The sequence below is a fragment of the Cydia amplana genome, chromosome 5 (assembly GCF_948474715.1).
Source record: "Cydia amplana chromosome 5, ilCydAmpl1.1, whole genome shotgun sequence".
NCBI classification, from domain to species: domain Eukaryota; kingdom Metazoa; phylum Arthropoda; class Insecta; order Lepidoptera; family Tortricidae; genus Cydia; species Cydia amplana.
In genome coordinates this window covers 13,428,002-13,716,359 of record NC_086073.1, presented here as the reverse complement: position 1 = coordinate 13,716,359, position 288,358 = coordinate 13,428,002, and the positions used below count along the sequence as shown (strand labels likewise).

Below are 288,358 nucleotides of genomic sequence, written 5' to 3'. Positions count from 1 at the left end.
CTTCTTTAAATTTTTGTTTATTTGATCGCAATTTGTTTACTCTTAATTTGAAGTTCTAAATAATGATTACCTGCTTATAACTTATAACGTAATGATGTGGGAATAGCATAAGGATGTAAATACCTTATTTAGCTTAATCACACGCAAACAGATCTTAAATAATTAATTTAAAACATAGTTTTTGTATTTGACTTAGTAAATACGTATATATGCGTCAACCCTATATAATGTGCAACTGCTCCGGTTTTGCGGATGCAATTGCGAGGTAAGTATGTATCAGTATGTAGGTACCTAATGTACCAATATTATTCACATGATTTTAAGCTTTGAAATTAGAAGAGTAAGTAATAACACGTTCATAAAACATACATAGGTTATACATATAGAGTCTATATATACAGTCTATGTATACAGCCGCAAACAAGTTTTGTTGGTAGAAGGACGTGAATTTTATTTTTTTATGATATTAGAAATTCGCGTACTTAAGGCTCCGTCACACAGGCGCGTTTTGCTGGCGGGGTGTGAGCGGGGCGCGACGCGAGCGTGCGCGTGGCGCAGCGCCCCGCCGGCGCGCCGCGCGCTTCCCCCGCTTTGATCACGCCCGCGCAGTCACACACACACGCCTGCCGGCGTCCTCAAGGCGCGATGCGGGCGGGACGCGGGTGCGGCGCTGGCGCCGCGCGCGCCGCTCTCATCGCGCCCCGCTCGCAAAACGCGCCTGTGTGACGGAGCCTTTATGTTGCTCATTCATATAATTGGGCTCGAAATCGGCCGGAAATAAGTAAATATGTTCTATAGAGGTCACTTTTTTCAGATAAGTACTTGTTGTTTGGTTAATTGTTAAACAACCTAGTTAGAGAAGACAAAAGAACTGCTCAAGCTACTTATTTTATGAATACATGAGTTATAATATCACTGCCGTCGATAAATGACATGGATAAAATGCATAGCCATCAAAGGACGCCATTTTGTTACAGTAAATATGTCGTCACGCGAAATAATTATGTAGGTATCAAACACAAACTAAGTTATTTATACAAAGCATTCATAATTATTTATTAATAATGAATACAGGCGATATTTAATTTCGGCCATAACATCAGCTTTTTACTTACTTTTGAAAATTTCCGTATACTCCTCGAGGCTCCACGTTATTAGGAGATTTCTTACGTCTTCGTCCATGTTCACAAATTTTATGTTTAGTAGGTACAAAATAGACAATAACCACACTTATACTAGCAAGTTACAGCAGTTTACCATAAAAGACATGATCACGTACGTAAATAAAAACAAAAACATCGACCGACACGACACACAACGCTGGCGCAATGGCTGTTGCGCAATTCCTTTCCCCGTCCCCCGCCACCCGCGCAACACCGTGGTGTTGGCGCGACTGTTTGATTCGTTCAGAATACAATGCAGTATAGTAACCATAACAAAATAACTTGTAACGTGTACACTCGTATCTTTATTTTTACATATCAATAGTTAGTGTTACGATGCATATATTAAACGACACATACGTTTAATATTTACAACACTTGCATCTTTACATATACAACGAAATTGTAAGCAGTACTAAATTGCATTTAACTAGAACTAAACAGTGATGTTTAAAAAGCAAGTTTTACACGATACAACATTTTTTGTTATTAGTACCGGATTTTAGTAGGTATAACTATATTTTTAACTACTGTACGTTCTGGTAGTATTGTAGAAAAATATTTTTTTCGGTGTACTAAAGACCAAGAGGCCTATTCAGATAGTTATTTCATATTATCAATATCTTACATCTATATCACGGTTATAGATATTATACGGTTATAGATATTGACGACCGGTCTGGCCTAGTGAGTAGTGACCCTGCCTGTGAAGCCGCGGTCCTGGGTTCGAATCCCAGTAAGGGCATTTATTTGTGTGATGAGCACAGCTATTTGTTCCTGAGTCATGGTTGTTTTCTATTTATTTAAGTATTTGTATATTATGTCTATCGTTGTCTGAGTACCCACAACACAAGCCTTCTTGAGCTTACCGTGGGGCTTAGTCAATTTGTGTAAAAATTTCCATTCATATTTATTTATTTATTTATTTTATACAAAAGCTGCTTACAGTAGGGGTCGCAGCCCCTTTTTCCACAGGGTACTCGTAAATGCAGGTTAGCTACGTTACGTTGCTCTATCTACTTGAAAAGACGTCGGCGTCCAAGTCCCAGAGCTTATTTCTTCGGTAATTTTCTGTACTTAATTATCTAATCTAACATATTCAGTTTCATAAGACTGTAATCAAAATAAATAATTTTGAAATTAGTTATGTTATATAGCTGGTCAACCAAATCTTGTCAGTAAAAAGGCGCGAAATTCAAACTTTCTATGGGACGATATCCCTTCGCGCCTACATTTTTCAAATTTGCCGCCTTTTTCTACTGACAAGATCTGGTTGACCAAGTATATCTTACGCTCGTTTTATTAAAAACAAAAAGGCAATAGTTTTTGTCTTATTTTTATTTTATACACTAAAAAGTCACAATTGATTCGGTTATGGGTTAAGTTTACTCTACTTTATACCGATTATTAATAATCGATTTAAATCAGATAGACCGCAACTTACTAACAAATTATATAGGCGATAAAATTATACTGTACAATTGGCCACAATGGCCACCGCCACCGCAGAATGTAGGGAACTAAAGCCCATTAATATTTGCTTTTACTAATGGTCGACAGCAATTTGCCATGCCCGCACTCAATCATTTATAAGTCACATTACATTTATTAAATTTCAATACGTGTTAAGCTCACTACTCAGTCGAACCGGAGAAAGTTCTATTTAGGTGTTTATTGTACTAATACATTTTAAGCTAATTTTGGAACGCGTCAATTTTGGATTGACTGTAGTATTTGATTGTCGTCCAACCCCAGTTCATAATGTGGCTCTCGATTGTCGGCTTTGCACATAATCCATCACGAATTTAGTAGAGGTTTATAACAAAGTAGGATAGTAGTAGTAAGTAGGATATGTGAGGATGGTTTAGTTTCTTTCTAGTAGTTTTGTTTCCCTTGATTGAAATCAAGGGGAGAGGCCTTTGCCCAGCAGTGGGACACTCATATAGGCTAATAAAAAAAAAAGTTTTGTTTCTTTCTTTTAAGTATAATTTTTTTTAGAATATCATCATCCTTCAAGCTGTGAAACGAAATAAGCTAAGTCCAACTTTCTCTTCACTCTGGGCGATTAATTGTCGCGAGCTCACCTTTGTTCCAGTAACTTATTAAGGGTCACGGAGGACTTATCACTGTCGCGCGAGAAATATTAGCTTGGCTGTGTCTGTGGCCATCTGGGACGTTGGTATCTCCTTGTGGAATTCACCTCGTGATATTATAATTGACCGAGCGAGCGTGAAGCGTCTCCGTTTCAGCTTGGGCAAAATGCTATCGTACATCCGGCGTCGGCTATTCCGCTGTCCAGCTGTTCCTCTTCCTATAGATTGCATATTGCATGTCTCGACTAATCTCGGATATTTTTTGTTTTTGAAGTGAAAACTTCTTTAGCGGCCCTGGGCACTTATTGAGGTGGGGAAAAAATGATAAACTCGAGACAGCGCAAGGAGATCACGTGACCGTAAGGTTTAGATGGCCACTCATTTAGATGGCATTTAAAAAAAAATCAATAAAGAAAAACTCAATGACATTACATGAAAAAGGTTCTAATCGTGTACGGGCTGAAATTCGAGGATCACATTCTAACTTTATATCACTCAAATATAATTCAATAAAGCTACATTGATGAAATCGCTAATAAAAGTGGACTCTAGTACTGGTGAATAAAACTCAAAATATCATGACCAAATATATTTAGATGCGAGGTCTGCAAGGTAACTTTACAATTTCTATTCGAATTTTAAACAATTAACGCTACAAATTTGAATTTCGAATTTTAAACAAGCTCATGCACTGACCAGCAATTTCGGAACTAAAGTTTTTCAATAGAAAGGAGGATGGGTGAATTATACATAGTGCTGCAGACATTTTGGACTAGTCATTGAGTTTTCACTTCTGTCGGCACTCTCGGAGTCCCGTTGTTTTTTTTTAAGTTTTTTAATCGAAGCCATGTCCTGTTATTATATCTTGGTCCAATGTGTATTTGCGTCTTACATTTGGCTTCATCCACTAGATTTGCCACATCGTAATATGTAGCCTTGGTACCTATATTACGATCCCTCATGCCTCCGATTAACATGTTTTCAAAAACTTTATCAATCCAGAAAATATCCATATAAATAATCTCGCAAAATTTCACGGTATGTAGATATATGTCACAAATGATCCCTGTGTGTTATTTGCCGATGATGTGTCAATAATTACAGCTTGCCAAAACCCTGAAGACGTCAATGAGAAACTTACAGCTAACCTAAATGTAATCAGTTCCTGGATGAGAGACCATAACCTCGATATAAATTATAAGAAAACCAAAATCCGATCAAAAACATTACATGTAAAAAGGTGCAAGTCTCGCAACGCTTTTACTACAAAAAAGTTTTGAGATGTAATGTGAAACCAAGTCGGTTATTTTAATCAGTGCCAGGGGGTGTTAAAACCGTATCAATAAGATATCCTTAATTTGTAATATGTATAATGACTTGGCCATCGCACGGCTGCATAATGTCAAAAGGATCATCGTCACCTATTAAAAATAAGTAATTCTAATTGAACATAACACTAGCGCTAATTGCAGTTTGAGCATTACACATATTTACGAGTACGGTACGAGTAAAGCATTATGTGCGATTGCCAAGTCATTATATGTATTACAAATTAAAGATATCTTATTGATACGGTTTTAACACCCCCTGGCACTGATTAAAATAACCGACTTGGTTTCACATTACATCTCAAAACTTTTTTGTAGTAAAAGCGTTGCGAGACTTGCACCTTTTTACATGTAATGTTTTTGATCGGATCTCATCTCTTTTTGTAGGCAGTCTTTCTTTTCGGGTACTCATACCCATACTATGTATACACATATCATAACTAAACATATCTTCATTCATACTCACATCGTACATCGTAGTGTACCTTTACTTTACCTACTATTTGTAGGAACTGCAACAGTAACTTTGTAATATCATATATTTATATGGGATTACAAACTTACTTATGCAGTTCTTAGATCTTTAAAACGTGACTGATATTGCAATATTTTTAGGTTTTCCCTTTATGTGGCCATTAAACCCTAACTCTGTACCAAATTTCAGCTCTCTGAGTTTATGGGAAGTACTAGTTCTATTCTGATGATCATGAGTGAGTGAGTGAGTGTCATAAATGCGAAACTTTGCTTTCGCTTAACTTCGGAACTAAATGACCTACAGACTTGAAATTTTGGATTTTAAGTATGTGATTAAAGCTTACTGGATGACAAAAATTTCTGCGTTCTGGTCTTAAGCAGAGGTTCTCAAATAGGGGCCTGAAAATGCGGCGAAATGGTTCCAGTAAAGGATGGTACGGCAGTGTTTGCTTCGCGCTCGACTTGGCGATAATTCCATTCTACCCATACCAGAAAACGCCACTAGATATAGATTACACCTACGAAAATACTCGGTTAGAAGTCGTGCAAAGCAATAGTGTACTATTGGGTTTAGATATCGACAGTCACATGAATTGGAAATCCAATGTAGAGAAAATTAGGAAAAAAATATCTCAATTCGTCTATGCGCTTCGGGCGGTTAAAGTAACGACAAATTTGGAAACAGCCCTAACAACATATTACGCGTATGCATATGCTTGGCTAAATTATGGAATTATTCTGTGGGGTAATAGTACCAACGCTCCATTACTTTTTACCCTCCAGAAAAAGCTTGTTCGTATCTTAATAAATAAAACACTTGACGAAATCGAAAGCCACAAACCTTATTTTTCTGAACTTGGACTGCTGACCCTCACATCTATATATATATTAGACATGTGTAAGTTCGTTCGAAAGAATAGGGAATTATATATAAAACGAGAGGACCTACCTTCTACACGATCGATACGAAACAAGAATAGACTAATCCCACCACCTTGTAAACTTAAACTACTGTCATCGGGCCCTTTAGTAATGTCTATTAAAATATATAATAAACTCCCGGACTCTATAAAAGAAGAAGAAAATTATAATATAAAATAAAATATTAAATTATAATTATAATATAATTATAAATAAAATTAAACAGTTGCTATTAGCTAAGTCATATTATACCCTAAGCGAATTTTTTAATGACAGATTATAATTAAATAATATCTATAATTACAAATACATTGAAATTTAGATTTTTTTTTGTTAAGACTTGACTTTGGTATTTTGACATAAATTTAATCCTTATTTTTACATTTGCTTATAATTATTGTTTATATTAAGATAATTAATCACAAATTCTCCTCTCCTTGGAATTGTAAATAGTATATTGCAGTGCCCAACAGGGTTCACAAAGACCTAGCTTATAGTTATAAGTTTACCACCTGTACAATTACTTTGTGAAATTGCAATAAAATATTGAGTATTGAGTATATCTATTTTTCCGTTACTAAACCGGTTGCTATAGGAGACGTGATCAGATATGAGAAAACGATTAATATATGGGAATCTGAACAGTTAGTGAGTAAATATGACTTATATATCATTCCTCATACTGTATCTTGTACCTACGAGCAATTCTTGTATATTTATTTATGTATATTTCGGGGATCTCGGAAACGGCTCTAACGATTTCGATGAAATTTACTATATGGGGGTTTTCGGGGGCGAAAAATCGATCTGGCTAGGTCTTATCTCTGGGAAAACGCGTATTTTTGAGTTTTTATATGTTTTCCGAGCAAAGCTCGGTTTCCCAGATACAAATGTTATGTTAGGTATGTCCAAATATTTTATAGTAGATATATGATTGAAATTGCGATGAAGTACTTCTCCGATTATTTTATAATGCCTTTTACGGGCCACACAAAACCGTTTCTCGGTTACATATACTACTTTCGTTTTTTGCAGATAACAGGAATCTTCCATGGTAAAGATAATCAAGACAGGAACAAAATGCCAGCAAAGTTGTAGAACTTTTCCGATGACTGAGTAATAAGCCAACTGCGCTGTTGGTCGGTATACCAAGATTACCAAGCAACAAGTAAATAATGGTAATTAGATTCCTGAGTGCGCGGTGTGAATAGGTAAGTAGCGTGGTCCTCGCAGGGATGTGGGTCGGTGGCGTCACGCACGAGTGCCTTTTACGTAGGGATATCTTCAGCTCGGAGTTCGGACTGTGTAAATATTTCTGTTGCGTGCCGAGCTGCCGAGTCGACTACTTAGAACAGTGGAAAGAGCTCTTCGCCTAGTAGGTAGGTACAATTAAGTTTCTCGCCTCTCCTTGGACATAAGATTTTCGTAACACTAGAAAAATATATCAAGAGCTTAGCGGTATTTATGACCTAATATAGTAATCTAATCCAACGATTTTCCGCCCTTTAAGGTGACGGTAGAGGTGGGTAAATTTTCAGATTCTGTCAATTTACCCCATTTCACACACAAGCGCACTTCACGCACACTACCTCACTTTACTGGGACAGGTCATTGACCCATCAAGTTTTTTTAAGATAGCGTTTTGAGTTTAGTGTTAACCACTGACCTCTTTTGAGGAACAGAAACTGTAAAAACGTTCCATTGAAAGAAGAAAGAGAAACAATACATTAAATCTTGCTCTCCTTGTCTGTTCATGTCACACGTGACGTATTTAAATTCTAATTTAATTCATTTGATTGTTAACTATTTTCTGCATATTATGGCTTTGTCGAGATACGCGTTTTGTAAAGTTAAACCGAATAAACCCAGATGTCATTAAGTCAGATGTAAAATGTTATTTACTACTCTATACGGTTATTCATAAGGCGAAAAATCAATTCAATTAAAAATTTAAATAAATAAAGTTTCGGCAGGGTGGAAATTTAATTAAGGCCGACAAAATAAAATTTAATAATATATGTCGGCTGATGTACCCCTAAGATCTTTACAGATTTACTTGTACGAGTATCGTATATTCGCTATTTATTTTGCTATTAAATTTATAAAATTAAAATAAATAATTAAATATTATACTGGCATTCCACCGCTATTATTTCAGTGCTGAACTGATTATCTTCGATCGTAGCCTTGATGATGTAGTTGTACTTACACTTACGGCGGTAGGAGCGGCAATGAACCCCGCGCAGCGTAGAACGAGAGGTGCGTTGGGATAAGTGCATATACATATAATTCTTCGTGCGTCTGTCTGTCTGTCCGTCCGTCTGTCACAGTCTATTTTCTCCGAAACTACTGGACCAATTCAGTTGAAATTTGGCACACATATGTAAATTTGGCACACAAATGTAAATTTGGCACACAAATGTAAATTTGTGACCCAAAGATGAACGTGTAACGTAAATAAAATGTATTTTAGAGAATTTGAAATACGGTAGCCATTTTTGGGGGTGGTAAATGAAAAAATTAAAAAATATGTTTTTTAAACTATATAGTGTTACATATCAAATAAAAGAGCTCATTGTAAGAATCTCAAAGATATATTTTTTTTATAATTTTAGGATTAATAGTTCAGCAGTTATTCATGAAAATAGGCAAAAAATTATCATTCTCCGCCCACTTTCTCCGAAACAACTGGATCTAAAATTTTGAAAAAAATACACAAAGTAGTTCTTTACCTATATATGTCAGGAAAATCTATAAGAAATGTGCAGTCAAGCGTGAGACGGACTTAATATACGGAACCCTTAGAATGCGAGTCCGACTCGCACTTGTTTTTGTTTAGCTCTTATTAGGTTTAAGGAGTTTTATGAGTGAAAAAAGAAGTTTTTTGTTTTATGTGCCCGCGTTATTGCCGATCGATTGTGTTTTAAACGATAATTAGACAAAAAAACTTGTTTTTCACCCAACGAATATAGATCCCCATGACACATCTTCCAAGTCGCCTTTGGATAGGCTTAATTTTAAAAATAATTGAAATAATGTTCTATATCATTCATACTTGCAAAAAAAGACTAAAAATAATTTACGTGACCAATGCTTATTATTAGTAAATATCTTACAGGTTAATATCTGATATATCACACGATACAAAAAAATGGCCGCAAAGTTAAAAGTTTATTTATTTACGTTACTAGTCCATCTTTGGATCACCGACTCTTTGTCATATGTGAAAAATGTGTACCAAATTTCAATTGAATTAGTCTATTAGGGGCAGACACACGAGTGATCTTAAAAGGGATTTTTTTCTTGAATGATTTGTATGTACTTACCCCAACGCACCTCACGTTCCACGCGGCGCAGCGTAATCAGTAAGTACCTAATAATTAGTGTCCGACCGAAACACAAATTTCTGTATATATAAATATTGTTGTCGTACTTGCTCCCCAACTTTTGGTCTTTGTCACATAGTTTAGTTTCATAATACGAAGTACTATTTCGTATGTTTCGGCCAGGCCGAAAGATTCGGCCGTTTTTTGGCCGAAACCGAAACTACGGCCGAAACATGATTTTATGGCCGAAACTGGCCGAAACCGAAACCGAAACCGAATCTTCGGTCGGACACTACGAATAATCACAATGGTCTTAAGTACCACAGACCCTACTGTCGCTTAAGTCCTTTATGACAATCTCTGCCTATTAGAACTTATAAAAAAAAAGAAACCGAGTAATTATATCCAACTACCGAACCTGCTTACAAATTTTCTCGAGATATTTGAGAAATGTGATATGCAAAGGAGAACATTCGAACAAACGAAAGTATTTTTGCCCAAGCTGAAACGGAGACCTTCGCCTACGCTCGGTCAGTGATGGTTTAGGTACAGTCAGCTGCAGGTCACCCCTGCATAGAAGATTGTATGCAGGGGTGGTACCTTTTCTCTGCAGCTGACTGTACACCTATAAAAAATTGTTGTACCTGCTGCAATTTTATACCGGTACCGTACTTTATATTTCAACAGGTATAGTACCTTCAAAACGAAGCGGTATTGATAAATAATAACGGTACCGTACCGTCTATAAATAATAATAATAATTCAGCCTATATACAGGGTGGTCCAAACCTTGACGTCCAAAAATTTTTTTTTAGATTCCTCACGTCGTGGGCTATCAGAATATACCCCATGTATGTTAGCCGATTTTTCGTAGTTATCGAGTTATGATTTTTTTTTACTTTTAACTTTTCATATGAAATTCCGGGGTTCCCATACAGAGTGGCTAAAAAATAACTGCATTTCCGTTGCCAGGGAGGTTTTGGGATTATACTGAGCAACTTTTACAATGGGGGCCAACCCCGAAACCGCGAAAAAAAATTAACCTTCCATAGAAAATGGACTAGCCAAAATGTATAAAAAGCAAATTTTTTTTTCGCGATTTCGGGGTTGGTCCCATAATAAAAGTTGCTCAGTATAATCCCAACACCTCCCTGGCAACGGAATGCAGTTATTTTTCAGCCACTCTGTCTGGGAACCCCGGAATTTCATAGGAATAAGAATAAGAATTGTTTATTGCCACATACATGAACATAAAATAGAGTTAGAATTACTTACATAATAAAATAAAACAGTTGTTATTAGAGAAGATCTTTGTATTAGGCAAAGGGTTCCAGTCTCAGCGTGTGCCGGGCCTAGGTGCCCGGCGCTGGTTTTCAGACCGGTCCCAGACTAAGGACGGTCGGAGAATATTACCTACATAGGAAAAGTTAAAAGCTTAAAAAATCATAACTTGAAAAGTACGAAAAATCGGCTAACATACCTGCATATGGGTTACATTATGATAGCCCACGATTTTTGGACGTCACGGTTTGGACCACCCTGTATAGACAATAATCTCAACGCTAGCCCAATGCGGATTGGGGACTTCACACACAGCTTTGAATTTCTTCGCAAATGTATGCACTACGAGTATGCAGGTTTCCTCACGATGTTTCCTCCTTCACCGAAAAGCTAGTGGTAAATATCAAATGATATTTCGTACATAAGTTCCGAAAAACTCATTGGTACGAGCCAGGATACCAATGAGTTTTTCCTTACCGCTTATACCGTAAAGAAATAATGCAGTCTCTGCTTTGCACGATTATTGTGTGGACATAATTCTTATAATCACCGAAACATACATACCTCTACGCACAGAATGTCATTGAAATAAAACATTGTTTTTTATAGTAAATTAATATAACATTCGATTTATACACATAACAATAAGCAGGCCAGGCCGCAGCGATATTGGCCTGTAAGCTTCATCTCGGTCTCCAAATCCGCAAAACTCGCTGGTACTAAATGCTGGTCTTGCCGTTATTAATTATCTTGATTCTTGAAGATTATCAGAACAGCACGTTACGTAATCGCATACATAGACGGAACGAACGTCAACAAAGTAGGTGTAGACACTGCAAGTCTTTAGGTATTAAACGAATTACGCTTCGTATTAATAGATGAGTAATATTTAAATGAACATATAATATTCTCTAACATAAATACAAGATTACAATTAATTGACATCAAAAGTCATTGACGTACAGAAGTCATATACATTTTTATAATGACGCAAAATTGATACCAGCATAATGAAAATCAATCCCAATCAGTAAAACGAGTCTTTAAACTTTTTTCATTTTAAGCGGGTTTTGAAGGAACAAGTTACTTTAATTCGATTGTAATCGTATTGTTTTAGGATAATTTACTGCTGTTTTCGACCGTTACGACCCGTAAATAACAACAACTCACATTTAAAATTTGACTGGAGCTCGACGTGATTATATTTATTTACCCTATTTTATGAAATACAATTTATCTACTGGTATACATTTTCGTATGCGTATATGATGAAATGTCTTTATTAATGTCAAAAACGAGCTATGACGACGTACACGTCTGCTTCGATGCAAGGCCAACGGCCATCTGACTCGAAGAAGAGTTTTGAGTGATGTCGTCAATGTATGGAAATTATACGAAAGTTTACATTTGGGATTGAATTTCTGTGTTGTATTTGTGAGTAAAAATATAAGTAGATAATAATCTGGTAGTTTAGTTATCTAGCCTTCAAAATCCCACAACAACTCAATTACTGTCAAAGACAAAACTGTAATGCGTCTTGCTCAAACGGAACTCCATATTTTGATTTTTGGACACTTTTAGTGTCGATTTGTAGAGAATTACAGGAAATAAAAAAAAATATGGCGTGAAGAGCCGGTACACGGCTTCTTCGTGAACAGATTTACGTATAATTTAATGCAGTTATTAATCATTCATTGAACAAATTGATTGCACAAAGTGAGGTCTAAATCGAAAACGTCATATACCGTCCCCTTAATTCGTGCCGCACGGTGGGCTGGATGGCTCGAAAAGAGGACATTCGCACTTTTTTCAGTAAATATTTTTTTGAAAAATGCTATCCGATAGAGAATTATATAAGGAACAATAAATGTGGTATAATTTTTTTCGAAATAAGGCATATTGACAGCAGAAAAAAATAAAGTCTGTTTTTTTTTGTATGGGACCCAAAAATAGGTAGGTATCTTGTTTCTCAGAAACTATTAGAGGTCCCGTCTTCTACCTTTCAAGACTTTGTTTTTCCACTTTTATAGAGTAGGAAACGATAAGCAGATTTTTTATACAGGTGCTGGTTTTTTTTAGTCCAGTAAAAAGTCCACACATTTTTGATTTTTTCGTTTAGGTATGTCTTTTTTGGGATTCCACATTATTTTTCGATACTTAAAAGTAAAAATGATAATAACACATAATGGATGTAACGTTTATTAAGTTATGAAAAAAATCATAAGTAATAACTAACAACAAATTTGAACCAAAATCACATCTTCCCAAAAAAAATTGTCAATAAAACGTCGCATGTGTAACTTTTTATTATTATTATAGAATTAAACTATTGAAAAATAATATGGAATCCCAAAAAAGTCATATACGAAAAAATCTAAAATGTGTGGACTTTTTACTGGACTAAAAAAAAACCAGCACCTGTATAAAAAAATCTGCTTATCGTTTCCTACTCTATAAAAGTAGAAAAACAAAGTCTTGAAAGGTAGAAGACGGGACCTCTAATAGTTTCTGAGAAACAAGATATGTACCTAGCTATTTTTGGGTCCCATACAAAAAAAACAGACTTTATTTTTTTCTGCTGTCAATATGCCTTATTTCGAAAAAATGTATACCACATTTATTGTTCCTTATATAATTCTCTATCGGATAGCATTTTTCAAAAAATGCTTTTAAAAAAAAGTGCGAATGTCCTCTTTTCGAGCCATCCAGCCCACCGTGTGCCGTGAAATCAGTCTTGTGGAACGTAATATCAGGCAAACTTTTCGGCTTGGAGTGGTAGAGTGAAAAAAGTTCCCCTGATATAAGCTTTACTATAATCGGAAAGGAACCTAGGAATAGTATCATTAAGTTGTGTACAGACGGGCTGGGCAAATCGACAGATTTGATCAGGAAAATAATTGGTGGCGTCAATCTCCAATTTAATCACCAATTTAAGATTTATGGCGATATTTGAGCCCTCTAAGTTAAAGAAATGCTCCAAAACTAAAATACTAGCGTCACAAATTAGTATTCTTGCGTCCGCATCGTATCGGTAATATCGGTCATAATCGGCGGTCGAATTCGGCGAGCCAAATTGGCGTTTGCGTCCGCACGTCCTGATTTGATCGGACATATTCATCAGATTGGCGAAAAATTGTCTCGTCTGGACACAGCTTTAAACCCGTACCGTACTCAGGTTCATACGTCGTTGGTCATTCGTCGTGGATATTGTTCGCACCTCGGGTAATGAAAACATTCATATGGCATAAAAACACAGCCACCATAAGCCGCGAAATATTTAAGCAACTGATACTAACTTTACCTAGGTCACATCATATAGGTACTCGTACCTATTGGCATGGCAATGCCTATACATTATGTTAGTCATTGGCATGGCATGGTATTGGGTAAGGGTCATACTCGGTACCTAATACGGCGTAAGTTAATCAACTTTTTCGTTATTAACCTACGGTTCGCTAAAAGCTCGGTGAGCGTTTTCAATAATACCCCTCTCGACGTCATGCCGCGTTAGGATTGTTCTCGCTGCACGCTTTGTTTACGAAAACATTGCCGACTTGCTACTATTGTCGGTCACAGTCCAGTCGATTGAACAATTATTAGTTAATGTGGAGCAGTACCGACCTGCAGTGCGACACACATACCCAACAAGAGAATTTAAATCAACTACCGAGAATCCTTACTATGTGTGCGTAGGTATACCAACTTTTCACTGCTTGATCAATTTTATGGGACACAATGGTTAAAATAAAGGAAAAGATGAAAAACTGACTCGGGCAATTTGATGGGCAATTGGAAATAGAATAAGATTTTTTCACACCTCCTATTCAGAAAAGAGCTTTTTCTTCCCTGCTAGGAGGGATCAAAGTGGCACTTTTCCCCCCTGCTAGGAGGGATCAAAGTAACACTTTTCTGTTCTAGCACACTAGTTTACATTTTTTTGCACATTATTTTTTTAGCTTAAATAATCTGTTTAAGCATCAGATTGTGTCAACACTAAGATTTTTTTATTTTCCTCATAGTTGATGTGAAAAGCAGTATATGTGTCACACGGTATCAAAATTATTTCGTGTATGTACGGGGGTCAGTTATCTCTGCAGATTACTATTAGCTTACATAGTACATACATAAAAAAATGGTGTTCAGTTATCGCTACATGTTAGCTCGCATAGTAACATGCTGGAAAAGTAAAAAAATAAAATAAAAATAAATAAATAAATAAATCGTTTATTCAGATGAGATAAACCCTAACATACATATTTTTTTCTTCTGCCAAACTGCAGGACAGTTTGTTGGCAGAGGGAACTCCCTTAAAACATAGATGGGTAAACTTAGCTAATTGCCTAATTAATTGTTAACAGTACATCTTATTGCTTATGGTGGTTAATAACTTTAATTTAATTTTGTATAATAGAAACAGGTTTTGTATAATAGAAACATTTTCATTTTTAGTATGTCTTGAACGTGTCAGTCTGTAGTAAAATCAGTTAATTAAGGTACTAAAACTCTGGTAGTTCTGAGAAATCACACCATGTTCTCTTTAATATAATTAATTACTACGTCTATCAAATAGCAATAATGTCTGGCCCGGAGAGAAATTAAAGATTTCCCAGCAGATACAGTCTCATAAAATATTTATGACCAACAACAAGCATGCAATGTCGTTAAGCGTATCGGTTTGATTGACGGTGTTGAAAAAATCTATCAATTTACTGATTTAAAACCTTAATGATTTTCACGGATATTTTGTTCATTAGAATGCAGCATGATGGAGAATTATTATAGGTAGCCCAAAACAATAATTTTGGACCTTAAGTAACCTGAGTTTACCATTCTTCAATTATCTTAGGATTGACATTATTAATTTTATTCAATGTTATCGCATTCAATCCCGCTACCATAAGCGTGAAGTCTCATTGGCAATATTTAAATGTTAATATTTTAAACATTATCTTAGGTATTCGATTTAGTTTATAATAAGTTTTTGTCAAAAAACATTTTATATACAGTTTTATACGCTATTTACAGTCGACTGTACTTTTTTATTCAGACTGTCATTCATCTAGCTAGACATTCCTCATCAAGACATTCCTAACGACCCAAAACTCAATTAGGCTGTTTTGTTTTTAATATTTTTTCTAACCGCTTTTATTTTCTCAGTCCGGCAACTCCTGCACTGATCACTGATCAGATGCTTCTGGGCCATTTTATTTAAAGTTGTAAACTACACGTATTTATTTATTTCGATATATATATTATTTATGTTATTTCTACTCAGAATCACAAAACAAAGTGTAGTAGTAACAAACAACTCTTAATAAAATTACTTTTATAACATTGCGTTAATTGTCAACAAACTAACGCAGATATTCCCTCCTTCTATCCGGCGTCGGGTATTGTTTCAATACAAATATAGCTTATAAAAATGTATCAATTCTTGAGACACGTAGCAGATTGAGAGATTAGCGGTAATCAGAGCCGTGTGTACACAAGGGCGCTTTGTGAGATTCAGGCTTAGATGATTCAGGTCAGACGTCAGGCCGTCAGCGCCGCGGTGACTGGGACGCCATGGTGAATTCGACTTGTTGTAATGACAGTTGATGAAATGACGCTGTTGCGCTTGAGTCGCTACCGTTTTGGTGATGAGTGGGGATGAAAAGTTTGTGAAACGTCAAATTGATTTAGCTATCAAATTAGTCGTAGGGGATATCAACAGGTACTTAGCAGACAAAAATGACGTAGATATTAACAGCAATAAACGTTAAGTCTTTCCAGACAAAAATAGACGGTAATCAAAATTCAGTGTAGTAATGTAACGAATAAGCAGTGGCGTAGCTAGGCGTGGGTGACGTATTGAATATTGAAAGAAAAGACCACCAGACCAGATTTAGCCCATGCGCCACGGCTAGATTAGTACTTAGGGGCTATTCATAAATTACGTCATTTCAAATTGGGGAGGTCTGGACATCGGATGATGGTAGCATGACGTAGGAAGGAAACGGGGTCATTAGAAGCATGATTTTTGGATGATTTTAGGGGGGCGGGCGGTCAAAAATCGTCAAAAATAGATGACGTAATTTATGAACAGCCCCTTACAAGCTACGCCACTGTGATAAGAATATATATAATTTATTCCAAGATTAGTGCCGGTTCCAGTTTAATCAAATCGCACATCCTCCGGTGAACAATTGAAAATATTTACGACAAATTCATGATATGTCGGCCTTATCACAACATTACATTTGTGATGTCATGGTCTGACAGTGCTTGTAGAATCGCGCTCCAGTTTACCATTCATGGGCGATTGATGGCAAATGTGTGATCATTCGTTATACACACTATGTAATCGTGTTTATGTGTAGACGTGTGTATGCAAATTTTACTGTTTGCTTAATGAGGTTAATTATGATGGCGTATACTAGACGCTTATAAACGGTAAATTTATTATCTACCTAACTTACATGATGCTACCGGTGTAGCTACACAGCAACATTGAGGCTTACGCGCAACAGTTGCTTAGTTTTAACGATAATACAGTCTCAGTTATTTTATGCACTTAGTTACACATCTAGTCACATACGGACCTGAAGTAATTAGGTAGTTATTGGATAAAGTAAGAACTTATTAGTTCTTCTAATGACGTTTTGTAATTTTCTTTTGTGTAAAAATATGAAATTGAAAAGTACAACTGCTTCGTCTTAGTTATCTACTCCGCTATAGATAACCTAGCCAGCCTATATAATAGCGCGCTTAACCTTTAGAGACCTCTAATTGACAAATAACCTTGTATTTATTTGACAAAATAGTGAATTATTAACCGCAGGGTTAAAGCGATCCTCCAAATTACTCATAATTAATACGTATTGTTTTAGGCTATAAAGGTTTCGGTTGTATTAAAAGACCGGGTGATTCGGGAAATCGATCACATCAAAACCTAATTAGTTACCTATTAGATACAAACATAGTGTAACAGGCTTCAGAATCAACATATACCTATAGTATAAATTTGCTAAGTACATATATCTAATAGCAGATAGGTTATGATAGGCTATGTCAAGCTATGTGTAAAAAATAGGTACAAAAGTTATTCCATTATAGTAAAATTCTGAATGTTTTCAAGACATGAAAACTATTCAAGTGGAAAATACTACTATTAAACGTGATTCGGTTCACGTTGGAAATATTGTATTTACCGTGTCGTAGTTTGGCACTATGACGCAAGTGGATACGGAAAGGATTAACTGACCATTCTATGGAGGCGTCGCAATACAACGTTGGCAGCTAATCGATGCTTCGACCACACACGAAGAAGTGACGTGCGTCGGTTGCTGGAAGTGAAGTGGTGACAAAATAAGGAGACGATTTCAACAAACAAGGAAGTTAACCAAGTAATGCGAAGATTGTTTGGAATTTTCAAACAATTCTTGTGCTTCAAGTTTGCCGGTATATATTGATAAATGCTTGTTGCTGTAATCAATTTCGGTATTCAGAAAGGCATTCGCGTGCTTAGGTATGTGTTTAGTTTACGACCGTATATTAATAAGTATTTAATAATTAATAGGTAGGTAAAAATGTATTGGTCTAAATTGGGATACCTAAACAGTTAACAGACGGACGTGTACCTAATAGGAAACTACCTGATTCACGCAAAATGCTCTAACACACCAGCATCTTTCGAATACACCGCACCTAACTTTTGGGAACGTTTCAATTTCAATACGTACCTCCATGTAACAATCGGCACCCGTTAGTTTACGCAAAATTGTTACAAATATACCTACCTACATATGTAATTACTTCTTAACAGCAGCTATTACAGTACGGGTACATTTCAGATAACACATGACATGAATGCGTATCTTGCCCACAGTTCACAGAACTTCAATTAGGTATAAGTATTCGTGTACTTTCTGTACACAAATAAAGATACTTAAGCGTAGGTATATTGTATACGCTTTTAAATGGTGTGTGAGTCAATGTCGACTGTCATTAGACTCATTAGGATATCGTCGAGGTGTCGGTGGGAAATGGACTTAGGACGAGCCTGGACTTCCTTATCGGGCACGATATTTGTCGGACATTTAAAATGCACTTATTAAATGAGGTTCCTGATATTTGTAAACAGCTCGATTAACATCTTGGGGTATTTCCTCGGACAGATTTTTTTTATTATCAATCAACCATCCAAGGATAATGATCCTTTATATTCTTATCCTCCTAAGACGCTGTGTACAAATTTTAATATTCCAAAAAATATTTTGAACTTTCATTAAGTAACTATATCAGGGTCCCAAATTCAATACAAAACAAATGCATCCGGGGCTCAGGTCTCGGGAGGATATGATGTTTACTTATATATTACTTACACAATATTAACTAAATATCGGAAGTTGGTATTGGGTTAATCAGGGGCTTCGGTGTTAATTTGCATTTCCTGTTCACATAACTCAAAAATATCAGAATGGATATTATACAACAAATTCATTTAGAACCTGATTTTCATGAATACTTTTACGCTAATACTATTTATACTCGTATTATCCTAACAACAAACTTTTTTGTTTTTCAGTATTTGCATAATCCACCTTTATTCAATTAGTTATTCTACATAAATTAGACGCATGTCAACATACAATAGTTATTAGTGTTACAAGAGGGCAAAGTTGTTGTTTAACCCCTCGTGCTAATATTGATATCCGAGCAAGCAGAAGATTTTCGAGCGCTGTCCTCTACGAAAATATTTTTGTAAATACACATATTTTAGTAATTTAGCATTAGCATTATAATACACATAATTAGCACAAAGGCATTACACGCATCATTATATAGTACATTTAGCCAAGCAATATAGCTCATTGCTCGTCAGGTATTTCGCAACTTAGTCCCGACAATCAATTTCTCTACGCGCCGAGCCGGAGGCCTATTGTTGCAGTAACAAATTGCTCGCGAGGGCTGTGCGAGATTCCTCACGGAATATAACCATAAGTTTAGCGAATCGCGGACGTCGATCTCATCGGACAGCGGCGCTGTCGTCGGCGGAATTCGATTTATCGCCGGCCACAGCGGCCCGTTGTATGCGCAGGCGCAGGATTTTTGTTCCTACCAGTTCTTAAGTAACCGTCTCAGATGAACCAGTATACATAGACTCCATGGAACTAGATTATTTCTATCAAGACCATTTTTCGTCTGCGTCGTTCTTCAGCTTTAAAGCTAACCACCAAGACCACATGTGGCTTGCCATCAGAGAAGGGTCCTTATGCACATGGAACATAAGGACCCTTTAGGCATTGAACGCCACAAATTAGCTCTGGCGTGGCTGCAAATGTATTTGACCCAGCACAGCACGGTTTGAAATTTCAAAGTGGCTTAGCTTGAAAACTAAAGACTAAACAGAGTTGTTATGTTGCGTCGCCGTTCCGCAATTCCGGTGTAGAGTGCTGTCTATGTTGCAGGTTGGCAGACAGAACACGTCCCAGCCCCCCTTAAACCCTTCGCCCTTCAACAACCAACCTTCAGATAACCTTCGGTCAGAAGTTAGCGCACGCAATGGTTTCTCATCGCCGTTCGAGCACGCCAGACGAGCTGAAGTTTACGTAGTTAGTGTGCCGAGTGTGTGACCTGAGGTAGGACTACGACTCCCTATGCGTAGATATATCAGAACACGAGGTCACAATTATGCTGGTTCATTGGCGACACTCTTCTGTGGTTAGTAAGCGATATACGTGGCCAGTGCGCAGCCAGGGCTATCAGCACACGCGATCTGTCGCTTACTGCGCTAACGAACTCGTTTACTTACTGCTATATAGGGTGCCTTCATTGACAACATCATCCGTCATTCATTTGACATGTAGGTACAATTTAGGAACTAATTTTAATTTGATATTAATTTTGCTACAGTAAGCTTACATAGGCACATCATTAAGTTTAATAGTAAGTATAGGTACCATGTTTTCACTTATGTCCCTTAACAAGTTATCTCTGAATGAAGTACCTAATAAAAAGCGTCGTGTCGTTACATTACATAATACAACATACAGCACAAAAGCCTAACACCGACTTACTTAAATTATGAATCATTTTCTTATTATTTTAAGCTAAGATCATGTTTCCATTTTGCTAAAATGCAGCTGTATGTACGTGTGAATAAAGTTTTGTATAAGTCCGTCCACATACTGTCACATAGCGCCAGCTAGTGGTTTTGGTGGAGCTTCGTTGTTTTTGGTATTTCTGTTAGTGTTAATTTATTTTTTGAAATATTAAACATGATTTAATTTAATTATATAGTTTAGTTACAAATAGAAATATTTGTATTTCACCTTTTTTTCCTTGATATTGTGTCGTTAGGTAATTAAACCTACATGTTTTAAAAGGTAGCACAATATGACTGGCAACGTGCAGTTCGTTGTAAAAAGCTCTAAATTTTAAATGGGAGAAAAATGGAATGAGAAGAAAAGACGGATGTATTAGTGTCAGAACATAATATTGGTTGTTACAAAAATTAAAATATATTAATATAAAACTCAGCGTGGAAATCCATTGTCGCTGTATATATATAGTTTCGGAGATATATATTTTGGTTACTGGGTAAGTAATTCTCGCAATGTTGTGTCTCGCAAACCGGCTAAATCCAAACTCGGTAAAGACTAAGTTATTTATTCTTTCCAGGCTTTAATAGGTCGAGGCAAATGTTGCTTTCCTTTGCCATGTTGCTGAGGAAAGAGGTGCGTGCCCTTGAGCGTGGCAAGCTGATGTAAGAGACGGGTCTTCTCAAGATCGGGACGTCTTCATGGCCATTGTCATGAGTTCCGACCCAAATGCTATTCTTGACCGCTGCAGACTTTTCTGTAAGTGTTACGATTCGGTTCAGTACTTAGGTGTCTGTCAGCAGTTGTGCACAAAGCTAAATCTCATGATATTTGTTATATTTTTTTTAGATAGTCAGTCTCGTTCGTCTGGCGGAATGCAGAGGAGTTAACTTGGAGAAATTAACATCGTCTGTGGCAGCAGGTATGTGTTGGCCCTTAGGTAGCCCTTAGTAAGCTCATAGTTACTTGAAGTTCAAGTTTAGTTATTGTCATAGATCGGTGACCTTTTGCTTTTGTCACATTTATAATGAATAACTTTAATATCATAACCAAGGTTTACTGTGATCTAATGGACAGTGTTACTTGCCAAATTTAATGCTCAGGTGTAACTTTCCGTGTTATAATTACCTGAATAAAATTTAATTACTTAAACAACTAGCTTGTTGGTGGTTTATCCTAAGATGTAAAATACAGATATTAATGAACCAACAGCTCTATCGTTAGCAGACTGAGCTAGAAGTTGTAATTTTAGGGTATGTAGGAGTTTTGAAAGAAGAAATAAAACAGCTATCAAGTGGACTCTTGTGTTTTCTTTCCTTTATTACATCCCTAGGTATTATGTAACCAGCCGGGTACATTTTCCTTAGTTTCATAGGTTTACAGGTTACAATACTGACATTGTTTCGCCCTACAAATAGCTGTAGATTGACATGTAGATAGTTATAGGATATCAATGAAACAGTGGCAGCCCTGTTATGGGGAGCCCGCAAATTAGTAGAGAAGATTGAGTACAAGAGGTGTCGGATTACCCGCCGCCGAGGGCCTTGGCCCAGCCTCCGACCCCATACCCGAGGTTTCCTTCTAACAATTAATTGACAGTCTATTGGACATATTGAACGTAGTATATCGTAAATATAATTATAGGTGTAAAGGGGACTTAAGAAGTTAGACATAAATATTCACTTATCCATTTGGCGGTAAATTTTAACGACGTCTGTAAATTATTGCCCTTTATGACCACTAATCGGTTGTGAATGTTGTGATGTAATCGGGGTTTAGCGCGAGTTAATATTGTAAGTACGTGATTTAAATGAAAATTACATAAACTCATTGCAGTGTGGCCCACATAAGCCGTTATATAGTTTTTGGAATATAATAGCAACAGAATATAATACGCAGCAACGTAAGTACTTACAAACATGAAACGATTCCATAACATACCTAATAATAAGTAATACCTATGATAATATAATACTTAAAGAACGGTACAAATAATTTTCAGAACTATTAGAATACATACCCTTTTTGCACAAAAACTAAGAAGGTAGGTATATTTTATCATAGAAGTAGAGCTTATTGATCTATTCAGTATGGCCATTATGGGTAAACAATATCCATAAAATACTCGGTTATCAACCTACTAAAATACTCGGTTATCAACATAAAAAATATGATCTACTATGTATATAATCCGGGTGCATTACATTTTTTATAATTACTTTTCATATACAGGGTGCTTCCTGTAACAGGAGCAATAAATTAAACTGTAGGCTGCACTCCTCAAACTGACCAACATTTGTTCAGCAACTTTTAAAAATTATGAATCCTTTAGACTTCCTCTTTTTCATACAATAGTTATTTGTACAACAAGAGATCAAAGTTTGATATTTCTTCGAGTGCTTATTTTGAGTCCCGTGCAAGCGAAAGATTCTATAATAGATTCACGAGCGTAGCGAGTGAATCTAATTTAGAATCTTGAGCGTAGTAAGGGACTCAAAAGCGCACGAGATGTAAATAACTTTGATCTCGTGTAGTTCACAAAACTTTTCACCTCAGCAGTGAGAACATATTAGAGAACCCGAAAAATGTATTCCTACTTAATCACTTACCTCTATTCACTCATGTTTTCTTAAGATATACCAACAATTAAATTTTCACCTCAGCATCTCGAACAAGGGTACTTTGCTACTTAAAAACAGTGAGCAAAATCGAATTTTGCTCACCGAGTGAGCAAAATCGCATTTTGCTCATTTTGTCTCACTCAGTGAGCAAAATGCGATTTTGCTCACTGTTTTTAAGTAGCAAAGTACCCTTGTTCGAGCTGCTGAGGTGAAAAATAAATATTGCCTTCAATGTACGCTGACATCAGTGTGTTTGACGTTGCTTGTCACGCTTTAAACATAACAAAATTTGCAATACATTGCGTCTTAGAATAAACTTTAAAGTGTAATAAAAATCAAAATCTGAGTTATTTTCAAAAGTTGCTGAACAAATGTTGATCAGTTTGAGGAGTACAGCCTACAGTTTAATTTATTGCTCCTGTTACAGGAAGCACTCTGTATTATAGTTTGATATATGGTTATTTTGAATAACGTAATAAATGGCATACTACCGCAATACCTAATTAACGATATACATCATGTTATTATTGGTATAATGGTCATAAGGTATATTTACACTTCGTCTAATATACATTGCCATAATTATTACATACTCTAAAGCATATTATATTTGTTATAACAAGTGATATCACATAATTATTTGTGTGGCATAATAGTTGCATGACATAAATGGGTTAGGTTAGGTTAGAACTGCGACTCCGTACAAACGAATAACTAACTAGCAAAAGGAGGGTTAGGTTCGGTTAGAACTTTGACCCTCCGTAGAATAAAATACCTAGCAAAAACATGGTTTAGGTTAAGTTTGAACTGCGGCCCTCGCAGAATTGAAAACCGTGAAAAAATTGGTTAGGTTAGGTTAGAACTGCGACCTCCCTAGAATAAAAACTTAACAAGTTTGTAAAACTTTACGTTATCATTAAATGAAATATGACAAAAAATTTTATACAATATATGTATTTATATTTGATAAAATTGTATGAAGTATTACGTTATACAAAAATATATTATAACAAATGTCATTATAAAACATGTATTTATACTAATTAAAAAATATATTACAATAGGTATTATATCAATGACAGTTTAGATGAAATCACAATATAACAAAGGAAATGTATAATAAAAATTACATTATAACGTATAATAATATATCAAATGGCGTTATAACAAATGTATGATAGTTTTTTTATAATTATATTAAGCATTACACACCCATATAATCCAAAACGAAAAACTCTGTGGCCTTTGCTCAATCCAAAATTTCTCATTGAAAGCCATGCATTAACGACGAAAGGGACTCTAGAACTTATATCCTGGATGTTATAATTAATTATGCGACTAACTTAATCAATTAACGATTCTACGAGCCCGGAGAGCAGTCGGGCGCTGCGTAATATATACCGAGTAATTTCGATCATACTGCATACTTAGCCAGTAATAATATCCCTTTCCTCTCGCCTGATAGTAATTACTGTTGCCCGGTATCATCATCTCCGGACTTCCATCGACATGGATGGTAAATTAGCAAAAAATAATGGTCAGCGGCCGCTTTGAGCTGTGCGAGGCACATGCGGTGCGGCAAAGGCCCTGAACGTTATCGCTTACCGAACGCTCGCTTAAGAGAAACCAGTGTAAGAATATTCTCTAGATCCGTAACGACTATGCCTCATCAGAGGGCCAAAGCCAAGGTGACAATTGTACATCGACAAACGATGGACAAACGTCAAACGAAAAGGAAAATGTATCGAGATGACATGCTACGAAAAGTCTCCTGACTATTTCCATACATTATTTAAGAGGCAACAGGAGTGGTCATTTCTCCATACAAACGTACTCGACTGTTTCCTCCGTGGGTTTTGAAGCTAGAGCAATGATTTTTTCAACATAGATTAATATTGTCAATATCTGTGTCGGACCGTTTTGCTTTTTTTGATATTTTTGTTTTTTAAGGCGCTAGAGCCCTTCAAAAATGGCCAAAATGGCCTAATTGACTGTGCCGCAATGAGAGGAGTGGTATTCAAAACTGATATCAATTAGCCAAAGAAGCAAAACGGTCCGACACAGATAATTTCATAATCATGTAGATTTCCAAATTTGGATACGATTGGTTAAATTTTGGAGGAGGAAACAGACGAGTACGAAACCTCGATTTTTGAGATTTTTACGCAGGATTTTGCGCCTTGTCCTTATCGCACTAGTTTTAGGAGCCGCTTCCGTTAGCGAGACGGGTATATTTACCTAAAATATTTAAATCTCAGCTCCTGTTTCGTCTTAAGTTTCGGTTGACGTTTTCTATCAACGATTGTCATCTTGGCTAGGGCCTCGGCCATCATTTTATACAGGATAGTTGAGACGAGCTCTCGGTATACGGTGTGAATGCAGGGCCTGTCCTTGCGCACCATTGCGGGTAATGAGCGAAATTGAACCCGCAGACCAGAGGTTTAGGGTCGAACATGATGCAATTTTATTTAATAGTACAGTTAGTTCGTTATATACAGGACACCATTTCCCAACTTCAAAAAGAGAAAAAAAAAGCTAATGGAGTAAGTACCCAAGTAAACACAAGTGAGGTAGTTACGTAAATGAGGTAGGCTAACTTAATAAGTATTTAATAAATATATTGTAGCTAGGATTTACTTTGTCAAAATCACAAAAGAAAAGGTCACTTAACGTTTGTAAGGTTTCTACAAACTTTTGCAGCTAACTACGAGAGTTAATGTTCTTTGAAGATACTGTCGTTCAAGAGTCTTGCATTGTTTCTCATGTCTAACTTCAAATTAATTTTGAGTTAGGCAAACTGTTAATACGTACCTAAATGTATATTAAATGCAAGTTTTGTAGTTATGGAAAATCTTCATAAATTTAATTGCGTAATTTTGGTACAAAATCGAAAAATAACGAGAAAGTTAACGGCGGAGACTTATTAATTCTTGCTATCTACGTTCAATGTATTTTTAAACCCCCGACGTTATATGTTTGACCCCAATGTCTGTCTGTCTGTCTGTGGCACCGTAGCTCTCCAACGGATGGGTCGATAACAATGCTGTTTTTTTTACGTGAAAGCGAGTTTTAGATCACCTACTGCAAACCAGCGCCACGGATTGCCGCGGCATCGGCATTATGCTGAGTGGGAGTCCTATTTTAGATTCCAGTGTTTTTTTATGTCTGTATGTCTATTTTTTCTATATGTAATATGTTGTGGCGTTAAATAAATGTATTTTGTTTCTATATGCTTTCAAAAATTTGAGCTTTTTCCGCTAACAAATAACATAAATTGATCTGACGGCCCAACGACCAGGAGAAACACATCAATCATTACTAGATACTCTTTGAAGTAGCAGTAAAGCATTCGTTTTTGTTTACTGATTGTCCATTGCGCCATGCACTTAAACAGTGGCAGCTGGGAAAGGTAAGAATAAGAACGCTTTCCCTGAAACTATGAACGTAAATGTGGAATGTTTTACAACAATATGAAACAAATGAGGTCGTGTTTTCGTACAATGGAGGGCATTGTCGTTCAGAAACGAAGATTGTAATACCAATTCAATATCAATGCCGATTCGGTTGCGCTGGAGTCGCGACCTACCTAAATATAATTTTGTAGTGATAAAAAATTAGGTACTATATAAAAAAAACAATACCATATAGGTATATATACAGTATGTAAACTAACGAAAAACATTTACTCAATCCCGTTAATGTGTAGGTCACACTGAGCAACTTTTACTATGGCACCGACCCCGAAATAGCGAAAAAAAATTTGGTTGTTTCATACATTTTGCTGGTCTAGCATTGAAATTTTCTATGGGAGACTTGGGAGAGTCAATATTTTTTTCGCGATTTCGGGGTTGGTGCCATAGTAAAAGTTGCTCAGTGTGACCTACACAAGTACACATTAACGGGTTTGGGTAAATGGTTTTCGTTAGTTTACATACTGTACCTATACATATAAAAAAACACAATATATAAGTACGCAATGATTACGCAATGCTACGGATGCTAGTTACTCAAAATGATAAAGCAAATTAATTGAGAAAATGTATATTTATAAATACCTTAATAAAAAATGAATTTACAATAGTACTTATATTAATTTAAAATGTGAATGTAATACTGACTGGCAGAGACTAAAGAGAAACCTCTGCAATCTTCGCAGAGTGTGTCAAGTAGAGCGGCTCAATATAATTAAAACCGTTTGCGTGAACGTTTATTAATTATTGTACAAATGAATCCGTAATGCGATTTTTAAATACAGAAATCGCATTATTTGTAACTTAAAGGTAAAGTTGCGTTCAAAGTGTTCAAACGCTGAATAAGGTACAGTCAGGATCAAAGTAGCGGATCCAACTATGCGTCAAAAGTATCTACCAAGAGATAGAGTCTATGCGGAAAGAGAAGAATCGTGGAATGTATGGGGCCCAATACATTCCACGACTCTTCTTTTTTCCCGAACAGACTCAATGTCTCTATTAGGTATAAATAATTCGTTTGTGACAGAACTTTAGAAATAGTTTTGGAGCATTGTTTCATCCGCTACTATTGATGCTGACTGTGAGCCGCATCACCACATCACTTCATAGTGTATTTTTTATACTTCGTACTATTAATAACGTATGTATCACCCATGTATCACCTCCTAAAGTATTTGTCATAAACCAGTATAATTTGATTCATTTAATATTTTTTTTGATATAAGAGTTATTGAAAACAACGTCGTTTTATTAGACAATAATTATTAGGAAATGCTAGTAGAATATAATAATATATATGTATGTACCAGTCTAATGACAGACTAAAGTCTATTTTTTTATTCGGTAGACTGAAATGACAGTTAATAGTATGAAATGACATTTCATGTTCATACAATTAACTGTCATTTCAGTCTACGGAATAAAAAAATAGACTTTAATTTGTATTAAGATAGAACTTCTTCCCTGAGACAATAAAGGATGACTTCGGGGGAAAACGGAAACCATTTGGTCGAGTTGTTCCTCGTCATATTCAAAGAACGAATTCAAGGTCGACGTTTAATTCAAACAATCGTTTTATAAATCGGGCTTAAATTATTGATTCAAAAGAACGTTTATTTTCAGTGTGCGTTCTAGGTAGGTGCTTCGAAACGGATGCGGCCGGCTGGCGTGGCGCTCCCCGAGTGGGCTTTAATTTCCTGTAGGTAGTTTACACACGGTGGGATTGAGAGGAGTTGAATTTCTCGCGGATGTCAACATGTCAGTGAACTCTAGAAAAGTTGTATTAACCATATTAAGGATCAACGTTACTCTTATTTTTTACATACACAACAGTTTCTCTAGGTTTCAATAATACAAAATACACGAGAAAACACATAAAGCTGAGAAGCATGCTACCGAATATTGTCTTTACTATAAAGTCACGCCACCAATCATTCAATTTATTGTTTATCCCGGCCCACAGACCCGTGAATACCACAATTTCTATAGTACACACTATGATCCAAAACACGTGCCATACCCGCACGTGGCGGAAGCGAATTTTAAACTCCATTAAACAAAATAAATAAATAAATGCTAGAAATATGTAAAACCCCCTTCTTACTGTACTAGCTTGGGGGACTATTAAAAGAAGTAAAATTATTTGGTAGTGCGAAAAAAGAACTATGATCGCAGCAAAAGGAAAAAAGTTTATAAAAGCTGCTATAGAGAGCAATCTGGAGACAAAGAACATATGCCAGCCTAGGAAATGGACTAGTGCAGCCGAAGCGTCTTGAGGTTCGAGACCCCGCATGATGAGAGGGCCGGGAACATGGCGTGGGACGTCAGGCTCTTCTTTAATCTCCTCGACGTGTCTCCGCCGAGGAGGCGCTGACAACCACGTGGGTATAGACTCCGCATTCTCTACTAACTTCTCGGCCCACATCGAAAGAGTGCCTGGTCTAGGAGCAGGCATAGCCGGTAGCGGAGGTACGTACACTTCTTGTATAGTGTACTGTGTATCTCGCCGACGAGGTGCGACTTTGTCAATTATGGATATCGGCCTTACATACTCATCCTCGCTATTTAATGAAGAAGTTCTACGCGATACCTGGCTCACAGGTATTGGTGGTAAATATTCGGAACTTGAATCGGTACAACATCCCTCATCATCGAAAAACGGTTCAGTAACATTAGAGCGCGCCGAAAACTGAATCATGTCGCTCGTAGCCTTACTTCGACTGTGGCTCGACCTTTGTGATATTACAGATGTTCGATGAAGTGGCGATAATGTTTCGTAAATATTTTCCTCTTCCGTTTCTTGTTTCTGTTCTTCAACTTTGTTAACTAATTCGGTTTTTTCATTTGCAGAGTTATCCAGCTCTTCCGAATAAGTCTTCCATGGATAGTGACGGCCACAAAGTTTCTCGCGTTCAAATCTTCTATACACGGTGGCTGTGCTAGCCATCCGGAATGAAGACATCACTACACTAACCCATACTAAGGAGACTGAAAATAGAAAAAAGCAATTGTAGTCAGTTAATATAATAGTAGTTTATGCACTCGACTACGTCTCGTTTTGTAACTTCGACCCTTAAATTTTAAGAACCCTTATTATATCACTGTTGCATAATAGTAGTTTATGCAACAGTGATATAATAAGGGTTCTTAAAATTTAAGGGTCGAAGTTACAAAACGAGACGTAGTCGAGTTTTGTAAAAAAAGACCCGAGAATTTTAAGAACCAATTATGAGCTGTTGCATACATTACTTTTTCTATGACAGCTGCAGCAAAAAAAAAAAAAAAAAAGAGATTATTAAAAAAAAAGAGTTATTATTAAAAAAAAGAGTTATTATTTAAAAAAAATTGAGTTATTATTTAAAAAAAAAAGAGTTATTATTTAAAAAAAAAAAGAGTTATTATTGTAAATGAAAACATACCTCTTTCAATCAAGATGATCGGAACTTGTATCTTTAAAAAAAATAAAGCAGTTGTATTATACTCATAAGATGACTGCTAGCAGTCATCTTATGAGCCTATAGACAAAGCATTCAAATGACATTGCTTTAGATATCACTGTCAGTCATTTAATTGACACATTTAAGTGCTGGAGTAGAAAAAGATAATAGAGGTACCTACCAGTGGTGGCGCGTCAAAGATATCCATAGGCAAGCCGGGGCTAATTTGGCTTATATATTTCCTTTACAAGTCTACTCAAATGTCCAAAAACAGGCAAGCCGATGGGAATCGGCTTTTATGGACGCGCCGCCACTGGTACCTAATTGTTCTACATATATGTAGAGACAGTAAATCCTCTACTTCTGATGCTGATCGACTATACCAGGCATAGATATAAGTATGTTACTTGAATGTTCATGTCAAATCAAATTTCATGCTATTTCAGAATGTCCTTTTAAAATGAGAGCGTACGTAGGTACCTAACTTCGATAGTACCTATGGGATGACAGTGGCATTTTGGCGGCATGTGAGAACATAAACACAAGCACTTTAGAATGTAAATAAAAACTTACATTTTTCGAATTTAGGATCAGAGTAACGGTTAATCATGTCCAAAACGTTCACAATGATATGTGGAGCTGAATGAATAAATGCCTGAAGGAACAAATATAGCTCCATCGGGGAAGGGGCCTTGGCTATTTGTATGGCGTTTCGGGTACGTTCGTCGTCTTCAGCGCGAGCTGCACAAACTGCTTCCACCCACCAGAACACTTGGTGGCAGTATCTAAAATGCAAAAATACGTGTTTGTTATGCGGATACTATTACTTATACAAACATGGGCGTTTATAAAACGGCTATTTTATTTTAATATTTTAATTGCAACACCAATTCAGCCAGGGCAAAAACGCTTTCGTATTTCTGAATTTCTAAGAAAATACCTATAATATATTTTACGATACGTAGTTCCTTTGTAATAAGGCGAAAAAAGCTGTAGGTACTTAAGTAGGTACTATTCGTCACCTGCCAATTGCAGCAATCGGAAATAACAAAAAGTTTCCAATCTGCATAAATATCCATTTTAAATAATTTTTCTCTATCACCATTGAAATAGCTGAGTCTTCAGTCTGTAGTCCTGGAGGTGGTGACGCTAATGTAAACACCAAGCTTAACAAGGCAGGTAACACCATTAAAATAATGAGGAAAATCCCAATTCTGAAAAAAAAACATGATTTTTTAAATCTCTGATCGTAGTTACCTAATCTTTGTAAGTACAAGGTACCTAATATACCTACCTACATTAGCAAGAATATTTAATTCGTAACGTACCTAATACCAACTAATATCTACAAAGCTGTGAGTTTTCATTTCTTTTCAAATAATATCAACCGGGTGCTGACAGAGTAGAATTTTACTTCGTCTTATTTGCACAAACACGGCTGTAGTATAGGCTCCTCATGTCTTTTGTTTTTCTATTTTCTATAGAGCTCTAAAGATGACTAAGTGAATTGTTTTCTGTTTACTCACCCACTATCGTTGCTCAGGAAATGTTCACAAACTAAAGCAATATCGAAGCAAATCAGTGTGAGGTAGACGACCAGACCTGCACAAGAAGGCAACACTCGATGCAGGAGGAGTGCTGTCCATGTCGGCAATTCCCAACCCAAGAATTCACCCGATACCTCGCTGTCCAACTTGCATGTTACCATTGTGAAGCATAACCAATGATACGATATTTAACACTGTTCATCGTTTGTCTTCACATCTCACATTTAAAGATCGTATTTAGACCAAATCAACTTGTCACGGCGTTTTAGTGTGCTAACTAAAGTATGTTTTGTTTCAAGGCGAGAAACGCAGAAAAGTAAACCTGTGAAACATTCAACACACCCATTGATAACAACGATAAGATAAAAGGCAAATAGATAACTGAAATATAGGGCTCATTCGAAAATCTTTCCTCTACAATACCACCGTAGTTTTACTATAGGTATGAAAATTAATCTAAGTTATAGCTAGAGTTGGTCTAACTCTACCTAAGTACAGTAGGGCCAACAGAGGTAATGCAAGGGCTCAATAATTCAATTGCCTTTATGATTCCAACTAAAGACATTAGACCTGACCTGAAGACAACCGTGGGCAACCAACATCTACGACGCAACATCCTGTAGGTACGCATAAGTAAACCTATTACAAATCTGAATGTCTGCGCTATATGCTAAGCACGTCTAGCACGTCTTGGCTAGATGCGCGCGACTTGGTATGTCAAGTGACCTCATCTAAGATATTTATTTAACTGGTAGCCTCGCCCATAGCTTCGCAAGGATGAAATCCAATTTTATTGTTATACTTGGTCAACCAGGCCCCAATTTCACCACGCCGACATTTGTCAGTGACATATGTCGGGTGACAATTGTCAAGTGACAGGTGACAAGTGACAACTTCGTAAACTGTTTTTGTATAGAAGTGCTTATAAACATGACAGGCATTTAGTTACAATTGTCCAATTGACAATGATTTGGTGAAACAAGAGTAGTTTTTATAAGTCGACATATTTGTCAATTTGTCGGTAATTCTTGACATGAGATCGGAGCTGTGTCAGGCTTGGGTGACAATTGTAGTGTTTTCGTTGTTAGCAAACCCCGTTATCATCGTTGCAGTTCATTGAAAATAAACGTTCGCAAAACTGTGTACCCTAAATTCGCCTTTAGGGTACAAATAAAAATCGCTTTAAATCGCTTTTAAATTCTTCTTAACTAGCATTAAATCATAATTCCATTATAAATTTTAATTGTTGCCTATGAAGGCGTTTAGTAATTCAACATTTAGGATTTGGAATAAGTCTCAGTATAGTTTTCATAATAAAAAAAAAATATAATGCGAAGTTGGGGACCGGTAGCGAAATTAGGTATGTTTAGATAGGTATTGTAAGTTAAATTTCGGACATGATTGTAAAGTTGTTATGGAATAAACTATCTTATCTTATCTTATTGTTTTTTTAATAATTTACTTGGGCGAAGTTGGGCACTAACAGTAAAGTTAGGGTTTTGGTTAGTTAGAAAATGAATCTCCGCGAAAGCAATAGTGGTGATATTCTTATACAAGGGAATATATAAAGTACGAATAGATTCCTACTTTGACGTCACTGACTTTGCATTTGCAGAAAAAAATACTTAAAACTAACAAAAAAATAATGCTTTGACGCCTTGTCAACAAATAATGTAGGTATTGTAATTGTAATAGTAATTAGCATTTATTATTGAAGCTGGTACATAACATATATTAATTTGATTTATCAACTTTAGCTTCAACTCGTCCTTTGACGTAGGCCTCCTCCATAGCTTTCCATTTGTTTCTTTCTTTTGCTGTTTGCATCCATTTACCTCCTATTCTTGTTAAATCATTCGACCATCTAAACTTTTGTGGGCCACTCTTTCTTTTATTATATCTAGGGCACCACTCTACAAGGTCTCTTGTCCACTTATCCAAGGTTTCTCTCATCATATAATGTAGGTATACGCTGCATTAAATGGGGTCGGGACACAGATGGGATCTCAATCAATATCATGTTAGTGATGACAACACGGCACATCGAAAGCAATTAACGATCTCTTGTGAAGAATTGACAAATATGTCGACTAGTAAACATTACCCTTGTTTCACAAAATAATTGTCATTAAATTTAAGATGGACAATTGTACTAAACTACCTGTCATGTTTATATGAAGTTCTATACAAAACAATTTACGAAATTGTCATCTGTCACCTGTCACTTGACAATTGTCACTCGACATATGTCACTGACAAATGTCGGCGTGGTGAAACAAAGGTCTGTCATTTTTTTGACAATTGTCGTACCTGTCAGCTTGGTGAAATAGGGGCCGGATCTTGACAGTAGAAAAAGGCGGCAAATTTGAAAAATGTAGGCGCGAAGGGATATCGTCCCATAGAAAATTTGAATTTCGCGCCTTTTTTTACTGACAAGATTTGGTTGACCAGCTATAGGTGGAAAGACATCGCAATATCTAATGGCTCCTCTACACGATGGCCCAGCGCCGGCCACTCCAAGGGACGCATTTGTGCGTTAGAAGGAGCAATTGATATTGCTATCTCATTCTACCGCATGGCTGCGTCCCTTGGAGTGGCCGGCGTTGGCCCATCGTGTAGAGGAGCCATAAGCTTCGCTATTCCATATTGTGTCCCTGCGTCACATTCTTTTGAATTCATAGAAGTGGTATACGCGTGCCTCCGTGAGGGACAAAACATACGCAATGCGACACTATGATTGGTCGAATTTATTTGTTGCCCGCCATAATCCATACTAATTTATGGTGGGGAATAAAAAAAATGTGAGACTGTGACAAGGACAAAAAATAATAGCGCTTTTGCTGCTACTCCTACTGAAAGATACATAAGACTATCCCGTTCGGTCATTTCCCCCTCACCCTTCACGCCTGGTCCAGTTAAAATACCAGGTTCATTGTTTTCAAACATTATTTCACGTTCCGGTAGCGATTTGCTATTGAACCGGAACAATCCCTACTCCTGTCAATGTGACACTGACATTAGTAGACACGAAAATATTGTAAGGTTATGTTATGGGCAATGGAAAATAGCAAGAGTAACTAGATTTAAAAACGCTAATTTTGATTGTATTTTGCCCAATATTGCCGATTGTGAAACATATTATCATGTATAAAAATATTTTATCAAGGTCATTACTTGGTAAATCCGCTAGTTTGTTCAAAGGTTCTGTTGAAAGCGTTAGGCAAATTAACTGCGGGATTTGTTTAAGATATCCTAGGCAAACACCGAAGCCAAACAACCAAGCCTCTCCAGCAATAGCTAGCAAATACCAGGTCATAACCGATAGTAATGCGACTGTGATAGAAAATACGGCAGAAGAGTTATATAAGGAGGAAAGCAAATACCCTGTTTTTAGTGACGAATTCGATGGTGTTAACCTGGAAAGTATGGCGAATAAATGGTCCTAATCATTAAATGTAGACATTGGTGTTAAATTTTTCTCATCATTCATTATTTTTTTTAGGAGGAAAAACTGGCGTTTTTGAAATTGAAGATTTGGTATCATTACTCCAAAGAGAAAACTCAAAAGATATATTTGTAGCAACTGTACCCCAGAGCATAAACTATGTTGATTACATTTGTGTTGTTAGTGCCCGTAGTAAAAGACACATTTTAGCACTGGCCGAGTTTGTCAGAAAAGTTTACAAGAAGAAATGTTACAAGTCTGACTCAATACCAAGGATTGAAGGCAAGGATTCTGAGGAATGGATGGCGTTAGATTTAGGTATTTAATATCTATCATAAGTGACCTACATTCACAATCCACAAGTGCATTCGTTACATTTTATATTTTATGTTTTCAGGCAATATTGCACTGCACATTTTCTCTGAGAAAGCAAGAAACGCCTACGATCTTGACTCTTTGTGGGCGGTAGGACCAGAATATGATGAACAAATGAATAAAAAACATGATGTGGCAGATATTTTCCAGAATTATAGTGAATATCTGAAAGACCTCAAGCCACTAGCATAGCTGTTTAATTTACCAATAAAACAATTATTTAACTTATGTGGCTGTTTTGCATAATATAAACCTATCCATGATTATTGATATTAGTTTTTTTGAAGTGAAAACTTCTTTAGCGGCGCCACAGAATAAATAATAGTACTAAGTACAGAAGACTCACTCTCTAACAAAACGCGTCTGTTACGATCAGCACAGATATGGCCGCTAGGTGGCGACAGCGCCACGCGCGGCTTATTGCTTTGCCCAAAATTGGGGCTAAACAGATGTACTTTTAGCTACCTGTAGCAAAGCGACGAAATCGCGGAGTGAGACACGCCTAGCGGCGCTGTGCACTTTTTGAGGTGGGGAAAAAATGTTAAACTCGCGACAGATCACGTGACCTGATCGAAAAACTTACAATGTCATTGAGTTTTTCTTTATCGATTTAAATGCCATCTAGTGAGTTTCATCTAACTGGTATTAATATAACTCGAGTACCTACTAACAGTGATGTGCTTAGCGGTTTCAAGTAATGCGACGAAATAACGCTAGATGGCGTTAATTAACCTCAACTATACATAGTGCTGCAGACATTTTGCAATAGTGATTGAGTTTTCACTTCTGCCAGCACTCCCGGAGTGCAACCCGTTGTTTTTTTTCCTTAAGGCCCATCCCATTCCCATCATACAAAACAAATTGGCAGTTGAATGTGGAATCAATAGTGTAGGTAGGAAATATGGTTAAATTTGTATTGTTTTGAAAAAATTAGGTTTTTTTTATGTAATAGTCAGCAAACTAGCAGACGAGCCACCTGATGGGAAGCGGTCATCGTCGCCCATGGACATAAGCAACATCACAGGAGCCACTTAAGCGTTGCCGACCCTTGAGAACCCTAAATACCCGCTAGTAAAATAATAACCAAATAACTTTCAGTAAAACACGTGTTCAATGGCAGTGAATGTGAAGGTTCATGTAATGTTAATGCTATCTTGTGATTTCTCCAGGGTCCCATCGGGTTACTATCAAAATTACCTTATCGCTAAACAACCATTTCAGCTAGAAAAAATTAAAAATTAAATAGTTTTTTCACAATTACCACTTTTATGTCGAAAGGCGGGTTTTTTAAACAAAAACCTAAAAACTCAAATAACTTTAAAACCAATGAGTTTTGACCCGTGGTTGACTGGACTTAAATCATTGCAAATGAATCATAGAATAACCCCTTTCAAGGAATACGGCAAATTTCCAATCACCCTGTATCTTGGGGGTCATCCATAAATTACGAATATCGGGTTTCTTTTCCCCCTGCCCCCATTGTTACTGGTATGACGTCACATGTTTGACAATTTTGTTTTCAACGAAATCGGCAATTCGAATTAGGTACCTACTTACATATTACTATTTTAATAATATATATTTTTGATTTAAGCAATATTAGAAAATGTATAAAACACGAAACCAATTAGGAACAAGATAAAGTGACGTCACTATAGTTCGTTTTTATTTTTAGCATTAGAAATAAGGTAAACAATCTTGATGTGTCTCTTAATTGAAAAACACATTTAAAAAATAAGTTACGGCAAATATGTAACAATTATGAATCTAATACGATCATTTATATTCTTCTGCTTTAATAAGTAATAGTTTTTGATTTTTAAAAAGCGTTTTTCAATTAAAAGACATGTCAAGATCGCTTACCTTCTTGAGAGTTCTTTCTAATGCTAAAAAAACGAATAAGATTGTGACTCCACCTCCCCCTTACCACAACATGTCACATTTTCTCGACCACCTCACACGCCCTAAACGTGTGACGTAATTAATTGATGACCCCTTGCTATTGACAATGAGTGAGAAATTGAAATAAGTGGTCAATTAAAAGTCTCATATAAAATGTTTATTTTCGCTTAGTTATTTAAGAGATACATAAAGTATTGGTTGTGTGAAATTATAATACAGCAATTGATTTGTATACTAATAATGGAATAACATTTCATTTGAATACAATTTTTTATTAATTCATAACTATTGAAATAAAATGTCCATCTGTTAATATAATTTGATATACAAAATAACAATTTGGCATATTTTGTTTATGAACTAGCTTGAATTTCTAAATGCATTGTTACAATGTAAAATAATTACAAAAGCACAGCTGTCGACTACAACATTCATTCAACAATCACAAGATTTATTTCATTTCAGTCAAATGCAGATGCACTACCTAATAAAATCTAATTATTACTAAGTAGCATAAGTTTAGGAAGCAACCTATATTTATAAATATACAAGTGCTTCTAATGGCCTAAGAATAAAATTAATTGGAAGCCAATATATGATAAGATAACATAAAATGTATTATGATAAAACATTAATAAATTATAATAAAATATTGTGAGAATTAAGAGTTATGTTGTATTAAAAACAATGATTGGACCGCTTGTAAGTCTTTCATTTTCATGACTAACACCAATACAATAATAATTACATAGGTAAGGATTATAGGGTACTACTGCCACAGCTATTAATTGGCTTTCCACAAAAAAATGTCTCAATAAACACTGAATAAAGTCTTAAGTCAGATCTTAAAAATATGATCGAGACCTGTTTCTGGTCAACTTAGCAAAATGAAGGCTACAGTTCAAATTATAAATTTGGTGCAAAATTTCTAAATATAATTTAAATATATTCATACAAAATACACAAATACATACTCCAAAGTGGTTGCTTTACTTTTTTTGCAAAGTTTTGGCTCATGACTACTGATTTAAGACAATATGGCCACGCTTCTCCTCACACCAGCACCTGAATTGACATTGTCTAAGCTTGACCATTTCTTTATGCCATTCTTGGAAATTTCAGCAGATATTTTATCTTCCATGACTCGTGACATAGCTTCTAATTTCTGTGCTCTCTCCTTACTCAGTGGTTCACTGGGAAAAGCAAGGTCATTTGCCTCAGCAAGTGTGCGCAGATCAAAATAATATTTAGCATACACACTAGATGGAACATTGATATTGAACTGTAGCATTTCTAGAAACTGCCTCTCCAACTCATTCATATCTTCTACAGTTATGTCTTTTAGAATTTGGCAGTAATCCACATTCCAGACAGCTTGGTCGTCCCACACCTTACTGGCCAACAATATGGCACCTAAAACTATTCTTTTCCAATTAGATGGTGCAATATCTAGTTCAGCACAGATGAGGAGGCGCTCCAAGTAGACCAGTGTGATGATGGCGCATTCTGCTGTTAGTTGTGCAGCATTAAATAAGGTTCTTACGAACTTATATATCTGTTTGTGCTCAGGATTATATTTATCATAGTCATCACTCACCCCTTCCTTGCTCAGCGGGTGTAATTTCTCATCAAAAATGTCGTGTCTACGTTCAGATGTTCGATTCTTGATATGGTAATAGATAGCCAAGGCTACACATTTCACAGTATTCTTCAAATTAGGTTGTGACACAGTACTATCATCTAAATAGATAGTAGAGCAAGAACTGCTTTTTTTGAGTTTGTTGTCCGCAATCTGGTGTTGGCTGCGCTTTCTGGTGATGCCATTCTCTATAGACGCCTTCGATCTTTCCATGAAGATGGTTTTCGCTATAGGATCTTGCGAAGGGTCGATATCGCCGTCATCCGGCTCGCGCTCACTGATGTGCTGGATGTTATTAGAACTGACTTCACCTTCCGGGAGGTAGTCCTCCAGCTTCACGACGTCCTTCCGGATCGGCGAAGGGCTCCGGTAACAACAGCAACTATTTTGGTTACCCATCTTCGAATGCAAATTATGAGCGCTATAGATAAGTCGTTATCATTCTACAAGCACTGCCAGTGTCTGAACGCGCGTAAATAGCGTGCCGAGTCACTTGAATCACATAAAAGACCCATAGTATCTGAAACAAATATGTACCATCAATTCTATACGTTCTAATGAAATGAATATTCAGTTACACGTGCGGCATATATTACATCAGGCAAAAATAAAAGTTAGGTACCTCGACAAATTGTGATCTGCCAGCCTATTATGGATAGCTTTATCCATCTTTATCCACGTGATAAAATAACTGTCACTGTTTAACACCGTGGGAAAGAAAGTGACGGACACCGTTTTATCACGCTGTCACGTAGACAAGAACGACCATCATATCCGTACAGAATTAGTCACATATCACTGAAATGCAAAAAATAATAGAAGAGAAAATTTATCATTCACTTTATTGCAGGTTCGATTCTATCCATTTGACAGAACTGAAACGTCATTAAGTTTGTTGCTTGGCGTTTTTTACTGCGCTTGCTTTTGCAAAAAAAAAACCGCGTTATTCATTGTTTATGGTTTTTTAGGATGCGCATTGCTGGCAACATTTTAATCACTATCCAACCATAGACATCCAACAAAATGGCGTACGTACGCGTGAATTTCCGGTGGCGGCCATTCGTTGAAGGAGCGACATTGTGAGACTGTTTGAAGTTGTTAATTAGTGAATTTAAAGTGTTTTAGACACCGGTATTTATCTCAGTATATTTCAATATTTTAATATAATAATAGTAAAATATTTTTAGTATATAAAGGATACTGTTTTTGGTACGATGCGTCGTAAAAGTGAGCGTACAGCTACCAAGAAAGCAAAGCCTTCTCCCGAGAAAAAAACGACGGAAAAGGCAAAAAAGACCAGAACATCTAGACGACGTAAACAGTCTACTTCTTCCGAAGAATCCGCTGACGAGACTAGCCCAGTTCGAGAAGCAGAAGCGACTCCCGTTGAGCAGGAACAAAAACCACCTCAGACGCCTACTAAAGAAAAAGAAGTTTCACCAGAAGATGGACACGAAGTGTGGCATGTAAAAGCAGCAGAGGTGCCCAGCGACACGGGAGAAATACAAAAATTAAAAATATGCCTAACTCGCCCTCCGTCGACGCCCGAGCGAGTGGACAGATCACCGCGCAGCCGAAGGAAGCACTCCCGTGCTACTAGTTCCAGCGATACACCGAGTGTTGAGGCTGTCGAGGACCGCAAGAAGAGTAAGCATCGTTCCAAGCGCTCTGCGCGCGAGTCCAAGGATGAGTGTGAGAAGAACCAAGATAGCCAAGGCGATGAAGCCGATTCAGAGATGCCTTCAGAACCTAAAAGTCCTAAAATCTCTCAGAGTAGTGAAGCTGCAGGTGATACTGTTCCTGATGAAACGCCCATGTCCACTACTAGTGAAGATAAAGTGATCGAGTCAGAAAATCCTACCGCATGTGGACAATCACAAACTGACACACATTCTAAAGAATCTGATATTGAAGGGAAGACTTCTGATGCTGATACAACAGTTGCATCACCACAGGCTGAAGTCAAAGGAAACCAGTCGGAGGACAGTAAACAACGTGATAAGAATAGTTCGCCTAAAAGTGAATCAAAAGGAACATCCCAGTCTTCGCAGGAATCGGAAAAAGCTGATGATACGAAAGTTACAACACAGTCGACTGAAAGCAAAGCTGAAAAGACTGAGTCACAGGAGCAATCTGAAGGATCCCAAGAAAAGGAGGAGACGCTGAGTGAACATGAGGTAAGTAAAAGTGAAGATAGCAGTAATAATAGTAAAACTGAGGAAGCAGAGTCCTCTCAAAATGAAAGTTCTAAAGCTACTAATGACAATGATGTTGTAGATAGCTCTGAAAATGTAGAAAAGAAGCAAAGACAGTCTGCCTCTCCAGAACCAGCAAAGGAGAGAAGAGTAGAGCACAGCACGGAGAAAAATAATAGAGATCTTGAACGCTCTGATTCAACACAGTCACATGAAGAACCTATACAGAATGGCCAAGCGGCTCCTATTGTTGTGAGTCGGAAAAGGAGATGGGGCTCCAGGTCCAGTAAACTCACTACCCAGAAGTCTATAACTATCTCTACTGATATATTGAAAGATATTATTCCTGATGTGAAACCTGTTGAATTTGAAGAGGTCATTGAAGAAAAGAAACAACACAAACGAGTTCAATCCAATGACAAAGTTGAGAGACCTGTTTTACCTAAGATTGTCATAGACAATACTGATCACCTGGAGCACCATAAAAAGGAATATGAAGAAAGGGAACCTGAAAAATTAAAATTCAGAGAACCCTTGTCAGCGAATAGAAGAATATCAATTGTAAAAGATGATAGCATTATTGCTCGACCACCAAGTCCACCCAGGAATAAGCAGTCATGTATTTTGTATATCACCAACCTTGTTAGACCGTTCACTTTGCCTCAACTGAAGAACTTACTACAACGGACAGGAAGAATTTCAGAAGATGGTTTTTGGATTGACAGAATTAAGTCGAGATGCTTTGTTAAATATGAAACTGAAGAGTAAGTATCTATCTATCCATTTAACATATCAATGTTTTATTTTGCTATATGGAGAAAATATTTTTACGTTTTAATTTATGTTTGTTAACAGTCAAGCAGTTGAGACCAGGCATGCCTTACATGGAGTTACTTGGCCTGTGTCAAATCCAAAGACCCTACAGGTGGACTTTTCCTCTCAGGAGGCATTTGATAAAGCTAAGGCAAATCAAGATACGGACAATGCACAGGCAACTACTATACCTGGCACTGTGGAGGATTGGCTGCGGGAGCAAGACATGAAAAGAGAACGAGGGGATATGGTATGTATATTTATCTTTTAATGTACTATTTTATATTTTTTCTACTCCCGTACTTTTATTTATCATTTAAAGGGTCGTGCACACACCTTTAAAACCCTATCTTATAGTTGTCAAGACAAGTCTTTAGTCTATGCCCCAAAAAATAGTGGCAAATATATTGGATAAGTATGTAAATCACAATTTGAATGTTTTAATTTTTTTTCCTGGCATAATTATTTGTAGCCCTAGGAGTAGGTAGGTATCTAGGTGTGACGGTTTATACATTTAACTATAATGTTTATAGGCCCACTATTATTCATTATAAGTTTTTTTTTGTGATTATAGCAATACAGTGAGTAAGTCTTATTTGGTAAATGAAGAATGTTACAAAAACTTGACACGTCACCACAACTCTAGAATAGATGTTTATTAAAAAAAGTTCCAATTGTTTTAAAATGTATTCAAGTTCATGTAATCATTAGATACCAAATTTACGACTATACTCTGCACATGGTATTTGTTATTAATAATTATTGCAGATACTGGTTTACTTTTTCCCTAACATAGAAGGCATGTTTTATTTCTCACAAGATTTGCAATTTCTGAAAACATTTACTTTATTATTATATAAATTTTCCAGGAGAAACCATGGGAGCGGAAGGCGGCTGCAGTGCGGGAGTGGGACTTCGGCAAGAATGAGAAAGACAAGGACAAAGAGAGACCTAAAAGAGATGAACGTATTCTGGACAAGCGACGACACCGCACGCCTGAGAGAAGCCCAGAGCCAGGTAAATCCTAGAGTATACACTTTTTGGGATAAGCTTTCTTTCTTTGGAGGTCAAATGGTTAACAATTTTTGTCATAAATATTTAACACATGTTGCTAAATGCTACATGACCAAAATTCCACAACTTAGCTAGAGGTCCCTGTGTCTGCCCTTGCTTGACAGACGGCACTAGCTTGTAACACCTAGTTTCCGAGATATCGCAAAGTTTCACTGTGTACGATTGTTTCAATATAGGACAAGTGACCCTATCCAATAATTATAATATTTCATTATACATATTAAAATAAAATATTGGGAAGATGAATAATATCATAGGGTATTTCGGCTTTATGGACATGTTATTTTATTATACTTGTATAATGATGTGAACATTGTGTATTACAGCAAAGAAATTCAAGAAGAAAGAGGAAGAAGCTCCAGCTAAGCTGTTGGACGATCTATTCAGGAAGACTAAATCCACTCCATGCATATATTGGTTGCCGCTATCTGATGAAATGGTGATTTTTTAATATTTCATAATGAAACACTATATTTCTAAAGACCTATAACTAACTGTTAGCAGTTTACTCATGGTCTAATTCTAAAACTAGTATTGTGACTAATGGGCTAAATTAGACCCACTTCCCATTATTTGATTGAGATTAACACATTCAGTGCCAGCGACTCGCTAGGCGAGTTCACTGTTCGTAGGCGCTTTTCGCTACATACGGTTTTTCCCGTGTTATCAGCTACGCTCGTAGGGGGCTATTCATAAATTACGTCATTTCAAATTGGGGGGGTCTGGACATAGTCCCTGGTGCGGACTTAATTATACGGCAAATGATGATGATGGAATTTCCTTTTGCAGAGTTGCTCCTTTTGACTCACAGGTTGATTAGGAAGGGGAGCCAATCGAATTTTTGATGCAAAATTTTGACTTCAGGGGGGGTGCCCCCCGAATTTGTAAAAAATAAAGTTTTGCTATTTGGTCAAGTTTGGTATCATTTTCGTGTAACTCAAGGATGCTAAATTCATTTCTGATATTTAATTTTTATGGTTTCATATAAATAATTTGAAAAAAAAAATTAAAATTAATATTTGCTATTTTATTTTTTTCCGAATAAATGCCAAAATATTTCTTATTTTAATATATACTCATAAAATAAAAATTTCATGAAATAGCCCTACTATTCCTCGTTATAAAAAGTATACACATGGAATATTTATTTATAAAAAATGTAAAGAAAAAAAATAAAATGTAGACCTACTTTCGACATAAGCTCACCGAATAGTATACAACGATGTGTGTTACAGCTATTATAATTACAGCGTTTGATGATGATGAGATACCTTTTAGCATAATGAGTCCTTAGAACCCTTAGATCATTTTAGGCACTGAATGTGTTAAACTGCACATATGGTACCATCAAGCTGATCTGGTGATGGAGACCGGCCATAGGCTTTGTATAGGTGGCCATAGCAACTCTGTGATTAAATAATGCTACCTCATTGTGTTTGGGCTTGTTGGAATTTTCTCAATTGAGTATTTAGTTCACACTGTTATAAGAAAAGCACAATCAGTAATAACTACTAGCCACCCAGAAGTCAAAATGTGCTAGGACAAATCGTCGCTATACTTACTCAACCTCATATCTGCAACAATCATTTGATGGAAATGTCGCTTTTCTTTCATTCGTAATACGGGTGTTTTTGTCATCAAATGAGTGTTGCAGATACGAGGTTGAGTAAGTATAGCGGCGTAATGTAATTTTGATTTGTCAGAATAAAAATTCTAAATTGAATGAAACGATAGAACTACTATGGGCGGTTAAAAGCATGATGTATCAAAATGTTTTTTGAAAAAAAAAATCCTTTTCAGATCGCCATAAAAGAGGAGCAGCGGCGCCAACACATGGCCGAGCATGAGCGCCGCATGCAGGAACTACGTCGCACCCACCGCCGCCACTAGCATGGTCCGTCCCATACTCGCTCATCCATCTTACATTACACACACACACATACATATATACACACACACACACACACACACACAACACTATCATTTCTTTAAAACAAAACACTTCATGCTCATCTCGACTAATCTGTCGCTCTAGCGATCTTTCTTTCCAGGTTTCACTAATTAATTTTGAAGACCTATCTTTTACTTTAATAACTATTGTTAGAGGAACATCTAAGTTCAGGTTTATTGTAAGTTAAATGTAGGTTCAACAGAAACAAAATTGTCATGAGAGAGACATTTGATTTTATTTTCTACAAAATGTTATAGAAAGGCACGCTTGGATGGAATCCTATGATTTAATTGGTCGTCGCTGATCGCGTTCGATAACTGAGAGGGGACATTCTCGGGACGCCGTGGAGGTATAGAGACTACGTCGCTGATATGCCCTGCCAACAGTGTCAACAAATTACCACTTGGTGGCGTCGTCGAAAGTTGCGACATCTCGAGACCGTTGGTCATTCAGTAGCTATTGCAACTCTACGCTCAAATGAGACTCCGAAATACAATTATGCTTGACATATGTAATGACATGGAAGATTTAATGAACAATCAGAATATGACTTCGACAGACATGGCGTTGGATATTAAACATTTTCAGCCATTGAGGAGCTTACAATGGATATCTAAGATTGTATGCCAGAGGAGCTCGCCGTTACTAAATATAAGGAAGTGGATCTATATGAATTGTGAATTTATCATCATCCACTGTCCGCCTATATTTTATAGTCTTAGAATGAACACTTAGGGAATTGTGTGATATCCATACAGAAATGTTTTCCACAAACTTCCATTGTTTGATGTTCAATAAACAATATTACATTTTATGTCCTGTTTTATTTCATACGTCATGGAATCCTAAAGTCTATTTTTTTATACGGTAGACTAAAATGATATTTCTTAGTATGAACATCATGTGTCATTTCATACTATGAAATGTCATTTTAGTCTACCGAATAAAAAAATAGACTATGTACAGATTTTTTAACGAACCCTGAAATTTAACCTTTTTTTACAAATTTATTGGTTGTATTAGGTGTGTGAATTCTTAAGACAAATTCGTGCTTGGAATATGAGAGCTAATGTAGGTACCCACATAGGGGTCCCGTTGTTTCCCATAAAGTTTTAAGTTATAATGTATTGTTTGTCATATTATCATTAGTCATAAAACTGAAACCGTTAACATTTCAGGATTTTCGTTAGGTTATCCTATAGATAGGTTAGGTTGGATTTGTTTTATGGCAGTCCTGAAAAGTGACGCGTTTCTGAACCAAATGAATTATGAGTATTATGACTAACGAAAATGCGGGCAAACATTACATTATGGCTTAAAACTATTTGGGAAACAATAGAGACCCATCTACATACGCCATCTGGCGTTGTTAGGTTCGGAACATGTGGTAACTCGGGTTGCCAAAAGTTGACCATTAATAATCTGTTTTAAACTTTATTGCACATAAAAATACAACAGGCGCGTTTGAACGCGCAAAATAGGGCCAAAGACAGATAGGGCTTGATAATTTAGTTACCACCAAACATGTTACTGTTTTGACAAGAGCCCGTACCATGAGTCATTGACAGTGTCAGAACTGACATAAACGCTTTCGAGAACGTAATTTACTTTCTATACATCTCGATTGCACTAATATGCGAGTACGAGCGAGATGCATAGAAAGTACCTAAATTACGTTCTCGATGACGTTTATGTCAGTGCCAAACTGGTGGTAGTGGTAAAGGTACATGGGAAAAGAAACGGCCTCTTGCACCATCCCACTAACCCGGGATTAGAACTGGAGTTACCGGTTACCAGTACAATTTGACACTGTGTTAACGGGTTAACCCCGGGTTGAATGGTGCAAGTTGGCAAAATAGACCTACTATTAATCAGATTTAATTTAGTGAGGTCATACACTTTACTCCATAGTGACCCGAGATTAAGTATTGTACCTATCTTACCTACAGATAAATAAATACATAATGATCTACATTTGTTATCGAAGCCTGATATCCAATATTTTACAATGAGGATAATCGCCGCAATTATTTAAATTATCAATATCTTCAGATATGTTTCTTATCAATGGGATAAGAGTTGTAATTCTTGGCGATAAAGTTGAAAGTAGTCGTTCTGGCGGATTACTACCGTCGGCCGCTGCTGTCTTAATTTTAGCGGTGGTATTTTGACCAACAACATGGTGAGTAGTATTTCTATTATTGTAGAATCTAGATAGCGTGGCACCACCTATCTTGGTTCATGGCTGCATTACCGCCCATTAAACATTTTCTTGATTTCATTGATTACTTACACATGAATAACTTCTCAACAGGCTTGTACTTAATTGAAATAAATGCCTTACAATCGGAAAACTGAACAAAGCTCTAAATAGTCTAAATGATGCCATGCTTTGAGTTCCTAAATATGACCTTGTATTACCGTTTTCAAGGGTCTGGTATCGTGGTGCTACATGGTGGCACTCCTGTCGGTGGCCTCGGCCCAGTTTCCCATCACAATGGAAGAGTGGTTAAGGGGAGACTTCACTCAACGGGGGTTCACAGGAACTTGGATTTCGGGTGATAATTGCTATTCCGTTTTTGTAGGCGTTATAATTTTTACTCGCCAGGCGCGTTTAGCTTACACTTTTACATTTTTTTTCAGACACTGAGTTCACTTATGTAATTCCTGGCGAACCCGGTATTTATGTTTACGATGCCTCAATTCAAGAAAGCAGTGTGCTCGTGTCTGGCGAACTTATGGTATGTCTTAGTACAAAATAAGATATAGGTATTTTGTAGTTATTTGTTTACTATGTACTTAAACACTTAATTATACTAGACTTGTATTTTAATGTGTAATTATATTTGCCTCTAGCCTTTTGATCTGGCAACAGATACCTAATATGTATTTACTTATGTATTGTCTGTGGTATTTACCTACCTGTTAAATTCTATATTTTTATGAACAGGAATTCCTGAATACATCCAGCCCCATTTTGTCAGCGGATAGAGAATATATTTTGGCTCCGAGTGAAGTTGAACAAGTAAGTACTTACAGTTTTACATGTACAATGTAGGTAGGTGCACAGCTACCTTCATATTCTAGTTAAACCTATATCGTGATACACACAATAATACAATTTGGGTCGATTTTTATTTTGTTTTAATTTTTGTCCGATTTTTTGATAACATTTAGTGGATAGATAGAGTTCCCTATTGTACAACATAAGCGCAATTTCACTATTACAAAATCTTCCACTGAGTTACGAATACGTATGGAATTTGGAATCATTTCTCTTCTCATTTAGGTCCGCGTACTCCGAGGCAATAAAAACAAGTCGATTTGTACGGAAATTTATGAAGAAAGTGACCCATTATTGCTACTGTAGGTATTTACTAAATTTCGGCATGTCATTCACGCTATAGTGAACAACTATAACAATTTACAATTATTTTACGTACCTATCTGCATACAAAGCTAAATTATATTTTATCTACCTTATGTTAGATAATTGACAAGTAATAATTTGATAAGAATATTGACTGGATTCGGATAGATAGGCATGTAATAAACATTTTTTATATAAGTATATACGTTTCTCGTGACAAATTTACCTATCTTAACTTACGGAATTTATTGCACTTCTATTCAATAGAAACTAGAAATAAAATTAGTTTCTTACTTTCCTTACAAAAATGTTTCTTTAAATGATGTGTTACCATTGTTTTAGGTGTACAGATATTCAACCACGGCGAGGTTTGCTCTCTATCATATTGCCACACAGTAAGTTTCCAATATACATACATACATACATACATATTGAATAGTATTATTATCCAGCTTTTTTATATTTAGATTTCTTGGCGCTATGGGCACGACATCTCACGATGACGAGTTCAAGGCGTTCAAATTGAAAATAATGTCATAAAACAGTTAGCCTTATTAAGGCATAGCAGGATGAAATTGAGGATGGTGCTGTAATTAAGAGGGGGTTAATGCTAAATTGTAGGTACTTACCTACAAAGGCAAATGCCATGAATTAAATCACACGGAAAATAGATTATACCTACCTACTTGCAAGGGCAGACTCCAACCAAGAACTTACTAAATCGTAAAAAAAAACAACTCGCGCGATGGCCACATCTTCCGTCGTAAGTTTCACGCCGAGAGCCATATCTTTTGTTCCATTCTAATTTACTGGCTTTACGCCCCCTCTTAAAAGCACTAAAGTAAGTTTGCTCCCACTTCTTTGAATTATCTGCGCATTCTAATTTCTAACGCCTTTATAAATCACAGGGAAGTGACGTATATCGCCGACCACCAGCGTCTCCAACTCTGTATCTTTGGCGGCGGCCACTCTTTGGCTTACGTGTTGGACAACAACGTTTACTATCTGCCCGAGAACTCGGGCGAGGCCATACAGCTCACCGACGACGGTATACCCGGCGTCATATACAACGGACACGCTGACTGGGTTTATGAAGGTAGGTAAGGAGAAGGAGGGAGTAACTATACTAATAAGTAGGTACCTACCATAGCGTCCAAAACACGAACCTCGTGCACATAATGCACCTGCCGGAAAACTCTGTAAAGGTCACGAGAGCTTGTAATGTATATCACCGTTAAAACCATTGACACATATCACGGGACGGGCCGTACGAGCACTAAAAATGGTACTAGTTCAGCGGTGTAACTCACGAACTCAAGCCAATCGTGCAGTCTAACGCAACTAGTTGCGACCAATCGCGCGCGTTATGCCAACTCGCGAACCAATCGCGTTGTAGCGGTGTCAGACCGCTGTACTGGTTCATTCATGCCCCATAGTTCCGGCAGTAGACGCAGGTCACGAGGTAGACGTAGCATACTTCGATTTCCGTAAGGCATTCGACACGGTAGACAACGATATCTTGTTGACGAAGTTTGCGATTGCCGGCTGCACGCCACATACTCTTGAGTTCTTTGCCAGCTACATGCGCGACCGGCAACAGTATGTGGATTGCTCTGGCAGCAAATCTCAGCCGTACTACGTAAGATCAGGTGTAAGTCAAGGCAGTAATTTGGGGCCGTTGGGATTTATACTAATGATCAATGATCTTCCTGATGCAGTGAGGGATTCTACCTGCCTCCTATTTGCTGACGACTTAAAACTGGTCCGCGTTGTTAAGGATATCTCGGATTGTCTTAAATTGCAGGGGGACATTGACAAGGTTGTCCAATGGAGTGTAGACAATAAGTTATATTTCAACGAAACCAAGTGCACGGTAATTTCGTTTAGTCGTGCGCATAGGCCAATTAACCATTTGGTGCTGATAGCACCAGCGCATCTTCATGAGTCCTGGACGCTCGGAGCAGAACCGGTCGTCCATCCGCGGCCGCGCCCGCGCACCGCGCCCCGCGCACCGCGTACGCCATTATCTCACCAACCGCGACACACGAAACACGACGGCTCGCGCCCGTCCCGCTCGCGATAGACTGTACGCGCCGCGCTCTGATTTATTGTAACGGTCAATTGGTAGTTTTTAATATATTTTTGCATAAGTTTTACAGTCCACTTATTTCTCTCCAGTAGCTAGACCAACATATGGTCCTTAAACGCCGTAGTAGATGACAGTGGACCGTTACAAGCGCGATTTGAAATAAAATCGTTAATATCGCATCCGTCGTTCGAAGCATACAACTACAATCGCCCGTCTTCAGTTGTCTTCGAGATTGCTACATAAATAAAACTGAGGTCTTCGCCGTGATCATCATAACTTCAAAGTGCACGGCCCCTGCAGAACAGCATTATCTTGGATCTATAAGCAACACCGGGTGAAAAACGAGTGCAAACATCATAAAAATCACGGACAGGAAAATCACCAGGATTGGAGCTCACTACCTACCGGCTTACAACTACGGATAGCATAACTGTGAGATCATTCCAATATTTCCCTTATTTTAGTTTGCATTCCTATAAAAATACATTAGCTTTTAAAAATCTTTCCATTAAAATTACAATCAAAACAAACCATTAAAAGTGCTTCGATCTTAGTTCATAGTTGCATGTTAAAGTTATATTGTTCAGTCTTTCAAAGCTTTATTTTCAACTTCCATCATTATTTTCGTCATTTTTGCAAAGTAATTTAATTAGAAATCAAAATTGTAATCATAATTATTTTTCAAAATATAAAGTGGGTTGGTCGAGAAACGCGTTTTAGATCCTTACGATTTTTTAATAGCAATTTCATTATCAGCTCATCACATATAAAAATTTAAGCGCCTGCGAAAAGTTACGAGCAAAGTTGAGGATAGTGTTGCTATTTTTTTTCAATTAGGTACGAGTAACATATTGCTTAGAGCACTTAGTAATTTCATTTCACTTATTGTCTTTTCAATTTTTCACTGCATAATGAATACAGAAGCACGCTGCAAAGAATTAATTAAGAAACGTGGTACAGTTAAAGCTAAGCTTACGCAATTTACTGCTTATTTAGCAACAGCTAAATCTTGTGAACAATTGAGCGAACCACAATTGGTCGAATTAGACCTACGCATAAATAAAATAGATGCTTTATATGAGTCATACGACACGTTTCAGGGCGAGTTGGAGCAGCTAGTGGAGGACCCCAGCGAGCTGTATACCGATCGAGAGCAGTTTGAAGGGACTTATTACCACGAGCTAGCGACCGCACGGGAGTTGTTGGAGCGACATCGTAGTCAGCGGGCTAAGGAGTACGCTGGCGCCAGGTCTGAGGTAGGTTCCGATGAGTGCCCGACTGTCATATCATGTAGACAAAGTAACGTACGTCTGCCAAAAATAAACCTACCACATTTTAGCGGCGGCTGTCAAAATTGGTTGGAATTTAAAGATATTTACGTCTCATTAATTCATACGGAGAAAAGCATAGATGATATCAATAAATTCCACTACCTTCGTGCTTCTCTTCACGGAAGTGCGGCCATAGTGATACGTAGCTTAGATTTCAGAGCAGAAAATTATAATGCAGCATGGAAACTGCTATGCGATAGGTACGACAACAAACAATTATTGGTAAATAATCATGTTCAAGCTCTTTTCAACATAGACCCGATTCACCGGGAGTCTTGTCAAGGTCTTCGTCAAATAGTTGACACCGCAAATAAAAATCTTAGAGCATTGGCTACCCTTGATCAGCCAGTTAATCATTGGGACACATTAGTCATTCATATAATGTCCTCCAAGTTAGACAACATTACCAGTAGAAAATGGGAGGAGCATAGGAACTCATTGTCAGAGCCTCCTTCACTTGACAACTTTCTTACATTTTTGAGTAACAGGTGTAATCTTCTTGAAACATTAGAAGAATCCAAAAACAATAAGTCCAAGGCAGAGGCGTCAGTCAGTAAGCCTAAAAGTTTCCTAGCCTCTTCAAGTCAACATGATACTGCAAAAAATCATATTAAACCTTGTCCTTTGTGTAACAAGACCCACTATATCTTTAATTGTGACACCTTCAGAGCCTTGCCGATTGACGAACGTTGGAATAAGGCCAAAGAGTATAAAGTGTGCCTTAACTGCCTGCGCCCGGGACATCATGAGTCGAAATGCAGTCTTAGTCATTGTAAATATTGCAAGGTCAGGCACAATACGTTGTTGCACAAGCATAACGACACAAATGCCCCGGCAGAACATGTAGCATTGTCGGCAAACAATCACGTCGTGGGTAACGTATCGCCACATGTATTTCTTTCCACAGCTCTGGTGAAGGTCAGTGACAGCAAGGGTCAGTTGCACACAGTGAGAATCATGCTAGATAATTGCAGCACAGCAAATTACATTTCGCAGAGTTTGACTAATAAGCTATCATTGCCAACACGTCCTATTATTTGTAAAACTTCTGGTCTAAACGATCAACAGTCGAAAAGTGTACAGGCTTGCTCTCTTCATATGGAGTCTCGTGATGGAACTTTTAAGACAGACATTGATTGTTACATATTGCCAAAAGTTACACAACCCATTCCTGATCAATTTTTAGACGTTAATGAAATACCAATACCTTCAGGACTTTGTTTAGCTGACCCATCTTATTATGAACCGTCTTCAATTAATCTTCTTGTCGGTGCTCAAATCTTTTGGGCTGTACTTGGTTCGGGGCGTGTAGATCTTGGAAAACAAAATCCACTCCTTGCGGAAACAAAACTTGGCTGGCTTGTCGTAGGAGCTTTGTGTCAGCCAAGTCTTAATAAACGTCATAATCCTGTTTGTTTCTTTCTTAATGACCAGCAAACGGGCATAGATCTTACTCCATTTTGGGAGCTTGACACAATACCTTCAAAACATAATCTCACTGTAGACGAAAATACATGTGAACAAACCTTTACCACTACAACAAAACGCGATGAAGAGGGACGCTTTGTAGTCACTTTGCCGTTGAAGGAGTCACCAGACGTATTGGGAAGCTCTTTCGAACTGGCTAGACGCAGGTTCCTTTCCTTAGAGCGAAAGTTTGATAGGGACCCTTTATTTAGAGAGCGGTACAGTGAGTTTATGACTGAATATGAAACCTTAGGTCACATGAGCGAAAGTTTTCATGACCCTTCGCGACCATCATACTTTCTACCACACCATGGAATTTTGAGGGAATCTAGCACAACTACCAAGCTGCGGGCGGTCTTTGACGCGTCTGCTGCCACCACGTCTGGAAAGTCCCTAAACGACATCCAGTTAGTAGGTCCTAGAATTCAAGATGATTTATTCTCTATCCTACTTAGATTCCGGCAACATAGGTATGTAGTGTCTGCGGACATAGAGAAAATGTACCGACAAATCCTTGTTGACGAGGATCAACGGTCTCTTCAAAAGATTCTTTGGCGATCTAACCCCTCGCAACCCATAAAAATTTACACACTTAATACTGTGACTTATGGTACAGCGTCGGCTCCTTATCTTAGCACACGCTGTCTTCTCCAATTGGCGCAGGAATCTTCAGACAAGCAAACTCAAGATGCAATATCTAAAGACTTTTACGTAGATGACTTCCTGTCAGGGTCACATTCAATTGCTGATACCGTGTCTCTGTGTCAAAAGGTCACAGACACTCTTCGCTCAGCAAAATTCAATCTTAGAAAGTGGCAATCCAATAGTGAACAAGTTTTGAAGCAAATCAATAATGAACCTTCTCTTAATCATACGGTTAACTTAAGCGAAAAAGAATTGTCAAAGACACTTGGCATTAACTGGCATTGTACTCAAGATACTTTAACTTTTCAAATAAACATTACAGTTCCTTCCGTAGTCACCAAACGCACTATATTATCAGCCATAGCACAGGTATTTGACCCTATTGGTTTAGTTACACCTTGCATTGTAGAAGCTAAAATTTTAATGCAAAGGTTGTGGGTGGACAAAATTGATTGGGATCAGCCTCTTACAGGCAGCTTACTTGCATCATGGAACAATTTTGCGAAATCACTTCCTAACCTAAATAATGTAAAGATACCAAGATGGATATCATGTGAATCATCTGCTTCAATTGAGTTCCACACTTTTACTGATGCGTCAGAAAAAGCATATGGAGCGTGCCTTTATGTCCGCTCCGTGGCCGGGGATGGCTCTGTGTGTGTGCGTCTTCTGGCCTCTAAAAGCAAAATCGCACCCATCAAGGCCACGACCATCCCTCGCCTTGAACTTTGTGCAGCATTGTTGGGAGCAAGACTGTGTACGAAGGTCCTGGAGTCAATGACTATGAAACCAGAACGTTGCATATTTTGGTGCGACTCCATGATTGTCCTTGGTTGGTTAAAATCATCTCCGGCTCTTCTAAGGCCATTCGTAAAAAACCGTATCTCCGAGATACAAGATAGCTTTCAACCGGAATGTTGGCGTTACGTTCCTTCTAAGGAAAATTCAGCTGATCTCGTGTCTCGGGGTCTTGATGCGGATCTTATACAAACCGCGTCTTTATGGTGGTCAGGGCCGCCTTTTTTAGCGTCAGATCCTTCACATTGGCCGACTGCACCTGGTTCTGAAGGTGAAACCACATTACCAGAGATTATAACTCATAAATCATTCGTCATTACTTCATCAAATTCAGATGACACCAATGCCATTCAAACCTTGATAAATAATCGCTCAGATTATGCAAAGATACAGCGGGTAATTGCCTACATAAATAGATTCACGTACAACTGTCGAAATGCTAGTAATAAAAAACATGGTTACCTTAGTGCATCTGAATTATCTGCTGCATCTACTCTGATCCTTCGCATGTCTCAGCAAACTGCCTTTCCTGAAGATTATGAATTGCTGAAATTTGGAAAGGAGTTATCAAAACAAAGTCGACTTAAATCTTTGTCCCCATTTTACGACTCTGGCCTTATCAGAGTTGGCGGTCGACTTAGTAATTCATTTTACGATTACGGTGTTAAGCACCCTATAATTGTTTGTTGTAAGCAACCTATAATAAGGCTCTTAGTTAGGATGTTGCATCTCCGCGCCCTCCATGCAGGTCCTCAGTTACTTATGTCAATCTTACGTCAAACCTACTGGCCTCTTGGGGGTCTTAACTTAGTAAAGCATACTGTTCGACAATGTATCCGCTGCATTAGGCTTAAAGCAGAAACAATTCAACCTGTAATGGGAAACTTACCAAAGGAGCGGTTACATCTTGAATTTCCATTTATCGAAACAGGCACTGATTACGCAGGACCCATTTTGATAGCCGATCGCAAGGGTAGAGGCTGCAAGCTCGTGAAAGCTTATATTTGTATTTTCGTTTGCTTAGCGACACGGGCACTTCATTTGGAGCTTGTCTCTGACCTTACTAAAGAAGCTTTTATTGCAGCGCTCGATCGGTTTATAGCTCGTCGAGGGAAGCCGAGAACCATATTCTCGGACAATGGTACTACCTTTGTTGGCGCTGCCAACGAGCTCGCTAACGTGCTGAATCAAGATTTAGCTAAGGATAGGGCCACTGAAGGTATTAACTTCTCTTTTATTCCCGCGTACACTCCTCATTTTGGCGGCTTATGGGAGTCCGCTGTAAAGTCGGTCAAGCATCATTTACGTAGAGTGTTGGGCCTTACGCATCTAACCTTTGAAGAGGTTTCAACATGCCTCAGTCAGGTCGAAGCAATTTTAAATTCACGACCTCTTACCCCCCTTTCCGACGACCCCTCTGACCTAACACCCCTTACTCCGTCTCACTTCCTTATTGGGAGATCTCTCACGTCTGTGCCACATCGTCAAGTCTCCAGCCAGAACATCTCAAGTCTCCAAAGGTTCCATCGCATAGAAGTTCTCAAACAGCACTTTTGGAATCGTTTCTCAAACGAATATATCTTCAACCTTCAGCAGAGAACGAAATGGCGCCATTCAAGAGGAAAGCTTGAAGTTGGAACCATGGTGGTAGTGAAGGAGAACAACCAACCGCCTCTCATGTGGTTGATGGGCCGTATCGTCAACGTGCTACCTGGGAAAGATGGAGTCGCCAGAGTAGCAGACATCAAGACAAAGAAGGGAATCATACGTCGAGCCTTTAATACAATATGCCCTCTTCCGATCTACAGTCTTGAAGACAATGGGTCTTCAACGCCGGGAGTATATGGTGCTGATAGCACCAGCGCATCTTCATGAGTCCTGGACGCTCGGAGCAGAACCGGTCGTCCATCCGCGGCCGCGCCCGCGCACCGCGCCCCGCGCACCGCGTACGCCATTATCTCACCAACCGCGACACACGAAACACGACGGCTCGCGCCCGTCCCGCTCGCGATAGACTGTACGCGCCGCGCTCTGATTTATTGTAACGGTCAATTGGTAGTTTTTAATATATTTTTGCATAAGTTTTACAGTCCACTTATTTCTCTCCAGTAGCTAGACCAACACCATTTGTACGATATTGGTGGAAAGCCAATGCAGCGAGTGTCGGAGGTGCGCGATCTCGGAGTCCGCTTAGCTGCCGATTTGTCAATTCGTGACCACGTTATTAGTGTCTGCAAAAAAGCATTTCGTAACCTCGGTTTCTTGATGCGTCAAGCAAAGGACTTCACGAACATTGCAGCGATACGAGCAGTGTATGTGGCCCTCGTAAGGAGTCACCTCGAATGGAACGCGGTGATTTGGAGTCCACACGAAGCTAAATACAAAACCATGATGGAACGCATTCAAAATAAATATGTTAGGCTCCTTTACTTAAAACTATATGGTGTATATCCTGGATATCCCTTGCTGTATCCCACACTCTTCGTGCTGGGAATGGTGGGCTATAATAAGCTGGAGGTGAGGCGGGAACTTGCCCTTGCTTCATATGTAGTGAGGGTGCTAAGAGGCGAGTTGTGTAACCCTGGGGTCCTGCACGCCCTCGCGCTGTACGTGCCTGACCGGCACGTGTGGCGCCGCCGCCGGCCGCCATTGCTGGCTGTACCCGTTACTCGCACAAAACTGTTAAAGGAAGCTCCCCTAACGAGGGCTATTCGTACTGTCAATAAAGTTGCGTTGGGGTTAGACATATTTACGTGCTCCCTGAATGACTTCACTAAGGCCACTATGTTTATATTAAGTTAAGTTTTAAGTTAAAAGTTTTATTTATATTGTCAATAACTCTTGATTATTGGTGTGTCGCTTATCTATCGCATTAGGTAAAACCTGTAATGATAGATTTAAGTTTTAATTACTAAATAAAATAAAATTAAAAAAATAAAATTTATTGCCCGTAAGGCAATAAATGGGGCATGAATATACGTCAATGGTTAAAACAACAATTCCTAATTTCAGAGGACGTGATGTACACGGGCCAAGCCACGTGGTTCAACCCCACGGGCACGTACCTGGCGTTCGCTAGCTACAACGACACGGAGGTCGGGACCTACTCATACTACTACTACGTCGACAAGACCGACCCTGACGACTTGTATCCGGAACTTTTGGATCTTAAGTACCCTAAAGTAAGTGAAAAGAACTAGCTACCAGTTAAATACAATACAAATACTCTTTATTGTACACCTCAATACAGCAACTCAGGTAGAGAACAACAGGCGCTCTTATCGCTAAAAAGCGATCTCTTCCAGACAATCTTCAGATCATTTACAGAGGGTGTTCGGAGAAGTAAATTCCTATTCTATGCAATATGCATACAGTCATATTTCAACTAATTTACTCAAACCCGTTACCAGATACATTCAAACTGCCTCTTGAATCAATGTATCTTACAGAGTTGTATATCGCTGTTAATTAAACAAATATATTTTGTTTATTCATTTGTGAAGATCGCCGTCAAGTGAAATTGGCCGTTAGTCGTAATGGATGTTAGAGAAGTGGTGCCCTCTTCGCGAACTTTTAGGATAGAGTCTGGCCTTATAGGATAATTTGCACTTATCAAACCTACATTCTAAACTCTCTTCCAGGTGGGCGACACTAATCCGACAGTGAACCTGCGCGTGATCAACCTAGAACGCCTAGTGCAGGACGGCGAATGGGAATGGCAGACCCTAGCGGCGCCTGAAGCCGTCACAGCAGACCACATCCTCGGTGGCGTCGTGTGGCCCACGGCGTATGAGATCGCCGCCCATTGGCTGAACAGGAGACAAAACTATACCGTGCTACGGTTCTGCAATGTGCAGACTGGACTTTGTCCTGTAAGTATGCACGATAGAGTCGATATTCGGGTGGCAGCGTCAACACATCCTCGGTGGCATTGTCTGGTCGACAGCGTATGAAATTACCGCTCATGTCATGGGTTTAACTTTATACAGTAGACAGAACTACACAGTGCCAAGGTTCTGCAATGTGACTTGGTCCCGTAAGTATGCTACCTACAGGCTTATCTTATGACTACAAAGTCGACAGATAGTTGGTTAGATGCGTCTGTCACGACAAATTGCTGCCTACTGCCCACTGCTAGACGAGAGCTATACTGCTTCGAAATAGGTCCACTGTGATCAGAGCAGATTTTTGTAATTGTTTTTACTTTAGTACCATCTTACTATACTGAAAGAGATCGTTTATCGCCAGTTAAGGAATTAACGAATGAGCTCACTCTACTTATTTTTATTGTTAAATCTTCCATAAACAATAAACGATTCAGTTAGTTTATCGACTCGTAAGTACAGTCGGAGCCCTAACTATTTAACAACTATCCACTTTTCTATACAGCGAATTAGTATGGCGACGTGTTGACTTACTGTACCTATATGTAATGCCACACTTAGATGCACACAATACTATAGGTATAATATTCAAAGTGATAAATTATTTTATTAGTTTATGTCTTTGAAATTCTACAATACTAATTTATTTCCTGATAGTAAAGATACAAGGAAAAATAAACTAGTCATTTGGGATCCCCAACAATAATTAACAACGGCCATAAACAGGCAACATATGTATTGTCTACTAATTTACCTACAGGTAAAACCTATTCTCTCACTAATGTATGTACTAATATTGGCACTAGACTCTTTTGAATCGTTTGTCGACCTAAACCTAAATGCATGTAAATTACCCAACATATTTCAACCCATATGCATACGCATTGTTTATCTACGTATAGTTACTTAGATAGACTTTTAATGACTTGTTTATCTTAGGACCGTATTATTTTAATAACAAATGTCAATTAGATATTTGCATACTAAATGCCATGTGAGAATAACGGGTTTCTATTAACTAAAACAAAAACCATCTAAAATAATTAGATACCTACATTCTGTTATCCTCATAATGTGACCCACTTTTTGATGCTGTGATGTCATTTTTAAAATCCGTTACAGTTTAGTGTCTTGTGTTTAAAGTGGGCGAGACAGCTCTATGCATACGTAGCGTTTTCCTGCTCGCTCACCGGAGCGGCGTACGGGTCGTATGTGAAGGTTGCCTAAATATCGAATATATTAAAAAGTAACCAGCAAATCCAGCAATGTAGGTGACTGTTTTACAATCTTCCTATTATCTTAGATTCATGGAAATTTCCACCTTTCCCGATTTAAGCATTTCGTTATCCAGAAACCAGTTTTCGCAAAATAAAGTAGTCATGTACTTAAAACATAACTTTTTTATAGGAAGAGGAGCATCGCCAGCAGCCCAACGGCTGGGTGCCCATCGCGCTGCCGCGCTTCAGCGCCGCCGGAGACTTCTACGTGTCCACCCGCTGGTCCCTAGAGCAGGCGGACGGCAACATCTGGCAGCATCTTTATGTCAGCATGCGTATCAATGGCGAAATCGTTTCAAGCTCCATCACGCCTGGTGCTTTCACGGTGAACAACTATGTTGGAATGGATGAGTCTACGCTCTCTTAGTGAGTATAACTAACCAACTATCTATATTCTCGTCAGAAGTGTAGCCTTCTCGCTCGTCTCTCGAGCAGGCGGACGGCAACATCTGGCAACATCTTTATGTCAGCATGCGTATCAATGGCGAAATCGTTTCAAGCTCCATCACGCCGGGTGCTTTCACTGTGAACAACTATGTTGGAATGGATGAGTCTACGCTCTCTTAGTGAGTATAACTAACCAACTATCTATAATCTCGTCAGAAGTGTAGACTTCTCGCTCGTCTCTCGAGCAGGCGGACGGCAACATCTGGCAGCATCTTTATGTCAGCATGATCAATGGCGAGATCGTTTCAAGCTCCATCACGCCTGGTGCTTTCACTGTGAACAACTATGTTGGAATGGATGAGTCTACGCTCTCTTAGTGAGTATCAATGGTACCTGTACCAACTATCTATATTCTCGTCAGAAGTGTAGCCTCCGCGCTCGTCTCTCGAGCAGGCGGACGGCAACATCTGGCAACATCTTTATGTCAGCATGCGTATCAATGGCGAGATCGTTTCAAGCTCCATTACGCCGGGTGCTTTCACTGTGAACAACTATGTTGGAATGGATGAGTCTACGCTCTCTTAGTGAGTATAACTAACCAACTATCTATATTCTCGTCAGAAGTGTAGACTTCTCGCTCGTCTCTCGAGCAGGCGGACGGCAACATCTGGCAACATCTTTATGTCAGCATGCGTATAAATGGCGAGATCGTTTCAAGCTCCATCACGCCTGGTGCTTTCATTGTGAACAACTATGTTGGAATGGATGAGTCTACGCTCTCTTAGTGAGTATAAGGATCAATGGTACCAATTATCTATATTCTCGTCAGAATTGTAGCCTCCTCGCTGGTCCCTCGAGCAGGCAATGTGTAGATTGTGTCAAGCTCGATTACGCCTGGTGCTTTCACTGTGAACAATTTCATCGGAATGGATGAGGTACCTACTCTTTAAGTTAGTACTACATGGATCAATTGTATTGTAAACTTACTATTGTACTGTATTTTTGTCAGATTGCTATCTCCGCACGCTTGTTACCAAAGAGCTAATATATATAGAAGAGACGTGCCTAGATGTTGACAGCTCAAGTAGGTGGCGCTGTATGGCGCCATATGTTTTGTGGCAACTGACTATACACCCAGCTGCAAAAGTGCATGGCCAGGTGGCTGCTTTATGAATGAATTCCATTCATAACGCGTCCATGCAATTTTGCAGCTCGCTGCATAAGTAACGTCTCTGTAAACAGTTGTTGATGAGCCTTATTTCAAGTTTTTACTAGATCTATTCACCAACAGTCGAACTAATTCTTAAGCTTTTTGCCAGTTACCAACTTTTTACTCACTAGTTTTAACTTCGATAGTGTTTCAGAACTGATTCCAATTGCCCTTTATTAACCTTTTGGACGCCAATGACCGACATATACGCACCGCAGGTCCAACGCCAAAGACGTATTAATCGGTCATAGACCACAGAGCAACATAAACCTAGGTGCATATGCATAAAGTTCAATTTCGGTTTTGACACTTCGGTGACGTGCGTCCGAGAGACAGCTTTTGTGTTTGACAAGGCGTCGAAATGGTTAAAATGTTGTACCTACACTGGAATACTTTTTACAACGTAACCTAACGTATATAGTACGGCTCTTCCGAGGTGAACTTTTCGCTTCGAACCTTAATCTTTCAAACAAAGGCCATTGTCTCTATTATCGCAAAACCGCTTGCTCCCGACTTAGCACGTGCCAGTACAACATTCATATTGAAAAACAACCGGTATCGTCATAGTATTAAGGTTCAAATTTAATGTCACTGATATTCTATATATTACGTTGTGGTAGTGTAGGACGATAGACCGCCCCGAAGCGATACGGTACTCATATTATTTTGATATTTTGATACTTATACCTCCGTAGTTACTTCACTCGCACGGTGCCGGACTCGCCTTGGCAGTCGCAGGTGCACGCGGTGGGTGCGCAGGCGCGCTGCCTGAGCTGCGCGCTGGTGCTGCCCGACGGCGGCGCGTGCGCGTGGGCCTCCGCCACCGCCAGCCGGCAGGGCGCCTACATGACCATCACCTGCTCGTCGCCCGATGAACCCGCCGCTGTTTACATCATCAACCCGAGGGTGAGTCACATGTACACGTTGGCCTCTACCAGGGATGTTGCGGATGCCGATTTTTTGACATCCGCGGATGCGGATGCGGATTTTTAAAGGCTGACATCCGCGCTGCCTGAGCTGCGCGCTCGTGCTGCCCGACGGCGGCGCGTGCGCGTGGGCCTCCGCCACCGCCAGCCGGCAGGGCGCCTACATGACCGTCACCTGCTCGTCGCCCGATGAACCCGCCGCTGTTTACATCATCAACCCGAGGGTGAGTCACATGTACAAGTTGGCCTCTACCAGGGATGTTGCGGATGCCGATTTTTTGACATCCGCGGATGCGGATGCGGATTTTTAAAGGCTGACATCCGCGCTGCCTGAGCTGCGCGCTCGTGCTGCCCGACGGCGGCGCGTGCGCGTGGGCCTCCGCTACCGCCAGCCGGCAGGGCGCCTACATGACCGTCACCTGCTCGTCGCCCGATGAACCCGCCGCTGTCTACATCATCAACCCGAGGGTGAGTCACAAGTACACGTTACGTTAGCCTCTACCAGAGATGTTGCGGATGCCGATTTTTTGACATCCGCGGACGCGGATGCGGATTTTTAAAGGCTGACATCCGCGGATGCGGATGTCAAGATAGTACCGTAAAAAACGTCAAATATTACATTTTAGTAATTTTTATTTCAAAAAACCGGCCAAATGCGAGTCGGAATCGCGTTCCAAGGGTTCCGTACATTCACGCTTGACTGCTCATTTCTAATAGGTTTTTTGGTTAATGACTAAATTGCCTAGCAGTCTAGCGCTTACGCCGATGCTAAGACGTTCCTGTACCGACCTGTTCCACATCCGCATCCGCATTAAATCCGCATCGATTTTATGCGGATGCGGATGCGGATGTTGAAAATAATGCGGAAGTTCCGCGGTTGCGGATGCGGATGCGGATATTCGCAACATCCCTGGCCTCTACCACCGTCATCAGCAGACGCGTGGGTTCATAACCATCAACTGTTGTGCCTTAGAAACCCTCCGCAACTTACATTATTAATACGAGTGGGCAGGGCCGGATTAAGCATGTCGGGGCCCCTAGGCAGTGCAATGCTCGGGGCCCCCGTACAGTTAATTCTGCATACATAAGTTCAGTTGTAAGCAAGTTGCAAGTAAGTTTGCGGTTTTAATTTTAACCTTCACGTGTCGATTGAGCCGATCCGAACATGCCGAATGTTTTTTTCGCTCTTGCGTGGACATAAAGGTTTTTTATATTAGTTTTTGCCGATTCCTCCTTGCGTCCAGTGTGGGGAGAGCTCTTTTTTCTCAATAAGTAGTTAAATATTTTGCGAGGCTGAACAGCGATTGTCCGACCATATGAGCTACATGATTAAAGTTAACCTAATAATAAAGATTTTACATGTGTTTAAATGATTATTCATTAACCAGTCAAACTAGCATGTAAGTACAGGGTAAATCGGAAAAGCAATAAAAATCGCGAGCGTAGCGAGCGCAAATTTTTTTGTGAAAAAATTATGAAAGCGTGTTAAGAAGGCCTAAAAATCCGAAGTTACCCAGTGAGGTGAGCTTTCATGCGAGGTCAAAGCCGTGCTTCAGGATAAACTCAGCTAGATCACAGACGACAAGCAATGTCCATTGTATTTTAATAAGCGAGACCGCAGGCCGAGCTTGGCGCAGCGAGGCCAAAGGCTAAGCTGAAGAAGAAATTTGGTAGGCGAACAAAAAATTGAGGTAAAAAGTGAGGCTGAAAGTCGAGCTCAGCAATCTCCACATACTTAACAAGCCCGAAGCGTACTTAACCAGCGAGGTGAGCTTTCATGCGAGGCAAAAGGCTAAGCTTCTGAAATCAATGAATCAAAGCAGCGCTCTGATACGAACCAATCGTCAAATGTTACTCAACAATAATATATATATATATATGTGTCATACAAGAGTTACTCGGAGGGCCGAAGTTTCATTAGGGAGGTTTTATTCCCTCGGGAGCCTGAGATTCGAGCTCGATTTACAGACTTTAAAAGCTATAAAATAACATAATTTACATAATCATTTGATGATTGTGTTTCTGAGAAACTGATATTGGACATTAGGTAACATAAAAAATAATTTATGAATTTTGGCCATATGCCAAACTTGGCAAACACATTTTTTTTTGGCGCGCGCGGGGCCTCCGGGGCCCCCAAGCCGAGGCGGGGCCCCCTAGCCGAGGCGGGGCCCATAGGCAGTTGCCTACTCTGCCTTAGGGTTAATCCGGCCCTGCGAGTGGGGCCAAAAAGGACTCTGCCAATATGTATGCGTTCTTGATGAAACCCGCCGCGTACTTCATCTACCTGAGCGCTGATAATGACTTAAGGAAAAGTTTCCCTCTAGTCAGACATAAAATCTTTGCCAAAAAAACAACGGGTTGCACTCCGGGAGTGCCGGCAGAAGTGAAAACTCAATGACATTGTTACAGTTTTTCGATCAGGTCACGTGTCCGTCTTACGAATTTTTTAATCTGTCGAATCTGTCGGTCACGTGACCTGTCGCGAGTTTAAATTTTCTTCCCTATCACAAAAAGTGCACAGCGCCGCTAAAGAAGATTTCTTCAAAACGTAAAACGACTCAATATTTTGTCACAGACCGGTGCTGTCCTGGAGACTTGGGAGAGCAACCAGCAAGTCCGTTACAATCTCATCGGCAAGGACCGCCCGCAGAGCATCATCACGACCGTGCCGCTGCAGAACGGGGTCCCGGCACCCGTGAGGCTGTTCCTACCCCCCGGCCTTGATGTCAGTGACACCAGCACCAAGTACCCGTGCGTGTTCTACGTGTACTCCGGGCCTAATACTAACACCGTCTACGATACCTTCACTGTCGGTAAGTCGGTACATTGTGAAAACATTCTTATCAAGAACATTATGGTATCTGTGTTTTGTTATCCGAGAGATGTTCGATCCGAATACCAAATACTGAATAGAACAATGAAAAAAAGTAGTGAAGTGTTATGAGACAAAATTGATAACGGAGATACTGATTGGCGTTTAATTTTAAAGTTTTTAAACTATTAAGTACGTAACATTACTCATATTTTTGTGAAAAGTGGGGGTAGCAGAAAGATATTATCAAGTAATCATGCTTGTTTTATTGTAATGTAAGATCCATTTAAATAGCGCACGCGTTGCGGTCTGAATATTTCATATGTTTTCTCTTTAATCTATTTGTCATGTAATAGTCATCATCATTATCCCATCAAAACCAAACAAAAAAGTTTGCCTGAGATAAGTAGATACATATAGGTAAACTATTACGTGAGATCATTTTAAAATATGACAAAGACCATTATCCTATTAAATACTGTCTCAAGGCAGACTCGTACTGCCGGCTGTTGAAGTATATATGTTTGATTTTGGGTTGGTTGCATACAGGCATAGAGAAAAAATACATAGATTGCTCACTTCATACATCAGTTCTGGTACCAAAATGACTATCATTTTCATAGTCTACATCTAGCATCGAGTAGCGGAATTATCAGTACTGCTACTTGACAATAGATGTAGCACCGACCGTCTTTTTGGTACCAAAACTGATGTATGGTGTGAGCACTCTTGTCGTACTATATTTCTCTATGATTCAGGCTACCACACGTACCTGTCTACGAACCGCAACACAGTCTACATGATGGCGGACGGTCGCGGCTCCGGCCTGAGGGGACAGGACATCCTGTACTCGCTCAACAACGCACTCGGCACCGTCGAGATCGAGGACCATTTCGTCATCCTCAGGTAAACTTGGCTCCATACTACTCGTACCTACCGACCAACCGCAACACAGTCTACATGATGGCGGACGGTCGCGGCTCCGGCCTGAGGGGACAGGACATCCTGTACTCGCTCAACAACGCGCTCGGCACCGTTGAGATCGAGGACCATTTCGTCATCCTCAGGTAAACTTGGCTCCATACTACTCGTACCTACCGACCTACCGCAACACAGTCTACATGATGGCGGACGGTCGCGGCTCCGGCCTGAGGGGACAACATCCTGTACTCGCTCAACAACGCGCTCGGCACCGTTGAGATTGAGGACCATTTCGTCATCCTCAGGTAAACTTGGCTCCGTACTACTCGTACCTATCGACCAACCGCAACACAGTCTACATGATGGCGGACGGTCGCGGCTCCGGCCTGAGGGGACAGGACATACTGTACTCGCTCAACAACGCGCTCGGCACCGTTGAGACCGAGGACCATTTCGCCATCCTCAGGTAAACTTGGCTCCATACTACTCGTACTTAGGTACCTATCAACCAACCGCAACACTATCCACATACATATATGATGGCGGACAATCGCGGCTCCTGAAGGGACAGGAGTCGAAGTGTCATGGAGTGCCGTTGTTTCCCATAAAGTTTTGTCATAATGTATTGTTTGCCATATTATCATTAGTCATAAAACTGAAACCGTTTTCAGGATTTTCGTTAGGTTATCCTATAGGTTAGGTTAGGTTGTTTGTTAAAAGCAATCCCCACTTATTTCAACAGTTTAAGAGTATACGTCTTAGGAACAGAATAAATTCAATGCCTTCCAAAACAGCGTTATATAGGAAAAGTATATTTGGAATGGCTCCTCAAATTTTTAATAAAATTCCGAATGAATTAAGAAATTTAGAAGATATGACAAGTTTTAAAAGTAAAGTATTTAAATATTTAGTTGACAAAACATATTATAGTGTAAGCGAATTTTTGTTAGACTATAATTAATGGTAACTGTGCACCACAGCATGTATATAATCACAGTCCATTAATGATAAAAAATTGTACGCCTCACGGCACAACATAGTGATACAGTAATATTATAAGATCTGTACTTATGTACTATTCATACCTATGTTGGACAAATAAACGATTTTGTATTTTTTTTTTTTTTTTTTTTTTTTTGTATAGTAGTACTGTACGGTCCACATACCGCACATTGCCATCTCAGCGAAATTACTTACAATTGCGTAAAGCAATATAATACGAGTCAGTACACGTTCAGCATTAGAACCTATCACGCGTCTCCTCATTTGCACTATCATTCATAATGTCGCGCTTTTATAGTTAGTTATCAATAAAGTGTTTAATTTCGGCTATATTGTGAGTTATCATTATGTCAAGCAACCAACAGAATACAATTGGTGTATGTGACACTAGCAGCCCATACAGTTAGGTTAGGTTTGTTTTATGGCAATCATTGACATAGATATCTAGGGACTGGCTTTACGGGCAATAATAATGACGTATGACAGGGGCCAGTACAGCGGTGTGAAATCGCTACAACGCGATTGGTTGATGAGTTCGCATCACGCGCGCGATTGGTTGACGAGTTCGCATTACGCGCGCTATTGGTCGCAACTAGTCGCGTTAGACTGCACGATTGGCTGGAATTCCTGGCTAGCACCGCTGAACTAGTACGATGTTTAGTGCCCCATTAGCCCGTCCTTGGATATTATACGTGATGGCAATCCTGAAAAGTGACGCGTTTCTGAACCAAATGAATTATGACTAACGAAAATGCGGGCAAACAATACATTATGGCTTAAAACTATTTGGGAAACAATAGAGACCCAGGTGTGTCATACATGCTAAATGTAGTTCAGCTAGTAGTTACCAAGATCCTAAAGTCATGAGGGAACGACCGAAGAGAGATATTGTGCGGTAATATTTTACTTATTTTAGTTAAATTAGACCTTATATCTTCAGTCTCGAAATTTTCCGGGAGTTCCCGAGACTGATCTTGACCCAATCCCGGGAAATTTAAAATCTTTCCCAAGACTGATTTTGCATGCCCTAGACAGACTCAGCAACGCGCTCGGCACCGTTGATACCGAAGACCATTTCGTCAATTTAAATCAGATCAGATGCAGGTGCAGACGATAAAAAATAATCCTATTCAATCAAATTTGATATAGTAATGATGCGAATAAAAATCGCCTCGTATTCCTAATCTATAAGCAAGATCGGTGTTTAGTTACGGTATTTAAAACAATAACCTTTACTCGACCTTGAACAAGCATGGAATCGTAAGCAGCCTTTGTCTTAATATACCTAACTATTTTTTCCTCAGTGTTACGATAACACACGTGCATATAAATCAAGAATGTTATTATATATTACCGAAGGTATTCAATGTAATGGATTTATAATAGCTGACCCACAATTTCTGCTGCAGTGATTTATTATGACCATCACCTTTAGAGAATGTCTGCTCTTATGGTCATAGCTATAAAATAAATATTGGTTGATGGCTGCATTTTTACTCTTTAAATTAAAAATATCGTAACATGTCGTCTTTGGTTAAAAATTACGATAAAAGCGCGATCATTTTAGGCTCGCTAGTCAACATATTTAAACCATTAATGCGTTACATTGCTTCTACTTTCGCACTACAGCACTACAAGTTTTCATATACTGATCCTATGTTGATCAGAATTTGTCCTTATAAGTTGCATGTGACCTGATTAGAAAATGAAATTAATATGCTGCAACAAAATACTTTTAATCATAACATATATAAATAAATGTCTTACCTGGATTCGAAATCCAGTTTCGTAGGCATGGTCACTACAGTCTAGGCTTCATCTAAGGCTAATCTACCATTGCAGAGAGGTGCTAGCTCGGTACCAGTTCATCGACCCCGAACGCGTTGGCATCTGGGGCCACAGCTACGGCGGCTACGCCACTCTGCTCACTCTGATCCACGATGACAACCACGAGTTCGCGTGCGGCATCTCCACCGCCCCTGTCACCTCCTGGCTCTATTACAGTACGTTAATACTGGCTAAAGTACCTATACGTTCATCTGGGGCCACAGCTACGGCGGCTACGCCACTCTGCTCACTCTGATCCACGATGACAACCACGAGTTCGCGTGCGGCATCTCCACCGCCCCTGTCACCTCCTGGCTCTATTACAGTACGTTAATACTGGCTAAAGTACCTATACGTTCATCTGGGGCCACAGCTACGGCGGCTACGCCACTCTGCTCACTCTGATCCACGATGACAACCACGAGTTCGCGTGCGGCATCTCCACCGCCCCTGTCACCTCCTGGCTCTATTACAGTACGTTAATACTGGCTAAAGTACCTATACGTTCATCTGGGGCCACAGCTACGGCGGCTACGCCACTCTGCTCACTCTGATCCACGATGACAACCACGAGTTCGCGTGCGGCATCTCCACCGCCCCTGTCACCTCCTGGCTCTATTACAGTACGTTAATACTAGCTAAAGTACACTTCTCCTCAATCGAATTTAAACTGTTGTGACGTTGTGAGACATACTAACATTGAATAATTTTACGGTTTACACTTCTCCTGTTGCGATCTTTTACAGTTATCAACACAAAACCTTCTTGCCTACTGAATCTCTGACACACACATGATGACGGCATTGACGGCACATTTATCGATTACCGTATTGGTGGTCAGTAGTGTTAACCTCGCTGCGATGAATAAATACATTATGATTATTATAAATTGCGCACTGCCTCAGGTGATTTCTGTAATACCTTGGCGTAAACGTGTTGCCTACTCATACCGCAAAAAATATAACACTTATATTCAATATTTTTATACACATTATCGGAGACGGAGCGTGACTTTATATACAGCCCAGTGTTTGTAAAGCCTGAGTCACTTTTACCGCGGTGAGCGTATCCACCGTTGCTGTTAACACGCAAAACTAGCTTTAACTAGCTTTGGAACATATTGTGTGCAAAATAATCTGTTTTTAAATAGTGACAAATGTTCAGTTATTACTTTCACTCGGAAAAGGGATCCTATTGTATTCAATTACCGGCTGTGCGGCAGTACTCTAATACGACAAAATAGTATACGTGACCTAGGGGTGTTAATGGATTCAAAACTAACGTTTAACCCACATATAGATCATATTTTAAACAAAGCATACAAACAACTGGGCTTCGTTCTTCGCATAGCAAAACCTTTTCGTAGACCTCTCACTTATAAACTTCTTTATAATAGTTACGTTCGTAGTAGATTGGAATTTGCTTCTGTAGTTTGGAATCCTTTCTTTAATGTCCATAAGACCCGAATTGAAAGACTCCAGAAAAAGTTCATTAAAGCACTGGAATTTCGAGTGGGTCGTAACTATGTAAATTACGCTTCCTCGGCTACGCATCATAATATCCAGCCGCTTTCACTTAGACGGTCTTGTACAGATTTAGTATTTTTATTCAAAATTATTAATAATGTTGTAGATGCCCCTGACTTACTACATAAAATTGGCTTCCGAGTCCCCCGTAAGAACGAACGTAGTTGTCGCAGTAAGGCATTATTTAGCATTCCTAACAGCAGAACGAAACACGCACAGCATTCGTATATTGGGCGCGCATGTAAACAGTACAATGAAAAATGTATGGACGCAGAATTGTTTGGCAGTTCATTAAATCTCTTTAAGAGGACTGTATATTCTCTATTAAAATAAGGGTGTAATGTTGTAAGTATAGTAGGCACTGGTTTTTTGAGTATCTTCTCTTGTTCACTCATTTGTTATGTACAACTATAAGGTTACACTTTTTTATTATTTTTTTTAATTGTACCTCGATACAATTTGTAGATAATTTATTTACAAACAAGATATATACAGTGTATTACTAAAAGAATTTAAAAACTAGCTTAAATCTAAAATAGGGAACTATAGGTCTATAAATAAATCAATTTGTAGCTATTAGCTAAGTTGCTCTTAAGTTTATTATAAGACTGTTTGTTTCTCAATAAAAAAAAAAAAACTCAGTTAATGATCATGAAATTAACACGTTCACTGTCCGTGCCCCTTATAGGTATGGGTGACGGCAAGCCTCTATTACAAAGCCGTAAGGTTAACAATCCAGACTGGGACGGTGAAGGTGTTAATTACACTTTAAATCTAATATTAAAATGAATATGTTGGATAGATGTGCCAAACACAGCTGTTGTAGGTAACATTGAAATTATTCCAGATACCATGTACACTGAGCGCTACATGGGCCTACCGACCCCAGAGGACAACCTGGCGGGCTACCAGGCGGGCGACGTGACGCTCATGGCCGACAAGCTGCGCGACAAGAGCCTGCTGCTGATGCACGGCAACGCCGACGACAACGTGCACTTCCAGAACGCCGCCACGCTCATGCGCGCGCTGCAGCAGCTCGACATCGACTTCGACCAGATGGTGAGTCTCTCAGACTAGAGTCGGGCCATAATACTACCAGGCGGGCGACGTGACGCTCATGGTCGACAAGCTGCGCGACAAGAGCCTGCTGCTGATGCACCGACAATGTGCACTTCCAGAACGCCGCCACGCTCATGCGCGCGCTGCAGCAGCTCAACATCGACTTCGACCAGATGGTGAGTCTTTCAGACTAGAGTCGGGCCATAATACTACCAAGCGGGCGACGTGACGCTCATGGTCGACAAGCTGCGCGACAAGAGCCTGCTGCTGATGCACCGACAACGTGCACTTCCAGAACGCCGCCACGCTCATGCGCGCGCTGCAGCAGCTCGACATCGACTTCGACCAGATGGTGAGTCTCTCAGACTAGAGTCGGGCCATAATACTACCAGGCGGGCGACGTGACGCTCATGGTCGACAAGCGGCGCGACAAGAGCCTGCTGCTGATGCACCGACAACGTGCACTTCCAGAACGCCGCCACGCTCATGCGCGCGCTGCAGCAGCTCGACATCGACTTCGACCAGATGGTGAGTCCTTCAGACTAGAGTCGGGCCATAATACTACCAGGCGGGCGACGTGACGCTCATGGCCGACAAACTGCGCGACAAGAGCCTGCTGCTGATGCACGGCAACGCCGACGACAACGTGCACTTCCAGAACGCCGCCACGCTCATGCGCGCGCTGCAGCAGCTCGACATCGACTTCGACCAGATGGTGAGTCCTTCAGACTAGAGTCGGGCCATAATACTACCAGGCGGGCGACGTGACGCTCATGGCCGACAAGCTGCGCGACAAGAGCCTGCTCCTGATGCACGGCAACGCCGACGACAATGTGCACTTCCAGAACGCCGCCACGCTCATGCGCGCGCTGCAGCAGCTCGACATCGACTTCGACCAGATGGTGAGTCCTTCAGACTAGAGTCGGGCCATAATACTACCAGGCGGGCGACGTGACGCTCATGGCCGACAAGCTGCGCGACAAGAGCCTGCTCCTGATGCACGGCAACGCCGACGACAACGTGCACTTCCAGAACGCCGCCACGCTCATGCGCGCGCTGCAGCAGCTCGACATCGACTTCGACCAGATGGTGAGTCCTTCAGACTAGAGTCGGGCCATAATACTACCAGGCGGGCGACGTGACGCTCATGGCCGACAAGCTGCGCGACAAGAGCCTGCTCCTGATGCACGGCAACGCCGACGACAATGTGCACTTCCAGAACGCCGCCACGCTCATGCGCGCGCTGCAGCAGCTCGACATCGACTTCGACCAGATGGTGAGTCCTTCAGACTAGAGTCGGGCCATAATACTACCAGGCGGGCGACGTGACGCTCATGGCCGACAAGCTGCGCGACAAGAGCCTGCTCCTGATGCACGGCAACGCCGACGACAACGTGCACTTCCAGAACGCCGCCACGCTCATGCGCGCGCTGCAGCAGCTCGACGTCGACTTCGACCAGATGGTGAGTCCTTCAGACTAGAGTCGGGCCATAATACTACCAGGCGGGCGACGTGACGCTCATGGCCGACAAGCTGCGCGACAAGAGCCTGCTCCTGATGCACGGCAACGCCGACGACAACGTGCACTTCCAGAACGCCGCCACGCTCATGCGCGCGCTGCAGCAGCTCGACATCGACTTCGACCAGATGGTGAGTCCTTCAGACTAGAGTCGGGCCATAATACTACCAGGCGGGCGACGTGACGCTCATGGTCGACAAGCTGCGCGACAAGAGCCTGCTGCTGATGCACCGACAATGTGCACTTCCAGAACGCCGCCACGCTCATGCGCGCGCTGCAGCAGCTCAACATCGACTTCGACCAGATGGTGAGTCTTTCAGACTAGAGTCGGGCCATAATACTACCAAGCGGGCGACGTGACGCTCATGGTCGACAAGCTGCGCGACAAGAGCCTGCTGCTGATGCACCGACAACGTGCACTTCCAGAACGCCGCCACGCTCATGCGCGCGCTGCAGCAGCTCAACATCGACTTCGACCAGATGGTGAGTCCTTCAGAATAGAGTCGGGCCATAATACTACCAGGCGGGCGACGTGACGCTCATGGCCGACAAGCTGCGCGACAAGAGCCTGCTGCTGATGCACCGACAATGTGCACTTCCAGAACGCCGCCACGCTCATGCGCGCGCTGCAGCAGCTCGACATCGACTTCGACCAGATGGTGAGTCTTTCAGACTAGAGTCGGGCCATAATACTACCAGGCGGGCGACGTGACGCTCATGGCCGACAAGCTGCGCGACAAGAGCCTGCTGCTGATGCACCGACAATGTGCACTTCCAGAACGCCGCCAAGCTCATGCGCGCGCTGCAGCAGCTCGACATCGACTTCGACCAGATGGTGAGTCTTTCAGACTAGAGTCGGGCCATAATACTACCAGGCGGGCGACGTGACGCTCATGGCCGACAAGCTGCGCGACAAGAGCCTGCTGCTGATGCACCGACAATGTGCACTTCCAGAACGCCGCCACGCTCATGCGCGCGCTGCAGCAGCTCGACATCGACTTCGACCAGATGGTGAGTCTTTCAGACTAGAGTCGGGCCATAATATTAACAGGCGGGCGACGTGACGCTCATGGCCGACAAGCTGCGCGACAGGAATCTACGCCGACGACTACACTTCTAGAACGCCGCCAAGCTCATGCGCGCGCGAGACGAGGAAGGAGCAGTATGTACACACTCCTTCTCGGCCTGTATCGGGGTCTCTCGACGATCGTGTACAGCCGGAATAAGACGACGCACAAATCCAATACAAGTTGACCCACCAAACCCAACGCTTATCGAGAGCGAGACCGATGCCATTGCTAAACATTCGTCACTTTATCAATAAATACGACCGCCATAGATCCACAGAAGGTCATATGTAACGAAATGTATCGTTAAATGCTTGGATTTAAAAGAAATTGTAGTCTACAAATAATTTACTGCATTGCAATTATTCACTGCCAAATTTCTCGATTTAAAATATCTATTAATTACTGGAATCTTCTTATGGTAATAAGCATAGGTGTAATGAACGTCGATACAATGGAGAAAAAGATGTTGGGGTAAACATCTTTTTCCCCATTGTATCGACGTTACACCTATGCTTATTAGCATAAAAATATTGACACAGATTCAGAGTACGTCATTGAGTGATATTTTTATTATTGATTGTTCACGTGATGCGTTTGTTTCAGTCATATCCCGACGAGGCCCACAGCTTGGCGGGGGTCAATCTTCATCGCTACAACGCCATGAATGCCTACTGGGAGAAGTGCCTCAGGTTGTAAGCAAGCCCTAGTATTAAAGGCCTATTTCCATTAAAAGTAAGACCAAAACATGATGGACTTATCCAAGGACTTATCTCCATCGCTGTTGTTCTTACAATCATCCATTGAAAGAGGCTACTCAACTACAAAAGGAACTTGGTTTTATTAGCTTCATTCCGTGTGACCGAACTCGTCTTCTAGGCCTTAAATACAATTTTAAATTCAAGTCAAATATATACAAACTAGTCTGTCACACTTGCCACTTCGTTCTATCATTAACTGATTTAACGCACGCGTGATATTAGTTCCGCTGCCAAGTGCTATTGCTTAGATGTACATCGTAACTGGGGGTCTTCCTATAGTTGGATGAGCGTGTAGGCGAGTACAATGCATGTGTATACCAAACCATACGTGTAAGCTACTTCGGCCCTGATAATTTATACCTATCAGGTAACACATACTTAAACAGTCTCTAATTTTGCATTCAGTAAATTTAAATAATATGTTCATTTCATAGTTATAATTTAAATATAAGTAAATTAAAGTTTTCTACGAAATACAGTTTTATTTATATCTTCAACCATTTCATTTTCCTTGACACCATCTAAAAATTTACCTGTCATACCTGTGTTTAACTCTCGCGCACTGGAAGCGCTGCACGCCGTTAGGTATGTACTTACTACCTCTATACTATAAAAGTAAGTAAAAATTAAAAGTAAAAAGTATTTATTTTCAAGAATACAAGTTGCAGATTATATCAGGGGTCTCCGCACTAGGCTTTGCCTGTATCGCGGGGAACCTATACTATACCTATTTCGTAAGCAAAAAGCGCGATAGTGTACATTCGCCAGATCTGGACGCAGCTTAAGACTGTAACAAAATTAAAGTTAACAAAAATATAATTCAGATAAAACTATCTCTACTTTAAGTTATCACCTATTTATCACATATGTTAAGTACTGGATATACGCACGGGAGGAGACGCGCGGGCGGCGGGCAGCACGCGACGTCATCGCGGCAAGCCGCGAGCGACGCGCGGCACACTCACTTGCCTTTACCTACTTCACCGGCAACGGACGAATACCGAATTTAATTTTATAATTGTTTGGCCGGGATTTCTTCTTGTAATTAAGGCGGAATAAACCAGCCTATTTTGATACAGTCCGCGATTTATTTCTACGTCCCAGTAGGACCCTAACACATACGTACCTTTAAGTCAAAAAGTATATAAATCAAAATTAAGTAGGCACTTAGATAAATAAATTGCAGCTGTATAGAAATAGTAACACGCGCGTGTATTGTTGATTATTGTAATTATTGCATCTGACGTCTAAACGACTTGCGTACACCGTAGGTAAATACGAAGTCTAGTCTATACGTAGTACCTACATATATTGTAAACAACTATTTAGTATACGGCAAGTGAATGACCCATGACAGGAAATATAAAAAGAGCAGGATGTGATTATACAAATGTCAGTTCAAGTCTCAATGGACTCTAGCGATAGTGAAAGGTGGATCGCCGCTGCGTTCCCGATAGGCGATTATACAAGAACGCATAACCGTGCTAACTAATAACTGGCCCATTAGGGAGTGCTGCGGGTTATTTACAATTAGATATACTGCCAATACTGACATGTATATGTAGGTAGGTAATCCGAGTCTGTTGTAGAATATATTTTATTTTAAGTGGGTATATTAATGGTTTTGTTAGAGAGATTAGAGGTGGCAAGCTTATTGTTTAATTTAAGGGTTTGTAAAAAAAATTGTATTGCGATAAATCGCTCATGTAGTCTAATTTGTATCATATTTTGGCAATACGAAAGTGTGCCTCGCGGGTTTTCTAGAATACATATCAGTCAATATTACGCCAGGAACTCCCTAAAGCAGCGGTTCTCAATCTTTTTTTTTGACGGAACCCTTTTGGAAAGCGAAATACTTGATGGAACCCTACAATAAAACAAGTTTTTAGAAGTGTATTTTTTTTATTAAATAAGCATAATTCTAAATTCTTGCGGAACCCCTGCGGGGTGTCGCGGAACCCTAGGGTTCCGCGGAACACACTTTGAGTATGGCTACCCTAAAGTGTCGTCGAGTGTAATTATTTTGCGAAGTTGCGCCTACAGCGCTATGAACCCTTATAAGAGTTATAAGTATTATGGCGTCAAGCTGTCTGTCTGTCTGATGTCTCCATCATGGTTGGAATCTGATGTTCATGATAGCGCTTCCATAATATCGCTTGCCTTGTGGATGCAGAGTTAGCTTAGACGGACTCTAATAGTATCTTAGGTAATAGTTTCTGCATAAATACATACTAGTGGCTTGTGAAAGGCTCACTTGTGTATCAGTGAACTGTTACATGTGTTACACAATAGCAAATTAATAATAAAGTACCACAATGATGGTTTAAAAAAAATATTTTCCTTCCGACAACCCTATAATTATTAAATTGTACAACGGGACTTAATCGCGTATCTAAGTTTTAAGATTTACCTCCGACGTTTCGAGGACGGCGTTGTCCCCGTGGTCTCGGAGAAGACTGGCTTAAGTTGACATCAGCATCTTCTAACCGCGCGAGTTTTTCGAACTATATACCCGCACTTGGTCTTATCAGCTTGAACGTTTTGCGCACTAGGGATGTCACTCTGTCGACACACAACACTAACGATATTCGATTTATCGACTGTCGATATTCGTTTACGCTTACATTTACTAATGACTGGATTCCATGTGGATGAAATCTTGAAACCCTCGTCTCGATTGAAATTACTATGTTTTTTTATTTCAATGGCTTCCCGTGCTACCCCTAACCCTAACCGTAACCCTATAATGATATTTTTATGGAGAATATATATATTGTCAGACAATTTGATGTAGGTACTCTGTATGTTTAACCATAGCTATGCCCCTTTGTTTTGATTATTATAGGAGTTAGGATTGAAAACCAATTTCATGCAAATTTTCGGTGGCTCCTATCTCTTGTAATATAGTTAAAAAACTGAAAAATAACAAAGGCGCATAGCTGTGGTTAATATAGGTATGTACATTAAATTATTATTTTTTCCGTAATGTTAATGTCCAGAAGCGAAAATGGGTACTAGTATTTTGTATGAAGTGACCGCGATCGTCCACTTTCCTGTTGATTATGTATTTACATAAATTATATTAATAATAGGTAAGTAGGTATACTTAGGTCACTAACCTAATATTTTTTGTCTGCACCGATGCGGGTGAAAAATCAAAATAAACCCACTCCGCGGTCATTGGTCTCTCATTCGCCTAAATCTTCGCACTAGTAGTTATCCGGGGCATTTATTTATATGGACAAGTTGGCCGGTATTGAAAGGTTTTGTAAATGGTTGTGCAACCGGGCTCACATAACTCCATCTCTGCAATGGGGCTATTATGTCACGCAGGTAAATCAGTTGGTAATAGTTATGGCTGACACACTGCGCGGCTCGAATCATAGCTCCATTTGTAATCGAGGATGTTGGGTTTGTTATTTTGTTTACTTATTATGAATGTCTAAGTCGGTCGGTACAGCCAACAACAACAGTTGCTAAAAAGCCTTCAGAATGTTTTGGCCATACCTATTCTTGGTTAATAATACAATTTTTTTTTAATTCTTCGCCTGCTTACCTACTATTAGTCATCGACTTTTAATTCGGCACTATCATTAATATTGAGTATCCAGTTACTGGTGTCAAGATTGATTCACCAATGAGTGAGTGATAAAGGACCATTATACTGTTTTTCTCCGAGGGCCTACTTGGTTCGCAGGGACTAGCATAAACAGTAAAGGTTTGTTGGTCAGACATCGTAAATTTCAAAGCAGCCATGTGGAGCGTAAAGGAGTCAACGGAATTGGTACCTACGATGAACAATAATAGAGCAACACTGCATTGATAAAATAAAGTGTTCAAATGATGATTAATCGGGACGTGCTTCGTGGTAGGGGAAGTACGGACAAAATGACAGGGTGTTTTGATTTTGATTCATATATCTTTATTTATTGTAATTATAATCAGTCTCATACATTGACAATCATCTTAGGTTCACTGACTACTAGTAATACAGTCTATTAATTGAATAGGAACTATATCGAATTAAATATTAAGAAATAAATGGACGAATGATTGTTGACGAGTGATTGTTGTCTCGTCATTTTGGTAGCAAATTTCCCTTTTTTTAAATTCCTTGTTTGCAATTAAGACGTTTTCCCGGTTCCTACCTATAAGAACAATAAACGTTTTGCTGAATAGATACCTACCTAATGTTACGCAGCTGAGGCCCACACCATATTTATCGATACCTAACAAATTTAATATCTGACATGAGTCTACATACCGAATAAGTTCCGCTGTGGAATAAATTACAACATACATAGAGCTACTTCCTTTTCCTATGTTACACAAGACTCCGTCCAATTTTGCAAAAATAAAAACTGAGTATTTATCCGCTGAATGGTTCCGTATTTGAGCTTGGACCATTGTATACTTAGTCGCTAGTGTCGATACTGCGGCAGGACGATTTATAGGTACGAGTATATAGGTAACTATTTTGCCGCATTTATATACTTTTTAGTTTTACACAAAAATGTGTAGGTATATAATGGGTGTACACATTTTTAGTAACGACAGGTGAGATAAGACACACGAACTGCACGAACAGGTGAGATCATTTTATTCACGTTACCGTACCAAAATATCATGCACAGGTGCAAAATCGAAATCAAGGTTAAGAAGGCTTATCGCACGTGACGAGTCGCTCTTGACCAGTGCATCGACGGTCGGACGGGTCACTTTGTAAGAAGTGATTTTGACTCAAGCTCAATGAATATAGGTAAACCAGTGGTCCTTTTAAGTGATAATTTTAAATGATAAATATTTAAAATCAATTTCATCTGAATTTGATTTGTAATGTTTTTCAGTTAGTATTTTCCTCACGTTGATTATGGTGAAACATTTTGTGTTTCACTCGGGAGCAAAGTTTGTTTAACCCTCGCAACACTGTACAGGTTCTACTTTTCGAACCACTCTCTACGCTCGTGGTTCAATTTTGGGATATTTCGTTTGTTTGAATAGGTATCTAATATCTATAATAGCACGAGGGCTATGACAACATCTTGGCCCCCTTGTAAAACAAATACCTATAACATGCCTATAACTATTTACGGAGGTAGGTACGAACAAAAGCGTGCAACAGTTAAATTTATTACATTGGCAGGGTATCAATACCATCAACGTTGCCTATTAATATGAATCTTTTAAAACTGCTTCATCGGTAAAGTGTGTCTCTAATAACGACATTAAGAAAGCAGGAAACTTCTATTGTGTTCAATATGCTCATCATGTCCTGTGCTCACAGAACATAATAGAGGTTAGAACGGCTATCGCGCGCAGTTAGTATCGGAACCGGTGTCGCCGCTCGTTCCTCTTCACATTTTCACATTTCTCGCGCAACGGTAGTAAAAACTTGTGTGCCTGGTGAATGGATACGCCTCCTTTAGACAGATTTGATGTCTGGCTTCTTAATCTGAACGTTAATGTGGCGCAAAAGGCATGTTTACGTTTTTCGGTCAGCGCGGGCGAGTACTAGTATGCGAGCGTTTGCTCATAACCGGCGGCGACACGTACCCTGCTCGCATCGCCATTCTACTTGTTCTGTGCCTGTGCTCATCATGTTGGGTAGGCTATCGAGACGACATTCAAAGACATAGGGCAACGTCCTTTAATAACAACGTTCAGTTCAGTGACTGAACTTCAAAACAAAAGCTTATTGCTAAAGAGAATATACGGGAGTATGTACACGACGTATGTATGACGTACAGTCGCCATCAGATATATCGGAGCGGCCAAGGTGTTCACAATATCTGAACACGCACTTTAACGCCCTGACAATAGAGGCGTGTTCAGATATTTGTGAGCGCCTTAGCCGCTCCGATATATCTGACGGCGACTGTACGTAACTACACAATTACTTTACTAGCAAAATGAGCAACACGTTCATATAAATTATTAAGATATCCTTACGCTTACGCGAACTAGTAAATGGTTCCATAAACTTCGTTTGTAGATATTTATTGGCACTTTTATTGTATGCAATTAATAAAATTATTACCTAACCTAAAATATCCCATGACTATTTGTAGAGAGGGAATGAACCTTTTACTTGATTACCTATACAAAACGTCGAAACAATGAAGGTACCCAGTTTGAATAATGGAATTAAGTGCATGCGTGTAATAAATCGCTAACTCAACGTTAACGTTATTAACCAAAACAATTTTAATCTAATTTACCTACATGTTTCAGTCTGCGGGTTCGGAAATAGACTGAATAATACAGGTTGACTCAAAAATAATGTTGACAATTACATATGTAGGTAGGTACCTATATTGTTGATAATTTTCACTAACGTTTGCGTTTGTGTAATGTAATAAAGTAATTTTGTAAAAGACCAGACGCAGTCCGTTTAATATAGGTACATATTTACATTTAAATTGTTGTGTGAGCAACAGCATCAATGAATCAGCTGATCGGTGGGTGGGTACTTTGCTAATCAACAACGTTAAGTTAAGGATAGCGTCGTGGGAACGTTTATTGTATCTTATCTGAGGGCTGAGGGTACTTAGGTATAATTAGGCAGTTATAACATAAGTTAATACGTATGTACCTACATGTACACTTTGTTAATAACCATGTACTTTTTATAGTGCAAACAGGTTGGACTATTCTATTTAATTGCTTAAATGAAAGGACTATTAAAACAATACACTCTTTTTATTTGGGCAGTCGTGTAATTAATTACGCGCGGGCGTAACATACAAGTTAGTGTACCTATGCCACGTTATCTACGTCGCTAGTATCTCAAAGAAGCACTTTGTAATCTGGCAATCACGAGTAAACTAACAGGATTTGCTCCTATAAAACTGTCACGCCAGACTAAAAGAACAACATCACAGGACTAAATCCAAACCGGTCGCCACGCGATTGAGTCGCAATTGTTTCTGTGATGCGCCCGCGCAGTCGCCGACGGCGCGGCCCCGACAACGCGCGTGCGCGAGTGATGTTATTGGACCACTTAGCTTATTGAGGATTACTCTCGGCGACCTCGCGTCCTGTTCATAACTATGGTGAGTGACCTTAAATGTATATTAAGATAGGATTACGACAATGTTTAAGTCACGAGAAGGGCCCAGCATCAGCGGATGGTAGTGATTTAGCCGATTCTTAGATCAGTGTTTTGTTTTTTAAGAAACGTTTTAGTACCTATATACCCGCCTAAGCGTGAGTAGTCGAGTTAAGATGCGAATTTATGATAACGAATAGAAATGTTTACCCGGCATTACTTTTAAAATCGAGGTCTCATTATAGGTACCGACTGAAGTATAGGGTGGTATAGGTATAAGTATAGTAAATTCTCAAACTTAGGTGCGTATGGTGTGATGCTAATTAAAAGTATCTTAACTTTAACGTTGTACTTAAAAATTAATAAAATAAACAATGAAAGATAATAAAATACGTGCCTATAAAAATTCAAAATCGTAACTTGATAAAAATTAATTACTTAATCTACTTAGTACCTATTGATTTAAAACAATAACTTAGTAGCATAGTAGCATTGGCTCATTACATTACAATAATTACATTCTAAGTTTTTCTTATAATAGTTTTATTGCCCCATCGCCCCTAGAACACTTGTGATAAATGCATGATAAATGCCAAAAATGTGTGTTCAATTATATATCATGATAAAAAATTGAATTGCCTATTTTTTTATATTGTCTGTAACAATCTGAACAATCACACATTTTCATCATTGTTTATAATACAAATTCACAACAGGTATGTAACGTTTTCAGGCTGAAGATTTTCTTTCTATTGTACACATTAGAAAAACTTATACTTATTGTAGTAGATTGCTGAAATAGTATTAACACTCTCTTTGTAGTGACTCGCACTTGGTCGGGTGTCGGGTTAATTTCATTGCCTATGTTTACGGAAACCCGTTCATTTTGTGGATGTTGGTTAATGTTAGGTACAATTTCAGTCACATATCAATAACACTAATCACTGAGCTCTTACATTCTAAATAGAGTATTTGGCGAATCAGAATTATAAACATTTAGGTACTGGATTTAACGTAGAGGACCGTGTTGGATTCCTACTGGGATACAAGCGCGACAGGCATATATGTATAGGACATATTGATACGATTTTGGTATTATATTTCTTGGTACCTATTGAATACAATTATAATAGTTTCTAAATACGAGTAAGGCTGACGTCGTAGGTATTTGAAAGACACAAGAAGCGATTGATATGACAATGATGATGATTTGTTTCCGGCTTTTTATCCTCATCTTCGCACAGAATAAGTAACAGAATAAGTAATCTTGGCCTCCATTAGCTACTATATCTAGTCATAGTAATATAGGAAGATAACTGGAAGTAAATTGCAATAAGTACCTTATACGTACACGGTAAAATAAAATGAGCTGTGTGCGATATGTATTTATAATTTCGTATCGTCTGCATCATTATATCACTGATTTAAACTTTCACGATTTTTACACATTATTAAATTGTACAACGGGACTTAATCGCGTATCTAAGTTTTAAGATTTACCTCCGACGTTTCGAGGACGGCGTTGTCCCCGTGGTCTCGGAGAAGACTGGCTTAAGTTGACATCAGCATCTTCTAACCGCGCGAGTGGTTCGAAAAACTCGCGCGGTTAGAAGTCCCGTTGTACAATTTAATAATCATTATACCAATCGGAAGAAGGTAGAGAAAAGCCTGCCCACACATATTTTTTACCGATTCATTATGTTTTTATTTTTAAGTCTTTCTAAAGTCTATTTTTTTATTCGGTAGACTAAAATGACATTTCATAGTATGAAATGACACATGATGTTCATACTATGAAATGCCATTTCAGTCTACCGAATAAAAAAAAGACTTCAGTTTACCTGTAGGTATATCCTACGAATGCGCAGACGCAGATAATGAGATTATGGACATCTGCCATTAGAGATGTTTATATTAAACAAAATTATCTTGATTTTAATTTTTAACAAGCAGAAACGTCTGCGAACGATGCTATTATGCTTAGAATAAATTTAAAAGTGGAAAAATTACTGTCTTGGGTGAGACTTGAACTCACGGCCTCTGAATAAGACAGTATTTCTTCCACTTTTAAATTTATTCTAAGCTTAAAATTATCTTGTTATGCGCGCGACTGACCTTCCTGGTTTCAAGCATAATATATGCAAAATGCAGTTTGTAGACGGTTTTGGATCGGACGCAAACTTTAGCCGTCTCTTGAATTTTGAATTAAAGTACCTAGGTCAATTAATATATTTTACAAGTCCACTTTTTAATATTTAGTTTTAACTTTAATGCACATATAATAAAAAGAGTACAACAGGCGGACTTAATACCACTGTAGGCATTCTCTACCAGCCAACCATAGATATAGGGCAAAACAGAAAAGCGTCAAGGTGGGTGATTAAGGTGGGTAACTAATCTGACACAGGTCGTCTTCTGACGGCTGTTATATTTAATTAAACCATAAATTACCTACAATAAGGCAAACTAATAAATTTAGACTTTTACTTAGCTCGCGTTCCAACGCGATATGGAATGGCTCCAGCCATAAAATGTTTACAAACAGCAACTGTCGCTCTGTTAGGTTTCCTAAAGTTTTTTACTCGACTACACGAAAAGTTAGGATATAATAGTCTATGTAATTATGAATAGGTACTGTATGTAGGTACCGCTATAAGTATAACGTTCTAATATATTTAGGTAACGCCAAGGAAACATTTTTGGAGTAAAATTGTAGATATTAGGTGCTTAAGTTCGCGAATACTTAACTGTGGAGTAAATTATTAAATGTTATCTCGCGATACAAATATTTACAGTCGTGTTCCTTTTTACTCGTATCTTTGGAATTTCCATGGTGTTAAATAATTTACACCTACTACCTACTTACCTTACATTCTAAAACTGTTTCACCTTTTTAACTTTTTAAATGACTCTCTTCAATTCTCGCTTCCCCAAAAATTAATCAAGGCATATAATCACTTGTTTGCTTAGCTGTTTCGATTAGCATAAAGCGAATACAAATGAGCTAGTGTATCGCATTTCCATAGCTAATTATGTAGCGTTGATAATAATAAAAATATTCGCTTTTTCCTGTTCTTCAGTTGGAAACAACAAATTGTCTTCGTAAATAGGTGTCAACTGTAACTAGGTAGGTACTCCGTTTGGTGATGGAGTCGTATCTTGTTAATACATATTGTGTGTCTGTGTTGTAGCTTATACTTAAATATCTATCTATCTAATACCATTAAACGAGCAATTATTTATATATATATATTTCGGGGATCTCTGAAACGGCTCTAACGATTTCGATGGAATTTACTATATGCGGATTTTCTGGGGCGATAAATCGATCTAGCTAGGTCTTATCTCTGGGAAAACGCGCATTTTTGAGTTTTTATATGTTTTCCGAGCAAAGCTCGGTCTCCCAGATATTCGAGACTTATAAGGCAACCGTGATTTCTTAGTGGGAGAGTATTTCGAGGGCTGGTAGGCCAAAGCTGATAAATCAAAATATTTTTTCATTCAAATTAGAATTCCACGTATTTATGTCATATATATAGTTCTAATTTCGAAAACCCTTTTGCTTGAGTTATCGGGTTTGACCCACCCCTCGATTTTCTCTGTAAAATGTATGTAGAAGTTACTGAACGAAATGTATGCTATGGCCTACGTTTCAAGAGTGAGAAAATAGCCTATCGTTTGTCGCTTTATAAGACTGACTTGACATTATTTTGGAATTAACCAGAATTATCAGAATAGGCACTTACAACAAACATAAAAAAGCGAAATGAAACTCTAGAAAATATAAACGTAGTGTCATTCTATGGAACTTGCTAGCTATGTAAACAAACCGCCATAAATTGTCTCTGAATGTCAATTTACTAGTGACTTTTGTTTACATAGTTAGCACGTTTTATAGAATAGTACAATTTCAGGTTCGCATTCCCATGTTCGTGGGGCTTCTGCTGCTGGGGTGCCGCAGCTCCTCACCGCAGGCGGTGCTCAAGACCTTCACTCTGGAGGAGCTGATCCCCTTCCGGGGGGAGTTTGCCCCGGACAGACATACTGGGGATTGGATCTCAGGTGAGCCCACAATCCCACACCCTGCTCGTGTAAGATCCTCTAGTTTTTACAAAATCTACGCTAAGTGGCTAAGCCTACCAAGAGTAGGTACTTAATCAAAATTCTAACAATGTCATATGATTCACTGTTTTTAAAATCGCATATTTTTTTAAATAAAAAAAATAGTTTGTTAATTGGGATGCAACCTGCGTAGACGCACTGGCACCGTCCAACCTCCAACGGACTAATATAAAAGCGGGCGGGGCGGCGGAAAGCGCCGAAATTTTAAAACGTAACAAATATAAGAGCCTCGGTAGAGATTACCATTTTGTACCATTTGAAGTTGAAACTCTAGGTCCATGGGGTTCCAGCGCGCATAAGTTGTTCGCAGAAATCGCGAAGCGTCTGGTTGACGTAACTGGTGATCGAAGAGCTGGCGGCTACCTGGCACAACGTATCAGCATTGCGATACAGCGAGGAAATGTCGCCAGCATCCTTGGGTCAATGCCTCAAGGGCCTAATTTAAATTTAAGCTAGTTTGTAATTTCTTTTAGTAACCACGAGACGTTCAAAACCCACAAATTACGGCCAGCATATAAAATAAACTGTATTATTTAAAAAAAAAATCTGTGAATATGTTATTGCTTAATAATAATAACTTAAAATTTCGAACATCAAATAAATCAAATATAGTATCAAATAAATCAAATAATATGGCGGTCGTAACATGCGGTTCCTGAATAAATCATAGAAACTTATAATAATACCTATATGTGTAGATAAAGGAGCGTATGTCTGTACTGTAGGCATGTAATAAAATTAGGCTAAAACAATGCATTGCATTATGTAGCAGTAGCAGTCACATAAACTAATACTATTAAGATTGAGATTTTATGTATTGTAATGCGATTGTTTGTCTTAATAGGAAAAGGGTGTTTATTAGGTAGTACGTTAATCATGATTTCATTCCCTGTTCAAATATTTTCTTTTATGACATAGTGTATGCCTCGTTTAATGTAGCACGATAAAGCACATATATAAATATACCTAGTAAAGGCATTGCGAATTCGTTCTAAAATAAGTTAAATTGTTGGTACGAGCCGGTGCTAAATTGGTGTAGAAACCCTAAGGGGGTAATCACACCACACAAGCTAAAGTTCACACTGCTCCTGATTGCAGCTCGAGGTCGTTCCCACCGACTCGAACTTTACTTAAACACTATTTCTATACGACCTTAGTCTGCTTATGTATTGCCTTTACGGTTTATTTACGGTTAAATATAGGCATGGTATTCGAAAGTATGCATTTTAGAAAGATATAGCTAGTTTTTAATCATTTTTAGAGTTCCGTACCTCAAAAGGAAAAAACGGAATCATTATAGGATCACTCGTGCGTCTGTCTGTCTGCCCGACCATTCCCCTCCTTTATCTCCGAAACTACTGGGTCTAAAATTTTGAAAAAAATAGACAAAATAAATCTTTACCTATAGATGACAGGAAAACCTATTAGAAATGTGCAGTCAAGCGTGAGTCGGACTTAATGGGCGGAATCCTTGGAACGCGAGTCCGACTTGCACTTGGCCAGTTTTTATATTATAATAGTAGGTTTTGCAAAAACGTGTACACACGACTGTTAAAATTAGTGTAATTTCAATTTCAGACAAAGAGTTTGTGCACCGAGACCCTGGCCAGGGCATCATTAAGTACGATGCTTCGACGCGGACTCAATCGACACTAGTAGACGAAAACGAATTGGTAAGATTGATTGAATAAACAGCTAGGGCTCTAAATTAATCTTGACAAATAATATTAAAATAAGGGTCAAACAAAAGTAATTTAATATGTCGCTAAATGATTTCAGTTTACTTCAACCGTGACTTCAACCAAACCTATGTAGGTACTTCAACGCATAAATAACTTACCTACCTATCTGACTTGACTATGGATTTTAGGAAATCTCAAATACGTATATTTTAACATATTTCATTTTCTGTTTTCAGAATAAATTGAGCGGCTACTCAGTTTCCAAGTTTTCGAAGGACCTGAAATATTTACTTTTGACTTCTCAGGAGAAAAAGGTGGGCCACTAAGAATTTAATAAACAATTTGCTGTCTTACGCATGTCATACCGTTCTATTATTAAAATAACCATAATTTATATTAACAATATTTTTGATGATAATAATTTTTAACGGCAACTTATCTTAACTTCGTAGCCCATTGTATTGTACCTACTACAAAACTGTGTAGTAATTGATACTATGAGATGAATCTGTTGTATTAGGCGTAAGCATGTGAGTTGGATATAATTTACAGCACTTTACACGTGTTTTGTCTACCGTAAACCGTAACGATTTGTGGTTTGCTTCGCTGGTCAGGTATGCAAACAAAGTGAAAACGCATTAGCGATTTTCTGAATAAATTTAATATAATTCTTGCGACCGTTATTAAAACAATAAGTATGTACCTAGCTCAATTGTATAGTAAGTGTGATTATGATCAACTGATCATTAAACAGTAATTACGTGAGAAATGGTGACGGTAGATAGGTAAGTACCTTACTTAGGGCCCTTTCAAATTACACTGGTAACCGGTGTTAACCCCGAGTTAGTGGATTGGTGCAAGTGGCCCTCACTAACAAAGGTTCATAACTTCGCAATGCAACAGGTGTGAATTATCCTTTGAAAACCAGTCACCCATTCTTACCTCTAGTCACATTATTATCTCAAAAGAAAAAACGAAACTTATACTTAGAATAAGTCGTGTGTCTGTTCATCCAGCTGTCACAGCCAGCCAATATACAAACATAGGGGCCGCTATCGGGGTAGAAATATGATTTAATTGAACACCAAAGTGGAAATGTGGGAATAATAATTTTTCATTATATTTTTCAGGTTTACCGATATTCACGCCTCGCCGTGTACTCTGTATACGACCTCGAAAACAAGTAAGTGATTTCAAACACAAAGGTGCTTGTTATGTAATTGTAAAAAGTGTTGCAAGGCCAAGATGTTACTATTGTGCATTCACTCAGATAGATAAGTAGATGTCTAGTTAATTTACATTTGTTAAAGCATAGGTCTTATGGTTCTATGCGTTTATACGAGATTGAATGTCCATTTGTCTATGTGGCCAACAAATAAAGAAACAACAACACAACGATTAGTAGGAACACATTTATATAAGTACCGTAAGTACGTATAGGTACGTAAATAAACGTATGATTGCATTCTATGTTCTTGTCAGCTTTAGACAATATGGTCAATTCACGACCTACAAGGTCAATTATTGTAACTAAGCACATCACCACCACCAACGTAATCCTAATTAAAAGTATCTTCAGGTCGACCCAAAACATAAGCAAAGGGAACCTGCAGGTGGTGGCGTGGGGCCACGGCCACTCGCTGGCCTACGTGCAGAACAACAACGTGTTCTACGTGCCCGACGCCGCGCGCCCCGACCACGTCACGGCGCTCACCACCGGGGGCAAACCGGGGGACGTCTACTTCGGCGTCGCTGACTGGATTTATGAAGGTATATGTCATTGCGCTAGTTTTCGTCCACTTGAAGGGCGACCCAAAACATAAGCAAAGGGAACCTGCAGGTGGTGGCGTGGGGCCACGGCCGCTCGCTGGCCTACGTGCAGAACAACAACGTGTTCTACGTGCCCGACGCCGCGCGCCCCGACCACGTCACGGCGCTCACCACCGGGGGCAAACCGGGGGACGTCTACTTCGGCGTCGCTGACTGGATTTATGAAGGTATATGTCATTGCGCTAGTTTTCGTCCACTTGAAGGGCGACCCAAAACATAAGCAAAGGGAACCTGCAGGTGGTGGCGTGGGGCCACGGCCGCTCGCTGGCCTACGTGCAGAACAACAACGTGTTCTACGTGCCCGACGCCGCGCGCCCCGACCACGTCAGGGCGCTCACCACCGGGGGCAAACCGGGGGAGGTCTACTTCGGCGTCGCTGACTGGATTTATGAAGGTATATGTCATTGCGATAGTTTTCGTCCAGCTCTAGTTTTCGTCCTCTTAACGAAATTTGAATATAAAAGCAAATTAAAAAAAGCGGCCAAGTGCGAGTCGGACTCGCCCATGAAGGGTTCCGTATTTAGGGGATTTATGCCGTATTATAAAAAAGTACTTACTAGATCTCGTTCAAACCAATTTTCGGTGGAAGTTTGCATGGTGATGTACATCATATATTTTTTTTAGTTTTATCATTCTCTTATTTTAGAAGTTACAGGGGGGGGGGGGCACACATTTTACCACTTTGGTAGTGTCTCTCGCGCTAAGTATTCAGTTTAGAAAAAAAATGATATTAGAAACCTCATTTTTGAAATATCATTTTTGAAGATCTATCCATAGATACCCCACAAGTATGCGTTTGATGAAAAAAAAATTTTTGAGTTTCAGTTCTAAGTATGGGGAACCTCCAAAAATTTTTTTTTTCTATTTTTGTGTGAAAATCTTAATGCAGTTCACAGAATACATCTACTTACCAAGTTTCAACAGTATAGTTCTTATAGTTTCGGAAAAAAGTGGCTGTGACATACGGACGGACAGACAGACGGACAGACAGACATGACGAATCCATAAGGGTTCCGTTTTTTGCATAAGTATTTGCTAATCCGTCAAGTGGACTAAAACTAGAGCATGGACGGAAACTAGCGCAATGAACCTATACGTTTTAAGTACTTATCAGTTTAATAAAAGCATTGAATGATTGTGGGCACAGCAATTAGATGGTGCTGCTGCGGACATACCCAAAGTTAAGGGATATAAGCCCTAACTTTCTGATTGTACCCTTATCCGTATAAAGAGACACACAAGCTATTCAAAATGATGTCCATAAACTAATTGAAATATACACCCTGCTGCAAAAGTGCATACCTACCATTCATAAAGCTGATAAGTATGCACTTTTGCAGCTCGTTGTACCAATATATGGACAAAAATTGTGGAAGAAAAGTCTATGACTATTAAAAAGGTTCGAAGTACAACCTTTGCCTATAAATTAGTTAACTGACTGTTCGCACCTTCCTGCTAAATATTTGCTCCGCTGTTTACGATCACAGCGGCTACACTAAAATTTGGTTTTATAGGCGTAGAGCTAATAAGACCCCTCGGCAATGTACGTCAAACATCGTTTAGGTAACTAACATTATATTATATACGACGTCTTTCGTCATGACACGGTACATCGATAAAGTTGGAGAGTGTATTTTATTGTTTCGGCACTAAAATGAAACAATGATACCTACGAGTACAATGCATGCAAATGTCGAAATTATCATTACACATAATGATAGGTATGTGCTTGGTAGTCTCGCTCGGTACAGACGTTCGTGTTTCACTGAAAAGGAATTCACGGTCATATTCACGGTAGCAAAGCGATACATAATATATACTCGTAAGTATGTGTCTAGGTATAGGTCTAGGTATATTAAACAGTGTTGAATAATTTTACGGTTTAGACTCATTTGTTTTTAGTCACTTGCGCGACATGTTTCGGAGAGCCTGGTTCTCCTTTCTCAAGTACTAATAGTGCGGGCAGCGTTCACGACGGTGTATAGTGTACGGTACGCGATACACGGCGTACACAATACACGCGATGTTAGTATGTCTCACAACAGTTTAAATTCAATTAAACAGTGTTGCTTCTAGATAAATATTTACAGCCTAATACTTAATCATTTTTTATTGGACTTATTGATTTATTTTTTAGCGAATAATTAAACAATAATAAATACCTATATTTGATTATAGAGGAGGTGTTGAATGCGGCAGAGGCACTTTGGTTCTCCCCGGAAGGCACTTATCTTGCGGTAGCATCCTTTAATGACACTAAAGTGGAATCGGCTTCATACCCCATCTACGGGAACCCATTCGATATGAATAACCAATACCCTGAAATGGTGCGGTTTAAATATCCAAAGGTTAGTGATCATTCTAATCGATTCTAAACAGGAATAATATTTATTTCCTATTTTAATATCAATCTATTGTATTAACTACCTATCTATTTTTTTTTGCCAGGCAGGTCGCGTAAATCCCGCAGTAGGCTTACAGGTCTTCAAACTTGGAGATCCTTCCAGTGAAGCAAAGAATATTCCTGCACCAGTAGACGTTGTTGGTCTTGATCACATACTAGGACGAGTGGCTTGGGCATCCGACCACAATCTTATAGTATTGTGGCTTAACAGACGACAAAACATTGGTTTATTGGTCAACTGCGACTTGACAAACTCCAAATGTAATATCCTTCAGGAGCAAACGGAACCTAATGGATGGATAGATATAAATCAACCCTATTTTGACAGCATGGGAACTAAAATGTTGGACATTCAGAATAAATACTCTGACGATAGAAGGTTTTCACATGCTACTATTTTTGATTTCAATACTTTAGAAATGAAAGACCTAAGTCCGGGCAACGTGACTGTAACGGAAATTTTAGGATGGAATGAAGAGAATAATGTAGTCTATTACGTTGCTGCGCCTGAGAGCTTACCATGGCAAAGACATTTGTGGTCGTCGACAGTGAGTGGAGACGAGGTGCGGTGCGTGTCGTGCAAGCAATCGTCTTGTCATGTCGTGGATGCTGACTTTTCACCAGGTGCCAGATTTGGTATCTTATCTTGTAGTTCGAGTAATGTTCCTCCTAAAATATTTTTATACAGTGCACAGGTAATTTAGGTGTATCCGAAGCATACTCTACCTGGCTTATGAAAGTAAAATCCAAATTGTTGCTTATTTATTGGAAGCTTTATTCTTTACGAAGCGGTGTGTAGTAAAAAAGGTTGTAGAATACTATTTTTATAAACAATGCACCTCATTAACAAGTGCATATTTCGTGAATAAAGCTTGTCATAAAACAAACTTAATTTCAATATGGAATTTTAGAATAACATTGAATAACGAAGACGTTATTGGTTTTCAGACTGATGAATTTGTATTATTGAAAGATAATTCAAGACTGAACGAGAAGTTAAGCCAGTACAAGTTGCCAATGACTTTGTTTAATAAGATAAAGTTGGAAGACGATTTGACGGCGAATATTAAGTTGTTGCTGCCGCCAGTGATGGAGACGGGCCAGCAATACCCCATGGTGGTGCGGGTCTACGCCGGACCTGGGACGGCCCGAGTATTGGACAACTTCGATTTAGGTAAAGGCTCGCTTTACACTAAAGCCTCCAAAAGAAAGTTGAACATAATATGTAGTCAGGTATTTGTTTTACAAGGGGGCAAAGTTTTTGTTTAAACGCTCTTGCTAAACGTATAATACGTACTTGCTCGGGAGCAAGCGAAAGATTCCAAAATTGAACCACGAGTATAGCGAGTGAGTGGTTTGAAAAGTGGAATCTTGAGCGTTGCGAGGGTTTCAAGGCAGGAAGGTATTTTTCACCACACCACGAGAGGAAAATACTAACTGTAAAACATCAAACAAAATCCAACCAAATCCAATCCAAATGAACGTTGTTAAATATTTTTTGTTCGAAATTATCATTTAAAAGTCAGTTCTACCAGCCAACATAAGTAAACAACTCAAAATTAGCATCGAATTGTTTTGTCACATATGTGCATAAAATGCAAGTTTCTCATCAGTTTTTGGTTGTAAACTAGTATAGTATACAGGAAGTCAATTTGCGTCGAGAAATGCGGTAACACTCTAATTCAGCGGTCGGCAACCTTTTTGCAGCCAAGGGCCACATAGTAGTTAACGAAGTTGACGCGGGCCGCACTTTGTGACTTTAACAGGCATTGTCGTTTGTCAATATTACATACAAAATAGCCAGGGAGGCTTGTTGCCGACCGCTGCTCTAATTGAATTGAGCGCGAACTCGGACGCATGTAACGTGTATCGTCTTTTTGTGGTGTCTGGCTCTTTCAACCCACATTTCTTTTTCAGAATACTACAATATGTACTTATCAGCGAACAGAAGTTTCATATCAGCATCTATTGATGTGAGAGGGTCTACAGTCATGGGGGTTGATAATTTGTTCGCCGTGAACAACGCTCTTGGGACCGTGGAAATAACTGACACTCTCGCTGCCATCAGGTATTATTCAAGCATTTTATATTGCATTAATTATAATGTACCTAGTACCTATACAGTAGTATGCGTTGCATTAGTTATGTATGTAACTTCTCATCGTAAATGATTTTGAAAATAAATTGTTTAGTCGAGTGAAATTATGTTGGATGGTGAGACCACCGGAGTTTTCTGAGTGAAATACGAAAAAATCCAAATAAAAACGTTGGAATTATATGTATTTTGACAGATATTAAAGATAATGTTGAATGTAATTAATATTGTTTAAAAGTTTAACTTATTAACAAACATGTATATTTTTAAAAATTGCCCTCATTCTCCCATTATCGCTATAAGAATTTTAAACTGCCGTAATGACAATGACCTGATTTCGCGGCCATTATAATAAATGTTCACCGGAACTCAGCGAATGCAAGCAGAATAATGCGTACAATGCCTTGTCACGCTTTTAAGTAATAATCATAAATAAAATTAATAAAACTTGCATGAATCGTGTTCTTATTTTTAAACAATTGATTGTAGTTTTTAAACAGGTTCTCATTGCTTATTCATGCGTGTAAAACAGGAAAATTGGAGGTAAAACACCTGAACGAGTGTTCGTAGATAGTATGATAACTTAAAAATGATAAAATCAGACAGAGCTAACTCGGCACCGGCTCGGCAAAAGATAAGAGTGTGGCTGTTTCACGATAAATTTACATGAAAATAAGACTTATAGTGCATGGTCACAGATTGTCACTGCAAAGTCGGTGTTATCTTAGACGGGCTCTATATCTATGAAAAAAGACTGACCGTAGCGTTCTGTTTTTCAAATGAGCAGGCGTCTCGAGGAGTTGTACCAGTTCATCGACCGGCGGCGCGTGGGCGTGTGGGGCTGGAGCTACGGTGGCTTCGCGACCACCATGATGCTCGCCCGCGACGACCAGCACCTGCTCGCATGCGGCGCCGCCGTCGCGCCCGTCACCTCCTGGCTGTATTATGGTAACCTATTTTTCAACAACGTTAATTCAATACCTAGGGTATTATACTGTATTTAAAATAAATTATTTTACACCATGCATGAAATAAAGCACCAGATAATTATTAGAAAAACACAGGAGTTTTTAAACACACGTTCGTTCTATTTAATAAATCGGATAGAAATATAAAAAGTAGGTGAGTTTGACCGTGACGTCACGATGTAATGTTTCTTATAAATTCCATATTAGCAAATCGTTTTGACAGTTCTAAAAAAGTAACTGATTTCACTGAGGAAAATACCCTATAACCTAATCTTACGGTTTAGGTAACTCATGTAAGGACAAGGCGCACGGGCAAACTGACCGCTGTTCTAGACGTGGGCGCCGATATAAAAATGATCGGCGGCGGCGTTTGCCAAAAAATCGGCGGCGGCGGCGTGTTTTCGGCGTGAAATCGGCGTGACCTTGACTTTCAGGTTTCTTAAGTAAAATCATTAATTTGTTGTTTTCCTTGACAATTTGATCAATCTAGGTTGCTGGTCAGTGAACTATGTATAGTTTTGAACAGCCTGTGAGTGAAATAGGATTTGTAAATGAATATACTTCAATATAGGATAGGCATGATAACTTGATTTCCCTAGTAACTGGCTTGCATTAAGGGGTTACCTGGTCCCAATGACCTTCGATCCTATCTGTAACTCTGCATTTTCTCATGATTTCCATGGCTTGTCGTATTAAAAATGACGAACTTTAACAAAACAGAACTCCAAATATCCAAATAGTGGACTGCTATGGTTTCCTTTTAACGGTTCTCTTGTCGTACAAGCACCAGGCTTACTGAGACGGATCTTCTTTCTCGTTTTCTCATTGCTGAGGATCGCGACCACATGTAATTTGTCTCCATTTCGCCCGGTTATAAGCTGTGTGCACGCAGCACACTGCCGCAAGCCGACCTCTTCATAGCGTTCGACCATCTCACACATGCTCCAAGTCGAGCACGTTTGCCATGCATTCAGCCTAATTTCATGTGTTTCTCTACATCATGCATTGGAAACCGCATAATATGTCCGAAGAATCTAAGGGCTCACCATGGCATATTGTGAAGAACTGAGTGGCAAGCTCAGATCTCAATAGATCTGAGCTCTCTGAGAATGGAGGGGTTTGTTCTTCTAGCTTTCTAAGGTATAAGTCTTCGTTAACACCACATCTTAAAAGCGCCTACCTTTGCCACTTTGCACTTTTTAAGGCTTAAATATATACGAGTATTCTTTTTAATCAGAGGCCTCCAGGAAAACGATATCATCACTAATTACTGTTGAATATTTTATGTTCATTGTTTCCATTCGCCCACTCTACTCGTCGGGAAGAATGGTGCATGAAGCTATCGATCCCACATTACGCACAAACAAACGTACGTTTCGGCACATACTGGAATATTGAAAACACGACAGCTCGTACCAAGCGCACTTTAGTTGCATTCGAAGTTGTTCGAGTTGTTCTTCCAGATTTTGTCGAGGCCATGCCAGCTCTTCGGCGTTTCTAGGCGGTGCAACTACCGGCACTGGTTATCAACCCAAGATATACAAACTAGCTCGCTTATTCGTAATCGCCGAGTGCGTCGTGCGTCGGTAAATGGGCGTGCGTTTGCCCTGTCTACGTGTCTACTACCATTACTATTACTTTGGTCTTGAAATGGTTGATCTTAAGACCTCCTAGAACTTTCATCTTCAATTTTCTTCAGAAGAGCCGTCATTTCGATGTATTTCTTGTTGTTACACCACCTTGAGGTCTTATGGTAAATGAGCCCTGTGATTTCGTTGCGTAGTCAATTGTAAAGCCTACTTCATATATCGCTCCCTCTGTAACGTAGTGTTACATAAACAATATAATTAAGTAAATTAACGATATTAACTTATAATATACCTTATAATAACTATTATAAACTAATAAGAGTAATAATAATTATAAATATAATATACATTTATATAATATTGAATGTAATGCATCGCCTTAACGGTATTAGTGCGAGGCGTCGCCTTAACGTCTCGACTGGTTGCAGGACAAGTTTTTCTGCATATGGTCTTTATAACCAGAGTGCTACGCGGGTCGGAGACATTCCCCCTGCGGAGACGATTGAGGTCGGACGCGCGCTGCGCCCGCACGGACCTTATTTTCGTGTCGGGACGCACGCGCCGGTCGCGTCCGACCATATTTAAAGATTATTGTATTGTGTCACAACTACATATTTAGTTGTCTTTGAGATGTTGTTAGATTAAATTAAGTGTGTTCGCGCCCCATATACGGGTAAGTTTTGAAGAATGCATTTTAAAACGTTAACGCTTTTAGCTATAAGACATTTTAGTATTTAGCGATATCGAATAGTGTGTTAAGCTTACAGTGTTAAATGCTTGTTCGTATTTAGAGTGCCGCAATGCGAGCTAGGTATTGCATCAGCCTTCTGCCGCGTCATGCTACTTACGGCTACCCTCTTTTAGAATATTGTTGTGATGGGGTCACGTTCGCCGGGGCGGGCGTGGCCTCATACAACTCCCCAGTTCCAGATAGGAACCAGGGTTTCCTAGTTAGCTCAGAGGAGAGAGGGGTACAGGGCAGCTAATAGAAACACAGATGCAAAATGCTAATCGACGGGCTTTTATGCCGGTTTATTGAATCTAAACTATTTAGGGCTTAAGTCTAGGTATCCTAGGCTCAGACGGCGCGGGGTGACTCTGTTAGTCACTACGGTACGCGATCCCTACGCTACACGCGATTTGGGATACTCGGGATCCCCAAAGGGTAAGGGGGATGAAGACGGATAGGTATACAGGACGATCCTGGATCTAGGGTGCCTACGCGGAAACCCCAGGCCGGCACAACCGAGACGCAGGACCGGGATAGGCGGGAAGCGGATCGGGTGCCTACGCGGAAACCCCAGGCCGGCACAACCGAGACGCAGGAACGGGATAGGGGGGAAGCAAAGGAACGGGTGCCTACGCGGTAACCCCAGGCCGGCACAACCGTGGGAGAGCCGTGCTCACAGCAGAAGGCGGCGAGGACGACTGCCGACGGGCGGACGCGCGCTCGCGCTTTTATAGTGGCTCGCGGGGTGCGGTGCGCGGCGCGGCGGGGGGCCGATCGTCGTGGGTGGTCTGCGCGGCGGTGAAGCGCGATGGCTCGGTGCGTCGCGCGGCGGTGAAGCGGGATGTTGTGTGCGCGCTGTTGCAGCGCCATCACAGTCCCGTCACCCGTCTGGAGATTTTTACCTGTCAGGGAAAAATCACCGTATAAGTACATGATGCCTTTTAATGTCCCCTTCCGTTATCCCCCTTTTTTTTTTTTAATCCTTTTTTTTTTGTATTATTGTTTTTTTTTTATCATTTTTTTTTTTTTTTTTTTATTTTTTTTTTTTTTTTAATGTCTATTCTAAATGTATGTATATTTTTTTTTTCTCTTATGCTATACTTTCTCCTTTTTCCTTGTTTCCTCCACCTCTGTGTTTTCTTGTGTCGGGTGCGTGTGACTGCCTCGTCAAAGGTAGCCGCACGAGGCCCATCCTTTGCCCTCCATTCCTCTTCCTTCCTGCTCGCCTTGTCCTGTTTGTCCTCCTTGGTATGTCGGGTCCGGTTATCGTGTCCGATGTGGATGGGAGGTTCGGCGGTGGTGACGCTGGTTCGCTCTGCCGGTCGGACACGAACGATGCGTACTCGCGTTCGTCAGGAAATATGGCCAACACCTCGTCTGGCGGTTCTTGTGGTTCCTCCAGCCCGGGGTGCCCGGGCGGTGGCCCGGTCGGGTCCTGTGGCGTGCTGGGTGGCGTTAGCCCCGCCCGCGCTGGCGTCGGTGGCGGTCGGTAGATTTTAATTTTTGTTACGTTTATTCGCGGGCGGGGTTTGACCACGTGGCATTCACTTATGAGCCACGTCCCTTTTGGGGTTCCGGGCCACAGTATGGTTTTATTTGGGTGTACCGTCGTTGTCACGTTGAGTGGTATCGCTATGTCACACCCTCTCCTGGTCCCGGTCGGCATCCTCCTGGGTCTGGTTGGGCGTCTTCTCCCCTGGTCCATTTTTGATGCTATGGTGTGACGTGTGTGCCATCCTGTTTTTATATTTTTCGTTACGGTGTACATGTATGGGTTTTGCTCTGTGCATATTTCGAGTTTACTATTTTACCTATTTTTGTCGTGATCGATTCTGCGCCTTATATCCTGTTGCGCTGGGTCCAGTTTTCTTTGGATCGCTTCTCGATCCGCCTTGCTCGTGTGCGTTATGTTTATTTTTTTCGGGGGTAGTCTTGGAGTTTTCTTTTTAGTTTTCCATCTCTTATGGTTGCTTTTGGTGCTAAAATTACATTTAAGGTTCCCAGGTTTCATTTCTGTAGGTAGGTAATGTATATCCCGGTTGGTTTCTTTCTTTTTAATTTTTTCCCTATTTTTGTATTATGTCGTTGAGCCTTATGTCGCCTTATTAAGGTTGATTTTTGTTCGGTCGTATTGTATTTAGTTTTATTGTATTTCTAATTTTATTTTATGTCAGTTTAATAATGGTATGGTTTGATATCTTTTATATGGGCGGTTATGATCTTTGTTCTTCTCGTGTTATCCCGTAGTAGGTATATCACTGGTGATTTTTGTTGAAGCACTACGTATGGTCCTAGGTATTTCGGTGCTAGTTTTGCGGAGTAGTTGCGGTCTGCGTTTGATAGGGTGAAATTTCTTTTTAGTACGAGGTCGTTTACTTGGGGGGTCCACTGGCGTTTGTTTCCGTCGTAATACCCTTTTTGTTTTCCTGACGCTTGTTCTTGATTTCTACGTACTATATTGTATATTTCTTGTAGTTTGGCGAATCCTTGTACTTGTGGTGTCGGAAAATCGTTCTGGTCGTTAGGGTTCCGTAACTCCCTTCCATACATTAAAAATGCGGGGGTGTACTTTGTTGATTGCTGTGTTTATTGCGAAGTTAAACTCTGCTAGGTATTTGTCCCAGGTTTTATGGTTGTCGTTGACGAATGTTGATATCATCGTTCCTAGCGTTTTGTTTACTCTTTCTGTCGGGTTACAGTGCGGTGAGTACGGTGGGGTAAGTTTTTTTTTTTTTTTTTTTTTTAATTTATTTATTATTTAAAGGGGAAGTTACATAATCATTGTTACTTATCTGCCAAACTGCATAGCAGTTTGTTGGCAGAAAACTTATTCTACCCTCCACCATCGTAAAGTAAGTTATTTCTTACTTAAATTATAGTTGTTCGTGTGCGATTTCTTACAAACGGTTATACGTAACAGTTGCTGCTGGGTTCCGTATTTTTCTAGTGTTTGTTGGAATAGTTTTGATACGTATTGTCTTCCGTTGTCTGTTATTAGCTTTCTCGGTGCTCCGTGACGTAATGCTATAAGGTGTTCGAAGGCCTGTGATATACTCGGGGCTGTGGCGTTCCGTAGGGGCGCTATTTCTGTCCATTTTGTGAATTTGTCGTGAAACACTATGATCCATTGGTACCCTTTTGTTGACCTGGGGAGGGGTCCAATTAGGTCTGAAGTGACTACTTCCCACGGTGTTTCTGTGTTATTTATGTGCATGAAGCCTGGTTGTTTTTGCTGTGACGGTTTATGCTTCTGGCAAGCATCGCATTTTTTTATGTAGTCTTTTACATCCTGTTGTACTCCGGGCCAATAATATCTCTGAGCGATGCGTTTTGTGGTTTTTTCTACGCCTAAATGGCCTGCACTCGGTGTGTCGTGGTTTTGTTGTATTATGTGTTGTCTTTCTGTTTTTGGGACGCATAACTTCCATTCTGTGTCGCCGCTTGTGGCTCCCTCAATTCGTGCGTCCTTTGGTTTCGTGTACATTTTCCCGTTTGTTATGCGGTAGTTCTGTGTTGTGTCAGGGTGGTTGTTTGTTTGCTTCCACATGTCCTCATACCATTCCTGTTCTTTTGCTGCGCTTACTGGATTCCTCGATAGGCCATCTGCTATTTGATTTTGTGTCCCGCTCCGATACACGATGTCGAAGTCGTATTGTTGTAATTGTAGGGCCCACCTGGCTAACCTGCCTGTAGGGTCTTTTACGCTATTTAACCATCGTAATGCCTGGTGGTCTGTAACCACTGTAAACTGGTAGCCTTCTAGGAATGCCTTCATTTTCCTTATGCTCCATAGTATCGCCAGGCACTCCTTTTCTGCTGTTGTGTATCTTGTTTCTGGCGGCGTTAATTTCCTGCTGGCGTACATTATTACTTTGGGGGTTCCGTCGTGATCTTGAAGGAGTACTGCTCCTAATCCTATGTCACTCGCGTCTGTTTCGAGTCGGAAACGTTTCGAGAAGTCTGCTCTTGTGAGTATGGGGTCTGTTGTTAGGATCTCTTTTAGTTTTTGGAATGCGTCTTCCTGCGGTTGGGTCCATTCGAATCTATGTCCTTTCTTGAATAATTTTACTAGTGGTGCTGTTATGTCTGAGTAGTTTGGTATGAATTTGCGGTACCAGGATGTCATCCCTATGAAGGTTCTTACTTCTTTGACGGTTTTCGGTGTGTTTAGGTTCGTGATTGCTCTGATCTTTTCCTGGTTCATCTTGATGCCCTGTCTTGTTACTGTGTGTCCCAGGTATTCGATCTCTGTCTTGGCGAACTCGCATTTGTCCCTGTTTATGCGTAGACCTGCTTCTCTTATCCTTTTAAATACTTCTTGTAGGTGTTTGATGTGCTCCTGGATTGTCGGGCTGCAGACTATGATGTCATCTAGGTATACGTACGCGTTCGGTTCGAGCTCCGGGCCTATTACCCTGTCTAGTAATCTCTGAAATGTGGCCCCACTTGAATGAAGGCCGAATGGCATGACTGTGAAATGAAATAGGCCTCTGCCAGGCACCGTGAAGGCCGTGGCCTCCTTGCTTTTTTCTTCTAATGGTACGTTCCAGTAGCCGTCCTTGAGGTCGAATTTGGAGAAGAATTGCGCTTGTCTTAGCTTCTCTAGTGTGTCGTCTATCTGTGGTAATGGGTATGCGTCCTTTTCTGATATCTGGTTAATCTTACGGAAATCTACACAGAAACGGTACTGACCTGACGCTTTTTTCACTAGGACGACGGGTGAACTATATGGGCTGTGTGATCTTTCGATTACTCCCTGTTGTAGCATCTCGTTCACTTTCTCGTCAATAATTTCTTGTTGTTTTGGGTTTCTCGGATAGTATCTTTGTTTTACAGGTTCTGTGTGTTTTAGTTTTATTCTATGTTGTACCCAAGTGTTCCCTTTTGGGCTTTTTTCGCAGAGCTCGAACTGTTGTTGTAGCATTTCTTGCAATTGTACCTGTTCCGCTTCTGTGAGTGGGTGGTCTGGTGGCTGCTGCGCGGAGTTTAAGTTTGTGGGCGTCTGGTGTTGCTCTTCTGGCTGTGTTTCGTGTGTCTCCTCTTTGTCCTCTGTGGCTTTTCCTTCTTCGCCTCCTCCGGTCTCCTTGTGTTCTGTCTGTGTACTCTTGCCATCGTGTTCTTCGGGTTCTTGGTGTGCTCCTGGCCATTCTATGGACATTCCGACTCGCTTCAGGATGTCCATGCCTATTATGATGTCCGTTGCTGTCGGTAGCACTCTCAGCCAATGTTGTATCGTCACTTTATTGATTTTGAGGTCAACGAGTAGGTTATTGTGGGCTCGGGTGCGGGTTCCATTTGCTAGAATTATTTCTCTTGTTTTTACCTTGTCTTGGTACGCGACATGTTTGCATTCGTTGTACACCTGTTGGTTAATGTAGGAGTTGGTCGAACCTGTGTCTATGATGCCTCGGTATGATTTTCCCATTATCTGTATATCTACATACAGGCGATTGTCGTTCGGTTGTGGGCTGTTTGCTGCTCCCAGTTTTTCGTAACTTTTCCAGGTTGTTTTCCTACAGCAGGCCCTGCTGAGCACCCCCAGCTTTCCACACTGGCTGCAAAATATCTGGCGTCTGCCTCTGCATTCGTCTGCGTTGTGGCCTGGCTTCCCACAGGACCAGCAACTGGTTTTGGGATCATATCTCGGATGCACTATTTGGCTCGTGCTGTCTCGCTGTTCGGGTTTCGGTCTCTGGTCGCTGTGTCGTCCGTTGCTCCTACCTTGAGTTGTGTGTTCCGGTTTTTTCTCACCTCTCCACTTTCCATATTCGGTGGTTTGCCGCCACGTTCCTGGCGATGACATGTTGCCGTATGCCGAAGTTCTTATATTTTCATATTCGTTCCCTAGCTTTATTAGTTCCGGTAGGGTCTTGTAGTCTTGTTTTTTGATGTATAGCTTGTAGGTACGCAGCATATTCTCGTGAATGCGGTGTAATTTTTCTGATTCGTCAAGGTTCCCGTACCTGCGTACTAGCGTCTGTATGTCTGTGACATAGTCGGTGAATTTTTCTCGGACCCTCTGTTTCCTTGATATGATCCTGGCCATTAAGTCTTCTTCGTAGTCGGTTGGGTAGTAATACTGTTTAAATACCTTTAGGAATTGGTCCCAATTGCTCCAGGTTTCCGAGTTGTTCCTGTACCATAATAATGCTCTGCCTTGCAGGATGCGTGGTAAGGCGGGCAGTATGTCTCCCTTTTCGACGTTACTGGCGTTAATGAGTTCCTCCAGTCTCTCTATGAATTCAACGGCGTTGTCTGTGGTCCTAAATGACAGGTTCCACTCTTTTAGTAACTTATTTATCACCTTGGCTTTGTCTTCTGCCATGTTTTCTTCTTTCAGGATGTCTGCTAGGCCTTTTCGTATCTCCTCCACGGTTAGACCCTCGGTCGGGATGTCTCGCTTCGTAGCTTCTTGTATTAGTTGGGGCTTCTTTAGTCGGTATATCCAACTTGTAGGCATTTGCTGTGCCTACCGGTATGGTTGCCAGGTACCTGACGTCGTTACCTGTATTCTGGTGCCTTCTGGGCTTCTGGTGCCTGCATATACAGGCCAGTTGTAATGTTCGGACGGGTAGCTATACGGGCGGGTAGCTGAACGGGCGGGTGGGGCGCAATATCTCCCCTGAAATAAACTTGTTAAAGGCACGTTTGAGGGCCCTACGGTACAAAAATTTATTTATTTATTTATTCCTGTCCCTCTCGAGCACCGGTTCCTTCCAGGATACCGTTTAGACTCCTACGTGAGTTATTTCGTTGGGCGCCAGATGTGATGGGGTCACGTTCGCCGGGGCGGGCGTGGCCTCATACAACTCCCCAGTTCCAGATAGGAACCAGGGTTTCCTAGTTAGCTCAGAGGAGAGAGGGGTACAGGGCAGCTAATAGAAACACAGATGCAAAATGCTAATCGACGGGCTTTTATGCCGGTTTATTGAATCTAAACTATTTAGGGCTTAAGTCTAGGTATCCTAGGCTCAGACGGCGCGGGGTGACTCTGTTAGTCACTACGGTACGCGATCCCTACGCTACACGCGATTTGGGATACTCGGGATCCCCAAAGGGTAAGGGGGATGAAGACGGATAGGTATACAGGACGATCCTGGATCTAGGGTGCCTACGCGGAAACCCCAGGCCGGCACAACCGAGACGCAGGACCGGGATAGGCGGGAAGCGGATCGGGTGCCTACGCGGAAACCCCAGGCCGGCACAACCGAGACGCAGGAACGGGATAGGGGGGAAGCAAAGGAACGGGTGCCTACGCGGTAACCCCAGGCCGGCACAACCGTGGGAGAGCCGTGCTCACAGCAGAAGGCGGCGAGGACGACTGCCGACGGGCGGACGCGCGCTCGCGCTTTTATAGTGGCTCGCGGGGTGCGGTGCGCGGCGCGGCGGGGGGCCGATCGTCGTGGGTGGTCTGCGCGGCGGTGAAGCGCGATGGCTCGGTGCGTCGCGCGGCGGTGAAGCGGGATGTTGTGTGCGCGCTGTTGCAGCGCCATCACATTGTAATGGAACATTTTCTCTTTTATTGTATTTTATTCTTTCTTCTGTAACTCCGTTCTGATTTTGAGCACCTACACCAACTATATGCGGTTTCCCCTTGCTTTGCTTATTCCCCGGTGCTCATCATCGACGGCAATCAAGTACGGAGGAGCCCAATCTAATGCGGGTCGTTTATCCATAGGGTGCGTTTATTAGATTGAAACCTTTGGCGTCGTGTTGCAAGACCTGCGTCCCCGCTAGCATACGACGGCTCACCCCCATGCGCCCAGGACGAGGTGCCACACCCTACTCGCCGGCCGGCTACCCCCTGTGAAGACGTGAAGCTCCGTTTCCGGGGCCTCCACCACCTTTCGTCAGCGCCGACCACCAGCGCCAGGGCCAGGGGAGTACCAGCGATCCGCGGAAGCGAACCATACGGGCGTAAAGACCTCAGACCTTGAGACTTTTTAAATAAATTTGTGTGGACTAATGGTGATGTTTCAATTTTCAAAGCCGCCATCTTAGTAACCGTCACACCTCATCTTTCTTGACGTTGAATATTGAGGATTACTCAATTACATTAATGCAGCGGTCGGCAACCCGCAGCCAACGGGCCGCATGCGGCCCGTGAACCTGTCACTTGCGGCCCGCGAGCCTCCCTGGCTATTTTGTATGTAATATTGACAAACGACAATGTCTAGTCTAGTCATAAATATTAACAAAGTGCGGCCCGCGTCAACTTCGTTACCTACTATGTGGCTCTTGGCTGCTAAAAGGTTGCCGACCGCTGCATTAATGGGTGTGTCAAAATTGATGTATATTTGACCACTGTAACATATATAATTCCAAATAATCCATATTGTAATCAAAATACCAACTTGCAATAGCTAATTAACAACACTCAAGGTCACGCCGATTTCACGCCGATCATTTATCGGCGGCGGCGGCGTGGCAAAAAAGCCCGGCGGCGGCGGCGCGCCGGCGCGGCGCACACGTCTACGCTGTTCATACACGACCTAGGTAGACCTAGGTTCTCCGACACATGTCGCGCATGTGACAAAAATACGCGAGATAAACCGTAAAATTAGCTTAATGTTTAAACGACATTGACATTCGAACCTTAACGCATTGGATTGAGAGATGGTTGCACCCATAGAATTAATATGACTAGAACAACTGTCAATCTTCAAAAGTGCGACCAAAAATGAAATGCAAGTGTGTGCGTAAATTGTCTATGTGAGATCGAAAATAGTGATGTCATGTTACAACATATTAATAATCTGTCGATGTTTGATTGCTTTATCGACTACTTTTTCAAATGTGTTATTTTAAACGTTAAAATTCTACGACATTATGACGTATAAATAACACTTGCACTGTGTGTACTATCAAAATCGTTGCAGACTTATCTTAATGTAACTCTTACTGTGTTGGAAAGTGAAGTTTAAATTTACCGCTAAACGTGAGCACCTTCAAAAAGGTATAACAATCGTTATTATTTGAAGTCGGTTATAAAAGCTAATATCTTAATGATGTCTTGTGAAGAAATAATTACATAGCTATTAATATACCGACAAGTTATCGATACTGTCATATGAACATTTTGTCAAGCCCTAGCGTAAAGTAACAGGTTATGTTTTTACACAAAATATTTTTACACAAAGGAAGAAAAACTTATAATGAACTTTATAAACCGGCTTCTTACACTTTTTACGCTGTTAATTTGACAAAATATCGTTATGAAAATTTCGCTAGGAATATCATAAATCCTCTGAAATTAGTGTTTGCTTGGATTATTTGGCACTGTAACACTGAAATCCGGCACACTACAAGACACAATCTTCACTGAATTACTTTATTTAATACTTTTCGTCCTAATCCGTGTATATTTTTCAATTTGAAAATTACTGTGATACGCTCTTGGCCGTCCGCGGCCGTCGTCAAAGTCAAAAGTGGTCACGTTTTCTCATTGGTAGTCTGACTCTTTCGCACTCATGGTATGTTCATATACGTGATGGCTTCCCTTTCGCACACTTCAGCTGTCTGTCAAGCGCGAGCGCGAAAATGACAAGTCTGTGGTTGCACCAAATAGTTTGCTAAAGTTAGCTTGTAGGTATGTAACGAAGATTTAGCCACTCTGATTCATTTGTTGTCCACTTTGACTTGACATACCTACCTGTCCTGTGTGAATTTCAACTGTGATCAGGAATAAGCGTTAGTTATTAAAGTCCGAGCGCGCGGAAGTGGGAGACAAGCAAGCCCTATTAGGCGGAGCTTAGTTTACTAGATCAGATTTAGCTTAGTAAACCTAACAGAATAGGACATTTTCTTAAATTTAGTAAATAGCATATTCGCTGAAAATCTAATCACAAGTCGTGTCGCTTTCCAGATTCAATCTACACCGAGCGCTACATGGACACGCCACAAGCCAACAGAGCGGGCTACCAGAACTCGGACCTGATGTCGTTGTCGGAGACTCTGCGCGGACGCAAGTACCTGCTCGTGCACGGCAGCGGCGACGACAACGTGCACTACCAGCACAGTCTGCAGCTGGCCAAAATTCTTCAGCACTCTGACATTGCCTTTGAACAAGTTGTAAGTACAGTTTGTTAAACAAAAATTATATAATGGTTCATTTATGGACGTTAGGTACCGTAGAATGGGGTGAGTAGGTGCAAAACTGACATTCAAACCTCGATAACATTTTATTTTTACATATGCAAACTGAATGATGGTGTATATAATAAGTGTTTCGGACGTTTATATTTTAGTTTTTATTTTATTTTGGGTAGTTCCATTTCATAACTTTGACGATAAACAGGAAATCCCACCTCACCCCGTAGTCCCTCGTATTTGGGGTGAGTTGGGTTTTCATACAAAGGTGATTTTGGAAGATTGTTGGATTGTTTTTTTTTATTATGAGTATTACTATAGCTCCATTTTAAATTGGAATACATTATTTTTGTAGCAGTAGCCTTAAAAACCCATCTCACCCCTTTCATCCCTTCTCTCTCCATTCATAACCCAACTCTCCCCGCGAACCCTACTCATCCCATTTTACGGTACAGGGTGACGAGTGAGTGAGACAGTGTTATGCACCCACGGAACATAAAAACCGAGCTTTACTGCTTCACATTGGTATGTCTAATGATTGACACCGCGTGGTTGACGCTCTACTTAGGCTAGTAATTCTATGGGTTCTCGATGTATTACCTATATGATGAATTAACTGGTTTAAATATCTTTTGAATAAAATTAAGTATTTTCACCTACTAATCATTCAAATAGTCCCCAAGAAAATCGAAGGAATATTAATGGTACTTACAGTATTTCCAATGTACATGCTCAATTGCTCATGCATATGGCTGGGTAGGTATACAACTTAGAACCTAGTTAATGAAAATGTTTCCTGCATGTCGGTAACTTGCGAAACTATTTTAATTCCAGAGCTACACAGACGAGAACCATTCGCTTCGAGGCGTGAGTCGGCACTTCTATCACACGTTGGATCGCTTCTGGACTCAGTGCTTTAACTCCTAGTTATTAGTTATTTAAATATTTATATAAGACTTTGTTAAAAGTAAGACAACGAGCTTGTGTTCAACGTTATTGTAACATTTTGATCTCCAAACTGAAGAAGAAATGAATTCATTTCTGAACTCATTTATACCGTGCCTGTTAATACACAATAAATAATAAAAGACGTATTTGTTTTTATTTGAAGTTATTGTACTTTAGGACCTCTCATTTGAGAGTCATATTCCAACGAATAAAACTATAGATATGTAATTAAAATAAGGACCTACGGTAACGGCGGCGTTTCGAACAACTGCCAGCTTGGACACTTTTGCAACAGTTTTCCCACAGACATGTAGAGTCTGTGCGGAAAGAGAAGAGTCGTAGAATGTATTGAATCCCATACATTTCACGACTCTTCTCTTTCCGCACAGACTCTAATTGTCATCGCATGAGTTTTCCCGAGATTGGTCTCCTTACCTCTACCCATACCTCTACCCTCCATCAGATAGAAATTATCTAATGAAATGTCAACTTACCTTTGCTTCGAACAGTGAGTACCTACTATTCTTTGCTTCGAACTATCTCCATATAAAATTTGATCTAAATCGGTTTAGCAGTTCAAGCGCGTAAAGATATTATATCAGAATTAATAGACAGACAGAGTTATTTTCTTATTTATTCTATTAGTACTGATTTTTCTGTGAATCAAACTATACTCAAACTTTTTGGCTACGCAAGTAGACTACCGCCTACCGTACAACGTTCAACTATAGATAGTCAAGCAAAACTTGTCAGTAGAAAAAGGCGCGAAATTCAAATTTTCTATGGGACGATATCCCTTTGCGCCTAAATACATTGTTAAAATCAATTGTTGTAGCTTATTAATCGCTTTATTATACTTAATTTGACAGTGCATTGGTGTTAGTTGTAATGCTATCAAATTTGATTTCAATAAATATAAATATCAATATCAATTTGCCGCCTTTTTCTACTGACAAGATCTGCTTGACCATCTATACCGTATGTCAGCGTTGTTGCCTGCCCGCTTTCCACACTCACAAAGAAAAAGACAGAAAAAGATGCAAAACTGTAGATATATAGTATAGTTGGTCAAACCAATTTCTTAGTGAATAAGAACAATCAAATCTACAGTCATCCCATGGTATAATAATATACTCCGCCTGGTACTCTCTTCCGAGATTCGCGAATGACCTAACTGTCACTTGCCTACGTCATCATGCTGTTTACAGGTTCTCAAACTTTAAAATGTGGGAGAATTTTAACCAACGGTGAAAATTATTTTAACGGCATTAATTTTAAGTTATTCATGTAGAAACATAGTAAAATAAAACAAATCTATACTGCACTTTTCACTCCTACTCTTACAGTTCCGAATAGAACAGCCAACCATTTTCGTAACAAAACATTAATTACCAAGCTTACGACGTGAAAAGTTTGGAAAACACTGCGACTGCTGACACTGAGCGAGAAGGAAATAACAATTAACACGCGTTCGACAAGGATGACGGTCAGGGACAACATGGCGGATTGTCAAATGTGACAGCGCTATCCTGTGTTGCCAGTAGTGTAAACAGAATTACCCGAACGTCTGAAATTTCTTTCGTGAATCGGAAGATATTGCTAACGAATAATTAAAAATGACGTGTTATTGTAAAATTTAAGATAAAATACATATAAATGAAAATTATAAAATTATAAAGAAATATTTTAACTTATTGCCCATAGATATAATGTACCCATGTAACATGTTATGTTGAAATAAAGTGGCAATGTTATTGTGACGTAGGCAAGTGACACTCTGGGAAGAGAAGACCATATTTTATTAGACCATGAGTCATCCTTTTCTTTTGGGTGCTAGTAATAGTGTAAGACAAAGAAAGTATGATTATCTCTGTCTATATTTGAAATGAGACAGTCCTTCGACAAACTATCGATACAAAAACTTGGTATACATCTTCTTTGCTTTTAGATCTATGACTAAATCTGTCTAAACAAGTTACTCGATGGTCTAAACTCTGACATGCTGACGCCAAAACAATCAGGTCATATAAATTGAAATTATCAGAGCTACTTTATGTTACCATGAAAATTCTAAGTAAAAATGCAATCCCTCTCGCAAAAAGCTGGCTAAAAACTACTAAAAGATGGTGAGTATATTAACACTCGGAAAATTATTGCTTAGTAACGTAGTTTAAAATAGTACTTAATATATATTGGTTTTAGTATAGGGGGGTCCGAGGATCCCCCTGTGACAGCACCATGTGCTCCAGATATGGTGGAGCGAGGCATCTGTGCCTCAGAGCCGTGTGACCCGTCTTCATGCTACCCCGAGCCGCGCGTCGTCATTATCGGAGCCGGCATGGCGGGACTGTCTGCAGCCGTGCGCCTCACGCAGCGTGGCATCAATAACTATGTCATTCTAGAAGCCTACGAAAGGTACAATTACAATATAAAAACAGAAATATCAATAACCATAATTAATTCAAATCCTAACGAATTACGATTGTTCGCAGGCCGGGGGGTAGAATACGTTCAGTCTTTTTAGGCGACGTGGTTGCCGAGCTGGGTGCCGGCTATGATTATTCCCATTGTTCTAGTCACCCTATCTATAAAATGACGGCACAAGAAAATCCTGCCCGTCCCGGCGTGCCTGCCACGGCACATCCGCGTGGCCTCTTTCACAGGGTAGCCGCAGGAAAAATGGATTATAGACCAGTTATTACGGCCTACTATAAATTTCGACAGATTGAACAAGAAGCGGCTTCAATTTTCTGTCTAGGAGGGAGTAAGCAGCACGGATCTTTAGTCAATTTTATGAGTTTGAGAATCCAGCAAGAGCTGCATGAGTTTCCAGAAGATCAGCAGCACGACGCGGCTAGGATAATGTTCGGGCTATCACACATGCTGACTGCGCGCTGCGGGTACGATAGCGCCATGCTGTGTTTCGACCACATCGGCTGCTACATGTCCATGCCGGGTGGTGCCGTGCGTGTGCCCCTCGGGACTCTAGGTGCATTAGCACCGCTGCTTACTATTATTCCTGAAGGTCGAATACGCTACTGTAAACCCGCATGTTGTGTCTACTGGGGAACTACTCAGAAACAAGGACATCGCGCAGTAGTGTGTACACCTGACGGTGAGGAATTCCACTGTGATTATGTAATTAGTACCGTTTCTCTTGGCGTCCTTCTTGCAAACACTTCAAGGCTATTTTGCCCGGAACTGCCGTTATCCAAAATGTGTATTATGAACCATATCGGAAATGGTATATTAGATAATATTTACTTTGTATACCATCGCCCATTTTGGAATTGGCACAATGCAGACATAGACTTTAAATGTTGTCATAGCCAGCTTGGCGGTGGAAATGATTGGACCCGTGGAATCACAACCATCCAGAAGGTACCTAACAGCAATTATGTCCTTTGTATTCGAGTGGTCGGAGAAGAAGCACGAATGATGGAGATGTTGAGTGATCAGGACGTGGCGGAGAGCATTACAAGTATATTGCGGTGTCATACTAGTAACAATGGCATTCCGTATCCCATGGCAATCGTAAGATCGAACTGGGCTTCAGATCCATATTTCTTGGGATCTTATTCGTATGAGAAATCAGATTCCTGCGGTCAGGCTCAGAGAACTCTCGGCTGCCCTGTCCCTGGACCGGGCGAGTCGTGCCCCCCGATCATCCTGCTTGCGGGGGAAGCCACGACGCCCTATCACTTTGGTACTATAGCCGGCGCGAGACTGAGCGGCATAAGAGAAGCGGAAAGAATAGTTCAATTAACGTTGCAATTTGAAGGACCTCCTCTTCGCGATCTGCGCCGGGATGATGTAAAAGATCAAGCTAAATGTAAAGCTGAAAACTAATTGAACTGTCTAAAAATACTGCTGGTGTATTTTTGTTTGGAATACCAACGTTGCCTTCTTTATCTTGTTTTATTGTTCAAGTTCTATTTCTTACTTACATATACTTGGTCAACCAGATCTTGACAGTAGAAAAAGGCAGCAAATTTGAAAAATGTAGGCGCGAAGGGATATCGTCCCATAGAAAATTTTAATTTCGCGCCTTTTTTACTGACAAGATTTGGTTGACCAGCTATAAATACTTTTTGCAAAAAAAAAGCATAATGTCTATTAAATTAAGACAAATTATAAAATAGGTATTGACAAATAATAAAAATATGAGTATTATTCATTTCATTTCTTTATTTGCATTCAATATACTATCTCTGGCTTTAACGGCAATCGAACGACGTATCTTCCGTCTTCTTGTCGAAATGTAGTTTCGCGATAGAAGTTTATACAATGTTGATCTTCTGATGACAAACTTGATGCTTCATTGATGTCTTCTATGGTCCAGAAGCGTGAGATATCAGTCATGTTGTTGACGACGGTGCAGCATTGATACGATGGCAGTGGGACCTTTCCGTTTATGATGTACCCAAGTTTAGTTTTCTGAGCTACAGGAAGGTCGTCGCCTTTTATTATGGTACCATTTTGGACGAATTTAGCGTAGATTTCTGTTCCCAAGATTATATCGATAGGGCGGCTGATGTTGTAATCCGGGTCTGCCAGTGGAAGTCCTCTTAAGTACGACAGATCGGGTTTGATGAAGGTTTGATTCGGTAATGGAAGAGTGAGTTTATTCATGATAAATAACTCTCCGTTAAATTGAAAGTCACAATGCATTGATGACATGGTGACGTTTATAACGCCGTTGCAGGTGTTTCCAGTAATGCCGAGGCCATACATAGTGTCGTCACAGCTTTCTCGGGGTATTTGTAGAAGTTGAGCCGCAGCCTCCGTGATCAGTGACATCTGTGCTCCAGGATCAATAAATGCTCTCAGAATGTGATAAGTTCCATCTACTGCCCTTGCTTTGATGAGGGCGGTTGGTAATAAAACTTCTATATTTTTATTACATTCTTGCGTAATAGTTGCAACAGTTTTCCGTTTATTAAGCAGGTCGGAAGTGTCTTGTTTCTGACTGTAGGCATCATGGACGAGTATATTATGTCTTTCCTGACACGTGCGGCATCGACTTGTTGAAAAACATTCCTTATCGTAGTGATTGTAAAGGCAATTTTTGCATAAATTCAAACTTGCAATAATGCTCCGTTTGCGTTCTGGCTTTGCACTTTGAAATGTTTCGCAATTAAATATGCCATGATTCTTATTACAAACTGGGCAATGTTTTCTTTGATAATAGCTTGATTTAACATCATTTGATTTATTTTGTGATAATGATGAATCCTTTATGCCTACAAATGATTTGTAGTAAGGTTTTCTTGATGTTTCTGATTGTTGGGATGGTTTTGGTGTGTCCAACTTGCGACGGCTTGCTTCAAATGATGTAAACTTCATTTCTAGGAAATCTAGGAATTCCTTTAAGGTCGGCAAGTCACGTGGGTTCTTTAATGATTCGACGTACTCCGTATGACTTTCCGCGTCCAACTTTTGTGATAAAATATGGACTATAAGCGGATCCCATGACGAGGTGTCCACGCCGAGATTCCTGATGGCGTTTAAGCACTCGTTGGTGGTGTCATGTAAACGCTTGATTTGTTGATATGATTGTTGTTGCATTGTTGATAGCGACAGCAGGTTATTGAGGTGGGCGGTGAAAATTAGTTTCGTGTTGTTGTACCTGTGGTTTAAGATTTCCCAGCAGGTTTCATCATTTTCTGAGCTGATGTTGAGATGTTGAATAAGTTTTTCAGCTTCACCTCTGACCTTGTTTTTCAAAAATTGCATCTTTTGTGCGTTGGACATGGAGCGATTATGATGTATGGCTTCATTAAATAGATCCTTGAATGAAACCCACTGTTGGTAGTTCCCACTAAACGGCGGTATGTCCATGACGGGGGTTGATTTCTCACGGTGAGCCATGGACCATATTTTCGAATTGATAGATTTTTTGATGTCTTGGAATTTCTTCTCATATTTGTAGAACGTTTGATTATAGGTTTCGTCGTCTTCGAGAAGTTCACTGTCGATATCCCAGTGCAGAGTGTCAATGGTTGCCCAACGAGACTGGACTGATTTAAGTAAATCTTCCAATTCCCACTTTTCATTAATCGTGGAGAGGTCTATGTAATGTAAAGTATGCGCGAAGGCCTTGAAGTTGCTCTGTTGTTTTCTCATCTTCTCTGACAACTTGGCAGCATCGAGGCTTGGTTGTTCGGTGAAATTAAAAATAGGTGGAATTGCGAACCCTGTATTGACTGGAGCCCGGGTGGCCGTCTTTTCTTGATTCTCAGATTGTTGGTCTTGAGGGACGGCACGGCTCTGGTGATTTGATGGCCCAGGGTGCACTTCTTCACTTTTTGTTTTTTCTTCGGCCCAATTGGGCATTGCTGACGAAGGGTGTTCTGCCGGTTTCTGTGAGATTGGCCTAGGTCTCGTTGTTAGAGGAGCGCTTTTAGCTGTTTCCAAATGATCTAGCAATACAGACCTAGCTGATTCGTAGAAGGTTTTGGTTTTGTTATAAGTCTTTTCGGCATAATAAGTGCAATCCTCGTTCTGGAATGCTACCAGCCTTGCATGATTGCTTTGAAACTCTTGCCAGAATCCGTCGAGGCCAGTCAACTTGTTATTGATGTTAGACTCAGTTCGTCGGCTTGGACCATCTTTTTTGTAGTTCTCAAATAGCCTGTTCATACTGTGGCCACTGATATTTGATGTTTGATAATGATACTGATTTCCTGATTTAAAATTAATGATAATTGCTGCAGCAGTGATAATGATGATCTTTCAAGTTCGAGATTCCTCTTACTTGGCTTGATAGTAGACGTCTCTTGATAATCTTGATATCTTCGATGATGAACTGATGCTGTTCTCCGATGACAATGAATATAATCAGGCTCTGGATGACTCACAGCGCCTGTTCAATCCGCACGGTGAGACCCGCTTGTGGGAGGCCGTTTGGACGAAATCACTGTCACAGTCACTGATAACTTTGAAGGACCAAAAGATGTACGGGTCGTACATCTGAGTTGATATGATTCTTGATGGTTGATTGCAATCTTGATGGAAACACTGATTCCGGTATATGTATTTATTGATAACCAAGGTATATAAGTAAGTACTAGCTAGGAGCACGTATAAACGTAAACTAATTCATAAATCGATGTATGGCGTAATCGCAAATACAGCAATTATTATAAAGTCATTGTATTTAATGCTGACGCGAGAAATGTGCGATGCTTGCATTGTACACATTATATACAGTACATGAAACTCCTTGGGGTGTGGCAAAATATAAAATTAAATTAATATTTAGAAGAAGTCATGTCAATAATTATATCAGTTAAAAATAAAAAAATGAGTGTCGAAGTATACTTACGTTTTTTGCGGCATAAACGGCCGTCTCTTTTTTTTACGTTAACTTAGAATTTAAGTTTAATTTTTTTACAGCTTCAAGGGACTGTTGACCTGAGTTTGTAGGTAAGTATAGTTTGTCAAAGGACTGTCTCATTTCAAACATAGAGAGAATCATACTACCTTTGTTTTACACTAGTACTAGCTAGCCAAAAGAAAAGGATGAGTATAGTTTTTTTGTTCTTATTTATACGTACTTACAAATTGGTTTGACCAACTATATATGGTTTTAATTTCAACTCGATAAGAGATGGGTTCCAATATGGAGATGGGTTCCACGACTCTTCTCTGTTTGAACAGACTCTATCTCATGATTTTGTAATAAATTTCTAACTAGGTATAAAAATAAAAAAAAATAAAAAATAAAAAAATAAAAAATGTTTTATTGCCACAAGTACCACAAAAAAAAATACACGAGAAAAACAATCTTCATTTCACAATTATACAAAAACATGCACAAAAATTTTATAACGGTATAGGCAATGGGTACCAATCTCAGCTTTTGCCAGATATATGTCTAGATATATACCCAGCGCTGATTTTCAGACAGGTCCCTTTATGACAGGTCGGTCTTTACATACAGGATGCACAACACCCAGTACCTACACTGGTCATTGTAATAATAATATATGCAAACGGCGCGGCTGTTTGGGTGTGTGTGTGTGTGTGTGTGTGTGTGTGTGCGCGCGTGCGTGTGTGTGTGCGTGTGTGTATATGAGTATAAGTGAGTAAACCTGCCCAATGGGCAAAAATCATGTAACTAGATACATGATTTTTGGTCGTAATTTTACCCAATCTAAAACACAAGTTTGTTAAATCTATGTACATACTAGAAGGGTCTAAAAAATTTAGTCAAATTAGAACTATAATAATTTGTCTTTCCATATCTGCATGAACTCAATACAGTATTTAGTTTGCTTAAACTACGTTTACGTAATCTCTACGATCGGGGGGCCTCCCCCAAACTCTTTGCCCGCAGCCATTTTTCACCAGATCACCGCTTGCAGCGGCAACATTAATTTCAATATTGAAGCGCGTTTTGCACTCATAGTCATGGATATTTGTATCTTAGGGATCATTTATTTGCCTCGTGTAAGGATTCTAATATCTCTATATTCTACAGAGAGTAATGTTGCATAAGAAAATGATAAATAATTCAATAGGTTCTGAAAATAATAGCCAGGGTCCAGTGCAAGTCCAGTGTCCCTGTATCAGTTGACATGAACTTATTACCCCGCTCTACCGCATTACACATTCGTGCAAATTAAGATGTTTGTGGGTAAATCATTATTGATTAGTTTCACAAATATTTTAATCACACTTACAAAGTAGTAACCTCTTTAATAGGTACCCACCAATATTTTTAGGTTAAATACCTTCCCAACACGTAAAGTAGGAAGAACATTTTTTTCTCTTCAACCACATGGTGAGGTTTGCTAGCCTTTCAACCGGCTTATCCCATAGGCACATATTGCTAACACACAAAATAATCAATCCAAAATAACTTAGGTATACTTACACCTGTCAATAATCTGTAACCAGCTAGTGATTTCTCGGTTGTTTACGATAGCCAAGATCTAGAGCTATTTGTTATTGGTTAGTTTTCGCCGCGGAAGCGGATTGATAGTTACAGAGATTGATGAGAGCCATATCTCCTCGACTCGCGGCGATACGTCGCTCACTTTTCGTTTCACTCACTATAGTCACTATATAGGCGAGAATATTTTATTGACTTAAGTTCATGTCTCCTTAGAAATCTCAGAAATTTTAGGTCATTCCTGCTAGACTATGGTTCCTACTTTAAATATTTTCGAAGATGTAGTTAGTGGGTATTTTCACGGTCTTTTCCTTCGCCGAAGAGTTATCACGTTACCAGATATATTTTTATTTCAAAATTTCATCATTAAAGTAGCGTTGGACTGCTAAATTTCATTGGGACTATAGATTGCCCTCTTGGGTAATGACCAGAGATCGGACAAATTTGCGTCATTGCTCGCAATAATGTGGAGATGACTCCAAAATTGATTAAATAATTAATCTTTTAATTAATTTCTTACCTGCACCCCTAGCACATGATTGGCGCGACAGTATCTCGCGGCGGGATAGACTACCCATCTTTTTCTAACTAAGTTAACAAAAGAGGGACGGGTAGTCTATCTCGCCGCGAGATACTGTCGTGTCAATCATGTGCTAGCCCGACTGAGGTATAATTTTGATTCCTAATCAATAAATAACACAAAGATTTCTTATAATGTAAATTTATTAAAAAAAAATCTTTATTTTTCCCAAATTTTCTGTAGGTAGTAATTTTTTTATATCAAAAATATATTTAAGTGCTATTTATTGACTAGGGAACAAAATTAAATCTCAGGTAAAATTTAATTAAATGATTAATTATTTAATCAAATTTGGAGTCATGTCCACATTATTGCGAGCAATGACGCCAATCTGTCCGATCTCTGGTAATGACTAATGAGAGAACGCATACTGGATTTCATTTCCAACCACGAGTCACTGACGGTGTCAACACTGACATAATACGCTAACGTCTACGTAACTTACTTCCTATGCATCTCGTTAGTACTGACTGACATATTAGTTAGATCATAATTCGTACCGTCGGTTAAATCGTAAATCTCGTACTCGTAACGTAGCTTCATTTCAAAGGACTAGGGATTTGCTACGTTTACTAACAATACGTAAAGTTCTTCAAGCAAACCTCTCAACTCCGTTCGGAGGAGATACTCGTAAGAGTTTTGCAACTTTAACCGACAATAACCGTTTCGTAACAAGAAATTTCTATCAGAATGGACCTCTTGGTATTAAACCTTGCTGCGTAGCCAACATGCCAATCGCTTACGCTCCGTAGCGATCGAAACGCAACTGTCACTGTCGCACTAATATGGAAGAATGATAGAGAGACACAAAGCGATTCGATAGAGAAACGATAGCGAATGTCACCTTGGCTAGGCCACCAGGTCGTTTAATATTAAAACTTTTGTAGTTAATAAAAGCGATAATTTATCCATAATCAAATTGCACATCTTTGGTCACAGGTCGACAACAACTATAATACATTCACAATACGTCCTCATTTTATTTCTATTATTTAGCACATTGGGTTATTTTTAAAGAACGAATTAATAGTTTTTTTGGTAACCTTAATGTTGGTCAGGTCGTGTTCATCTCAAGTCATACAGTCATCAAACATTTCAGGAATAAGTTACGGGTGGGGTTAGGAATTTGGAATTTGCGTTGAACAAATCGAACGTGACCTGAATTTTACTGTAAAGTTGTGAACAGAAAGTTAGAAACTGTTCTACATGCACTGCATTGAGAAATGGGAAATTTGATTTGGCGCTCTGTTTAACATTTATATACTCATAGCAACATAGATAATTTTCCCAAATTAAATATTTATACGCTCATAAAAGAATATAAAATAAAAATCTGTACGTAATTATAATGTAAAAACTGTATTGGTTTACAGAGTGAGAGGTAGCTAGGGCGGCGGGCGGCACGCGGCACGGGCGAGCCGGGAGATCCGGCGCGGCAGCGGGCGCACTCTCCGGGCACGTCTCTGCAGATGGAGGGCTGCGGGAGCACGCAAGAAAACATCGAGACAAATGCGTGACGCAGCGCGCAGGACCAGCCCCTCCGCCCCTCGGTGCGTGTCCAATCCCCCGCGGCGCCTTATCCTCACAAAACACATCGATACCGGCGTCGTGCGTGAGCCCACGGTCTCGGGCCTCGAGGGTTGTGCATGGTGGTGCTTGGCGGCAGGTGGTAGCCGGTGGTGCGTGGTGTCTGTGCGTGGTGTTGGCGTGTCAGCGTGCGCGCGCGGGGCTAACGCGCGGCCCGGGCGGCAGTCGCTCGGAGGCAGGCGGGCGGCGCGCGTCGCCCCGCGCTTTTTGCACCCTGCGGAACTGCGATCGCGATCAGGTACGCGTCGCCGCCGCTGGCGCTCACTGCACACGTGCCCCCGGTGCCTGCATGTTGCGCTCCACCCGGCGATTTCTCTACATTTAAATCGTCTATCTGCAGCCTCCTATGAGAACTATTTAATTAATCATTTAATTTTAACGCGAACGACGAGCTGAAGTTAATTGAGCTAAATTGGTGAGATTAAATATTTTTTTTGCAATTTTCCTCATTTTTTAAGTTGAGGCTAGCATTTTCAGTTGTCAAATTAATGATAACTATTCGAAAATCGCAAATTATTATTTTCTTTTCCGTTTAGCATCTAGATTGTCGTACGTAGGTAGTGCTATTATTTCTTTTGGTTATAGATATGCTCGATGCTAATGTAAATGTGCTGGGTTACATACTTATTATTATCGAAAATGTGATAAGGTAGAAAGAACTATAGCACTGGCCTTTTGCCAAATGTCGATCACGACGTATCTTCCAGTGAAAAAAGAAATATCAAAGTTTAGCTTTATTATTAAATAGGTGTAGTTAGGGAGCGGTAAGGTAGATGGGTAGGGAGGTACGTGTGTGCGGATAAACCGTATTTCTTTATTTGGGAGTCGTGACAATCTTGTTGTCGCAATTCTTTTAAATTAATGCTGTTTCAGCCCCTGCTTGGAGCGAACAGAAAAAATCAAATACTGCTCTCAATAATTCAGATTTCCCGTTTTCTAATTATGTTAATGGTTAAAGTTTTTTATTTTTACTATTCTCTACGGGTTTCTCTACGTATATCGATTTGAAATATCCAGTGACATTAAATATAGGGAAATCTTATATTCAATCTACCTATTGCTTGTAGTTTTTCGGTTGAATATTACATATAAACCCGATTTTAAAATATGGGTACGCGTACGTTATACTTTGGATATTGGTTATATTAGAAAACGTGTCCATTTTTCATATTTTTAGAATGATATGACTTATTGTTAGAATGATATTTCAATTAATGAAAGTTTTTTTTGTTGTGCCCATGCTCATTCATTATTCTTCTTAAAGTTATAGACACTGGTTTATTTTCTCATAACTTCGTATTGCATTTTAGAATAACATTATTATTCAACAAATATATTCAGTCTTATCAAATGAACGTATAATCACAACTTAGAGAAATTAAAGTGCGTGATGTAACATTAGAAGGCGCGATGGCGGACATCACATGTCACAGGAGACGGACCGGGAGGCGCAATAAAGAGTTTAGTGTAGCACGAACGAGCTATCAAGATGTTAGTCCACCGGCCACGCCAGGACCCGTAATTTTTGATCGGGGTCAACCGCCCCGCATAGACTCTCAGCCACGGTGCGTCGATCAATGTTTTCGGGAGATGTTTGGAACCTATTAATTAATTAATTACATTACGTATAAGGTATAAGCAGAGTTAAAACTTCTCAGCACTTATTCTTACATTTCACTATGATATTATTTATTATTCAAAAAATGGATACCTTGAAAATTAAGGTTTTATATTATCCACTTTTCTGTATTTCGTTAACTTTATACAATAGAACGTGCAATGATTTCTGATTGGATTGGTATTCAGCGGACCGGACAAAACTTGCATTCAATCTGAAGACATGAGATACTTGCTTAAAGACGCGTCAAATGTAGTCTCGATAGTTGTAACATTCAATTATTTTCGGTCGTCCATTCCCGAAAACTTTCAAGTTGGAACGGCAAATTGCTATTTCAGTTGGAGTGCTGCTGACGTTTGGGGCAATTTGTGAGTTATCCCCTAGAGGTGCAATTTCCTCTTCCGTCTAATTGCTCCCGAGCTTGCTACTGCTACAAAGCTAGTTAGGAAACTGCCATCGTCCCACTCGTGTCGCCGAACTCTCGCCTGGTCCAATCAATTATGTCGCTGTCTACGACTGATGCTGAGATAAGCACTTTCATGGTGAAAAGGATCTCGCCAGTCGAACCGCAATTTCTGTTGCTTCCATTTGAGTTGACCGGGCCTAACCGACGGCGCGATAATGAAATACCTAAATATGCGCACAGTGGACATCCATCATTGCCGGGTTGATCCTCTTTTAAATTTATGAGTGGGTGTGTTCGTGCATACATTTTCATATGTTATCAGAGGTTTCAGAAACGGAATAGATAAGTACGGACAGTTTCATTCCGGCCTGTGAAAAAGTCCTCTGAGCTCGGAATGCCTAACGTACTTTCTGCTACATTGTTGTAACTGGATTTTTGCGCAGCGTCGTGGCCCGTTTAAAATATTCCACATTTTGCTTCCAGTTTATCTTTTGTCGTATCGCTAGAATTTATTGTTAGGTTCTGCAACTTAAAATGCATGTTTATGCAATTGTAAAAAAAAACTACCTAGGTACACACAAAAAGAACACTTGACACCTCATGTAACTTAAGTTATTACTATGGAAGCATAGTAATAACTTAAGTTACATGTGGTGTCAAGTGTTCTTTTTGTGTTCATAAAATCAAAGCATACCATTATGGTCACGAAATCGAAGCACAGCCTGAATTTAGGGTAAGGAGCTATAAACTCCATTATTTACTTTTACTTATTTGTCGATTACCTATCCGTAGCGTTTATAGAAAGATAACCTACTTACTTAAGTTTGTGTGTGTGTGTGTGTTTATGACATAGGAGGCAATCCAGCAGATGAATCACCTGATGGCAACACCAGAGGGGTTGTAAGTGCGCTTCCGGCCCTTAAGATGGGGCTTACCTACGCTCTTTTCTTGAAGGTTTGAAGGTCGTATGTGTGTGTTTTTCATATTCTGTGTTAAGTTGTTTATTAGCAATGTGATTCCATGCCCCTAGGATCACAATTTGTTTTAAAGATTGTATCTTGGTTATTTGTATAATCGAAATATTGACATAATGTTTTTGGTTTTTCAAGATTTTGATAGACCTATCTAACGACACCATAGGGTTGTTGGGAAAAAATAAATCACCCCCACTTTACGTTTACGTTTCTTTAATCAGAAATATTAAATTAACGCTAATCTCTCTGATACTCGGCGCGTAGCCAACGCGCCAATTTGACGTTCCGTATAGTTCGGCAGTGAGAGTTGCGTTTCGTTAGCTACTACGGAGCGTTAAAGATTGCACGTTGGCTACGCACCCTGGTACGAAGCAGTTGCGTACAACTTATTGAATGTGCAGGATTGTTCTTGCTCACGTGACTCACGTCTCCTAGCTGAATCGCCCTGTAGTGTTCGTTTGTCTATTTTGTTTTTATTTCTCTCTCTTAATTGATCAAAGGTTTACTGGAAGAGGTCCTTTATGGGGATAAGTTCGCCTTTGTAAATTGTATGTTTTTAGTATTCAACTGTTTTTAACATGTCTTATGTGTTTTTTTAAACGTCATACTTGCGTGTGCTATCAAAATCGTTGCAGACTTATCTTGGTCTAACTCTACATACATTAATAAATGATTGTTAGAATCCATGGATTCATGTAACTGGCGATGTCCACATTGTCCACTCTTAGCCATATGTGAGGTTTAGGAACAGTGTGTGGCGAGTCGATTATTCATTCACGGCGCTTCAGAGTCCATCTTGGTCTAACTCTATGGTATATGTTAATAAATGATTGTTAGAATCCATGGATTCATATAACTGGCGATGTCCACATTGTCCACTCTCAGCCATATGTGAGGTTTAGGAACAGTGTGTGGCGAGTTGATTATTCATTCACGGCGTTTCAGAGTCCATCTTGGTCTAACTCTATGGTATATGTTAATAAATTATTGTTAGAATCCATGGATTCATGTAACTGGCGATGTCCACATTGTCCACTCTCAGCCATATGTGAGGTTTAGGAACAGTGTGTAGCGAGTCGATTATTTATTCACGGCGCTTCAGAGTCCGATTGTCATGCAGAATTTTAAACGAAGCTTTGTCCGCCGTTTTTGCACATAAATCAATTTAAGCCCAACGGTATCAGCATAATTCGATTTGGGACTAGGCAATAAATACAAGCTCTACTTTGTATAGGGGTTATTTTGTTTTAATGCAAAAATACGGAATCCATAAAATATCGGAGACAAACATTTACGAAATTATTCTCAGCCAATACTGGACGCAGTCATATTGATAATTTGGAATCCAATAAAATAAACAGATTACGACACCTTGGGCTTCTGAAACCTTACAGGTCAGTTTACAGAGGCTAACATGATCTTTAAACATAAAAATACTTTAAGTAGGTAAATACAGTACTTAATAGTGGATTTTAAGGCAATACATATATAAATAGTTAAGGGCTTTAATTCAATGACCATCGAGTAATGTGAGCTAGTGTTCTCAATTTCTCATTATCAACGAACATAATAATGGGGAAACTCATTTATTATATAATAAGTGGTATAAAACTAACTACAATTAAAATAACTAAAATATTTTGCCTATTAAAAATTTTGAGCCATTGGTAGGGTGCCCATCACGCAGGCAGCGTTTCCGCGCTGGATTGCTATGGCACATATAGCTTCTCTATGTTATTCTTTAAGCTAGTTTCATTTAAGTTTTAAAATTCACTAGTGCATATACTGCAAAAACTAGAAGCACGGAACATTCCGTGCTCGCTAATTGCCCCTGCACCTTTATTTTCCTGAGTATAGGAAGGAAGCACGGCGATATCAGCGGTCCGAGCACGACCCAGTTACACCGCGACTAATATTCAAATAGATAAATCAAGTGCCTCCTGCCAGCTTTTTGCACGGCCAAGATTGATGGAGGAATTTTTGCAAAATTCTATGATCCCCATCCTCGCTTATTACACAAAAAGTTCTATTGTGATACGAATGATTCAGAACATCGTAACAATAATATATTTCAGCTGAAAACTAACGTAGTCACGTCCGCGGCCCATATCGCTGCTCAGTTGAGGGCAAACAATAGATAGTAGCCGCAATAACTTCTCGTCGATAGTCCGTCCGAATGGAATTGATGGACACAACTCATCGGATTGTGCTGGTCACTTGACCAAACTTTCATCTTAATTTTTTCTTGTTTCAATGGGATAGTAATGGTATAACACAATTAAAAGGGATAAATATATGTATTTTATATACGTTCGTATTTATAACGTATTGGGTTTGTATTATTGTTCTTTGCTCACCCAGGGGATACAAAAAAAGTAGCCTTTGTCTATACCCAAGGCCGATCCCTATAAATTTCTTCAAAATCTATTTAGTAATTAAAGTAACAGACAAATAAAAAGTTTATTATAGTTCGCATACCTATATATGGCTGGTATTGATTTTGATTGAGAGAGAAAATAAATTTAATTTCACTCTGATTATGTGTGGCTGGATGATAGAATAATAGAGCCTATTGCTACACCACTTAGTTCACTTAGTACTTAGTTCAAAATTATAATACGTCGTTTTCTGTTTAACTTTTTACAAAACAATGCAATTTTTTGTTAAATATCTTTTAACCCTTTAACGGTCAAGATTAAGAAAATATTATCAAGCCTCAATTCATGGGCTGCTTAAAGCCCAAAGAAAAATGTATAAGAAAAAAGAAAACAAAATATGTTGTTGCTCATTTTTGCCATAATATCTAAAGTTGCACTATAAATGGTTAATAATAAAATCACATAAATATGATTATGTGATTAATTTGCATGCGATACCTATTATATGTATTAAATAATAATTGTACCAATAGAGAATTCCAACTACATACGTACCATTCAACTACATACCTAGTTGTCTCAGTGTCACAGAAATACCTAAGCATCTCAGTGTTAATCATCGCCACTTGTTTACCGCTACGACGACAGATCTACAATGTTGACGGCGACGTGTTTGTTTCAGACGCCGTCCTGCGCCGGCGCCGGGCCGCTCGCTGCGCGTACGCACGGACTCGTCGAACTTTCTCCTACATTACTAATATCCCTATTGACTCTACAGTACATTCAGTGCACATCGCTAGTGTTTCAAATAGCTGATTGTTAAAATTTTCAATATTAAAGTGCCTCAACGCGGTTCGTTATAGGTATTAGGTTAATATTCGAATTGATCAAAAGTGGTGAACTATTTCAAAATATTGATAGTGGACTCGAATTTTGCTTGAAGATTGGCCAACTTACTTTTCCAACGCGACTTGAAGATTCACCGAATATGGCATAAAGGTAAGTGATCATAATATATGTAAACTACTTACTAGATAATTGTACATAAGTTTAAACTTTTTTTAGCCCGTATGACTCGATTTTTTTATAATATACAAACGAGCAGATGAATTCAATCGATTTATTTGGTTTTTTTACTGAATTAATTCATTCATAATGTGTCCATGATATTTTTCAATTTATAGGTACATTTGAAAATGTTCATGGTACCTACTTGAGTGACAGGTAAAAAGAGTAATAAAGCCCTTTTATGTATGACCTAAATACTTATATTATTAAAAATATTAATGTCACTATGAATGAGTCAATATTTTGGTAAAAATTAAAAATGTCTCGTGCCGTGCTCTGAATATGTCAAGTAACAGTGAAACTAATTTGAGTAAAAGCGAACTATGATATGCCTGTTCTACAAAAGGTGGCGGTGACTGTGTATAAAATGTAGTTTGTAACGGCTAATGGTCCTACAAAGCCTAGTTATCTTCGACGCTGACTGTTGATTTTTATGGAGCCCTATAATGCACGACGGTGACACGGAAGGCTAGTTATCGCTAATCTAGCCCCCCGCACTGAAGCGCCCAGTGACCTATTATTGCTCTGGCGATAATCCAGCGGCGCGACATTCGCCATGGCCTTGTCGAGGTTAATATATTATTTTAATTGCGGAGGTGTTCGCACGGCTATTATTACCACTAACGTCTTATCTAAGCCGCCATTAGCGCTATTAACGCCGGGAAGTTATGTCTTTATAGAGCTTCCTGAAAGAAAAACCTTTTTCCTCAGTAAATTCAACTTTGAACTTTTAACGCGGAATTAAACTCTAACTGTTGTTGCTTGTGTAGCGCTATAGGTAGTAGTTTAGGCAAATTACGCATTACAAAAACAAAAAAAAAAATGACAACAGTGTAAATTGTGCAAAACTGCCTACATGTAAAAAAATATTACAAAAGATAAGTCTGGTTATACATTCCATGGTGAGCATGTAAAGCTAGGTACACATTACAGCTACCTACCTTAAGAGAAAATAGCTTCATTAATGAGAATGAGATCGATTGATGTTGACTTCATTTATGTAAGTAATCTAGTAATCTATCTGAAGTACTTTGCACAATCTAGTTCTGACAGTGATTAAGTATTATGTTTTCTCAGTCTTCGCGCAATCCCAGTGACCACAGTGAACATTTCGTAACCAATTAGGCAATTAGGTAAGAAATGTCGGGATGTGTTTTAAATTCACTATACTCGGAAGATTGTGTTTGATTCATTATTGGTTTTTAGTTTTTGCAATTTGGAAGTAGGTATACTTAACTTTTGTCGAACTATAAAACTGTGACTATTTCGAATTGTGAAGTGTCTGCAAGCCACGTGATAGTAGATGAGTAAATTCCGTTCCGAGCTAATCGTAAACACGGCCGTCATTCTGTTTGTCCACAATCACCGGGAAACGTCAACACACGCGTTTTCGCAAATCGAGTGCACTACGCGTTGACGGTTTCACTTCTACTCACATGAATATTATTACTACCCCAGTAGATAAATTACGCATCTGCGACTGGCAAACAACCAAGCAAATACCGGTAACGGCATAACAAACAGGTGTTTGACATTATTTCCTATGGTAATTTACTGGACCTGATAAACATCTAATATAGAGTTGGCTTTTCATATCGGTATGACTAAGGGTAACTTTCCATTTCTGACCGCAGCTGCACTACTGGTACTGAACGCGTCGCTGTTACTGTCAATTTCCATAGTAAAATGAACACTAGTGCAGCTGCGGTTGGAAATGGACTGTCACCTTAAGTAGATGTTTATTCTTAATAACAAAACTTTTGTAAGATATAGATAGACATACCAAATATTCATATTAAAACTGGTCACTCGTCTATTATTAAGTCAAACTGCCGTATTCGAACTTCAAGATATTCACAAGAGACGACACGTACTAGATCCATTCTAGATATGTTATAGTTTAGATTTCAACTAGTTCTCTTTTGCAGCGCAATTCGGGCAACCAATGTCACTTTTACGATAGATCGTGTTAGATATCCATTAGATGTGAATTAGATCTCTATGTAATATCTTGTGGAAATCGTTCAAGAATATCTGCAGAATCGCGGAAATGTCAAATTTGACAGGTTAGATCTTAAACATATCGTTATCGTATCGTGGCGATGTCTAAAAGATATCTATTACAAAATCCGAATCGGGCCCAAAGATTGTTCAACATGTATCGCTTCATAACGAGGAGTTTCAACCATGTGTGGCTCATACTGTGTAATATCGTAATGTTGGTGGATGCATGTAGTAGGACACGCGATGAAGTCTGTTTCGAATTTAATGTGGTAAAATCTATTCTTTGTAGAATTATTCAGAATTATTGCCTTCGATTAAACTGTGTAAACTACTAAAGATTTTTATGATGACCAAAGATTAATTTTGGAACATCAAAGCACGTTATTCTTGTATATAATAAACATGACGAAAATATGTATATTAAACGCAAATAATTATTTATCAGTTGATATAATTAGTCATTATTATCAAGGCACAAGGCAGGCATTTTATCCAAAAACTAGAGGTCACGACATTACTTAGTCGTATGACAAGTTAAATAACCGCCTCGTTTTTGTCTCCTACACATTCGTGCGATCACACAATGACTATCATTTATTTCTGGTTAAGATATGTACTTTTATTAGTTTTTAGTTGATTGACAAGACGAATTCGCGAACTCAGTTCCTGACTTTCGTGCAAACATTCACACAATTTATGAATGCCACTCAGTAATAAAACATGGTCTTCTCTTCCCAGAGTGACACAAGCCTACGTCACAATAACATTGCAACTTTATATAGCGCTATCGCATATTATCATATAGCGCTGTCGCATGATGACGTAGGCTTGTGTCAGTCACGTGGTCGCATCGTGGTCGGAAGAGAGTACCAGGCGGAGTATATTATTATACCATGAATGCCATTGTTATTATTATAAGTCCCTACAAATTTGTTCGACATAAGTAAGTAAATATTTATAGAATGGATTAAATAAGTCTGTTCGGTTATAATTGACGGATTCGGCTGAGCGAATATATGAAGACTGCTAACTAGAGCCAAAAGCAATAAACAGGAGTCTCAAAACGTCGCAAATCCTATGCCTAAATGAAAAACTGAATCAAACTACACTGATCGGTTGATCTGTTATAAATGTATAATTGATTTATTAATGTTTGTTATATTAAAAAAATAAAATTGCTAAGTACCTAATGTTGTTTCGAAATTTATCAGACATTAAGTAACGTAATTTGGTACGATAGACACATCTGATCTAGAGCTTTAACTTTGTTTTTTCTTTTGGCAATGGTTAAGGAGAGGAGAGTCCAGAGTTCATCCATCTTGCCATTCCAGAGTTTGTCTTTATGGTTCCAACCATAAAGACTAAGAGTATTGATGATACAACCCCTTGTTACTCTGATCTCCATCTATGAGCAGCAGCCAGGCCCGGAACAAGTAATAAAGGTATTGTAATGTTGTACTACGTACTCGTAGCAATAAAAACATTATGGCACTATAAATGTTACCAATAGTTATTAGTCGTAACTGTTGGTGAATCTTAATAAATAAATAATGAATTTAATAACTCGGGCGATGACTTTCGCTTCAACATACTACATATTTGTATAATTGTATATGTTACCGTAAAAACACATTTTCACTCAAAACTGGTTTTTATGGTACCTAATAAAATATATATTAAAATGTGCCAGACAGAAGTTAGTTTGTACCAGGGTCCGTAGCCCACACGACTTGACACGACTATCGGTTATAGGTACGGCAGGATAATATCAGGATGACAGATGCGAACGAAAAATTACGTGATGATTTCCATAAGTACTTACACTATTTTTTCGACTGGAGTTTTTACTGAAGACTGTAATTTGGCTACAATGGCCCCCTGATGCGATAAAAAAAAACAAATTGATAATCACGATCATCTCCATCAATAAGAAACAATGAGAGATATGCCTATAACTATTGACATTGTAAAAAATATCACATGACTAAAATGAATATTTTGTAATTTTTTTTGTATTTTTGCTAGTACAAAATTTTCGGAAGTCCTTCAAATATATAGGTATATGACATGTCACATACTGTTAGAGAAAACACATTTTGTGATATAGGTACCCAGACAGACAGTTTCCGAGACTAATTGTAATTACTGTCATCGCTGGTTGCAGCGCCAGCGCCTGCCCACCGCGTCGCCGCAAACAGGATTCCTAATTAGATATCCAATCCTCAACACCCCACCCAAGTGACAGTCCCCAGTGACAATTAGGTATTTAGATTCAGACAGATATTGTTTCGTAACTCATCTCATAATTGAAGAGCGTTCATTAGACAATGCTAGTAGTCTCTAGATGATAATGTAGACCAGGTATTTATTACAAATTGTATTACAAGTTACAAGCTTTTGAGAAACGGGCCCGAGAACAAGCATTTTTAAATTTTAGTGAGGGTGTTAAGTGAAATGACCTTTTTTTGCTTGATTAAAGCATGAAACTTGGCACAGTTGTTCGTTATATCAAAATAAGCCGATTAAGATCGGTAGCCCGAGGGAGCCCCCGCTTAAGCCCGAGAAGGGGGGGGGTCAAGTAGCGCCCCGCCCGGCTTCATTCTAAAAATTCTAACAGGCCCCGTTTAGCTAATAGGTCATATTTGGTATCAATTTCGGATAAATAAATAACGTAGAATTCATTTCTGGTATAAAAAATTGCAATTTGTTGAAAAAAATAATAAAAAAACACAAAAAATCTAATTTTTCAAGTGTAATTTTTGTTTTTTATTTATTGTCAAAATTAAACTGCTTGGTTTTTCTACATAAAAAAAATATGACAATAAAGCCTATTTAATGCAGATTTTAAAAACATAACTTTTACTAACCTTTATTAAAAGGAAATTGCATAAAAAAAACTTATATCGTCTCGCGCCGGTGAATATCTTTTTACCGACATCGGCATCGATATAGACAACATCCGAAGTGCACACTTTGGAGACCGATTAAATGTATTGTTTATTGTTGTAGATTCTATTATAAAGATAGAAAAGCGTACAATTTTTCTTAATGTGTCGTTCAGTGAAAAAGGGACCTTAAAAAAATTATCACAGCCAGCCTCGTGTTTGTATAGAAGCATACTCGTATTTAGTTAGTGCCAACCACTCCATGGACTCCATGGTCCCTGTTCTCAATTAATAAGAAGCAAACTGTAAGTATTCTTTAATATACTTGCTTATTACATTATACCACACTTTAATTTTGCGTCTTGTGTATTAATACAGTTCCTTCCCCCGACACATGAATGGGTACATTTCGTCATTCACGTATATGTCAGTTTCAACCATATTCTGGCCACAGCAGGGTTGTCAGAACAGTTTGGAAACAGTCGTCTGCTCCTTGCTTTCATTCCCAAGAAGATGGACTGAGCAAGTTTAAAGAGGAACTAAAGTCTGACCCCAAACATATAATCCTATCCTGATAAGGCTGCTTCTATTTCAGTAGTCGATTCATGTAAATAATTATTTCGGGCATTTTTTCATTATTTAGCAACGGCTTTATCTGTAAGTATCACTTTACTTTGCTTTACAAGGTTATTTCACCTATCATCATATAAAGGTATAATAAAGTTTTGGCGAATGCTATTTATTTACTGCTATTGCTCCATCCTGTAGGAGCTTGAATCCTTGTATCGGCCAGGCTAAAAAGGGTCCATGCTTAGATCTCACTTTTATACACCTTATATTAAATGGGGAACCCGGGTTCAAATTCTAGAAGGCATTTATTTGTCTGTTTATCGTGAATACTTGTTCCTGAATTACCTATGGATGTTTTGAGTGTATGTATCAAATATATATGATATATATCATGTAGTACCCACATCACAAGTCTTATTGAGCTTACAGTATTACAAGGTCGATCGAGAGAATGCTTGGAATACGACTCCTGGTTTTTCAGGGCCCGATAGAAATAAATTAGAGTTTAATTTACCATGACGGTAAGCTTCACTTATAACCACTGATCTTTTACTGAAACTCATTTCTTTACCACTAGGTAAATCATTTTGAGACACTGTGTTGACAAAACTTCGAAGAGTTAAAAGTCCTTATTTATGCCATCGCGAAATTGTGTAGAGAAACATGTCACAAGTAATGTTCCTCGTGAGATTCCGAATACTCCAAGAACCATGAAAAGTCCGATTCATTTAATATGATGGCCCTAGTTGCAGATGCTGTAAAACAGTCATTGCAAGGTATTGATACGCACAGTAGACACGAACGTAGTCATAGCAGCTAGACTAGATTCATGCGTACGAATATTTCCCCAACTACAGGAATTGTGGGCTCACGTTGACACAGTGGAAAACACAATTATATCACATGACACACCATTGCATCCAGGTCAGGGAATTATATTTTAAGCTAATAAAATTATCTATTCTATAAGCTAAGTAAACTATCTTTTATTTACCCTAAAAGAGCGGAAGTCTTACCCCTGTTTCGAGCATTCAGTGGAAAGGGGAGAAAAAGTGAATTCGAAGCATGGAATCTGTTCAGAGTTCCACCAAACCACTACAAGGATTCAAGCTCTTACAAGATGGAGCAATAGCAGTGGCTAAAAGCATTCCCCTAAAATACTAAAATGTTATTATATGATCGGTAATAAGTGCAATATTGAAGAAGGCAAGTTATACCGGAATATTGAAATGAAGAGTTGTATAATGTTATACCTGTTCTATGAGATTAAGTCACTGCTAAATTATTTTATTATTAAATTCCATAATGTATACCTACTTCTAACAAAAGGGAGCCATATAAATGCCCTATTACGCGCAGTGTACCAAGGGGTTGATGTTTAGGTTCAGACGTTAGTTCGTCGTCAAACTTGCTCAGTCCGTCAGACTTCTTGGGAATGGAAGCAAGAAGCAGACGACGGGTTCCACACTGGTCTGACACCTGCTTTGGTCAGAATATGGTTGAAACTGACCAGAAGTAAATGCAAACCGGAATAAAAAACGCGATGCAACTACATGAATGATGAAATGTACGCATTTATGTGTCTGGGGAAGGAACTCTATTACGACACAAGACGCAAAATTAAAGTGTGGTAGGGTAATTCGCCAGTAACTGGCCACCCAAAACCAAAAATTCATTTTAGGCTAGCCAGTGGCCAGTTATTGAAAGCTGGCCAGTTTTTGGAACCTTATACTAAAATGAATTCTGTTTATAGGTGAATAGAATTCATTTTTAGTTTAGAGCGGCTAGTTATTAAAGCGGCCAGTTACTGGCAAATTATTCTATAATGTAATAAGTAAGTAGATTAAATAATACTTACAGTTTACTTCTTATTCATTGAGAACAGGGACCATGGAGTCCATGGAGTGGTTGAAATTAACTATGCTTCTATACAAAAGAGAGGCTCTATGATAAATTTTTCCAAGGTCCCTTTTTTCACTGAACGACACATTTTTTTTCTAATAAAATATTATGTACGGCTTTCTATCTTTAATATATGATCTACAATAATAAACAACACATTTAGTCGGTCTCCAGAGTGTGTACTTCGGATGTTGTCTATATCGATGCCTATGTCGGTAACAAGATATTCACCGGCGCGGGACGATATATGTTTTTTTAATGCAATTTCTTTTTCATAAAGGTAAGTAAAAGTTATGTTTTTAAAATCTACATTAAATAGTCTTTATCGTCATATTTTTTGTATGTAGAAAAACCAAGCAGTTTAATTTTGACAATAAATAAAAAACAAAAATTACACTTGAAAAATTAGATTTTTTGTGTTTTTTTATTATTTTTTTCAACAAATTGCAATTTTTTATACCAGAAATGAATTCTACGTTATTGATTTATCCGAAATTGATACCAAATATGACCTATTAGCTAAACGGGGCCTGTTAGAATTTTTAGAATGAAGCCGGGCGGGGCGCTACTTGACCCCCCCCCCCCTCTCGGGCTTAAGCGGTGGGTCCCGCGGGCTACCGATCTTAATCGGCTTATTTTGATATAAGGAACAACTGTGCCAAGTTTCATGCTTTAATCAAGCAAAAAAAGGTTCGACCTTTTTTTGTTACTTAAAACCTTAACTATTTGCGGTTTTTGTGTGATAAACTTATGACGAAAATAATTCTAATTTTGTTAATAGAAAGTATGGTCCTAAAAACTTACTTATAAATCATACCAAAACTACTTAAACTCAAAAGATACTTAAATCAAAGAGAATTGATTGTAATAGAGAGGTAAAGTCTAAGAAAAAAACGTGCCCCTTAGTTTGACAGCCAAAACAGATGGCGCTGTACTGCGCCCTAATTTTTGCTGTCACTAAATTGTCAAACGTCAACTTTTGACAATCAGAATTACCGCAAAATGTATGGAGCTGTAGGTACAACGCCATCTCGTTTACCTCAAATTCGAAGTAAGAAATTGTCTTAGATTTTACGCATCTTACTCAAATCTATCTTTGCTTATATGTATTTTTTCTTCATCTTGTACTCACAACACAAGCCGTGTTGTGTAATTGTTGTTTATTTATACTTAGTTTATGTTGAAAACTACAGTAGGTATCTGCAATTGTACATAGACTGTTAGTAAATATTTATACTACTTATCAACGTAAATATTGTAAACATTGATGATACAATTTTTGGTGGCCAATCTTCAGATTCTTGGAACTGTGTCAAAACCGAAATATTCATCCTTGTATGCGGCAGATATACAAATGTTCCACTTTATTATAACAAAGATTATCTCGAGAAATATAATCATAGCTTTATTATTAATGCCTCTGCGCATATCCAATATGCTATAAAACATATTCATGGCGATGTTGCACTGCGACAACCATATTTGAATCGTAATAAGTCGGGTGGAAGCGCGCAAAAGAAGAAATAATGAAATTTGAACTTTACGGATCCCAAATAATAACAAAAAGAAATATAATGGTCTATCATCTTAGATTACTTACATGTCCTGTGAAATTTCACTTTAATCCAATTAAATATATACTTAGGTACCTAATAGACGAGCTGGATGTTGGATGTTGTTCAATTTGAATAGTTAACGATGTAAATTTCCTACCTATGTAAACCTACCTGTAGTACCTGTGTACTTCATTAGCTTAACTAATTCATCCATCAGAGCAGCTAATGTGCTTTTGAAACTATGACAAGCTAGCACCTTGCAAACGGTAATTAGTTCCATTTCATATCGCGATTGCAGCATTACAATACCTTAATTATTCTTTATGTGCGCCCATTGAATCGCGACAGAATCGTCACCGCGAGCTATGGAATTAATCTCCGAAATGAACTTATTAAAGTGCTGCCCTAGAATGGGTCTGACTGCTGGGAGCTACGAGCAATTCCAAATGCATACATGAATAACAAATGACTGCTCTTGCTTTTCACTAATTTGCTTGCAACCCGTTCTTAACCAGTGAATTAATTTTGATTCTACAAATTGCCGTTCAGCGCTTAATTTACGTATTTCAATCTAAAATCTAAGAAATAAAACTTCAAAACTTCAACATTTATTCAGCAAATAGGCCACAAGGGCACGTCACGTCAACATTGAATTTACATACAAGCAAAATAATAATAATTATACATCAACAATTATTAAATACAACTACAACTCAAATCAAACTAACGTAATACAATTACTTAGAGATGTATAAGGTCTCTTAATGTCGAATTACATAAAAAAACTATAATAATAATATTAAAATAAAAACAAAACAGATACATGGAAAAAAAATCTAAACTTATTTAGAGGTGTAAATGTCTCTTAAGTGTCAGAACTAAAAAATAACATAGTTTATCAAATTATCCTTAGAGATGTATAGGGTCTCCAAGAGTCACAATCCTGTATGATTAACACATTACGAGAAAAAAAAACATACGAGAACCGAATGAGGCGTCTCACTGCAATTAAATTAAAAAATAAAGTTACTAAATATATTCGTGTTAGCTTGGTGGACGGCATAGTTGGTGAACGGCAAATGTTAAATGAAATAATATGAAACGTCATAATATCGTCTCTACGTATTCGTACATATAAATGCTCTCTAAGCTTCTGACATACATACTTACCTAGACCTACCTATAATAAACTGTAGTCGTTTTATATAGATATAATATTTTTTATGGTTCACCTCGCTGAGGCGCGGTTGTGGACTTCAATCAACGAACGGAAATGAAATGTAATTTCCATTGTGCCTGAAATGTTCTACTAATGACGCACGAAACAGCTAGTTACTAATATTCAGAGCTATTGTACAAATGTTTTCATTTAGTAAGAGAACCTTCACCGCCTACTTATATTGTGCGCGTTTTGAGGGTTTACGACATAATAATGTCATGAGCATTTCGTATTTAAGGCCTCGCCATTCGGTGAAATGTCAAGTGTGCATTATTACCGCTCACAAGCTGCCTATACGAGGTCTTTTATAGTCTGTAAACCAAACAGCCATTATTGTTATTGCTGCCAGATTTACAAAAAAAAATGTACAGAGTCAACCGACCAAAATCTTGTAAGTACTTTGGCCTTATCAAGGAATGATAAGTGTTTTGCACGATAAGAAGACGCACATTCTAGTACGTGAATACGCGATATTTAAAACAGAAAAAACAACGGGTTGCACTCCGGGAGTGCCGACAGAAGTGATAACTCAATGATTAGTCCAAAATGTCTGCAGCACTATGTATAATTGACCCATCCTCCTTTCTATTGAAAAACTTTAGTTCCGAAATTGCTAGTCAGTGAGTCAGTTTTTCTTTATTGATTTAAATGCCATCTAAATGAGTGGCCATCTAAATCTTACGGTCACGTGATCGCCTTACGCTGTCTTGAGTTTATCATTTTTTTCCCCACCTCAAAAAGTGCCCAGCGCCGCTAAAGAAGTTTTCACTTCAAAAATAAAATGCGGTATTCATCTATTCATCTCTCGTTCGCTCTGTTAGCGTGTTATCGATGCCACAAAGTGCTGGCATAGAACAAACCGCGTACCTACTGCGTTATTTTCCACTTCGGCGGAACCAGCGGTATCAACGCAATGATATTACCACAAACAATGTTTCTGTAAAGGGAATGTGAATGTAAGATTTTCCTTTCGCCAGTAACTGCTAAAGTTTGCACAGCCCGAGTGGAATCCGCATAACAATGCCACAGACACTACAATGGAGCACGTCGCAGGCGTTCGATTATAATACTTATTGAAGTCCCGGGCTACTTTACATGCAAAAAGGTTTGTGAATGAAGAAATTAGAAGAATAGACGATATTATGACTTATTGAATGAACCTAAAATGAAAAACGCTTTGATCAATCAGTAGATCTGCTTGGAAATTATAGGAATTTTGTTGTTGAATTTTGATATTTGACCACTGTTTTAACTGCACCCTTTACTAATGTTTGTAAATAGTTTTTATTATATAATTAGGTCTCAATTAGGGATCCATACGGGTTTGAACGAGTTGATAACAATGTTATTGGCATATACATGAGATTACCTAAGCATGCTTAGGGCTAAGGAATTTAATTCTGCTTTATGCAAATGTAATTTAACAAAAAACGCATAGGTAACTGACTGAGATTCTCAATCTCAAAGCATAAAGAAGACATAAGTACGTCGGGCACGCGTGCTGCAGAATGGAGAAAGCTTTTAACACAGCGCTTTCTTCTTGTCACAATGGGTGTAGGTATCTTACTTGTACTCACATGGCAGCGCACTTACATCGGGCATTAAGCTAAAGCCAGAGTAACTGCACGCCAAAATATGCTCAAGCCATTATAGAAAGATTTACACCACCCCAGCCGTTTGTAAGTCCCGTTACTAAATTGAAATTAATGGAAGTTATATTTGGTTAGGTATTTGTCTGTTTTAGTGACAAAGGTGTTTTATGTAAAATAAATTAAAACGTGTTTTGTATTCAAAACACAAAATATGACCTCCCTGATAGGAGTATGTTACGGGCACAACAAATTTGGCATTTCGTTAAAGTTGCGTTTGACTAGTTACTTAAGTCACAACTATTGTTGAATTGCTCCGATTGAATGAAAACCAAAATTCCACCAAGCATTTTCCATTTCCAATTTATAATCCTGTTCGCAGCGTTAATGCGCGGTATGGAAATTTTACAATCCGCATCTATAATTCACAAATTGTTTATTACAATCGCGATTAAATATCCCTATTATGTATGGCATGTATTTTATATATTTGCACGAAAGATCTCATGTGTATTTTGCACTCGTGGAAAATGCCGTAAAGGATTCTACTGTTATTACCTACTTTATTAATATGTTTCTTAGGTAAGTACCATTTTGAAGAATGTCATTGCATTGCATTTTCGGTAGTTCTTTGACACAAAATTTAATCAGTTTATTTCAAACGCGTTAAAAAAATTGAAGCATGCACATTAATTTAAGTAAAACCCGTTTCCAAGAAAATTGGACGTAGCACGTCATAGATCGCGCATTAGGGTATAGGTATCTACACGGCGCCGCCAGACAGATGCGGCCGTTTTACAAGGGAATTGAGAATCATTCATCTTACTTTATATTTACAGTTTGTTACAGCCCGTCTTTTCCATTTATCCTCGTACTTTGATTTTAATAATCCATTTTCCGATCAGAGCAGAATGGCTCAGCGTTTACGTTCGGCTTACTCGCTGTTTTTGTTCATATTTCTCATATTCAGCGAGGTAAATACAATACCTAGGTATGTATTGTTGGATGCAGGCTTGCCGCGTACATGCTTGCACAAAGGGGCAGGGAGCTTTTTACATTGATTTACTAGAGCGAGATGAAATTGGGAAGGCATCGATTCTGCCCGGATGTTTCGCTGCATTTGCAGAGTTAGGTACAGGCCTGAGCAAACACGGCCGTTTACAAAGAGCTCTCCTGTTATTCGGCCGTCGGCTATCGGCGCTCGGCTGTCGGCTTCGGCTCTCTTGTTCACCCTGTAATTTCCACACACATTTGATTGACCACGAAAACAATGCAGTGTACAGGTGTGCGCGAATTTCAGCTGCATTCAATTTAGTAATGTTCGTACTGACAAAGTCATAAATATGTATACATTGGTGTTAATTTGTAAGTTATTAAAACTAGTCCAGAACTGTAAAAGAAATTTAAATGCACTAGCTAACTCCAACAAAGTCATACTTAGATGGGTACCAGGGCACTCCGACATTAACGGAAACGAAGAAGCGGACTAACTTGCTCGAAAGGGCGCAGACACACCCCTGGTCGGCCCAGAACCGTTCTGTGGAATCACAAAACGGGATGCATATTTTCTGCTCAGCAACTTAGAAAAAAGCAATCGACCGAGACCGAGAGCAATCGATTGGTGGAAGTTCGCTAAAGGACAAGAACACTCGAAAGCTCTAATCAAAGGGTTCAACGGCAAAATTGCTAATAAGGAGCTTCTAGGGCTCAAAAGGCACAAAACCTGCGCAGTGACTAGAATACTGACGGACACCGTAAGTGGAACAAACACATGTTTCAAATTGGCAAGAAACAAGATGCGACATGCAGGTTCTGCCAGGAGTCAGAGGAGACTGCAATGCACATTATCTGTTCCTGTGGACCACTAATGTCAAAAAGAAGTACCTACTTAGGGCGGCACGTATTGCACAGGTAGAGGTACAGAACATTACGGCCCAAAGAATCTGTAATTTTCTGGATGCAACGGGCATTAGTAATGAACTTTAAAGGGCCGTCACAATAGATCATTGCTTGGTCGATCCGGCACTCAAAGGCCCAATACCACTCCAATAATAATAAATTCATTTACTTTCCTACTTAGAAACTTGGGCTGTGCTAAATATTTCATTCTACCACATATTTACAGATTTAGAAGACACAAACGTGTACAGCATCTTAAGCTTCCGTCTGCAAGAAAAAAAAAGAGGAATAAAATTGCAGCCCAAGAAACCACAATTTTCGTTAAAGCGCAGTAAAAACAGGAACTGCGCACGTGTTTCGCTTTTCGGTTCTTGCAAGATTAATTTACGTACTAATACGTATACGGGTACATAAGTAAAATGTAAATCACTTGCATCTTACTGTTGCCCTAGATTTTATTTTATAAATTAAACTAATAGGAATATGAAAAGGCATGTACAGTCATAATCAGATTTACCTAGTAATACCAAGATAACTGCATACTTATCTTGGTCTAACTATGTTTTAATATGCTTAAATAGTTTACACATTCCGTTATGGTTTAGCGTTCTGTATAGTATTTTCAATGGCAACTGTATGAAGTCAGTTATTAGGCGAAATCTACTATTCCATACTTACCATTTTCGATTTACGTGCCTAGAACGGTTAATCGACTGTGACTACTGTGAGTAATAATCTATCTGAATAGAAGATTTATGCGGCCAGTAAATCTTCCCCATCGGAAGCGGATTACTGATGTGGATTTTAATTAAGCGCTAGTTAAAGGTATACTCGTAACGCTGTGAAGGTGAAATGGAACCCATATACTCTTCGATTGTTACATACATTTATTGATTTATGTGTTACGATTTTCACATTTATTTTAGAGAAACGGGAGCTATTTGTATTTCGTTTACTATAATGAAGCTCTTCGGAATGGGTTTATTTGCAATAAAAACTATTCCATACTAGGTTTCCTTTTGGCGTATATTGTGTACGTACGTTAATGTTATTCAACTTTTGTATTGGATTTTGTCGTATAAAGCATCAGCGCCCAGCAATTAAATATTCGAAATTCCTCTCTGAATGTTTCCATGGGATCAAACGGGGCAACAAGGTAAAAATATTGTTTATTTAGGATGCAACCTAGCTATTTCGGAATGCTGACACCTTGCAATGAAAATTCTCTATCCTCGCGCGTTGTTAAAACCGCACTCATTACTAACGCAAATGATGACGTTAAGTTTTCATGTGCAGCTGCAAATGTCATGCACGTGCACGTGGTGAAATCAAATTATAGAATTAGCATTATCTATAGGATTTGATCATACTAACTGTTTGTAACCAGAACTAATCAAACTGCAATGATAATTATTAGAAATAGGATACTTTACATTAGGTATGCGCTAGCTACGTGCCCGACTGACAAACGTATACCCTATACCCTAAAGGTGACAGTCCATTTCCAACCGCAGCTGCACTACTGTTAATTTTACTATGGAAATTGACAGTAACAGCGACGCGTTCAGTACCAGTAGTGCAGCTGCGGTCAGAAATGGAATGTTACCCTAATTGCCTACATTAGTTATTTGACAGTTGACAAAAATTTGGTCCCACCAAATTGCTGAATCGAACGCTGTCGCTTTAACTCCCCGCCACGTGGTGGTAGGTCTTAATCAATACGTCCTCCATACATGTGTAATGCGATAGCAGATTGAAAAATTGCACCAGCACTAACCTGTTTTCACACATGTGCGGGTGACGTTTGGACGAGTCAGATAATTTCCTGGCGTGGAGCGAATCGCATCGCCGACGCGCAGTGGTGACGCGATAGCCAGAACTCGAAATAGAATCTTAACAAATACCAGTGACGTTTTTGTCGTAGCGGCTTTGTTTTTTTTACGCTTTAAATTACCTAACATTTAAATATAATTTAGTTTTTATTACTCAGGTAAGTAGTGAGCATACGCCGTCTGCCTGCTCGTGGGCTGATCTTTGAAAGGCTGTACATAAACAAACTTTAAAAAAAAGGCACAAAATTTTTAACTTTCGGAGCAATGATTACTACCCTAATAAAAATATGTTTTTATAAATTTATATTCTAAATTAAGTAGTTTCCGAGTAAAACGGCTGTGATATACGGACAGACGGATATGACGAAACTCTAAGGGTTCTTGCCATTTTGACTACGCAATGAGATATTGATTAGATACAAAAACAAACTAATTGTTATGGATAAATTGTTGTAAGCTCCAATAGGTCAGTAATATAATGGATATTAATATTTATACTAAATCTGTTCCATCAGAGATTTCCAATAATCGATGACGTTTCCACAGGGCCGCGAAATACGCGGGCCCAAAATAAGCCGAAGGTTGCAGCCTTGCTTGTTTTCGTCAAATATATTTGCGTGTCGAAGTTGTGACGCACGCACGGGGCAGGGCGGGGGTGCGGCTGTTACATCACGAGTGACGTCACGCTACCCCGTGGAGGTGCTACGATCGTAGCGGCTGTGAGCGCTCTCATCAGACTAGCGTTTTTTTGTACGCTGTTTTGTAAGCGTGATCCGTGAGGTGTAGTAAATTTAACGATATGGTAGCTATTGAATCTAATATTATCTCAGTGAAATTTACCGGGCTTACTAAGTACTCGAAAGGAATACACAGACATGAATAGAAAATCAATAATATATATAGTTATCTTAGTTAAAAAGTGGTACGAAGTAAAGTGTCATTCTATGGATCTTGAACCGCCATATTGAAACTCATAAAATATGAATTTACTAGTGACTTTTATTTACATAGGTAGTTAGCAAGTTCCATAGAATTACACTTTATGAGCGTAGGTATGTCTAAAGGAGTTTCTACGAGCAAATAAAAACGCTAGTGTGAAATCAATTTTCTGACTGTTGAGTGCTTGTCATCAAAGTACTCACTGTGATTTGAAAAGGTATTAGCAATGATGTTTATTGAGAACAAACAATATATTTAATGTATTGTTAGGACGCTATTTGACGAGTAGTTACTTTTTTTATGGCTGACCCATTTTTATAAACCAAATGGAAAATGTGTTGAATAAAGATATGCGGGAAACTAGATCCAGTTGGCTTTGCTGACTTGACAATTTATGTATCGCAATGAAACGTGCACGTCATAAATCTGGGTTTATAGTTCCACAAAAAGCTACAAATCGTATGCAATAAACCCTCGACACGGCACGGTGCAAGCGCGTGAGAAAAAGCGCAACCGATGCATATCATATTGTACCTGTGGCTTCTTTGGTGGAAAATGTAACATGACGTGAATGCAAGTCTTTCGTCCATGAAAATGCAATGTTTCAGTTTATTATCCCACATGCATTCAAAGTGGATTTCAATAGAAAACGTGTGGCTAGCCCGCAATTCCTTGCACGACTTACCACATGTGAAAAACTGCGACATGTATAGTTAAATGAGTTCAATCCAAATTGATTTTTTTTTAGCTGAAGTTTTATTCATGACTCCGCAGTAAAAATTGTTCAGTAGGAGCTACATATTATGTCGCAGAGTATGCCTAAGCTACATGTAGAAAAACACTCAGTATTCTCGAAATACGAGTAGATTTGTGCACCATGATTGTTAGGTGTTTGAAATTAGTCTATTGATAAACAATGTAGGTACTTCTTACAAGGACACTTCCTTATCATTTCAGCTAAATTTTGTTGATGTGTAAATATCATTTTTCGACTTTGATAATATACCCAAACGCCTCTTTCGTTAAAGTTTTCTTAGGCATAAAAGACCGTATAAAGTTTTAAAACAACGGTAAAAAAGCTCGCAACACCGTATTTAACACGGACCCTTTGTCTCCTTCGTTAACTGTAAACTATTTACCCAATTAAACATCGTAAAACAAACATTTCCCTGTAAAATAAACAAGCCCGTAGGTTCCCGAGTCCTGCCTCTCAAACCTTTTACTTACCTTCTGGATATTTTGAACATTTTGCCATCCCTTCACTTCAAACCAGTCGGGTTTGCATAGACGACTGCCAAAGTACATTACTTTATCAAGTCATTTCAGGAGAGTAGGACTGGACACTTAAAGACTTTTATTTCGCGCTTCGAGTTTGGTCTTCAGTTATCTGGGTAAAAGTAGAGACGTAGATATTTATGTACCTATTTATCGAAAAGTTCTACAACATCTAGCTAGACACATTTACTGCAGTGTTTCACTGATCAAGAATTTATTTATTACAAAAGTTATAAATTATACACTAGACGCTAATTATTAGAGAACATAGAAACAATTGAAAAACTTAAATTGTATTTATCCGGCGTAAGTATTACGCAGTAAGTAGGTACCTAATAAGAGTAATATGTACTGTCTGGTATATAAATATTTTACAAGTTATATAAGGCTGCGCTGCAACAATGGTGCTCTTACTAACCATGAGCATAGGCATGGGTTGTGCAAAAACAATATTGATTTTGAGATATGAGACAATTTTTAGTTTAAGTATCATATTGTTCATATTTGATACAAAATTAAATAGGTACTAGCGGCGGAGATTGTCCGCAGATTAAATTAGGTCCATACTTGCTGGTAAAAGGTGGTTTCACTTTTAATGGAACACAATGATTGGACGCCATTTCGCCAGCCCATAACAGGCGCCTGTTAAAACTACGACGTCGTTTTATAATTGTGCAGTTTTACGGTCCTTGTAAACTAAAATTTACTATATATCACTTGAAGCACTAAACATTTTAGTTTTTTACGTATGTTTATGTAGCCTAGTCTTATTCCAAAATGTATTTTTGTTTTTGTCTAGTTTAACTAATCTATTATGTACCATTTAAGATCTGCCATCTAAAAGTAACGACCCAGATTGTCAACATTTTAATTGCGTTTCAACATTTTCATTAATTTCAAAGCTGTGAGCCAATCTCTAAACCGAGTTATAGAGCCATATCTATTTAAATACATTCAACACGCTTACATCCGTTGTGCGGGCGCGGCGCTCCAATCAGTTGAAGGTGAATATTTCCCAGTGTAATATTTGCTCGGATCTAGAATCACTGCAGGCAACTGTTTGAGCGAGCGACGGAGCGTCTGCGGCGTGCCCCATTCATACTGGGATGAATAGTCCTCAAGTCACTAACAATATCCCGGGAACTTTTGTTTGTAAACCGTACCTTATTGCCTCATTTTCAAGAAAACTTGTTTATGGGTAAAACACGATGTCGATTACAGATGCTTAGGCTACGGTCTGCTTAAAACCCCTACAGCGTGCCGTGACGTCACGACAGGCAAGTGAGCCGCTGCCCGCCGCGGGTGCCTAGTCTGTCTGACCTCACGCCGTGCGTGGCGGAGGACTGCCACGCAGGGCCGTATAGGGTAGAGCGAGTGGAGCGGCCGCTCTAGGCACCGGATGGTAAGGGGGGCGCCAAAATGGCAAAGTGTGGCGGGGGACCCAAAATACGCTTCAAAACTTCAACGGAGGGCGCCAAAACCCATTTCTACCCTGATCAAGGGCTCGGGCCGACACTGCTGCCACGTATCATACAAACAGTATTGGATAGCACTAAACTCATAAGTATCTACTCATTTTTGCTTTGGTTATCAACTGTATTATTTACAATTAAATAGACGCCTCGGCGGGTGACCTTGTTCGGCCTCAAGTGGATATATGTCGTGAATAATTCAGTTAAAATAATTAAAATAATTTCCAATATGTAATGTATGTAGGTACATACACATTCAACACAATTCCTAACCTCACTTGTTGACCTGTCCACGCGATTACCTACAAATAAACATCTGGTTATGTTAACACTTTCCTTATCATTAAAATTGGAAGAATCTTTAACTATTGCCGAACGAGCCTATTACTGTAAGGCCCTACATCAAAACAACAACCGTCATAAGGCAATGTGGCAAATAGTCAACAATTACACTGGCCGGAAACCTGCAACTAACCAGTGCAGCCTATCTAGCCTAAAGGATAACAGCGGACTGCATTATGATTCGCAAAACCGGTTGGCGAACGATGTAAACAACTTTTTTCTGGCCGCCGCCGTGACAACACAAGCACCTACTGCGGATGCTATCTTATCCAAACAGTCGTTATGTCATTCGACCGCCCCTAGCAATGTAACAATTTACTTAAAAAAGTTCACGGATACGGAACTACATAAAATCATCTCGCAGGATATTGCCTGTAAAAATACATGCGATATATATAACATCTCTACTAAACTTCTCCAAGTGGCCCTACCTAAGATATTATCTCAGCTTGTAGCAATTTTCAATTATCTACTTAAGTTTGGATTATATCCGTCTATCCTCAAAAATGTCAAAGTTGTACCCATTTACAAGGGGAAAGGACCTAAAGATATACTTACTAGTTACAGACCTATAAGCATCATTCCCGCGATTGCCAAGGTTTTTGAAAACGGTTTATCAAAGCGCATATCTACGTTCTTAGAAAACTTCTCCATATTAAGTGATAAGCAATATGCGTACAGGAAGTGTAGATCGTGCATAACAGTTGTACGTGAAATTGTCCATAAAATCATGGCGGCCAAAGAGGGTGCCAGTCAAGTTGCCATATTATTGTGTGATATGACACGTGCCTTCGATCTCTGCAACCACGAGGTGCTGGCGCAAAAAATCGAGCACTCTGGTATACGGGGTCCAGCTCTTAAATTAATGTTAGACTTCTTATCTAATCGCAAACAAGCCGTAGTTCTGAGCAATGGCCAGGTTAAGTCCAATTTTGGTGGCGTCGACATCGGCGTGCCCCAAGGATCCTCCCTCGCGAATCTGTGTTTCCTTATTCAGGTTAATGACCTTCCCAAAGCCGTCGACGGCGACATGTACATTTTTGCAGATGATGCATGCAACATCATCACAGCTAACTCAGTGCAGCAGCTGGAAGACTCCCTAAGGTCCGACATCAATAAACTGCTCAGCTGGTTTCGCATCAATGGTTTATTATTAAATCTAGCAAAAACTCAAATTCTCCACATTAACCTCGGTGGACGACCTCCTGCTCCGCTTAACATTGTTATTAATGACACTGCACTACCGCAAGTACAAAACTCCAAATTTCTCGGCATCACACTGGACTCCAGTCTAAAATGGGATGCACACATTGATAACTTATGTGGTAAACTATCAGGCGCATGTTTCGCTTTGAGTAGGTTGGCTCGCGTACTACCTCCGAAAGAGCTCCGGTCAAGTTACTATGCACTTTTTCACTCGGTCATGTGTTATGGTTTACAATTATGGGCAATGGCAGCTGAATGGCAACGTGCCTTTATCCTACAAAAGCGAGCTGTACGGATTATCTCGTTTGTTCCACCTCGTACCCCAGCACATGATTTATTCAAGATGAACAATATTCTTACACTGCCTTCTCAGTTCATTTATGATGTAGCAAAACATGTTAATGAAAATCTAGACACATTCCCGTGCAAAAAGACCACTCGCACAAGACAGGGATCGAAAAATCAACTCCGCACTGAACCTATTAGATTGACCAAGTCATCTAAAATTATGTCACATGTAGGACCTAAAGTATACAACAAGCTCCCAGCGGTGATAAAGAATGCGGGTAGTACACAAATATTTTTAAAAAAATTAAGAAAATGGCTATTGGACTACTCTTTTTACGATGTTAAAGATTTTTTTGACCTACCGAATAATTTGTAAATGTAATTTATTAATAATAATGTAATGTATCTAATTTCATTGAATAACTGACATTGTAATTGTACCTATCTTGATATCTTAATTAAGCTGATTACTTAATTCATTTGAATATTATATAACAACGAAACCTAATACCTAAATAAATTGACATGTAATATTTAAAATATTATAAATAAATGACTATGACTATGACTATGACTATTGGAAATTATTTTAATTATTTTATAGTAGGTACTATATTAGTTGCGTGCTTTTGCTTACTACAACAAGGTTGATGTAATTATGTTCTTACTGAAGCATGTAGCATTTTATTGGTAAGTTGTATCTTCAAATCTGATTAAGGCCTCTAAATTTTTGCGCCCGTAGCTCGTAACAATTATAATGTATCAACAATACCTAAAACAGACACACGCGATCGCAGCCTTATATTGAAGAATATTAATATAACTGACAATTAATGCATGGTTAACTCATATGTATATCAAGAGTGCAAAGAACATTCTGGGTAATTTCTTCGTCAAAAATAAATTGAAAAGTAGGAAGATTTACCATTTGACGGTGTCTGTATGTCTCCGAGTAGAACACATGGAATGAGTTTTCGCATTAATAGCGACACGCGAAAGCGCCATTTCCGCCATTGCCCGCCATGCGTTGCGGTCGCTCACATTATTAGTTTTTATGAGTTAATTGCCAATTTAAGTTTTAAACAGAACGTGGTTTTAAAGAATACTAAACTTTGTTACTGATACATTTTTCATTTGTTGATTTTCTGGATTATTAACATTGGAAAATACATATATTCATTCATATACCGCGACGGAGGAGAGGCATCCTCGTTTGAGGAGTCACACGGGAGTGTTTTATTTAGCTAATTTAATTATAGCAAATAAAAAGTACAAATTATAACTCATATGTATTGTAATGGATTTTTAATTTTACTGTTAATATCTCGCATCTCACAATACAATATCGCTAAGAACCTGAACGTGTACCTAGGTATTTAATTATTGTTAATAGAAGCGCAAGTGCGGGCGAATCGCCCTCGATCATATATCGAGGGCGAATAATAATGTTTTTTCGGAGAACGATATTACACTGGTTTTCAAAACGAGCAACTCGGCAAGCAATAGCAATGGCACCCCAGTTCGGCGATCAATTACGGCCTTCATCAGATGACGCGTCTAATTAATGCCCGCACCGGATTAGGATCAGCTTGTTTCTCTTTTAAAAACAGGACTGTAAAGGTGACAGTGCATTTCCAACCGCAGCTGCACTACTGTTCATTTTACTATGGAAATTGACAGTAACAGCGACGCGTTCAGTACCAGTAGTGCAGCTGCGGTCAGAAATGGAAGGGTAACAAACAAGCTCGCGGTTGCTTTATGCGATAAACGCAGCGTTAAACGCGATGCGTTTGCCGCACACTATTTTACATCAGATGGGTGGATCAACTATTTCTTGTTGTTATTCTGTCCGGTCAGCCATGAGACAATATTAGCATAGTTTGTTAGAAGACATTGTAATTGTACACCAACTTCTTCTGACACGCTTGGTAGACGACCCTCAATGGAAAGGGTTTATAAGTATCACAAAAAGGTTTGGTGAACTTAAATGCCTCAAAATCAGGTTTTAAAGAGTGACCCAGGAGAACGTAACCATGGCTCAGACTGACAAGAAGTTGATTCACGGCACGGCAATTGAGCTTGGCGGCCTTCACACCCACATCTGCGATACCAGTTTTGGAGCGCAGCTCTGTGTTCCTTATCCGATCGATTCTATTTATATCCTTACCAAAAAAAATGTTTTACGATTTACACGAAAATAGTGTGTCAAAAAGTTGGCTGCAGCTATACAGAAGTTAACAGGACGTACAATATAAATTAACAATCAAACTGTAATCTGAACCCATCGTGCAGATTACAGTTAGATTGTGGACAGAACAACATTTTGGATAAAATCCATTTTCATGGACAAATATAATGGATTCTAGGAAATCCAATACACAGAATAGCTGGGCAGCTGGACTAACGAACGTCCTGAAAACAACGTTCCACTCGCTGTCAATGTCGTCTTTTATTATTGGAAAAATATATACCATTCGCCTTTGTGTCAGCAGGGCTGAACGGTGGTGTTCTTTATTTTCACTTTACTCGAGACGGTGTTCGTTCTAGTACTTGTTCGCTGTTACGTGCTAAGCCGTAACAGTATCCCCGGACACTTTAAAAAATCTCCATAAGCTACGTGCTAGCACGTGTGCAACGAGCTTATCTTATACTAGCTGTTGCCCGCGACTTCGTACGCGTGGATTTGTATATTGGTGGTTATAAATTCTACATTAGCTTAGAACATTATGCAGCAAAAGATAGCAGTAGGGACGGTTAATCATTTGTTAATTATTATACAACGCATGAGATTTGTCTTTCACAACCTGGCTAATACGAAGTTTCAAGCCCCTAACTGAATAAAATTGTTCTCGATATAATCTCTCTCAACCCCCAGAAGATTTTCAAGTCCACTATTTAATAAAACCTACTACCTAACTACCTATTTACGAAGTTTTAAGTTCCTGGCTTTAAATAAAATTTGAACCCTCTACCAACTCTCAACCCGTTTAAACCTTAAGGGGATGAATTTTTAAAAACGCTAAAATTACTTTTCTTGTATTTTAATATTATGCCTTTATACAACGATTCAAGTCCCGCACTCAAATAAATATTTGGGTTCCATAAAAATTTTCAACCCCCTTTTCACCACCTTGGGGGATGAATTATCAAAGACTCTGAAATTAGTTTTCTTTTCTCTTAATAAAATACCTTTTTACGAAGCTTCAAGTTCCTAGCTTTAAATAAAATTAAAACCTATACAAACTTTCAACCCCTTTTTAACCCTTTTAAGGGATGAATTTTTAAAAACGCTGAAATTACTTTTCTTGTGCTCTAATAATATGGCTTTATACAAAGATTTAAGTCCCGCACTCTCAAAAATATTTGATCTCCATACAAACTTTCAACCCCTTTTTCACCTCCTCGGGGGATGAATTTTTAAAAACGCTGAATAGGTTTTCTTGTTTTATAATAAAATACCTTTTTACGAAGTTTCAAGGTCCTAGCTTCAAATAAAATTTGCACCCCAAGACAAAGTTTCATCCCCTTTTTAACCCCCTTACGGGTTGAATTTCCTAAAACGTCGCAATTACTTTTTTTTGTAATCGGCTATTATGCCTTTCTAAGAAGTTTCAAAGCATTTGTAATGGATTCAAACTTTCAACCCCTTTTTAACCCTGTTAGGGGATGAATTTTCAAAAACGCTGAAATTACTTTTCCTGTCTTATAATAATATCCTCAATTACAAAGTTTCAAGTCCCACACTCACAAAAATATTTGATCTCCATACAAACTTTCAACCCCTTTTTCACCACCTTGGGGGATGAATTTTTGAAAACGCTGAAATTAGTTTCCTTGTTTTTTAATATAATACATTTTAACAAAGTTTCAAATTCCTAGCTTAAAATAAAACTTGTGCCCCATACAACCTTTCATCCCCTTTTTAACCCCGTTAGGGGTTGAATTTTTAAAAACGCTGAAATTACTTTTCTTGATTTCTAATAATATGGCTTTATACAAAGATTCAAATCCCGCACTCTCAAAAATATTTGATCTCCGTACAAACTTTCAACCCCTTTTTCACCACCTCGGGGGATGAATTTTTAAAAACGCTGAAATTAGTTTTCTTATTTTTTAATTTAATACCTTTTTGCGAAGTTTCAAGGTCCTAGCTTAAAATAAAATTTGCACCCCAAGACTAAGTTTCATCCCCTTTTTAACCCCCTTACGGGTTGAATTTCCTAAAACGTCGCAATTACTTTTTTTGTAATCGGCTATTGTGCCTTTCTAAGAAGTTTCAAAGCATTTGTAATGGATTCAAACTTTCAACCCCTTTTTAACCCTGTTAGGGGATGAATTTTCAAAAACGCTGAAATTACTTTTCCTGTCTTATAATAATATCCTCAATTACAAAGTTTCAAGTCCCACACTCACAAAAATATTTGATCTCCATACAAATTTTCAACCCCTTTTTCACCACCTTGGGGGATGAATTTTCGAAAACGCTGAAATTAGTTTCCTTGTTTTTTAATATAATACATTTTTACAAAGTTTCAAATTCCTAGCTTAAAATAAAACTTGTACCCCATACAACCTTTCATCCCCTTTTTAACCCCCTTAGGGGTTGAATTTTTCAAAATCGCTTCTTATCTCGTGTACACTTTATAAATGCAACCTAGTGTGCAAATTTCAACTTTCTAGCTTTTGTAGTTTCGGCTCTGCGTTGATGAATCAGTCAGTCAGTCAGTCAGTCAGTCAGTCAGGACACTTGCATTTATATATATAGATGTACCTATCTTATATATACCTAACTTATATACATATGGATAGTAATTTCCAAAACTATGTTTATTCTCTAACAGCTTATCAAAAACAGATGTAGATATGTAGCACAATTAAACTGTGTCTGGGCGCGCAGCCAACGTGCCAATCGTTAACACTCCATAGGATGAAACGCAACTGTCACTGAACTAATAATATGGAAGAGTAATAGAGAGAGATGACTACAAATAGGTACTACGATACGCTACGGAGCGTTAACGATCGGCACATTGGCTAGGCGCCCAGATACTTATCGTCAGGTGACAAGCAAAAGTCACTAATTACTATAAAATATTTGAACAAAAATCAACCTTCTTTTCGTACTAATATGGTTCACTATGGCTATGAACTTGTGGAGGTACTTAGTGACTTTTGCTTGTCATCTGACGTTATGATCGCGAACTGTAGAGATACCTATATCCTTTATCCCTGCCGGCCTAGCGGTGACAATCACAATAGCTTCGACAACGAAACGCTTTGCCTCTCTATCACTCTTCCATATTAGTGCGACAGTGATAGGTGCGTTACGATCGCTACGGAGCATAAGCTATTGGCATGTTGGCTACGCGGCCTGTTTAGAAAAGTATTCCAAGTTGGCAGCAGAAGCTTTTAGCGCGTTACGCCACTATTCATGCTGACTTAAGGTACAGTCAGATAATAGATAGAGAAAATAGAAATAGACATAGTGGCATTGTTGCTACTCGTAACTAGCGGCCAAGTATCACGTTTGTAGTCTATACACTTGTAGAGCCGTGGCCAAGTTTATTTATTTACAACTTGGTGTTCCGTTCCACGCTAACATCTGCATGCCTTTTGTTGAGCTTGCGTCGGAACCTCTTAGCTGTGTGTGTACAATTGTAAGTCTTCATTTAAACCATCTCCGTTTAGTTTGCACGAGTACAATGTTTGCACACATCGGGAACATTAGCAAGCGGAACAGTGGTACATAAGTATAAGTACATTTGTAATCGTTAAAGTGAAGTAAATGAAGCTGTGCATGTTTTGGTATTAGTTTTAAAGGCGTTTGGTTTACCCTTCTTTACTTAGTGCCTAATTATAACTGCTAATTTCTCTAAGACTCGGTTTAGCTCACATAAAACAACTGGGTTCCTAGCCAAGATGGTACTCGTTTTCGCCGTAGCGAACGAAAGCTAATGTCTCTGTGTCGCACTTATATAGAAGAGTGATAGAGAGATTCGCTACGGCGTAAACATTTGGCATCTTGGCTAGGCCCTCTGTTCAGACTTTTTTATTGTATTAAAACTACTTGCCTAGTGGGTAGTGGCCCTGCTTATGAAGCCGATGGTCCCGGGTTTGAATCCCGGTAAGGGCATTCAATTGTGATGATATTTGTTTCCGAGTCATAGGTGTTTTTATGTATTTAATATTTATCTATAGACGAATGTATATCGTCGCCTAGTACAAGTTTTGCTTAGTTTGGGGCTAAGTCGATCTGTGCGAGATTGTCCCCAAAAATGTATTTTATTAATTAATTTATCTATATATATAAATGCAAGTGTCCTGACTGACTGACTGACTGACTGATTCATCAACGCAGAGCCGAAACTACAAAAGCTAGAAAGTTGAAATTTGCACACTAGGTTGCATTTGTAAAGTGTACAAGAGATAAGAAGTGATTTTGAAAAATTCAACCCCTAAGGGGGTTAAAAAGGGGATGAAAGGTTGTATGGGGTTCAAGTTTTAGTTTAAGCTAGGAATTTGAAACTTTGTGAAAATGTATTATATTAAAAAACAAGAAAACTAATTTCAGCGTTTTCGAAAATTCATCCCCCAAGGTGGTGAAAAAGGGGTTGAAAGTTTGTATGGAGATCAAATATTTTTGTGAGTATGGGACTTGAAACTTTGTATATGGGTATATTATTATAAGACAGGAAAAGTAATTTCAGCGTTTTTAAAAATTCATCCCCTAACAGGGTTAAAAAGGGGTTGAAAGTTTGAATCCATTACAAATGCTTTGAAACTTCTTAGAAAGGCATAATAGCCGATTACAAAAAAAAAGTAATTGCGACGTTTTAGGAAATTCAACCCCTAAGGGGGTAAAAAAGGGGATGAAACTTTGTCTTGGGGTGCAAATTTTATTTTAAGCTAGGACCTTGAAACTTCGCAAAAAGGTATTAAATTAAAAAACAAGAAAACTAATTTCAGCGTTTTTAAAAATTCATCCCCCGAGGTGGTGAAAAAGAGGTTGAAAGTTTGTACGGAGATCAAATATTATTGAGAGTGCGGGACTTGAGTCTTTGTATAAAGCCATATTATTAAAACTCAAGAAAAGTAATTTCAGCGTTTTTAAAAATTCATCCCTTAAAAGGGTTAAAAAGGGGTTGAAAGATTGTATAGGGTTTAAATTTTATTTTAAGCTACGAATTTGTAACTTCGTAAAAAGTTATTTCATTAAAAGAGAAGAAAACTAATGTTAGCGTTTTTCAAAATTCAACATTTAAGGTGGTGAAAAAGGGGTTGAAAATTTGTATGGAGGTCAATATTTTTTGTAAGTACGGGACTTGAATCTTTGTATAATGACATATTATTAGAATACGAGAAAAGTAATTTCAGCGTTTTTAAAAATTCATACCCTATAAGGGTCCAAAAGGGGTTGAAAGTTTGTATAGGGTTCAAATTTTATTTAAAGCTAAGAACTTGAAACTTCGTAAAAAGGTATTTTATTAAAAAACAAAAAACCTATTCAGCGTTTTTAAAAATTCATCCCCCGAGGAGGTGAAAAAGGGGTTGAAAGTTTCAAAGTCAAAGTCAAAGTCAAAAAATATCTTTATTCATGTAGGCCTAGCAACAAGCACTTATGAATCGTAACATACTTATAAATTATCTTAAGCTAATTATCAGAGCAATTTATTGATGTTATTATTCCATAATAATATTGGATTATTATACAAATCAAATTTAACACAAATTTAAGAATTTCACAAAAGGATCGTCAAACATGAAAAAAAAATTGTATAAAAAATACTAGTCTAGAATGTTTCTAGAATAAAATCTAAATGTCAAATAAATAAATAAAAAACACAAAAGAAGTACAAACATCGGAATATTCGGAATATCAATTTCCTCATCATTAATCAAATATACCTAATATATAAATAATCATTTCGAATAACAATTAATCCCACGTTGTTTTATCATTCATGTAGTCTTGTGTGGTATAATACGCTTTAGATATAAGTTTACGCTTTACATAATTCTTAAATTTATTAATAGATAATTCAGTAATATGGTTTGGAAGTTTATTATAAAATCTCACACAATTACCCATGAATGATTTTTTAATTTTATGGAGCCGAGTGAAGGGCACTGCGAGCTTATGTTTATTTCTAGTATTAATATTATGAATTTCACAATTTTTTCTAAAATTTACAATATTTTTATGTACATACAGAATATTCTCATAAATGTATTGACAGTGCACTGTCATTATGTCAATTTCCTTAAATTTATCTCTAAGTGAGTCTCTATGGTTCATTTTGTATATTGCTCGAATAGCCCTCTTCTGCAGAACAAAAATGGTATTTATCTCTGAAGCACCACCCCATAGTAAAATACCATATGCCATAATGCTATGGAAGTAACTAAAATATACTAATCGAGCTGTTTTCACATCAGTTAACTGACGGATTTTGCTCACTGCAAAAGCTGCAGAACTCAGTCTATTCGAAAGAGTAGCAATATGGGGACCCCACTGGAGTTTAGAATCTAAAGTTATACCAAGAAAAACTGTACTATCAACTAATTCTAATTCCTCATCCTTCACAATGACACTTGTTTGCACATGCCTAACGTTACTACTAGTGACAAACTTAATACATTTAGTCTTTTTCTCATTTAACAATAAATTATTAACATTGAACCAATTTACTACTTTTGAAATAGCATCGTTTACATCATTGTAAGCTTGTTGCTGTCGTTTGACTTTGAAAATAAGTGAGGTGTCGTCTGCAAACAACACTATATCATGGTGGGTCTTTACAAGGAATGGCAAGTCATTTATGTAGATAAGGAACAGGAAAGGCCCCAATATTGACCCCTGCGGTACACCCATAGAGACCAATGACCCCGGTGATCGCTGTCCACTCACATCGACCCTTTGTATTCTACCATTTAAGTAGGACTTAAGTAAATTCAGTGCCGATCCTCTAACTCCATAATAATGAAGTTTCCTGATTAATGTTTCATGACAAACGCAGTCGAAGGCCTTAGACAAATCACAGAAGATACCTAAAGCATCTCGTGACTCCTCCCAGGCATCTAAAATATGCTTAATTAGCTCAACACCAGCATCGGTTGTTGAGCGACCCCGCGTAAAACCAAACTGCTTATTATGCATTAAATTATTAACGTTAAAATGTCGTACTAATTGAGAAAGAACTAATTTTTCAAAAATCTTGCTAAATGTTGGTAGCACAGATATCGGTCTAAAGTTAGTGGGGTCAGAGCTGCTACCAGATTTAAATAAAGGAGTTACTTTACTATGTTTCATTAAATCAGGAAACTCGCCGCAATCAACACTGTTGTTAAATATAACTACCAAGTCAGGCGCTACAATTTCTACTAAGGATTTGACAGCATGGACAGAGACTCCCCAGAGGTCATTAGTTTTTTTGACATTAATTGATTTAAACGCCTTTATTACATCTGAGGTAGAAACATGTTCAAAATGAAGGTCTCCACAACACTCTGGAGCGTTATGTTTTAATAATGTAACAGCAGATGAGGGTGATGAATTTAAATCCTTAGTTGTGGATACTGGTACCTCGGTGAAAAATTTTTCAAATTCTGTAGCTACTTCTAAATTGGAATCTATAATTTTGTTATCAATATTTAGTTTAATTTCTTTAATTGTGTGTTTCGAGCGACCAGTCTCCACATTTATTACTTTCCAGGTTGCTTTAATAATGTCGGAACTACTTTTTATTTTCTGACTTAGATAATTTCGCTTAGCTATATGACAATCTACTTTAAACTTCTTCGAATATTCCTTGACATGTTCTTTAAATTCATCACTCTGATTAAACCGCCGTTCCTCATACAAGGCATACAGTTCACGTCTTCGTTGATGTAAGTCCGCAGTAGCCCACTCACTAAAAACTGATGCACCATTAACTACGACCGATTTTGAGGTGAATATCGCATTATAATGTTCCATAAAAGTGTGAAAGAATGAATTATACATACTATTAGGACTCATATCGGAAGACAAAAAGGGTAGCGCCTGAACTAAACTTTGCTTCATTCTTTCCACGCGGTCCGAGGTTACTGGTACAAAAGTTATTTGTTTTCTCATAGTATTTTTCCTTAATGCCTCAAATACCATTAATTGACCTAAGTGGTCTGATTCTAAATTGCTGATAACTTTTTTAGTAATAGGAAAAATATCAGTGAAAATATTATCAATACAGGTTGCACTAGAGGCAGTCACTCTAGTGGGCTCCATAAACATGTGGTTGAGATTACAAGATTTGAAAAGATTCAATAATCTACAAGACATTGTTGAATTTTCCAAAATATTTACATTAAAGTCGCCGCATATAAGCAATTTCTTACTAGAAGATGATATTTTAAGTAGGGCAGATTCCATTATGCTTTCAAATAGTTCAAAATTACTTAATGGCGGCCTATACACACAGACAACAATAAATTGCTCCAATTCTACTGCACTTAGTTCTATAGTCCGTTCAACAGACATGGATACAATGTCCTTACGTTCCTTAAATTTTAACTGACTATTTAATATAATTAATGACCCACCATGTATGGAACTAAGTCTGGTGAACGAACTTCCCGCCTGGTGATTATTAAATTGAGGCATTAATTCATTATTATTTAACCAATGTTCAGTAATACATAAAATATCAATATTAAAATCATTCAAAAAAAGTTCAATCTGTAAATCTTTACCTCTAATACATTGAATATTTTGATGCACCAGGTGGATATACTTTCCATGTTTGCAGTATTTTTCATTATATTTATTTAAAACTAAATTGCCAGAGACAGAATCTTTTGTCTTAACAGCTAGTTTAAATCATTGGTTATGACTGGAACCAATTCCATGTTCATACTGGGCTGCTCAATAGGAGCAGAATTGACTGCCAAATTCTTGGCAGAAATGTCAAGTAAATAGGATAGCGATAAAGCTATTTGTCTTTTGTAATAATTTGAAAGGCAATACTTGCCTTTAGTCAAAAACACCATAGGCATATGGTATTTACTAACAAAATTGTTAGTGTCAATTATCCTAAACTTACTACTATATGTACAAAGATTATATAGAGATATATTTAACTTATGTCTAGTGGTATTTTCTGCCTCTGACATTTGCTCACAATAGGGGAATGTGAAAAAAATAATTTCATGCACTGCCAGTGAGTTTAACTGTTCAAAGTATTTAATTAAATTATTTTTGTTCACATTACCCCTATTCCCCATAAGAATAAGCAGTGTTGTCTTAGAATTAATATTACTGTCATTTAAAATTTGTCTTAAGATATTTTCAAAACTACTATGAGGCAGACAGTTGCTGATTGTACTAAGTCCCTTTAGGTAAAAGTTTAAAAATGAGCCCATATTGCTTCCAATTTCATCACAATACATAATAACATTAGGTTTAGGTGTGCTTTGTTGTGTAGTGTGGAAGGAGCTATTATCATTTAATTGCTGGTGTGGTAAACCGTCACACAGGCTTGGGTCAAGTACACTGGTCGACAAATGTTCAGTCACTTGCCTACAAGCACATGACTGGGCATTGGTCAGTGACTCAAACCGCTCTGAATTAAGCTTAATCTGGGATATTAAGTCATCCATGGCCAAAGAATATTCATTAATCACCTTTTTCGAACTGTCATTTATTGTTTCTAGGGATTGTATTGAATCCTCCAAACTCTGAATTTTTAATTTTAAAGTCTGTGTGTCGGTTTCATATTGTAATTGACTATTTTCTAACTGAGCAGAATACAAATCTAACTTATCCACTAAATTAACATTAATTTTACAGAATCTCAGTTTTTTTAAAAACAATTTGTTTATTTTTGACAACTTTTGTTTTTTTTTCATGAGTCTATTTAATTTAATATATTTCTTTAGTTTGTTTCCGCTGCAATTTACTAACCTTGGTGTGGTAGTATCATTGGCTAAAACTGTAGTGGCCACAGGGTTTTCAATTGGTGCGGCAACCAACTGAGAGTCGGGCCGGACCAGTTCTTCGAACAAGGTCTGAGTGTGTGCCGCTGCTGCATTGTTTTGGGCCTCCTGTAGCTCATAGATTTGTTCGTGGGCGTCGTGCAGTGCTCTCTCCAATGAGTTGATGTCCTTCAGGGCCTGCTCATACGCAGCACTACACTCAGTGAACCTGTCAACCGTCTCCTGAAGCCGGGCCCGCTCTGAATTTACATTATTGTAATCAGTTTCTAACGCACACAGTTCCTTTTTCAGCTTATCATTGCTATTAATTACTAATAATAGTTCCTTCTCACTGTCTTCCCTTTCACTGAGCAATTGAGCACAAGATTCCTTGGATATTTTCAACTCCAGCAAGGTAAGTTGGAGTTTATCAGTCTCCTGCTGGCGAGCCGCTGCGGCTGCTCTGCGGGTTAGCATTGTAGATGGTTTCGCAATTTGTATTAAACCCAAAATAAACAAGGAATCGCTTACTCACGCCAAGCGATATTTAGGTACGTACTTACATGAAATAGTGACGATTGACTGTGTCTACACTGTGTTCTAACCCTGTACAATGATTATTATAAACACACTTGGTAAATACTAGTGATAAAAAATCCAGAAAGGATTCCAAGGCGAACACAGGTTTCAAATTTATAACCTCTAACGGCTACAAATCTGAGATATTACAAGACACTTGTAAACGTCACTAAAGCACTTCACTTATTATTTATACATATAACTTAATGTTAAAACTATTTAATTCACACTTATAATGCTTAATATTACATGAAATATTATTAAAATTAAAATAATTACAAGGGACCTAGCAAAATCAGCTGCTTATCGTTTGACAGCCAGTTTGTATGGAGATCAAATATTTTTGAGAGTGCGAGACTTAAATCTTTGTATAAAGTCATAGTATTAGAACACAAGAAAACTTATTTCAGCGTTTTTCAAAATTCATGCCATAACAGGGTTAAAAAGGGGTTGAAAGATTGTATAGGTTATAATTTTATTTAAAGCTAGGAACTTGAAGCTTCGTAAAAAGGTATTTTATTAAGAGAAAAGAAAACTAATTTCAGAGTCTTTGATAATTCATCCCCCAAGGTGGTGAAGGGGGTCGAAAATTTGTATGGAACCCAAATATTGATTGGAGTGCGGGACTTGAATCGTTGTATAAAGGCATATTATTACAATACAAGAAAAGTAATTTCAGCGTTTTTAAAAATTCATCCCCTAAAAGTTTAAACAGGGGTTGAGAGTTGGTAGAGGGTTCAAATTTTATTTAAAGCTAGGAACTTCAAACTTCGTAAATAGGTAGTTAGGTAGTAGGTTTTATTAAATAGTGGACTTGAAAATCTTCTGGGGGTTGAGAGAGATTATATCGAGATTATCGAGAACAATTTTATTCAGTTAGGGGCTTGAAACTTCGTAGCCAGGTTGTGAAAGACAAATCTCATGCGTTGTATAATAATTAACTAATGATTAACCGTCCCTACTGCTATCTTTTGCTGCGTAATGTTCTAAGCTAATGTAGAATTTATAACCACCAATATACAAATCCACGCGTACGAAATCGCGGGCAACAGCTAGTTTTCTAATAATAGCAACCATGTTCATTGATAAATGAAACCATGTTATAGTTATAAATAAATGAATTTGTTGACGGTAGGTACACGCACAGCTTTCTCAGATCCGAATCTGCTCAGATCGATTTATATTTAGAGGAGCTTATGATAGGTAGAATATTAGTTACTCTAAGTACATAAACTCAGAAATTCAATCTGCTTTGGTTCACTGTGTACTCGTATAGCCATTTGTTCTAACGATAGACCATTATTATACTATCAAGCAAGCATTATTCAATTTTAAAGGATCCTTATATTCTACCTATCTACTATTTTAAATACTTATAGAAACTGTATACTAGTAAATGTACCGAAATATATAGCATTAGTTAAACCAATTTTGAGTATTGATTTACTCGTACTTATCTACGACATCACTGGATGCAATAAATTAGTTATAATATAGTATGTCATTGGAAAATCGTAAATTTTCAGGGATTATTAATTAATTTAATTTCGTTAACACGAAAGTCATTGCTTTCAAGGAAATAATCGACTTAAGTAGGTATATAAAAGATAGTATAGGTAGGTACGTTAGGTTATAATCCAGTGAAATTGTAGAATTTTGTCGTGGCTCTTCTGCGTCAAATCCGGTAGTTCTGATCTTTTGCAGACTTGTTTATGATGTTGACTCAATTAATAATCCAAGTTTGTGACCTCAAGTGCCGAACGCAACTTTATCAAAAATCGAAAAAACCGCGAAAATTTCGGATTTCTTTTAGATTTGGACGATTATAACCCTAAAAAACTAGTTTTTAATAGGTAGTACCTTTTCAGGGAGTTTTTAGAGAAGACTAAATTTTCTACAATACGACACTAGAATTATCTCTGTCAGATTGAATAGTTTCCGAGATAAAGCCTTCCAAAACTTTTTAATTTGGGGCGTAGGCACGGTACGATCTCGTAGCTACTGGGCCAAATCAGCTTTGTTTGACCTTAGGAACAATCGTGCCAAGCGGCATTGCCTGAGTCAAAAGTGCATACTCATTGCACTCACTTAGCAAATAAATTTCAAAAAAATCTATATTTTGAAAGGCTTTAACTCGGAAACTGTTCAATCTACAGAGACAGTTCTAATCTTGTATTGTAGCAAATTTAGCCTTCTTCAAAAACGTCTAAGGAAGGTACTATCAAAAACTAGTCCTTTAGGGTTAGAATCACCCAAAACTAAAAAAAAAACGAAAGTTTCGCGGATTTTTCGATTTTTGACAAAGTTGCGTTCGGCGCTCGAGATCACAAACTTGGATTATTCATTGGGCCAACATCATAAATAAGTCTGCAAAAAATCAGAACTAACGGATTTGACGCAAACGCTAAATGTATAAATTTACTGTATTATAAAGGAAACAAAACATTTTGCAATTCAGTTAATATTTACATCTTAAATATAATATATGACGTACGAGCGTTAAAAAGCTAGGTGCATAGCCAACGTGCAATCGTTAACACGGAGCGAACGAAACGCAACTGTCACTGACGCACTATTGTGGAAGAGTGATAGAGAGAGATGACTACGTAGCGTTAACGATTTGCACGTTGGCTACCCGCCCAGTAGAAAAGCTATAATTCATTTGATGCTTAGTATGCGTCATATAATTTTCGCGCGCGTAAAAATCGGGCGCACTTCGCGTTCGCACATAAAACTTTACTTCGCAATGTTCATGTTCGCATGCGTATCCTCCTGAGTCGCGTGCGGTAATTTTAATTAAGTATATTTACCGGGACGAGCGCCCGTTGCCGGCTCCGGTGATAAATGTTGGCCGTAAAGGTAACAAATGTGCGCGGGCACTGGCAGGGTTGCCATGCCCGGCAAAGCCCGGATTTGTCCCGGCTTCGCTGCTAGACAAATGATTTTTAAATTTCGAAACACCTATGAAAGTTAAATTTCAGTTACAAAACATTACTAAATAGCTAAAGTCACTATTAACGAACATACAGTATGGAAAGATAAGTCGGGCCCTGGATAAACTACCTTTAAATCCTTAAGCTGGCTCATTTTACTTAAAGGAGACATTCCTTTATTTTTAAAAAGAAACAAAACTGCATTCAAAGATTTTCTAGAACTCGCTTGCCTCGCCCGGGACTCGAACCGACTAAAAATTCCAAAAAATAAATAGTCGCAATTTTATTCTACTAGTCGATACAGTTAATGATAACATTTCTCCAAGAAACATTAGGTCCCAACTCGTCTGTCGTACAAAAAATCCATAAAATGTAATATTTAGTACTCAAGATTTTTTTTAGACAAGCCAAATAAAAGAAAAATACTTTGAATGCAGTTTTGTTTCTTTTTAAAAATAAAGGAATGTCTCCATTAAGTCAAATCAGCCAGCTTAAGGATTTAAGGTAGTTTCCCTCCAGGGCCCGACTTATCTTTCCACACTGTATATTTTTTTATAAGTTCTTTATTTAACAGATGGTAATTACTTAATCTAGTGTAAATTTGCCTACGAACATAATTGGCCACGCTTGAAAATCGAGCTATTGAATTAATGGCTTTCCGTGTTTTTCCAACTTTATAAATTCAAAAACCAATTTGTTTCAGCAAAATACATAGTTATATATTTACAGTAAACAAAGCAAGGCACCCAAATGACTTGATTGCCTAAAATGGCAGCCCTACACTCCCTACAGCCTCCGGAACCGCCGCCTCTACGACAGGTGATATCCACCTGCGCGGCTCCTTCCTTCCGGCTGTTCAATGCTCATTCACATTTGAATATTTCCCTATCCTCCCAAAATCAAAAGAATGTAAATTGACGCATTGACGAGGTCGTGAAAAATAGGTAGTTTTCATGTGATTGCGTTCTTTACGTTGGTGGTCGTTTTGGACAACTGACGCTACGATATGCTTATTTGTTCTCAATCTGTCTTGGTTTGCTGCTTTTACAATTTTGATCCATGATACTTAATTCGGTTTCCGGTTTTCGGTGAAGGAAAACATCGTGAGGAAACCGAACTAATTCCAATACGGGCCTAGTCTACCCTCTGGGTTGGAAGGTCAGATGGCAGTCGCTTTCGTAAAAACTAGTGCCCACGCCAATTACTGGGATTAGTTGCCAAGCGGACCCCAGGCTCCCATGAGCCGTGACAAAATGCCGGGACAACACGAGGAAGATGATGATGATCCATTGTCAAGTTACAAAGGTAACATTGGCATGCAAAATGTATTCCGTATTTTATTGCATTGCATATTGCGTAACAAAAAATGGGAATTTGAAACGATTTTCATCCTGTAACTACAAAGTGGCGATCACACGACAATTTAGGTTGACAGTAGCACAGTCAGCAAGATTTATATTCTTGAAATTTTAAGTTAGGTACAATGGTATATAATGGAAAGTGAACAATTTTCTAGCTCCGTATTTGGGTCGAATTTGGCTCGACCAAATGCACGGTCGCTTCCGAAAGTCTAGGAAAATTGAACGCAAATCCGATTTGTTCGGATCTCGAGCCGAATTTTTCGAAAACCTAAGATAGCTCAATGCACCATTCTTAGTCAATCTTGCTTTAAATTTCTCTCGAAATCTGCGTAAGTCTCGAATCGATAGTCTCGTCTCAATAATCCTTTCCAGTTCGTGTTATTTTATTAGATACGCAGTACGGGTAACATAACATACCCAGCATTTACATGTGCGGTTAATGTTCCTGAACTTCATTACTAAATTACAAAGTTTACTGTGTAAAGGGAAACGTCTGTTAATCTGGTACCTACTCAAGTTGTGGTCCCGTAGATACTTCCAAAAGAGAGTAGGCAAGCCTAGCGTATTAGCATTCAAGAACCAGTTGGCAGCGTCAAAGTCATTTAAAAAGTAGGTTAAACTCTAGGACGCAATAAATAACGTCACGTTTTACAGTTCCTTAAATTTGAAGATGCTATAAATCGTGTTACGAACAAACAGTAAGTTTGTATTTTTATCTAAGTATACATATATAGATGTAAATATATGAGATTACCCGAACACACGATACGTTGTTGCCTGTTAAAGGTAAGTAACCCAAGATAAAGTGTCTAGTTATGCAAATAGCAGATAACCTGCGATCGCACCTTTAAGCCAGACAACAACACCCTTATCCGTCAGGCAAGGGCGGGTAAACTTAAGGCCATCATTGTGTGCTAAGGTGTTTTATAGTGGGTACTCGTAAATACCAACAGTGTTTTTAATTATGTGAACTATTCGCGTTTCAATAATTTTATGTTGTTATTCAAATACTAATTTGTTTATCAAATTTTGTCAGTCAGCCCTCGTCTTTCTCGCTGTTTAATGTAAATATTGTATTAGCGAGCGTTTTGTTCAGTGCATTGAGGAAGCAAAGCTGTGAAGTTCAAAATTGTATTTTAGCATAAGCTAGTGTAACGAGAAACTTGAGCAAGAAGCAACAGCTAGTATTGTTGTTCATTCATATAATCGCTCGTAGAACAATATTTGCCTACTTATCTAGATCTTAACTAAATTTGTACATATAATGGAACTAGTCTAAACTCTCTCGTATACACTAAGCGAGTTCAACTTTATTTTGAACTTGTTCATTAACCGCGAGAGACACGACTTCGCAATATTAAGGTATTTGGCACTATTAATTATCAAAAACATATTTAAGTACAAACCAAATAGAGTATTATGTCGGGCAGTGCCCTGTTTATCAAAAGCTTGTAACTTATAATACAAGTGGAAGCAGTGTTGTGAATATTAATGTTTATTTTTAGGCTTCAAGACTCGAGCCCTCAAGACTCGTAAGTCTTGAAGACTCGAATATATTTGAGAATTGTATTTATTTATTTTACGCGTATGACTGTTAGAAATCGTCTTTGCCACCTTTGAGGCGTTAAGCCTCGAGAGTCTTAAGGGTTCGAGTCTTTAAGCCTCGAAATGAGCGTTATTCACAACACTAAGTGGAAGTCCTTTTCTAATAAAAGCTGTCAAAAAGGGACTTCAAGCTTTTGATAAACAGGGCACAGGTATCTACGTAACCTTGTTCTTTGTGTTCTAGTCTGTGTACGAGCCTCGGGTCTCGGGACAAAAGTTTGTGTCATGATACAGCTAAAAAACATTTTACTTTCCGAAGCTGCATTGAAGTAGAGTAGGTACGGTTTTTAGGGTTTTTAGGGTGTAGGTACATTCATATTATAAAAACATTACAACTGTTAAGTAAGATACTACAAAATTTAATTTCCTTCTTAACCCCCTTAATATTCAACACCTAATAATTACGTCAAAATACAAATTCCATGAACAAAAAGTGAATATTATTTCGTTTCGTTGACTAATGTGAAACAGATGCGAATACTTAAAAAATTCTGTATTTTAAAATAACTTTTATCGCCCAAATCCCATGTCGGTAAGTGATAATTACCGGCGGCAGTTGCGTGCTATAGTTAATAGAATGCTCGTCGGCATAACAACCCAGGCAGATTGCATCTAAATAGCCCACCGGTCGCGTTTAAACGGCGAAATAAACCCATAGCCACGTAAACGCAGCCCTCACTTACATATTATACCAGCATAAATATTACACAGATATCGCGCCACTGCAATTTTCAAGAAGTGTACCTATTTCAAGTTAATTTCAGCTTTTGTATTGTGATTACCTACGCCCGTTGGTAATTTGGATACAGCTGATTCTATGAAGTCAGAAGTAGGTTGTGTTCTAATTATTACGTAGGTTTGTTTTATTTGCACTCAGAATGGTTGTGGCATTTTATTTTTTACCGTGAAACACTACTGATGTTGATACCTAATAATAGGTCTGGTCTGATGCAGTAGATGGACAATGCGATTCTGTGGCTAGTATGAGGTTTATTTATTTAACGTTTAATTCAGGCCATAAAATTATAACATACAATAAAAATAATTAAAAATTAAATTACACAACTAACATTATTAAAAATAATTATGACATTTATCGTTGGGTTTGTGAGCTGTGGAGAATAATCAAAAAGGTATATCGGATAAAGGTGAAATATTCATACGAGGGGCGTTCAAAATATTATCGGTATTGATATCTTACGACCTCTTCTAAAATTTCTTTCGTTACTGGCCGCTAAGGTTTATTCATTGACATTAAAAAAAAGTATAATTCGAACCGAGATAGTCTTTTGTTTTTCTGCAATTGCTGAACAAACATGAACATCCTGTGCGAATTGACAATGTTAACTAAATTAGAACATCGATGCGTGATAAAATTCTTGACAAAACAGGGTAAAAATCAAAAAACCATAAAAGAGGAAATGGATTGTGTTTACCGTGAGTCTGCTCCTTCTTTATCTACCATTCAAAAGTGGTCAAGCGAGTTTAAACGCGGAAGGGAGAGTATTGAAGATGACCCTAGACCTGGCCGGCCTGTAGTAGCTACTTCACAAGAAAATATTGATAAAGTGGAAAAACTTATATTGGAAGATGGTCGAGTGAAGGTAAAATCTATAGCACAAGTAACCAATCTCTCTATTGGTACCGTACATGATATTATACATGACCATCTTAATATGTCAAAAGTAAGTGCAAGATGGGTTCCGCGAATGCTGACTCGGCTTCAAAAAGACATGCGTGTAGCTTGTTGTTCCGATTTTATTGACCTGTGCGGTGAAAATCCTGATGAGGTGCTGCAAAGAATAGTTACTGGAGATGAAACCTGGGTTCATCATTATGACCCAGAGAGTAAACAAGAGTCCATGCAGTGGCACATTAAGGGTTCAGCTCATCCCAAGAAGTTGAAGGTCATCCCTTCAGCTGGCAAGGTCATGGCCACGATATTTTGGGATTGTGAAGGAGTATTACTAATCGATTATAAAGAAAAAGGTGTAAATATCACAGGACAGTACTACGCTAACATTCTACGTCAATTAAAGGATGTAATTAAAGAAAAGAGGCGAGGAAAGTTAACCAAAGGTATTCTGCTTCTGCATGACAACGCCCCCGTCCATACTGCTCATATTGCCAAGGCAGCTATTGTTGAACGTGGGTTTAAAACTGTTACTCACCCACCGTATAGTCCGGACTTAGCCCCCAGCGACTTCTTTTTGCTCCCCAATCTTAAAAAGGATCTGCGTGGAAATAAATTTTCTGACGATGAAGCATTGAAGGCGGCAGTGGAGGAGCATTTTTACACGAAAGATAAAAAATATTTTTACGAGGGATTAAAAAAAATAATTGATCGATCTTTTAAGTGTATGAACATAGGGGGGGAGTATATTGAAAAATAAAAATATCAAACTTTTCGTACTTGTTTGTTTTCATTCTCATACCGAGAATATTTTGAATACCCCTCGTAGGTGTGTTTTTTTAAATTAATTTATATCTTATACTTACCTTTAAACGAGCAATTCTTGTGATACGAAAACGTGATCATCATAAACGAACTTTACTCAATGTAACTTGGTCATTTTATTTGAAAGTTGTCCCCCAATCTTTTTTTTTAATTTGAATTAAATAAAAAAAAGTGTCCCAAAATTTCCATACATTTTTCGATCTTTTCAATCCGTGACCGCCATACAAAGTCTATGAAAAATGGTAACGGAATAGAAATAAAAACCTTGGGACACTTTTTTTTCTCCTATTAGGATAGAAACAGCTCGTGATTCTGAGTAGAATAACATAGAAATTCACAAATTAGGAAAAAAGTGTAGGGGACAACTTTAAATAAAATGGCCCAACTACATACATACTTCAATTTCAAATACATAGTAGTTCGCGTCTAAATAGTGTACTATTTCTTACATTTGCATTCCTTTTTAGTGAATTCATATACCACATTTATTAGCTTAATAAATTAAGGTTACAAGCTCGAGTAAGATTAAACTTAAATACTACCAGTAAAGAGCCTCACAACCTACTAAAGTATAACACGTAGCCCAAGTACGCATCGCTCCAGGTTCCCTGTGGATTTATGTATAATATTACGTTATGTTCTCAAAGTTGTAACGGGTCGTACGCGCTCCGCAAGCACACTGCAGTGGGTAGGTACTGAGCGGGAGCAACTAACGAAATACCTGTCCAACTTACTGGATTGTTTCAAAGCGCTTTTCAACTCCTGAATGAATGGGAAAACGTTGCACTACTTAATTAATATGCTCAGTTATAACGTTAGTCACCTGAACAAAATTTTAATACTAATCTCTTCTAACGCAAAGTTTTAGTCTTTATATTGAATATTTAAACGTTTTAATCTAGGTCAAAAGCCATGGAAAAAAATTACTTTTAATTGAATTTTCCATAAAAAGTGTTCTGTTTTCGCTGTGTTCTGTGCCGCTGCTGTTCACTGAAGAGCGTTTAACCTGTTAGCTGTTCTGTGAAATTAATGAACGTGAATGTAAATTATATGAGATTTTATTGTACAATGGATTAAAAACATTCATAGAATGTTACAAAATTTCAACACCCAAGAGTAAAAACAACAAGACGTAAAACATAATCACCAACTTGGAGTTATCAAGCCCTAAGTCCCACAAGTAATTTATACTGATCAATGACACCGTCTCTAATTAGGCAGGCGCATACCTCGCTAACGCCATACTTAACTTGTGCCGGGGAACTTTTGAAATGATACTTACCTACCTTTGAAACGAACTCCGGAGCCTCGCCTTTCTCTAATAAAGATATTCTACCCGCCTAAAAGTTTTCTTTGCTTACTCGCGACAATGAAAGATCTCAAACGCTTGAACTTATTCCCTGGCCTTTAACGTTTCCCTTTAACTTACATTGGTTGTATGTTAATACATGTTACATCAATACTTTGCAATGAATCGCCGTGATATCGCGTGAAAATGACATCGATATTTTCAATGTCGCGCCAACAAGTGGCATGATTCAACATGCCACACAAACATAACATGGTACCTAGAGATACGACAAGTGCGCTATATAAAAGTAAACTACCATGATTAACACGCGAGTACTGTAAAGTTGAATACCTACTCTACTTAACTTTAGCCATTCTCAGTGCATCATCAACGAAGCGCGATGTAGGATAATTAGTATAATTACACATTTGAGTACAAAATATTCCATTCCAACTACATATACCGTCTCAGGGCTGGGCAAACAACTTCCTGCATCACATTGTTCGCTGTTCTTATCTGTTTCGAAAACAAAAGGGGTCTCGCAAGTGAGCTAACAAGACAAGAGCCGAGCCGTCGAATCTATCGAGTCCATGCATGAATAAGGGATGATGACCCATGTTGAATTTTATAACAAAATCTAGTAAATTAGATAGCAAATGAGCAATTTATCACAATAATGTGGATATTAAAATAAAATACGGTAATGTTACAAAACTACAGGACCTGAAAGTTTCAAAATTGAAGTTTTTTTTTAACTTCCAAAAACGATAAAAGTAAGGGTACCATTCGATTCCTTACATTTTATCCAAAAAAATATTGTGTATGGCAACTCAACGCAAACGCAACGCAAACGCAATAAACGCAATATTTCACGGACAAAAACGCAATTTTCTTGTGTTGTCCATACTTCAAGATGGGATCTCAGTGACCTTGACGTCACGTTCACTTATCCTTTTGTGAGGGGCGTTTCGCGAGTGAAGTGTGACTGTCGGACTTTGGCTATAATTTCTGACTTTCGTGTTGCTTTAATGCAATGGGTCCCATATAGACATTTGATCCTAAAAACAAACCCGATCGATTGATACCATAAATGAAAATTAGTCATGTAGCCTATTATGTACACCTACAGACCGACCCGAAACACGATGGCAATGCTTACGGTCCCAAGTTTGTGTATTAAACAAGTATATCACTGGCAGGGTGTTTTATGTATCCTCGACGGAAGCCACTCGTAAAGCTGAGGTCGCAAACTTCACGGCTCGTCTAATTACAAGTACCGATGTCATTTATGAGACCGTTCTGGGACATTAGTAAGCTCTTCACGTACACACTTTAACACGCGCTTTGCTACTGAAGGAGACGAATCAAAATTACATATTATGGACTTCTTAAAGCATGTTATGTTCTGTATAGGTACGTGCACACTATATTTTAGAATAGCTTTTATCACCGGACCACAGTGTGTCAAAAATCCTCATTTTGCCTCACTCAGTTTTTTATGTAGCTCAGAAGAACTCCGACTTGCCAAAACTTTCTTGACCCGGGTATAGGTGAAGAAAATTGAAATATAATTAATTGTCATAAAACTATATTTTATTTTTGTTAATAAGTACACAAGTATTGTAAATGACACGCTTATTTTTTATAGAAATTTTAGTTACTATACCGTGAATGGAAGCATTTTTTTTATGATCTTTCGTTTTATTTATATTTTACTCCGTATTACCGCCGTATAACTCCGCGCGGAGTAAGTTGATCTTGACTCACGAAATTTTAAGCTTTTCTGTACCGTTGCATATATGTCAGCTTCTTAAGCAGGTACTTAGTACGTATACGCGGTATACCTTTTAGTGGATATGATAAGAAGCCGACAAGGAACGTATATATTTGAAACTGTTAAGTAGGTAAACATTATTCATTTCAATAATTATAAAATGAATACTTTACTGGAACACAGATGACACAAATGAAACGATTTGACACGATCAAATTTGATTTTTAAACAGACGAAGCCAGAGTTCCAAAATAACTTGTTCTTGAAATAGAAATCCCATTAAAAACATTACATGTAAAAAGGTGCAAGTCTCGCAACGCTTTTACTACAAAAAAGTTTTGAGATCATCATCAAGATATCTTTAATTTGTAATACGTATAATTACTTGGCCATCGCACGGCTGCATAATGACAAAAGGATCATCGTCACCTATTAAAAATAATTCTAATTGAACATAACGCTAGCGCTAATTGCAGTTTGAGCATTACACATATTTACGAGTACGTACGAGTAAAGCATTATGTGCGATTGCCAAGTCATTATATGTATTACAAATTAAAGATATTTTATTGATACGGTTTTAACACCCCCTGGCACTGATTAAAATAACCGACTTGGTTTCACATTACATCTCAAAACTTTTTTGTAGTAAAAGCGTTGCGAGACTTGCACCTTTTTACATGTAATGTTTTTGATGGGATCTCATCTCTTTTTGTAGGCAGTCCTTCTTTTCGGGTACTCATACCCATACTATGTATATACATATCATAACTAAACATATCTTCATTCATACTCACATCGTACATCGTAGTGTAGTGTACCTTTACTTTACCTACTATTTGTAGGAACTGCAACAGTAACTTTGTAATATCATATATTTATATGGGATTACAAACTTACTTATGCAGTTCTTAGATCTTTAAAAAGTGACTGATATTGCAATATTTTTAGATTTTCTATGGCTTGATAAGCTGAAAACTACTTATGTTTAAAATTTGAAGCTTGTGGGTATACTAGAAGTACCTTAGTATTGTGATGATCGTAGGTGAGTGAGTGAGTGAGTGTGTCAGTGTCGAAAATAAGGAACTTTGACGTACAATAATTCTTAAACTACTAGTTCGAATTGAATGTTTTTGAGAATATATCTTAAGCATGTTAAGCCCTATATATTACTGAAATTCTGAAATTCAGGGTTCTAGCTTCAGCCAGCACAAAATTACAGGACGTCGAAAATGGCCTCAATCGCTTCGAGAAAAGGATGGTACGGCCGTGCCTCTTTGTTTTGCTCGACTTGGCGGGGGCACTGCCGTGCCCCCAGATAAAACCGGGCTTATATGTGCGTTCTATTCCAATAACACTTTTATTGTGAGCGCACACCATTGGCAATCAATTCACAATGTCAATACGGCGCGGTCAATTTATGCGTGCATTTTCATTCAAATTGCGAGTATCTCGTGGTGCAAAAATATGCCGCGGACGCAAATTTTCTATTCGCTTTTTGTTTGCTACACGAAGGTTTATGTTCCTAACTTCAAGCTACCGGCCCATAATAGTGACTATACTTATTTATAAAACAACAACAATCGCTTTTTTAAATTGCCCAGAGTTGTTTTAAGAGACACTCCCGAAATGTAATTAATTACAGTTATGTTCTGAAGGCGTGATTATTAACGGCATCAGTTGTAAAGTCCGCGCATGAAAGGCATATCCGTGTGTGGAACTGCGCGGCCTCACGCGACCGCGACCCTCGCGGCTCCGCCCAAACGTTAAGCTTAATGAAATTAACAAAGAATTTCGACTGTCTTGCTAGATTTCTTATCCACAATTATTAACATTGTTTGGTGAAATAGGGGGTATTTGTATACAGTAGGTACTTGTACTTACTGGTTTGGAACTATGTCTCACTCTTACATTACTTTTTAAATGGAAAACTATTTCAGCTGCCTGGTAACCTTAAATTTATTAGCATACGGTCAGCATTAGATAAACGATGTAGTGTAATTGCCAAATAATGCAGCCTTTAGTCAGCCAAGAGGTATATTATAACAACTGACGGTGTGCAGTTTTTATATTACCGTACATTATTTATAATGCCTTGTGAATAGTACCTAATTTTACTGCAAAACTTGACATTTTGACTAAAGAGGGCTGCCACATTTTTTATGTTTAAATATATTTTCTTTTACCGTTACCTATCTTAAATCTTATTATTCATTCACTCCGCGTTTTTAAAATGTATCAGTGTATAGTTCCCAAATGCGACAGTCGTTGATTGTTGACTGCTCCCCAGTCTGACGATTTGGCAACCCTACGTTGGGAAGCCACTTCAATATCTACTTTGAATAGAGATGACGTAATCGCTAGAACTTCGACGCAGCGCTCGCCGACTGTCGTTTTGTCTTTTATCGACTCTAAATCGCAACGAAACAATCGATTCTAGCAATCTTGAAAAAAAGCGAGATTTTCGGAGATCGCAGTAACGAAATCGTCTTCAAAAATTTAACTTGTAAGTAATAAATAATTAACCTTACCAAGTCATCAGATATCAGGTAATATATTTTCTTTTGAAAATAGCAATACTTCGATCCAAAATATGAGAAATATTGTGGCTATCGCGTAAATAAATAAGCAATTACGAGCAGTTTGTAAACAGCAGCGTATTCGCTAATGGCGTGGCGTGCGATAAATCATGTTCATGTTTAAGCTCGTATCTCGGCGTACACTATTTGCTAATTAGCGTACTACAACCACGTCTACACATTGTACTACCTGTATAAATAAATTATTGTTCGTGTTAAGCACAGCTTATTTTGTGTGCCCTTTATTAATACTGGCAGTAAAAAGTGTTAACTGACTGTATTTTACAAATTAATCCAAGCCATGTTTTAATTCGTTTCTCATTTGTACGCCGAATAAAACAAATCTTGGAGACTCAATTAATAAACATTGAATGAAATTGTCTAAAGGAATAATACCGAAACAGTAATTAATTCTAGCATTTAATCCCAAAGTCACGAGCATCCCAGCCACGGGTTGAGTAAGATTGCAGGACCTTCCCTAGAACCTCAAACAAAATTACCACTAGACAGGGAAAGTCCATTAGGTTTTATGGGTTTCACTCGGGAGGACGAATAGCTAAGCTGAAACATTAAAATTAATTAAATTCCGACTTATATTCTCACCTTCACCTAAAAAAGAATTCAGACAGTCTTAATAGCTACCTAGTCACGCTCACTCTGGCGGGGTAAACATAACATTAAGACTTATTTTTAATAATATTTTCGGTGATTACATTGTCGAATAGGTAAGTCATAATGATTACATACTCGTACATACCCTAGTAGGTCAAACACATTTAAGATTAATACGATCCTATATATTTGTTTATTTGTATTAAGTTCAGTGCAATTTATTAAATTTAATAATTTATATTAACATAAACACCGACCCTAATTATGTAATAATATTCATAAGACGTGAAGTCGCGAGGTAGCTGATTCCCGCCCCATGCATTAGGGCTCATTTAGACGGCGCGCGAACTCGTATACGATTTAAGTTAGGTACATTGCGGACCATTGAGGTTACATCAATTCAGACCGATCAAATGACGCAATGTAATGAAACTCGCATGCGAGTTCTCGCACCGTCTAAATGAGCCCTTAGCGGCGGCTGCGGCTGGCCGTCTCGACTCGCGTGCGTCTCGGATAATCCGCGCTCCTTGCCGTAATGAGCAGACCTCGCTCCGAGGCTTTGTCCGACACCTTTCACTGCAGCCGCAATCAGACCACTATTCTTCCTTTTCTTCTGTCTCCACATTCTATTGACTTCACAAAGATTTTTTTCTTTCTTTGGCCCCTAAAAGCACAACTTTTCAAAGATCCGGAATTGTAAAGTAATAAATCAAAATGCTACAATAACTCAAATGATGGTCTGTTAGTGCAAATGCAAATTTCATGTTTAATCACTTCCCTTCTAGCAGGCTGCGGATTCTAGATGTTTTATCAGAAAAGTTTCGTCGTAAAAATTTGCCTTTTTGGGGCTAAATCGTAATCCAGCCAAGTTTCCAGTAGGTACTTTTTAGAGGGAAATGTCTCATTTGGCCGTGTCGAACTTCGGAACTTAAGTCCCAATTTTAATAAACGGAGGCGGCTGAACAACTGATTAAGTTTTCGTTTCTCGAATAACACCGCCTCGGTAGTGAGTGTAGTGATATAAACAGCCTTAATTAAAGCAGCTATTTTAAACTTATTGGACCTATCGTCCCAATTAAATACAGCTAACGAGAATGTTTTAGTTTCCGTTTCAAGAGTATGTAAATATTTAATACTTTTGCTAAAAAGCTATTTTTTAATACCTATTGCTAAAATTTGGGAATAACGATTACAAAAAACAAATAACCATCATACTTTCGGAAAATGTTCAGGCTTCTATGAAAGTATTACGAGGGGAGCTTGAAACGAAATTGGTTTGCACCGCAGACCATCAGCTAAGTATAAATCATAACTCCGGCCCAACAATTCCGATAAATTATTACACAGTGAGTAATAATGTCGATACAAAAACAACAGTAATATCGTGGGTAAACGCGTCGTAATATGTATAGCTGATAAGTAAACTGTGTAAATAGAACAGTTTATGATCTATGTCTTTATGGACTCGTGTAAAGTGCTCAATGACACAACTTACATTGACATAAAAAAGTAACAAAACGTGTAAAATCATATCTCGTCGCTTATATTTATGTAAGCAATTGTTAATCTGTATCACTTTTTAAATATTAGAAAACGTGAAAATAATGTAGGTACATACCTACTTTATTAATCCAAAATACCCACCCACCTTACATGCTTTTTTAAGTTTGAAAGTTTGAAGATAGAGGAAAACGTCTTAGGAACCGTTCCTTTTTTTGCGAAAACAATTTTTGGTCAAGTGCGATTTTATCCTGAAATTTCATAAAAATGTTGTTATTTCTTTAAATTAGGATCGACTCAGTTTCATGCAACGATCATTTTCACTGTATAAGTATATAGGTACCCAAAGGAAAAAATAAAGCAGCAGAAGTTCTTTTTCACACATTTTGTATGTTAGGCCTTTAAAACTAACCTAACCTAACTTTTGCTGCTTTTATTATTTCTTAAGTTACGATTAAATAATCCTTCCATAAAACTAGGTCAATCCGCATTAAAAACAAAATATTTAATTTTTGTCACATTTTAGGGACAATTGACACTAGAGCAAAAGTTTGTCAGTGGCAAAACTGTTTCCATAAAAAATATCTTATGAAGTGCCGTAGTCTACGAAGCAAGCAGATCCCTAATATCGTACATAAGGAAACATAAAATAAGGATAGTTAGGAACCGGCATGTAAGAATCGGCATCAACGGCTGAAATGAGTCGTGAGACTGGCGCCACATTAAGTCATGCTCTTCGGTTATTTACGTAACAGATGCACTTAGGGAATGAAATAGCGCCATGAATGCTTTGTTAATTTGTTCGTGTAATACGGCATAAAATATCCAAGTGGTCTGTAGAAGCTCCGTTCAGTCGCGTGCTGCGCGATGATTGCGGCTCGTCTCATGAACGAGTCTATTTACTCGTACGGTCAAACCATTCTAAGGACGGAAACGGCAAACCTACTAAACCTATTATAGTTTTTATTCATGAAACTTCCCTAAATGTACTTACCATTAATAAATATCATGGCGACAGCTTCGTGCGGACGGTTCAGCCGTATTAAATTTATTAGGGTTATATTTTACACGTTTTTGATTGCTATCATGGTAACGGCGTAGATAATTAAAATAGGAGAAAGAAATCCGCATAATGAAAAGCGTCACGCGAGGCTTGTGCGATGATAAAAATCGGGTGCGAAGGACGGGTTAATTGGTGCGAAGCACTGTGCCAACACATAAAAGAGTGGCGATTTGGCGTAGATACGGTGCGATTGACGCAGTAGATGACACGCAACATCCGGTAGCGGGGTGGGGGCGGGCGCCGCACAGGGTAGTCGCGAGACAGAGAGACAGAGGGCCCGATTCGGATTTTGAACTAGATATATATTAGATATCTATTAGACATCACCAAGATACGATAACGATATTTTTAAGATCTAGCCTGTCAAATTTGACATTTCCACGATTCAGGATCTCGTTCGCGTTCTCTTGAACGAGTTTCACAATGTCTAAAACGTCTGGTTATGTATTTTTAGATCTCAAAACGATTTTAAAACGATAATTTAACGTAAAAGTGGCATTGGTTGCCCGAATTGAACTGCAAAAGATATCTAATTTAAATCTGAACTAGTTGGTATCTAGTACATATCGTATCGTTCTTTTCTCTAGAACGGATCTTGTTTTCCGAATACCGCGGTGACATTGGATGCACGAATTGAGCTGCAAAAGATATCTAGTTTAAATCTGAACTAGTTGGTATCTTATCTAGTACATATCGTATCGTTCTCTTCTCTAGAACGGATCTTGTTTTCCGAATACCGCGGTGACATTGGTTGCACGAATTCAGCTGCAAAAGATATCTAGTTTAAATCTGAACTAGTTGGTATGTAGTACATATCGTATCGTTCTTTTCTCTAGAACGGATCTTGTTTTCCGAATACCGCGGTGACATTGGTTGCACAAATTGAGTTGCAAAAGATATCTATTAGTTGAAATCTAAACTAGTTGGTATCTAGTACATATCGTATCGTTCTCTTCTCTAGAACGGATCTTGTTTTCCGAATACCGCGGAGATACTTATTTGGCACGACAATATCCGGCTGTGGCGTGGGCGGTGGTCATAATCTCCGATGCGGAGGCTCTCTATATCAAAATTAAATCTATTTACAGGCCTATTATGAGCGGACATTCCGCGTGGTGATACCAGTTTCGAACGACTCACTGCCGTATTCGAACTTCAAGATATTCACAAGAGACGACACGTACTAGATCCATTCTAGATACGTTATAGTTTAGATTTCAACTAGTTCTTTTTTGCAGCTCAATTCGGGCCACCAATGTCACTTTTATGTTAGATAGAGTTAGATATCTATTAGATGTGAATTGGATCTCTTAAGTCATATCTTGTGGAAATCGTTCAAGAGTATCTCCAGTACGGATATGATGGTCGTTCTTGTCTACGTGACAGCGTGATAAAACGGTGTCCGTCACTTTCTTTCCCACGGTGTTAAACAGTGACAGTTATTTTATCACGTGGATAAAGATGGATAAAGCTATCCATAATAGGCTGGCAGAATCGGGGAAATGTCAAAATTGACAGGTTAGATCCTAAAAATATCGTTATCGTATCTTGGTGATGTCTAAAAGATATCTTATAGATATCTATTTCAAAATCCGAATCGGGCCCTCAACCTAACAAAAAACGTAAATAAACAAGCAGAAATTCTAAACTACAAAAAATATTAACTGCATTTAAAAATAGGAAATTAAAACAACTTTTTTCTCAAATAAAGCACTCAAAAATGTATTTGACTTTCTAAAAATATGTAGGTACCTACTGTTGCTATCACGCCGTCATACGTTAAAAATTCACCGAGCAACATGCATTATTCATAGCATGGAAATTGATAACGATAGCTTATTTTGTCGATCCCATCTCTCCTAAGAACTTTAGCACTCTATTGTTTACTAAACAAGGTTGCTTTTAATATAAAACAAGAAATACGACAAGAGCTTTGGAAAAGTAACTATAAGCCCAGCAGAGGTCGTGGCGTTGTTTCAACTCCGGTGTAATGGCTGAACAATCGATCATCTAAGACGTCGCATGATGAATAGCGAGATCGGGATCTTGATTAACCCGTCCCGCGGTGATCTGCAGCCACTTTCATATTCATAGCGAGAGACGCGTTTAAATACTTGAAAATAAAACGGTAAATGTTACTTGTGTTTAAATATCAAAAGCATTCATATAATAAAAAAGACTGACTTTTGACTGAATTATAAAGTACCACTCAAGATAGATTTGTGGTTTCAAGCGCTAAGGCGTACGTAGCACTACTGGCATCGTAGCTACCTACGATAAATGCCCAAACGAATAGTAGCTAACGCTAATTCAGCTTCCTGCGGTAATGTTACCTCAAGAAAGCCAGTTCAAAATAAATATAATTTTCTTTTCAAACAATCTTGCAGTAGTATTTGCTATAAATAACATAGGGCGTGCTATCTTTATGCCAATGATTTCAGTATCTATCATAAAAGGGTATAAGGCGTAAAAGTAAAGATAGATAAGCGCCTTCGGAAAGGGCACGCCGCACATTTAGATCTTTAGCAATTCTAATTGAGACCGAGCCCTGTCGCTGCTGCGTTCAGTGTTGCCATTGTGCGAGCACGGTAAATTACGGGCCTTCCGACCCTGGCAATCTATAACGGAATCATACGATTACTGAGCCCGTCTCACTCTTGCAACTATTTACCAGACAGAGATAGCAACTCGTGACGTGGTTCTATCGGTCTTCGTTCGCACTTAAATGGTTGTTGAATCAGCCATCCAACACGCGAACTCTTCGAATAATTAATGCTCTAATAATCCTATTGGCAGGACCGATATGAATTATATTTTGAGTCGGCTTTTAATATGCAAATTATTTTTAATACACGGTAAAAGTAATTAATGTGGGCTTAGACGAATGCGGACTTTAACGGGGTTTTAATGGTGTAGATCCATTCCGTTCCAACCGTTAATTAATTGTGTAGGCATAGTTAAACAACGCATAACTTCATGGTTCAAAAGGCCGTATATTTTTACAAAAAATGAATTTAAAGTATTAATACTAGCGACTTCATTCATTATGCAGGCTGAGCGGAGAGTTTTTTAACGTAGCTTAAAAAAGCTCTCACGTTTAAATAGTATCTACTTACCTTCCTAGAGTAGGAGTAGAGAGTACGTATATATTATATATAGAGTAAATACGCTTGAAAACTTTTTATAAATAATTAGAACTAATATTTTTCGCATAATACCTTATACCCATGTTATAATGCTTCTGTAGGATAGAGGACAACCGCTTTCTGCATATAAACGTAGGGCCCATTTTCTTTTCTGATGATATTTTTCTGTAGGTATCTGAAAATATTTTTACACAATTCGATGTAAGTTTCAAATACCTATTACCATAGCTATGCCTCTTCGTTCTTTTCTCTTCGTGACTTTTTTAAATTTATGTTTGGGTCCACATTTTATTGAAGAGTTGCAATTTATTGATATATACATAAAACATTAAATATGTCTATAAACTAAACTAATTAAAACTTAACTATTTTTTTATAATAAAATGAAAGTTAGGAGCAAAAACAAATTATAAATCGAAAAAACAAATAAACAAAGGAACACTTTTTCGCTAAGGAACATTAATTCACTAATCTGCACATATTTACACATTTTCCTTTGAGTTACACCACAGACTACATATATACAGACGCTGCTATCCCATACATTCAAATGTGACCGCCTAAAAGCGCATCATTACTAGATGGCGTCAATGAAAATGCACTGTTGCCTATCATGGATACAAGATGGCGCTGTGTCACATCCAAATCATAAAATTCCTAACGACATCTATACGTCTTCATTGAAAGTTAGTAGACATATGTCGTTGCCAACGATTAGAAGTAATCAACAGATGTCGCTTTATAGCGTATTGAATAAATCATGAATCTAGTTTAAAACTGGATCAAGCATGAGGGGTGGAAGGAAATGACCGAACAGGATAGTCTTATATATCTTTCAGTAGGAGTAAAGAGAGTTCGGGTACTTAAGGAGTACAGGGAGGGAAGGGAGAGGCAGGGTACAGAGAAATAGCGTAGCCAAACGGTATAACCATAAAGTAATTTCGGAAAACGATACTGTGGTGATGATAATATTTATATATTATAATAATGCTACATAAGTCTTGCCGAAACTATTTAAACCGGCTGAAAATAAATACCTGTCATAATAATTTTGCGCATGCTACCATTGGTGCATGGCAAAAGGATTAGACATTACTACTGGCGTAAGTCCGTCTATATGCCACCATGCCACTGGTACTTGAGCGTTTCTTTATATTTTTTTAATCCAATTGCTCAAAAAGTTTAGTTTTTGTAGCTGCAAATTGTGCGTAAAGTTTGATTTTTTTACACTAGTGCTAAAAAGTAATCTGATTGATACATTTTAAATAAATGAGTATTATGCGAGACCCGCTTATAAATGACCCACCTGAACAACGCGCGATTGGGCATAAAGGAGTATTATTCGAGACCCAATAGTATTACTTGAACAACGCGCGACTGAATGAAGCTGACGTTCGTACAATACACTTTATACACTTAATATAAATGTAATTAATTAGATATATATCAATATAATGAAATAAAAAAAGATTCATGTTTTTTTACATATAGCTGGTCAACCAAATCTTGTCAGTAAAATAAAGGCGCGAAATTCAAATTTTCTATGGGACGATATCCTTTCGCGCCTACATTTTTCAAATTTGCCGCCTTTTTCTACTGTCAAGATCTGGTTGACCATGTATAATTATATGTTCTGAAAATTAATTTTATTAATACAATTTCTCTTCAATTGGCATAATGCTGACAACAGTGACAACAGAATCCACATTGAAAAACATGGCAATTAAAAGTAAAACTTTTTTTATTCCCTTCCCGCCTTTTTTATTCAACATTTAAAGTGATTTATGTTTGTAAGTAATTGCCAAGAAAGCATAAGTTATTAAATAAAAATGAGTGATTCAGACGATTTTGGAGTTAATTTAACGCCACCAGATATCAAAGCAAAGGCATCCGTTGTAAGTGACAGGGCTATAACCGCGAAAATCGAATTTCGCAAATTGCGGGCATTTTTCTCTGTCACTCTAATTACGCCTGCACTGGAGTAAAAGAGAAAGATCCCCGCAATTTGCGAATTTCGGTTTTGGCGGTAGCCCCTCAGTATATTACCGGAAAAATCGAAAGCTCGGTACTCGTGCAAAATGACATACTTCTCGCACTTATATCGAAAACTACTATTTTTTGCCATTTTTTATATTGTGTACTTTTTTGCCACTTTTGTGTTATTTGTACTCAAATTCACGAGCTCTTTCGATCCTAATGAGATAAAATACCTCAATTCATGCTCAATTCACTCTTATCGTGCCTTCTAAAAATTTACGATACAAGTTGCATTGCAATAACTATAAAAAAGTAACTGATTTGACTAGTACGAAAATACCCTATTGTAACAATACAATGCGACGTTGTCGAGTTAAACTGGACTCGCTTCGCAGTAACTCATAGCAGTTTGGCAACGTCGCGTCGTGCTTTTATTTTTAAGCAACAGATTTGTACATGATTTGTACCATCTTAGTACCTATACATACAAAGATATGTTTTCATAACGTTCCTTTTCAACTTCTCCCATGGCAAAACCCGTACCTATCAAACCTGAAATTATTACACAAAAGCATTTAATGTTTGTTTTAATAAACTTTTTCTGTTATAATTAGAATAAATATATCTAATTTTGCGTATATTGACCAGGCAGGTGTTTGTATCACTAATTATGTGACCTATAAGTATAGACAGACAACAGCGTGCACAGAAACGTCAAAAACGGCATCAAGAGCATCAAGTAATGATTATTGCTATTTTAAAATTAGTCCCCTACTTCAGGGTAATGTTATACGCCTGTTCCTTAAAAAAGCAGAAATGGACACTGAGGCATAATTATCATTATTTTGGAATTTAAGTACTATATAATATTATTTGTAGTCTTTTGGAATATCATATTTTATTTGAACTAATAATATTGTATAATAATAAATCATAAAAGCTCTATTTAGGGACAAGAAAGAACTTTCAACGGCAACACTAAAAATTAACTGTCAAGTAGTCAAGTCGCCACAAAGCGACACCGCGTTTGTTGCCTTTGCTTTGTTTCTGTTTATACAAACTTTTTAATTTCATATTATAGCTTCATTTGAAATATAGTACAAGTACGTGAATAGAATACCTAGACGTGTCTTGCTTGGTGCAGTTGCGTAGGTATGCTAAAAGGAACGTTGAAAGACCGATGTGGCGCTTTAAAGACTCACTCACGCTCACGCATCGGCCTCCACAGTCACCAAACCCGTTGTCTAAACAGCAATGCATAAATCGTCTGCAATAGACGGAAAGACCTGTGATGATGACGTGAATTGCCGATGTAGTAACGGAACACTACTCATCGTAAGATCTACATATGAATCTGACAGTGTCTACTGTTTGCCAATAAATGATAAAAAATTAACACTTCAGGTAAGTTTGTTTTGAATACAAAGGTTAATTAAATAATTTATCACCACACCAACTGGTAAAGGCCCCCTTGATTGTTCAAATACTAATGAGAAAACTAAATTTACTTTTAAATGATGATTTTGAATTATAAATTCTTTATAATGTTCATGTGGATTTGATTTTTTGGTATTTTATAGTTGGTATTTTCCCTGCTTTGGCATGGTGATAAATTCTGTGTTTCATTAGGTGGCAATTGTGACGTCCAGGCGCCGTTGTGTACTGGGTGACCAAATGAAACAACTGTTATCGCTTGTGCACTCCGCAGCCACGCGCACGCCATGACACTTCCCTAATATGGAGTGAAGCTAGCGGGTAGTTGCGTCGTACTGTTTATTGTGTAACCGTCACATCTCTCCCTTTTTATAACAATTTATTTATTTTACTTTATATATTAACCATGCAACAATAATTCAGTTTATCTTATTATCTTATACTCGCTACGTTGATTTATTTTTCCAATCTAGGTATACTACCACCGGTTCGGAAAAGTTAACCTCAGACCCGAGAAGAACCGGCGTAAGAAACTCGGCGAAGTGTGGATCCATTTTACAACTGTTAAATAATAAATATTTTCCAACACTAGCGAGCCTTTAAACCTGTAAAACTATTATTTGATTATTCCTAATTGTTACCGACTTTTAATTTACTTTAAGTCATGTTATGCTTGCCACATAAAACTTATAATTTGATTTGTTACAAATATTTCTTGCGATACCCTACCAGGGTCCATGTGCCTGTATGTTACTATGTAGTTTACTCGTATGTAATATAAATATGTACATTGGATGCAAAATAAAGATCTCTATCTCTATTTTACTTTTACAATTTCTTATGTGTCAGTCCCTCTCCTTCTCCTTTTTGCAGTTTTGAGTCCAAGTCCTTTTATTAACTTGAATATAATTCAAAGAATTATTTTAAAAGCCTTAATTACTAAATTTTCCTTTTGATGCTTACACATTTCCAGGTATTAACATTAGCATACAATATAATATTTTACTAAATTAATACATATTTCATGATTTAGGTACAATAAAATTGTAAGCTTGCCAAGCGTCTTGGACATTAGTTACTTACTGGCAATAACTGATTGACTCAGTTTTACTTGTCTTGTATGATGTTAATATATATGAGGCAATTTATAATACTTATAGATAATCCAATGTCAAATAAAGTAGCAATGTTACTCTATTCATAGTAGAGGTACCACGTCAAGTATATTTAGTTTTACTTGTGAATAGGTTAAGCAAACAATAATCTATATAAATATATTTATATATTTATATATAATTAATTTGTTAGGTACCTACTAAGATTTACCTGCCTATTTGACCATTGTTATTATCTAATCATAATCATATCTAATTATCGTTCTTTAATTATATGTAATACTTGGATAATATAATATTGACATCAATTAATCCAAATATTTATTTTATTCATTCTATTACTCAAAAGTAACACAGCAAATATAATATCGAATGTAATATTAATCTAGCAACTTTTACGAAGAATCATAATTACAATTTATGTTATGAAAATAACGTAACTCCTTCTTACTAATCGGAAGCTGATTTTTCAACTAGTAAGCCAGTAAGTATTGTATTATTATTTCCACAACAATTACTGTCAGACTATCATATAAATATTAATATTTGTATACACTTTTTCTTCGGTTTATTTCAATTACTTGCAACATATTTTATAAACCTGAAACATACACACCTTGTATGTCTGTTTCCTATGTCCTGTCATTGGTAAGTATGTCATTTAACTTCAATAAACATCTTACAACGAACCAATGGAACTCTATTATCTTAACCATGATCCCATGAAATACAGAGTAAGTAGGTACACAAGAATACACTGTTCGAATGTTTACTTTACCATTTTAGCGTTACGTTTAACGGTTCTGTTTGATATGACCTAGGGTTTTGGTCTTTTGGGTCTTAGTGTAGATTAGTACCATATATGTGTACTCTTGGGTAGATCCATGAAGTGGCTCTAGATGCAACTTTAATCTACTAGTTTTACTAAATTAGTTAGTCTCAACTAATTAAACATCAATCAGGCACTGTCATTGAGGGCGATCAAGATCACGGTTAATTCGAATACTTATTGTTTTTATTTTCTAATGTATACCTACTCAGACACACTATTTACTTATTTGATTGTTTCTGTTTTGTTTTAATGTATCGGTTCTGAGACTATGTATAATTTCCAATGTATGTATTGTCTCTACCGCATACCTAAGCGTTTTGGCATCCTTAATTATTGTAGTTTTATGCATGTGACTGAAATAGGGAAATATATTTTCCAGTAAATTGCCTTTTAAATTACACCTAATTATAATTAGTCATCACATCACACATATCACTCATCTTAATCTGAGTAGGTGTACCTACTACCTAGGTACTTAAAAGGTACTTCGTCATCTACCTGTCAACCGACAAAAGTCGTATGTCTATTTACAAGGCATTAGGTTAACCGCTGTTCACTAGAGTTTTGCTGTTAGTACCTAAGTCATGTTTGCCTTGGGTATAGTTTCGTAGTATAGTTAGTAAGCTGTACTTCCTCACTGTGCAAGGCTCCACGCATCGCCACTCCCGTTTTTACAGCATTGACTTTAGGTACTACATGACATGATGTATTATGACAGGGCCAGCGCATCTATTTACGTACCTTTTGTACTTGGGTTTGTGATTGAGCTTTGTCCTGATTATTATTCAATAGAATCATGTATTCCGGCTTTAAAATAGATTGGGATTGGAATTTATAATATGAAATCTGGGTCATATACGATTTTGAAGGAATTGTATATCCTCATCTATTTATAGATTTTATTTGGGCAGTTTAGGCATGCCTCTGTGTTCCACAGTTTCCACGGCTGCGCAAAATGCATTATTATCCTGGTCACCTGCTTGTTTCTCTTAAACTATAATTTAACGCGTCCTCTAACTGTTCCAACAGAATGGCTACAACAATCTTTAATCGGAATACCGTCTATTAAGTCGTCGTATACTTTATATACTTGCTTTGTTCGTTTTTATTTAAGCTGATACATTGAGTACTTACCTATACGAACATCTGCAAAATGCCGTAAATTTATGATACGGGCACAAGTTAGAGGAAGGTTAAATTGTAGTACTTTACAGGAAATATTTTTTCCAAATATATTTGTAAAATTGAAAATCTACCTGAGTCTATATTAGTAGGTATGCCTATTCCCGAGGCCATCCATCTATACCTACGCCTTAAGTGAACTGGAACAGTAGGCAGAGGCACCAATTATATAATTTTCGCTGCTTATTATATAATTTTGAATTAAATAAATACATAGCAGGTTACTCTACTAACATTATGTCAGTTTATTACTATTTTGCCTCCCTATTAAGTCTAATGGTGGTATCTGGGACATTTTGGATGACCTATGACAAGATCCTATCGTTAGTACCAACCAACTCTAAATCGCGTCTACTAGACTTGTTACTAGGTACATTTGCCCCTTTTGGCTTGTTAGTACTGGGTAGTTGAACATAATACTAATTATACCTTGTTTATATCGTAGGTAAGCGTTATGATTTCGCTGTATCATTTATTTTATTTTGCTAGTACCAGTGGAACATTCAACCTACTACTTATTTATTTTGCCAGTACCAGTTGAACGTTTCAATTCAACCTACTAATTATTTGTTTTGCTAGTACCAATTGAACAATTTCAACCTACTACTTATTTGTTTTGCTAGTACCAGTTGAACATATCAACCTACTACTTATTTGTTTTGCTAGTACCAGTTGAACACTTCAACCTACTACTTATTTGTTTTGCTAGTACTAGTTGAACGTTCCATCCTACTAATTATTTGTTTTGCGTCATTAGTAGTTAATTATACCAACTGCAGCATAGATGTGATGTACAGTTTACTTCTTGTAATTTATTTTTCTTGTTAGTCCGACTCCGACTTACTACTCAATTCATTTGATGCTGAGTTTACGTGTCTACTCCTATAGTAAAACAATAACAAAGCCCTCGGCATTCATCAGTCTAAGTACATATCTATAGTTCTTGACTCACTTGACATCGTAACGGTCCTTGACAATTTTACTGATCCGTTACCTGCTAGCATTCTTTATTGTCATAACATACCTATGTATATATAAATACATGTTAAGTCGACACCAAGTTAGGTAACAGCGATTCATACCATTTCAATTGATTATAAGTATTATAACAGGATATTTTAATCGAACAATATTTCTTTTAGGACATAAGGTCCCTAAAAATTTATACAACCATACCGACTTAAAATGCAGGTTTCTCAATAGGTTTCCTTATGTAAAAATATCTTAGTAATTACACAACTAAGTAGGTAGGTATATTTTAAGTATGAACGGCAAATACACAACAACTCATAATAATCGTGATTTCCGCGAAGATAGTTTGATTATTTACCCTTTATATCATATGAATTCTAATATACGATTTTGAGTCAGAAAATAAACCATGTACCAACTGTATTTGTAACACGCAAACCATCAGCATATTCGTTTCTGTCACTTCATGGAAAAATTAATACACCGGTGCCACATCATTCTAATAATGCAACATGAGTACATTATTTTTTGTAGGATTTTCCCAATTAATGATCTATCTTGCATTGATTGCACTTTTGGATTTACAATTGGTAACCAGGCTCACGAACAGTAGCTACTGTCAAAGAGTTAGTGTAATAAGCAAGCGCATATTTCTTCTTTGCTTGGTAAACATTCCTCCCGAGCTACCTACCATCAATTACTCACTAAATAGTTGTAAAGTTAACTACTGTTCTTATGTAAACAGTCGACAAAATCAACTGTGCATATACATAATTGTTTTTATTAACATTGATTGTAAACAAAACTATAAAATTAGGTATTTATATTTATTATTATTGGGGTGGTATCGGGCCTTTGAGTGTCACGTCGACCACGTATTGATCTATGGTGACGGCCCTTTAAAGTTCATTACTAATGCCCGTTGCATCCAGAAAATTACAGATGCTTTGGGCCGTAACGTTCTGTACCTCATAGGGTTGCAATACATGTCGCCCTAAGTAGGTATAAAATTAGGTATAGGTACAAGATCTACCTTTTTACAGTTTTGCACTAATATTTAAATTCTGCACTAGTTTCTTTAATACTCCTCTGACGTGAGTTTGGAATTTCATAACCTAGTTACGTAACAAAGTCGTTGCAATTTTAATATTTCCGTATTATGTACAACCGTACGTCACTCGTTACACCGAATATCACCTCGCCCAAACTTTTGTATTGCCTGAATACAATCGGGAGCTCGGGAGCAAATGGACAACTACGGTAGCTATTAGGTTAGGATTTCCATACCTTAGGTATTTTGTTTTTTTTTCCGCCACCGTTACCTTTCCTTTTCGTAATTTTTTTTGGTGATGTTTTATCCTCGTCGCCATTTGTGACGTCCAGGCGCCGTTGTGTACTGGGTGACCAAATGAAACAACTGTTATCGCTTGTGCACTCCGCAGCCACGCGCACGCCATGACACTTCCCTAATATGGAGTGAAGCTAGTGGGTAGTTGCGTCGTACTGTTTATTGTGTAACCGTCACAGCAATGTTTGTTTAACCCTCGTGCCTTGAATTCTCACAACGCTCAAGATTCCACTTCTCGAACCACTCGCTACGCTCATAGTTCAAATCTTCTGCTTGCTCTGGAATCAACATTAGCATGAGCGGTTAAACAACTGCTTTGCCCCCTTGCCCACTAATAACTATTGTCAAGTTTTATTTTAACCCCCCATGCTAATATTGATACCCGAGCAAGCGAAAGATTCCAAAGTATTTAGAGTTAGAGCAAGAAAATTCTGCAGCGATTTTGATAGCCCACGCAGTGCATCTGTTATTGATACATCATAATTTCAAAGACGTTGGACATTTAAAATAACACATGTACTGCGCAGGCGATCAATATCGCTGCAGACTTTTCTTGGTCTAAATCTATACAATGTAACCATTGTAACACTAACGTGTTTGCCACTTAATGCAAGTGAAAGTAAGCAAATGTATGTAATCAATTTGCAAACAGACTCCAATGTGAAGGCAATGTGACTTTATTGTGATATTATTACATTTTATATATAAAAAATATGTTTCTGATTTCAGGACCCAGCCTCTAGCCACTAGAAGTTACAATGTACTCGTATGCAACAAGAGAGTGAAGATGAAATAGTCAATGCATCTCTGTACAGTCGCCATCAGATATATCGGAACGGCCAAGGTGTTCACAATATCTGAACGCGCACTCTAACGCCCTGACAATAGAGGCGTATTCAGATATTTGTGAGCGCCTTGGCCGCTCCGATATATCTGATGGCGACTGTACCACAAGTAAAATATTTTGAATGGAAGATGGTTGAGATTGATTCCTGTTTCAACGGACAGACACATGCTATGAAGATTCTCTTAAAAATAATAAAATACAATTAATAAATTCAATGTTTAACATGATAGTGACTTTATTTTGTCTACCCACTAACAACCAATTTGTTCAATGCTGGCGGGCAATGGGGCGGTAAACTTAAATATTTGATGTGGTATGAAGCTAAATGTTTTGAACATAATGGCAAGCCACTAAAAAGTTTTAATCCTAGATTAGCCATTAAACTGTGGCTACCAGTCTGATTTGTTAATTGTTATATAAGTACAGTCAGCGTCATATAGTAGGTAGCATCCAAAGTATTCAAATAGTTCGGTACACCATATTATTTGTATGGCGAACTGAACTATTTGAATACTTTGGATGCGACCTACTATACGACGCTGACTGTACTTAATTTAAACATATATAAATTGTATATTATTTCTACGGCCTCCTAGCTAGTCAGTAGTGACAGTGACCCTGCTCTGCTATGTGCTATGAAGTAGGAGGTCCTGGGTTCAAATCCTCATAGGACATTTATTTGTTTTTTAATTGTGTGTGTATATATTAATGGTCTATATCTATTCCCATCTGTCCACACCTCTTGTATGGCGGCGGGGACAAATGGGCCACCACCATGGGACACCATATTAATACACTTTTAGGGGGATCCGAACCTAGGACTTCCAGCTTTGATATGATCATAAAATATAAGATATGTATGTATTTACATTTACACATTGTATTATTGCTCTCATACATATAGGGATATTTTTTTAAATGTCGGATGTCTCTTCTCTTTTGAGCATGAATAGAAGCAGGGGATAACTGACAGAACGGGATAGTCTTATGTATCTTTCAGTAGGAGTAGCAGCGAAAGCGCTATTATTGTTTGTCCTTGTCACAGTCTCACATCTTGTTTTATTCCCCACCGTAAATTGACCACCGTGATTGGTCGAATTCATTTGTTGCCCACCATAACAAATAAATTCGACCAATCATAGCGGCGCAATGCGACGCTATGATTGGTCGAATTTATATGTTTTGTCCCTCACGGAGGCACGCGTACACCACTTCTATAGGATGCTACCTTCTATGCTTTTGAGCAAGTTTTTGTCACCTGCCCTGCTATTCAAACTGCTCAAGAATTTACAATGTTTTGTTACCAAGTAGGTCGCTTAGTGTAAGACTGTCCTAAAATATATGTATAGCTATATGAGGACAATTTTGCAATGCGTAAGGTTAAGTAAATTAATATACAAACAGCAACACTCCTAACTGTACATCGGTACAGTTAACACTTAACAGTGTGGGTGATGATACCATGTAGGTTTAATATATTTTAATTATTATCACGTTTCTAAGAACAATAGTACATTATTGTCGAGGTTCGGAAGTAGCTACTTGCAGGCTGAGGATTCGTTTTAAACGGACGACCTTGGGAGTCCGTTTAATTGAATCCGAAGCCAGCAAGTAGCCTTCCAGCCGAGTCATATATAGTGCTTTTCTCAAAAATGGTGCAAGAAATAGAAATATTTTACAGAAGCAACGTTCTAATTTTCACAGAGAAAAGTAAAACCATTAAAAAGATTTGCTTGCCGCCTTTAAAAAAAAATTGAAGTGTATTTTTCTGCTGAAAATACGCCAACGTATTTGAGACACCTAAATAGTCGCGGTACCAACATTATAATAATAATAAGTGCTGATCATCTGTTTAGCTGTTTAATGGACCTATGCATGCATTTGATAAGGCCATTTAAAGTTTTAAAAAGTTTGGAACTCGTTTAATAATGGAATTTGTATGCAACATTGCAGTCCCGAAATCGAGACTGCAATGTTTTTAATTTTTAGAATGACCATAAACTACACACTTCGCGACCTATTTTTTAACCGGCAACGTCGACTTTGCCGTCCATTTTTGAGATAAATTATATTATTACTTAATAATGTTGATATGATCATAAAGTATGAGGATTTACTACAGTGACATCTATTGATAGTCTTTCTCAAACAATCGAGCTATTTAGTGTGTTACAACGGCAAGAAACTAACTGTCTAGTAATGCGATAGATGGCGCTTAGAATAGTTCATGCCATTATTTAATAATTTTTTTCTGCGTCGATTTACTATGTGTAAATGGATGTTTTAAAAGGTTTTTGTTGTAATATGCTAAATAAATTAGAACTATACATGTTAATTTAAAAATTGGCAAGATTTGAAATAACACAAATATATATTTAGGCCCAATGGTGCTCTGAGTGACATCTCTTGAATTTTTGTGGAACTAAGCGAGGCTTGTATGGGCCGACTACTCTATACTATACTTACTTTATGGTTACACGATGAGCATAAAACTAGCGCGTGAACATTTTTCTGTCAGTTAATTGCCGTAATGGTGTAATGCTAATTTGGCACGTTTCGCAATTCCAGCTCTATGTAATTAACCCTTAATTTGACTGTGTCCGGTGTGGCGGTCAACTCATTTGAAAAAATATGACAGCTTTTCGTGAAATTATTTACTATATTTTCACATGGCAATCGATTTTTGAATTTCTGCGGATGGGTAGAAAAATATAGTTGAAGTACCCTCAATGTCATTATATTAGTTAATCTGTAAAATGGCACCGCCTCGCACGTCAGTTGTTTTTACCAAGGTATATATGCGTTTATCTCTGTTATTTTCCAAAAAAACGAGTCAATATGAATCAAAATAATAATCTTTGTTATATAATTGAAAGGAACTAATATTATAAAATTTCATTTTATTACTTTGTCATTCTCTAAACTGCCGCGAATCAGTTGTCCGTTGCACCGGACTTCACCAAATATGCTGTAAACGATGTTTAGTAATATTTGTCCGCAGTGGCGGACTCTGCCAATGACACGGAGTTTAACTTTACTAGTATAATAAATTTAACTTTTATGAATGTATAGTTTTTTTCGTGAACAAACTCACTTCTTTGCTAAGACTTTTTGTTTACCTTCCAACAGCACAAGGTGTTAGGCCGCTCAGCTAAGATTTTGGCGCTCATACCTAAAGAACATGCCGAATCTGAAGCAAGTGAAGTTTCTACTCGCGAAAATGAAGTGCTTGATAATTTTGACGCTGACTCATATTTTTCCTCATCAGCATCGTTGTCATCCTCGCTAGAACGACTGAATATTTCAAATAGTTCTGAAAATGACCATGAACTTATGTACAACAATGTTGTAAATAGTTATGAGGTACATACATTGCAGGATGTAAATGTCCCATTAACACCTATTATGCGGGAAGTAATTGATCAAGAAAATTATTACTTGAAGGCATCGCCGGAGTTGGTCTACATTTTGCGCGAATGATACGGCATATTTTCTGTGGGAACTATTCGTCGTAATCGATTGCGAGGGGCTGATGAAAAACTTAGTACTATCGAGAAGGTGCTGAAAAAGAAAGCCCGAGGTAGTTTTTCCGAAGTTGTCTGCAATACCAATAAATTGGCGATACTACGTTGGAATGATAACAAATGTGTCACCTTCATAAGTTCATAAGTCATGCTTATCTATCTAATACCTTTAAACGAGCAATTCTTGCATATTTATTTATTTATATGTATATATATTTCGGAGATTTCGGGAGCGGTTCTAACGATTTCGATGAAATTTGCTATATGGGGGTATTTGGGGGCGAAAAATCGATCTAGCTAGGTTTTATTTCTGGGAAAACGCGCATTTTCGAGTTTTTATATGTTTTCCGAGCAAAGCTCGGTCTCCCAAATAGTATCTCTATAATATACAGAATTCCATTTAAAAGTCGAAGGTGGTACTTGAATATCTTCTTGACATACCTATGTATAAACAATGGGTGGCTTTTGTATAAAAAAAACTGTTGCTCGAAAAATCTAAAATCAAAACCACTAAAAGCCTTCAGACTAGACTTATATACAGCTTTGACTAAGTCTAACAGGTCAGATCATCGTGAAAAAAATGTGGAATGTACTGTCAAAAGGCCAGTTGCAGCTCGTCCAGCTGACTCAGTGCGTTATGATAATATTGGGCATTTCATGAGCACCAAATCTGAGGGTCGCTGTATGTATTGCAACAAAAAAACAGTTGTATACTGTATAAAGTGCAATGTCAGATTATGCTTCGTTACAGGAAAAAACCCCTGAAATTGTCAACTACATTTTCACACAAAATAATGTATATATTTGAATTTTGAAGTTTATTTTTAATTTCTAATTATTTTTTTATTTCTTTGGCAATGTCCGTCTCGGCGGACATCTCCATTTGTCTATTATATTCCAGGAATTTGGCAGAGTCCGGTGTAGCGGACATAGTTTTTCTCGGGATCTGGAAAATCTAGATTTTTATTTTTATTTTTTGGAAGCTTCTGAAGGTACAATTATTCAATTTTATTAGCAAAATATATAAATTTCTGTTATCAAAGTCTCTGCCAAATTAAGGGTTAACAGCAGTCTCGCGTGCTGTAGGTTCATACCCGGAAACGGTATTCTATGAGAAACGAGCCCCAACTTTTGCTAATTTAAACATCCCTATTTCACGAGTTCAACTCACTGTAAGTACCATAATTTAAGAATTTTATAGTTTCCGAAAGCACTCGTACATTAACTGACTTGTACCTATTCGATGTAGACGTGAATTTTGTTAGTTTATTGTTTGACCACGCGAGTTTGGGCGTTTTTATGGGACTATCATTTTACACGTAAGCAAGTCAATATTGATGAAAAGTTTTTTATATTACCAAAACTAATGAATGTTTATTAGCTTTAGTTCAAAGTTTTTCACCAAAACCACCATACCATAGGTGATAAGTACTACCTAATTCGAAATCAGATTTACGACTTTTTTGTGAAGAAATTTTCACCGCACCATTGATGCGCACCGATATTGAAATTAAATTTCATCAGATGAACTTTTAATCATTTGTGCATATTTTACATAGGCAGCGAGGAAATGATTCAAGTATCGATGGCTCATATTTAAGTACAATTAGTTGCTTTGTAGAGTCTGTGCAGAAAGAGATGAGTCGTGCAAAGTTTTGGTCCCATACATTCCACGACTCTTCTGTTTCCGCACAAACTCTAAGTATTTAATACGGAGCTTTGCAATGCAACGACTGTGTTTATGTCCTCTATTATAAGTCTCATAAGTAGCTGCAAATGGTAAAGATTAGTTTAACTGCCACGATCTAACATTTGACCTCATTTTAATTTGCACAGTCTAATATCACAACTCAAAAGCATTATTTGGCGAGCCGGCGCGTGCCGGAGAAGGCTCTCTAATTACGGCGTGTCGACGTGCCCCCTACCCCTCCCCCCTACCCCCTTCCTGTTTGTACCTCTCAAATAACTGTCATACGAACCCCTCTCTTATTTTCCTTCACATTGTTCAACTAAATTGAGGACGTTGAAGTAGCGGCGATATAACACAGTTTTCCGTTGTCTTTATTTAGGTACCTTAATAATTTGCCTTATATTATACAATAGCTAAACAAAACAAACTACTTGCTTTGCTACTACAACTCCTGTAGTTGTATGCCTACAATTTACAAAAAATCATAAACTTATAATTTCGTTAATTCATTGGGTTACACATTTTTTCATGCTAACTGTTACAAAAAAAACGAGACACAGATATTCAAACACATTCATTATATGATTCAAACACAGTTCTATTAACTATTGAAGTAGGTAGTTTCATACAATTAAGGCACAGTAGGTTCGTGTTCTTCTCTCACTCTTACTGAGCGAAAGCGTGAGCGAGATGGATGTGCAAGGTCGGGATCGAAGTTCCCTCAAGCGCATAATATTGCAATTTTTTTTTAAATAACTAATTTTTTGCAAATAAATTATTGTTTGTTTGCTTTTTGTTTGTAATATTTTTAGTTTTTGTGCCAAATTTATTATAAGTGCATTTTAAACCTACCTATGTTCTATCGAGCGAAAGTCAAAAACTCAGGATTCAAAACGCCGAAGGCCCTTCTCGGCCTAAAAATTGCTAATAAAATTTTTGGCAACCGTAAAATAAGGGTTCCTAATTGACTACGGAACTCTAAAAAGCGCTACGACTTTTCAAAAACTCCGTGGTTCGAGCCTTAATCCTTTCAGTTAATATAAGCTTAATTCCCCATATTGCGCAATCTTGGCTATTTGATTTATACTCGGGCAGCACCCATCAATCTCCCGGCAACATCAATCAGTGCACGTCAGCCATGCATTGCTGCTGGCCGCTGCACCCGCCCCGCCCTAACGCACTCATATTTCATGTCTTTGCTTGTCCCATATTCGAACTTTAAGATACGTCCAATACTAGAGATTGAAACGATATGGATTGGATATGTCAGTGTCAAACAAGTGTCAAAAGTGACACGTTTGTTTGAAGAAACGTCACTTTTGACACTTGTTTGATACTGACATATCCAAAGAGTAAAGTAAGTATATAGGTAAAGAGAGCCCTCTTGAAGCATTTTATGGAAACTCATTTGAAAGAGCCATCTCTGATTCTCCGCCGATACTAAGTATGTTTGTGTGCGTGCACAACTACATATGCATCCATACGTGTACTTTCGTTCCACATAATATTAGGTCTACTCGGGCGGTTTACAAGTCCATTTTTTGTTTGGTTTCTTGTAACAAAAACCTTTAATTATTTACAAGAAATCAAACAACAAATATACATGTAAACCACCCAAGTAGACCTAACATTATGTGGAAAAGGTTAATGTTATCAATAATGGAATAAAGAAAAAAAAACAGAATATTAAATTCAATATGTTTATTGCATACATGTTTTACATCACATTATCGCTAGGAAAGTACAATTTTAGGTAAACAATATAAAAGAAAGCGAGTGTGGTGAAAAAGCATTCACACACAAGAAAATACATGTTAATAAGAAAATATGAATAATTTACTACGCACAATACAAGCACATAGTCTAGGCATTGTAGCAGATTTATCGATAGTGGCGTGCCTTATCAAAATTAGGTACTTATTAGATACCTACCACGAAATAAATTTACTCTAAAATAGCGTCCATATTGCACAAAATAACACAGAACTCAACGCACTTTCTGGAGGTTTTCACAACAGGGCATGGCAGGCATGTGTTTTCATTCGGGCTATAATCTAATTTCCTCCAGCACCATAACCAAACCATAACGAAGAAAATGGCTCAACCATCACTAAAATATTTTTAATTTACGCTCTTCCAGTGACAGCTAAAAAATTGCATGTCTTGGGCATATACCTAGTATTATATACTTAGATGAGCTATACGCGTGCGCCCGTGAGGGACAGAACATACGTGATGCGACCAAATTAAAAACACTTTTTGACGTTCCTGACAACCTACCAAACATAACGTAATTTGGTCGGGTTATTTCAAAAGCGCTTTCTCTGCTACTCCATACTAAAAGTTCTATAAGTGCATCTCGTTCGGTCAACTGGCTCCTCGCCCATTTCATCTATATAATTATGATTGTACCTCTATGGTCTTGGCGGTTATGCAAGTGTTGCCAGCATAAACAAACAGCATAATTAAATCACATTTTAACAAAACTCTTATTTTTTCGCAAAATTAATTGAAAATTATAATAATTAAAAATATTAATTCGTACTTATTTTAATTAATATTAATATTAATGCCACTAAAATTATATGAATTTTATAGTGACATCTGGTGACGTAGTTTGTGTAATCGGAAGTCAACTTTACGCAATAGTATGTTGTCGGGGGCAAAATATAGAAATCGCCTGCATCTTTACTGACGTTAACTACATTCCTAGTGTCCCCCCCTGGACATATCCATTCCATATCGTTTCAGTCTCTAGTATTTGACGTATCTTAAAGTTCGAATATGGCCGATAGGGTACTCTCTACTCGTATTATTGTTACTGAAATGTGTTGACAAAGTAGTATGTGATTGACAAAGTAGTATGTGATTGACAAAGTAGTATAATGTGATTGACAAAGTAGTATGTGATTGACAAAGTAGTATGTGATTGACAAAGTAGTATGTGATTGACAAAGTAGTATATGTGATTGACAAAGTAGTATGTGATTGACAAAGTAGTAAACAAAGTCCGTCTAAGCTACTTTAGCATCAAATTGAATAGAACAAAGTGGGGGAGTGAGGGATAAACGTCATATTTTCATAGAAATTTGACATTAATGATGACAATCCACACTTTCGGCGCGATTCGGAAAATGAATTAGAGATTCACCAGATATGAAATAGTAAAGATATGTGACGTTCCACGGCAAAAGGTACCATTGCCCCGGCTGAATATTGGAGCGGCGTTAATAATAGCGTAAGCGCCAGACGCCATAAGGTACCTTTTACTCTGGAACGTCACATATCTTTACTATTTCATATCTAGTGAATCTCTAAATCATTTCCCGAATCGCGCCGTTTGTCATTGCAAGAGTTAACTTGATCTGAGACAGAATTATCTTCCAATTCAGATTCAAAGTAGGTAAGTTAATTTGTTCCCGTAAGATAAGTTATTGAGGTATTTTTTATCATAAAGTACGAGTAGGTATCTTTTTTGTTATATTTAACTTTTCAATACCTACTACAAAATGGAAATAAACATACTTACTGTATATATTTCCTGTTCCGTTTCATAGCTAGTTTAGTACGAGTATCTAAGTATGGATATTGCGTCATATGTCACATACTTTTATTATATGCAGTAAAATGAAGTTAATATCACTAGTCTGCTTTTGCGTTGAAATATTGAATGCAAATTGCTATATCGTAAAAAACACTTAAAACAATGATCGAGTGTCGACAACTCGACACGATCAAAGCTACCACTCGTCGAGCTGCACGGCTCGGCTCGCCACTCGACTCGGTCTACCGAACAGTCTGGCTGAACATAATAATATTGCTACAGCAGCCGGCGCGGGGAGTCAATATCCTATTCAATGTTTGCAATACCCGTCTTGACTTACAATCCATGCACGATTTCCCACTCTTCTTTCAAATACCTATTTTAATCGAAATATTTGAAATTCGAATCATGTTTTCTTTTTTCAAGAGTTACCTATACGGTTCAAAAAAAACGGCTTACGGTCACGTGATCGCCTTACGCTGTCTCGAGTTTATCATTTTTTCCCCACTTCAAAAAGTGCCCGTAGGGGAAGTACCGTAAAAAGTGTTTTTACGGTACTTCCCCTAGGTACACGTAAATTGGATGAACATTTTTTACGCTTCAAGCATATGGTATGGTGTCTCGTTAGAATAGGTCTTTCAAAAGTAATAAGGCCTTTAAGATTTTTTTTGATATAATAAATATTTTCGGGAATAAACGTTCCGAAAGAAAAAATTGTAGGTAAGTAATTTAAACTTTTTAACAGTTCACTTCTCTATTTTTATTCAATTTTTTAGACATTTTAATCAATAAATATCAGAATATACAACATATAAATCCCGCGCTCTGGTTTCCACAGCAGAATTAGTAATTTTAAGCAAAGATCTTTTCGTTTCTGACTTTCATTGTGACACCGTATCGTATGACACGAGAAAGCTAGCTAGACCAAAAGCTGCCAAATAGGCACACCGGATTTTTGCGTTGTCAATTTCGCTTAGTGCCCTGAAGTTGAAACAGTTCTGTCATTTAGAAGACCGAACTTAGTTGAAGTATGGATCGAACTATTTGATGAAGCTGCATTGTTTGGTGTTAGTTTAATTCTGAGATAAACGAACAAGTCGGGCAAAGTTGGTGCGAGCGTGGGCCTGCGCCGTCCGTCGTGAAACAATTAAACTTTACCACTATACGATGGCCTTAATCATGCGATCCACGGTGTACTTTATAATAGCTTACTTGCCTTACTTTAATAGCAGATACAGTAGACTGTTTATCATCAGTAGCTATAGCTACAACTACACAAAACACCGCCGGGTGGTTACATGAAAGCATAATTAGTAATTCTTTAGTGGAAAGTAATACATTATCATAGCATTATTTACTCGTACTGTCATCAAAAATACGTAGTTTAAAATCTTTCGGGTTATTAACGCCCGCGGTGTATAAGAATAAAAATACTCTACATATTAGAATAAAGATACCTACTCTGCGGCACTCAGTGGCATTACGAACCATTAAACATTAGTACGCTTTTCATAATAGTCGATTGATTTTTATGAGGGGAATCTCGAGGGCAAATACACGGATCCACTTAAGGCACCTAAATCATTTCCTCTCAGCATCCACTCACAGTCAGCTAAAATGCCAGCCCGGATTTTCCGATTCATATCCTTTAGAATTCTTCCGGACGATGCCGGCACCTCCGCCAGATACGAGTCTTTTTTTTATTTTACCTCCTATTAATGTCGTCGAGAGCGTTAATGAACCTGCCTTCAAAGCATTTGGCTCGGGCAAATGCATTCAGAACACGAAAATAATCCTTTCATATGGCGAAACAATGCGATTATGAAGTCTGTTGAAACGTAATATAATGTTATTTTGAGATAAACTGTATACTTAAAACAAAATGGTGGTGAAGTGTGAAGGGCTATGTAATACCTAATTACTATTCATAAGTGCTTGTTGCTAGGCCTACATGAATAAAGTATATATTGAATTTTAATTTGGGCGAGATATAGGTAATCGTCATATCGGACGTAGTGACAAAAAAAAACCCTTAAATCGCGTCCTATGGATTAGTACACCATGCCAATTGTAATTAAGAAAGCACTGTTAAATATTCTTATAAACACACAATCTTACTCAAAGAATAATGGGATTAAACAAACACCCCATTCAGCGCATGTAAATATTTTTGTGAATGGATACGCGCAGAGCAATCACAGGTAGGTACAATCTATTTACCTGCGAGTTAACTGGAGCCGGATTGAGTGATTAGCGCTGACGCACGGCAATCGATCGCCTCGCAACACTGGTGTGCTACATTATAGCACAATTATAGCTTCCGTCTCGTTAAAGTTTAGTGCGCACAGGCAACTGCCTCGCCATGTAACAGATAAACTTTATGATCCACGCTAAATAGCCTAATGAAAAGCCCCTCAAACGCGCGCAGCCGACATTAAAGGTCATCGATAAAACAAATATCATAATTCATAATCTAATATTAGACTGAAGAAGTTCAACGTTTTATGACAGATTCCACGAAGTTTTGATGGGAGCGTGTTTTCAGATTCAAGATAACGTCTCAATTATGTACGTTGTTCGCGTTGTGTATGAGTGGAAGAATGAAAGTAGTAGGTTTAGTAAACGAAGAAAGAAAGAAAGAAATATAGGAAATACCTATCCCGTTTTTACGATTCTTACATGGGACTTTTAGAAAGTGCATCAAGCTCAAGCCTGGTTAAATAATTAAACAGGGGAGGATACGGGCTCCTGGATTGAATGAAAACTGAACACGAATTGTTGATTTTTGAGATTACCTATGTGTGAGCCCAGACACGAAATAGATTTTTCTAATCCAGAGCAAGTGATAGGTGGCAAGCTACAAGCTACAACCTCCTGCAAGTGAATTTTTTCAGTGTAATTATAAATTTTGAGCATTTCAATACAACACAGCAATGGCCTTAGAAGGCTTCAAAACAAACAACAGTTGATTTATTAACTAGCGTAATATAATCTAATCACCATAGAGGGTCTATTGTTAATGAAAAAAGCTTAGTTTAATTAATAGGTTGAAATATTTTTATTTTTACAAGTAGGATGATTGAATATATACATCTTGATATGTTTACACAGAATGAGTAAAAAATTAAAACACGTCAAGTATCTACTCATATTTTCTATTTTTATAGTAATTTAAATGTGGTCTCACCGTGTGTTCACTGGGAGAGGATGAGCTCTCTTATTGCTTTCCCCCCTTTCGACAGCAACCCGAAAATATTAAAGTTGACCACCACACATTAGCATAACACCGGGCCTTATAATACTCATATTTTCTCTCAATGTATGAGTTGCAAACTCAGCTTTATTCAATTGAACTAAGGTATATAACCCAAGCAATAACAAACCTTGAAAAGTATATTGGAAAGTTAAGCGCGGCCACAGAATAAAATAAGTAATAGTATTATCATACAGAACGGCCACGCACCGCCCCGCCCCGACTCGGATTACCTCGCCCACGACTGGCCGCGACATGGCGCGGCTAAGTCCCGCGGAGGCCCGAGCGGCCGCGGCCGGCGGTTTTGTCATGGCGACAATCTGATTTTCCCGCCGATGCACCAAATGGCGGATTTAATTCAATACAACACAGTAATTAACGTGCTTAACGTTTCAATTTATTCGACCGGCGCTGCAAAATGTAGGCAAACTGGGTAAAATCTCGCTTAGCAATTAATAGCCAGTATTGATATAGGTACCTAAGCTTGCAAAGTTTTACGAAAAATTACCTTTGCATTTATTATACAGATATAAATAAAATATTGGGATTTGTTCAGGAAAGGTGCCACATTATTGGATGCCGATTTCTAATTAAATGTTTATTAAGCAGTATAGACTTATACAGGATGCTTCCTGTAACACGAGGGGATGGCATGAGTGGTGGGGATAACTGACAGAACGGGATAGTCTTATGTATCTTTCACTAGGAGTAGCAGAGAAAGCGCTATTATTGTTTGTCTTTGTCACAGTCTCATATTTTTTTATTCCCCACCGTAGTTTATGGTGGGATACAAACAATGCGTAAACGTCAAATTGGTGTGAAACATATGAACAGTGCAAAGATTATCAGGAAAAATATTGAAATCAGTGTTTCGTGTGCATGTAGTAGTACTTAACAATTCAACAAATATGGTGAATTGCTCAGTTTTGCGCTGTACAAGTGACTGCCGGCAAAAACAGGACAACGTAACATTTCACAGGTAAATACAGTATTTTATACTTCGGTCACATTATCATGCTTAGTAACAGCATCCTACAAGCTATATAAATTAAAATCTGAGTAGAAAAAGCATTTACAGTAAATAATAACTCGGGTAAAAAAATTAACCTATAAATATTTCCTGATAAATTAACCGACCAAATTACGTACGCATATTGACAGTAAGCCGTCACCCTTTTAATAACGTGTATTCAATTTAGTCGCATTGCTATTATTCGAGGGATACCAGCCCGTGATGCATACAATTACCCCAAAATTCGGGTATTTTGTATTTTAATAACATTTTTATAAATAATTTTGCTGTAGAACTGGACATATACGAACAATAAAATTGAAGTGTTTAAATTTTTTTTTAAATTAGAATGTAAATTATATTAACGTTATAGGGGGTTTTGCCACGACTCAGAGAATCTAATTCTATGATATGCTGCAGGCACTAATTCTTAATTTTGCAATAAGAGTGACAGATTACAAAATGAATATTTCGTTTATTACCTCCAGATTTCCACAAGATGCAGGCACGCGTGCTAAATGGATTTTAGCAACCGGAAGGAGAAACTGGGCACCGACGCAAAACTGCCGGATATACTCAAAGCATATTACGAAAACCTATCTTTTCTATTTCTTCCTGTGGCACACAGTATGCTAAAAATTCTTTCTTTAGGTGTACTTGTAATATGTATAATGAATCGCTTAATGATATAGATATTTTTGTTCATAGTTTGTCCGTTTTCAAGAACAAAGTTCGGCATATTTTGTTTACTAGTAATTGAAAAATTGTTTCAAGTAAATATTTTGCATTGTTTTCTTACTTTATTTGCGCGTTGTACTCACAACTATACCTACGGGTAATTTATAATTAAGTAACCTATTTACTTTTCATTGTAATAGTCAACTTAGTGACGTATGAAACTTTAAGCCTATTTTTAGTCATTTTTGTAAGACTTATTTGTAAAAGGCTGTTTGTTTTCTAAATAAATAAAAAAATTTGGCCCATTGATATTTTATTTATCGCTGCGTCTTACGTAGGCGAACAACTCGCGAACGTGATTAAAATTACCCCAATATTTGATAATATTGGGGTAATTTTTACCTATATGGTATCCCCGGGTTTGTGACGTCATCTATGTCTATCCCTTACGGGGGCACGCGGTAGGCCACATCTATAGAAATACTACCATCTATGCTGTAACAGGAGCAATAAATTAAACTAAAAGCTGTACTCCTCAAACTGGCCAACATTTGTTCAGCAACTTTTAAAAATTATGAATCCTTTAGACTTCCTCTTTTTCATACAAAATAAATATTGCCTTGAATGTACGTTGACATCAGTGTGTTTGACATTGCTTGTCACGCTTTAAACATGAAATAAAAATCAAAACACGAGTTATTTTCAAAAGTTGCTGAACAAATGTTGGTCAGTTTGAGGAGTACAGCCTACAGTTTAATTTATTGCTCCTGTTACAGGAAGCAACCTGTATAGTGGAGGGATGCAGAAATGAACGGAACTATGAACTTTTTGTCTCAGGCGACGCTGGTTGGCACGATTTTTCCTTGGCTTAGCTGATTGAATGTCTTATTAGTCAAGAAATTAACACTTGACTAAATTAGGGATTAATGAATTGATGAAATAATCGTTTAACCTTTTCATACAAAAACCTTTCATACTGTGCCAAGCCGCATCGCCTGGGACAAAGGTGACAGAACAAACTATTCACACTAAGAGAATTATCGACAGTAAATTGTATAACCACAAAAGAGTAGAAAGTTCACAAAAGGCAACGGAATCAATTTTATCCCTGCCGTGACGCATGGAGCTGGCAATATTTCAAATTCTCTTTGAAGCAATATTTCCCTTGCTCTCGTTTCATTCTCGTTACATAACAGGGGTAGCATTATCTGTATTTGCGAAGTTAATATTTTCAGATATTTGATGCCAACTTCATAATAACTCCAGCCACTACTCCAGCTATGCAAAAGCTGGAAGCGGATGAAAAAACTTTTTGTGCATGAAATTATACCTGCACGTAAAGGTTTCCTTCAACGTGAAAATTTGCTCGTATCATATTTATACAAAGAAACAGTCCAGGTATTCTTTGAGAAACATTGAACTCCAATTAATAATTAAATTAAATAATTAAATTAAATAATTAAATTAAATAATTAAATTAAATAATTAAATTAAATAATTAAATTAAATAATTAAATTAAATAATTAAATTAAATAATTAAATTAAATAATTAAATTAAATAATTAAATTAAATAATTAAATTAAATAATTAAATTTTCGTAGGCGTTTTTAGCTACAATCAATGATATTATATAACCATAGATAGGTTATACTCATACTAGAGGAGCACAAAAAATACTTCCATATTTATTTCTGTGCCTACGAAGAAATCTGTTATTTTTGATTAATTTTCTCATTCCATCCATCTTTGTCACACTTGTTGTTAAACATAAGGTCGTCCCTTTCTCTTTCGGTGCTCGGGAGCTCATTAGCACGTGCACATTTCTCGCTGGTCCAGCCGCGACTAAAGGCAACTTGTCCAATTTGTCACAAGGTAAGCGCTTCAATTTTGGAACACCTATAACCTATCTTGAGTTATAAATCATTGGCTACAATTTGGAAAACACGTGTTACCGGCTACGCTCGTAGCGCGTAGCTCCTGCTGGCAGTGAATTTGTTCAGTCTAAGTGTAATTATAAATTTTGATTGGTTATTGCACCCCATGCACCATTATACATATATGAATTGACATGATCAAAGGTTTATATTGGTTAATATTCTTAGTAGTGTTCCGTCCTTGCAGCTAAACTATTGGCGCAGATTCAACTTTGGCGCCACAAAGATTAGAAAATGCCATGTTCGCTGGCGCCATTCACGTCGAACTTCTAGTTTGTAAGTATATGAAACATGGTGTTGCTTATTGTTTCATATCTTTCCAGTGACGCGGAAAAGTTTCGGTGAATGCCGTTATATAAATACGCCATCTCTTCGTTCCAGTGTCCGAAACGGGAATATGATGCTTCCTATTGAACGAAGTTCGTTATCATCTGCGCAACGCTCGATTGTTCCACTTTTTATCACTGTGATTTATGGCGCTTATCTCGCTTAGACAGTGAGCTACGACAAAGTGCTACGGTTAAACCAATTACTTAGCCGGTAGCATTTTCAATTTGCCGTTTTAAGTGATGACGGTACCTATTTCATTAGAAATTCACTGCCGAGCAATAAAACGAACAGGTGAATGTAAAGTAATGTATGCGAGGGTAGTTAACAAAGTTGTAAATTGACTGCATCACCTACATAGTTGTTCGTGTTACAATGCGCTTTAACCGATCCAAAGCTAACCTTACAATGGTGCCAAAGTTACCCTTACTTTTGTTTTCGAAGTTTAGGAAAATCATTGCATTCGCCTCGCTACACGATTCACGTTCTGTTAAGCTGAGTACTACGGAATATAAAGATACTTATATTAAAACTGCCAACATGGCACTTCGTGACAGAATCTGACTTTTTACATTATTTATGACTATTGGAAAAGGGGTATTTACAATCACATTCAATTCTGCACATTGCGTAGCATCTTGACCTGGTTCGAGTTTAGTAAGAATTAGAAGTCCGAAAAAGGCAGTCAAGTCGCACGTGGCTGCCGTTTCAAGGCGTAACCAAGCGTGAACTATTAGCGCACGGGTACGCGCGTGAAACAACAGTGTGTAATGAAATTTGAGGGTTTGCGCGCCATTCGGCGCACGTCCCGCGCCGGCGCCAATTGCTGCCTAATTAAATTACAACCCATGCAGCCTCCATGCGGAGAATTCACTTTAGCCCTTTAAAGAAAATAAGTTATTTTATGCTACCACAGCATGGCAAAGTCAACAGGCTCTTATAATTGCATTTTCAAAGAGGTGCTGATGCTGGAAAAAAATCTTGTTTTCACCGAGTAGGCTAAATGTCCAACAATAAGTTATACAGTAAATTATTTTTGCACTAATTCTATTTGCGTATCTAGGAAAATAACTTTTAAAATATTTTCTATTAAGGTCAGCCAGTCCTAATAAGTCAGCCAGTCAAATCAATTGACGTCTCGGTCGAATTAGCTTTTAAATAATTAGCATGCTTTATTTTAGATACATATTAATTGGATCTTACCACACTAATCATACTCATTTTCTTTTTACAGGTATGTGCCCCAGAAACTATTCGCCTCGTTCTGTAAGTTAGGTACGTATGTACTTGATAAAGAAGCTGAAACAAAGCGCTCCGCCTGTAGCGTCCTTAACGGGCAGGTAAACACGTCGACAGATAAGGCTCCATTAACGGCTGCATTCACTCGGGAATCAGCTCCATTGTCTTAGAACAAGACTGCATTGTGTGCCCTTAGTATTGTGGAGAAATAATGTTCGGCTCCCTTGTACATATTTTGGATAACATAACACTAATTAATTGTTGGTTTCTTAAAAATCCGAGTGATTTCCTACGTATACCTATGTTGCCTACTCCTAATACTAAAATACAATTTACGATGAGTTAAATGCTAGGGGTTTTCAAGAGGAATTGACATACACACACATAAATGCGCATGAAAAACATTACCCTTCGTTCTTTGTCAATCGGTTAAAGATTTTTGTTTGAAACTCGACAGACAACTAAGTCTGTTATTTATATATGATGACTTTGTTTCATGCTCATATACGTGTATTGATGAAATCACAGATAAGCCTATGCCCGAGCTTCATAAAATAAGTGATGACAGCGCACATTCAACGCAAAAGATGCCAATATCTCACGCTACCCCAATGTGTTCCCCCCTCACTGCGTCAAATGTTCACTGGACTGTCACTAGAACCCCTTCCTTTGTCCCCCCACTTTTCTCTCCAATCGCTAGAACAAAACAGAATCGTTTATTGCACCACTGACATGAATTTTCATTATGAAACAACTAACTACTTTGAGTGGAATGGACGGGACGGGCTTTGCAATCGCTTCCAACTGAAAGATACTCTGTTCATTGCCGGAAAAATTGTATTGCGATCTCTTCGAGAAATGAATGGTTTTTCCTTTCAACTACGAGTATCAAACCCAGTTTTAGTTTGATCAGGCAGTGTAACGATCGCTTCAATTTCATTTTGACGCGGTCTGTTTGGTTTTAGGCTAATTACTATGGTATTTTACACATTTTATAGAGACATATTAAAATTTTAGAGATGTGTGTATATCGTTGTGTGTGTGTCAGCTTGCACTACTTAATTTATTGGTGCTATAAAAACTGTTTTATATCACATGTCGTCTTATTTAAAAAAATTGAATATGGCTTCTGGTAAAACATATATTATAATAACAACGTTACACCAGATTTTTGCCATAAAGCGGAAAATACCTGCTACGCGTTACAGCGTAGCGCTTTGCTGGAGAATCTCGTAACACGCGCGGGGAACATGTTGCTAGCTTCTTGCATTGCCCTTATGGTGGCTGATTCAAAGTTCGTTCGTACATCTCGTGATCTCGCTATTAGTACTCATATATTATATTATTTATAGTACGCAATAAACATCAAAAGTTCATCACTACATAGTATAAAACAAAGTCGCTTCCCGCTGTCTGTCTGTATGTACTTTTAAGACGATCACGTGACCGTAAGATTTATATGGCCACTCATTTAGATGGCATTTAAATCAATAAAGAAAAACTCAATGACATTACATGAAAAACTGTTACATGTAATGTCATTGAGTTTTTCTTTATTGATTTAAATGCCATCTAGTGAGTTTAGCTCTAATTGGTATTAATATAACTCGAGTACTTACAGTGATTTGCTTAGGGGTTTCAAGTAATTAACGCTAACGCTAGATTGCGTTAACCTCAATTATACATAGTGCATTTTGCACTAGTCATTGAGTTTTCACTTCTGCCGGCACTCCCTGAGTGCAACCCTTTGTTTTTTAAATAGATAGAGTAATTCAAGAGGAAGATTTATTTTATGTATAATTTGTTAACCTGTGCGAAGCTGGGGCGGGTCGCTAGTGTACCTATAAAATATTGAAGTTATATCCTCGTGTCCTAGTTACTAAAACTCTTTATTATGCAGGATCGTAGCTTGGTTATTTTTCAAAACGCGGCTGACAATGAAAACACTCGTGTATTTTTTTCTGTGCAGCCAGTTATCTAGATAACAGGCCCCTAAGGCGCTGCGGTGCCGACTCATCCGAACTGAATTTGCACTCGAATATTGTTTTACACGAACCACCATTACTTTCAGTTTTCCTCTTGTCTAGCGCCGATTCCGCAATTTATTTTCAACGTAGTTTGGCTCAAATGGAGATCACTCACTGGTGTTTTATGTGACCCACGTGTACCAGTAAAAATAAAGGGAAATGTGTATAAGAGAGCAGTGAGACCCGCTCTTCTTTATGGCTCCGAATGCTGGCCGACACGAAAAGTGGACGAACAGAAAATGCACGTTACGGAAATGAGAATGCTTCGCTGGTCTGGAGGAGTCACGCGTTTAGATAAAATAAGGAATGAATACATACGCGGAACCTTCAAGGTTGCTAGTATTTCAGACAAAATGAGAGAAGCCCGCCTGCGTTGGTATGACCATGTTATGAGGCGTGAGGATGACCACATCACCAAAAGAGTACTTGCCATAGAAGAGGGTAAACAAGGTCCAGGACGACGACCAGCAACCTGGACACAAACTATTAAAACCGGCCAAGTGCGAGTCGGACTCGCGCACGGAGGGTTCCGCACCATCAACAAAAAATAGAGCAAAACAAGCAAAAACACGGTCACCCATCCAAGTACTGACCCCGCGCCCGACGTTGCTTAACTTCGGTCAAAAATCACGTTTGTTGTATGGGAGCCCCACTTAAATCTTTATTTTATTCTGTTTTTAGTATTTGTTGTTATAGCGGCAACAGAAATACATCATCTGTGAAAATTTCAACTGTCTAGCTATCACGGTTCGTGAGATACAGCCTGGTGACAGATGGACGGACGGACGGACGGACGGACAGCGGAGTCTTAGTAATAAGGTCCCGTTTTTACCCTTTGGGTACGGAACCCTAAACAGCGGAGTCTTAGTAATAGGGTCCCGTTTTTACCCTTTGGGTACGGAACCCTAAAAACGACTTAAAAGCTATCACAATGCAGTACCGGAGACAACCCACAACCGTGTGATGTGGCGCAGAACTACTAGGAGAGCTGACCCCAAGTAAAATGGGGTAAAAACCAGGACCAAGAAAAAAAAGTAGTTTGTTTAAAAAGTACCTGCACGTTTATCATCAAGAAAATTGAATTCCGAACGTATTACACCTATTATAACATTTTAGCCTCTTGGAGCGTACGCGATGTCCCCCAGGGAAATTACATCCATACTTTGGTTCGATCGTAAAGTAGTTTTTTTCGCCGTAGGTACAATTCTACTAATACTCGTGGTTCAAAAACTTATTTACTAGCGTAGTGCTCTACGCCCTAAGACAAGCTATAACCATTGAGCTATTATTACTAACGTAGTACATTATACTTCAATGGCTATAACTATTTCTTTCCCTAATACTATTGTTTTCCTCACTGTAGATGTACCAAAGTAACTTTGGTTTCTAATTATGAAGTGATTAGGTAATATTTTTACAAGTTTCTTCCTTATGGCAAATACAATGTGTTTAGTCCTTATACATACCTATAAGTACAGATTACGGTGTAGAAATCGGGGGTCACATAGCACCTATTTACCTACAATCTGTGTCATAAATATTCAAAGAACTTTTGGCTTTGCATGCTACAAGGAAAGATATTTCACGTAGTGGTTATAAAATATTTGTCTGTAGGTAAAGTTCAAGGAAAACCATTAGTCGGCGCGCCGCGACAGCCTCTCGCCGCTGAAATATCAATTACTCACCACTCGTATTCTTTGCATTTCTCAAAGTCATACAAACAAATGAAACATGACAGTTTTCGAGAAATTGTTTAGTGCTTTGGCAGGGAGAACTCGTAGCTTACCGTACCATAGCATATTACTAGAAAGCCGGGACGATAAGGATTACGTGACGAGTACGAGGTGGCAAAACGAAACCAAGGAAATCCATACAGCAAACCCCGGGATTGCATGCCCTGGTTTCTTTCCTACGAACGCTTGCTGCATTTCATGCGGTTGCGTTTGTTTCTTTGTTGAGGTTGTTCACTGAACCAAACGAGTAGGCTGTTTAATAGACACAACCCCTGTGTGCGCCCTAGAATGAGTGAAGTTGTCCGCCGCATTACTGTCATGATTATGACGTTCAATGCGTCACTAATTTTATCATGGAAATTGACAGATCAGCGGCGGCATCAACGCCGCGGCAGTAAAGTTGCAACATAAATAATGCAGCCACAGTTGACATCTGAATATCAATAATAGACGTTTAACGAATGCTTTGAGCGTTAACTCGATATATTGATGATAGTTATCATTGATCCCCTCAATACGCACCTGGATTTTCACCGGGAAGACGAAGTCCATTAATTTTAAACTCGTCTTTGCAGAATTTTTGTATTACGCTCTATTGCCCCCGGTAGGCTGTGCGATTTTAACAAATGACTTCATCGGCTCGCCAGACAGAAGACTTATTACCTAATTCGCCAATCTCGTCCTTTGGCACCGATGCTTTTCCTGTAGGAATGCGTAATTAATTTGTTAAGACTTTAATATATCTTAAGTCGGTGGTTCAAAGGCGTGATTTTTAAAGCGGAAGCTTTGATCTTAATGAGTCTACCGACATATGCATTAGTAGATATTTGGTACTTATAAGAATATTATTTGGTAAAGAGAACGGGACATGGTTGGATGGAACGCTTATAAATGGGGTAGGGTGTATCTTATTATAACATGGTGATCAATTTCATGTAAGTACCACATTTTTCTTGCCCTAAATTCCTTATTCGCGTCAATTGTACCTACTAAGTTGACACACCCTCAACTCCTTGACCAACCTAGCCGATACCGATCATAACTTCATAAGCAGTATGTATTGATGTGCTATCACGCGTTTGTTGTTTCACCCAGACCCAGGCAGCTGAATCTAACACTTTTTCATCCAAGAGTAAAGTCGTAAACATAATGATACGAGTATATTTTGTAAACGGTGTTGTTATTTCTGAAGTTATGAGTTGAGAAAGCACTGTCTCGGTCGTCATAAAGCCCGCCGGCCGCGCGGTCACACCGTGACAACTGTACACATTATAGCGCGTTACTTTTTATGAGCCCATAAACGAAAACCAAAGGAAACCAACAACTATAATATTTCAGTTGACTTCCTCTTGCGTGAATACGGGACCACATTGTGCAAAACGGGAAAATAGCTCGCTTATGCCTAATTACCCGAAAGTACTTAATACACCAGCTATAAGTAATTTTTACAAAAATGACACACCGTGTGTGTCGCTGGGTTAGATAGATTTATAAATACTTTTACGTATTCAGTAAGTACTTACACCTACAACATGTAGTTTTTGGAAACTTCTGTCTACATAAATACAACAGGATTTGCTAGATATTTCATTTGAAAGGCAGCTCGAACGTTGCAATCATTATCGCTGTAATATCTAGTATTGTACGTCATACCTAGTCATTATGATACCGGCATTCAGATCCAAAATGATTATGATATGGTCCAAATTTAAAGACAACTACCATCACTTGACGACGATCCTTGTGTAAAACCATAAAGTAATGTGGTAAAACTTAAGACTGTTTCCTCGAACGGGGCGCGGGCGCTAAACTGACTAAACTCCTTTAAAATTGAGTGGCTCTATGCGCTAAACGTTGATCGTTAAACAAAGTGGGCACATTCGGGTAGCTACTGTAGCTAGTCGTTATTTTTTCGGCAACATCAACTGCCTGAGTCATCATTAGCTGAGTGCCCTCGCCTTTGAGCCTGACTAGACTGTAACATAACAATATACATATTGTTTTCGTCTTTCTTTTTTCGCAAGTTTAAGTATTACAAACAAATTCGTTATCTACAGATGATAATAAATACCTAAGGAGTAATTCCTACACAGATTGTCATGTTGGTAAAATTTTAGGTATATCATACCTAAAATTTTACCTGTTTGTGCTATTAAGCGCAAACAGGTACTTATAATGATATAATAATTAATATAAACTTATATAAAAATTCTTCACCTACATTCTTCTAAAGGGAAAAATGTACCTACACTTCTACAGGGTGGATTTTCTTTTTGGGTCAGTGAGGGCAGCTACCAGATCCCGTGCTGCTACGACAAAACGGTCTTAGAAGACCTTCCTTCGATTTCAAATTAATGAAGATTGGCTTTTACAGATTTTGGAAAAAACATACAGGGTGCGAGAAAAAGGTCATTTTTGACAAACTTTTTTTTTGATGCCAATCGATCCCATTCCTATTAAGGATCAAAAGCTTGTATGGAAACAAGAAAAAATTTCTGGCTAGAAAAGCCACAAATCGAGGAAAACTTTTCCCATACAATTTGTATGAAAATGAAAACTTTTATTTTTCTTATGCTATTTTTGTATGCCAATCGATTCCATTCCTATCCAGTATCAATAGTTTCCTAGGGATCAACTTACGGTAATGTACTAAAAAGCCACAAATTAAAGAAAACTTTTTCCATACATTTATTATGGAGAAAACGTGAAATTTAATTCACAGTTTTCTATCTGGCCAATCAGTCCTCTTACATTTAAGAACCATAATACTGTATGAAGACATTGCTGTAGGACTGATGGGCGAGGTAGAAAATTGTGAATAAAATTTCACATTTTCTCCATAGTAAATGTACCTATGGAGACAGTTTTTATTAATTTGTGGCTTTTTAGTACATTACCGTAAGTTGACCCCTAGGAAACTATTGATACTGGATAGGAATGGAATCGATTGGCATACAAAAATAGCATGTGAAAAATAAAAGTGTTCATTTTCATACAAATGTATGGGAAAAGTTTTTCTCGATTTGTGGCTTTTCTAGCCGGAATTTTTTTTGCTTCCATACAAGCTTTTGATCCTCAATAGGAATGGGATCGATTGGCATAAAAAAAAGTTTGTCAAAAATTACCTTTTTCTCGCACCCTGTATGTTTTTTCCAAAATCTGTAAAAGCCAATCTTCATTAATTTGAAATTGAGGGAAGGTCTTCTAAGACCGTTTTCTCGTAGCATCACGTGATCTGGTAGCTGCCCTCACTGACCCAAAAAGAAAATCCACCCTGTATACCCATTCACCTGTTTCCCTTTTAATCCTACCTAAGAGAACGTTCAATCTTCATATGGCTCGCTCTTCGTACACATTTCTAGCTGCAACACTGCCGAGTCACCCATTTACTAACATTCACGTGGACATTCATGCCCGCCGTACATCCGGATTAAACCATAACTTCTGGCTCCCCGCCCCCCGACCCCCCCGCTCGCCTTGCTTTCACGTCAGCCCCCGGAACCTGGGGAAATTATGGCGGAAGGCGGAATGTACGATATTCAATACAAATTCACATGCAAATTATGCAACATTCGCATTTGTAGAAATAAAATCCATTTCCAAAAAAAACGGCTGTATTGTGTTATAATTGATTTCATTGTTCCTTTTTTAACAAGCGTTACAATGAAAAGTAACTGTAGACGTGATTACTTATCTTCGTAACAATGTCAATAATTTATTTGATTATAGGATTATAAAAAAAATGTTAAGGTATTCGTAAATTAATAAAAGTTAATTCCATATATTAGTATCGTTCGTAAATAATATAACTTCTTAATTAGGTACCAATGCTATTCATCCATCAGCATGAATCAGTGCATTGATAACCTAGTGCTGAAAAAAGGTAAAAATAAAAAGGTCCGTTGTCACCTTGACGACAATGCCCTGACATATCTTTCCAAATCACTCCTCCAATTATTCCACTCAATCGAGCATCGGGCTGACGCCTACTACGCTTTTCGCTGGTGCGCATTTCGTTTTTAGGGTTCCGTACCCAAAGGGTAAAAAACGGGACCCTATTACTAAGACTTCGCTGTCCGTCCGTCCGTCTGTCACCAGCCTGTATCTCATGAACCGCGATAGCTAGACAGTTGAAATTTTCACAAATGATGTATCTCTGTTGCCGCTATAACAATAAATACTAAAAATAAAATAAAATAAATATTTAAGGGGGACTCCCATACAACAAACACGATTTTTTTGCTCTATTTTTTGTTGATGGTACGAAACCCTCCGTGCGCGAGTCCGACTCGCACTTGGCCGGTTTTTTATTATATTCAGACCCTTTGTTTATATTAAGCATTGGTGGGTTTCACCTTCCTAATACTATTTTTGCACTTATATACTACCTACTCATCTTTACAGTCTCTAAATGGAGCCTGAACTCCGCTTCTATTTGTGTCTTTTTTTGCAATAGGTAACTAACTTATTTCAAAAACAACTTTCTAAGTAATGATATTCATCGTTGGTTCCACGTAAGGATTTTATTTCACTATGCTAGAAATAATATGAGAAATAGGTAGTACGTTTTGATGCAACTGCTGAAGGTATGTCATTTTCGAGTCTTGTGAAGACTCGACTCGTTAAAGCTCGTGAGAGTAAGACCCGGAACGAGTAAAAAGACTAAACTCTTGCACATATATTAAACGACGACGTTTGATCTCGGGACCTTCCGCATTTGCATCAAATTTCTGTGTCTCATCTCAGTTCTACTAAATATGAAGTAAATCGTTAGGAGTAACCAACGACACTCTGAAGTTTGAAACAAGTATTTTTTTGTTTATTTTTACAAATTATTTGGCAATATTTTCAGTAGGTACCTACTAGAAATAATACTCAAGTTTTTTCAAAAACTGTTTAATTTACCTTAGCAATTGCGGTCTCGTTTCACGACCACAGACTGCAATGAAGTTGAGAGCCCACTCGAGACTACATTTTACAGTTTAAACACTCGTTAATCCCATTTTTGCTAAATTTTTATGAGCAGCAACCTAAATCTAAATCTATCTATCTATCTATCTATATATACGAGAGGGAACCCTGAAAATTGGCGATCAGATTGATTTAAATACAGGGGCTTTATTTCATGGGCTAGTGGAGTGTGCAATAAGCCGGAGTCTTTCTGACATCGCAGTGGATCCGGTGGGAAAATCGTTACCTATTGCCAACTTCATTTTACATTTGTGACTATTGACCTTTTATTGAAACTTAAAACCCCGTCGCTATTTCAGGCATTATTAGCCGCAGTCTGTAAGCTATACCTGACTGATTAGATGATCTTGCTCACTATTGCACCGTAGAATTTACTACTTACCCGTAATATTTCTGGAGATCAATATTAACATTAATAGTTTGGGCTACTTTGTTTTAAGGTAAGTTAAGAAAATGAGGTATTGAACTACAACATTGTTAATATGCTATACAGCCTATACAATAAGGTTATTTTAACCAAAAAAAATTACTCGTTCGAAAATCTAATCGAAAATTGAACACATATCCCTGGGTCCCCCTCATCCTATTGCAGTCACAATCAGTCGTGTTATATTGCATAGCTTAAATTCGTACCGAACAATTAATATATCGTCTATCAGTTTATCAAGTAATGTTGCATTGCACCATTAACATAGATAAATGCAATCCCACCAAAAACATTTTCATGTAAAATGTTGCCAAGACGAAACCATAAAGCTCGCACTGACAAAAAGTTATCAAATATTTTGTAGAGCCAAGCTTCTAACTCTACAGGCCCTACCTTCACAGACTCTACACCTTAGTCAAAATATGTGGCTTGACCGCTTCGTCACATGGGCGAAAGGTGAAATATGTATATTCACTATTCATTATTTTTTATTATAAAATAGTTCTTGTAATAATGAAACGGCCAAGCCACATATTTTGACTAAGGTGTAGAGTCTGTGAAGGTAGGGCCTGTAGAGTTAGAAGCTTGGCTCTACAAAATATTTGATAACTTTTTGTCAGTGCGAGCTTTATGGTTTCGTCTTGGCAACATTTTACATGAAAATGTTTTTGGTGGGATTTCACATCTTTTTGTAAGTTGCTTATGACAATCTTCTGATTTAAAGGGTTGCGGGTGATTTACTATTAAAAATCCTGAAATACGTACCTGGGGGGCATCTTTTATATACAATCTGCTTTTTTACTGATTCCCCATACAAACTTCAACCCCCTTTTTCCCCTAACGCCTTTTTCCACCCCTTTTCACCCTTACGGGGTAATTTTGGGATTCAAACTATTTTATATCCTTCCCCATAACAATAACTATCTACATACCAAATTTCAACTAAATCGGTTCCGCGGTTATCGATTTCCCATACAAAATTCCACCCGCCTTTTCACCCCCTTAGGGGCTAATAATTTCAAGTTTTTGAATTTTTTTGTTGTTTTTGGACTAATACTATCTCACATACTAAATTTCAGCTTCCTAGGACTTCAGGAAGTACCCTAGAGGTCTTGATGATCAACAGTGAGTGAATGAGTCAGTGACGAAATCGGGGTTTTTTAGACATTAATAAAATCCAAAGTATAAGAGCTATGCAATTGAAATTTTTTATGCTTAATAAGTCCACTATTGACATCATATCCCGAGAGTTTTGTTTATCTGGTATAATCCAAACCCAAGTTAAGAGGGTTCAAAAAAACGACGAAGCGCTCCGAGAAAAGGTAGGTAGTGCCCTTGCGCTTCGCTTTGCTCGTCTTGGCGGGGGCACTACCGTGCCCCCAGATTATTATAAGTAGATATCTAAAACCTAACCCAATTGCTAAACATCCTACATCAATTTTATTGCGGACTTTGGTATAAAGGATAAATCGTTTTGCAGTGTTTTTGCGCAAACCGTGACCTCTGGCGCCCTCTGCGTTTCACGTGAAACGTGTCCTCGGTCGGAAAGGGAAGTTCAGCGAACCCCGCCTGTTGCGTCATTATAAACGAGCCCAATATTTTTCAAGCAAATACTTGTTTTATTAGAGTCTAACTACATGGCATTTGCTATGACTAATTGTGGATATGTAATCATATTTTTACATATTTATTTTATATAAATACCTATGACGTATATAATGACGATTCCGCATTTTGTCCTGTCACAGTCGGTGCAGAGTTAGCTTAAACAGACTACTCCATCGTAGGAGCATTCCATTAAAATTGTAAGTTTATTATCTAGTTTTTTTTAACAAAATTCTTTATTTATGCAATGTGTACGTGTAGAACAAAGTACATTGGCGTATTTTGCATGCGAGTCGCTTACATAATATTTACTTTAATTCCGAATTACTTTGTCGACTTGCGTATTATAGTATAAAAACTTTTTACAAAAAAAAGAAAACCGACTTCAAAAAGGATGAAATAAAATATTATCCTTTTTGAAGTCTATGCGTTACCAACTGATATGTTTGAAGTCGGTACCAAGCCAAATTTTGTTGCATACCATGATTTTGGTGCGATTCAATAAGGATGTACGTTGGATTGTCTTACACGACGACAATGAACGTACTTTCTGTAGGTACAGTTGACGTTAAAAATATGTTTACACTTTTCGCCTTATTACAAAGGAGTAAGGTGCAAAAGTGTAAACATATCTTTGACGTCGACTGTACCTAAGAACACACGATCAAACCTTCTTGGCGCAGTCCGTACCATGTTTGTCGGCACATAGTGTAAATCCAATGCATTTTTTTGCCGTCGTATTTGTTAAAGAACATTTCTTACAAATGTGTGGGATTGGGACTGAGTTATTTCCCGTCCCTTATCCAGAGGACTACATTTCAAAATATAAAACAATTCAAGGAATTTACCTTTTTGCCAAATTTCACCTAAAGCAGTTCAGTTGTTTAGCCATGAAAAGGCGACAAAGAGGCAGACAGAATTACTTGCACATTTACAATAGTTATTATTAGTACAGTTCTAATGGGATTTATAGCCATAAAGCTGATTATTTTTGACTGGTATTGTTACTACTTGGCTTGGCACCGACTTCAAACATATCAGTTGGTAACGCATAGACTTCAAAAAGGATAATATTTTATTTCATCCTTTTTGAAGTCGGTTTTCTTTTTTTTGTAAAAAGTTTTTATTTTTCAATTTTTCGTTTAAACGCATTGTTAAGAGCGCGACGCATGAATGAAAAACGAGATCACGTTTAACATTAAATTCGTGTACCTATTACTTTAATAAATATGTAATCAGGAATTTTCTCGAGTCCGTCTGGGAAATTATAATTCCTGACCCAATTCGCCCCGCTACTGACCCAATCCCTCAACCCCCCCGATCACTCAACCTCACAGCGCATCAACCCCTGATCCAGGAACCCCTCGACCCTAAAGCAACAGCCTTTCAACCGCCAGTCCCCGACCCCTTAATCCCTAACCCTAACCCCCGATCAGTAGCCTTACCAGCATACCACGAGTTTGACATTAATATATTCGCTAGCGTGTGTGTAACTTACTTTCTTGGCATCTCGCTCGTACTGGCATATTAGTGCGAGCGAGATACATAAAAAGTAAGTTACGAAGACGTTAATAGTGAATATGTCAATGCCAAACTTGTGATATGGCTACTGATCAGGGGTAGTGTCGAACTCATGGTAAGGCTACAGTCGCACTACATCAAATTGGTGGTTTTCCGAAGCAAATGCTCGAGTTACTTTAGGAAACACCGAAATCACTTTACACGTGCCTTTAAAAATTGAGGAGTTCCCTCAATTCCTCATGGATTCCATCATCAGACCAGAACCAAAACTAATACGGAAACACCTTGGAGGTAACTTCTTCCAAAAAAAAAGAATTACTCAAATCGGATCACAGGTGCCGGATTAATCGCTGAACATACTACATTTTTAAAAATCATCATCATTATCATCAAAACAATCATCATCATCAGGTCTACTTCATCAAATTGGTGGTTTTCGGGAGAAAATGCTCGAGTTGCTTAAGAAAACACCCAAATTACCATGCATGTGCCTTTAAAAATTGAGGAGTTCCCTCAATTCCTCATGGATCCCATCATCAGAACAGAACCAAATTAATATGGGACTAACTTGGAGATAGCTCCTTTCAAACAAAAAAAGAATTACTCAAATCGGACCACGGATGTCGGAGTAATCGGTGAACGTACATAAAAAAAAAATAGCCTAACCCGAATACAGAACCTCCTCCTTCTATGAAATTGAAGTCGGTTAAAAAGTAAATTAAACAGTTTATAAGAAAACAAGCAGCTTTAAGATGATACCAATATTGCACTATAAAAGGCAAGCCAAAAAGAAACCAGGCTCGGAAAGTCGAAAAAATGGGTCCGAATGTCCCTTACGTAACGATGGAATGCTCCCGTATCTATTCAACCTTTTCACACCTAATATATACTTAATGCAAACTAGAAAGTGGTTCAAACATTTATGCTGTGTTCATTCATAGCTGGACTACCGTAAAGTTAGAATCGCATTGTTAAATATTAGAATTATGAAACAAGGCAATGTGCAGAATTATGGCACAGGTACAGAATGCTTTCAAAAGCGTTTTTAACAATGCATTTGTGTTTCGGCTCATTTTAATAAAAAAGTACAGGTAGTTTACTCAAAACCTCATATATAGTTACGTCTAGTTAATGAGGCACTTTAGCAATATACCTTGTATTGGCGTCAATAAAAAATATCTCCACAGAGTAAGTAAGTGAATCTTACTTAAATTTTACTTTTAATTTTTTTGCGTATTTGTTGGTCCAGCTTTTCTTTTCTTCCTGTCCAGAAGAATTATACGGATTATTTTTAAATAACAATATAACCAAATTTAAATTAGGTATATAAAGAAACTCATGCTGGAAGCGCATTTAAAATATTATTTTAATAAAATTGGTTTTGATACCAATATGTATCTCTACTATTTAACTTTCTATGGCTTTCTTCTTATGGCTTTTTAGAAAAGTACCATATCAGATTTTGACTGTGAATAACTTTAGAGCGGCTTTCTTTACGTGTTTATGTGTAGTACGAATTAATATTTTGAAACACCTACCGATATATAAAGCCAGCTACGTTGCATGGCGATTATATATATCGAAAAAAGCTACTACTTTCTCTATGTTGCAGCGTACGTTTAAATATTTATTTATACCTAATAATTGTTTAAGTATACAGTTAGAATTAGACCAAGACAAGTCTTCAACGATTTTGATAGCACACGCAGTGTAATTTTCAACGTCAAACTTCCATGAAATTATGACTTATTGACTTGCATTTATATGTGACTTATAAATAATACTTGCACTGCGTATGCTATCAAAATCGTTGCAGACTTTTCTTGGTCCAACTCTGTGAGTCGTCCTTTTCATCGTGTCGCTTACTTAGATAACAAAGTGACAATGTTCGTTAGTAATTTTACAAATCATGGAATAAAAGTGAACCATCCATAAGAAACTCATAAAATTGAGTAATTTACAACTCTGTCTAACCAAGCGATTTAGCTCAACCGGCAATGACTTATTGACTTGCATTTATATGTGACTTATAAATAATACTTGCACTGCGTATGCTATCAAAATCGTTGCAGACTTTTCTTGGTCCAACTCTGTGAGTCGTCCTTCTCATCGTGTCGCTTACTTAGATAACAAAGTGACAATGTTCGTTAGTAATTTTACAAATCATGGAATAAAAGTGAACCATCCATAAGAAACTCATAAAATTGAGTAATTTACAACTCTGTCTAACCAAGCGATTTAGCTCAACCGGCAATAAAGTGGATTTTTAGAGTGGAATCGACAACGATCCTCCTTTATCGCCTATCAAGGCCCACTCGCAATCACAATCGGCGTGGTATTAACGTGATTACCATTCAACCGACTGTATCGTTTAGGACACGCGACAGCTACGAGGTTGGTAATTTAGTTATTGGTAAATAAAACCCGATTTTCTTTTTCTTTTCGTTTATGATTGTTGATGTACGATTGTCATTAAGGCTCTTATCTTTCATGTGAGATGATTCAAGTAATCTTAGAAACTTTAATTAATACGAATACGTGTTTATATGCATTTTCTTTTCCCTGCCACTCTATAACTATACTAATTATTGCACAGGCCCCCTCGCCTATCTAATAGCCTAACGGGAACCTTCAAGAAACCAAATACATTTAATTGTAATTACGGTTTAATAGGGACGGCGTGCGGCAAATGGAGTTCAGGAAGGCACGTGTAGGTGAGATTGAATCGGAAAAGTGTCGGTGGCTCTGTAGCGGGTGTGTTTAAGAGCGGCACCCGGCCGGGAACCAGACCCGATCCCAATTTATTACACCGAACCGAGAGGAACAGTAAAAATTTACACGAAACTCCCTGAGCCCGATTTATTTAGCCTGCGACCTGTCATATCAGGACAACAACGTAATCCCGTTTTAGGGCATAAGTACGGTCTCGATTTTAGGCTATGTCACACGGTACTCAATTATGATTTATAGTTATTAGCTTTCCTGAAGAAAACGTACCTACTGTGGTATAAGTCAAATAAAAACGTTTGCACACCTAGCTGCAACATAGCATTCCACCTTTATGAATGAATTCCATTTCCATGCACTTTTGCAGCTCACTGTACATAACCTGTAACTATTAGGATTTAAGCGACTTTAGTTGAAAATAAATTCACATTTCTTAAACAAACATTAGGTACCTATTTAAAATTCCATTTAGTTTTAGTTCCAATTAAAGTTAAGTAGAATATCTTTTTGAGTGTTATAATAACGAGCATCAAGTTTGTGGCTACTCGTTCTTTAATTATCTTCTAATTCTTCCGCGAAATGAACAGGCTCATAAAACGAATGGGAGTCTATAAACTGGCTTTATGTAGTATTTTCACAGTATCTTTGAGTTCCTAGAGTATTTTATGACCTACAGTTATTAGGTTAACTGCCCGCAGCAGAGGCTAGAGTAGTGTTGCTGACAAAAATGATGTTTACTATGTTATTTATTAATTAACGTCAGCTTATAGAAATACTCGTATGTGTACTTGAAATACCAACATATTATTGTTATTATTAATAAGATAAAAGTCTGTATGGGGCTCAGCAGTTAAATCCAAGTTACCCAAACTTGGATTTACCAACTTGTTATGGTTTCGATCTTATTTTGATACGATCTTGAAGAACGCTCACGCTGATGCATGCGAAATGAAATTAAAAAATCGTGTGAGATGCGCGCCAATCACCAAGATGACCGTCAAGTCGTATCAAAACCATTTCAAACCCGTAGTTGTTAAAACGAAATCGGGTACCAGCGCCTTGTGTACTTATCAATAACAAACTTACACTAGATGGCGTAAACAATTTTATATTTATTAAATTACCTACTTACTCAATATTGGAAAACCATGGATGCTTACAGTTCAAGTATTCGCGCGAGCGAGACGCATGATAACTAAACAACATGATTCAAATATCATTCTGATGCCAGTACCTATACGTTCGAATAAGCTTGTAAACCCGTTGTCATTATTGGAGAAACTTGTTACCAAAGAGTAAAGTAAGTATAATTATTAAATTGTACAACGGGACTTAATCGCGTATCTAAGTTTTAAGATTTACCTCCGACGTTTCGAGGACGGCGTTGTCCCAGTGGTCTACGACACGGACACGGACACGGACAACGCCGTCTTCGAAACGTCGGAGGTAAATCTTAAAACTTAGATACGCAATTGTCTGGTCAGTCAGCCACTGTATCTAACGTCTAACTTAGTCCTCGTCGATAGGAAAATGCCCATACAACACTCGATCTGGATCGCCGATAGTCGATATGGCGACTGGCGATATTTAACGAGAGCTCGAGAGTGTAAAATACATAGTATAATCAATTTTGAAGCATTACAATCGAGTGGACGTTTTTGTTAGTTTTTTATAAAATCCATTTCATGATCTCTGTAATAAAATACTTTTCCGCAGAAAACTAGCCTTTTTAATAATGAGCTCGGCCATCATCATGCTTGCGGGTAGCCACATCAGCCACATGCCTGTATTTTTCCTATGACTGACAGAACCGAGTACGCGGTTCACGTTCTCCCGTCGGATACCTCATTAGCCTAATACAGTCGCGGAACGGCCGAGCTTTATTTAACAAATCAGTGTAATCAGAGCAGTTACATAAATAACCCACGCCTAGTGATGTGTGGCTCAACTCCCACCCCTGGAAGCGCAACGTCGGATGTAACTATGTACTATACAGGGACATATGTTGCTCTTGCATGAATGCATCCTATTGATGCTCAAGCTCGCTAGCTAATGAGCTATAATTAAGCTAGGCGATCAACTGCACCGTCTGTAGAGATCTATTGGGGCAACGTGTGCCAAATAGTAGGGATAGACGGTTCTCGCTGACTTGTGGTTTTCCTCGTTAAGCTAAATTATCTTGGATATGTCGCCAAATTAAATTTATGTTATGAGTTTTTCTGCAATACCATATCTAAATAGCTGTTATAAAATCAGCACATACCTACATAAATATTTCAAATTGAGAACAAATACAAACGCCTGCCTTAAGTAGGGATAGATTTTTTGGAAATCCTTAAATTATTTACTGAGGTGCTTGTAACCAGTTTCCATAAACATCACATTAAACATTTAATTTCAAAAGTCCTCAAAATTTTCCTTGTAACAAGAATTGGCTACTTGCTTGCCTGTTATTTTTGTCATATTTTTGCATGCATATATATTTTGGCGTAGAAGTAGCCCCTTGATAAGACCACGCGGACCCAGGAGTTGTGAACTTCCGGGTTTAAATAAATAAAAACCTTTAATAAAAGCGTCTTCATTTAAATTATTTCCATCGTAGCAGCAATGAGATGAACTTAGGACAAGTGCCGCCGGAACGAGCTCGTTAGGCACGGATCAAGGCAATGCGAATTATTACACTATTCCCGCTGCTGAACCACTGGACTGCGGCCGCTGTAGACGCCGTGATACCTACTTAGGCATAATTCATCTTTACTAAATTTATACTTTATTTTCCGTATGGATTACATTCGTCCTAACTAAAAATAATTATCTGGTACTTCAAAGATAAATAGACAAAACCATTTAACTTGATATCGTAGAACTGTCTATATATCCTTGCCATCTAATTATATCCCAGATTTCTGGTTATAAGTTAAACATCGCGTTTACTATTAACTTAATTATGTCGTTTAACTAATTTGTCCATGGCTTATTTATGTTCATTATAGATAATAATTAATAATTCAGCCTTTATACGTCCCACTGCTCGGCACACAGGCCTCCTCTCATGCGCGAGAGGGCTTGGGCTATAGTCCCCACGTTAGCCCAATGCGGATTGGGGACTTCACATACACCTTTGAATTTCTTCGCAGATGTATGCAGGTTTCCTCACGATGTTTTCCTTCACCGAGAAGCTAGTGGTAAATATCAAATGATATTTCGTACATAAGTTCCGAAAAACTCATTGGTACGAGCCAGGATTTGAACCCGCGACCTCCGGATTGAAAGTCGGGCGTCATATCCACTCGGCCACCACCGCTTCATTCATCATTATAGATAGCATCCAATAACTATAGGCTCGTCGCCATGACCACATCCTCACAGCAATGCCTCATGACATGAGCAGGCATGTCGACAAGCTTGTAAAGCAAACAGCCGCTGTGGCTTTGCCATCGTGGCTTAGTTCGGTTTACACGTTACTGGCGCCGTAAACTCAGCATAATCTCGGATTATTGTACATTCAATGCGATGCCCAGTTAATTTAATAGGTTGTAACTTCCAACTTCGAAGTCCCTAGAGGCCTAACCTTAGTGACAAACGTTACAATACGATTGCGCACGAGCGACAGGGGCATGTAGTGATAGGTAAAATAAATTATAGATTCGATTTTTATACGTAATTAATTTCTATAATGGTAAAGCATTATATTATTTCGTTAATTGGAAATTGCTGCTATTGTGTTACAAGGAAATTGGGTTATGTGCGGCTTAATTTTGGCATTGTACGAGTATCCGATTATCCAGATGACTATTCAAATTGGATCGCGGCTGCATTGCCAGCCGCAGGTGGTTTGTCCGTATAATGGTTCAATTTATATCTAATCACTGCAAAATTGAGATTTGTTACAGTACGAGTAGTGTAAATTTCATTCGATAGCGTGACGTGACGTACGCATTTTAGTGTCATTTTGCATGGGATTATGAGTATCCAAAAACTCCCCCGAAAAGTGACTAACGTGAATCATATTGATCTATTTCCGGCAGTTACAGTGAGAAACGACTGTTGCGAATTTATCCCAATTATCAATTAATAATTATTCTGACTAACTACATATTTTTCTGTTGCCTTAAAATATCACAGCATAACAAGAAACCTATCTAAACTACTCGTACGCGCGCGGTCCTAAAATTGATCGGCCTAATCTCATGGAGAAACTCGTCTCGCCAGTTAACTAAGTAGGCTATATCTATGCTAAGGCATGCCTGGTTTACTTAAACGGTTTACACTGTATGAGAGACCAGCACAAACTTTTACCTCTCACCTATTTCAATCAAACACGTACCAAGGGCGTTATAAACAAATAGGATATTACATTATGATAGTTAAATGAAAACCAATCGCTGATCGAGTAGCTGCGATTTTGAAACAGATGTTGAAACTACGAGTAAAAGAATATTTTTTGCTTGTACTTACAGACTACCTTCTCTCTCCCTCTGCAATTATGACAAATGTTTACTCTAGGTAGTCTCGAGTTTTACCCAAATAACAATAAAATTGTACTCCGTAACGATTTAATGACAGCTTTTCTAAAATTTCAAGATAGGTACAAGTGGAAATTATGAAAACTTGTGTGACTAGGGGATTGGATTATGTGACTTTGTTTAACATTTGCTTCATAAAATCGTGAAAGTTCTTGTTTAAAGAGTCAATTCAACAAACTAAGGAGCTAACTAAAGAACTCGCTTTAACAGTAGGTAATGATATTTCAATTCTTCGATTTAGAAAAACGAAAAACATACAATGTACATTGGACATCGGAGGCTTACGAACCAGACAGACGATTATGTTGCCCCAGCTGGCGGTAAAAGGATTATTTTGTTTCAGAAACAAACGACTCGTGAACTCGTGAATACCGCAACTGCCAAGCTTGGGAACCTGGCAATATTTTTAAGACACGTCCTAAACACTTTAACATTTTTAAAATGAGTGAAGAACGTATAATAATTCTGAGGCACATGATTGTTAGCAGCGTCGTCAAACGACATCGTACATGTCTGGCTGCATCATACGACACGTTGAAACAAAAGAATTCCGTGTCGTGCGACATACACTTATTACTTATTCTTTATAAGAATTTGTATGTACATTGTTATATAGTTTTTATCTATAAATAAACATATTTGACCGAATCACAATATTAATAATATAAAAAGCTACTTTTATGCTCCCTAGAAAGTAGGTACCTATAGTTGCACTTGGAAATGCCTAAATACAAACATGAAAATAAAGGGCGCTTTCAGTCCGGCTCCTTTGAGGCACTTTTGGAGCTGGTTGATCCAAAAATCTGTTTTAAGTATCTAATTATTTCTAGTAACGAAGCGAAAATATCTAAGAAATCATAACCAATCTCATATTTTAAAGCCTCAGCCTCAAATAAATCTTGCATTTTCCCCACTCGTGTCCTAGCGTCGGCAACGTAGGTAATTACGTCGCACTCGTGCTAAACTAACTCAGCCTTATTTAAATAAGTAATGTAAGCAAATGTATAGTCGTACAAAAAAAATTGGGACTAAATGATAAATGCGATCTCTCCCAACAAATACCTAAGTAATTATGTATTTAGGAGGGAGACAATTATTTATAACTAAGTAAGTACTTACACTTAGGGAAACTACTTACTATTAAAATCTATTTTTTTACAAGTGTACAATACAGCACGGGTACCTAATAAGCAGATACATTGTTTCGCCTCAAAATTACCTCTTGTCTACTCTTAACTCGCTGTCAAAACAAAGTTGCCCGCATAATACTAGCGCCCCGAGGGCCAGTAATTTTCTTATCTTTGGCTGCCATCCCTATGTTATGGTTTATGGTCATGTGTGTACCTGATGTCTACTATGAGAACTAACTGCGCTAACCAATGACAAATAGTACGACATTCACGCTGATCGAACTTTAAACATTTGCATTTCTTAGTATTTGTTCGCCCACAGGCGGATAGAGAAAAATCTGCTCGATCTAGACTGGAGGAGAATCTGTTAAATATAACCTCGGGTTATTCGTAGTTTACATTGGTCACAGCTATTGCTTGCATTATCCAGTGTTAAAAGATCAACTTAGCCAGCCTGCTCGCTAATTCAAATCTCTAGTAGTATACCTATTATACCTATTCTATTCGTTTTAAGTCACTTAAAATATTTAAAACCTGATAAAAATATATACGTCCCATGCCCTTTTATCTTCCGAGTAACTAAGGATTCAAGTACTTATACTCGTAATACATATGTACACGTTACAACAATGGTTTTCTCGTAAATAAGGAGCACAATGCGTAAAATGAGGGCACACGGAAGCGGCTTGTGATTTAAGGGAGACTAACCCAGATAATAATATTCCTGAAACGGATTTAGCATAACTTAGTTGAAATCAACCCCGCTACAAAGGATCTGAATTTAAATACTGCACCTAAATCGCTGGTGTCTGGGATACCAGTCCACTGTTTATTCTGTATATAGAGGGATTGAGGGCCGGTAATCCCCGCCAGGCTCCGCCTCGAGGGTGCTTATGTTTTTTAAATTTAAGAGATTCAAATGAGTCCCCAAAATATTGCTCAAATTTTAAGAGGCCTGTAATATAATAATTGGGTAAACAAGATAAAGGTTTCTTTTGAAAAATACTTTTAAGTTTTTTTTTATCAAATAGTTAATCGTAGAGTGTACATATAGGTGATCTATGTATTTTATTTCAAGGATTTCAGCATAACTACTTTCAGTCTTTCATTCAAAGCGTGACTCGACTCGTCGATGTTTGAACAATGACGAGATGATGACGAATAAACATTTTACTGGAATTATACATATTTAAATACCTACTAACCAGGTCAAAGTGTTAAGAAAACTATATTCTAACCATACCTATATAAAAATATATTTTCACCTCAGCAGCTCGAACAAGGGTACTTTGCTACTTAAAAACAGTGAGCAAAATCGCATTTTGCTCACTGAGTGAGACAAAATGACATTCAAGTGACCTTAATATTCAAATGTCATTTCAACATGCGGGGTCTAATACAAGTTCGAAATACTTGGATTTTATTATCTCTGTCCCTTTCACGTCGTTAACAAAAAGAAAGAGACAAAAAATAATTCAAACGACATTCAACGGTATATTGACGGTTTATAATAGACCCCCGAAAAACGTCAGAACGCATCGTTCCAAAACACATACAAGTATGAATTCTTAATATGTAATTAATGAAAATTAAGTTTCAGATTTGATAAAAACTGATAAAAACACTATACATATTTTACGTAATTTATTGTACGATTAAAATAATGAACTCAAAAAATACACAGTATATCACATAAAATAAATAATTATACTTTTAAGAATCTCTACAATAGTATACAAATAGTAAGTATCCGCAATTCGGACCGTATCTTACAATGTTTTTTTTTTTACAAAAAAAAAAGTTGCCGATACAAATGTCAATCAATTATGGTCGTTGTTTTCATATATTACCTATTTTACTGAAATTTACTACGTTTTGTTTTTGTGTTTGATTGTGGTAATTATACTTAATTGTTAGTATATATTAAGAAACATGACTGAATAGGTAAGTGATAAGAAGGATTACATTTTTCGGGTTGTCTAAATGTTCTCACTGCTGAGGTGAAAAGTTTTATGAACTACACGAGATCAAAGTTATTTACATCTCGTGCGCTTTCGAGTCCCTTACTACGCTCAAGATTCTAAATTAGATTCACTCGCTACGCTCGTGAATCTACTATAGAATCTTTCGCTTGCACGGGACTCAAAATAAGCACTCGAAGAAATATCAAACTTTGATCTCTTGTTGTACAAATAACTATCTCCTCGAATGACGAAATTTTAAGTATCCAGTAACCTAACCTATTCTTCTTTTAACTTCTTAACTTATGCAATCATACTAACTCAACCCTTAAGAAAAAGTAACAGCACTAAATACGAAAGTTTTTATGATATGTTTCCTTTGTTTTAAACATGTATTTGCATATAAATAAATCAGAAAACAAATTTTTAATTTAATTTAATAGGTATTCTAAAAGGTGCTTAATATGCATTGTGTCGGAACTTGCCATTTTTAAAGTTCAAAGCGAGTCCTTAGATGACTATAAGAAGTTGGTTGACTTCTCATTTCAGTTTAAAAATGAAGCTTAGCTGTAAAGTGAGTTTAGAAATTAGCGGCCATATTCGAACTTTAAGATACGTCAAATACTAGAGATTGAAACGATATGGAATGGATATGTCAGTGTCAAACAAGTGTCAAAAGTGACGTTTCTTCAAACAAACGCGTCACTTTTGACACTTGTTTGACACTGACATATCCAATCCATATCGTTTCAATCTCTAGTATTTGACGTATCTTAAAGTTCGAATATGGCCGTTAGTACCTCCCGTACCTATTCCTAGCGTTAACTTGATCTTTATTCATGGAGGAAAATCCCCGCGACACCCGTTCAGAGACTAACTAAAAAGTACGGAAAATGGATGACGCTAAACTTTGTTGTCACACCTCACTTCACTTCCTGCCGCGGCTTCCTGCCTAAAGCAGGTATTGTAGAGGACCAAAGCTTTTATTCGATGCGGGCCATAATTATATTTAAAGGTTAAGGTTAGTAGTAATAACCTAGTCATAACAGATAGTTACATGAAACCTCATTTATAAGAACAAATAAGCATACATTAAATCCAAAAACTCGATGACAGGATGCCACTTTTTTGAGAGTTACTCTTTAATCATTCAACGTCAACATTTATTCAGCAAATAGGCCACAAGGCACTTTTACACGTCAACTTGGAATTTACGCATAACTATATATGTAAGTAGCATAGGACATAGATATATACGAGAAGACGTTCCTATTTGTGTTCGAAATGCGGGTAGCTCCGCAAGTTTAGGCGAGCGATATCCCCGTTACAAAGTCGCAGCAGCAGGTGAAGCTGGGCGGGCGAGATTTATAGGCAGCCCCGCACGAACTACATATTGTTCACGCCATCCCCTAACAGGATATTAGGTGTCATACTACTCATACTTTTTCACGGAAAATGTATAAATTGGGTCACGTTTTGACAGCACCATTTATCATGAAATGAAAGATTTAAACATGAAAGTATCTTTGCAAGTATAGTTTAATAACTACACTGTAAGACAACAGTTGAGAGATCTGTGTAGGTAACATATTATGAAAACCAAATCGAAATATAAATATCGTATTGTAATAATGTTTTTAAACCAGAAAATTGTGTCACCTCTACATGAAATTTGTATTTTGTACAAGTATTCTACCTACTAAGACCAAATGATCGATTGAAAATATATCTGTTTCTTAGTGAATTTCTTTTGTTGTGTTAATCTATCAGTTATTATATGTATCCTGTTACAGCAAGATACTGCATGCAAAAGCTGTTTCAATCACCGTGTCCATAATTGGACAGTTTGGATTGTTGAAAGTTCCATCGTGTAACGAGCCGTAAGCGCGGTGCAGCTAGGGTTGCCAGATGGTCGGGATTTGGCGGGATTCTCCCGATTTTTTGCATGTGTTCCCGATTCCCGACAAAGTTAAAATTGTCCCGAAAAACAGCTTCACGTTAAATAGTGCAAAAGCCGAAAAAATTGTAAAATCGGTAAAAAGTAACATAAAATACATGTGGCAAGGGCAAGCTAAGAATTAAATTAGTATTTTTTTTTATTATATATTGATACCTAATAAGTATAAGTATGATAAATGATAATATAGGTAGATAATAAGAAGACATTTTTTTTGTTTGTTCAAGATCTCAAATAATTTATAATATTTTTATATAAAAACGTCTATGGGATCTATCAGAGCAGCTGACGTATAGTGTCAATATTGTAAAATATCGTTGTTTTTGATACAATTACTTTAATTTGAATGTTTTTTTTTCCCGACTGAAGTCCCAAAATTCCGAAAAATTTATATGAATTCCCGATAATAGCGCCTTTCAATATGGCAACCCTAGGTGCAGCGGGCGGAGAGCGGGCCTCTCGCCAAGTGAAATTAAATTATTAGCCGCGAAGCGAGCCCTCTCACCAACCAGCCAATTCAACTCAAGTAATAGCCCCTCCAGTGCCCTCCACAAAATGGAGCCACAAGTAACTCAATTCCTTGGTGAGGCTTCTTACTTCAGAATAACAAAGTGCTCACCTACCTCGCCGTTAGATAGAACAAAAAAGATAAGCCAAGTGGCTGAGGGATACATTTTTTACGGATTATATTTAATATTTTCATACATATAATAGGATAACATACATAATTTTATTTAAGTACATAATGTAGCTACATGTTTACATGTATTTTAAATATGCTGACAGGCTTCGTACTAAAGGAAATAAGCAGGAACTTACACGCAAGAGCTATGAAAACAATTACATAACGTAATGAACAAATTAAACTTATGCCTAACAGTTTATCAACGCGAAGATAATCCCGAAGTTAAATGAATTATCCTGTCATTTCATTGAATGCAATTGGATGCCATTGTTATGTTTACTGAATTTGTATTTTCATAGAAATCATCTTTATTTGCATTCATATTACTGAAATCTACATACATTTTAAAAGTCTTACGTGAGACACAATTGTGGGATCGTGCCGGCAATAAAGAGATTAGCCCCACTCCGGACGGCACCCAGCTTCACGCCATTTTAATACGCTTTTCACTTCCCTTCTATTTCCAACGGATTTCTGATTTTGACCAAACGGCTCCATGAAGCGACTCGCGCAAATGGGCTGTGACGGACTCGAGCGCAATAACTTTGTGACTGATTATTGTCGGTATTTTATGGTTGCTGACGCTGATCACTTTTTACACTCAAGCCGGTGTTTCATAGCGGCACAGACATGCATTTCATAGTGTTACAGCTGTGCTTGATATCTAGAGACGGTGCGATGTGATTTGACATAAATTTGTTTTGAGAATCAGACTTGCATCGGTTATATTTGCAGGTGCTACGCTTGTAGCCGGTATCCAAGTAAATTCCCGGTGCCTTTGATACGAAAATGGAGGATAACGTTTCGTGATTTAGTTCTGAATGGATTCAAGTTGATATAATTTGTACTTATAGAATTAAATACAAAATACTCGGTTATTTTAATTTGGAAAATGCATAATGCGTAGCTACGATTCAGTCCGAAAATTCAATGTAACAAATATTAGCACACTAATATTATTCCAGCATTGTTAATGCAGTTGTAGCAACATGATAAATTGTAATGTAAATGGAAGAATCGTATAACTTAAGTGTTTTCTTACTAAAAAGCATTAAAAGTGATAAAGTCGTAAATCGTTACTATACTGCTTCCGTAGACTATTTATTTAAACATTGGCACTAAGCCAGAGCTAACTTAATTACTTTAGGTACCACTGTTGAAACATAGTACCTAATTGTAATGAGTAACATCAATTTAGTTGTACAACTTACTGTAAAGTGTACTTATGTTTAATACGTTTTATGATTTGTATTCGTATCGGAATTTATTTAATAACAATTTTATATCAATTAATGTCAGTGCTGGTCGATATCGTTCTGTAAAAATCTACTCACTATTTATACAGCGACCTGAATGAACTTTTGCATTTTAATGGACATTTTATTCGGGCAATAAAACGGAACATTTTTATATTTAACGGCAGCATCCGAAGCTTCGTAATAAACTAGCATCTTCAAACGGAACATTAAGACGAAATAATTTCCTTGCATCATAAACCAATCCTTAAAAAAATACTTCTCTAACGGCGGTTAAACATTCATCTAATACAGAATTTACGCGACTAGATAAAATATGTTTTAAGTTTCAGCAATTTTAGTTAGGTACAATTAATATAAATATATGTTGCATACAAAATTATTGGTTAGTGTGAATTAAAAACAGTTATGTAATTTATTTTTATGTGTACGTCATAAAACACTGGCAATGTTGCGAATAAAGGCGCGTACACACTGCACTTCACGATCTCACTTTTTCGTCTATCGAGAAAGACATCTGATATCATGCTTCCCATCAGGGATGTTGCGAACATCCGCATCCGCATCCGCAACCGCGGAACATCCGCGTTATTTTCAACATCCGCATCCGCATCCGCATCCGCATAAAATGATGCGGAGCTTATGCGGATGCGGATGTCGAACAAGTCGGTACAGGAACGTCTTAGCGGCGGCGTAAGTGCTAGGTAATTTCGTCATTACCTATAACGAAATCGTCTAGATCCAGAAAAGTCGGCGAAGTTACTGTTTATTAAATATAACGCACCTATATTCTTGCTCAAATACTAAACGTTTGGTTTTTTTATTTAATAAAAAAATACTAAAAATGTAATTTTTTTATTTAATAAAAAAATACTAAAAATGTAATATTTGACGTTTTCTACGTACCTAATCTTGACATCCGCATCCGCATCCGCATCCGCGGATGTGAGCCTTTAAAAATCCGCATCCGCATCCGCATCCGCGGATGTCAAAAAATCTGCATCCGCAACATCCCTGCTTCCCATGACTACCACTACATGGGAAATAAAAAATATTTCAAATTCATTAAACGCGATATAGGTACCAAATCCGTATTCATAGTTTTATTTCAACTTAAGGCCTGTAATTCCCATGCATTTGCCTATTTTATTTATATATAGTTCTTTAAGTTTTTGTCACACAATTTTAATTTTAGGTAAAATTACTACTACGATTAAAACTTTAATATTCTTTTGTAAATTTAGTAGCATTTCCAACTTTCATCAGTTTTTGTCTTAAAGAACATGATTTCTTTTTATCCTAAATATATAGTTACCTACCTACCTATTTATGACATTTCTTATAAGAAATATACTAATGAAATAGATCAAAATATAAAAATAAAAATAGGTAGACAGAATCACATTTTACACATTTACTTGCCTTGGTATCGTATCCCATTCGATAAACACTCCTTATAGTCCAGTATGAAACCGCCCTAACGCGGTCCCTACCCTAGGCTGTACAAGTGTACAAATTGAATTAGACCCTGGCGCGCGGCCAACGGGCACTATACTCCAGTGTGTTGACAACACATTGACAAGAGCCAATATTTCAAGCGCTGTTATAAAAACAATGGCCACTAAGTGGCCTTATTCATAACAAATGAGCACGCATTTATATGTCACATGGACTTTACATGGACGCCATCCATTGCGAACGTACAAAATACCTACTTCTAGTATCGTGACAAAAAATTAACGCTTAAATAGGTAAGTTACTTTAAATGTTTTTAGTGGAAAATAAGCAATCACCGCTACCAAGAAAATTTAGAGTAAATCTTAAACTTCTCCCTCCACAAAGTAAGTTTCGTCGAGCTACCGGTGACCAGAAGCCCTATCAATCATTTTTCCACTTTAGATTCTTGTGTAGTTTTACGCTGCATACATATTTGGTTTATCTGCATTGCAGCTGAGTGGCTAATTCCCGGGAGCCCTCCGGTCGTCCGGGCAATAAAGGCGGCGTAAAACAGCTACAAAGCCGAAAGCAAATGTACGAGGAAGACACATGGCTAATGCCTAATTGACCGCGCCCGACGTCCGTCCTCTCGCCCCTCTACATACCGCGCAGCTCGAAAATTAGGCAGACCTACTTATATTTAATATAAACTAAATTAGGCACGCTTTAAAGCACAAATAATTAGTTTAATTACTTAATAACTTTAATAAGTAATCTATAAAGTTACTAAGACAATATAAAGGCACCTTCAATTCAATTTATAGGTAGTGTAGTGAGGCATACCTAGGCAGGTTGTGTACCTGGCAATTTAGTGATGTCAATTGTTTAAAATCTGAATTAGCAAAATGTATAAGTGATTATAAGGACTTATCTACAACATTAATGCAAATAAACTACTTTAATACTTCATCATTCGACGCGACAGGCTTAATTCAGTATTTATTAGCTCTTCGCTCTCCTGTTATAACTTAAGTTGAGCAATCACCTATAGATACAATGTATAAAATGAACGTAATTTAAAATGCTGGGTGATTGAATAACAGTGCTAAATTAAATACTTACTTAAATCTTTACTTGCCGGCTCACCGCAAATTGTCGCCTCTCGAAATTATTTCAACGGAGGCAACATTAGCGGCTCAGATAAAAATCTGTAAAAGCCTTCTCGCTGCGTTCCCCAGCCGCGAACTACAATTAACGCTCTCTGGTCTACTTGGGCTCCTAAAAATGGAATATAAATGTCAGCAGAATTCTTGCCAAATGGTCCCGATTTTCTTTAGTCGCCATTCAGCCTACGGGCATACTGCCCAAACGGTGCAAATATGATACTACTTACCGTTCAATGGCAGCTTTTATTTATTTCAAATTTATAATCTGTTCTTAGAAACATTACGGCCGGTCAATCTGAATATTCTTGCAATAAAAATGGCTATCTAAAAAATAGCTTTGGGAGAGCAGTTGGAATAAGTTTTCCGGAGTCGTAAAGTTCGCCTGGAGCGAATATATAAACTGAGGCGGCGTGCGCCGGCGTTGGCGTCGCTCCAACGCTACTCTATCGTATCGGCACCGCTCGTCTGCTCCTGCTATTAACAAATTATTCGATGGTCTACTTAAAACAAACTTCTAACAGTTATAAGGAACTGAGTAAAAGGTGTCTCATATGAAGTTATAACCAATTTTTTGCGCAGACGCAACTGTTCTTGCCATTTATATTGTATCTTAACTAGGTACCTAGCTAGTGTTTACCTACAAACCTACTAGAATTTATGTAAACAGAGCACGAAAGCCAATTTCAGTACAAATCCTTGGTTGAGTAAACGTTCAAGTTTAACAAGTTTGCCTGTTCTCCGCGCATTAGAATGGTCGAATGCGTTACAGAACTAACGTTACGTATTTCTATAGGTACTTAAACCAAGTGTACGAGTAGTCGAATAAGTATTCCGTGCGCTTGTTGTATAAGTTTTCGGGAACCTGCGTTTCGCTCTTTCCGTCGTCGACTATATTTTTCCTGATGAAATTGTTAGCAAAAGAAATATTCGTTTTCCTTTAAATAACATGAAAACACTTGATCTCGTCTAAACCCAATCTCAACATACGAATAATTATATATGTACGTATTACGTAGTACGTATGCAAGTATGCACAAAACACGGAGCATGGTCGGTTTAGCGGTTTATTCTTTTTGCGCGGTTTTGTTCAGTTTTCGGTTAACAAAAGTTAAATGTTGGTTTACCCTGAGTGCTTTGGGAAAAAAAGCAAAGCGATTATCTCGCAGTGTTTGTTGCTTCCAAGTTTGTGCAGACGCTTGCTATGTGAAGTTTTTAAATCAAATCTTTTTAGTTTTTCTTAACAAGTAGCCGGGTGTTGCACGAAGCCTTTTACAACTTGCTACATAGGTAATAGGGGATAGGTAGGTATTTTATATAAGAATGTATATGTCGCTTGGAATTTTAATATTTCCTAATATAAATTCAGGAAAATAATTTAGCCAGTAGGTAACACATAAATATGTAATAGTATTGTGGGAATACGGTGATGAAAATTGTAGTGATATCTTACAATAAAGATTTGTATTTTTGGTACCATTAAAAGAAAAGGATTTGATCCTTATCAAACGCTTCAGTGTCAATAAATACAAGGAAATTAACTATTTTTTTTCTGTTTGTTTCAGTGATGGAGCGTAGCGCTGTAAGCGGACAGGTGCACAGAGCAGGCACCGCAGTGCGCGCTCGAAGCGCGAGGTGCGGCGCGGGCGCGGTCGAGTAGCGCGGCGCGGTGGCGGGTGCGCGCGCGGCGGGGGGCGCGGGGGCGGCGCATGCACGCCACCGGCCACACGGACCGCTCGGGCGGCGGCGGCGGCGGCGGCTCGTGGCGCTTGCCGCCCGACGAGACCCTACAGGTCGCCGACCCCAAGTCAGCCAAGGAAGAGGTAACCCCTAAACTCGTTAACATAAAGATGTTACATCGCACCTACTCCGTAACCGTAAAGTACAGTTAGCAGAGTGGTACGAGTACAGCTTCCAAACCGGATGCCGAGGGTTTTGAATCCCAAGTCTCCCAACTGACACGTTTGTCGACGACGTGATAGTTCAATAACATTTAAACGCTATGCTACGCCGTAGCCCGTAGCCGCGTGTTATCGCTAAATATCGCTATTCCGATATCGGGAAAATCCTCGACAGACTTTAGACTTGTTAAAGCAAATAGGTAGAAGTCAATTAGATGCATTCATTCTTCAACACAAGAAATATGCGTTATAGTTTCGTATTTTTTTTTCTTTCAGGAATTATACCCAGGGGATGGTCACAATTGGAAAAGCATCATATTTTCTTTGATGGTCATCAGTTGTGTAATAGCTGGCATCGTTACAGCGATTTATTTACTAGGGTGAGTATTTTACTTCTGATACATTATGTACCTATAGGGGAAGGGGGGCCAAGACGGGGTACTTATTAAGGTTTGATGCCCTATGAAACTGACCTTATTGTATTTTAAGGATTCGTTTTATTTTAACAATTAGTAGTAGTAGTAATCAGTCTTCATTATTACAGTTTTTTTATGAATCTAAATAACATATTAAAATTTCTAAAAATTAGAAACTAGAAAAAGTCCTTTCTCACCATCTTGCCCCATGCATGGGGTGAGATGGGGCACCCTTTATGGGCAAGATGGGGCACCACTTTGGGAGCAAGATGAGGTACATAGCAAGGTGACTTATTGCTTGGTTTTATTTTATTTTATCTTTCAATTGATTTTTATCTGAACTTTCACGAACTACCTTCAATTTTCGTTCCAATGTTATCTGTGGGACTAAAAATGTTTTGGCTGCTAAAATATAGCCCATATTTTTCCTTCCACCTCAGCTTCCATCGCATTTTTCATGCTCTCATCGGACCAATCACCTCCACTAGTATTTTCATAGTTTCCCATCATTCTAGAACAAGGTAAAGCATTTTTATTTGTCTGATATGAGTTATTTTAAACCAGTATTCTCAGCGGGGATACCTACCCCGTCTTGCCCCTACCTATAGTATCCCGTCTTGTCCCCGCGGGTCATATTGAATTTTTAAAAAGACTGGATAAAAGCATTGTGCAATACACCGAACAACAAGTTCTTATCTGTTAGCGAAGATATTGTCACGTGTGGATAACTTTAAGTCTTGTCTGAAATGTTGTTACTTAATAAGTACACGTAAACGCTCTAAATTTCATGAAGAAATCACTAGATATTTGCAAAAAACTGATATTTCCGAAAAAAATTAAACCGTGTGGTATAGTGTAGTTGTTATGCACTTCGCTGACTAATGGGCAACATAGGGGCGCGACGCAGGTGGTAACATGCACTTGATTTGTCAAGTCCTTCGTGATTTAAGTCGCTTGTACCGTCTTGGCCCCACCCCGTCTTGCCCCCCCCCCCCTCCCCTATTAGAATATTTTAATCGAATACCTACTGCTACTCGTTACTCGTATCTGACAAACAAAAAGAAAAAAAAGTCTTTTTCTTCTTAAAAGTCTTTAAAGCAGAGATTTACAGATGACTAAGATTAAAGATTAGGTATTCAAAATAAATTGCCATGTTAGGTAGGTTTTCGTAACTAAAGATTACTTTTAGCCCGAAATTAAAATAATTTCCATTAGGTCCGCATAGGTAGTTAACGAAGTTTGTTCTCTTGCTCACAAATGTGCTGATCCAGGTATGTGGACGAGTTATTATACTGGTCGGGTCGTCGTATGCGACTGGAGCAGTTCCTGCGTGGCGACCTGACCGGGGAGCGGCTGCCCACCACCTGGGTCAACTCCCACCAGCTGGTGTACCAGGCCGACGACGGCGGGTTACTGGCGCTCGACACCTTCAACAATACGCTATCTGTCCTAGTCACCAACCACACACTAGTAAGTTTTTTTTATTACTTTCTTTTGCCAACCTCAAGTAACCCTGTCAATAGTGACCTGTCAGACAAGCAGCTGCCCACTTTGAGTCATCTTAAAGACTCCTAGCTTTGCTGTCTATCTTTCTCAACACCAATCTCACAAGTGTGTTTAACTTTGGCAGAAATGCTGATACTCTTATAAGCTTTTGAGTTTTCTGTTACATGTTTATTTAATGGTAATTTCAATACAAAAACGAAGTCGCATTGATATGTTAAAGCGGTAAGATAATTTATCCTTAAGTGCTTTTAACTCAACAAAACATTTTGTATCCTGAATACGCATTACCTGTTACACAATCCCATTTACGTAGCGACGGGTAGTAGCGCGCTCGGCTCCGGCCATTTTGTTGTTATGAACACAGCCTGAAAGCCTCCGCTTAAGCCGCTCTACAGCCCAAGTGACCGCAACTTGCCACTTTACCGACCGAAAATACTTTGCGCTCCCCACACGAAAACTCTCTACGACGACGTAAAATACATAACCTAATGCTACGCTGCCATTGCTAGAAAAGGCGAGAAAAAGCCAATACTCGATCTTTCGTAACTAAAAGCTTAACTTTCTATAATTAACTTGAAACGAGCATCGAATTATCGCCTCTAGATCGACGGCTCGCCGAAAGACAGACTTTGCGACAACTTTAATAAAAACTTCAAGTTTCCTGCTGAATCTTCTTTAGGAATCTCACTGAAGTCTTTCATTTTACTACAGAGGCAGCTGAATGTGCGCGGATACCAGTGCTCGCCCAACTTGCGTTACGTGCTCTTCCAACACAATATCAAGGAGGTACGTACTCTCCGACTTGTAAAACTTTTAATTGGCTTTCTGTAATGTAAGTAAACAATCGTAATAAAGTTCGTTCAGTGCCGGGAATACCTTGCAATGTCATTCAATCATCCAATTTCTTTACAGGTTTATCGGCGGACGTTTACTGCTCACTATACCATTTATGACGTCACAAATGAGTAAGTCGTATTATTTTACTATTCCCGATACCTGCGCATCTCACATGTTACGGGCGCGATTACGGACCCGCATGGAATTTACGGTTATATTGCCGCGCGGTAAATTCAATTTCGCTTTCCCAAATTGATTTTCACTCACAGCTCCATTTGATACGTGTATCAAAAAGTTTCTTCCGTTTTCATACAATCTAACAGCATACCTACCTACATAAGTACATGTTGTTTTTACTATTTTTATTTGATAAATTCTAGCTATAAAATGCCTGTGCCGGCCCGGAAGGGGCACGATTCGGCTCCCCATGGAGGAATTTAAAATATCTGCACGATCTCAATTCGTTTCCTTTATAAATTTTTATCTCAGGTACGTTTGGAATTTTAATAGCAGCTGCGGCATATCTCGACAGGTGTGTGTTTTAATTATTAATTTGCCGCTTAAACACCTGTCCACTGTTATGTTATGGTATTAAAACCCGAAAGATTCCAGGAGCAATTCAATGTAGGTACCTATATTTAACCTGTTTTTTAAAACTTTACTGATATATTTTAGTAGAATCTTAAAGTTCGTCGTCAAAAAAGAGTGCCAGCGGCATAAAATAGATATGTATGCTCTTGTGCATAAAAGTAGTCGTAACATCTATAAAAACCATTTTATAGCATTCAGAGTATTTAATCACAGCACACAATACGGACGACCGACGCTTCGTTGCGCTCCTGGGCGCAAGTACCTACTACTAGTTCAGTTTTAATTTAAATACGATATAATAACTTTAAATACATAATATTTCCGTTTATAATTAACAAGTTAATAAGCAGAGTGTGCAATAAAGTCGAGTATAATATCTCAATACTTACTTTAAACTTTACAACATAAATACATACTTTAAACTCGTATTGGTCAAATTTAGTTGTATGTACCTACAATCTACTAAATTAGGATAAGTTTTATACTATCAAAGTATTAATCCTTAGGATCTATTTGTATATGCGTTTTATTCACACCTACGCATCACACTTTGTATCCTACTCAGAGTTGGGCATTAATCGATTAACTTTTTATTCGAATAATTATTCGAATAAAAAAGTTAATCGTCAAATTTTAATCGCGATTAATTTAGTCGACCTAACATACGATTGAAATTGAATTAATCTGCATATTAATCGAATAAATTTTCGATTAAATCTCGATTGAAAGTTGACAGTGGGTCATTATTGTACGTAAAAAAAGCGGCCAAGTGCGAGTCGGACTCGCCCATGAAGGGTTCCGTATTTAGGGGATTTATGACGTATTAAAAAAAACTACTTACTAGATCTCGTTCAAACCAATTTTCGGTGGAAGTTTGCATGTTAATGTACATCATATATTTTTTTTAGTTTTATCATTCTCTTATTTTAGAAGTTACAGGGGGGGGGACACACATTTTACCACTTTGGAAGTGTCTCTCGCGCAAACTATTCAGTTTAGAAAAAAATGATATTAGAAACCTCAATATCATTTTTGAAGACCTATCCATAGATAACCCACACGTATAGGTTTGATGAAAAAATTTTTTTAGAGTTTTAGTTCTAAGTATGGGGAACCCCAAAAATTTATTGTTTTTTTTTCTATTTTTGTGTAAAAATCTTAATGCGGTTCACAGAATACATCTACTTACCAAGTTTCAACAGTATAATTCTTATAGTTTCGGAATAAAGTGGCTGTGACATACGGACGGACAGACAGACGGACAGACGGACAGACGGACAGACAGACAGACATGACGAATCCAAAAGGGTTCCGTTTTTTGCCATTTGGCTACGGAACCCTAAAAAAGCCTTGCGTGCAGTGCAGATGGCAGCCAAACACTTTGTCATAAAAGTCGAGATGGGTGTAGATTTATCGGTTTTGGGGAGTGCCGGTTTCGAGAATGATGACAGTTTTGGAATCCAACATGTCTGCCGTGCACTTTGACATAAAAGTCGTCATGGGTGTCGTTTTATAGGTTTCAGGGAGTGCAGAATTCGAAAATGATGACCATTTTGGAATCCAAAATGTCTGCCGTGCACTTTGACATAAAAGTCGTTATGGGTGTCGTTTTATAGGTTTCAGGGAGTCCAGAATTCGAAAATGATGACAGTTTTGGAATCCAACATATCTACCATGCACTTTGACATAAAAGTCGTCATGGGTGTCATTTTATAGGTTTCAGGGAGTGCAGAATTCGAAAATGATGACCATTTTGGAATCCAAAATGTCTGCCGTGCACTTTGACATAAAAGTCGTCATGGGTGTGGTTTTATAGGTTTCAGGGAGTGCAGAATTCGAAAATGATGACAGTTTTGGAATCCAACATGTCTGCCGTGCACTTTGACATAAAAGTCGTCATGGGTGTGGTTTTATAGGTTTCAGGGAGTGCAGAATTCGAAAATGATGACAGTTTTGGAAACCGACATGTCTGCCGTGCACTTTGACATAAAAGTCGTCATGGGTGTGGTTTTATAGGTTACAGGGAGTGCAGAATTAGAAACTGATGACCATTTTGGAATACAACATGTCTGCCGTGCACTTTGACATAAAAGTCGTCATGGGTGTCGTTTTATAGGTTTCAGGGAGTGCAGAATTCGAAAATGATGACCATTTTGGAATCCAAAATGTCTGCCGTGCACTTTGACATAAAAGTCGTCATGGGTGTCGTTTTATAGGTTTCAGGGAGTGCAGAATTCGAAAATGATGACAGTTTTGGAATCCAACATGTATGCCGTGCACTTCTACACTCATTCTGCACTCCCTGAAATCTATAAAACCACATCCATGACGACTTTTATGTCAAAGTGCACGGCTGACATGTTGGACTCCAAAACTGTCATCATTTTCGAATTCTGCACTCCCTGAAACCTATAAAACGACACCCATGACGACTTTTATGTCAAAGTGCACGGCAGACATTTTGGATTCCAAAATGGTCATCATTTTCGAATTCTACACTCCCTGAAACCTATAAAACGACACCCATGACGACTTTTATGTCAAAGTGCACGGCAGACATGTTGTATTCCAAAACTGTCATCATTTTCGAATTCTGCACTCCCTGAAACCTATAAAACGACACCCATGACGACTTTTATGTCAAAGTGCACGGTAGACATTTTGGATTCCAAAATGGTCATCATTTTCGAATTCTGCACTCCCTGAAACCTATAAAACAACAAAGACCTTATTACAAAAGGCATAAGGTCCACCGATGTACAGTTAACAGTGTGGGCGATGGTCGTTAAAATTAATCGAGAGAAAATTAGTCGAATAATTATTCGAATGAAAAAATTAATCACGGAAATTAGTAGACGATTAATTTAATCGCGACTAATGTTAATCGAAGCTCTTCGAATAAAACTAATTAATCGCCACTTTTAATCGTCGCTCGCGATTAAATCGGTTAATTTTAATCGTTAATCGTTATTCGAATAAATTTTGCCCAACTCTGATCCTACTTAATCATTTCTTTCAAACTACCTACCTAACTTTACCGTGTGAATTTCATATAGAATCTTTTAACGAGAGTTCTAAAAGAGATTTACAAGTTCACCGTGTTATTTTTTGTTCGGCAAATCATATCTACTCTGTGAATTTCCTTTTTCTTTTCTTCGGGGTGAAGAAATCGATTTGACGATAGATACGTGAATACGATTCCCAATTTATTTGAAATTTTGCGAGCAGAATTTTAATGTGATTCGCGTCTCGACGCTCGGAATCGAAATGAAGTTGTGAGGCAATACGTTGTTAGTGGCCGGCTGAAACTTGGGCGGTTCTGGGAATTTATAATCACATTCGACTTGCTTGTAGGTAACTTACATTAATACTTTACTTATTCCAGAGTAGCTTTAGTTCAAAAATATTAGAATACCTACCTACTTTAGTTAAATAGAGGCACTAGTAGCGATTATAGTCGTTACCCACTCATTAACCAATTCATTTTGAACTAGTGCTAGTCACAATGTTATTAAGTTGACCTTCGGGTTGACGCAGCCCTGACCAAAGAGAATATAACCACTACGGCCCTGACTATGGCGATGTCACTGTCAATCACCTTGATAACTTATCGCAATGCCTAAACGAAATTAACGCAATCAAAGTACTAGTGTCGCAATCCAAACATCATCTTTATAAAATTAGCCATCTCTGTACTATTCGTAGGTGTTTGAATAGTAGGCAATATGCGCCCAATTTTTGAGCATAAGTATGATGGCGGACTACCTTTGTTTGGTTAATGCTTGTTATTTTTTTTTAATATTAAAATATAAGCGGTGGTGGCCGAGTGGATATGACGCCCGACTTTCAATCCGGAGGTCGCGGGTTCAAATCCTGGCTCGTACCAATGAGTTTTTCGGAACTTATGTACGAAATATCTTTTGATATTTACCACTAGCTTTTCGGTGAAGGAAAACATCGTGAGGAAACGTGCATACATCTGCGAAGAAATTCAAAGGTGTATGTGAAGTCCCCAATCCGCATTGGGCTAGCGTGGGGACTATAGCCCAAGCCCTCTCGCGCATGAGAGGAGACCTGTGCCCAGCAGTGGGACATATACAGGCTCAAATTATTAAATTATATTAAAATATGAATAAATCAAGTCTGTAGATGCTACTCACGTTAACCATGCACATATATCATTATTATATTACGTGGGTAAACGATTACGAACCGAGAGTGAGTACCCTGCCTTACGTGCGGTAACGTTTATAGCTAGCATTTTATGAGTACTTACCTATTTCGCTAGTTACTTACCGTAGCATCACATAGTTAACAGGGTTATGGTTTTCAAAGTTAATATTTAGAACAATATAGCGTGCATTATTTACGACTATCGTATTTCAACGAGATGCACACAAAGTGTAACGGCTACTTAACTATTAATGTTAACGTTTTAATTAAAGCCTAGCTCAGACTAATTTTATAGCAGAATTATGTTATAGGCGAATTAGACTCTCGCGCGAGCCACGAGACGAGCCGCGCCACGAGACGCGAAAGTGTAAGCGGTGGGCTCGCGGCTCGTCTCGTGGCTCGCAAGTAGGGCTTGCAAATATTCGAAACTTTCAGATATTCGAATATTCGACTTTTTCTGACGACGTATTCGAATATTCGAATAAGTATTCGAATATTATAAAAAATAAGAAAAGGAACGAGAAATCGGATTATTATCGTTTTATTTAAAAGCTTTTTTCACATATTGCTAAAACTAAGGATATTTGGCAGAAATCCACTTAATTGACTAGATTTTATCATCCTACTATTTATAAGATGCCCACATTTATAAAAACAAGTAAAACGCCAAAATTAGACGTATTTAATATTTCTAGATAAAACTTATTATAAATGCGTCGTTGCGTGAAATAATATAACTTAAACCATCCAAACACCTAGGTATGTAAGATATTTTTTTCAGTAGGTAATTATTTTCCGATTTAAATTAACTTGTAATCACTCAGAGGCCTGTAAAAAGGCCTTTAATTTCATTGTATTTTGAATCTTTATTGACTTTATTTGTTTTGGCAAGTTATTATTCCTAATGGTCGGCTAATGATATAATATTGGAATATTTAAGGGAAAAAGTTAGTTGAGTACTGGGTGGATTATTCGTCAGCTAAAGGTGCATGGTTAGATTACCAAGTTGGGCAGGTTTGGTATGATTAAATTTGAGAATTGCGATAAGTGGCAAGGTTTAGACTTCAAAAATTCGCTTAACGTATGCTTGTACTGAATAAACAGAATGACCCTTTAACTTAAAACTTACGCACCGTAAAAATAACATACTTTTTGATTTCGTTTTCTTTTAAATTGAGTTAGGTTTCACTGTATTCACGAAGTCTATCGAGAGGAATACAGTAAAAATATTATTTCCTTCGTATTTGGGTACCTACCGTTCCTCATTCACTGTAAATACCCGTAAAACACACAGAAACTGTAACTACAGCGGATGACATAGATTTTTTTATAGTAATAAAAAATATTCGAATATTCGAGACCTGAGCGGCCGAATATTCGAATATCAAAACAGGTCGAATATTCGACAAATTCGAATATTCGAATATTCGAATTGCAAGCCCTACTCGCAAGCTCGTCGAGCTAATATAATTTAAACACTAACGGCACGGCATAAGGTTTATAACCGAATGACAAGCCGAACGCGAGTGTATGCGGTGGACTCGCGTCTCGTGGCGCGGCTCGCGGCTCGTCTCGTGACTCGCGCGAGAGTTTAAACCGCTTTCGAGAGTTTAAACCGGCTATTAAACCCACCACTCCCACCAGCCACCACATGCCGCTGTTCGGCGATGGCCAGGGCAGCTGGGAGTGGCAGCACGCCGCGTGGCTGGGAACCGAGGGTGCCTTACTGCTGGCCGCCGACAACGAGGTGCTGGCCCGGCCCGGCCCGCCCGCCAAGATCGCGCCGCTGCTGCGCCTCACCGACGACGCCAGTCCCGGTCGGGTCTACAATGGGGTGTCCGACTGGTTGTATCAAGGTTAGTAACTTCTCGATTCATATTAACTACCGATACGCTTACAACTAACGGAAGGTGCCTTACTACTGGTCACTGACGACGAAGTGCTGGCCCGGCCCGGCCTGCCCAAGATCACGGCGCTGCTGAGCGTCACCGACGATGCCAGTCCCAATGGGGTCTTCAATGTGGTGTCCGACTTACCAGTCGCACAGCGTCGCGCGGCATTGTATTTACATCGGCGGAAAATCGTTTATAATGACGTAAGCGCCATCGACAATAAGGTCCCTTTTTATAGATAACGTCACATATTATACACCTTCAAAGTCTAGTTGGAAGAGAGCTCCTCATGCCAAGGTTACGTTGACACATCCACTTGAAGGGTCAGTCACGACCAGATTACTTATTCAAGAGTACTTGGTGGCAGCACCTTATAACTAGGTACTTGACTGAATGTATTTATTAAAATGTCTAGAAGAGGTGACGAAAGCCCCCTCCGCGTCGTGGGGCTCCGCGGACGGCTCGCTGGTGCTGTACGTGCAGTACGACGACAGCGCAGTGTCAGAGCTCCGCTTCCCGCGCATCTCGCAGGGCATCGGCGGCGTCGGCGCCGCGCGCTCCGGCTTCCTGCTGCCCGCCTACAACAACTCCGTGCCTACCGTCTTCCCGGACCACGATACTATCCGATATCCTACGGTAAGATAGTAACACAACAGTGTAAATACAATGCACCTTTTTTCTCCTATTACAATCAATAAAGCTTGTTATTCTGAGTAGAAATAACATAACCAAAAAAAAGTGGCCTGTACAACTTTATATGAAATTGGCCCACTTACTAAATTCGTTAAGAACTTATGACTTTATAAGACGTATAAAACTAGACTAATAAATAATAAGTTTGCTATTGCTTTTCGAGTACCTAACTCATTGTCATAGTTGGTAATTTGTTTATTTTTCAGCCGGGAAGTTCAATTCCGAAAGTAAAGTTATGGATCGTAGCGGTTCAAAATTCAACGTCACCGCAGAGATGGGAGATCAAACCGCCGAGCAAGTTAGATGGAATGTATGTCTTTATTACTAGAGTTTCCTCATTTCATGTTAATAATTAGTCTATTTACGTGCAGCAAGTCTTTCAATAAAGCTGAAAATTATTGCAGTATAATAAGATTAAATAATGAGTAGGTTTTAACAATAATAATAAAATGAAAAATAATAACAGACATTACTTCGAAATTGGCTCACCAAAGTAACCAATAACAATGATCGATATATAATTGTCTCCTAATATTTTTACAGGGAATATTATCTCATATCAGCCCAGTGGGTGGGCAAAGACAACTCTCATGTGGGGGTGGTCTGGATAAATCGAGCACAAAACGAAACGGTTTATAGCAGCTGTCATGCACCCAACTGGACCTGTATGGAGGTAATTTAAATTTACAACTATGTACATCCATTTCACACAGGCCTTCTCGAAGTTTACTTACAACTCTGCGCTTCGTAAATCTTACTTAGAGGTCTAGCTTAGCTCTCTATAGGTACGTTATCAAGTTAGTTATAGTTTGGTTTGCGACTACATCTTGAAATGGAATTTGCGAAGCGCAAACTTTTGCGGCTGAAGCGGCCTCCCGGACACCCCGGACAGTCGTGAATTCATTGAGTATCACTTTATCAACTTAGCAAAAACCCTGTTGCTTCCTTTCAAAACTGGTTATTATTTAGAAAACTTCATGCTAAGTGAAAAATGTTCTAGATTACCTACAGTGTTGTGAATTCTATTAGCCATTGTGAACAAGCAACAGAGACTTTGCTGAATCCTGAAGAATCAGTGCAACTGAACGAAAAACTTAATGGGAATACGAGATAATTAGGCATATCTCCGAGCACTCAGGACCGTTAACGCGTTCTTGTCATCAGCTCCTGATTGCGATGTGTTTGCCAGCAGATGGGTGAATGTGTGTCGTGAATGTCTGAAATACTTTGAGAGGATGGATGAATGATACTTTTTTGATTTATTTTCTTTTCTATTGTTTAATTTTATTGATTGACATGAAATTGTATATTACCTAGTTGCATATTTTAAATCACTTATCACTTGACATATTCTTAATTTATATTATTTGGATGACTAAATTATAATTCGATAATTATGTAGGTACTATTTTTGCTATTTGCATGTATAACTTTGCCAGCGCTTTGGTGCGAACTGTGATGCTGTGTAAATATATTGTAATAAATAAATATTAATTATAATAAATATGTAGGAACTTACCCTAGTTTTTGTGGATTTCGAGTACCTAACACTATATTATAATCTATATATATAAACGTGAAAGACCTGACTGACTGACTTAAATCAACGCACAGCCCAAACCGCTGGGACTAGAAAGTCTAAATTTGGCAATTAGGTTCCTTATAAGGTCTAGGGGCCCACTAAGAAAGGATTTTTCAAAATTCATCCCCTAAAGGGGGCGTGCGAAGCCGCGGGTAAAAGCTAGTATTTTTCATAAGTCTGACTACTATTTCAGACCCATTCCGAGAAGGCGACCGACGAGCCGTGGCTGGAAGTGCACCAGCAGCCCGTGCACTCCGCGGACGGCAGCGCGTTCCTGCTGCTGGCCGCCGTGCAGGAGGGCGGCGGGCAGTACTACACGCACATCAAGCACGTGGACGTGGTGCGCCAGCGCCACGCCGTGCTCAGCCACGGCCGCGTCGAGGTCGCCGAGATACTCGCCTGGGACGAGATCAACCATTTAGTCTATTATTTAGGTACCTACGAGTATTATAAGTAATTTGTCACTTTATTTTTAAACTACCTACTAGAATATTGTTTAAAAATAATATTGCCACAAGTACAAAAATGACAACATATACAAACATATTCAGACCTAGACATCACATAACACTTATTTATACGCACGAGCACACATATGTATATCGTCAGGTGACAACCAAAACTCACTAATTACCACCACATGTTTATAGCCATAGTGAACCATATTATCACTAAAATAAGGTTGATTTTTGATTAATATTTTTTTAGTAATTAGTTCGTTTTGGTTGTCACCCGACGATATAGTAAATTCATGTACACATGCAGTCATGCATTCACATTTACACAACAAAGATTATTATAAAAATTAAAATACTATAAATAAAAATAAAGTCTCGGCTACGTAAAAATTGCACCGAATTGGTAGTGACAATAGATATATGGTAACACCATCCTTCACGTAGCACTTGGCGTGCTCGGACTCTAGTCACCAATACATCAGTTTACAAATAATAAGCTCGCTTTGTATATATTAGCTGTAAAACGTATTAAATTCTCTAATAATTTAACTAATATAATATTTTCTGTCAGGTTCAGAAAAAGTACAGTCTTACATACCTAAACTACAACCTGAAATGCTGATGGAAGCAAATCAAATTAAGTATTTGGAGTGCATTGTGTGTGGATAATTAAAAATGGTCCTAATATCACTAACCCTACCAATAAATTCCTACTAAAAAGCTTTGCCCCTTTCAGTAGCTTTTTGATAGAATCTGCGCATGTCCCAAAAAATAAGATACCTATACCTACCTACAGCAGCTGTAGTACAGCTAGGTGGTTTTATTTAGCCCACGACAGGAATACAACATAAAGGCCCCAGTACACAATGGGCCATCGCCGGCCACTCTAAGGGACGCAGCCATGCGGTAGAATGAGATAGCAATATCACTTGCTCCCTCTAACGTATAAATGCGTCCCTTGGAGTGGCCGGCGATGGCCCATTGTGTACTGGGGCCTTTACGGTTTTTGAGTGTGCATTTTTATCCCTACTTTTACTGCTACCCCTACTCGATTGTTTTAAAACGCAGCAATCCATGTTAATATGCGCTTTTATTAATTAATTTGATTATATAGGTAGCGCAGAGAGACCCGGTCAGAGACACGTATACGTCGTCCAAGACCCGAGTTATGGTGGCGGCAGCAACTCCGTCCGCGCCCGCGCCGAGCGCGAGGAGCCCCGGTGTCTGACGTGCGAGCTGGCGGTGTGGCCGGTGCGGCTGCACTACGCCAACTGCTCGTACTGGTCGGCCGCCTTCGCCCCGCCGAAGCCGAGCGTCGGGATCACGCACTACGTGCTCGAGTGCGGCGGCCCCGGACCTCCTTTGGCTGGGCTTCATGACGCGCAAACCCATAAGCTAGAGAGAATATTATATGACACGAGGCCTTATAAGTAAGTACTTGAGTAGGTACCATTTATCTCTGGACTTCTTTAAAACTTTATATTATCCTATAGATACTTGCACCCCCTTGTCCTCCTTTATATTTCTGCAAATCCACAGATACTTTAAGTCCATCCAGAATGTCTCTCCAAGCGTGAAAATAAAAAGTTAGTAAGGCAAGTCACACGGTGGTCTATCTTGTAATGGACCTGGTCTGAGCGCATCTTCATCTTGAATGCCAATCGTATGAAATGTCCATTCCAGATCAGTACGGTTACGTGAGTTGGCGCTGCCCACGCGGCGCTCGTTCGACGTGCAGCTCGGCAGCGGCTCCAAGGCGCGCGTGCAGCTCATGCTGCCGCCGTCGTGGCGCGAGGAACTGCGCGACGCTGCCTTCCCGGTGCTTGTGCAAGTGTGAGTTCAACTATATTTGTATAGTATGGCAAACCAATTTCGTCAGAAAACAAGCAACAACGGTTGCACTCCGGGAGTGCCGATAGAAGTGAAAACTCACCTCACTATGTTACCGACGCCCGGTAACACGATACATACGTTTAGCGGTGGTATTCTATTTATTTATTATATATTATTATCATTCTCAAATAAGATCACACTTTTTCATTGACATGTTTATTTACATACTGCCATGACAACGTCAAATTATTTGAACATAGGTAAAGAGTTTTATAAAGGAGTCCGCAACATAAATGTCAAATAACATTGAGTTTTTCTTTATTGATTTAAATGCCATCTAAATTATGAGTGGCCATCTAAACCTTACGCCCCTTACGGTCACGTGATCGCCTTACGCTGCCTCGAGTTTATCATTTTTTTCCCACCTCAAAAAGTGCCTATCGCCGCTAAAGAAGTTTTCACTTCAAAAATATAGGCGTCAAGGTTCGATCTTGAATTTGCACTTAAACTCTTTATACCTTTATGTTACTCATGATTCATGAGCTCAACATTTATATCCTTGGAGGATACAACTAAACGGAGTAGCCATTAACAGGCTTTCCCCTCTGTCGAAAATACGCGGCCAACGGTCATACACAATGTATGGACTGACGTTTATCTGACATGGCTATTTTTACGTTACGCATACATTTGACGTTCCCCTCCCCCGCAAAAATCGGCAGACTGTTTTGTACAGAAAATTACAGACATGGCGTCTCCGTTTGATTATATCCTCCAAGTTTATATCATACGACTTGACTCTACCTAGCTCGAGTCGAGTTGGAACTAGCTAAAACTGTGGCAATTGGGCAGCCTGTAATGATAATTATATGTGTGGCAATAAAATAAAAAATAATGATGTTGGTTCCAGTAACGGCAGGCCCGGCAGCCAGCAGGTGTCGGAGCAGTTCGTGGTGGACTGGGGCACGTACATGTCGTCGCGCAACGACGTGGTGTACGTGAAGCTGGACGTGGCGGGCGCGCGCGGCTTGCCGCGGGCCCTGCTGCGCGGACGCATAGGCGGCGTCGAGGTGGCCGACCAGTTGGCTGTTATTAGGTAACTCATTGATGTTGTTTACTTTCAACCACTTTCACTAGCAGATTTGCATATGAATGCTGGGTCTCTTGTTTTTGAAGATAATTATTCCGTCAAAGAAAAAAACACCAACAATAACTGGTCTGAAAATCGTTCCAAAAATGGCCATAGATATTTTCAAAGCCAATAATTTGACCAAGAGGGACAAAGAGGTCATGTTTTTCATCGAGCTGCCCAAGTACTGGTATTTTGACTTCGTCATGTTTATTTTTAGTAAAACAGAATGTTTGTTGTTTCTAGATATTTATTAGAGACGTTCAAATTCTTGGACGTGACGCGCGTAGCGGTGTGGGGCTGGGGCTACGGCGGCTACGTCACCACCATGCTGCTCGGCTCGCAGCAGGACACGCTCAAGTGCGGGATCGCCGTGTCGCCGATCACGGACTGGCTATATTACAGTATGATTACATAATTACTTTTTATTTGTAGAAGGTAACTCAATATTTAGGTATTGTGCAAATAGGCTTCAGTGATTCCACTCTTTTATGTTTTCTCTAATTTATGAATCAACAATTATTTACTTGTGAGATAAATTGTCACACGAAAACGTTCACGTTCGTTTTTGATTGTCGAATTAAGCCCTAGGGCCCTTATGTTTGAACTTATCAACAATAACTAGAGATTTAAGAGAGATCTAAGATTTTTAAACAAAAAATAATCATGTCTGTGATTGGTCAGTAGATAGCTTGGCATCAGTGCTAGCGGCGAGGTGTATTTCCATTTGTCTTCGGCCCATATGACCGCTGCCATACATTGAGGCCCACATACGGGAATCACTATCACTACATAGTATAAAACAAAGTCGCTTCCCTGTCTGTCTGTCTGTATGTATGCTTAGATCTTTAAAACTACGCAACAGATTTTGATGCGGTTTTTTTAAATAGATAGAGTGATTCAAGAGGAAGGTTTATGTATAATTTGTTAACCCGTGCGAAGCCGGGGCGGGTCGCTAGTAGTTCATATATAAATGCACCTAGTTGACCTAGTCCCATCTGTGCCCGGCGGGACACATGATGAGCGTGAATGCACACATTCACAAAACGATCACATTCTCACAGATAGCGCGTTCACGGAGCGCATCCTCGGGCTGCCGTCGGTGAACTACAAGGGCTACGTGGAGGCGGACGCGTCGCAGCGCGCGCACCACGTGCCCGCGCACGCGCTGTACCTGCTGCACGGCATGGCCGACATGACCGCGCCCTACCCGCACGCGCTACAGCTGGCGCGCGCGCTCACTGATGCTGGCGTGCTGTTCCGGTACCAGGTACTTACATCTACCTTAATTTTTTTTTTCACCTCAGCAGCTCGAACAAGGGTACTTTGCTACTTAAAAACAGTGAGCAAAATGCTATATTTAAGTAGCAAAGTACCCTTGTTCGAGCTGCTGAGGTGAAAATTTAATTGTTGGTATATCTTAAGAAAACATGAGTGAATAGAGGTAAGTGATGAAGAAGGAATACATTTTTCGGGTTCACTAATATGTTCTCACTGCTGAGGTGAAAAGTTTTGTGAACTACACGAGATCAAAGTTATTTACATCTCGTGCGCTTTTGAGTCCCTTACTACGCTCAAGATTCTAAATTAGATCTAGTATAGAATCTTTCGCTTGCACGGGACTCAAAATAAGCACTCGAAGAAATATCAAACTTTGATCTCTTGTTGTACAAATAACTATTGGCCGTCCAGAGGTCCTCCATTTCATTGCATTTTGAATCCATATTTTGATAAATCAAAATTGCATTAGTATTGTTCATGTTTTGATCTGTGGGCGACTAGAAGTCTACATATTTGATAATTGATATATTATTTCATAGCGGCTTGCCTCACAAAGCTATAAATGGCACATTGATAGAGTCCAATTCGCTTCCACTTTTTGAGGTGGGGAAAAAATGATAAACTCGAGACAGCGTAAGGCGATCACGTGACCGTAAGGGGCGTAAGGCGATCACGTGACCGTAAGCCCCGTAAGGTGGCCACTCATAATTTAAATGGCATTTATGTTGCGGACTCCTTTTCAAGACTCTTTACCTATGTTCAAATAATTTGACGTTGTCGTGGCAGTATGTAAATAAACATGTAAATGAAAAAGTGTGATCTTATTTGATAATGATAATAATATACTTATAATAAATAAATAGAATACCTCCGCTTAATGTATGTATCGTGTTACCGGGCGTCGGTAACATAGTGAGGTGAGTTTTTTCACTTCTATCGGCACTCCCGGAGTGCAACCGTTGTTGCTTGTTTTTTAATTTCACTGTCATAAAAGACGAGAAAACATTGTGTTGTTTGTAGAGTCCGAACTTATCTTAATAAATTATTTATTTTTGCTTTCAATAGGCGTATGCTGACGAAGGCCACGATCTGAAAGGCGTCATCGAGCACGTGTACCGTTCAATGGAGGACTACCTCCGCGAGTGCCTCTCCCTCGACCCCGAGGACACCAAGCTGCCGCCGCCCGACAGATAAGGGCACCTCCAGCGTCTCCGCACTCTCTATACCTTTGCTAAACTACCAAACCTCATTTTACCGTCGCTACATCGCTCTAAAAGTGTCCTAGAGTCTGTGCGGAAAGAGAAGAGTCGTAGAATGTATTAGATCCCATACATTTCACGACTCTTCTCTTTTCGCACAGACTCTAAATGTACGAACAACTTTTGAGTTTCATTTGTTTGTTAATATTTGGTGTGATGGAACGTAAATGAGTGCAGCAGTATATATTGAATTGAAATTAATTTAAATTGGAATTCAATACCTACTAACGTGGATCCATGGTTCCATCATATGAACCGTTAACGATGAAGTCTATATAGGGACCTATTTACCTATGGTTTTTAGCAGTTTACCTAAAGAAACTATAATATCCTGGGTGTAACGACGGCCCGATGGGTTTGACGGCGGGTGTAGTGAATGAATCAGCAATAAGTGTACCTATCAGTTTACCTCCGGGGTTATTGTTATCATATTACTCCTTGTAAATATGTATTTAATGAGATAGTGCTTTAATAAAATGTGTTCCCCCATTTGTTTAAGTAACGCCTTTTGTTGGGTACATTGACGAAGCCGTCACGTCGATGTCGCGACAAAGCGAATGAAACTGCTTGTGATTAGACTAGGCCATAGTACAGCTTCGACGCTCGGCTTTGCCCCGGGAACGTTGCATGAGTTAACTAACGAACCTAATTAGCAATAGTAAAATAATTAGAAAGATACGTAATTGATAGATACGACGGGCTAAACAGTTAGAATAAAATTTCTTCAATAAAATTTAAATCAATAAGACCATACAACTCTGTTTGAGCACCTTTCGGGTAAACCTTAAACTAAAATCATTGTGTCTTTGCTAATCTAACGTAAAGCCTAGATAGAAAATAAATTCTAAACAAGTTAACCTGTACTTGTATAACTCCCTTGGCACCTATTACTCTGGCGAGCCGAGCGCGATGGACTCTGTCAATATACTTATTATTGTGATCATATTCGTACTTATTCAACAACTTCGAGCTTTTCCCATTAGGCTTTTACTATCTACTACATATTTTCTATGGCCACATTTACTATACCAAAGCTTTTTCTACATTATCTATTAACTTCTTTGAACTGTTTTAAATGACTCAACTAAACTAATAAGGACTCACATTTATTGTCATATACCTATACCTCCCTAATGTGTACTCGAGAAAATGATATGTATAAAATGACCTAATTATTGTTTTATATGTATTTCCCTACTGGTTACTTCTGTGGTAATCAGATTTGCGTCAGATTTGACCTTTGTTTATTTTAATTGTTATTACACTGCAAACCTAACAAGGAGCTTATCATTACTAAGTAACTAAACATTAAGTTCTTTTTAACATGAAAGACAGAATACTGAGAAGTTAAGAGTTATACCTAATGTTATATAGCGCTGTTGAAATACCTCATGAACATGTTAACGTAGATAGAAAATATATTCATAACGTATTAAATTCGGTCGAAAGAAACGCATTTTCTAGTGATCCATAATAATTAGAAATGAAGTGACCTTGATTATCCCCTAACCTTAGCTGCTTTTGCTCCAACACATACCAGTTACTAACCTTCCTAGAATAAGAAAATTAATGTAATTATGCATCTTTCACCTCTATCATACTAGCTAGTACAAAACTTCATAATTAGTGATATTTTAGTCTAAACCTTTCTTATTAAAATATATCGTGTGAAGATACCGAATGAATAGTAGTAACAAATTAACTTCCGAAATCGTAGTTCAGGCCAATGCGGGTAATAGTATAAATAAAATAATTTCCACATAAATAAACAGTATGTAACGTAAATTTAAACATTTTGTAGTCTACGAATGTTGTTCACTGTAGAACTGGGACCGGAGCAGTTTGGCTACACGTTGCCTGCCGACAGTCGGCAATCGGCCGAGGAGGGGCGTCGCGGAGGTGGCTAGTCAGCAAACTAATATTATACCATTGTTATTTATTTGACCACAACTGATGCACGACTTACTTACTAGTTACTTCATCGTTGTTATATAGAGATAACGTTCACCGACGGTTAGTGTTGTCGGGAACCTACATAGACGCATATCGTACATTCCATGTTTGTAAAGACTGCCAATTTGGTCTAAATTTTAAAATCATTGTATTAATTAAAATATTAAAATACGGTACGTCGAAGAGATTAATTTCAATTGCAATTATGGTCTTAAGGATGCTGTGATTCTTCTATTGCGTAATTTTAATGATATTGTCTGAGAATAATATATATTAGGTAAATATTTAATTATAATATCTCCATCTGATATTGTTTAGGCCTAGTGAAATCGATTTCGTTGTAATTAATAATATATAATTATTAATAAATGATAAGGTTAATATTAATTTTAGATATTTTGAAATACTTCCATTATATTATTACTTATAATAATATTGCTTTGTTCTCCAGACTTAACAAAGAGACAATATAATACGGGCTACGTATACATCACACAACATACGAGGTTTTATAGTTAGAATAAATACGAGAGAGTTCGGAAACCGGGTGCTTTAAATTTTACATCTGTTGTAGTATTGGTTTCATTAGCGGATCTGTTCTCTAGTTGTACGGTACTTACGAACAGTGGGCGCGCCCGCGCAGCCGCCCGCCTTCGCTAGCTAATTCTTACATAAATTATGTGGGTTTACTTAATTAATACGGAAATTCCAGAAAATAACACCAAATGAATTCGTGTTGTATTTTGTAAAGGAAGCAAATAAAACGAGACGGGTTGCTATAAAATTTTTGCACAATCTTAAAATTTCACGCAGCTTCTCTCCTGTGTAACTTTACTTCCTTTATAAATTTATAGTTAGTCTTCCATTTCGTCCAAGCTTTCGTGTACCTTGACGACTTCCTTGGATTTAAAATTAGGAACCAACCGTTTTACCTAAATTGTTGCTAAGCAATTACTCAATGTTGCAATCATTGTAAAATGTATTCAATAATGAATTAAGCTACCTATGATGACAACAACACTTCAGGAGTTGTATACAATGATTAAAATATTTTTATAGGTAAGGCCGTTATGTGATGACTATGTCAATTATTTCCTTATTCCAATGGATTCGGCTACACATGAGCGTAGCGGTTTAGTTTCGCCGTCATCCTATGTCCTAAGATACCTAAATCCTTAGAGATTTGATTTGTTTAGTTGAAGCAGGTTCAATAATGGATGTGGTATAAATGTAAATCAGTAAAGCTGTGTTCTTAGGATCCCTTCGCAGATTGATCTTGAATGCTCTCCACAAAAATTTTCAACATAATATAGAATATTTAGCAGCTACTAATCAAAAACTGATTGTGATTTTACTTTATCAATTAAATTTATAAGTACCTATATATACAGAAATGTTCACAAGAGCTTGCGCCGAACGAAATGTTGATAGTTGGGCACAAATCAGCTTAAATTAATTTACAAAAAGTTCAGTAAGTAGATACTTAATATGTAACTCGGAAACGCCAAACTAATGTCGATAATACCTATCCTTGATGTTTGTTACACATGAGAACTTAAATCCATAGTACTCGGAGATTTTTTGCTGAAATATAGGTAGGTACTTAGCAACGTACGAGTATATTGAGGTCGCTTTGGCATTATTATTGTACAGTCAAGTCAGCATCAAATAGAAAGTGCAGCCAAAGTAGACAAATATATCGTAACACACATGGATGTTTTCCGACATATTTGGCCACTTTGGCCGTCAGAATCTATTTGACGCTGACTGTACCGCTACTGTCGAGCTTGTGATTTGATCGACAGCGGCTGAAGGAAACTTGAATAAAGATGATGCAACTCAACTGTAACGATGCTGAATCGTAACAACACGGCTAATCGCTGCAAAATTCGACGTGATCTAAGATGTTTAGTGTTATGAATCTTTGAGTGGAGTGCAATCAAGATGCAGTGTAGTGTCCGCCTTCGAAACTTTAGAGTGACGCGGGTATCTTTCATAGTGGTTAGATTGATGATGTGCGTGATGTTGAATACAACAATTACGATTGCTTTTTAGTAAGCGAGGGTCAAATAATATAAATGAGCGATAACGCTTTTTAGCAATAGGTCTGGATTATAATGTTCTGAATTATTAAAAGAACACGAGCTCTTGATGCCTTTGAGGCTTAAAATAACTATTTATATTTACTTAGATGATTATATTATATGAAATAAAACTAGGCTAGACGAATGAAAGCAATACTTAAATACTCATAGTCGTACACTCCTCAATAATTATTGTATTCAATATCGCGCCTTTGATGGTGTAAACCCTAGGTAAAGCATCTAAAATCTACGTTGTTGTTACTCAGTGTTATAAATCTTATCGTCACGTTTAAGAGTTACAGTGTTGTATAGATCGGTACGTTTCATTTGTAAATTCTGAGATTATTCTGTTATTATTGTAAAGTTTCTTTAATTAAATACAATTTTGAAATTTACATAATCGTTCATTGGGAAGTTTCATTTCATTACACACGCCACATTTAAAGAAATATGTATGTATATAGCGCCTGGTTGCTATTTTTCTGGTATACCAAAACTGCAGACGCTGCCGGACTCGTCACGCGCGTGGCTCCACATTTCGGCGCTGCGGAAGTAACGCTCCAAGTGCTCACGTTTCATTCTCAAGTCCATGGGATTGGCTAACTTGTTAGTGGTATCGCTGAAGGCGCCTTCAGAATTGTTGGAACGGGACAAATTGCGCATCAATTCATAGTGCGAGAAGTTCATAGACATGAGAGAGGTGTTATCCATCCCCGTCGTGCTGCACGGGAAGTCTAAGGCATCCATGTCTACTGCGGTCACGGAGTGCCTGAGTGGTCCCGATTGAGAGTTATTTGGAGCGCAATTGGGAACAGCCGTTCGCTTTTTGAAACTGCACAGAGCCAAGTCTAAAGATTTCACAGCTTCATTGACACTTAACATTCTTCGCGCATTTCGTCTGGACGGAGCGCCACTGGATTTGGCTCTAGAAGCAGACTTTTTATCGGTAGGTGGTTCGTCATTGTTTTCCATATTCCTTCTTTACTACTAGAAAATTTTAATTACTTCATCTCATTTTAGAAATAGGACTTTGAGAATGAATGTAAAATTATGAACTTCTTACATTGTGTACCTAATGCGCTGTCAAAGTACTGCACTTTTGACAGATGTCAAAACTCAAATTTACAAAAACAAATCCATGTCCATGGCTTGCCATGGCCTACCAACATTTACATACCTACTTGAAATAGTGGAATACCAAGATGATGGTCATCTTAAAAAGAAACGTTTACAATAATGCTGAGTAGCGACCTCTTACGGCGACAAACTAAATCGCGTCGCAAAGGGATGTGGACCTACCCCACGCATCCTAACCTAACAATAAGTTACAGCTATTATTACCAGAGGGCGCTTGTAAGGTAGCGCCATCTATTATTATATATATGCATTTTTTGCCATGCACAAGTCAGCCCGAGCCCCCGAGGGTGACCAATACTAGTTTTATTTTTATTATAAGTTCATGGTGATAAAATGAGAGTTCCTGTTAGTGTTTACTAGATGGCACTACGACTTAATACGTTAGACTGATTACGATTAGTTTACAATTTATTTATTTATTTATTTATTTTATTTAAAAACGATAGTAGGTATTATACATTGTTTATCCAAACTATCCTAAGTATTCAGCTTGAATTATCTTCGATGGTAAATATGCATCACAAAGTGCAGCAGATGTGGGTGCCAGGGCTTCTATTTCTGTCTTTACACCACTTGATAGCATTGCGTTTAGCTCATTTTTTATTAGAGACCCTGAAAATAGGTACAGGTACAGTAGGCTTACCACGAGTGCATCGCGACATAATCTCGCGCGCGAGATAGACTATCCGTCTTTGTCCTATTACACAGGGATCCGTCTATCTCGCATGCGAGATACTGTCTCGGCGCACTCATGCTAAGCCTAATGACGTATCGTATTAAGTTAAAATTAAAATATTTTCACACTAAACTATGAACATAAATCAAATTAAGCCATTTTATAATTATTTCAAATACCAGAAGGAGTATCCAGGTAAGGTCTTTTCAACAACGAAGCTAATTTGCGTTTGTCAAGTTCGGAAAGGTCAAGCCGGGCTTCCTTCGAAGCCAGAGTCATGGCATCCTGATGGCGAGCCCCGAGCAGCGACAATGAACTGCAGGCCAGAGAAGACGACAGGTGAGATTGAGCCTGAAGCAAAGAAATAAGAATAATAAGAAACTGTAATTTAAAAATTAATCATATAATAAAATTAATAATTGGTGAGTGAAACAACAAAAGCCATGAGCACCTCATGGTCTTTATCTCATAATAATGTACCATTTTGATGTGCAAAAAAGTTTAAAAATAAAAACCTCAATATCTGCGACCATCGAATATTAGCAACATTATAGAGGCAACAGAACTAGTCGTTGTTAAACCGTTTAGCGCCACTTGCTCCATTTCACTAACCTGGGGTTAACTGGTTAAATCAGGAGTTACCATGGTTACCAGTACAATTTGACATTAGGTTAACGGTTTAACCGCTTAACCCTGGGTTAGTGGGATGGTGCAAGTGGGCCTTAGGGGACATTATTTTACATTGGACACTTAATAATAGCGTATCTAAGTATTAAAATTCTGTAAAAGACCAAATAACTTTAAACGGTTTAGCAATTGAAGACCGTGACCAGTTAATTATTGTGGAAATTAGAATTGTATTATCTGATGGATAAACTCAGGGTTAGCTGTACTAATATCGGCCTTCTTCCAATGATTAACCTCATCAGCAGCAGTCGAGACTCAACCAGTCACTCGTTATTTTACCCTTAGTAAAAATAAAGAGGATTCAAATTTAACCAAAGACCTGTATTTGTGGGATAGGAAGATCTCGAAACCCTACGCACAGGCAAGTAAATAAATGCTTGCCCCTACCTCCAGGGTCATATTTTAAGCGTTTGAACTCACTAGGCTACGTTATTACCGTAAAATGGGGTGAGTAGGGTCAAAACTGAAATTCAAACCTCGATAACATTTTATTTTTACATATGAAAACTGAATGGTGTATATAATAAGTGTTCCGGACGTTTGTATTTTAGTTTTTATTTTATTTTGGGTAGTTCCATTTCATAACTTTGACGATAAAGAGGAAAACCCACCTCACCCCGTAGTGCCTCGTATTTGGGGTGAGAGGGGTTTTCATACAAAGGTGATTTTGGAAGATTGTTGGATCGATTTTTTTTTATTTTGCGGTATTACTATAGCTCCATTTTAAATTGGAATACATTATTTTTGTAGCAGTAGCCTTAAAATCCTTTCTCACCCCCCTCTCAAACCTTCTCTCCCCATTCATAACCCACCTCTCCCCGCGAAACCTACTCACCCCGTTTTACGGTATGTGACAAATATTTACCAGGGAACCATATTTATAGGTAAGGAAAATCTCAAAGCCGTGAGGGTCTGCGTCCACCAGAGCCAACGCCGGCAGCCTCAGCTCTGAGCATAAGCGGCACAGGAGCTGCCGAGTGCAGACGTCCGGGTAACCTTTGCCCTGTAGGAAGGAAGTTTTAAAGCGGCAAATAATGACATAATATGTATATATAATTGACCTACAAATATTTATTTGTTTTACAAGGGGGCAAAGTTGTTGTTTAACCGCTCGTGCTAATATTGATACCCGAGCAAGCGAAAGATTCCAAAATTAAACCACGAGCGTAGCGAGTGGTTTAAAACATTGAATCTTGAGCGTTGCGAGGGTTTCAAAGCACGAGGGTTAAACAAAATTTGCCCCCGAGTGAAACACAAAATTTTTCACCACACCAACACAAGGAACATTACTATTAAGTGTAAAATATGTATCAAACAAAATCAAAGTAAATCGATTCAAAATGAATGTTTATAAACATTTATCATTCAAAATCATGATTTAAAAGTTAATTCTACCAGCAAACATAAGAAAACAACTCAAAATTTGCATTTGATTACTTTGTCTAACATGTGAATAAAATGCAACTTTCCTATCAGTTTTTGAACAATCAAGAGAGCCTTTACCAGTTGGTGTGGTGAAAAATAAAAAACTATATCGGAATGCGGGAAAGCTGAAAAGAGGGGTTATGATAATGATACTGATTTAAACTTTCACGATTTTTACACATTATTAAATTATACAACGGGACTTAATCACGTATCTAAGTTTTAAGATTTACCTCCGACGTTTCGAGGACGGCGTTGTCCCCGTGGTCTCGGAGAAGACTGGCTTAAGTTGACATCAGCATCGTCTAACCGCGCGAGTTTTTCGAACTACCCGCACTTGGTCTTGTTTATCCGCTTGAACGTTTTGCGCACTAGGGATGTCACTCTGTCGACACACAACACTAACGATATTCGATTTATCGACTGTCGATATTCGTTTACGCTTACATTTACTAATGACTGGATTCCATGTGGATGAGATCTTGAAACCCTCGTCCCGATTGAAATTACTATGTTTTTTTATTTCAATGGCTTCCCGTACTTTCCTGCTGTAAAAATGACGATCTTAAAACTTAGATACGCGATTAAGTCCCGTTGTATAATTTAATAATATGATAATGATCTTTAGCAGTCTATGTCTAGTCGATATGTTACAAGTGTTCTACCGAAGAATCGAAACCAAATCTGTGTTTAGGTCATACACAGATTTAGGTTGTAAATAATTTGTATTTTGTAGTTTCTTCTTCTTTTGGCCGTTATAAATCACAATCAGAACTTAAGCTCCAATAAAGTTAACCTAAGGGTTCCTATTTATGAACATATATAATATTCCATACTCACTGTCATGATAATAACAGGCCCCAATCGAACTAAGGCACCTTCATCTAACAACTTTTGAAACACTGCATCCTTCTCTACCACCAGTATGTATTTCGCTGATGACGTAAATTTCTTTATTCCATTGATGTCTTGCATGATTAGGGTTCCTAGAAATAAAAAATTGTAGAATATATTTAAACTTATGTTATTTTACCTAAAAATATTGTTTACTTTACACACATAACACGTAAGCATTAGGGTCGGCAACGCGTATGTAATGTAACACCCCTTATTAACAAATTACAGGCGTCCATAGACTACGGTGACCGCTACCCATCAGGCGGGCCGAATGATTGTTTGCCACCGACGGGGTGTTAAAATACATTATATTAAATTAAACTGATCGAAGCGCTGGTGGCCTAGCGGTAAGAGCGTGCGACTTGCAATCCGGAGGTCGCGAGTTCGAACCCCGGCTCGTACCAATGAGTTTTTCGGAACTTATGTACGAAATATCATTTGATATTTACCAGTCGCTTTCCGGTGAAGGAAAACATCGTGAGAAAACCGGATTAATCCCAATACGGGCCTAGTTTACCCTCTGGGTTGGAAGGTCAGATGGCAGTCGCTTTCGTAAAAACTAGTGCCCACGCCAATTTCTGGGATTAGTTGCCAAGCGGACCCCAGGCTCCCATGAGCCGTAGCAAAATGCCGGGACAACGCGAGGAAGATAATTAAATTAAACTGATCAATTACCATTAGAACCCATACATTCGACCACACTTCCATCCCTGGTATGTATCGTCAGCGGCCCGGCGATGAGTCCTTTGGAAGTAGCCACAATGCCCAGATCCCATGGCGGACACTCGAGAAGGCAGCACACGTCTCGGACTGCCACGTCCAGGTTGGCTTGGTTACGCAGTCTACATACGTTTTGGTAAAATAGTTCCCTGTGCAATTACAAGACAGTTAACGATTGAAGTATCCAAAACGAATCAAATAACAAATCGATTGTATTTTATACAAGAGTCTTCAAATTCCAACCTGCGGGCCAGGTCCGGCCCGTGAGCTTTATTTACCAATCCTGCCTGCGTCAAGAAAGCGGGAGAGATGAAGGCCTGAGGGCCTAGCCAAGATGACAATCGTTGATAGAAAACGCGCCAATCGAAACTTAACGTTATGGAAACGAAACGTCATGTGACTTCCATCGTGGCAACTCAATACATTTTATCTTATCTTTTGGCGTTTGTTGTTGTCATCTTGGCAGGCAACGCAACAGCTGCCAAAACGGCCAAGTTTCGTTGCGAGTTTGTTTTAGGTGCCTACCCACATTGCGGCCCTTTGGTCAAAAAGTTTGGAGACTCTTGGTTTACATCGTCATATATTACAATGAAAATGGTAAAATGGAAGAGGTAGATGAGATATTCCTAAATCTTTATTTGATTATATTTCGTTTTGTTTGAAAAAAGCTAAAATGAGGTAGTATAGGTTTTTATTTGCGATTTATAGAAATGTTACTGAGAAAGTAATATAGGTAATTGAATAGATAAAAAGTAATTGAATAGAAACACGATGAAGAACTGTAAAATGTTTGAAGAGCGAAATTTGACCCTTATGTACCAAAACTAGACCAAAACGGATAGACCGTGTCCATACAAGTTGCAGTGGATTTGCAGATCGTATAATATTTTAATCCTTTATCAATTATCACGTACTAAACAAACAAACCTTTAAATTGTTTGGAGATATTGCAATGAATTATGAAATATTGGTGAATTGTGAACGTACCTTCTAGTTACTATAAGATTTTTGGAAAGTAATTCGTGAACTTTCGTAAGCACAAAAACTATTCTATTAAATCTGTTTTTATCTTCAGTGCTTGAATAGAGCAGCGTCGTCTTTTTGGCTTCAGCAAAAGTTTTCAATGTAACGCTGTTGTAACGAAAAAGCAGCTTAACACTAGATATCGTTATGTTAGGTTGAAAATATCAGTTCAACTAAGGTATATAAAATCATAGCTACCGATCTAGTTCATAAATGCAGTTTCCCCACAACCGTTGGTTTCTGATGACAAGCTTTGGAGTTTCTCCACTCTCAGCTGTTTTATTAATCTCTTCTAGAATGTCCTCTATTTTCTTTATTATCGCTTTTTTAGTTCGATTAGTTTCATCAACCTTTATATTTAGTGGCTTCTTAACACCTAAGTAAAAATAGTAAATATTAAAAAAATAAATTTTATGAAGATATTTTCATTTAAAAAACACTGACTAAGTATACTTACGAACTGTGTCATTTGTTGACTGAGACAACAATTGTTGCACCTCGCTAAATTTATATTTCTTCTCAGGTAACAGCAATCCACCATCTTTCTGATCAATCGCAGATATTTTTTTACTGTTAAACAATTTATCTATAGCTGCAACTAGTTTCGGATCCTGTCTAAATGTTGTTACTGAACCCAACAATAAATCTTTCGTCTGCATAAACAAATCCTTATTCATGAGCTCCATTATGCTAAAAAAACACGAGACGTTTTCATTCTCATTTAAGGGTCTTCAAAGCAAATAATTGACAAACAAATCCAATAGACGTCTATTAAAACAAACTACCGGTAAAAGTGACGATGATCCCTACCTACCTAGTGGCGAGATGTTTATCAACCGCAAACAATAACAGCGTCACAAAACCGAGCTCGTAAAAGGGCCTCGAGACAATAGGCTCGCTCCACGAGTGCTTTACTGCGAAGCCGGGCCAACAGGCGAACGGAGCGAAATCATCGTCGGTGGCGCATCCGACTTGTTTCCACTGAAAAAATGACACAATAGATTTAATCGAGAGATAGTGCAGGCAGGCGTCTCGAGGAGCAGATGACACGGCGTGACGACCTCACAAAGGGCGTGAAATGACGTCATAATAGCCTCGAATTATCGCTCCCTCTTGTCTCAAGCAAATATTTAACATCAGCCCCGTTTTTGTCCTGCTTCTTCGGCAGATCATAAATAATAGAGCTCCAGCAGACAAATGATGCGCACCGTTACCACAGCCTTTGTTATGTGTGACATATTGCAAGGAGGTGATGTTTACGTCTTATTATGGACGCTAAGATAAATTATGGCAGCGCCGGAATTCTTGGTAAACCGCAGTGCTAAATGTAGACGGATTTGGAAAGTGTTTTAAATGTTTTAAGGGTTCAAGGTGGTAAACACATACATACATCATGCATGAGTATACATTACTATAAATACTCGTATTTAGCACTGTATACATACTAGAAAAATACAAAAGCATTTTCCTGGATAGGACAGGGAAAAAAAAGATAATTTTTACTAAGAGGCACAGGTCTATAGCTATATATCTACATGTAAGTACATAGTGATATACGAGTACCTATAAGCTAGTTTCGATCGAGAAAAAAAATGTATTTTTGCAATGACGTCTTTAGTATATATGATAGATACTGCGCATGCTCCTAAATTAAACATATATTGTAATCATAAAATACTTGCAAATAAATACAAATGAGAGCGTAAGGTGTGAGAAAGTAACAATCGAAAGGATTTCACTACCGACGGCGCCCCGAGGCGCTCGATAGCATCAGCGGGTGACAGCCCGCACAAATACCATACAAATTGCTCGATGGCTCCTCAAATTGATTGTCGCAATTATTCGAACCCTTTCGAGTTCGCGGCCGCGGGGAGGTGAGAACGCACTTATCTATCGACTCGATCGAAACTCTTTGACTTTAGTGTGAACTTGCTGCTGGGACTTGGGAGGTCGCCGCGGGAATGCTCCGCACCATTATTTTTTGTCACGATCTTTGCACCGATATCGACATTATCGACGTGATAAGACTGCCGTTTTCTTATTATGATTAACGGTTTGCTTGTCGCATAAAGTGTTTAACGACTTTTTTACACGTAAACATAAATTTAAAATTGCGTCAGGAGTTTTTTAGGAGTTATGATATGAGGGCAATTTGATGACGGTACTGCATGGGCACCTGATTTGGCACTTGGTTTGTAAAATAAATAATAACAGCACGGTAGGCTTATAAAGAGGAAGTCAAGAGTTACCAGGCAGTGGATATATTAATAAGAGCAGTGGGTACCTTTTTAACCATAACTTCAACCATCAGCGGTAAGCTACGTTAGGTATATATGCTGCCAAAACGTTTCCCCTGCCTCGTCCCGTTACATTATAAAGGAGCATTTTTGGCTACAACAACTTCCCACAAAGTTCAGCCTCTCCAGTGGTCAGTGGACCGCATTAAACGCAACAGTTATGAAAATAGGAAATAACACAGTAGCTGCACCCCGCGCTACCAATTTCTACGGTAACTCTATTAGATAAATTATTGTATTGTATAACCTGCGCCGATGAAAATAAAGTATACAGTCGAATGACTTTTAAAATATAGTTACTGCAGATTATGCTTGGCGCGGCAGCACATTGTGCTGGGCCTCGGCAGCACGCGAGCCACGGGGCGCCGGTCTACAATGGACCACCATCGCGCTATCTCGATGGACGATACGTTCTGCCTAATTGACTGCTCAAAAGTTATTATAATACTTTGTTATTGAATTCGGATTTCTGTATTAAAATTCAATGATTAGGAGCTACTTTATTGTATCAGCTGTTAACATCTACGATGTTATCGGTATTGGTTGTACTTAGGTATATATATAGGTACATATTACAAGTAGTATAAAAGTAATAAGACTAATAAAAGTATTAAGCCTGACGGACGAACTGCATTTATTATGGAAATTGCGTGCAATTGGTACGCTGTTCAAATACAAGTTGCAGCTTTCAATCAAAACGCAATGGATAAGTTAGGTAATATTTATTTATTGTTTTTTGCGTTAAATTACTACCAATTTTAGATTACTACAGCAGCAACAAACTCTTCTCTTTAATTCGTAGCGTACAAATAGCGTACAAATTCATAGCGTACCTACAAATTCATTCTCATAACAACCACCAATTAACAAACAATTAACCGTATTCCAAACAATATCCATATCAATCCATAAACGTACTCATAATGCTATTCCTTTAAGCACTTAAATAGTTATTAAAATGAACCCACATTCCCACACGAGTGGCGAAATTGCAACAGTTTCTCACAAGGAGAGGCTACTCAAGGCTTTGTGTGTGGAACAATGTGAACAAACCAAGTTAGGATCTAAGTATGATTGTATGACGACTGAAGAGCGAGCTACGGGCCACTCGTTGGTTCATTATTCGGTTTCCTTAATGGGATATGATCGGGTTTTGAGTTTTTAAATTGAGACCGATTGTAAGAGACGCAACTCGATTACTAATGTGATGGCTGACTTTTTAGGGTTCCGTAGCCAAATGGCAAAAAACGGAACCCTTATAGATTCGTCATGTCTGTCTGTCTGTCTGTCTGTCTGTCTGTCTGTCCGTCTGTCTGTCCGTCCGTATGTCACAGCCACTTTTCTCCGAAACTATAAGAACTATACTGTTGAAACTTGGAAAGTAGATGTATTCTGTGAACCGCATTAAGATTTTCACACAAAAATAGAAAAAAAACAATAAATTTTTGGGGTTCCCCATACTTCGAACTGAAACTCAAAATTTTTTTTTTCATCAAACCCATACGTGTGGGGTATCTATGGATAGGTCTTCAAAAATGATATTGAGGTTTCTAATATCATTTTTTTCTAAACTGAATAGTTTGCGCGAGAGACACTTCCAAAATGGTAAAATGTGTGTCCCCCCCCCCCCCCCGTAACTTCTAAAATAAGAGAATGATAAAACTAAAAAAAATATATGATGTACATTACCATGTAAACTTCCACCGAAAATTGGTTTGAACGAGATCTAGTAAGTAGTTTTTTTTTATACGTCATAAATCGCCTAAATACGGAACCCTTCATGGGCGAGTCCGACTCGCACTTGGCCGCTTTTTTTATGACTAATATGATGCATTAATTGAATGTTGAACCCGATATCTGATAAATACTTACGGATTACGAATTCAGGGTGTATTTTGAATTTTTACAAGTGTTGCTAATTCGTCGATTAAGTATAAGTAGGTATTACAATATTATGTTATTACTATCAGGTTCCTTATCAAACGTTACTCGTATTTATCATATATTTGTGTATTCTTAGGCAAGTATATTGTATAATATGGAATATTTGCAATAATTTTAATAACACTATTTTCTAGATTATGAGAGTTTATCGTAAACCCCGATTTATCCCGAGTTATTAACACTTTAGTTCCAAGCGCGGCATTGAAGTGGCGCCCCATCGCGGCCCAATATTGTCGCTCTCAGCCCGTTCCCACCCCTCTCATGCAATCCCTTCAACATTTACATGCTAACAAAGCGACTGTCATACATTAAACACCATAATTATACTATCCACTAGATTTATAGCGCAAAAACAATGACTCTGAAGTGCGTTTTCAACCCTTTTTGTTTCGCACAAAAGTAAGCAGCGAAACGCGCTGCTCATTTAAAGGGTAATTAATATAAAAGTTCTCATAATCCGAAGCAATTAAAAATGTTTTGATTCAAACAAAAAAAAACACTAATAAATTATGTGACCTTTTATTTATTTCAGATTTTGTTTATGTTTGGATTAGGTCGAATAAAATGCCAGATTATTTATAATGAAATATATTTTTTGCGATTACTAGTACAGTCTTAAATGCGGTTTCACACAATTACCTACAATCACCTTTTCGTACAAATATTGTAATTAGGCTTGCAGGTAGCGGGCCACCCATAAATCTCAATTCCCACCGTCTAGTCTAATTCTTAGACTATTGAGAAAGGTAAAAATATGAGCGCCGACTTGCCTATGATATTTACCTGTATTAGATTTCCAGTTTTAGTGGCCATCACCATGTTCATAATAGTAATGTTACCAGTCCGATCACGACCAACAGGTGCGATCGCAAGCGCCGCACAAACAAGGCGAGATTATTCCAAGCCTTATAAATAAATCCTACTATACTTAGTATCTACCGGTTTTATCTACTAAGTACTATCTATAAATGCAAATAGGTAACAAGCCTTTTTACCCGACTCGACTGCGGGAAGAGTTAAGATTTTAACAGTTTTTGTATATACATATGTGGGTATGTTTCCGTCGTTTTTTTCACGGTAGCGTCAAAATTACTGGGCTTATCTTGTAATTTGGCGCAATTATTCATCATAATCATACACATCAAGAAAACCTGAATCGGATTTCAAGTTTGTCAAATGTTTTGTTTGTTGTGTAGGGTGTTGATGTAGGTAAGTATAAGGTATATTTAAATCTAAAAAGTTAGGGGGGTTCTAAAGATGTAAGTACAGGCTGAAATTCTTTAGGTAGGTACCTACATGATACAAAATCAACTCAATTTTCCACTGGCATAAGTCTTCCAGATTATAATTACTCAGTTTTCGACTTTGTTAAATATACTTAGTCCGAAATGTAGCGTATATATTTGTAATTACATGCATTAAGTAAATAATATGTAGATTTCTACTTAGAAACTAGGCAAGTGCCATCCTTTTAAATACGGAAAACTCACGAAAAACAGTTTGAAAACGAACATATTGCTATCCTATAATAAAAAAATGTTTACATACCTACATTGCCTAAATATAAATAGATGAGTCAAACTGCAGTTATTAAATACCTAAATATGATATGTGTAAACTTTAAATAAAAAAAATTCTCTTTATCCTTTCTATCCAAAGTATTCGAAACCGTCAGTTAGTAGATTCGCACTTGTCTTTGTATCAGGAGGTAGGTACTGCCTTACAACAACTAGGCATCTATGGGACGATATCCCTTCGCGCCTACATTTTTCAAATTTGCCGCCTTTTTCTACTGTCAAGATCTGGTTGACCAAGTATAGGTTTTAATACTTTTTAAATTATCTATACTTATTCTAGGTAGTATATTTTTATAGTGTGTCAAAGGCCTGTTTGATTTCAAACATAGACAGATAGAATCATACTATCTTTGTCTTACACTAGTACTAGCACCCAAAAGAAAAGGATGAGTATAGTTTTTTTGATCCTATTTACTGACAAGATTTGGTTGACCCAGTATATATTACCATTTGTCATTAATATTTAGGTAGCTCAAGAAGCCAGCTGAGAGATTCCTTATATGTACTTAAAGCGATAAAATCTCATGTTTATAAACAATATATTTGTATAAAACGCCTAGTTAATTTAGTTTACTCAATTTCCCGGTAGATGTCACTTTTGATTTCGGCAACTAGCGAACGGTGGTCTATCGTGGATTTCATAAGATATTTAAATTTATTTTTGTACTTTGAGAGGATTTGTGTGGAGTTTAGTTCAGCCCGATTAAACATACTACTGTTTCTAATAAACGAGGTGTTTGATTTGACGCTTTCCCTTCGAAACCAGAGTCCAAAATTGTACAATATTTGTCTATCAGGCAACTGCATAGTTATAAAATTAGGTACCAGTATAGGAATTCAACCTTTTTTAAATTATTTAATCCTTGCACAAGTGGCATTTTTACCCGACTGCAGCGAAATTAAAAAAGGGCTGTTATTAGTAAAAAAATCCTCGTACTTTAAATAATTAAGGCGTTTTTTTAAACATTTAATTGACAAAATAAAATCCATTGATGGTTTGTTTTGAATTCACCTTCCAAAACGCACGTGTGCTACTGGCAGGGTCCCTAACCAGATCTCAATCTTGCGGGACGAGATCAGCGCACAGCTGTCATGGCCATGCCACGCGACTTATTTTTTTTAATCGGACAAATTGGTGTAAAACTCTATTGTTTTGGTCAGAGGTTGACAAGGTGTTTGTTTTTTTTTTTGGGCTAATAGATATAGGAATCTATAAATTATATTTTGTAAGCTTCTACGTAGGTATTGTGTTAAATACGTTCCAAATAAACATAGTTGAATCAATGCAACAATTTTATTAGTTTTAATAACAAGCTATGGAAATAAAATAAAACATCGGAAAGCGTCGGAATCATAGATAATAGTCTCGATGAAAGCTAGAGCCCGATTCTGATTTTCCAACTCGTTACGGGTTTGATCGTTCAATAAATAGGTAGTAATTTATAGTGCTTCCTGTGCTCGAGTTCTTAAGTTCAACTGAAATTTACAAAACAAACTTTCAATACGACATTAAACAACGCTATTCTGATGCAGTACTTAGGTATAACCTAAAATACTTAGGTACTGCATACTTAAAAAAATAAATTTGGTTTAAAAAATTCTACCCTACTCGCTCAGTCGGTAAGGATAGACAGTCAATTTAGTCACACAATAGACGGTATCATTTTGTTTAAACATCAATTGCGCACGTCGTCGGGAGGGCGGCATTCCCTCACAGTCCTCTCTTCGCGTCAGCTGCGACCTCACCCTCCCGAAGTTCTATTAACTTCAATTGAGCCAGACAAATTTACATGAATCGACGGGCCATGGAATCAGCGATGTACCTAGGTAAAGCAATTTCTAGAGCATGCCACCACATTATAATTTAATTAGCACTTATGTTACATCGATGAACTTTAGCGGCTTTTGTTATTTTATTAATGTAAGTAGAGTCAAGTATTTTTCTTAAAATATATGAAAGTTATGAACGCCTTGTCACGAACTAAGTACATATACCTATAGATGGTCAAGCAGATCTTGTCAGTAGAAAAAGGCGGCAAATTTGAAAAATGTAGGCGCGAAGGGATATCGTCCCATATAAAATTTGAATTTCGCGCCTTTTTCTACTGACAAGATTTGCTTGACCATCTATAGGTATTTAATCACACAAAATTATTAAAAAAACCATGACAAGCTTTAATAAAAAAAATATAAATGGTTGTCATTACACAAGATACGCAAATAAAAAAAACTATGAATAAACACTTGCACTAGTACGCAAATGGAATAACAAAACGCTTATGAAAAAAAAGGGTGTGATTAACGCTCATTCCAGGGCCCGCGCGGTAGTCCCGTGCGCGCACCATATGGCCCTACGGTCGACTCAAATCGCTATTATATTGCTTTTAATTGATAACAATTTAAATATATTTGATGATTCACACTTACCAGCCTCATTATTATTCATCGAGCCATTATCTCTTGTTCGCGTTTCACCGCGCGATACTATCTTAAGCACGAATGTGTATTACCTTTTTGTTTTTAATGTCACGCCACTAATTTGAACTGATGATGGCACTTTTTATGTTCCAATACTTCCAATGTAGGTTTTTATACGTTTTATGTAATCCTTCAACCTTAAGTAACAAATTGCTGCCTTATAATAAATAATCAGGCATCTGACTAGGTAGGGTAGGTCAGGTCAGTACAGGCCGGCAGTGAAGCCGTTTTATCAATGCCATTGATTTTGAGATGGAGTAGATTGATAAATCGTCAGGTGACAAGCAAAAGTCACTAATTGTAATTACTATAAAATATTTAAACAAAAATCAACCTTGTTTTCGTACTAATATGGTTCACTATGGCTATGAACTTGTGGTGGTACTTACTACTCAGTGACTTTTGCTTGTCACCTGAAGAAATAATAAGATCTATGACGTGAAGTATTTATTTCAGAAATACGTCATTCAAGTATAAAAATTATACTTAATCGAATCAAGTGGGCAACTTTAAAAAATGCGTACAACGGACTTTCGGATTCGTACTGGCGTCCTCCTTTTTAAAATAAATTCAAGATTTAACTAATAAAATGATAAGTTTATAATATTTCCTTTAGGTCCAGGGGCAAAATATTTACTTAAAATGTATTGTGACGCAAGATAGAAGTATAGGTCAGGACTGTTGCCATGACGTGTCTTGTAAAGTGTGGTACCTAAGTAGGGTCAATTTGTGTTATAAATTATGAGCGGTAGATCTCAATACTTACTGAGCATATCGCCTTAGGAGTAGTATATGTACCTACATACCGTGTTGATTATGCATAGTTCTTAAGCCGAGAATAGCATGCTAGTACTTTGAACAACTGTACTCCAGGTAGTATACACTTGATACTCTGGAAGAACTTGATACAGCAATAGTCTGAAAGTCTTGTTTATACATTCAATGGCCTACATAAAATAACTTCAGCGTGCCAATTTATGTCCTATTTTACTGGCATATGTATTTCTTGCTACCTAAATAAAGCATTTCAAATAAAGAATATGGGACTAGAATAAAATAGAGATGACTTCTAAGTAGGTAAGTAGAATAAAAAATACATAAAGTGATTTTACTAAAGTACCTAGTAAATACATGTTACATGTGGAGAAATTATGACACTGTAAACTCGCTCCATTTTACCGACCAGTTTTATTATTCAATAAAAGTGTTTTTCAACAAAGGCACATTGGATGCGGTTTGGGCATCGTAAATCAGGTGCAAAGACCCCGAGGACTAGTGCTTCTTGAACCGTCAAGGTCTCGTTGTGGCCTGTGGTCTTCCAATTGCATTTTGAATAACATCCAGAATAACAAATGCCACTCAATGGTTATTCCAAATTTCAACTTTAACAACATTACCAAAGGTTCTATTTTTAATAACGGATATGCCATAGATACGAGGTACTTGAAGTTTCCACTCGGTGTAGCTCTCTTCGAGAGATGCTCGGGTGTTATGTCGGCAGTTGAAATTTCAACAATGTATGCGCCTTTGTATGCTCTCGGAATTTATTTTCGTGAGCTGTTTAGTGGTTAATACCAATTACTAACTCATCGTTACAATTGATGTCAGGTATTTGTATAAAAGAAGGAATTCTTATATTTTTAAGCGAAACTGATTTACTGCGGTAGGTTTGCCAATGGGGATGTGGGATAGTCAATATAATATGTTTGCCTACCTAAACTCTTACTGGATACTACTAAGTACTGACACATTCAACGAATAGGCTACATGACTAATTTTTTTTTTATGGTATCAATCGATCGGGTTTGTTTTTAGGATCAAATGTCTATATGGGACCCTTTGCATTAAAGTAACACAAAAGTCAGAAATTGTAGTCAAAGTCCGACAGTCGCACTTCACTCGCGAAACGCCCTATACAAAACGGCCAGAGGCCGTGACGTCATCTTGTAGTATGGACAAAACAAGAAAATTGCGTTTTTGTCGGTGAAATATTGCGTTTATGTATATAGTTGCTATACAATATTTTTTGGATGAAATGTAAGGAATCAAATGGTACCTTTACTTTTAACGTTTTTGGAAGTTAAAAAAAAACTTAAATTTTGAAACTTTCAGGTCCTGTAATTTTGTAATTTTTCAATATTTTATTTTAATATCCACATTATTGTGATAAATTGCTCGTTCGCTATCTATTTTACTAGATTTTGTTATAAAATTCAACATGTGTCATCGTCCATTGGTCTACGTAACTGCCAATTACCGGTTTGTAGACTGTCAAATGTCTAATACCTTTTACTTACAGAACAATCAACAGAAGAAGTAGGTAAGCGGGCGTGCTGTTTAATATGTTCTGAGCACAACTTTATGGTTAGGGCAGTTTGAGCGTATGCACTTTGTTTGTATAGATAATTTTGATTACCTCGCCCGTATTGCTACTTCTGCTGCAAACTGTACATAAAATATGACGGCTTTGGTTACACTAACTACACTAAAATCATATAGATACGTAAGTACTTACGTAGGTATATCTATTAAACAGTACCTACTAATGGGTATTTTGCATTTCATCCCTTGCTCATTTACCAACACAGCAGACGCGCTCCTCTTATCAATGCAGCAATTAAATTATGACTACTCTGAAATGCTAAAACAGTTTAAAAGTAACAATAGTAGTCACTTTAATAAAGCGTCGCGTGTCGATGGGCCGATAAGCGGCAATTCACAGGCCATATTGCGGCTATGTCATTTACATAATTGTTACAATACGTGGCCACGGTGATAGGGTGGATCCTTACAAACTCGATTAAGGTCAATAACATAGTTGGCCTACCATTACTAATATTATATTATAAACAGATGCTTAATCCAGGTACCAAGGTCATGTTGGTTAGTTTATTGTTTTCGGAACAGGAGGAAGGAAGAGTAAGAGAATTTCCTACAAACTCTTGCCCCAATGTTTCACTAACTTTAAATTATTATGACGTCAATTCAAAAGACTACCTATTGCAATAAAAGCATTTGTACAAAAAACATACTTACATTGGTCGCTTCGGTCGGCCGTCGTAAGGAGAAAACAGTAAATAAATCAATATCCGTTGAGATTAAACTTTAAAATAATCTCATAAGTAGTTGATTTTTTTTTCGAATCATAGATTATAATAATAAATTAAGTTAAAAAAATAATGCCATTCAGCCAAGAAAAATATTTTATGACTTCATACACGTAGCAAAAAATAAGACTATTGAGAGCCAAGTTGCTGACCATCCGTGCCATGCCAATGCAATAAATAAAAAACTCTCAGTTGACTAGTCTAAAATCCTTAACTAGCCCTGTAAAACGGGAGGCAGCTATCTGCTAGAGTGATATGGTAATACCCATCTCATATTACTTTCTCACTCTAGCAGATAGTTGCCTCTTGTTCTTGTAGGGCCGTATAAAGTAAAGAGGCAGGGTTTCGTGCCTTCATACAAACATATAGCTGGTCAACCAAATCTTGTCAGTAAAAAAAGGCGCTAAATTCAAATTTTCTATGGGACGATATTCCTTTGCGCCTACATTTTTCAAATTTGCCGCCTTTTTCTACTGTCAAGATCTGGTTGACCAAGTATAAAACATGTGTTTTTCCACCATAAACCTTTAGGCGACGGAACTCTAAACACGATACGGAACCATAAGATCAAAACGCATATCTGAAAAAAAACTACACTTAAAAAAACACTCTGTTCTGAACACAGTGCGTATGTATTCTTTTTTTTTTTTAATTATTTATGGTTATAAAAAATCGCGGCAAAGCAGTTTGATTGTTCATAGTGAAATTGTACCTAGTTTAAAGTAAAAAATACCCACTGAACTTAAATGTTTTATTATAGTAGCATGAATACTGGTGAAAATTATAAAACATTCGAACTAAATACACAGTTTAGTGAAAATTATTGGTAAGGAAAAATCACCCATTTTTTATTACATCCGATCTTCTTCCTTCTAAAGGCAACCAACGGAATCCTATTCTATATTACCATGATATTATTTATTATTGATCTCAAGCCTCTAAGCTGTCCGTCTGTTTTTAGCTGTTGCAAGCGTAGTACACAGTTGATGTGATATAATAATAAAACAGGCATTATAAAAATCTGTGGTGTACACACGAGCACACACGATTGGGACTTGTAGAAGTTTGTGTCATGTGAATATTTCTTATTTTTCTAGCGTTTATTGGCATTTTATGTTAAAAGTTAATATAGATCGATATTTTTACATTCGTTTCATCACTACATAGTATAAAACAAGGTCGCTTCCCGCTGTCTGTCTGTCTGTCTGTACCTATGTATGCTTAGATCTTTAAAATTACGCAACGGATTTTGATGCGGTTTTTTTTAATAGATAAAGTGATTCAAGAGGATGGTTTATGTAGGTATAATTTGTTAACCCGTGCGAAGCCGGGGCGGGTTGCTAGTATTTGATAAATTTAATGAACTGTCCAATTCTATTTTTATTTCATTCAGTAAAGCACCTTTAAAATAAATTGTCTCAGTTTATTTTAAAGGTGTTCGAAAAATACATGCCTAAACTATAATAATTCACCAGTCCAAACGTATGATAAGCATTTTCATACACAATTGTTAGCAAGAGTTAAACCTTTGGCGCACCTCGAAGTCCTTGCGCCAGATTGTATTTGGGCTAATTGCACATATGAGATAAACTCATTACCAAGGATAGACGCGAGATTCTAGCAGCGGTCTTATCTGGTAAAGCCGCGACTTACCACAAGAGAGCGCGGAAAGCGGTTAAAAATAAACGCGTATAACTTTCTTAGGATAACGCGGATATCCCACTAATGCGGAGCAATGTGTGAGCAAGACAGCGCTATAGACATACTTAATTTCCCGCTCGCACCCAAAACCGCCTAAATTTGAATTATTTTGGATAAGACATGTAAAGTCCAATAAAAGCCAAAAGGTGTTTGTTTTCGCTTTTAAAATATTTCTCGTCAGTGGATACCTTAAAAGTACTTGCATGTAGGTTCATAATTATCTTAAATGATTTATAGTTAACTGCCTCTTGATTTTTTTTACCCATACTTAATTATTTCTTCAGCAGCCGGAAAAATATCATTTACGATGGAAAATTTAGAACAAAAACGCAAATATACAACATTCATCTATTTCTTAACCACCTGAAACAAGCTTGTTACAACAAAACAAAACGCATCAAACCGTTAACCGCTGCGCTTTTCTCAGTGCGCCCCCCCTTACACACGTACAAAGGCCTTTGACGTACGCCCGGGGCGGGCGGGGGCGGGCCCGCATGATCGCGCGATCGCCGCGCCGGCGACCCATTTGCGCCTCGTTACACGCTGATAGCCGCAAACAAAACACACCCCAAGTAATTAGGAAAAGCCTTTTCCAGATACGGTAAGTACTGACTTTGGTATGGCTTTCGTGATAACTTTTCAGACTTAACGCGTGTTGTGCGATTGCAAGAAACCTGTATGTTATCAATATTTTAGTGCACGACGGCCATTGCATAGCTTTAACTCTTTCTACTTTACAAGACGTATACCCAAAACTGTTATTTGACTTTCAGATCATGTTAACGATGATGGCCAAGTACTTAATAATAGGTAACATTGTTTATACTTGCACTGGCGAGGCACATCATCGACCAATCAAGATATTACGCTTGATACAGTCAGCGTCAATAGTAGCGGATGAAACAACGCGTCATTCGCGCCAAAAGTACAACCTGCTATCATATAGGTATGTATATATAAATATATTTTTAAATAGAGTTCTAGTAGAAAATTATTTGTTATACTTAGTCTAATTGATCTACATATAGAGACATGTCCCTTCCCTTTTTATTGAGCTATTAAAGAATGGTACCTACATTTATATACTTTTGGCGCGTAGTCTGATCCGCTACTTTTGATGCTACTATACTTTTGACTATGCACTTACTTACATAGTTAGGTACTTATACTAATTCTTACACAATAAAAGGTAAAACAAAAGAAAGTGAATATGCCATAAGAATAGACAAAGGAATTGTTTAGGAGAGCGAAAGGTGCAAGTTTACGATCTGGTGACCACAGCCTTAACGTCGTGGTGTGGTTTATAAAGAAATGTACATTAATTTATGAGGACCAGCGACATTTTGCTAATGTTCGACACATGTTTCAAACCGCATCGATATTTTCTTCCCATTTATTTCTAACACCCTCTATCCTCTATATAACATCTTCATCTTGTGGTAATAATTTACATTGCACACAATAAACATAGCTTACTTTGTATATGGGCAATTAATATGTATGGTTTGGTTTCAAAAGGATAAATTAAATGGCTGTGACATACAGGCAGCAGAAGAAACAATAAGGGTTCCCCTTTGGCCATTTTACGGAACCCTAAAAATAAAGTACTTACTTAATTAAAAAAAACGACATCAATACACGGCTTCTATAAATCTGATTTTATTTTATGCAACACGATGTTTTCAGAAATTTGAAAAAAAACTAACTATACCTCTAACTACTAGTAACTACGTGGGCAGTGGCCATACAATATTAGTAGTGTTTTACTCGACTCGCTCACTAAATTGTAGCCACTTATTATATTATGACCGCCGTAACTACATTTATTATTATACTTGTAAATGTTAATTTTATATTCTTTACATTGTTACCTAGAGCTGTACGGATATGATGGTAGTTTTTTCTACGTGACAGCGTGATAAAACGGTGTTCGTCAATTTCAAGCCGGCGGTGTTAAAAGTGACAGTTATTTTATCACGTGGATAAAACGATCCATAATACGCCGGCTGTATATTATAGATTTATTACTATTCGAGTGATTTGCGGCTGATCCGGCTGATGTTGGTTGCCCACTGATTAACAGTGCGCCGGACGATATCAGCCTGTCAGTTGTTTGGAGCTGTCGAGTTTTTGTTCTAACTGACAGGCCGATATCGTCCGGCGGACTGTTAATCAGGGGGCCCAATTAGGTATCTAATACCTTTAAATGAGCAATTCTTGTTTATTTATTTATTTATATATATATATTTCGGCGATCTCGGAAATGGCTCTAACGATTTCGATGAAATTGGCTATATGGGGGTTTTCGGGGGCGAAAAATCGATCTAGCTAGGTCTTATCTTTGGGAAAACGCTGGTTTTTGAGTTTTTATATGTTTACCGAGCAAAGCTCGGTCTCCCAGATTTTATTTTTTAATTCTTCCAAATTTAAAAGGAGGAGGTTCTTAACTAAGAACTTCTTAGTTCTAAGAAATTAAGGGTAGATCCTCATACATAGAGCGTTTTTTGTACTTTCATTTACAAATTAGCATTTAAAAAGTTCTATTTGATGCCTATGAAGACGAATGGGACTCCTCAACGGCAAGTTTCGAACGATTCCTTGCATTTCTTCTACCTATTTGTTTGTTTGCGTTAGAAATTTTTATGCTCATTCATGTTCATACTGCTTTTTTCGCTCACGTTTCTAAATAAGAAACTTTCGCGCCCTCGGGACTCAAAACTACTCGCTGCAAAAACTCAATTAGCTTTATTGCACAAATAACTATTAAACTAACCATTTTGTACACTTTTCTTCTTATGGTACACCTAACCTAACCTGCATTTAAATACTTTAAAGTAAGGTTGTTACAAGTACAAAGTGTATGCTCACTTTAAAACGGCCGCTAGTATTCACTCCGTAAAAGACCCTTCAAACACGTCTTTCATAGTTTATTAAGCAGTATTGCATTAGGTTAGGGTGTCAGTAGAAAGTGTAACGGTATTGTCTCGCTAAACTCCGTCAATCAGGGATGCGGGCACACAATTAGGCACACGTGCCGTGATGGGAAAATTCATTCCGATATTAATATTTTATGATCATTTAAAAATATTACTTCTCAGCAACATTGTAACCGTTTTATTTCTGATAAGCATTATGGAAAAAGAAACATACCTAACTAACTATAGTTTGGCAAGCCATTTCCGTCAGTAGAAAAAGCCGGACAATTTGAAAAATGTAGGCGAGCAGGGTTGGTCTATCATACAACATTTCACGCCTTCTTCTATTGACAAAATTGGTATGACAGACTACCTATGCAACGTAGTTTACTGTGAAAAGCCTCGCGTTAAAAAAACAAACTTTTTCAAAAAAAACATTTATAGACTCTGTGCGGAAAGAGAAGAGTCGTGAAATGTATGGGGCCCAATACAATCCACGGCTCTTCTCTTTCCGCACAGACTATCGTAAACTATTCAGTAGGTGTACGAGTATGTAGGTTATTATATTTTTAGTACTCAGCCCGCTACTAAAAGTACCTACACCTACAGCGATTTAGAATTGCATTCTACTTTGTAATCTAACTTCGTAATCCACACCCACTGCAGTGACTTCGGATTTTCTTTATCGCGACAGATAATGCTGCAACGACACCAATGCAATGTAATTTATCAAAGAAATTACAGGTCACTTTCGGACGGCAACTGCAGCTGCATTACAGCTGCGATATTACTGGTGCAGCGTTGATGCCGCCGTTGATGAAATTTAGATGATGACTGCAGCAGCATTACTGTTACGACCATAGAATTAGCGCGAGCGCGAGAATGACAAGTCTGTGGTTACGACGTTACGACAAGGAGGCCGATTCGACTTTCGACTTCACTGACTTATTATGACATCAAATCAGATGTCATTTTGTTCCACGCCAGCATAGATTTCCCTTGTTTCTAGTTTTGTTCTATGGAATTTGGTTTATAAGGTGTCAAATAAAAACTTAAAAAAAATACACACTTTTGGTGGGATGGGACATGGGACTGACCAGGAAATCTGTAAAAAGCTTCGACCGGTCAACTCCATTGGTTTGTATTAGTATAATATTCATCACTATTAAGACAACAACTCTACGCAACTATACGTAATTATTTACGTCTTTTTGCACAAATTACGATAGACGCTTAATAACCACACACATCGCTGCTACCAAGTTACTCGTACTGAGTAATGCTAAGACTTAAATGTCTTTAATTGAGAAATTACCACAAACGCATCAAATTAGCCATCGTGCCAATATAATAACAGGTTTATGGCATTTTTACTCACGAACACCGACTTTACTCGTACCACCCGCCTTCGCGGGGTTTGTTTGTAATCTGTTAGGGTTCCGCGGGGTTAGGAAGAACTATTTATATACCAATGTAATACATTCGAGCAAGCACGCCACCAAGTAGATTTTATATCACAGAATATATGTGTATGTTTTGGAAGACAACATTAGCCGTATTTCTCAGCGTAGGTCTGTACTTACAATGATAATAGCAAATATTTTTATTATTTCTGGATACTTTTTAAATAAGATGACACGCTACACAGAACACACGCTTCTGCAACACTTCTCGCTGCTGCTCATGTTACTACAGTAGAAATTGCTTGCAGTTTAATAGCCATTGCCATTAAAAAATTACTACGCTTTCAAAGCTTACCCCAATACACCTCAAGTATTCATATAATACCGACGACTATGAATTCCAATTTAATGATTGATGCTATTCTGTAACTTATTTTTTTATTATAAGTACGTCATTGGCATCACATGTCAATCTTAATACGGCAGACCATTAAATAAACAGGCTCAATAAAAAACCTGATCATTAGCGTCCTCCCATATTACCAGTGCAATCGATTCCAGTAGTCAGTGCGCATAGAAATCTCAAGTTCAACGGACTGTCCAGTGCCTGCGCATCTGTTTGTGTGGACATTGCATTACTTAACATAGAGTTATTGCGTAATAATCTAGTAGGCAGATGTTTGAGCTGATTGCTCATGGTATATTTAGCTAACAGGTGTCGTGTGGTCAACCTACCGCGTGGTGGTAGGGCTGGCAAATTTTTAATACTTCATCTTAATGTTATCTCACCGCAATGGTAATAGCCGAGGGTAATAGTGACATCAACACAATGAGTTATTAGCTGCCTTTACTGCTGCTTACAAGTAACTTTTACACGATTATAGTTGCAGACGAAAAACTTTGTGTCAATACAGCATATTTTTTTAAATATGGTAGTAAGCGTATCGGTAATATTTATGAGTCATCATCATATCTGTTAAATAAACTTTATGTCAAAAAAAATGTTTTTGATACAAGCTTTTATCGCTGACTGTACTTTTCTTTCCACAGGCAACTAATACTCATCGAGAGAATTCTAACAACCCCAAACACAATTAGGTTGCGTTGTTTTATCACAGAGTTCCAATCCTCCTCCTCCTCCTGTCTCCATTATCAGATCAGCTCTATGGTACCATAAAATATTATGCAATGAAATAGCATTATCACCCAACTTACGTAATGTAAGCAAAATTTCAGCTCAAGCGGAAATCGGCAAGTGGGTCAAATTTAGCTTCCAAGATTTGACCCAAACTAACATAGGTACATACCTACATACTAACAGGGCAAGTTAAATAAAAGCTTGTAAAAATTATCTAGAGTTATATACACCTGTATAGTTTCGCCAACCCTGCGAAGCTTTAGAGCTCGTTCACACGACAGGACAAACCAGTTGTAGCGATTTGATTGAGGATGGCATTGCATAATGTATAATTATCGAGGTTTGTGCCAGGTGGCTAATAAATAAATATCATCTAGTATGAGCTAAGTGCTAAACGAGTCCGCGCACTTAATATGTAGCTAGTGCTTAATCGTGCACACTTTCCGCCCTTTCCGGGCTTTATGATTTTATTTTTTACATTAAATGATACTGTGAAGGTGAGTAAACATGTTTGTGAGGTTTTTATGATGAGTATACTGGCGTAATTTTTTTTTGTGCATACAATGCATGGATTATACGATACGCACATCCGCCGATAACCGCTCAATAACTCAAAATAAAAGAGTCGCACAAGATTATTTACTGATGAGACTTATTATGTTTTCGCTACTTGTGTTTACTGTCCCCGGATCTATTTTACTGGTTTTTATATAATGGTAAATGTACAGTGTACGGTATAATGTATTTAAAATACGTTCCTACCACACAATAACAAAGTTGAAACTAATATTTATTTTAGGTGTACCTACAAGTAAAACTAGTATGTTCTTATTTAAATATGTATGCTGATTATTTCCAATAAAGTGTCTAAATTAAGGTTTGATATACCCTCCACTTTTTCACTTTAAAGAAACAGGCACGTTTTTATTTTATTTTATTGATACTAAAACTGCGACACCTTTTAAATAGACAAGAATAACATCACAACCGATTGAAAAAGATACAGCAACCTCTAATACGCAAGTTATTGAGATCTTATTTCAAATGCATAAGGTTTAAAATTGCATTTGTTATTAGACGTGATACACGGGAATCAGCGCAGGTGGCTTTCTTGCAGGAAAAGTTTTTGCACAGATATATACTCGTATGCCGGCAGCTGCCGCGAAATTGAGCCCCTATGCCTCCGTCTACTCATAATCTAGGAATTAATAGCCGATTGCTAATGACAATGGAAATGCACTAAGCATTTGGCCTAACGCAATTACGTTAGTACATGAATCGTTAGATGTTGCACGCAAAATGATACGGGCGGCACGTGCGAAAGGTTATTTAGTACCCATACTTTTCAATTTTATATGTAAGTACCTCATTATAATTATATTGGTTATGTAAGCTTTTTCAAACAGCTTCCAGAAAAAAGGTGTGTCGAGTTTCACTATATTTACTGTAATAATTTTATTAAATGAATTGAAGCTTATTTAATTCCTTGTATCTGCTGTATGGTGATTGTAAGAGCACACTAAGTATGTAAACGCCACTTGCATCAAACCGTTAACACAGTGTCAAAATGTACTGGTAACCATGGTAACTCCAGGTTTAACCGGTTAACCCTGGGTTAGTGGTGCAATTGGCCCTTAGAAGTACAGGAAAGTAATGTATATTAAATTAGCGTTTCATTTGGGTGGTCACTGGTGCCGCTTTTATAGGAATTAAACTCTGACAACACTCACTTTGAGGAATCAAAAGAACTCTTGATTTTTTCGAAATCGTGTTTTGGTGGTCGTAGACTATGCAATGCATTGTAGGCATGCCTTTTGTTTCTTTCTTAAATAGGTCACCTTATCCACATCGTCATCATTTTGCCATCAAAGACACTACTGGAATAAATATAACCATAAGTCAATTCGCGATAAGCGTCAATAAATCAAAATAGAGCAAATCTGCAAAACAGCGTTCTCTCCTTTGTGAGTGCGCACATGCGCTCATTGAGTCGCGGGCGCACAAAACGCTTTTCATTTCGTTTGAATCGCTCGCAATCTGTGCGCACGCAAGATGAGTCACAAGTGCTGCAAAGATGAAGTATATCAGTCAGACGTGATTTCAGTGCGATCTCCTTATTAGGATCACTCACGAATGTTGATGTTTCAATCATGTACAGTCGGTCTAGTAGAATTCCCTGTTTTATCAGGAGGCATAACAAGATCCAGTGGTAGGTAGTGTTATTATTCAGATATGGTCGTTCACAAAAAAAAGAAAAAAGTTCGATTTTTTTGTCAGAGTTGAACTATTTTTTTTTTTTACTTCTCATGCTCTGAAAGAGGATCATTGTTGTTCTAAAAGGTGTGCAGAAAATGATACCTACGTTTCTGCACTAGACCATTTTAAGTCCCAAGAATGATTTTATAATTTTTTTTACGATAAGCACAATCCAAATTTCATTGGATTTAAATGAATTATACTATACTATTATACTACATCGGTGGCAAACAAGCATACGGACTGCCTGACGGTAAGCAATCACCGTAGCCTATGGACGCCTGCAACTCCAGAGGTGTTACATGCGCGTTGCCGACCCTGTACACTCCTTTTACCTATTGAGTTTTGGATTAGATATGGGAAGGTTACTTGGTAGGAGCTAGGTTACGCCTCTACCCAAATTATTTATCAACAACAACATCTACCCCGCGTAATTAGTAGCGGAGCGAGCGTTGTCTGTCAGGAATCCTTTTCAGAGGAGATAAATGGAAGGCTGCGAGCGTGAATAGGGTATCGTGTGTCGGCCACCTGCACGGCTGCGCCGACGCACAGCGAGGATGTGCGTCGCTCTGCAGACAGGTACGGATACTAGGAAAATTCTTCTAATTTATGCAGGATGCTTGGAAATGAGGCATTATTCTAGAATACATAAATGATTATAGACTGTGGTAAATCATTTAGATTAAGTAGTATGGTAGGTATTTTATATGGCTCAATCTCTCTAGCGTACAAGAGGAGGCTGGTGCCTGGAGTGGGAGTTACCCAGGAGTTACCTACATTAATGATACCATTACCATCATCAGTATTTCAGCCACTTATAATGACTTAGACTAATTAGCAGACTTTTATTTTATTTTTGACAAATCAAATCAAATATTTTTTATTTTATTTTATTTTTGGTAAATTGATTTATTTAAGTATTACTAAGCGATTTTTGACAAATGAAGGTTTTTTTGTCACAGAAACTGAAGCTCACACGAGTCACACGGATACACTGTGCACTGTGCACATATACACTGTGCATATACACAAAGGCTGAAACTCACACACTTAAGATTAGTCTGCGACAAATAAATATTTTTCAAGAAACAACAACAATGCAAGGTATAAACTAGCAGCACAATTATATTTAAGTCACAACATAAAAATATAATGTTACTACACTTACTACACAAATACAGAGGAGAAAATATAAAGTGAAGGGTTCATAAAATAACTATTAAGCACAAAACAACCGCCCATTCAAACCAAGCTCCCGTAAACAATAATCTCAATTACATCCCTCCTTGCAACAACTTGCAACTTTTGTGAATTGACTTGTAAAATCCGAGATCTCACATGAAGATACTACGCCCCCCAGCCCCCTGCCGGGCCAGAGAACCGCGCTTATTAGGAATCGAAGTAATTATATTGATGTCGATATGACGTTAAATTTATCGATCTAAATTGGCGTATCGATAATATCGTGCCACTTGCGGTTGTTCTGTGGGAA

The 288,358-nt window shown here is 38.2% G+C and overlaps 10 protein-coding genes across 13 annotated transcripts; 5 read left to right on the top strand and 5 right to left on the bottom strand.

Moving 5' to 3' along the window:
- Positions 1 to 28,543: 28,543 nt before the first annotated feature.
- Positions 28,544 to 31,975, bottom strand: LOC134648099 (uncharacterized). Of its 2 annotated transcripts, XM_063502566.1 has the most exons (4): positions 31,723 to 31,975; positions 31,219 to 31,410; positions 30,770 to 30,981; positions 28,544 to 29,747 (listed from the first exon to the last, which is right to left on the bottom strand). In XM_063502566.1, exons 1-4 carry the CDS (start codon positions 31,902 to 31,904, stop codon positions 28,552 to 28,554), a joined length of 1,782 nt encoding a protein of 593 aa, XP_063358636.1. In that variant the 5' UTR covers positions 31,905 to 31,975; the 3' UTR covers positions 28,544 to 28,551. The 2 variants fall into 2 exon arrangements, with proteins under 2 accessions (XP_063358636.1, XP_063358637.1); XM_063502567.1 differs by lacking the exon at positions 31,219 to 31,410.
- Positions 31,976 to 34,847: 2,872 nt separating this feature from the next.
- On the top strand, positions 34,848 to 35,785 carry LOC134648503 (uncharacterized). Its single transcript, XM_063503024.1, has 3 exons — positions 34,848 to 35,166; positions 35,246 to 35,506; positions 35,586 to 35,785. Exons 1-3 carry the CDS (start codon positions 34,887 to 34,889, stop codon positions 35,753 to 35,755), a joined length of 711 nt encoding a protein of 236 aa, XP_063359094.1. The 5' UTR covers positions 34,848 to 34,886; the 3' UTR covers positions 35,756 to 35,785.
- Positions 35,786 to 37,596: 1,811 nt separating this feature from the next.
- LOC134648097 (cyclin-Y-like protein 1) lies at positions 37,597 to 39,659 on the bottom strand. The gene has a single exon (XM_063502565.1). The coding sequence runs from the start codon at positions 39,501 to 39,503 to the stop codon at positions 38,493 to 38,495; it is 1,011 nt and encodes a 336-aa protein (XP_063358635.1). The 5' UTR covers positions 39,504 to 39,659; the 3' UTR covers positions 37,597 to 38,492.
- Positions 39,660 to 40,144: 485 nt separating this feature from the next.
- LOC134648257 (uncharacterized) lies at positions 40,145 to 71,689 on the top strand. The gene is made up of 19 exons (XM_063502746.1): positions 40,145 to 42,063; positions 42,155 to 42,362; positions 42,982 to 43,129; positions 43,513 to 43,625; positions 44,987 to 45,075; positions 46,836 to 46,860; positions 47,569 to 47,695; positions 47,781 to 47,878; positions 48,088 to 48,162; positions 48,850 to 48,902; positions 49,416 to 49,603; positions 57,850 to 58,019; positions 58,479 to 58,709; positions 60,138 to 60,364; positions 62,291 to 62,501; positions 65,100 to 65,337; positions 66,095 to 66,242; positions 69,102 to 69,262; positions 71,460 to 71,689. The coding sequence occupies exons 1-19, from the start codon at positions 40,319 to 40,321 to the stop codon at positions 71,687 to 71,689; spliced, it is 4,485 nt and encodes a 1,494-aa protein (XP_063358816.1). The 5' UTR covers positions 40,145 to 40,318.
- A 10,250-nt stretch (positions 71,690 to 81,939) lies between these two features.
- LOC134648096 (venom dipeptidyl peptidase 4-like) lies at positions 81,940 to 108,663 on the top strand. The gene is made up of 13 exons (XM_063502564.1): positions 81,940 to 82,070; positions 85,981 to 86,128; positions 87,767 to 87,861; positions 88,107 to 88,184; positions 89,001 to 89,053; positions 89,450 to 89,640; positions 91,879 to 92,048; positions 92,149 to 92,799; positions 93,053 to 93,278; positions 94,022 to 94,172; positions 94,987 to 95,147; positions 107,352 to 107,557; positions 108,410 to 108,663. The coding sequence occupies exons 1-13, from the start codon at positions 82,068 to 82,070 to the stop codon at positions 108,500 to 108,502; spliced, it is 2,226 nt and encodes a 741-aa protein (XP_063358634.1). The 5' UTR covers positions 81,940 to 82,067; the 3' UTR covers positions 108,503 to 108,663.
- An 897-nt stretch (positions 108,664 to 109,560) lies between these two features.
- LOC134648256 (protein anon-37Cs-like) lies at positions 109,561 to 112,372 on the top strand. The gene is made up of 3 exons (XM_063502744.1): positions 109,561 to 109,581; positions 110,703 to 110,938; positions 111,016 to 112,372. Exons 1-3 carry the CDS (start codon positions 109,561 to 109,563, stop codon positions 112,370 to 112,372), a joined length of 1,614 nt encoding a protein of 537 aa, XP_063358814.1.
- Positions 112,373 to 112,720: 348 nt separating this feature from the next.
- On the bottom strand, positions 112,721 to 115,165 carry LOC134648255 (uncharacterized). The gene has a single exon (XM_063502743.1). It carries the CDS (start codon positions 115,163 to 115,165, stop codon positions 112,721 to 112,723), a length of 2,445 nt encoding a protein of 814 aa, XP_063358813.1.
- A 10,415-nt stretch (positions 115,166 to 125,580) lies between these two features.
- Positions 125,581 to 255,462, top strand: LOC134648315 (inactive dipeptidyl peptidase 10). Of its 3 annotated transcripts, none has more exons than XM_063502812.1 (18): positions 125,581 to 125,964; positions 237,463 to 237,720; positions 238,075 to 238,178; positions 239,486 to 239,684; positions 240,432 to 240,506; positions 240,633 to 240,685; positions 246,966 to 247,177; positions 247,629 to 247,849; positions 248,113 to 248,216; positions 248,450 to 248,579; positions 249,682 to 249,922; positions 250,518 to 250,583; positions 251,061 to 251,376; positions 251,630 to 251,779; positions 252,690 to 252,875; positions 253,155 to 253,312; positions 253,973 to 254,178; positions 255,255 to 255,462. In XM_063502812.1, exons 2-18 carry the CDS (start codon positions 237,607 to 237,609, stop codon positions 255,381 to 255,383), a joined length of 2,664 nt encoding a protein of 887 aa, XP_063358882.1. In that variant the 5' UTR covers positions 125,581 to 125,964; positions 237,463 to 237,606; the 3' UTR covers positions 255,384 to 255,462. The 3 variants fall into 3 exon arrangements, with proteins under 3 accessions (XP_063358882.1, XP_063358881.1, XP_063358883.1); XM_063502811.1 differs by having other exon boundaries at positions 250,518 to 250,587; positions 251,065 to 251,376; XM_063502813.1 differs by lacking the exon at positions 250,518 to 250,583.
- A 4,087-nt stretch (positions 255,463 to 259,549) lies between these two features.
- Positions 259,550 to 260,592, bottom strand: LOC134648095 (uncharacterized). Its single transcript, XM_063502563.1, has one exon. It carries the CDS (start codon positions 260,455 to 260,457, stop codon positions 259,960 to 259,962), a length of 498 nt encoding a protein of 165 aa, XP_063358633.1. The 5' UTR covers positions 260,458 to 260,592; the 3' UTR covers positions 259,550 to 259,959.
- A 491-nt stretch (positions 260,593 to 261,083) lies between these two features.
- Positions 261,084 to 267,405, bottom strand: LOC134648502 (meiotic recombination protein SPO11). Its single transcript, XM_063503023.1, has 8 exons — positions 266,508 to 267,405; positions 266,249 to 266,426; positions 266,015 to 266,158; positions 264,983 to 265,176; positions 264,251 to 264,396; positions 262,851 to 262,988; positions 261,478 to 261,649; positions 261,084 to 261,234 (listed from the first exon to the last, which is right to left on the bottom strand). Exons 1-8 carry the CDS (start codon positions 266,734 to 266,736, stop codon positions 261,095 to 261,097), a joined length of 1,341 nt encoding a protein of 446 aa, XP_063359093.1. The 5' UTR covers positions 266,737 to 267,405; the 3' UTR covers positions 261,084 to 261,094.
- Between the last annotated feature and the right edge of the window lie 20,953 nt (positions 267,406 to 288,358).

Coding starts and splice junctions, on each gene's coding strand:
- LOC134648099 (XM_063502566.1), bottom strand. CDS start 31,904: ATGGTAACATGCAAGTTGGACAGCGAGGTATCGGGTGAATTCTTGGGT. Junction 31,411..31,722: donor TTCCTGAGCAACGATAGTGG/GTGAGTAAACAG, acceptor TTTTTTTTTCAG/AATTGGGATTTTCCTCATTA. Junction 30,982..31,218: donor CCGATTGCTGCAATTGGCAG/GTGACGAATAGT, acceptor TTTGCATTTTAG/ATACTGCCACCAAGTGTTCT.
- LOC134648503 (XM_063503024.1), top strand. CDS start 34,887: ATGTATAAAAATATTTTATCAAGGTCATTACTTGGTAAATCCGCTAGT. Junction 35,167..35,245: donor CGATGGTGTTAACCTGGAAA/GTATGGCGAATA, acceptor TATTTTTTTTAG/GAGGAAAAACTGGCGTTTTT. Junction 35,507..35,585: donor ATGGATGGCGTTAGATTTAG/GTATTTAATATC, acceptor TTATGTTTTCAG/GCAATATTGCACTGCACATT.
- LOC134648097 (XM_063502565.1), bottom strand. CDS start 39,503: ATGGGTAACCAAAATAGTTGCTGTTGTTACCGGAGCCCTTCGCCGATC.
- LOC134648257 (XM_063502746.1), top strand. CDS start 40,319: ATGCGTCGTAAAAGTGAGCGTACAGCTACCAAGAAAGCAAAGCCTTCT. Junction 47,696..47,780: donor CACAGGAACTTGGATTTCGG/GTGATAATTGCT, acceptor ATTTTTTTTCAG/ACACTGAGTTCACTTATGTA. Junction 49,604..57,849: donor CGCTGACTGGGTTTATGAAG/GTAGGTAAGGAG, acceptor TCCTAATTTCAG/AGGACGTGATGTACACGGGC.
- LOC134648096 (XM_063502564.1), top strand. Junction 86,129..87,766: donor TACTGGGGATTGGATCTCAG/GTGAGCCCACAA, acceptor TTTCAATTTCAG/ACAAAGAGTTTGTGCACCGA. Junction 89,054..89,449: donor GTATACGACCTCGAAAACAA/GTAAGTGATTTC, acceptor AAGTATCTTCAG/GTCGACCCAAAACATAAGCA.
- LOC134648256 (XM_063502744.1), top strand. CDS start 109,561: ATGCAAAACTGTAGATATATA. Junction 109,582..110,702: donor TGCAAAACTGTAGATATATA/GTATAGTTGGTC, acceptor AGTTTAAAATAG/TACTTAATATATATTGGTTT. Junction 110,939..111,015: donor ATTCTAGAAGCCTACGAAAG/GTACAATTACAA, acceptor GATTGTTCGCAG/GCCGGGGGGTAGAATACGTT.
- LOC134648255 (XM_063502743.1), bottom strand. CDS start 115,165: ATGAACAGGCTATTTGAGAACTACAAAAAAGATGGTCCAAGCCGACGA.
- LOC134648315 (XM_063502812.1), top strand. CDS start 237,607: ATGCACGCCACCGGCCACACGGACCGCTCGGGCGGCGGCGGCGGCGGC. Junction 238,179..239,485: donor ACAGCGATTTATTTACTAGG/GTGAGTATTTTA, acceptor GTGCTGATCCAG/GTATGTGGACGAGTTATTAT. Junction 239,685..240,431: donor TAGTCACCAACCACACACTA/GTAAGTTTTTTT, acceptor ATTTTACTACAG/AGGCAGCTGAATGTGCGCGG.
- LOC134648095 (XM_063502563.1), bottom strand. CDS start 260,457: ATGGAAAACAATGACGAACCACCTACCGATAAAAAGTCTGCTTCTAGA.
- LOC134648502 (XM_063503023.1), bottom strand. CDS start 266,736: ATGGAGCTCATGAATAAGGATTTGTTTATGCAGACGAAAGATTTATTG. Junction 266,159..266,248: donor TGCATTTATGAACTAGATCG/GTAGCTATGATT, acceptor TCGTTACAACAG/CGTTACATTGAAAACTTTTG. Junction 265,177..266,014: donor AATCTTATAGTAACTAGAAG/GTACGTTCACAA, acceptor GTAATTGCACAG/GGAACTATTTTACCAAAACG.